A 237,587-nucleotide genomic window follows, 5' to 3' on the forward strand; every position below is an offset into this window, starting at 1 on the left:
AATGCAGACAAACGTGGGAGCGACAGAGCCAATCCATCAACAGCAGCTTTTTGGGAAACACCAGTGGAGCCCTCCACGCCCAGTGAAGAAACAAGACACAAGTGACGGTGTCAGAACCGAGCGGGTGTAACAGGCAGCAAAGGGACGGCGACGCACACCGATGCCTCCCTACCTAACAACTTGGATAAAACGGATGAATTCTGTGAAACCCACTCAAGAAGAAAATAACCTGAGGAGTCTCATTAATGACATTCATTAGTTTCTTAAAACCTTCCAATCTATGTAAAAAAATTCTAAGGACCTTACAAAAGTAAAAGAACTGTTAGACTACAAGCTAGCTTCCAAAGGTTGCAGCATGCAAGATCAATATACAAAAGTCAGTTGGGGCCAGCCCTGTGGAGTGGCGGGTAAAGCTGTCGCCTGTAGTGCCAGCATCCCATATGGGCACAGGTTGGAGTCCTGGCTGCTCCACTTCCAATCCAACTCTCTACTATGGCCCGGAAAAGCAGTAGAAAACAGCCCATGTGTTTTAGTCCCTGCACCCGCATGGGAGGCCAGGAAGAAGCTCCTGGCTCCTGGCTTCAGATCAGTGCACCTCTGGCCGGTGCTGCCATTTGGGGAGTGAACCAGCAGTTGGAAGACCTCTCTCTCTATCTCTCTCTTTCTCTCTCTGCCTCTCTGTAACTCTGCCTTTCAAACAAATAAATCTTATTTTAAAAAAAGTCAGTTTCATTTCTACCCACTAACACTATGCAATCAAGAGAAAAATAGATTTACAATAGCATCCAAAAAACGACATACTTAGGAATAAATTTAACAGGGTACACTGCAAACTACAAAGCATTACTGAAAGAAATGAAGGATCTACATAAACAGACGGTCCGTGTGCATGGAAAACCCAACAAGCTTCAAGACGGCCATCCTGCTCCGTAGCTTTAACCCAGGTCCTGGAAGTCCCTGCAGGCCCCCCTTAGCATCTGGCAGGTGTTTCAGCATGTGTGGAAGCAGAGACCCCAGGCCAGGGCTCACTCCTGAGCACCGGGACGTGCCTGACCCTCAGCGCAGAGTCACACACACGCGACCCCCACAGAGCCCCCTCCTTAGGAAGGCTCAGTGCTCCCGCCAGCAGCCACGCTCACCGCACGTGTCGGTGGGTGAGTGGCAACGAGAAATGCCACGTGTGAGCAGTTGCCAGAGAGTGCGGGAAAATGGAACGCAAAGAGAAGTGCGGTTTGGGGATTTTGTGTTTTGTTAAGATTTATTTATTTATTTATTTGAAAGTCAGAGCTCCAGACAGAGAAAGCCACAGAGAGAGAGAGAGAGAGAGAGAGAGAGAGAGAGAGAGAGACACCTTCCATCTGCTGGTTCACTCCCCAGATGGCCAGGCCGAAGCCAGGAGTCTGACGCAGACTGGACGCCGTCCCCGCGACCTGCCATGGGCCGGCACACCCAGAGAGACTGACATGCAGGACAGGGTCCTCCCCTCACACACAGACACGCACCGGACCTCACAGCACACGGGCATGCCACACATACACACCCACACCACACATGTACACCACACGCAACACACAAACAGCACATACACACACCACACACACACTTCTCACGTATGCGCGTGCACGTGTGTAAATAGTAAACTTTAGTGTGGGCCTGGTCTCGGGGAATCTGTGTGGCTTCCTCTCGGGCTGCGTCTGGTCTGGGGACAGCCCTGTGTGTCCCCTGCTGCCAGCCGGCCGTGCTGGTGCTATGCACCGAGGTCTCCTGGGGACGAGCGAGGCCGCGGCTCCTGCAGCAGAGAAGATGCCTGGTTGGCCCTGCGGCACGACGCCCTGCAGGCTCCCGCGGCATCACTGCCAGGCCTCCGTGTGCCACGGGCATCCGGGCAGGGCCCCGCCCTCCCGCACTGCCAGGACTCCATGTGCCACGGGCATCCGGGTAGGGCCCCGCCCTCCCGCACTGCCAGACCCCTGTGTCCCACAGGGCCCTCACTGCCCTCTCTGCCCAGGGTCTCCAGGACTCTAGTGCGGCCCGACCCGCAAGGCCCACACTGTCGAGGAGGGGGCAGGACTGAGTGCAGCCCCGACCCGCGAGGCCCACCCATCAGGGTGGCAGCAGGACTCCGAGTGTAGCCCTGACCTGTGAGGGGCGACGGGGCGACGGGTGGCGGGCGACCGCGGTGTTCTTCGGCAAGAAGCATCGGAGACAGTCTCGGTGAACTTGTCCGTTCATCGATGAGCAGGAACAGGCTTTTAAAGGCAGGCGGAGGGGCGTGGCTAGTTCAGGGCAGCACTAATTCTATGGGATAAAGCCGATATTGGCGCTGCGCTTCTCCAATCAGCTTGAAGGTCACGTAGCCCCCTTAGCTCCCAGGTGGTCCTTGGGGCCTAGGCAACACCCGGGCTGATTACTTGATTGACAATTACAAGGCCCCTCAACAGGAAGCAGGGTTGGGGGGGGGGGATGTGCCTGGAGCTCCTGTGCCTGCAGGCAGTCGGGTCTTAGGGTCTCTCCCGGGGGGCCTGGTGTGCCTCCCCCCTCAACCTCCTGCCTGGGCTAGGCGGGCGTCTCCCAGCCAGGCACAGATCATCTGCACTCCCTGCTCTCCCTCTCCCCAGGCCTGCAGGCCGCGGCCCTGACTCCTGCTGCCCTTCAGTGTGGGCACAGAACAAGCTGCACCTGCAGTCCTATGCGCTCTGTCCTCACCATCGCCCAGATCCCTGAGCCCGGCCACACGGGCCCCAGAGAGGGTGCACGTGGGAAGCCCCAGGGCTGAGGTCGGCTCCTGCTTGCATGAGGACGGCCCCTCGGTGTCAGGGCGGCGGGCGCCAGCGCCCCCACACCCACCAGCACCTGCAGACTCCCTGGGGACCGCTGCCAGAACCGTCCGGGTGCCAGAGTGTCTGTGGAACCTCTCGTGAGACAGAAACGGGGCTGGGCTTTGGGATGGCGCTGCGAGGGGCGGGACTCTCATACCTCAGCTCACCTCCTCCTAGAAGTGAAACCCACCTGTGCGCACGCGCCTCCCCTGCATGCCTGACCCCCTTGGAGACACCCCCCCACCCCACCCCACATCAGCCATCACTGCGCTGGACTGAGCAGTGGGGCTAAGTCCCACCCTGCACAGACCAGACCCTTCCCAAGCCCCCGGGGGCCTGGACACAGCCTCAGCCTTCACCTCCCGCCCCAGGGAGAACAGGCCGGGAGCCAGGAGTGCAGGGCTCCACAGCTAGCTCCAGGCCTCCCTGCTGTGAGGCCCTCATTGGCAACGGGGGCCTCTGGCAGCTGGTGGCAGAGCGAGAGGGGCGGGATGGAGTTGGCATAGCCACCGGCACAAGCATGCCTCTCGGTGGGACACGGTCAGCGGTCTGATTCCGCAGCTTGGTGGAGGCACGGACGCGTGGCTGCACCGCCGTGGGCGCGCACCGGACGGTCTCACACAGATGCGCGGGGCTTCGCGGCCTGGACTCCAGGGGGCTGCCTGTGTTTGATTCCTGGCTGCCACGACCCGTGACCTCTGTGCTGGTCCTCTGAGGCTGCTGCTTTTAAAAACCAATCTAGGAACTGTGCGTGCGCCCAACACCAGGATGCTGTTATTTCCAAATGTGTTATTTGCAAATGTGATTTTCCCTCCGAGCTTCCCGGGAATGCACTGTTCCGGATCCCTCAGCATTTGGACGAGAGCGAAGCTGCACACTTAACATTCCTCTCTAATCATGAGCTTGGATAAACACTCACGGACGCCAGCTCCAGCGCTGGCTGCGGACGGAGGCGCAGGGCCGAGGCGGCCCAGCTTTCTGGGCTATGCCCCTGGGAGTGCGGGTGATGGCTCTGCTGCACTCCGGCCCTCTCTGGACAGGGCGAGGGAGGGCGCTCCCACACTGGCCTGGCTGCGTCTGTTTACAGAAGAGGAAAGGAGAGGGAGGCCTGGTGCCCACAGGCACCTCCGTGTTTTTCGACCTCCGTGCAAAGCTGCGGCAGCCAGGGCTTTGCTCCCGGCTCCCCGCTCCGGCAGAGCAGGCTTCTGGGCTTGCTGCCCGGCCCTGGGCCTGCTCGGGGCCGGCTCTGGGGCACTGCCTGGCTGAAGCTAGCAGATGGCCAAACTCCAGGAAGAGCTCTGAGAAGCCATGGGGCCATCGCCTCTGCAGAGCCTCTTTGGTGACAGCCCTCTGGGTGTCCCACGTCCTGCAAGGGCCCCCAGGGCCCTCCTGCGTCCCCACTTTGTCCCATCCTGGTCGCGGCCTGCAGCCCAACCAGCTTGCAGTTGCACGGTCAGCCAGGCCCGCGCCTCCTCCCGTGCGGCAGGAAGCCCATTGCACAGACTGTCACAGGCACCACTGTGTCCCCTCCGTGCCCCCCAGAGTGACTGCAGAGGGCCTTTACCGAGGTCACTAGGGTTACGGGGGTCACACTGGGGCCCGGCTCCCACGGCATGGCTGGCCCTGGAAGGAGAGAGGTGCGTGCGTGCCCAGGAGGAAGAGTGAGTGTGGGGAGCAACTGGGAGCAACTCGGACTAGACTAAGTTACTGGAATTAAGACTTATTCTATGCATCTGCTCTCCCACAATATGGCGCTGAGAAGGGAAACAGCTTCTACACAGCTGCCTCCAGTTCAACCAATAAACTGTAGGACCTGCTCCTGATTGGAGGAGAGCAGCGTACTCGGCGTGTGGGTAGCAGAGTTGGGATTGGCGGAAGAGGACTATAAAGGAGGAGAGAGACAACATGCACCAGGAACATCTAAGGGGAACACCTGTGCAGCCCCCGAGAGAGCCGGCCAGCGGTGTGCCGCTCCCCCGTGGAAGTGGGGAATGTGGCAGGGGGAGCCGCCCTTCCACGGAGGTGGAGGGACGGTAGCCAACCCGGGAAGAACCAGCAGCAAACCCGGGGAGGGCCGAGCAGACGAAAGAACAGCGCAGGGTCCTGTGTCGTTCCTCCATGAAGAAGGGGAGCGACAAGTGAGGACACAGGGGGACGACGGCGTGCGCGAGCCAGGGCCAGGCCAGGAGAAAGCAGCCTGCCCACACTGTGCCGCTGGCTCCCCGCCTCCAGGGCCCATGGCGGCGCCACGGTCTGTGCCTTCCCAAAGTGACCGACGCAGGACCCGTGCGGCCTTGGCTCAGGACCCAGAGCACGGTCATGGCCGGCCCCACCCGCCCCCAGCTGTGATGGCACCGCAGCAGCTGTCCACTCTGCCTGCGTCCAGCAGGGGCACCCCGGGCAGATCTCCGAGAGGCCGGCGACTGTGCCCCGGTCTTGCCCCAGGAGTGAGGCTGAGGTCTGTGCTCAGCCCTCACGAGGGGTCAGCAGCTTTGGCGGAAGAAGCGGGTTCCAGGGAGCCGAGCTCTCGCGAGGATTCCGGATGTGGCGGTGTGGAAGCCCGCTGCGTGCCATGCAACAGGTGCTCCACAGGGGCCATGTGGGACCTGCAGCCGCGCACTGGGAGAGGGAGGGGGCCCATCTCCCGAAAGCAAGCACCTGCCCATGTGCCTCACTCAGAACCACGCCACTGCGTGGGGAACTAACACCCACGGCAGTCGCACAGCCCAGCGGTTAGCACACCCGCGTCCCACATCCAGCCCCTGGGCCCCCTTCTCAGGCCCTAACTCCTGGCTCTGTAGACCAGGGGTGGGGCTCGGCCACCCACAAGGAGACCCCTACCGGGCTCCCCACTCCCAGCTTCAGCCTGGCCTCACACACCTCCCCCCACCCCCTGCCCTAAGTTACTGGAATTTGGGGAGTGGATCAGAGGACGGGGGTCTCTCTCTCCCCACCTCTCAAATACATTTTTAAAACTAAGCAAGTACATAATAAACCTCACAGCTCGCCCCCCCCCCCCCCAGGAGCCAGCAGGTGCACGGGGGCGGGAGGGCAGCGCGCAGAGCCCTCCCTTGGGATGGGCACCACCGCTGCCCGACCCCAGCTCCGACTCAGGTCCCGGCGGGAGCATCTTCCGGGCGCACACCTGCGGAGCCCCAGAGGGGGGACGCCGGCCGCGAAGAGGGGCGCGGGCGGGCCGGGGAGGGGGCGCTGGGGAAGGGCGCGCGCCCCCTGCCGGCCGCGCCGGGGGCTGCCCGTGCCCGGCATGAGCGGCGCGGCTGGCAGGAGCCCCAGCCAAGGGGGACACAGCCCCAAGGGGGACACAGCCTCCCGGGCCCCGCTGGGGCGGCGGCCACGCGCGTTCCCTCTCACTCCCCAAACCGCTGCACCCGTGCGTCCGCCTCACCTTTGCTGGGAAGGGCCGCACAGGGCAGCGCCCACGGTCAGAGGCGAGACCCCTGAGATCCAGGCAGGTGCGAGCCCGAGCCCAGCATCCTCTGCCCGCTCAGCCATTCCTGCCACACCCCTGCCCCCAGGGCCGAGGCCCCGGAATTGCGGAGTGTGGGGCTGCTGGGGGGGGGGGGGGGCGTGTGCGCGCAGGAGTCCCAGGTCGGCCCTGCGGCTTCTCACGAGATCTTGCGAGGAGGCGGCGGCGTCTCTGCGGGCGACTGGACTGCCGGAACAGCCCACGTGGTGCCCAGGACGCTGGGCTGGGGAGAACCCCCGGCGTGCACCTGCCTCTCAGCTGGCTGGCGTGGCGCGACAGACGCCCTGGGAGGGGGGAGGGGGGAAGAAGGCCGGGGACTCACCTGGGCCTTGGGCTCCCCTGGCCACGGCTGCCGGCCCAGTTCCCTGAAACCCCCGGACCTGGCGCTGGTACTCCCTGCAAACCGCCGCCTTCCTCCACGGTCTCTGTGGCCACCAAGGCGTCTCCTCCCTCAGAGCAGCTCACCCTGCGCGTGGCCACCCAGGACTCTGGGGCTGCAGGCCCCCCGCCCCGGGGCTCGCTCCCATCCTGGCAGCCGGCCCTCCCCTCACTCCTCCCAGAACCTCCGCCTCAGCACCGGCCACTCGCGGGTGCGTCTTCCCGGGAGGACCTGAAGAGCCGAGTCCTGCCCGTAACCCAGCACCCTGCCTCTGTCCCGGCTCCGAGCTCCAGCTGCGCAGCCGGCAGAGAGAATTCAGGAGGGCACCAAGGTGCTCTACCGGCCCCGCGGCTGCCGGAGGAGGCGGCTGCAGCAAGGACTCCACCTTTGTTGCCTTCACGTGACACGTGAATGACCGTGGGGGCCACCCCCCAAACAGCAGCGTGAGGGGGCACGTGCCGGCAGGAGTCTCACCGTGTCCAGTGTCGGCGCCCAACAGGTCGGCTCCTGCAGTGTGGCCTGCGGGTCAGCTGGGGGTGAACATCCTTGGCCAGGAAAGGCCACCCATGGGTGGACCCCACTCACGGCTCCCCCACCCGGGGAGCCTGCTGCAGCCCTAGGTTCTCCCTTATCCATGGCCTGGGGACCCCACCAAGGCTGCCAGCTCCGATCTGGGGCTGCAGTGCAGGGCTGAGAGGCACCCAGCCACCTGGCTGAGCTCCCGCCAGTCCCCTCTCCTGGGGTCAGCGTCCCCACACAGGAGCTGGGGTGGAGCCTCGGAGCAGCAGGGCCGCCTCTGGTCCCACCTGCCGGCTTGGTGAAGCCGGGAAGTTAAGGCAGGTCGTCTGGAGAACTGGCAACGCCACGTGGAGTCCCTGTGACGTCTGAGGATGTCCCCACCTCTCCTGTGCACCTGCCCTCATTCTCCCACACTGTGCTACTGGGGCTGCCCAGGGGCGGCTGGGAGGGTGCAGGGCCGTCCCCTGCAGGCGCTTGGGAAGGGCTTGGTGGGTGAAGCTCCTTCACCTCCGCCCACCCACCCAGCCCCCCAGCCCCCAGGGCAAGGGGCCCAGCCGGCTGCATGTGGATGTGTAGACGGGGGTCTGGGGGGTCCGATTCCGGGCGGGCGCCTGCTGAGTTTCCTGAGTCCGCGGGTTTACAATGGCTTCACTGAGCAACGCCACACTCACCCGACAGCTGACCGTGGGAGCCACAATTACAGGGGACCAGCGGCCACTTGGGGAAAACTCGATTTTTCAGGGTTCAAAACGCTGAATCCCCAACACTTCAGGCAATGGCTTAACGGGGCGTAGACGACGGTGCCCGGAACCCTTCGGGGCCCCCCGTGTCACCTGTCTCTCGGCCGGAGCTAGCAGGAGGGGCCATGCCGCCTGTGGAGGAACTTGGAGGAGCTTCTCGTGCAGACACCGGACCAAGCCTGGAGCCCAAACCGCCCCGACCCTGGGAAGCCGGGACGCGGCCTGTGTCGGGCGTCGCGCTCCCCGCCAGGGGGCGCTGCCTGCCACGTTCTCGGTGTTGTCCGCGCGGTTGTGCAAGTGCAAGGTCAGCGCGTTCTGCAGTGCAAATAGAGGGCCGGGTGCAGGAGGAGGAACGCGGGAACGCGCTCCCCAGGGCGCATGCGCACAGGGGTCTCGTGCCCGCGCAGGGAGGGGCGGGCTGAGGGCTCACGGCGGTCCCTGCTGTGTGGCCAGAGAGAGAAATCAAACCCAAGCAGGGGTGGGGGGTAGCCTTTGGCCAACTCAGTCTTCCTCTGTTGCTGCGGGTCTCCCCACCGTGCCAAGTGGCTATGTCGATGACCCCGAGTTTGTCACCTGTGGAAGCGGGGCGGGGGGGGACCTCCCTGCGGCGGCCGGGGAGGTCGGCCACTCCCCCCAGCCCCTGGCGTGGGAGGCAGTCGTCAGCTGTCAGACATGCCACACCGGGCGGCTTCAGCCCACGCCCTGTGTGGGGGCCGGGGTGGGGAGTCCTGGGGCTGTGCGTGGCGGAAGCGAGCTACAGAGGCCACAGCTAACTTGGTGGCGCACGCTGCGCGCAGGGCCAGCAGGACTGGCAGGACCAATGTCTGCTCTACTTCTCCCAAAGCAGCACCAGCATCCAGGAGGCCCGGTGCATGCCGGGAAGCCGCGAGTCTCCCCGAAGAGGGGCCCTTCTCAGCATCCACCCTGCACCGGCTCAGGGCTCCCCCTGATCTCTGCAGAGAGACTAACATCTGACCCCCCGCAATCCTGACCCCAACCACAGCTGCACAAACCTGACTTCGTGGGGTGCCGAGCCAGCTCCTGCAAGGAGGTGGCCTTGGGATGGCCATGCAGTGGAGCTGCTGGGCTAGGGGCCCTGTCCCCTGTCCCCTGCCCAGAGGCCCCTAGAGCCTGAACCTGGCCCTGTTTCCCCTCAGCCTCGAGGACACGCCCAGTGAAGAGTGGACGGTCCACTTCAGCACCTTTGAGGATCAAATGAAGCCACACAGACATTTAAACACGACAGCACAGGGGCCAGCACTGTGGCTTAGTGGGCAAAGCCGCCGCCTGCAGTGCCGGCATCCCATATGGAGTCCTGGCTGCTCCACTTCTGATCCAGCTCTCCGCTGTGGCCTGGGACAGCATAAGATGGCCCAGGTCCTTGGGTCCCTGCACCCACATGGGAGACCCGGAAGAAGCTCCTGGCTCCTGGCTTCGGATCAGCGCAGCTCCGGCTGTTGTGGCCCACTGGGGGGTGAACCAGTGGATGGAAGACCTCTCTCTCTCTCTCTCTCTCTCTCTCTCTGCTTCTCTCTGTGTGTAAATCTTTCAAATAAATAAATCTTTAAAAAAAAAAAACAGCACAGAGGGAGAGAAAGTGTGCACACACTTTAGATGGACAGCTGCCCGTCTTCAGGGTCCTCATGGGTCCTCAGGCCCCCACCCTCTGCGTCCCCTCCCACCTGGCATAGCCTCTTCCCTAGAGACCAGAGCTCTGGCCACTGTGGCCATCAGCCGGTTTGGCCTGGCTGGGACCTTCACGTAAATGAAATGATGTCGCAGGTGCCCCTCAGCTCCTCCGGTGCTTGTGTCCATGTGGCTGCCGGTGCCTCGGCCCCCAGGTCTCACCCCACCACTCCTCACAGAGCAGCCCTGGGGTCTCTGAGCTCTGCAGGGGGCTGCCCCAGGTCTCACCCCACCAATCCTCACAGAGCAGCCCTGGGGGTCTCTGAGCTCTGCAGGGGGCTGCCCCAGGTCTCACCCCACCACTCCTCACAGAGCAGCCCTGGGGTCTCTGAGCTCTGCAGGGGGCTGCCCCAGGATGCGCCCTCCAGGCGCTCCGTCCACGGCACCAGCGGCACAGTGTCCACCGCGCACGCGTTCTAGTGCTATGAATGCTCAACTCGACTCTGCTTTAGCTGCGTCCCATGCATTTTTATGTCCTATTTTTCTATGGAATCAATTCTATCCTGTTTTTTTGAATTCGTTGGGATTTGTTATACGGCTCAGGACGTGATCCGTCTTGGTGACCACCGTGACCATTGGAAGAAAACGCGTGATTCTGTTGTTGCTGTCTGGGTGTTGTCCATGCTGTCAACTCTGTAGTTAGCATTGTCGGGTTTTCTACATCTCTGATCTTCTGTCTGGGGGTTTATCTTAGTCCACTCAGGCTGACATAACAAAAATACTGTAGGTGGGGCGGCTCATAAGAAAGCAAAGTGTCCCCCCACAGTTCAGGAATGTTGTCAGTGACTTCTGGCTGTGTCCTCACTGTGGGAGGCCCGAGGGTGCTGCCTTTCCCACTTGGCCTCATCCCCAAGGCCTCCCTGACCCCACCCATTGGCTCCTGGGTTCCACACACGGAATTTAGGACACATGCAAACCACAGCACTCTTCCCCGGCTCCCCGGCCCTGCAGGCACCCCCAGGCCCCAGGCCGGATCTCATCTGTGGACGTCATCTGAAGTGGCCAGGCCAGCATAGGCTGCTCACGCCAGCCCAGGGAGCCTGGGGTAACCTGCGACCCCAGAGGAGAAAGCCACATCGCACTTTAAGGAGTGAGGAAGCTTTGATTCGCTGTCACCCCCGCTGGACACATTTCCAGGGGTTGGGCCCCCAAGGCCTTGAGCTGCCCCATCCGGCTACCTTCACTGGACTCGGCTCAGGCCGTGAGCTGCTGCCCACAGCTGTACTGATCGCCCCCAGGGCTCCACCAGGATCTCCCGGGGCGCTGTCCTTGGTGGTCTCCGCCTGGGGTGGTTCTCTGCTGGCTGGGGGTGAAGGCAGCTACACCCCCATAGCTCTCTGGGCACTGTGGAGTCGGTGCCACGTGGATGCCGCCAAGGTCCACCAACCGGCCCGGCTGCTGCAGGCACAGTGAGGCCCCCAGGCCCTCAGGGCTCCTTCTTGACGATGTTCCGTCCTCACCGGGAAATCCGGGTCTTTGATGGGAAGAGGAGTGGCCCGGTCATCACCGAAGTGCCTCTGGGGTCATCCTGTGATTACTGATTTGTCTGGAGGCAGAGGGATGGAGGGAGGGAGGGGAGGGGGCTGCTCCCACCCACTGACCGCTGCCTCAGCTCAAGCCAAGAACCGAGGCGTCCGAGGGCGGCAGGAAGCCAGTCACCTGAGCCACGGCTGCTGCCTCCCAGGGTGGAAGCGGTGGGAAGCTGGGGACAGGAGCGGAGGCTGGGACCGACCGGGCACTCTGATGTGGGAGGCGGGCACTCGGCGCTAGGCTCTTGACAAGCAGCACCTGCCTTCCGCCAGGCCCGACATCTCCCACACGAGGTAGCTGGCCACGCCTGGGCCTCCACACGTAAACGTGCTTTTTGCATACGGCTGAGAAGTTCTGCTTCTCTCTTGATGATCGATTCCATCTGCGAACCATTCTGACGGTTCCGGAGGCTGGAAACATGAAGGAGACACCACGCGCTTGCGCCATCACGTAGGGGATCGGGTGTCGCCACGGGAACGCTGGTGGAAGCCGCTGCTGGGGGAGGGGGAAGGCCCCCGCCCCCGGCTGTAACTTGGACTTGGCTGTTTCCACTCCGCACACCCGTGTGTCTGGCCCTTTTGTCACGACGTCACCCTCGGACTCCAGTGAACTTTATTTGCCTAGAGTCTGCTTTATTCAATACGAACGTGGCGACTCCGGCTGTTTTGATTCATATTTGCATGCTACACCTTCTTACATCCTTTTATGTTCCACCTCTTGTTTTATTTTTTTTTATTTTTATTTTTTTTTATTTTTTGACAGGCAGAGTGGACAGTGAGAGAGAGAGACAGAGGGAAAGGTCTTCCTTTGCCGTTGGTTCACCCTCCAATGGCCGCCGTGGCCAGCGCGCTGCGGCCAGCACACCACACTGATCCGATGGCAGGAGCCAGGTGCTTCTCCTGGTCTCCCATGGGGTGCAGGGCCCAAGCACCTGGGCCATCCTCCACTGCACTCCCTGGCCACAGCAGAAAGCTGGCCTGGAAGAGGGGCAACCGGGACAGAATCCGGCGCCCCGACCGGGACTAGAACCCGGTGTGCCGGCGCCGCAAGGCGGAGGATTAGCCTAGTGAGCCGCGGCGCTGGCCCTCCAACTCTTATCTCACTGAAATGCGGCTCCTTGTGAACAGCAGGAAAGAGGCATTTCCCCTGACCCTGCCGGTCGTCTTCTTCTTCTTTTTTTTTTTTTTAACATTTATTTATTTATTTGAAAGGCAAAGTTGGAGAGATGCAGAGGCAGAGAGAGAGAGAGAGAAAGAGAGGTCCCCCATCACTGGTTCACTCCCCAACTGGCCACAATGGCTAGAGCTGAGCTGATCGGAAGCCAGGAGCCAGGAGCCAGAAGCTTCTTCTGGGTCTCCCACGTGGGTGCAGGGGCCCAAGGACTTGGGCCATTTCTACTGCTTTCCCAGGCCACAGCAGAGAGCTGGATCGGAAGTGGAGCAGCCGGGACTCAAACCGGCATCCGTATGGGATGACGGCGCTGCAGGTGGTGGACAGCTTTACCCGCTACACCACAGCGCCAGCCCCCGGTCTCTGTCCCTTGACTGGTTTTGTTTGTTTACATTTAAGGCAGTCACCGATGCGCTACGGTGCGACTGTCATTTCCCCTCGTCTCGTTTCCGCTCCCTTCTTTCTGTATTCTTGTCTTCTTGTGGGTTCCTGCGATATTTACGAGCCTTGATTCCCTGGTGGTGAGAATGTTTTGCACAGGGTCCATCTGGTGAGTACAAGAAAAGGCGATTTCTGTCCACTTGTACCGGTCCTTGCTCCCCGGGCGGAAGACTGGAACCCTCACTGCCGTCCAGTGTGGTTTGCCTTGCGCACCTGTAGACGTCCTTGTCTTGGGGGACAGAGGGAGGTGCAGCGTCCGTTTCCAGGCTCACGGCGATGCGGCACGGGAGACTCCACGTCCCTGTCTGTCTGCCTCCTGCCCTCCCAGCTTCCTCGCTGGGCCACTGCCCTTCCATCTGAAGAACTTCCTGCGCCAGTCTTTAAACGCAGGCTTGCAGGCCGCCAGTTCTCTCCGTTCCCCCACCCGAGGTTGTCCTGATTCCCCACTCCTGAGCGGTGCTTTCACTGCAAGTGGAAGTCATGGCCATCGTCCTCTTCTTTCAGCCCCTGGAAAGCACTGGGTCGCTTCCCCGTGGCCTGGAGACACGCTGCATGGCTTCCCCGTGGCCTGGAGAAATGTTGTGTGGCACTTCCCCGTGGCCTGGAGAAACGCTGTGAGTTCCGCGTGGCTGCCGGCTGTAGCAGGGAACGTGCTGCCCTGGTGAGCGCTTGCACACCGCTCCTTCTGCCAGCCTTCGGGCCCCCGTCTCCAGTCTGCGGGAGTTACGTCACCGTCTGTCTCAGCGTGGGTTTTGCCGTTGCTGTATGGACTCTGGGTGTGCGGTTCGTGGGGGAACTTACAGCCCTTCTCTCTTCACGCGCTCATTAGTGTCCGTCCTCCCCTCCTGACACTGCCGTGACACCAACACTGCCCCTCCGTTAGCGGCCACGGCCCACGTTAAGTCCGTTTGCTCTGACTGGTGACGCCTCGCCACGGTCACCCATTCTCCTCCGCCCTCTCCACTCCGCTGCCAAACCCTCCGCTGCCCCATTCCTGTTCCTTCTGAGTTTGTTTCTGGTACGTCTGTGATTTCAGTTGCTGCTTCTTCGTGGTTTGTATTTTTGTTGTGGTTTCTTTCTCATTTTTCTCATGATTTCTTCTTGGCCGTGGAGCATTTCTATGGCAGCTGCTCAAACTCCTGCCCGGTGACTCCCCGTATCCTGCTCGTCTGGACAGCCTTCCTCATTCGTTACAAATGCCTTGGTTCTGGGGCTGGCGCTGTGGCGCAGCGGGTTAACGCCCTGGCCTGAAGCGCCGGCATCCCATATGGGCGCTGGTTCTAGTCCCGGCTGCTCCACTTCCGATCCAGCTCTCTGCTGTGGCCTGGGAAAGCAATAGAAGATGGCCCAAGTCCTTGGACCCCTGCACCCATGTGGGAGACCTGGAAGAGGCTCCTGGCTTCGGATCAGCTCAGCTCTGGCCGTTGCGGCCATCTGGGGAGTGAACCAGCGGATGGAAGACCCCTCTCTCTTTGTCTCTACCTCTCTCTGTAACTCTTTCAAATAAAAATAAAAAACCAAGTATCTCGGTTGTCAGTGTGACAACTTTGTTGTGTCCCAGATGCCTGAGGGACTGAGGTCCTCTGGCTGTTATGTTGGCGGACTTGGGTCCTGCTGAGATCTGTACCGGCGCAGGCAGTCACCTGCGATCCGCGAGCAGGTCCCGGCCTGCTGCCTGGGCTACGGTCGCACTGGCGGCTCCTTCACTGCTGGCTTGATGGGAGCTGCCTGGTGCCTCTGGGCGCCCCTGCCGGCGCTGACCTACGGACGGGGGTGCATCTCAGGGGAAGGGGCTCAGGCCCGCGGCTGGGAAGCAGCTTCCTAGCACTGCACTCGCCGGCCTGGGGGAAGCACAGGGTTGGTGACCATCAGCTGTCCCCGGCCAGGCCTCTGCCTTCTCGGGGACTTCAGGGCCATTTGTGGTTCAGGAGTTTTTCTTCTTCACCCGTCCCACAGCTCAGCACGTGACCGATCGCGTGCTGGAAATCCCCTCCCAGCACCGCCCCAGGCCCCAGGCCCACCTGGAGAACTCGGATTCTTCCTTGGAGACTGGCTCACAGGCGCCTGCTCTGGGCAGCTCACCACAGGCCCCTGGGGGCCACGCAAGCCTCTGGACAACACAGAAACATCACGGCAGAGGCACAGGCAGGGCAGGCCGAGGGGCCCACGTCACACACGGGTGACACGCGTGGGCAGGCATCCAGAGCTGACCACGCACGGCAGCTGGCTGGACGCTCTCCAGCCACAGTGGACGCTGGCCCAGTGCACTGCTTCTCACTGGGAGCTGAGTTAGCAGGTGCTCCCAGGTTCTGACACCTGACAAGAAGGGAGACGGTCAGTCCCCAGAGGCAGAAAGCCAGCACCAGGGGCGCCAAGAGAGGCAGAGGCCTTGGCTGGGGGATGGGAGAGGCGGGAGAGGGCACCCAGCACCCCCTGCGTGGGGTGAGGGTGCGTGACTCCGCCAGACTTCCAGTGCTCAGACACCTAGGCCTGGTGCATGTGTGCGTGTGCGTGTGTGTGCACATGCGTGTGGGGGGAGGGTATTTATAGCAACCCCTAAAACATACCAGTACCTGTCAACACCATGCATGGCAATTAGGTCTTTAGAATCTTTGAATTTAATTTTTTCAAAGATCTCAGGGAAGAAATCCTCGAATACATTCCTGAGGGCCAAACGTATGTGAGTTTAGAACTGAATCCCCTGATCCACACACACCCAGGAACACACGCGGATGCAGCCCCAGACACACATCCGTGTGCATTCACCCACACACACTGGCACGCAGAGACCCGCATCACACACGAGTGCACAGGTGTACACGCACACACACACGCACACCGCACACTCACATGTATGCACACAGACACACAAACGCACACACACAACACGCACGCGGGGAAAGCAAGCCCCTTCTCAGCGAGGCATACCAAGGCCGTGGTTTATTCCACTCTGCATGGAGATGGTGCGTAAGGCGCAGAGGTGACCATACAAGGCGTTAGAGCACATTCATTTACATACTGGGTATATTCTTTACAGTATCAGAAAGTACAAATATGCGCGGGCAGGTAAGGCGGACGAGACGCTACGCGGTCTCGGACACTGAGATACACGCAGGGCGACTTCACCGCGGGACAGCGCAGCACTGGAGGCGCACACACTGTAGCGAGCGGGTTCATGGGCCCCTGGCCGCCGCGGGTCGGGCACGAGCCCTGCGAATCCACCGCAGGTCCTCCCCAGGACCCCACGCTCGGCCCATCAGGGGCTGCAGAGGCCAACACCGGGGGACGTCCCTCTCCTGTGTCCCTGAGAACACGGCGCAGCCGACGAGCAGCCTTGCCTTGTTCTGGGCGGTACACACGAGACACACACGTACCAGCCCCCAGAAACCCTGGAAGCTCCCGCATGCCCCGCAGGGGGAGCTGTCTGATGGGGACACTGACAGCTCTCGTCAGGGTAGAAGCCCGCGCTCCCAAGGGCGTAGCGGAGGCGCCACTGGCGGGGTCGCCCACGGGCCCCTTCCCCACACCTGCCCTGCTCAGATCTGGGACTTGCCCTCTCCGCTCTCGGCAGGCGGAAGGGGCCTGGCCCGCAGCCTCTGCAACAAATGTGGGCACAAACCAGCTCAGGACGGGGCACCGGGGCTGTCCGGACCTCGGCTCCCCTTGGCTGGATGCCTGCAGAGGGCAAGCCGGAAACGCCGGCTGCGGCTGCGAAGGCACCAGGGCCTGCGGAGGCTCTGCACTCGGACGGCCTCGCCAGCGTGTCGGGGAAGGAGGTCCGCAAAGACCAAGGCAAACATTTGGCACAGAAATGAGGCACTTGAGTTTGGTGCATCGAAGTGGAACGGCCCACCTGCCCTCACACACCGTGCACACACGTGTGCACACACACACGGACAACACCCACCGTGACTGGGTTGGATCCAGTTCTGCTCCTCCCTGTCTCTTCCCCTGCCCCTCACGCCAAAGCAGGGAATGCGCAAAGCCCACTTCCAAACCGCCCGGTCCTGGGCGCGGTGGGGCCGGCAGGAGCTCTGGGCGGGTCCTGCGCGTTGCCAGCGCGGTGAGCCGGTCAGCACGGGGCGGGGGAGGCCCAGGCGTGGCTTCCACGGCCCAGCTCCGCCTCTCGCTCTGGGGAATCTGGGGCCCAGGCTCTTCCCCGCCTTGGACCACAGAGGGAGGCGAGAAAAGCCCGGCACCGGGTCACGCGTCTGGGCAGGAAGTGACGCACTGGCTCGGTGGCTTCCGCTGCAGACGGCCTGTACGCTCTCGGTTCCTGCCCTTCCTCCTCCTCCTCCCTCAATCACGGCAGAAGCACACAGGACCTGCCGGGAAGCCACGGGCGCAACGAGAAGCAGCCTCGCGAGATCCCACGAAGGCCAAGGGTGCATCAGGTGATGCTGAGAGAGGCCCAAGGGCGACCCCCACGGCCCACCCCCACCATGAAGTCAGCCGGTGGAGGCGGGGTGGGGGCTGGAGGCAGAGCCAAGTTCTGGTGGCACTGCCGGTGAGGCGGATTTTACAGCCTGGCCGAGTCTACCATGCCCCCACGTGTGGAGCAGGTGCACACGGTGCGTCCTCTGGTCACAGTGGGCGGGCTGCAGCATTTGACACTGGTGCAGCGTAGCCATGGCAAACCGTCAGCATAAATAATTTGGCATAAGTAGAATATAAATTATTCCGAAGTGGCGATCTCGTTTCCTTCTCTTGTCCTCCCTCGTGTGGGTCTCCCTGGACTCTCTGGCCCGGCTCCCACACAGGATGGCGGGGGCAGACTCTGACACCACACAGTCCTCCAGATGCGGGGCCCACAGTCCAGGACGCCGTCCCCTTGTGTGGGTCCCCGCCGTGCCCCGGAAGGGGCGACCTGCACAAACCTTCATCAAACCTGCGTGCCCCGGTCAGTCTCATCAGCATTTGTGGCACAAAGACCGTGGCGAGGGAGTCGGAGGCGCGGGCGCTGCAGGACGAGGGCGTGCCTGCCCAAAGCCGGGCCTTGCGGTCACTCGGCACCTGCCGCGTGGGCGGCTGCCACGCTCCTCGCCCCACAGGCCTGGGTGCCTGGAATCGGGGCTGCCACGCCTCTGTGCTGTCTGCTCCCAAGTCCTCCTTCCACGTGGACCCTGAGCGGTCCGGCCACCCAGAAGCACTTGCTTGCCGGAAAGTGCTGGCCGAGAGGAGGCTCGGGGAAGGCTGCTCTGGGGGACGTCTGTGCTCGGGTCCACGGAGCTGGAATGTCAGGTGATCAGTCCGGGACAGAGTGGGGGCCACGCCTCGCGTCCCACTGCTGCCCCCAGGTCTGGGCTACGAGGGCCTCAGAGCTTCTTTGGAGAGCCGATCATGACCTTGGACACAAAGTTGACAATGGCGCTGGCTGGCTGCTCGGGGTCGTGCTCTGCGAACAGGTGGCACACGTTGTCCGTGGCGCTGCCCTGCTTCCGGGCCACGAATCCAAAGACTCTGCAAAAAAGAGGCTCCAGGTCAGGGCGTCCGCCGTGCACGGGGCCCCAGGCGTCCCCCGCGCACAGGCCCCAGGTGTCCACCGTGCACAGGCCCCAGGTGTCCACTGTGCACGGGGCCCCAGGCGTCCCCCGCGCACAGGCCCCAGGCGTCCCCCGCGCACAGGCCCCAGGTGTCCACCGTGCACAGGGTCCCAGGTGTCCACCGCGCACAGGCCCCAGGTGTCCACCGCGCACAGGCCCCAGGTGTCCACCACGCACAGGGTCCCAGGTGTCCACCACGCACAGGGTCCCAGGCGTTCACCGTGCACAGGGTCCCAGGCGTCCACCGCGCACAGGCCCCAGGTGTCCACCGTGCACAGGCCCCAGGTGTCCACCACGCACAGGGTCCCAGGGTCCCAGGCGTTCACCGTGCACAGGGTCCCAGGCATTCACCGTGCACAGGGTCCCAGGCGTCCACCGTGCACAGGCCCCAGGCGTCCCCTGCGCACAGGCCCCAGGCATCCACTGCGCACAGGCCCCAGGCGTCCACCGCGCACAGGCCCCAGGCGTCCCCCGCGCACAGGCCCCAGGCGTCCACCATGCACAGGCCCCAGGCGTCCACAGCGCACAGGCCCCAGGCGTCCACCGCGCACAGGCCCCAGGCTTCTGCTTCCTGCGACCACAGGCAGCACCACGGGAAGAATGGCACGTCTACGCCTGCCAAGCACCGGGCGGCTACGTGTGCAGGTTCCGGACCTGCGGCTAAGCCTCAGAGCTGCCCTGCAGGTGAGGGCGTGGGATGCTGATGGATGTGGCTGCCCCAGTCACACGCCAGCAGGGCCAGGATCCTCAGATCCCGAGGAGTGGGTGAAGCCCTGGGGAGGGGTCCGGGGCCTCTGGGAGATGCTGACTCCACACGCACACCCCCCAGAGGGAAACACACAGGGTGTGTGTGGGTATGCACGGGGTGCGTGTGTGGCTACACATGGGGTGCGTGTGTGGCTACGCACGGGCACGGCTCGGGACCCTGCTGAAAGCACTGAGCCGCCACCACTGCAGGCTGTCCAAGCCCTCCACTGCACACAGCCACGCCCGCAGCCCAGGCCAGCCTTGTCCATCTTCCTGGGAAACACGACAGGCGTGTTCCCTCCGCTCAGCGGCCCTGCAGGGACGGGGCCCATGGCATGCAGAAGCCCAAGCCCCTGCCGGGCAGAGGGGGCCGTGTCCGGGCTGGGGAGGCCCGGCACCGAGCAGAAACCCCAGCTAGGGACGCCCTGGAGTGGAAGGCGAGGGCGGCGTCCCCTCCTCCTGCCACGGGGCCTGGCGCACGCAGCGGAGTGGAGCAGCTTCCTCCGGAGAGGCCTCTCGGGCAGGCCAGGCACTCACTTGGAGGAGGTGGGGCTGTCCTTGATCCACCTGGCAAGTTAAAGACAGACAGAGTCACGTCAGCTTACGAACAACGCCCGGGCAGGGGGGAGCGCGGCCTCAGACCCCGGGACGCCCCGCCTTACTTCCGGTCCTGCGGGTCCAGGGCGCAGAAGATGACGCTGTTCACGGGGTAGTGCCGCCGGAAGAAGAGCCTGCGGGGACGGGAAGGGCGCCTGAGGCCGCGGCCGGGACCCCAGCAGGGCCGGGCCGGGGGTCCCGGAGGGGCAGAGCCGAGAGACCGCGGGGACCTGGCTGATCACCCGTGTTGGTTTCCCCTATGGTACAAGGGGCTCACGAGACCGGAGGGCTCCTCTCCTGGGACAGGGCCCAGATGTGAGGACCTCGGCAAGGCGGCGGGACGCGGCACCAAAAGGCCGGCTTATCCAGGTGCCAAATACCGCAAGTTCCACGCACAGTTTTCATAATCTGTATTTTTGCCCCAGCTCCTGGGAGAGCCCTTGGAGGCACAGATCTGAGCACTGGAGGCCCGGGCGGGGGGCCTGAGGGCAGCCCTGCTCAGGGCACCTGTGCAGCCCCCAGCTCCGAGGCAGGGTCCTAGTGAGGGTCTGGGACACAGGCTCCCTGCCCAGGGTCACCTGCCGCCAGCGGTGGGACCTGACGTGGAATGTGGGTCTGAGCAGCAGAGCCCACGTCCTTCTGAGGCTCCTTTGACTGGCGGCTGAAGGGTCAGGGGCAAAACCTGTCCAAGCTCCCGTCATCCCAGAACGAGATTCTGCGTGGACCCCCCGGCACGCGGCACGGCCAGCCGCTGGCTGTGTCCACCCGATGGCGCTGCAGAGGGCAAGTGGGGGCAGCAGCCCGTGCTGTCACATCCACAGCACACAGGCCTCCGCCAGCGGCTGTCCCGGGCCCCTGGCGACTCCGCAGTCCTCTGAGTCACTTGGACAGAGGAAATAACGGGTACCGAGGTCACGTGCTCCCCCCAGATGACCCCCAGCTGAAAAGCAATGGCACCGACACGAAGACCTGCACATGCTGGTCAGTCTCAGAGCGTTTCTGAAGAAATGAGTCAGATTTTTACACCTGCAGTGTGTGTGTGTATACATTGTGTGTGTACGTGTGTCTCTGTGTACACTGTGTGTGTACTTGTGTTACACCTGCTATGTGTGTACATTGTATGTGTACGTGTATTCGTGTGTATGTGTGTCTCTGTATGTACATTGTGTGTACGTGTGTTACACCTGCAGTGTGTGTGTATACATTGTGTGTGTATGTGTACGTGTGTGTGTCTGTGTACACTATGTGTATGTGTGTTACACCTGCTATGTGTGTACACTGTATATGTACGTGTATTCGTGTGTGTGTACATTGTGTGTATGTGTACGTGTATTCGTGTGTGTCTGTGTGTACATTGTGTGTACGTGTGTTATACCTGCTGTGTGTGTACATGTTACACCTGAAGTGTGTGTGTGTATACATTGTGTGTATGTGTGTCTCTGTGTACACTGTGTGTGTACTTGTGTTACACCTGCTATGTGTGTACATTGTATGTGTACGTGTATTCATGTGTGTGTCTCTGTGTGTACATTGTGTGTACGTGTTATACCTGCAGTGTGTGTGTATACACTGTGTGTGTATGTGTGTTTGTATGTGTACGTGTGTGTGTCTCTGTGTACACTGTGTGTATGTGTGTTACACCTGCTATGTGTGTACATTGTATGTGTACATGTATTCGTGTGTATGTGTGTCTCTGTATGTACATTGTGTGTACGTGTGTTACACCTGCAGTGTGTGTGTATACATTGTGTGTGTATGTGTACGTGTGTCTGTGTACACTATGTGTATGTGTGTTACACCTGCTATGTGTGTACACTGTATATGTACGTGTATTCATGTGTGTGTACATTGTGTGTATGTGTACGTGTATTCGTGTGTGTCTGTGTGTACATTGTGTGTACGTGTGTTATACCTGCTGTGTGTGTACATGTTACACCTGAAGTGTGTGTGTGTATACATTGTGTGTATGTGTGTTTGTGTGTGTGTGTGTCTGTGTACACTGTGTGTATACGCGTGTTACACCTGCTATGTGTGTACACTGTATGTGTACGTGTATTCGTGTGTGTGTACATTGTGTGTATGTGTATTCGTGTGTGTCTCTGTGTGTACATTGTGTATACGTGTGTTATACCTGCTGTGTGTGTACATGTTACACCTGAAGTGTGTGTGTGTATACATTGTGTGTATGTGTGTTTGTGTGTGTATGTGTGTCTCTGTGTACACTGTGTGTATACGCGTGTTACACCTGCTATGTGTGTACACTGTATGTGTACGTGTATTCATGTGTGTGTGTACATTGTGTGTATGTGTACGTGTATTAGTGTGTATGTGTGTGTCTCTGTGTGTACATTGTGTGTTATACCTGCTGTGTGTGTACATGTTACACCTGCAGTGTGTGTGTATGTGTACATGTGTGCACGTGTGTGTGTCTGTGTGTGTGTGTGTGTGTGAAAGAGAGCAAGCATCAAAGGTTTGAGGGGAGGGAATACTTCACTGGTTCCTAAGATAAAGCCATCAGGACAAACATTAACGTACACCTGTCATTCCTGGGCCGATTTAAGGGCTGAGACGGGCTGGGTCCCTGATGGTACCAGGGACACTAGGGATTCTGCGGTGACACACCCTGGGAAGAAGGCCCCGCCCCACTCACTTCCGCTGGTTGTCCGTCAGGGTGATGCCCTGTGCTGACACCTTGAAGTGCACGACCGTGGACACGGGCGGCGGCTCCTGCAGCAGGGTGAGATTCAGGGCCTTCTGCACAGCCTGGTGGCCTGTGAGGGACTCCATCTCCACGGAGTTCAGGTACCACACGTTGCAGGCTGCAAGACAGCAAGGGGGCCGCTGTGAGCCCCACGTGGGGGCCACGCAGACCAGGTGCACGCACAAGCCATGCCCACAGCACATGTAGGGCTGATGAATGACTCGCCTGTGCACCTGTGCAGGTCCATTTAAAGGCAAGTGTCCCCCGACCCCCGACCCTGAAGGTTTGGAGAGGAAAGGACCCAGGACACACTTGTCCCAGCACCACGGCAATGAGTGGAGACGAGATGGGAACAGGAGCCGCTGCCCAGCCTGGCTCGGCCCTGGCCTGCCGAGGGAGGAGGACCTATCCGCCTATCCGCCCGCTTCAGTGTTAAACCTGGTGTCCCAGGTGGGGCTTGTGGCACCTTCTCTGGCGGGTCCCTTAGCACAAAAGCCCAACGACAGTCACAGCAAAGAGGCCTGAGGCCTTCAGGAATCGTGGGGGAGGGGGAGGTGCGCTGCCCGGCCTGCAGTGTGCAGAAGGGAAGCTTCCAGAAAGCCTTGCTGAGACTGAGGGGCTGGGGCGGGCTCAGGGTGCCGCGAAGCCCCGGGGGCTGCTCCGTGGTCATCTCTTGGGTTTACGTAAATAACGCTCTCCCTCTCAGCCAGCGTCCCTGCCACACAGAGGGAGCCCGCAGGGGACGCTGGGTGTGCATGACGTGGCTTGCAGACATGGGTGATGGGTGCCCCAAGGCCGAGGGGCTGCCTCCCGGGGAGCAGTGCTGCCACATTCACAAAACCCACCGTGAGCCGGCTGCCAGCAGGCGGTGTGCACCAGCGGGCGAGTGTGGCTCTCCTGGGCCAGGGCTGGCCACCGGGAGGGCCGTCGCGGGCGAGTGTGGCTCTCGTGGGCCAGGGCTGGCCACCGGGAGGGCCGTCGCCCTGACAGCGAGGCCGGGCCCCTGCCTGCCTCTCCTGCTTTCCCTCTCACAGGCGCCCGCCCGTCTTCCTCTTTCTGCTGTGAGCTCAGGCCACACAAAGCCCCTGGGGAGAAGCGGAGCAGATGTTCTCTCCCATAGTCGTGCGGTCGGCACGGCAACACGCGAGGGGGCCCTCCACCCCCACGCCCACCCCACGAGCCTGGGCTCCTGGCCTCCAGAACTGAGCCCAAAGCACCTTGGACAGTGACACGGTCTTAGGCATTCTGCTACGGCAACAGCACGCAGGCTTAGCACTGCTCTCCCTGCGACGCACTCCGCCATCTCCCAGCCCCTGTGTGAGCAGCGGGCACCTCCACTCCACCTGCAGTGGCCTGCGGCTTCCACTAAACAGGGACACGGAAGCATCGCCGCGCTCCAGGCCATCTCTGCAGGCGCTCAGAGAGCGGTCAGGGCTCAGAGCCGCAGCAGGGGCAGCAGTACCTCCTCTCCGCCCGCACGCGAGCAGGCTCCGCACCTGTCCTGTCGGCAGGTGCACTGGAGCACAGCCCCACCTGGAGCCGTACGAGGGGGGATCCCAGAGGGGCCTCAGGGGGCGCACGGGTGAGAGCGAGCCGCTCGGCTGCCCTTTCTCTCGGCAGGCCTGGGCCCATTTCACAGCTGTGTTCTCAAGTTTCCCATCGTGAGGATTCGGAAACCTCTGCCTCCGTGGGCGCGGCGATGACCGGGGAAGCAAACAGGCTGCAGGGTGCGTGCCGAGAGGGCCAGGAAGGCCAGCTGCTCCCTTTGTGGGCGTGGCGAGAGTGAGAGGGGCAGGACGGGAGCACAGGCTGGGCTCGCCCACGAGGCCCACAGCCTCCAAGGCCGGGGTTTGCGGCCACCCATGGGGCTTGCCCTGAACAAGGGAGTGGAATGAGTCACCAGTCCCCTGGTGACTGCCACCCAGGGACTGCACTTCTCAGCTCTGTTAACAGAGCGTCTCGTCTGCGACACTTTGCTTCAATGAAATTTACTTCTACTCTCATGAAACAGCAGCTGGTGTTTCACTGCCGTGATTATTACAACAGCATCGCCCACTAAGCAAAATTTAAAAAGAAAAAGCTTCTAGGAGCTGGCGTGTGGTGTAGCCGGGTGAAGCTACCGCTGGCAAAGCCAGCATCCCGTATGAGCACCGGTACTGGTCCCAGCTGTTCTGCTTCTGACCCAGCGTCTTGTTAATGGCCTGGGAAGGCAGTGGAGGACGGCCCAAGTGCTCGGGCCCTGCACCCGGTGTGGGAGACCAAGATGAGCTCCTGACTCCTGGCTTTGGCCTGGTCCAGCCCTGGCTGTTGCAGCCAACTGGGGAGTGAACGAGCAGATGGATAATCTCTCTCTCTGTCTCTGCTTTTCAAATAAATACACAAATAAAACCTTTTTTAAAAATACAAACAAAAAGAAGCCTTTATCCCAAACACGATCATTTTCATTTCTTCTAACTCAACCTAATTCTGCTGATAATTCAGCATTTTCATGAGGATTCGGAAGCGCCGGAAGCCGCCCAGTGGTCCCGCTGCCGAAGATCCAGAAAGCAAAGACTGCACAGCCAGGACACGGCGGCCAAGGGAAAGACACGGTGCACAGGTTCGCGACAGCGCGGAGGGCGGAAACAGGGAGACCTGGCTCAGGAAGGGTGATGGCGGTTTCCTCCTGGGAATACCAAGCACACAGCAACAGCAAGGTGGGGGTCACCCCGCGTGGAGAACGGTCAGCGGCTGACAGCGTCTCTGCCGTGCCTGGCGTCCTGCACTAAAGCACCGAGCCTGCAAACCCGAGCTGGAGGCGCCTGGGGCTCCTGGGGCGGGCGTGGGGGTGGAGGGCCCCCTCGCGTGTCGCCGTGCCGACCGCACGACTCTGGGAGAGAACTGGGACCCGGCCACCACGGAGAGTCCAATACGCGGGCACAGCCCGGACGGCTCAGCCCCGTGCTCTCCCGCAGGCTTCTGATAGGGACTGGGTCGGGGATTCTCGCCCAACTTGTGGGAGCTACGCGGTCATTCCCCAGAGCAGTGCCCGCCTAAGGGGACACTGTGCCCGGGCCCCAGGCTGACCCTCCCCCCAGCAGGGATCAGTGGCCCGAAGGGTCAACCCCAATAGTCTAACTGGGCCTGGCCTGAGGCCGTCTGATTGTGCCGGACAAGTGCTGCTACCGAGGGGAGAAGCCGTGGGGCCAGGGCACCCGGGCGGGCGTCCAGCAGGCTGGCGGCGCAGAGCCCATGACCGGCTGGGCTGTGTGGGGAGGAGCAGGGCGCAGGCCACTCCGCCGCGCGATCCGCCACGCTCTCTGGCAGCCCCGAGGCGCCGCGGCTGCAGGCTTCCAGGGACAACCTGGACCACGCAGGCGGCTGGGCTGGGGCTCCGAGGGGAGGAGGGCAGCAGAGAACCGTGCGGAAAACACACCCATTCCTGGGCTCACGACAGCGGCTGCTTGCACTCGTCCTAAACCTCACAGTCGCCCAAGCCCCCGGGTCCCCGTGACCCCGGCCTCCTGCCTGGCTCACACCAGAGACACGGGACAGACACGCACTCAAGGTGGGACGGAAGCAAGTGTTGGAAAGGAGCCCGAGACAGGCACAACTGAAACCTCGGCCACCAGCTCCCAGCACGAGACCTCAGGCTGCAAACCAAGTCTGCCCTCAAAGATCCGAGCTCAGAAAGAGCTAGATCACGGCCAGCACTGTGGCTCAGCGAGTTAGCCACAGCCCCAAGGCCAGCATCCCCACCCGAGCGCTGACGTTCCAAGCGTTTGGGTCCCTGCACCCATGTGGGAGACGCAGACGACATTCCTGACCCAGCCATCGCAGCCCTCTCTCTCTCTCTCTCTCTCCACACACAAGAACTGTATGAGAAAAACAACACAGCACTGACAACAGACATCAAAGAAACAAACCCGGCCCAGCTAGGAAGACTGAACACCGTCGCGATGCCAGCTCTTGTAGATTCAATGCCATCCCAGCAAAAATTCCAGCAAGTTAGGACGTGGATCTTGACAAAGCGACCCTACAGCCTGCATGGAGAGGCAGAAGACACGGGAGAGCAAACACGCTACTTACTGAAGAACCAGTTAGACAGCCGATGCTACTCAAGCCACAGGAATCAAACCGCGTGGTGCTGGGAGAGGAGACCCGGCCCCACAAAATCCGGGCAGCTCAGCTCTGACCAAAGAGAAACAACCCACAGCCACAGCAAGAGCCTGGATCCAGACCTTACCCCACCCCCCAAAATCAAACCCAAAAGGACTACCCAGCTCAACCCAAGTGATAACGCACAGGGGAAACCCAGCCAGCGTCAGGAACGGGGACGGCGTCTAAGAGACGACACCAGTGAGGACAGAGCTGACGAGCTGCGTTTCGCTGGACCTGAAAATCCTGCTGCCAGAACAGAGCAGGGAACAAATTCCCAGACAACACGCCCGGGAAAAGGGCTCTTGAAACACCACAGTGATAACACAGCAAACCCCATTAGGCCATGGGCAAAGCCCTCGCGGGACATCTCACGTAAGAAGATGGCCAAACTCAGGACCCGACAGCGGCAGATGCAGGCGAGGACCTGCAGCCACAAGGGCTCCCCTCCCGGCTGGTGGGAACGCGGCACACAGCAACCCTGGAAGACGGCTCGGAGGCATCTTCCAAACCAGGCCCTCAACACAAGGTCCGGCGGTAATGCTGGTGGCATTCAGGCAAAGGAGCTGGAAACGCGTCCCCGCAGACACACAGATGTTCACGGTGGCTTCAAGCACACACGGATGTTCACGGTGGCTTCAGGCAGACACACAGATGTTCACGGTGGCTATACCCAAACTGCCAACACACCACAGCAACCAAGATGCCCGCCAGCAGGTGAACGCACACAGAGACCATGGCTCTTCCAGCTGGTGAGACCCTACTCTGGTCGAGCGTGGGTGACGCTGGCGACACGCACACGCACACGCACAGTACTACATGGAAGAAGCCACAACGCACAGGCCACAGGCTGCGTGACTCCAGCCACACGAGAGCCTGCAAAAGTCAAAGTCCAGGACACAGGGAGCGAGCAGTGGCTGCCAGGGGCTGCGTAGACAGGGACGGGCGGGCCCCGCACAGAGGACACTTTGAGGTAGTGACACGCTCCTGCAGGAGACGAGGCAGTGGGCACAGGCCAGTACACGCGTGTGCAGGTGTTCACACTCACAGCACGTGCAACGGCAGGAGTGAACCCTATCGTAACTGTGGACCTGGCTGACAGCGATGGGTCAGCACAGTCCCTCAGTGGCCACAGACGTGTCACTGTGGCAGGGGACGTGGACGGTGGGGTGGCTGTGCGCTTGCGTGGGCAGGGCTACGAGGACCATCCCTGCACCTGCTTCTCAGTTCTGCTGTGAGCCTGCAACTGCTCTAAAAATAAAACCTATTAGTAAGATTAAAAAAAAAATAAAAACAAAGTGGCAGCCCGGCGTCCGGAAGGCAGTCTCGGGCGCCGTCTGCCTCCCCGGCAGATGGCAGAGGGCGGTGGCTGACTCACTTCTCCGGAAGGCGCTGGCATTTGCAGCTGGCAGGGCAGGTCACCCACATCCTGCCCTCCTACGGTTCCCCCCGACTAATGCCGGACTCGGCATTCATCCCGCCAGCTCTGCCTGGCTCCACTCAGCCCCGCGTCTGCAGCTGAGCCCCGCCCGGGCCTGGTGAGGTTCGGGAGCAGGGAAAGGCTGGGTGCCACGGGGGGGGGGGGGGGGGGGGGGCGGGGGGGGGCGGGGGAGGAAGCCTGGAGGTCGGGGAGGGAGCTGTGTGCGAGTGTGCGCTCACCCACCTGCACCCTGCTTCAGCAGCTCAGCCGCCGAGTTGGCCGCCGTCTGGGGAGAATGTTCCGTGATCTCCTCCATCGGATCTGCAGGGAGGGGGCGAAACACAGAAGTGAGTCCCGCTGCCCACGCAGAGTCCTCACGGGCAAGTCCCCAAGGGGGCCATGCACGGCTCCGTGGGGACTTCCCCTGGGGACGGTAACCTAACTGCGACCCTGCTGGGGACAGAAAGGGGGGTGACGAGGCCCAGCCGGGTCTAGACTGAACTAACTCATGCGAAGAGTCAGCTCTAAGAGGTAAGTCAGCTTCGTCTCAATTATTCACCTATTTGTGACCCGGACACGGCTCAGCAAACGGCCCGGGCAGGCTGCGGGAGCCACTCTGCGAGTTTCTCTCTCATTGTGTGTCTTTGAAGACGAAGCTAAAAGCAGGGGGAGCGGCTGGTCCCTGTGTTCAGCACGGTTGACACAGCGCTCATCCTGCAGAATCTCAGAAATCCAATGGCGGGGACGCCAAGGCCTTTGTCCCAGGGTCTTGGGTTTCTAAGCCTCGGGCCTTTGCTCCACGGAGCGCTGTCACGGAGGCCCAGCACGGGAAAGTGTCCCAGGGCATCTGGCTGCAGCGCGGCCTCCTCCCTGCTCCTCCACTCGCCTGTACCCCCAGGGCGTGGGGCAGAAGAAACGCTCCCCGTCTGGCTCTCAGTGACCTCCCACGACCCCCAAGGCAGACCCAGCCCCATACCTCTCTCGGGAATGAGCAGTTTGCAGGGCAAGGCCAAGGGCGTGATGGAGTGCTGGCACACCAGGGCCGTCAGGCTCCCTGCGAGAGACGGAAGCAGACGTGAGTCAGCAGGCGCAGCAGGTGCACCCCGCCTGCAGCCGCCACCCAGGCAGAGCCCGTCCAGGGCCAGCAGCCGGGGCACAGCATCCCGTGTGACACTGTACCAAACTCTGAGAAGCGACACGCTGAGCGAGATAGGAAGAAGTGAGTGAAGAGAACACAGCTCACAGCTTCTTTCCACACCAAACAGAATCAACCACGCGTTGGCTGCGTGGGAAACTCAGAGGGTTGGGATCGGGGAACCCCAGCTGTTACCGCACGTACGGCCCCTGGACGATGCTTCCCAAGGGGCGAGAGTGTGAGGGCGCCGGGCGAGCACAAGCCCGGGTCGCAGCGGAGGCTCCCGGTGCACGGGGAGGAAGCCACCCTGCAGGGAGCTCTGTGACCCACGTGCCACGGGCCAGGGTCCCCCGTGGGGACTCCCACCGGCCACCAGGAGGGTGCTCTGTCTGCATCTGTGACTTCTGTTCCCAGCGTGGGGCTTCGCGTTAGGTTTGACAAAGCCTCCAAGAATGTTTTCACAGCCAGCCGAGCCTAAAGACGCTAATCCGCTCGGAGGAGTCTCAGAACGGAGCGAGGGCCCCCGGAGGCGGGCAGGGGGCAGAGGGCCCCGGGCCGCCAGCTTCAGCCACTCACCGAAGTAGGGCTCGTTGGAGCAGCCTTTCAACCGCACCCCCTTGGGGGTGCACTCGATCAGAAAGTGCCGGACGAGCTCGTTGGCCAAGTCTCCACCTGGGCTCAGGAATGAGAAACAAGACAGAATGAAGACGGGAGCACGGGAGGGTGTGGGCGAGAGCAGCCCTACAGCAAGCAGCTGTGGTTGGGAGGGCCCTGCTGGCCAGCCACCACCTGCAGGCTCCCCGGGGCCACCAGGAAGGGGCTCTGGGCTGTGGGATGGCGGGTGCGCACGGGGCACTGGGACAGCGCGTCAGCTGCGTGTGCGCAGGCTAGGGGCGTGGCGCAGGTCTTTGCAGCAAGGACGCTGGCTGACGGGAGTGCTCTGCGAGAGCTCACAGCTGAGGGCCCACAGGGAGGCGGGCGCTTGGTGCGGATGTAGACACTGCTTGGGACGCCTGCACCCCGAATGGGAGCCTCAGCTCCTGGGCCTGCAGTCCAGCCTCCTGCTGATGGGCGCCCTGGGGGGCAGCAGGCGACGGCTCAGGCAGCTGGGTCCCTGCCACCCACCCTGCTACGCAGGCACCTGGCTTTGGCCTGGACCAGTCCTGGCTGTTGCAGGCATTTAGGGAATGAACATGGCAAATGGGAGATCTCGGCCTGTCTTTCTTCCTTTCAAATAAAGTAAAAATAAATAAATAGCAAGTGCAGAAGACAGGAAACAGCCCTTGGGTCCCAGCTCCACCGGCCCCACAGGGGAGGTCGGGAAGACTCCGGCACAGTGATGCCCGACAGTGAGTCCCGGCCAGGAGCGGGGGCTCCGGTGCACAAACCCCTCCGGAAGCACCCATCGCTCTGCAGCAGCCGCCTGCCACCGGCCTGCTTGAACCCAGGACCCTCGTGTCCAGGCCGTAGCCGGAGCTGTGACATCTGGTGACCCTGGGTGCCACTTCCAGCCAGCCCACTGGGCACAGAAGCTAGCGCCTGCGGCACGCTCCTGAGAGAGGGCACGTCTGCCCGCACACGAGCCGGCACAGGTCACAGCGGGGAGCCCAGACACAGAGGCCAGTGCCTGGGCGGAAAATGAAATTCGCAAATAGTGGAACTTTTCCTGGAGCAAGGACATTTGCTAAACAGCCCTGTAGAAAGAAAGACTAAGGCCCAGCTGGCCGGCGGGTGCCGCTCCTCGGAGACGGAGAGCAGATGGGGGCCCGGCACCCACCTTTCTTGTTCATCTGCAAGACGGACGGAGGCGGTGTGGCCACCTTCATGGCCAGGCCGTAGGCACCGCGGAAGGAGTGGCTGTCACGCACAATGAACGACCCAGGCTCCTTGTCCTTCAGCATGGCGATGGCTGCGGGAGGGGACAGGCGTGAGCGTCCACACGTGGCAGGCCGCGGGACAGGTGTGCAAGGTCTACTCCCACCAGAAGCAACAGGTGGCCACTGCTCTCCTGGGGGTGCTCCGGGTACCTGCAGCCAGGCTGCCCCAAAGCTCGGCCTCGCTGCTGTGCGCACGCCGCCTGCCTGTCCGCTGTCCACCTCGAGTGGTGGCGGCAGGAACTGTGTCCGGCGTCCAGATCCGGGCTTCCCAGCCGCAGCACCGCCCGTCACAGCAAACCCATGTTCTCTATACACTTCCAGGCTCAGGCACTTGGTCACAGCCACAGCCAAAGGACAAGGCTGACCTCTCTCTGCCCGCGTCTACAAAGGGAGCCAGGACAGAGCCTGCTGGGGTGTCCGGGGTGGGCGTGGGCCCCGCTACTTTGGAGGATGAGCCTGCCCACCCTGCATGCTGGTGCACTTCTGGCCAGTTTGGGGGCTGACCGTGTGCTGCTTTTTCCAAGCCCACTGCTGGCAGTGGCCGGCCTCTGCCTGGGCGGCAGGGTGTGCCTGCTGAACGCCTACAGGAAGCGTTTCTCCCAAGTGTGAGAGACCTCACTCCTTGCACCTCCAGACTCAGATGTTTGTCCGACGCGTCTGCAGTACGGGGAAGCCCAGTCCTCCCTCCAGGCCACCTGGGGGTCTGTGGCCTACAGAGCCACAGAGCCCAGAGCCCAGGGCTGCATGGGCACGAGGGGCTGGGCCTTTATGAACCAGCCAAGGGGAGCCAGAGCTTAATTTCGGGAACAGGGATGAGCTAAGGCGCCAGCCTGCGGGGGGTTGGGGGAGGCCCAGAAGGAAGGTGTGCACTCTGCCCAGCCCGCAGCACCCCACTGCCCACCCAAGGACCAGGCAGGGGGTGGGGCCCTGGCTGCGTTCTCCCACCTTGCTGCCTGCACTGACGCCCAGCCGCGCCACGGCCTGAGCATGCCCAGCACAACCTGGTTCTGCAGCTCGGAGAGCGTCTAGAACGTGGGGCGGGCTCCGCCTCCCCGCTCCCGGCGCAGCGTGAGCCGTTCTGAGCGAGCCCACCCCAGCAGCCCACTTTGCACGTGTGCAAGTCCAGGCCTGGAGGGCGACCGCCCCGCCCGGATGGCGCCTCCCTGAGGCGTGGACAGCACGGCAGCTCTCCTGGCCATCATCCCCGCTCCACCGAGGGGTCAGAAGGTGCAGCCCCCTCTCCCACAGCACCAGGGCTCTGTGGGCAAAGGCAGCCCAGCCCACACCAGCCGGGACTGGAAGACAGCGCCACGGAGTAGGAGGCTAGGCGCAGAACCTTCTAGAACAGGGATGGCAGGACATCTGGCCCATGAAACTTATAAGGCCGCAACTTCAATTGGTCTGGCCCTGCCAAGGCAGCCCCAGGTGGGCCTCAAAATCCAATAAAGCTGTAGCCGGCTAACGTTTCAGCTGACAATTTTGTACGGCCCACAAATGACACTGAAGTACCCAAATAGCCTTTGGCAGAAAAATGGCTCCCCAGCCCCGTTCCAGAACACGCGTGCCCCACCCAAGCACCTCGGCTCCTGCCCGCTGGCTGAGCTGCTGTGGGAGGCAGTGCTGGGGCCGGGCTGGTGGCCACAGGACACAGCGTCCGGCCGGCCCTCGGCCTGGAGCAGAACTTTGCACAAAAGGCCGATTCAGGGGAATGAATGCTTCCAACCACGAGCGTTTCTCTCTCTCTCTCTCCCGTTCACAAGGACAATAGGTTCTTTGAGCTCACGGGGAGAAAGGCACGTTCTGCCAGTCTCTGAGCTGCGTGACTGAGGGCAGGATTCTAGCGGCCAAGTGCGGCCCTCACTACCCGAGCTCGGCCGTTTCTGAGACACCACCAGGAGACAGCGCGATGCAGACAGCAGCCACGCGGCTCCCCCCACCCCCGCCACGGTCGGCGCCCCGCTCGGCTCAGCCCAGCACGCCCCCGCAGCCTTATCAACCCCTTCACTTCCTGGGATCCGGACCCTGCCCTCCCCACACCACCGCTCCGAGCTCCGGGCGCTGCCCGAATCTTCCAGGAGAGCAGGGGTGTCAGCTCCCCACCTCCCTCTCAGAGTGACTGTGTCCTTGGTGCTCAAAGTCCCGCAGCCTGCAGACGCTGGGTGTGGTCTGCAGGGGACATACGCAGGGAAGCCCACCACAGGGTCCCTGCCCACACAGAGCAAGGCAGCTCCTCCCTAGCCCCCACCCTCCGTGGCTAAGGACCCCGATGGAGTGTGTCTCCTCTCAACAGCCGCCGGCTGGCGGAAGCATCCAGAAACTACCGCCCCCGCTGCAGTGCCATGGGGGCGCCCACGGCTTGCCAACTCCCTCATTAGCGCAAGCTTTTCCCGTTAGAGACTGAGCAGCACTTCCCCTGCAGGCGTGTGATGAAGCCTGGCCTTGTTCTGAGTCAGGCCGCCCCACAGCCGAGCTTCTGGGACATTCCTGCGGCAGGGCCCCCCCAGGGCGAGGAGCCGGGGCAGGTGTCCGGGGAGCCCACCTCCTCCCACGTACCTTGCTCTCTGGAGATGTCTGCCTTGTACCAGAACTTGGAAGTGTCCTGGACAAATTTCACGATCACAAGCTTGTCCCCTGGACTGTCTGTGAAGCAAAATTGATAAACTGTGAGAGGTTATTTTTCTAATTGCAAACTCACACTCCACTTCGGTCCAGCTCCCTGCTAATGCACCTTGCAAAGCAGCGGAAGATGCCCAAGTGCCCGGGCCCCTGCACCCACGTGGGAGATGAGGATGGAGCTCCGGGCTCCTGGCTTCAGCCTGGCCCTGCCCTGGCTGTTGTGGCCATTTGGGGAGGGAACCAATGGATGGAAGATTCTGTCTCTCTTTCTCTCCTCCTTGCTGTAACTCTGCCTTTCAAATAAACAATCTTAAAATAAAATAAAATAAAACCAAACAGGTACACACAGCAGGGCTGGTCTTTTAACCAGTGGGTCTTACTTCTTAGACACTTGGAATAATTCATCAATAAATTATGGATGACTTCGTTTGACTTGAAAAATAAAGTTGTCTTCCAAACAAAACGCTAAGAGAATAAGCAGCCAGGATCACCACAAGTGCCTGCACTGTGCCTTGGACGGGGCTCCCACGTGGGTCCGCGCAGGTGCCCAGAACACACGAGACGCAGCAGTCGTGGCTGCCCCCGGCCAGGGGGACAGGAAAGACTTCCTGGCTCTGGATGCTTCGGGCAAGGGCTCCCTCCGCACAGCCCAGCTGGCTCCTATGGCCCCGCCCCCCTCCTCCCCGAGCCAGCCAACCAAGGGGCCTCACTCCTATGGCCCCGCCCCCCTCCCCGAGCCAGCCAACCAAGGGGCCTCGCTCCTATGGCCCCGCCCCCCTCCCCGAGGCAGCCAAGGGGCCTCATTCCTACGGCCCCGCCCCCCTCCCCGAGCCAGCCAACCAAGGGGCTTTGCTCCTATGGCCCCGCCCCCTCCCCGAGGCAGCCAACCAAGGGGCCTGGCTCCTACGGCCCCGCCCCCCTCCCTGAGCCAGCCAACCAAGGGGCCTCGCTCCTATGGCCCCGCCCCCCTCCCCAGGCAGCCAAGGGGCCTCATTCCTACGGCCCCGCCCCCCTCCCCGAGCCAGCCAACCAAGGGGCTTTGCTCCTATGGCCCCGCCCCCTCCCCGAGCCAGCCAACCAAGGGGCCTGGCTCCTACGGCCCCGCCCCCCTCCCCGAGCCAGCCAACCAAGGGGCTTTGCTCCTATGGCCCCGCCCCCTCCCCGAGCCAGCCAACCAAGGGGCCTGGCTCCTACGGCCCCGCCCCCCTCTTTCCCGAGTCAGCCAACCAAGGGGCCTCGCTCCTATGGCCCCGCCCCCCTCTTTCCCGAGCCAGCCAACCAAGGGGCCGCGCGCCCACCTGGCAAGGACGGGCCGGCGTCTGATGGCTTGAAGTCCGGCAGGACGCTGGGGAAGGGGATGCTGACGGTGCTGCCGCTGTGGGGGCTGGAGAAGCCACTGGACGAGGGGGACACGGAGCCCAGCGAGCGGTCCCCCTCCGAGGCCCGCTTCTTCTCCGGGAGGGGCGGCTGCCCCGGCAGGCTCAGCCCCTGGCCCTGCAGACCAGGGCTGTGGTGGCCGTGGCCAGGCGCCACCGTGAGGAAGTTGTGGGACAGGAAGCCGTGGTCAGCAGCGCCTGCTGCGGTCAGCGGGGTGCCAGGGACCGGCGACGCCGTGTGGCAGTTGCCCAGCACGGCCCCCGGGTCCTCCCGGGGTGGAAGGCTGCCGCCCACGGGGCCGGTGCCGAAGCCCAGGAAGGCCTGGCCGCTCGGGGGGCGCTCCACCAGGGGCAGCTCGTGGCTGTGGAAAGAGGCCTGGAGCTCCGAAGGCAGGAAGCAGGGCAGCCCCGGGGGGTCCGGGCTCGGGCCAGAGAACTCGCGGGCGCTGAGGGGTCCTCCTGCGGGCCGACTGCTCTCCAGCCACGGGTGCTCTGCGGAGGACGGGCTGTTCAGAGACAAAGCAAGCGGGAGCGCGCGTGAGGCACCAGACGCAGCTTCAGGACCCATCCATCACCCCCGCCCGCCCATGCCTAGGAGGACTGGGACGCAGCAGCCGGGACCCCGTGCAGCCCAGGATGCTACGCAGGCCCCTTATTTGCGTGGACAGCTGCAGTGTGCAAATCAGCCAACGGGTGTGTGGCGTAGCGGGGAAAGCAGCCGCCTGCAGCGCCGGCGTCCCACACGGGCAGGGCGCTGGTTTGTGTCCTGGCTGCTCCACTTCCAACTCAGACTCCTGTGTACGGCCTGGGAAAGCAGCAGACGGCCCAGTGCCTGGGCCCCGCAGCCACGAGGGAGACTCAGATGAAGCTCCTGGCTCTGGCCTGGCCTAGCCCTGGCCACTGTGGCCATGTGGGGAGTGACCCAGCAGATGGAAGACTCTCTCTCTCTGTTTTGTCTTCTCCATAACTCTGACTTTCAAATAAATAAATAAATCTTTAAAAAGAGTAGAAAAGAAAAAAAGAAAATCCTAACAGGAGCTAAGCAGGAAGGAAGTGGCGGCCCCGCCCGCCAGGGGACGGAGTCCCCTGCTGTCCCGCGTGTCCTTGCCGGGCGCTCGGCTGCTCGGTCCTCGCTCAGTCGCTGTCTCCACGCTTGATCGTCGCCCCAGTCTGGCGTGTTCCACTGATTTTATTGAGCAGTAGCCCCGAAGTGTGCGTGTGGCGACAGTGGCGACTGGGACAAACCAGACCAGTGGCGCTGTGCTGTGTGGGAGGTGGAGGCTGACCACGGGGACACGTGTGGGAAAACACGCTGACATCTGGGTGTCACGTTGGTGCCATCCGCCTTCAAGCATGTGCTGGGGGTCCTGGGATGGGTCCCAACCCGGATGCAGGGAGGAGCCCACTGGCAGGCACCACGTTTGTAGGAAGACAGAAGAGGCACTAGGGAAGCCACGACCCACGTGACACACCCACGTTTCACTGGGAAGGACGTGTGCCTCATCTCCCTCTCGCCAGAGACGCAGAGGACATGAGGACACAGAGGACACGTAGACACAAATGGACACGGGGACACAGATGGACACAGGCAGACACGTAGACACAGTCGGACATGTTGACACAGACGGACACAGGGACACAGATGGGCACGTGGACACAGGCAGACACGTGGACACAAGCAGACACGTGGATACAGCCAGACATGTGGATAAAGATGGACACATGGACACAGACATGTGGACACAGTCGGATACATGGATACAGGCATACACGTGGATAGACATGTGTACACAGGTGGACACGTGGACACAGGCAGACACGTAGACACAGTCGGATACGTGGACACAGACGGACACGTGGACACAGCTGGATACATGGACACAGTCGGATACGTGGACACAGACGGACACGTGGACACAGCTGGATACATGGACATAGGCAGACACGTGGACACAGATGGACACGAGGTCTGTCTCTCGCCACTGGGATGCAGCCGAGGAGCAGTGCCCGGCCGGAGCCCGGCCCTTGCTCTGGGCCGTGAGCCTCCAGACTGCGGGCAGAAGCAAAGCCCTGTCCTCGCTAAGCGGCTTATTTCCCTGCAGTCCTGAAAGCTGGCGCGGCCGGTGACCTTGCAGTGGGGAACAGGGCGCCTCCCGGCCCCGCCCGGGCTCCCTCGGGTCTCGGTTCTCGCGATCCCCTGTACTGAGGCGCTGAGATTCCCCACGTGCCGTGCCGCTGCACTTCCCCGCACCAGGACACCCTGCCCCGCCCGTCCCGGCTCTCACCTGGCTCTCCTGGGGCCCGGGCCATTGCTCGAGATCTTGCAGGAAGATGTGAAAGCCTGCTGGAAGCTGGGTGTGGCGGGGGCGTCGGCCCCCAGCATGGCGGGGGCGGGTCCCAGGGGGCTCTCTGACATCCCCACGGCGTGACCAAGGCTCTCGGGGCAGCCTCGGGGCTCTGCGGGACAAAACAGGACACGAAGAGACCTCGGTCAGGGGTCTGAGGAGCCACCGACAGGGAGTGGTGCCAGCTTCTACAGCTCCCAGCTGTCCCAGCAAAGCCAAGCAGTCATCTGGCACCCGTGACAGGCAGGAGGGGTGCAGCCGCAGACACTCCAGGCTCCCACTGCGAAGACTCCAACCCAGAAGGGGACCCCACTTCTCCTAGGCTGTGGCCGCATGGGCGACACGAGCTGGGCTGACCAGGCTGGCACCGACTGACGACCTATGGACACTCGGTCACGTCCAGGCTCAGGGCCCAGGCGCCCACTGAGTCAGGAAGGCCGCAGCTTTCTCTGCCAACCACAGGAGCCGCCCCCCACACCCTGCGCCCCGCTGCCCGTGCGTCCTTAACTTTCCATCGGCCCCCTCCCTCCCCAGGCGGGGACCCAACTGCTACACCTCCAGCAACTGTGACAGGGCAACCAAGCAGCACCCGCCCGGTCACCCTGCACCCAGGCTCCACGGCCGGACACGCGGAGGCCACCTCCACCGGGCCCTGGGGGCACACAAACCCACCGTGTCCAGTAGTACCCCAGCACGGGCACGCCCCCTGGTGGACTTCCTGCTCAATTTCTCACCAGGAGCACCACTATTTCTGGATATTTTAAAATCTTGCCTTTTTTTTTTTTTAATTATTCTTTAAGAAATGAGCACGGCAACCATGGTCAATTAACAATTATTACAAATGCAAGCCATTCTGCTTCCTGCTGCAAAACAAAGTGAGGTTAATCTGAGAATCATGAAGTAGGACAAAGTCCATTTTAATCCTGGAGCTTTCCAGAAGGTCTGCTTTGCCCTGGCCTCGAGGGGTCACTGCAGGGCACGCCCGAGGCTCAAGGGCACATGGGTCTCACTGGACAAAGGCCGCCGCCTTTTCTCTTCCGATGATCACACCCCTACGGAAGGCACTGCCAGGGATCCTGGAAGGAGTGGCCAGCAGTACCAGACCCCTGGACGGACACTGAGAAGTGCGCGCTGATCCCAGTGCCCACCTGTGGGTCCCTCCGGCCAGCGAGGCCAACACAGGCCATGTACCCGACGGCCGGGCAGTCCCAGGAGCCATTCACAAAACGTGCCCTGTCACTTGACTGTAGATCAACAGGACGCACGCACCCCACCCACGGGACACTGCCACGTGGCTCAGGGCTCGCCTGTGCCTTACTTCTGTCTGGCAGCTGTTCTTCCCTTACTGAAACCGGATGGAGTTCTCGATTCTTCCACATCAATGACATCCCTCAAGGATCTAATCCTCTGATAGATCTTAGAGGAGACTTAAAGGTTAACTCCCATTGGATGTCTCAGAAAGACAGCCTGCAGAAACCCTACAGGGGCCGTGCACACTCCGGTCAGGCGCGACGCCGTGATCTCTGGGGAAATCCTCACTGATGTGTGCACCAGCCCCGGGGACACCTGCTCCCGCCCAGGCAACCTCTGACCTCATTCCCGTCATGCACAGTGGTTTGCATTTCTCAAAACTTCATACGAACGGACGCGCTGACACAAACTGTGGCGGGCTACTTTGTCACTGTGTTACTTCAGGACTCAGCGAGCCGTAGGAGGTACACACGGCTCATTCCTCTTGGCTGGCGTGCGGCTTTGCATTGTACCCACATACACCGTGTCTCCAGGCACCTGCTGGTGGGCACTGAGGATGCCTGCATGGGGGGCCACTATAATAAAGGCACTGTGAACACTCACAGACACTTTTTTGCACGGACACACATACACTTGCACTTCTTTGAGGTACACACACAGGAGTGCAGCGGCGGCACCACATGGCAGGTGCACAGTGAACTTAGTGTTAAGGAACTGCTTCCAGAGCACAGGTAGCGTATTTGACATTCCCACCAGCCACACATCGGGGTGCCCGTTCCCCCACCTGCTGGCTGACGCTTGCTGTAGTCAGTCTTCTCACCTACAGCCTGGTGGCTTGGGCAGCGGACGCACACCGGGGCTTTAACCTGTGTCCACGGGTGACACTGAGCCCCCTCGGCCTGCATGCAGCCAAGCTCGTGTGTTCTCAGAGAGCAGTCTGCTCCATCCTTCCCCATGCCCCCCCCCTCAGCTGTTCTCCACCTCACCGTCAAGTAGTGAGGGTCCTTTGATTCCAGACACGAGTCCATCTGCACATTTTCCCAGCCCATTGCTGGTATTCGCATTCACAGAACTGCTTTCAAATAGCAGAAGTTCGTGATTTTGATGAAGTCCAATTCGGAAAAACAAACAAACAAACAAACAAACAAAAAAAACCTTTGCCAACCTCAAATCACACAAGATTTTTTCTTTTTTCTGTTTAATTTCCTAAGATTTATAATCATGGTGGGACTGGCACTGTGGTGTAGCAGGTAAAGCCACTGCCTGCAGTGCTGGCATCCCATAAGGGATGTTCCGGCTGCTCCACTTCCGATCCAGCTCTCTGCTATGGCCTGGGAAAGCAGTAGAAGATGGCCCAAGTCCTTGGGCCCCTGCACCCACGTGGAGACCTGGAAGAAGCTCCTGGCTCCTGGCTTCAGATTGATGCAGCTCCGGCCATTGCGTCTATCTAGGGAGTAAACCATCAGATGGAAGATCTCTCTCTCTCTTTCTCTGCCTCTGCTTCTCTGTAACTCTGCCTCTCAAATAACTCTTAAAAAAAAAAAAAAGATTTATAGTCATGGGTTTTACATTTGGGTCTATGATCCATTTTCAGCTCATGTTTGCATGCGGTGTGAGGTATGGATCACCGTGTATTTTTTTAGGAATGGATATCCACCCGGGCCACAGACGTCCTGTGAATCCCAGTATTTCCCTCTCTGGGCTTGTGCGAGGGGCACTATGCCGGCGCGGGTGGGGATGGGGGCCTGTTCCTCTCATCACTTCCTCGGTTCTTCTGCAGCCTTGAGACGCTCCCTCTGCCGAGTGGCCTGGCCGGTGCTGAGACGCACGGTGCGTCCTGGCAGACGCCCCGTCCCCCTGTGCAGCGTCCTCCTCTGCACCCCGTGGTCCACTGTCGTCTCCACTCTCCCCTCCAACCGCACAACCCGAGGAGCCTCTCAATTCCACCTGAGTCTCCGCTCGCTGCCCCAGGTGTGGAGCTGGGGCGTCTCCCTTTTCTCGGGGGCCACGCCGTGATGGCCACTGTCTCGCCAACCACCGTCCCTTTGTCGTCTGCTCAGGCAAGATGATGAGTCTGGTCTCTGTGACTCCAAGCTCCCCTGAGGCTCATGCCTCCACCCGTTCAAAGGAGGAACTCACTGCAGTCAGAACTAGCTATGCAGTCAGAAATCACTCATGTTAACTTTATAAATGCCCAAGGCTTAGAGTTTTGCAAAAAAACGAAAAGACAAAAATGCAGGCAGGCACAGAGCCTACACTCTGAGGGCTGCTGTGCACAACATGGAAATGCAGAATTTTAAAACCAGCTCAAGAGCTGGGGTCGGGGGTGGGTGTCTGGATCCCAGGAGCGCGTAGACCCCAGATAAAGGACTTGGTCTCTGCTCTCCCGGCTTCCGCCTCATCTGGAGGACGTGCAGACCCAAGGACAAACGAGGGTTACAGACAACCCTCGTTCTCACTAAAGGGAAGGGGGCAGGAGATGCGGTAAGTGGCCAGAGTGTGAGGGAGGGATGCTGCCGGCCTGGCGGGGGACGGCAGAGCGCACTCAACAGCCAGGCAACACCACAACCTGGGAGCCGCCTACCGGAGAACGCCACACCGGCTGCCTCTGGTGCAAAGTCAGCAGCTGCACTCTCAGCGGGGACCGGGCACACCCACGGCCACTAGACCAATGCCAGAACTGTGGTTGGCGGATTTCGCTCTCCCAGGACAGCCAGGGCTTCCTGGGCCCAAACCTCCAGGCAAAGCAATGGCCCAGAGACACATGAGAGATCCACTGTAGCCTCTGCCACTCAGCCACTGACCCATGGAGCGCAGCTGCCAAGGAGGCCCAACAGAGTCAGTGATGTGCCAATCATGCAGTCCTGGAGAGACAGAAGCACGGCAGCCAGGCCTGGGGGGGCGGGGTCAGGATCTGAGACCAGGCGACTCAGGTACACATTTCCTGCAAGGCTTGTCTGAACCCTAAGCAAAGGCCCGGCACTGGAGGTGTAGTCCCTGCACGGCGCAGCCATAGGGCCCTGGCTTCACTCCGCCCCTTCCCCTTGGGCTGTGGGAGCCTGGGAAGCGTTGCACCCTGCTGTGCAGGAGAGGGGACCAAGGTGTACAGTTCAGGTCACCTCTGAAGTGCCCCTGTCCACTGTTCTGCTGGAAATCTAGGAAAGCCACAGATCTGAAAACCCTAGTCCAAGGACAGGCAGAACCCACGGAGCTGCTGCCCTGGCTTGCCAGGTGCGCCTGGTGCTCCTGGTTAAACTACAGGTAGGGGGACCGGCGCCGTGGCTCACTTGGTTAATCCTCCCCCTGCGGCACCAGCATTCCATATGGGCACCGGATTCTGTCCCGGTTGTTCCTCTTCCTGTCCAGCTCTCTGCTGTGGCCCGGGAGGGCAGTGGAGGATGGCCCAAGTGCTTGGGCCCTGCACCCGCATGGGAGACCAAGAGGAAGCACCTGGCTCCTGGCTTTGGATCGGCGCAGCGCCGGCCGTAGCGGCCATTTGGGGGGTGAACCAACGGAAGGAAGACCTTTCTCTCTGTCTCTCTCTCTCACTGTCCAACTCTATCTGTTAAATAAAAAATAATAATAAAAATAAAGTACAGGTAGGAATGACAAAACCAGGCCAGCATCGTGGCGCAGCAGGTAAAGCTGCCATCTGCAGTGCCAGCATCCTATGTGGGCATCGGTCTGTGTCCCAGCTGCTCCTCTTCTGATCCAGCTCCCTGCTGATGGCCTGGGAAAGCAGTGGCTGAGTGCCTGGGCCCCTGCCACCCATGTGGGAGACCTGGAAGATGATTCTGGCTCCGGGCTTCGGCCTGGCCCAGCCCCGGCCATTGTGGCCATCTGGGGAGTGAACCAGCAGATGGAAGACTTTCTGACATAAGTAACTCTCTTAAAAAAAAAAAAAAAGTCAAACAAAACAGAGAGGGGCACAGGGGCTGAGCGTGGAGCTCTGCACCCAGAGGAGCCCAGGAGAGGCTGGGGCCCCGGCGTGTGCAGTGTCTCCAGCTGTGCGGCCACCCTCCGAGAGGACACGATGGCACCGGCTCTCCCAGCCCGAGCCTCCGGCCGGGCCACAGAGGAACTGTACTCCCTGCTCTCTGCGATGATGGGGAGGTAGCCGGGGCCCACTGGGGCTCGGGAGGCTCGAAGCCTGAACAGCAAAGTGCAGCCCTGCACCCCTCCCCCATCCCCGCCCCGGCGGCTGTGACACAGCGTGGCGGGAGCCCGCGCCTCGCCCTGTGTGGCTCTCTCCCTCCAATCATCGGGCCCCATCTTTTTGGCCTCATCCAGTTGAGCCATTTTCACCAAGGCCCCGTCCCCATACACCCGGCGTGGCAGTAACTTTCCTCCCTCTTAGTACCTCCGACGCAAGACCCTGGAGAAGACCCTTGCAACAGTTGGGACCAACGACCAGACCACAGCAGGAGTGGACACACGGATGGGGTGTGGTGGGGATGGTGGGTGCCCTGAGAAGTCTGGGGGGCCTCGCAGCCCCGCCCCTCAAGGGTGCCCAGCGGGGGCTGCAGCAGATGCTGCCGTGGGGGGGGGTGCAGGCTGCTCCTCCCCCTGGGAGCTCAGGAATGTCACCCGAGGTCTCCCCTCTGCCTCCACTTCCTGCACTTCCTCCGCGCAGAGCAGGGGTGAGGAGGGTCACCACCCTTTCCCAAGCCATCTATTTTTATGTCCCTGTTCCAGCAGCTGCAGGAGGGCTCCGTGGGAAGCTGGAGACCACGGGCTCCCCCAGGCCACTATTTACACGACATGGAAGAGGACAGCAAAAAGGAAGCCAGAGGCTCCCAGGCCGGCCCCCTGCTCCCCTCTCCTCCAGGGTCTCAGGTCTCGGGTCTGGATGCCTGGCCACAGGGGCCACCTACAGCGACTGCCCTGCCTGGCAGATTGCAAATTCCAGAGGGAGCCAAAGCCCTGGGGTCACGCCTGGGGTCACGCCTGGGGTGGGAGTCTTATCTGAGTGGCAGGAACCACAGCTTTCTGGGCAAAAACCAGGACATAGGATTTCAACTCTTCTCTCAATCATCATTTTCCTGTCTTAACTTAATAAAAATGTTAACAAGCGTAGTGAAATCATTCACTCATATATCAGTTAATAATTACAAATTCCCCTTACTTTTCATGTCACCATTAATGGAAAATAAAATAAAATTAGCCGTCAATCTACTGCATCTCTAGGCGCAGTGTCATCTGACCTGCAGAGCCAGTCTTCTGACCACAAATAAACGTTAGTAAGGGAATACCCATCTATCCATCCGTCAATCACCTATCGTCTCTCTGTACCCAGCCACCCACCCATCATCTGTCCGGCAGGGAGTTAGAAACCAGCCTCCGGCAGGGAGTTAGAAACCAGCCTCCGGGTAGGAGGGGACAGCGTGCAGCAGCTCGCCTGGGAAGCAGCATTTTGCCGCAAGTCCTGCCCACACCCCTGTCCCCGCGTGGGCGGCCCCAGCGCGCCCCCAAGTACCCTAGGAAATCCTCTCTGCGGGGGCCAAGTGGGCTGCCTCTTCTGTAACAGGAAAACCCTGGAGGACGTTCCCCAATTTCACACCCAGCAAACCCTGGTACCAGGGAAGAGGGTGAGGAAGAGGAGCGGAGGGAAGACCCCGACCCCACTGCCTCTACGCTCAGTCCGAGTCCAGACGTTGCCCTCAGCGGCCAGGCCTTTCCTGAGCCGCCCGCCGGCCCGGCAGGTGCATCCTCTCCACTGAACCACGCGAGGCGCTTTCTCCAGACAGACTGCTCCCGTCTGAGGGATGCCCCGCCCACCCCACCTGCCGGCGGCTTTGCCCACCACTCCTGTCTCACACCTGCCGTCTTTCTTGTGCAAAGACAAGAACCTCACTGCAGCCACCAATACCCCCCACCCCTCCATCTCCCTTCTCCCCTCCCTGCTGGCACCCCTGGGACCATTACATAGTCGCATGGTTTCCATCACTTGGAAGAATTCTGGAAGACGGGACAGGAGCTGATCTCCCTCCTCCCTGGTTCCAGGTGTAGGAATCGGGGCTGCTGGGGGAGGTGGTGCCGGGCACTGCCACAGGGGCTGAAGCTCAGGCCCTCTCGTCCACAGAACTCCCCCCGAGGCCAGCTCAGGCCCTCTCGTCCACAGAACTCCCCCGAGGCCAGCTCAGGCCCTCTCCATCCACAGAACTCCCCCCGAGGCCAGCTCAGGCCCTCTCCGTCCACAGAACTCCCCCGAGGCCAGCTCAGGCCCTCTCCGTCCACAGAACTCCCCCGAGGCCAGCTCAGGCCCTCTCCGTCCACAGAACTCCCCCGAGGCCAGCTCAGGCCCTCTCCGTCCACAGAACTCCCCCGAGGCCAGCTCAGGCCCTCTCGTCCACAGAACTCTCCCGAGGCCAACTCAGGCCCTCTCGTCCACAGAACACCCCCCGAGGCCAGCTTAGGCAAAGGCTGGGACCTGGTTAGCGGTCTTTAAAGGAACAAGACTGCATGGAAGGCTCAGCAGTGGAGGGTCCTTAGCTTGCAGTTCTCCTGTGTCTAGTCCGTGGATAAAGACTTACCGCCAGCCTTTGGGACAGCAAAGGAAAGGCCAGCAGGCAGTTAGGGATAAGGGAAATTCATCATGAAGACCCCCAAGTGGAAGAGCGTGGAACCTGCACCTCGGCCCTAGAGACACTCCCCAAACACAGCAGAGGTGAAGAGCCCAGGGCCACACCCACGTTCTTTGATTCCTATGACACTTGATTCCTACGTGCTCTTCAGTTCAAAACCCACCCCCGACCCAATCCCACCAGGGTGGTCTCCCCAGGGTTGGGCTGCACCTCCCGGCCCACAGGGCTCTCACCCCCAGCTGGGCAGGAGGCCCGTCTGCCCAGCCAGATGACCTCCTTGAAGTGTCCTTGTCCCATCTGAAGCCTGCCCCTCTGAAACACCACACAGCAAGCAGCCGGCGTCCAGCAGGGACTCTGAGGGCGACACGGCCAAGGCCGCTTCTTCCCTGAGCTGGGAGTTCTGGAGCTGTCTGATACTTGGGGTCAGTTCCTCTGGGTGACCAGAACCACCCTCAGCAAGCTGCCAAGGGCTAGCCGCCACCAAACAACAAACAATCACTTCCTTCCCGCTGGGCGCTCGGAAGGATGGCACTGGGCGGGGCCTCACTTCCTGAGGCTACCTGGAGACCACACAGGCAGACGAGTGGGGGGCAAAGACCAGCCCTAGCAGGGGGGCTCCCCAAACCCCCTGAGCCTCAGCCACCCTCCGCCGCTCATCACAGTTCCGTTTTATTTTTACTGCGTTAAACACACACAAGGCAAGACTGACCCTCTTGGCCACAGCGGCACGGAGTACAACCACTGCACAGGGCAGCCGTCACCACCGCTCACGCTTCTACCTTGCACGCCCGAACTCCGCCCACAGAACACACACTGGCACCCACCCCAGCAGCTCTCAGAACTCGGGCGCTTAGGGACCTCACACAAGCCCCGTGCACCAGGCTACTGGACCGAGCAGTGTCCCTGTGAACCTGGGCAGAGTCCACCTTTAGGCTCCAGTGCAGGGCCCCAACTCTCCATAGTCGCACTTGCAACACAAAGCAGCCGTAAGGATGAGAGACTGGAAGCTGCTCCCCAGCGACAGGAATGGGGGAAGAGGCGGAGGAGCCCAGGCAGGCGGACGAGCCCCTGGCAGGCAAATGAGCCCCCGGCTGGCAGACGAGCCCCCGGCAGGCGGACGAGCCCCTGGCAGGCAAATGAGCCCCCGGCTGGCAGACGAGCCCCCGGCAGGCAGATGAGCCCCCGGCAGGCAGATGAGCCCCCGGCAGGAGGATGGCATCACAGGGAAGGACGGAGGCCCTGAACCCCGCTGGGGGTGGGTGGGCGCAGAGAGAATCAGGGGTTACTTTCACAGCCGAAGGAGACCTCGCAGAACCTGCTTAGAGATCTGGCCAGGAGGCTGGCAGGAGGCTCCCTGAGACCAGCGTGGGAAGGCACGGCCCTCCTGGGAAGGCACAGTATGCACACGGCCACATCAGCTGGAGAAGTTCAAGGTCCCCAGGTAATTCCAGTGCCATGACCACCCCCACCCCCATCCCAGAGCCCACCGCAGGACAGCGTCATGATTCTGTCTCCGGCAGAGCCCTGAAGAGCCCGGCTTCCCTCTTGTGCGTCTGCCTCGACCACCCAAGGAAGGGTCACTCCAGGGGCCCGCTCACCCGAGCAGGAAGCCCCGAGACGTCCACGCAATATCAGTTTCCCTAACCATGGCCTGACGGGGTGTAAGGTAGATTCGCACTGAGGAGTCAGGGGAAACCCGATCTGCTGGGGTCAACATCACCGGACCTGAATCCTGGGAACTCCTGGGAGGAGGTGCCCGTGGCTCAGAGCCCTGGCTCCGTGGTGCCCCGTGCTCCTGAGGGCGACCCTGGTCAGGTTCTGAGGCCAGGTCCCTCACTGGGAAGTGACCCCTGCGGCTGCCTTGCTGGGCCAGTGCCCCCCACCCGACCCCTCACTCGATGGGGTTACAGCTGGGACGGATGGGGCAGGAGTGTGCAGTCAGTGCCCTGGGGGCCCCTGCTGGGGGCTGCCGGGCCCCACGGAGCTCAGCCCTGCGTGGCCCTCCCCTCCCGACGCCTGCAGCATCTGGAAGCCACACACCGGACCCCACTGGGTACCAGCACCGCCCGCTTGGACTCACAGCCTCCAGAACCAGGCGCTAAGTGAGCCCCCCCTACCGCCCCCAGACCCTGTATTCACTTAGAGTAGTAGCAAACGGACCCCACAATCCAGCACCCCACGCCCGAGGGGCCTGCCAGGCTCTCAGAGTGGAGACATGACACGGCCTATATTCACAATCACCACTGGGGCAGTGCTTAATGAGCTGAGAACAGCAGGTACGAGGGTAGGCCATCGTCTGTCTACACTGGCGAGGAGGCCCGGGCTTATGGACTTTTCCTTCCCTGCACCCAGAGAGAGCTCCTGCGCATGCACTGCTGAGTTGCAGCGGGCTCCCAGCGTGGTCCCGGGCTCCCAGCGCAGTCCCGGGCTTCCCAGCGCGGTCCCGGGCTTCCCAGCACGGTCCCGGGCTTCCCAGCACGGTCCCGGGCTCCCAGCGCGGTCCCGGGCTTCCCAGCGCGGTCCTGGGCTTCCCAGCGCGGTCCCGGGCTCCCAGCTCCCGGGCTCCCAGCGCGGACCCGGGCTCCCAGCACGGTCCCGGGCTCCCAGCTCTGTCCCGGGCTCCCAGCTCTGTCCCGGGCTCCCAGCGCAGTCCCGGGCTTCCCAGCACGGTCCCGGGCTCCCAGCGCAGTCCCGGGCTTCCCAGCGCGGTCCCGGGCTTCCCAGCACGGTCCCGGGCTCCCAGCTCCCGGGCTCCCAGCGCGGTCCCGGGCTCCCAGCGCGGACCCGGGCTCCCAGCGCGGCTCTGAAGACCGAGCTCATCCCCGTCACGCTTGCTGCCCACAGCCGCGTGGCTCAGATCCTGGTGCCCCACGCGCTGTCTCCACTGCACAAACCAAGCGGCTTCAACGCCAGCGTCATCCTCTCGCAGTCTCGGAGGCTGGCGTCTGCGAGCACGGTGTGGGCAGGGCTGCTCCTCCCGCCGTGCGGACACGTTGTGCCCCTGCGTGCCGGCAGGGTCATTCCTGGGTGCTGACCTCCTCTCGGCATGACCGCAGCACGCGGGGCAGGCTGGGCCGGGGCTGGCCGTGAGGGACTCGCTTTCCCCGTGAAGGCCCAGTTTCTGGATACAGCCACGTGGCCAGGGCAGGCCGGGGCCTCAGCACGCGACCCTGGGGTGAGCGTGAGTCGGCCCCCAGGTGGAGGCGGGACTGGGGAGGCCCCCCCGCCAGGGCCAGGACGAGCCTGTGGATGCCACCCCCCCTCAGGGCTGGAGTTGGCGCTGCCAGGAACGGCGGCTTCTGAGGGCAGCGCGGGGATTTCCGCCGTGTTCCTTGCACACTGCGGACCGCAGCTCCAACCAGGCCGGGGCAGAGCTCCTGGGGATCAAATCCCGCAGGCCCAACCCCAGGGGGCCCCGAGGGGATGCCCTCGTGTGTGTGACAGGCAGGGCGCGTGCGCGTGCGGTGGGCGCGGGCGGAGGGCTTCACCGCACCCCGACTCTCCGTGGCACTGCTTTCCTTCGGGCTGGGTTTATTTCCCCTGCAGGCAGCGCCTGGTCAGCAGCCAGGGAGGACGCTGGGCTCTGGAGGCACCAGCAGGCCCAGCCCCGCTCCGGCGCGTCCCAACCTCGGGAATGCCGAGGCCACCAGTGGCGCTGGACACCCGCCAGGGCCGGTTCCAGAGAGCTCTGAAGAACTGCGCTGCTCCAAACGTGGAGGTCGACCAGCAGCCCTGTCCCCCGGCACGACCCACCCCAAGAAGAGACTCGGTGGGAGGGGGGACCAGGGAGCTCAGAAAGACCCTCCCCCGACACGGGCCACGGGGCCTGGCCACGCTGAGCCTCGTGCCCTTTCCACCGAGACTGAACTCCACGCCCAGGAAGAGCGCGTGCGGAACACCCAAGCGTCACCAGCCAGCACTTCCAGGGAGGACCCGCGGCCGAGGCCGCCCGCGCACACCACCGGCGTTCAGTGACCAACGCTCACCGAGAGCTCAGCTCTCCTGGACGGAGCCTCCTCGGCACCTCACAGACACGGAGACTGAAGCGTGGACCAGGACACCAGCACCCGGTCACACTCAGGGCGGCTGCCAGTCACCCTCAGACCGCACCCAGACCGGGCCAGGGTCTTGGTAATGACACTGACCCCATACGTAGAATGTAGCAGGACAGCATGGCAAACAGACACGCCTGAAAACACGCAAGACTGCGACATGCAAGAATGGGTAAACATGAGTTGTGTGATGGAAACTAGATGTGCACGCACACACTCAGACACGCACACATTCAGACATGCACACAGACACACGTCTAAACACACTAGGACACACATGCTGGACACACATGTATACATTCACATTCACACAGACAAGCACACACTCAGACATGTTCACACACAGGTACACAAATACATACACTTGGACACACATTCACACTCAGACATACACACATGTACACATATACGTGCACACTTGAACACACATGCACACAGACACATGCACACTTACATTCACACAGAGACGTGCACACATACGTGCACATATGCTCACTCACAAACAAACACACACACACACACACCAGCAGTCGCTGCAGTATCTAGCAGTGCCCCCCTTATCCTTGGTGATACCTGCTGAGACCCCCAGTGGGTTCCTGAAACCCAGGAGAGGACCCAAGTCTACAGACAAAGGGGCTTCAAAGTCCATGGGGAATACAGCTGAGAGATTATTTTGGTGCAAAATACTTTGAAACCCATGGGTGCGTTTTTCATAAATTCAGTCTTCGTGACTTTTTGAACAGTCTTCATATACTTTCCCCCCCCCACACTCACTCCTATCATAAAGCCTAATTCACAAGTCAGGCAGAGTGAGAGACTGGCAGCAGCACTCTTAACAAAGTGGGCCGATTATGCTAACAGCCGTAAGAAGTGCGGTGGGCTGGCTCCCTCGCTCGCTCTCTCCAACGCCCCGTTGTATTACACGGACTCAGGACACAGATCACTACCGTGGAGAGCACGGACAACTGCATCATAATTACAAGAAGAAAAACGGAAACGACTTGTTGTGACAAACAGCACTGAGAACAGTGGTTAAAGCTGCAGACAACATTCACCACGGTCAAGTGTCCGGGCAGGAAGCTCGGGAGAACCCACGTGGTCAAGCGCTCCCTCCCGGGGCACCAGCCCTGCAGCCGTGCACAGCAGCCTGGCCACCGTCCCCGCACTGCCCAGCACGGGCCACAGGTGAGGCAGTGCAGGCAAGGACCAGCTGGGAGGAGTCCCCTGCTGAGGGCTCCCGGCGGCGTGGCGGGTGTGGAGCGGTCCACGCGGCCAGTGGCTGGTGCAGGGCTGGGTGGGGGAGGCCTCCTGTGGCCCCGCCTCCCCCGTCCAGGTGCCTGGCTGGTGCAGGGCCCCATTTCTGAAACCTGAGTGCCTCTCACCACCCACCCTGCGCTGCTCCGACAGCCCAGGTGTGATGGGTGGGAAGAGACCGGGAGCCAGAGGCCAGAAAGGAGGGGAGTGGCCCAGATTGCAGAGGGGCTCCGGCGGGAAGGAGGGGGCAGCCCACACAGCTCCGGGAAGGAGAAGGAAGAGAGCTGGTGCCTGCAAACCCTCCCTGCAGGAGTGGCTGGAGGTGAGGTCCGGAAGGTGCGAGCGGAGGAACGCCAGGGCCAGGAAGAGGAAGGCCGTCCTCTGCGTGGGGAGAGTCACGGTCACTTCTGCCGGTGGCGCCCACAGCCTCGTCAATGCACTTCACGAGCGGGCAGGGTTGGAGTGGAATTTCTACACTCACCGCGGCGAAGCGCCGCCCCGACTGCGCAGGGCGCGCCAGTGCCTGGCAGTGGCCACTGAGAGGCCCCAGAAACGCGGCCTCTGCGTACCTCCAGCTGGAAGTGATGGAGACCCCCACCCAGGAAGGCCAGACACACACAGAAAACGGAGCACCTGTCCCTGCTCGGACGCGCACCCGACACTGCGTCCTGGCTCCGTCAGTACCTGGCGGCCACCGCGGTCGCCACCCGTGACCTTCTCCCGAGGGGAAACCACCCCGTCTTTGTGGGGTCTCCTCTTGCCCCTGCTGACTCTGGCCAATGGCCCAACCACGTGGGGTCGGGTGGCTCCTTCACCTGCCACCTGTCGATCCAGCCACCTGTACGCCAGCCGTGTTCACAGAATGTTCTGGCTTCACAGTCGGTTCTCACAAACGGGACCTGCATCAGTCTGAATCAACGGACCGCGTCCTAGGAGCATACAGCCTGCCGCCGACGTACGGGGGTGAAGTAGCCGGGAGCACTCGGGCTTCCTCTCCACTCACGCACAGCTCTCTAAGTGTCTCAGCGGACTCAGAGAGTCCTCCCAGCGACTCCACCACTCAGGTTTCCCTCACCATCACAGGACGCTCCAGACACGGCGTGGGAGCCACACGGATGGCGCTGATGGCAGAACCCAGGGACCACGGGCAACTGTGTGCTCCTCAGAGCCCACGCCGCCACCACGCACGGGGGTCCAACAGCCACATCTTCCAGGAGCAGATCTTACCTGGAGCCGGGCCCCTCCTGTCCCCTGCCCCTCAGTGCTGTAAGGGAGCCCCGGACCTCACCAGGGGCCCCTGGAAGCCACAGCTGCCCTGGCTGACCCAGCCCCTCCCTCCTCTACCTGAAGGAGGCACAGGTCTCCTTGCTGGGGGGCGGGGGGGGGGAGTACAGACAGGAGCTGGCTCCCTGCTCTTAGGTGATTTCCTGGCAAATCCACAGTGGGCGGTTGGACAGACAGAGACCCGGCTCTTCCTGGGAACAGTGATCCCGTCACCATTAAGACACAGCCTCTCCTGGGCACAGGGTGGCCGAGGCGTCCCCAGGAGTTCACAGATCAGAGCTGGCCAGGGCCTGCCCTCTGGGGACTGTCGGAGCAGCGTCCATGGGCCACGCCGCCTCTCCTCCCCATGCCGACCCCAGCACAGCTGCCAGCTCCCCACCTGTGGATGCAGGTAGCTTTCATGCGGCGGTGAGATGGGGAGGAGGGGGGCAAGCCGGGGTGGGGGCCAGCAGCCCCGACCAGCAATCCCCACTCCACGGAGAACAGCACTCCTCTTGCTCCCAGAGCACTTTCACATGGTTGCCCTAACGTCCTGCCCACATCGCAGAGACCCCCGTTCCTTGTAACGAGGATCATGGCAGAACCCAGAATAAAGGCTGCCTTTGGCTGAGGGCCTACTGTGCACCCCACACGCCTGGCTCAGTCTTCACACCAACGCGTCCACGTGGAAGGCGTGGAAGGGACGCCTGCTCAGAGGAAGCCAACAGGACCCCCCCCCCCCAAATCCTGCAGGTCCTGCAACAGCCAGCCCCTCCGCCCTGCACAGACCAGGAACTTGTCACACAGGTTTGCGCCAGGGAAGACACCTGCCGCCTCGCAAGCCCCTCCCTCCCAGGAATGGGGCTCTGCTCCCAAGGCCCCCGGCAGCCACGGGCTCCAGGCCTGCAGGCCGAGGACCCACAGAGCCCTCCAGCTCTCACCTCACCTCTGCGTTAGCAAAGCTCTCTCCATCCCAACCACACAACTTCTGAGACACCGACATTCCAATGGAATTTACGGAAAATTACTGCGCTGAACGCACAGGAAACCTTGAAGACACTGTCTCAGTCGCTGCCAGGGTGACACTCGGGACTCCCACACTGGCCTTGGGGCCACGGTGGAGTCTGGGGTCCCCTCCCTCCGGCTGACGCCGCGCAGCACTGACTCAGCCGCGGGCAGGCACGATCGCAGAGCCCACGGTGGCGAGGCCACACGCCCCAGGCTCCCCAGAGCCTGGCAAGGCCTTGTTGTAGGGGGCGGGGGGGGGGCAGCCCCAGCCGCCCATGGAGGGCGGGGAGCTCTGCTGACACAGCTGGGCCGTGCCAGGGAACGCGTTCTGTCTGGGAGCCATGGACTCGCTGGGAAACTCCTCGGACCGCTCCAAGCAGAGGCACAGCGGCGAGGGGTAGTGAGCACCCAGCGCCTGCTCCCGGGGCTTCTCCAGGGACTCCCTGTGCCGGGCAGGACAGACGCAGCCTGGAACGCAGCAGGCTGGCCCCCAGCAGGCCACGGCAGAGGAATGTGCTGGGGGAAGCAGCCCCGGCAGAGCTGTGCATCTGTAAACCAGGCTTTTGTTCCCAAGTGACCCGCGGGCAAGCAAGGACAAAGGGAGACTTGCCCGGAGGGAGAAGCCCTCCAGGCTCAAGGGCTGGGGCCTTTTGTCCCCAAGCCTAGGGGACTCAGAACTGCATCCAAATCACAAAGACTGCAGGCACTCAGCCCCGCCCCCACTTCCTGCCCCTAGACCTCCGCATCCCACTACACCAAGCCCACCACCCACCACCCACCCACCCACAGGGCAAGGATCAGGTTTCAGAAAGGAGGCTGGCTGAGGCCTTCGGAGCACAGTCCCAGCTTACCGCTGGGCGGGAAGGAGCCCCAGGTCCCAGTGTCCTGCTTACCTGGACACCTGGGGCCCGGTCAATCCATGGCAGGGCCCGGAAGGACGTGGGCCGCCTGCAAGCCGCTCTGCGCTTCTGTCCTAGGCAGCCCAGTGTGGTGCGCGGAGCCCCGGGTCCCCGCGGCCTTCCCCACCCACCCGGGCTGGGCTGGGCTCTGTGTTCCTGCCTGTCCCGGGGGAGTCAGGTCCCAGTCCCCAGGCCTCCCCCACCCACCCGGGCGGGGCTCTGTGTCCGGCGGGAGGCGGGGCGCCACCTCCAAAGAGGCCCATTCAGCGGCAGGCAGCGGCGAAAGAATCCCGGGACTGTGGGGCTGCCGCGGGCAGCCTGCCCAGCCAGTGCCTCCAGACACGGCCCCGCCTCGCTCCCACTGCCGGCTGCTTCCTTCTCACTTCTCTGCCCTCTCCCTCCTCCCTACCCCCACATCTCCCTGCTGAACACCACCGCAGCCCCACTCCTCCCCAGGGACAGGCAGCACGCCCCAACCCGGCCCTCCACAGGCAGCCACGGTGCCCGCGGACACTCACAATGGAGAGAAACTTCTAGCAGCCATATACAGCCAGAGAAGTGGAAGCCCGGGGCGTCTCACACGGAGGACAGCCCTGGTCAGCACGTTGCCCCCACCCCAGAGTGTACACCCCAACCCCTTTCCTAGTGGGACCCTTCATTTCTGCCCTGGTCTGGCTACTAACTGCAGCAGGGCATCCCAGGCCTGCCCTGAGCACCCAGGAGGAGCCCAGGGCCTGCCCTCAGCTCTGCCCTCAGTCCCAGGAGGAGCCCAGGGACCCTCTAACAGTGGATCCCAGCCCGTCCCTGCGCTGTCCAGCCCTACAGACCTCCTTCCCCGGCTGCACCGGGCTGTGGCTTCCTGGCAGGCCCTGCTGGCACAGCGGGTCTCTCAGCCCCTGCCAGCCTCCGCCTGGTTAGCAGCCGGGCCTCCCGCGGGGCTGAAGGCAGTACTTGTGCTCTGCGGCCGGGGAGGCCGTGGCACAGGCCCCGCCGTGGCGCAGGGCTCGAGGTGCCATGTCCTCCAGCCAAGCAGAAGGAAGCGCCGTGTTCTGAGGCCCCAGATTGCCTGTCACACGTCCAGAGCCGGCACAGCGACGGTGTCTGATTCAGGCACCCCTCGAGGGGCGGCACACAAGGGACGTGTGGGTCTGGAGTCACCCACCCTTCAGACTCCAGCACTGCCTGGAAGAGGACTCGGTCCCTGGTGTCCCCAGGGCGGCTCCTCCGGAGGACACTGCAGACGCGGCTTCCAGAGCACTGCAGCCCACCCGGCCCCGCCGGCTAAGGCCCCGGAGACCCCCGGGAGCCTCCTCCCACGGTCAGAGCGGGCACTTCCTCAGGTTGCTCAGGTGTGTGCCAGGCCACAGGTGGACAGGCTCTCGGAGGCAGATGGACAGCCTTTCCCGGGGCCCTGCACCGAGAAGAGCGGTGGGGGCAGCCAGTGGGGACGGTGCTCCGGGGCTGGGTCCCGTTCCCTCTGCCATGCCATGGGCTTTGTGGGGCGCAGGGAGAGGCACACACCCCGAGACCCTTCCTCCCGCCTCTGTTCTCTGCTCGCGCAGCCCCAGGGACCACAGTGACACCAAGGTCGTGCCCCCGGCACAGCTACCTACTGGTGAGGACAAATTCTACATTTCCTTCCCTGAAACTCAGCCAAGCCCCCCTACCCCCACCAGGATCTGTCTCCTGGGGAGAGAACAGGACAGGGACACCCCCATGCTGGCTCTGCACTAGCCGAGACCACCACCAACCCACCGCCACCCTGCAGCCGGACACCGGTCAGATGCTCTGGAGACGACAGCCCCGCAGCCGGGCAGGACCGCCCTGGCCTCAGGAGCGTGGGCACCTGTGCAGGTCGCCCATCCCTCTGTCCTCCCACATCTCCCAGGCCCTCGGCAAGGCAGCTGCTGGAGTTCCTGGAGTACAAAGACACAGAAAGACCACCTCTCCCCTTACGCTCACTCACTGGCAAACAGACTTCAGTCCAGAACCTCATCTGTGCTGGGTGCTGCTGGGCCCGGACCCAAAGCTCACAAGGAGCCCGGGCGTCAACCCCGCTATGAGATGAGAGGGGCAGGTGTGCTGACATCAGGGAGCTGGGCCGGATGCCAGCCCCATCCCCAGGCACCGGGCAGCTTGGCTGCAGCAGGGACCCCGGAAGCAGGGCCAGCTGCTCAACTGTGGGGCACTGACTATGTGGGGCACTGACAACACGTGGAGCTTGCCTGGGAGGGAAGACAGGAAGGGGGAGGGGAGCAGGGAGTGGGGCGGAAGCTTCTGCAGGAAGATGCGGGAAGACGCGGACATCCGGGGCTGTGAGCGATGGAGCACAACACAGGAAGGGCTCCCTCCCTAACCAGGGTCTGGCCTGTCTCACCCAACGCTTTCAGCCAGCCCACCCTGCTGCCTGCAGCCTTGCGGGTCTTTGGGGCCCGTGCTCCATCCCCTCTAGCACCCCCAGCCGTGAGCACATCCCACACAGCGGGCATGCGCTGGGTACTTCCCAGGGCTTGCTACGGCACGCAGGACAGGAAGCCGGATGCTTCGTGTGTGCATCGACACATGTGCTGGCCACGGCGTGGGAGGAAGCCTCGGGACCACTTGCAAGTCCTGCCTTCAGCAACAGGCTCTGTCCCAGCGAAGCTGGGTGAGGAGGGGTCTTAGGATGGCCCCTGGGGACCAGGCACAGCACAGTGTGGTCCCCGGAGCTGCTCCGGCAGCTTTCTCGGCCTCTGAGAGTCACCTGCCCGCCAGCACCCAGGGGAGGCCCCACGCGGGACGGCCACTCACGCTTCTGCAGAGCAGAGTGAGAACCAACGCCAGTGCCAAGCCCTGGACTGGACTTGGGCTTCAGGCTCCCCAGGAAACAGCAAGCCCCAAGCTGGTCCCACGGACCCCTGCCAGGGGAGCCGCCCAGGGCGGCCCCCACGAGACCCACAGGCCCTTCCTGTTTCTAAAGGAGGAGACCGGTGGTTACCTGACGGCAGTTTTCCGTAAGCTCACTCGTTTTCTTTCTCCACTCACGTGTGTGAGAGCACACGGACGCCCGGCTCCAGGCACAGAGCAAGTGCACACCTGTGCGACCCCCTCCTGTGCCGGGCTCTGCGTCTCAACCACCAAGGGCAGGAGATGCTTGGGGAGACACGGCGCGATGGTGGCTGACCCAGGCTTCACACCGACTGGCTCCCTCCAGTCCCCGGAGGGCCTAGGGGGCCTGAGCAGCCACGGACACCGAGGGACAGCTTCACACGCTGCATCAGAGGCAGGCAGCTCCTGCACCTAGCCAGGAGGGCGCGGCCAGCGCTCGCCTCGGGGAGAAGCCAGCCTCACCTGGGGTGGGAGGGCACCAATGACTCTTGCTAACACCCCCAAAGGCTCTGACAGGCAGGACCCAGCCAGAACGAGTGAGGCGAGGCCAGATGCGTACTGATGGCTACAGGCTTCTCAGGGACCCAGCCCAGCCGGCCCTACTGGCCACTCAGGCTCCAGCATCCTCAGGTGTGCCTGGGAGCGCTGGCCCAAGGGCACATTCCTGGGAGCTTCTGTCCCTGATGCAGGGGACAGGGCCCCAGGGGACGTGAGTGAGGCCAGCAGCAGGAGGAGAGAGCTTCCAGGGAGGCACCCTGACAGGTGTCACGCTCTGCCCCTTGCCACCCCGCCCACGCTCTCCCACCCCCACCCCCACCCCAGGAGGTACACTACCTGCTCAGAGCTTCGAGGAGCGGACAAGCTCCGGCCTGAGCTGTGTCCAGGGCTGCTATGGGCTCGGATGCCACACCTGCCCCAGGTCGCTGTGGACTGAGCTCTGCGCCAGACCCAGGGCCGACCCAGTTAATGCTTCGACGAGACGACACATCTTGAATTAAAAACCTAAACCTGAAGACACGTTTTTGCTACAGGATCACCTCAGACCCAACACTACGAGACTGTGCGACACCACATGGAGTCCACACTCTTATTCCGTGTACGTTTCAAAGATGCTTCTTTCTGCAAGACCACAGAGCTACAGGCGGGACCGGCAGGTGGGGCCTGAGCCCACTCGCCCTCCGCCACCCCACCCAGGGTGCTGAACACAGTGGCAATGGCAAAACTCCCGTGCTCATCAGAGTCGCTTCTGCTCACTGAGGGTCAAAGGCCGTCCAGGGGGCGGTGGGGATGGAAGGAGACGATGGAGAAATACCACAGCCTCGAAGCCAACAGCCAGCAAGCAAGAGCACGCATCTGGCGCGCTCAGAATTCCTGCACTCTGGCGAGGAGCCTACCAGGCCTGCGGACTCTGGACGGGGCGTGTGCCCAGCACGCCGGCCCCGAGTTTCTCAACTTCATTCCATGCAAGGGAACTCACGGTCTCACGCCAACGGCTCCTCGTATCCACAAGCCCGCGCCACCCGCCCCACCCCAGGCACCTGCCCCGATGTTCACTCTTAAGTACGTTTGGCACCAGCCAAGGTTCCCTCTGCGTGGTGTGGGGCCAGGGGAGGCTGTGGCATTCACTGATCCATGGCCGTTTGCCACTGGGGGTTCTTTTGCATGCACGGAACGCAAGGACGTGTGCAGGTCTGCCCGGCCCCACCTGCCTGGACACAGGCAGGTGCCCCTGAGGGCAAACACAGGCACGGGTGCTCTCCAGGGTCAGAGCACTGCATGGTCATCCGGGCCCCCGCACACGCCGCAGGTTCACACGCGGGACATACGCTGACCATGCTGCCAACAGTCCCACTCAAGGTCGCTGAGGACAGAGAAAGAGGGTTCGGGTGCAGGGAAGAAGACAGCAGGATTTTCTGACTCGTCAGCTTGCAGAGGGCAATCTCACTCACCGCCTGAAGACTCTCGTGGCTTTGTCCCACGTCTCAGTCAGGTACTCCTGGAGGCCCCTTTCACCTTCCCTCCACGTCTGCCCTGTGACACCCAAGCCCCCAGCAAGCCCCTCGCTGCCCCAGAGCTGGCTGTTCTCCTCCCCCACCAGCCTCCGGAGCAGGCAGCCGGGACACAGTGCCTCCCTGGGTCTGCACAAAGCCTCGGATGCAGGGCCACGGCGAGGAGACCCTGTGCCGGGGGGGGCAGCGAGGAGATCCTGTGCCGGGGGGGGGGTGGCAGTGAGGAGACCCTGTGCCTGGGCGGGGGGGGGCACAGTGAGGAGACCCTGTGCCTGGGCGGGGGCTACAGTGAGGAGACCCTGTGCCCGGGCGGGGGGGGGCACAGTGAGGAGACCCTGTGCCTGGGCGGGGGCTACAGTGAGGAGACCCTGTGCCTGGGCTGGGGGGGGGGGGGCAGCGAGGAGACCCTGTGCCTGGGGGGAGGAAGGGCAGTGAGGAGACCCTGTGCCTGGGCGGGGGCACAGTGAGGAGACCCTGTGCCTGGGCTGGGGGGGGGCAGTGAGGAGACCCTGTGCCTGGGGGCGGGGGCAGCGAGGAGACCCTGTGCCTGGGCGGGGGCACAGTGAGGAGACCCTGTGCCTGGGCTGGGGGGGGGCAGTGAGGAGACCCTGTGCCTGGGGGCGGGGGCAGCGAGGAGACCCTGTGCCTGGGCGGGGGCACAGTGAAAAGACCCTGTGCCCAGGTGGGGGGTGGGGCACAGTGAGGAGACCCTGTGCCTGGGCGGGGGCACAGTGAGGAGACCCTGTGCCTGGGCTGGGGGGGGGCAGTGAGGAGACCCTGTGCCTGGGGGCGGGGGCAGCGAGGAGACCCTGTGCCTGGGCGGGGGCACAGTGAGGAGATCCTGTGCCTGGGCTGGGGGGGGGCAGTGAGGAGACCCTGTGCCTGGGGGCGGGGGCAGCGAGGAGACCCTGTGCCTGGGCGGGGGCACAGTGAAAAGACCCTGTGCCCAGGTGGGGGGTGGGGCACAGTGAGGAGACCCTGTGCCTGGGCGGGGGCACAGTGAGGAGACCCTGTGCCTGGGCGGGGGCACAGTGAGGAGACCCTGTGCCCGGATGGGGGGGGGGCAGTGAGGAGACCCTGTGCCTGGGCTGGGGGGGGGGGCAGCGAGGAGACCCTGTGCCCGGGAGCAGGCCCCCAGAGGCCCACCCTGCTCTCCAGAACGCTGAGCAGGCACCGCAAGTCGCAAACACAAGAGACGTCCTCCTGAGCGACACACAGGAACTGCCCCCCATTGTCACGGGAGTCCAGCTCCCCCACCTCACACCACTTGTGGGTGCTCAAGGTCACGGAATGTTCTAGACCGCCCTGGGCGCGCCTCCTCTCACTGCGCTCAGCTCAGCCACAAACACCGTCTTCAAGCCGGGGGCATCAGGAACGGGAGGTTTCCAGTGAGGCTGTGGGTTTTGTTTTCTCCTCTATTTAAGAGTATCCCCGGGGCTGTCTCCGGCTCAGACCTCCCTCTACTTCCTTCTCTCCTCCCAAGCAGGTTGGGGTTCGGCGGCCCGGCGGCCCCTCTGAGGCTCACGTCTGAGGGCCACGCGGCCACGTCTGCGAAGCGGCCACACATGGCCAACCCCCCCCCCCCCCGCCCAGGGCTCCGGTGTTGGGAGCTGGGCCCCAGCCAAGGTGGCAAAACAGGGAGGCCGAGGGACCCTTGGGAGGTGGGGCGCGGAGGGAGGTCCTGGGGTGACCAGGGGCATGCGGGGGCGGGGGGCCAGCACCCCCCTGCCTGTCTTGCCCCTGAGCCCTGAGCCCCAGCTGCTCCCCTCTCCTGCCGGGTCCTCGCCAGAGCTGGTGCAGGCGCCGTGCCCTGGAACCTCCCACGCCGTAGCTGATGACCTCTTCGGTTCTCTGCAGTCAGCCGCCTCAGGTACCAGGAAAACGCGCATCATGGAGCAGCTATGCAAGGATTTCAAACCCGAGGGCACCAGCACCACACTCAGCTTTCACTCCCGCTTCTCACCAACCTCCCCGAAGTCAGTGAAGCTGACTCACACACGGGCCACCCTGAGGGCTGCATTCCAGGCCCCTGCACGAGGGGCCTGGGTGGGTGGGACGGCCCTGCTGTCCTCATGGTGCCTGCGGCTGGTCCACCCCGGCCAGGCCCGTCCCTGTCCCTGATCCTCGCACTGTCACAGCGTCTAGTTGATTGCGACTCCCAGGTCGGGCGCTGGGCAGTGGTCAAAGCTCGGAACTCCAGCATCCTGTGTCACGGTCCTGGGTTCGAGTCCTCTCCCTGCTCCCAATCCCAGCCTCCTGCTAATGCGCACCCTGAAGGCGACAGCTAATGGCTCCCATACTTGGGTTCCTGCCACCCATGTGAAAGACTCAGACTGGAGTCCAGGCTCCTGGCTTTGGCCTGGCTCAGGCCCAGCTGTTGTGGGTATTTGGGGAGTGAATAGTGGCCAGAGATCTCCATCTCTATTTGTCTGCCTTTCAAATAAATAAATATAACTAATTAACTGAATTACAACAGCCTCTTGGCAGAACTCAACAGTGTTTGAGTTCCTATTTAAGCATCAATTACACAAGTTAATGTCTGTCCACCACATTCCCGGAGTGGGTAAGGCACGGGGCACAGCCCTCCTGGTTCAGACCCACCAGAGCCAGACCACATGCGCGTGGAGTGACTCCCTCCCCCCACCCCACGCTCCACTGAGGTCTGAACGCGGCCCCGAAGCCCACGCGTGGGAAATCCATTCTGTCGTGCACCAGAAGTAGGCAGTGCTGTCGCCGTGGGAGGGGGTTGTTATACGGGGGCTCGGCCTCTGTCCCTCTGTCTGTCCCTCTGTCCCTCTCTGTCTGTCCCTCTGTCCCTCTCTGTCTGTCCCTGTCCCTCTGTCCCTGTCTGTCCCTCTGTCCCTCTCTGTCTGTCCCTCTGTCCCTCTCTGTCTGTCCCTCTGTCCCTCTCTGTCTGTCCCTCTGTCCCTCTCTGTCTGACCCTCTGTCCCACTTGCCCACGTGATGCCTCCACCACAGAAGATATGGCAAGAGGTTCCCACGTGACGCAGCCCCTCAGTCTGACTCCCCAGCCTCCAGAACCAGGGGCCAGGTCCAGTTCTGCTCAGTACAAGTTACCCAGTCTGCACCACTCAGATGGCCGGAGCCACTCCAGGCTCCTGACTGGAGTCGCATCCACCACCGGCTTCCCCCCGCGGTGCTGCGGCTCACATTCTGGTTTCATGAACACGGCTCGCTGAATGTCCCGGTGGCCCAGGCCGGGATCCCAGGAACCCGTTCTCCTTCAATCCTCGCAAGCCCTAGGGCTGCAGGGAATCACACATCCGTCACGGAGAGGATGCCAGGAAGGCGCAGAGGGGCGGGGCCCTGCCTGGGGTCACCTGTTAGGAGGAGTCAGCGCCGGGGGCGTCTGACCAGATGGAGAGATGGACGGCCGTCAGGAGTGGCGGCCGGGCCACCGCACCACGCGTGCTTCCAGGCCCCCTGCAGCCGAGTTTGAGAGCAACTCGCTGTTGCAATAGGACTTGTGACCAGATGCCGGATGCTGGAAAGCGTGCCAAATATTTAGACGTCAAAGGGCAGAAGGATCTGTGTAGTGACTCCAGGCTCTGTTCCTAGTGAGCTGATAAGCAGAGAGAAAGGGGAGGAGGCTGGGGGGTGAGCGCCTACTGTTGTGGGCGACAGAGAAGCCGCGGGCTGCAGCGGGGGCGGCTTCGTGGCCCCTGCCCAACGGCGCGGTGTGAACGCCGCGGGCTCTGCGGACCCCGGGCTGGCAGCGTGCGCTCGGCCGCTCAGTGCCGCAGCAGGCTTCGACAGGCCCGGGCCTCGGCATCGCCCCCTCACAGGCTCAGGAAAGGCGCCCGTAACTCACCCAGCTATTAATAAGTCCAGGGACCCGGTTTGCCTCTTGTTGACTGTTGGGCTGTTTACGGCGCATTGCTTACTTGTGGGGAGGGCGGGTGCAGGAAGCGGTGGCAGGGGCACGCTCCAGGGTCTGTGGCTAAATTCAGCACCCAGAGGGCCCGAGACAGACACAGGAACACACAAAGCCTGGGCGGAGGCGAAGGCTGCACTCAGTGTCCCCGGGGCACACCGCACACCGGGCCCGTCCCCTGTCCTGGGACAAGGACTCCCTGACCACGCCTGGCCAGCCCCCTTGAAGCCCCCTGCCACATCCGACCCTGGCTGAACACAGCTGTCCTCGGTGAGCTCGGTCCTGGCGAGAATCTTGCTTAGTTGCCACAAACTCCTCTCCTGGCCTCTTGGCTAAGTCCTTGCCCTGCCCAGAGCTGGAATCCGGTTTGGCCAGCTGGGCAAGAAGTCCCCTGGTAACTGTCCACCCAGCGGACCCTCTCACACAGCCCTGGGTATAGCCCAGCTGTCTCCGCTCCACTGGGCGCTGACCTCTGCATCTGTCTTAGAGCAGCAGCAGCACGGAACGACAGCCCCCCCCCGGCTGTTTCCCTTCTACACCCATGCTGCCGAGCGAGGTGAGGGACACGCCAGAGCTCGCAGCGGCTAGGCACAAGAGGGTTTCCTGTGGATGGAGGCATGCTACCCGCACACAACAAGGAGTGGGATGTCCAACCTCAACGCAGATGACAGCAACCACAGGAGCAGGATCGGAAAGAGCCCAGATCTGTGCCACACAGGCCACTGGACACTGGCACAAAGGCCTGGCCTTCCACCCACCTGCTTGGAACCCACACGGTTGTTCCCACCGTGGCTCCGCTTACAGACCCTCCCCACCGAGGGTGGGGCTATGTCCAACCACCTCATCCCACGCTGAAAATATCCTATGTCGGAAACCCACCCAACACCCTTAGCCTGCCCCAAGCAGCACGTCAGCCGCGTGCCCCCGAGCTCCCAGGCCTTCTGTCACTGCCCAGCATCATCGTGGGAGGATCCCACGGGCAAAGGTCAACTTTCAAAGGTCAAAGTTCAGCTTCCCCGAGCGCACCAGGCTTTCTTTCACATCACCGTGAAGTTGAGAAACTCTAAGCGGAGCCATCTGTCCAGCAGCAGTGACTGGGACAACACTGGTCTGAGCTGTCACCAAAGACAGAGGCCACACCACCACCTTCCACCTCCCGGGGCCTGCCGCCAACACCCTAGCCCTGTCCTGCGTCAGGCCCAGCTCCCAGCCCCTCTGCAGACCGCTGGCCAGCACTGTGCCCTCAGAGCACCTGTCGCAGGCCTCGGCACCTGCCGTTTCTCCAAGCCCAACACCCTGCACCTGCTTCATCAATGCCCACTTAAGCGCTGCTCATCCTCCACACTCCCCGACCCCCTCGCCCAGCGCCGGTGCTTCCCGGGCCTCTGCCCTTCCAGAAGGCAGGCTGGTGGCTTCCAGCTCCCACTGGCCTCGCAGAGCGCACAGGTGCAGACGGCAGCGAGGCAGACCCGACGGCAAGGACTCCTCTCCTTTATGTGTTCCCTTTTAAGTTGAGAGAAGCCCACGGAAACGCAACAGTGGGCAGAAGGCACGGGACCCTCCCTGCAGCCCTCACCAGCCTCAACTCCCGTCAGTTTCAACCACGCCCCCAGCAATGGCACCTGTTACGCTCCCCATCCTGAGATTACCTGGACCCACGTCAGCTCTAAGAACCCGTTCAGAGGAACCAGAGGCACCGTACGGCTCCTCCGGTTCCTCCAGTCGTGGCACCCGGAAAACCACACCAGACCCGACACAGAATGCACCTGCACTGCCAGGGCGCCCCCCCTCCCACCACCCCCCTCCCACCAGCCAGGACCGCTGCTCCATCCCCCACCCACAACTGCCAGGGGATCACACCGCGTACACCTCGGGGGGTGACCGCTCACTTGTCTGTTGCTCATGCCCCCTTGCGGTACTGCCCGGCACCAGGACCACACCCGGCCCAGTGTGCAGCCCTTGAAACTAAGGCTGCCAGCAACACTTGCGTGCAGGTTTTTGTGCCAACAGAAGTCCGGCTCTCGGGGGTGAAGTCACCGAGTCACACGGGGAACGCACGCCCGGTTTGCATTCTTGGTTTCTAAAAGCCGCTGCAGCATTTCACCTTGCCACCAGCTGCGTGAGGGACCCACCAGCACGGGGTGCGGCTCCTGTCTCGTCCCGGCCACCGTGGGTGTGCAGGGATGGCTCCGGCGGCTCCGCCTCGCACTGCCCTGCCGGCCCAGGGTGCTGAGCGCCGGTCCCTGGCCTTTCGCCACCTGTGCCCCCTCCGCTCCCGAGGCTCCTCCGTGCCCGCAGCACAGCTCCCAAGGGGACTGCTGGCTTCTTCAGGGCTGTGTTGAGTTCCGGAAATGTCCACGTGACGCTTTTCCAGACATGTGGCTTGCGCGCGTCTTCCCCTGCTCCGTCCCCATCCTCTTCACAGGTACTGTCCCAGCACACCATTTTAACTTTGATGACGTCGTATGGATCGATTTCACACCTTGCACTTCTGATTCTAAGAACTCTGCCTAGCCCTGGATCCCGAGGAGTTTCTCCTAAAAGCTGTCTACTTCTCATCCACATCCACGATCCATTTTCAGGGACCTTTCAGAGGCCGAGGGGGACCGTGGCTGAGGTTCGTCCTCCCGCCTGCAGGCGCCCAGCGCCGTCGGGGGATTCTGTGTGGCTCTACTCTGGGTTCTCGCCCGTGTTCCACTGATCGCGGGCCTCCTTCCACCAAGGCCCCACGCCCGATCGCTGGAGCCGTGTAATACGGGCAACTGCAAACAGTGGCAAGTAGAAGCAAAGGCCAGCCTTGTGTGGGGTGGGCGCCGGGTTACGGCCTGGTCCAGCTCCTGACTCCAGCCTGCCCGCCAACACACAGCCTTGTGTGGGGTGGGTGCCGGGTTACGGCCTGGTCCAGCTCCTGACTCCAGCCTGCCCGCCAACACACAGCCTCGGAGGCCGCAGGTGACAACTCGAGCGGCTGGGTCCCTGCCTCCCTCCCACCAGGGAGTGAGTTCTGGGCTCCGCCTGTGGCTCCTAACTCAGCTGCAGCCATTGTGGGCACTTGGGGAGTGAATCACCTGATGAGGGTTCTCTCCCTGTCTCTCACTGTCTCCCTGCCCTCTGCCTCAAATTAGATTTTTTAAAAAAAGTGAGTTTATTCTGGTGCAAAGAATTTTGAAATCCAAGCATTTCACATGATCCATGAGCTTGTCGGGAACCCCTCCCGAGGGTGGGAACCAGGGGAACGCGCTCCTCCCACCTGGTCTTTCCCAGGCCGTCTGGCCACTTCAGCTCGTCCGCTTTCCCACGTAAGCCAGGGCAGCGTCCCGTCTGACTCCGCACGCAGCCTTGCTGGGTTCCGTCGGCAGCTACAGAACTGGGCTCCTACCCAGGCTGCCGTCTCCACCGCATGGGCAGGCGGCCTCTGCTGTCTCGTCGGTGCCGTGCGGTCGGTGCCGTGCGGTCGGCAGCACACAAGACCCGGACAAGCTTTGTGAGGCTCACCCCTAAGTCCCTCGGGGTTTCGCTTTGGCCGTTATGACTGGCTTCGTACCTTACGTCCCAGTGTCTACGTGTTTGTCTCTTGGATGTACAAACCGCAGACCCGTGTGAGCTGACCTCATATCCCACAAACGTGCTGAATTCAGGTATCCGTTCCAGGGTTCTCTCGCATAGATTCCTTGGGATTCTCTGCGTCATCACGTCATCAGGTCATCGGCACAAAAGGCAAAGTTGCAGTCTTCCTTCCCAGTCCTGACGTCCGTGCCTCGTGTGTGCCCTGCGGAACCTGCAGCCCGGGGCCGGGCTTCACTTCCGGCATTCTCAGGTCTCTGTTGGAGGCCGAGGGGATTCCCCCAGGCCCACGCCGCTGGAAGCTCTTGGTCGTGAACGGCCGGGGGTGTTGTGGGTCCTTCTTGCTTTCTGCGTTGCTGGATAAGAACACGTGATTTACCTTCTGTACCCTGCACTGTGGGGCCGCACGGCGGCTCTTCCGGCACCCTAGCCTTCATCCCTGGAACAAACCCCGCTGTGGGACGGGTTGGTTCCTTTTGCAACGGCTCCAGTCTATCTGTCTGCATTGCTGACGGAGCTCTGTGCCTACATCACGAGGGAGCTCACTCTGCTGCTGTTTCCGCTGTTGTCAGGGTTTGGAATCAGGGTAACGGTGGCTTTCTCAAACGACCTGGGACACGGCCCTCTGCTTCTGTCCCAGAAGGGACCCCGTGGAAGCAGTTCTGGAAGTGTTGTCAGGACGCGCCAGTGAGACCTGGAGATGTCTCTTTTCGGGGGAGTTTGCTAATTTTTTTTTTTTTTTTTGACAGGCAGAGTGGACAGTGAGAGAGAGAGACAGAGAGAAAGGTCTTCCTTTGCCGTTGGTTCACCCTCCAATGGCCGCCGCAGCCAGCGCACCGCGCTGATCCGAAGCCAGGAGCCAGGAGCTTCCTCCTGGTCTCTCATGGGGTGCAGGGCCCAAGCACTTGGGCCATCCTCCACTGCACTCCCGGGCCACAGCAGAGAGCTGGCCTGGAAGAGGGGCAACCGGGACAGAATTCGGTGCCCCGACCAGGACTAGAACCCGGTGTCCCTGCACCGCAGGCGGAGGATTAGCCTAGGGAGCTGCGGCGCCGGCCGGGAGTTTGCTGGTAACTAATTTAACTTCCGTGATAGCGGCATTGGAAGTGCCTGTTTCCCACTGAGAGGGTTGTCAGCCCTGCTTCGTGCTGAACTGGTCTGTCTCACTCGGGTTCTAGAGATCAGGGTGGAGCCGCAGCGGACGCCCTCGCCACCTGCGGAGCGTGGGACGCTGGCTCCTGTGCGCCTCTAGATTCGCCAGCGCTGTCGATCTCAGAGCACCGGATCTTCCGTGTACTTTCTCCACGGTTTCAGCTTTGCCTTCACCGACGCCACTTTTATTTTCTGTGACCCTCGGGGTTCGTTTCCTCCCCTTTCCCCACTAGAGGCAAGAGCGCACCCTATTCCCGCAGAGCGCAGACCGCTGTCCGCTGTGTGCACTGCCTGCTGTGCCCGCCGCTCGGGCCTTAGCCGGTCTCCCGCTCACTCTCACTCAGTGCAGGATGTTCCTGGCCCACAGGCTACTCATAAAGGGGGTGTTTGGTTTCCAAGCGATTGAAGGTTTGCCTGTTGCCTCTCTGGACCGATTTCCAGTCGGAGTCCATTACTGTTGGAGAGCATCCTCTGAATGGCTTCAATTCGTGTCCAGCTGTGTCACGGCCCCGGACGTGGACGTCCCCAGGCCCTGCCCTGAGACCCCGGGCTGGCTGGCCTTCTCCTCTCCCTCAGAGTTTTCTGAGACTTGTTCCATAGATGCTGTCCAGGGTTTCATCTGTACTTAGCAGGAGGAATAAGGAAAAACCCACCCTCTGTCTAATCCACTCTCCAGGACGCGAGGCCTCTCGCCAGCGTCTTTAAAGCAAATAATCTTGTTCACACACAACAACGTGCCTGGCTGTGACACACAAGAGGCATTGCTATGGTTGCCTCCCGGACAACAGTTCATGACCACACGGCAAACACCGGCTGTCTACGTTTGCAGATGAAGCTGGGAGGTTTGTAAGGTCCCCGGCAAACACACTCCGCGTGTTCCATCAGCCATGGCATTCCGTCCCACCCATGCTGGCCAGAAGGCAAGCCAGAATAACCCATCAGGGGCTGGGGAGCCAGGCTGCCTGCGCTGGGGTCTGGCCTTCCCCCTGCTGTGCGGCTGAGGGAACTCACTTTTCCATGTCAGCTACCCCATCTGTAAAATGGGCAGATAGGAAGGCCCACAGAGCCACCCTGTGCAGCCCAGGGACCAAGTCATCCTGTACAGAGCGGGCGGGGTCTCTGGTCAGGAGCCGAGGACCACTGCCCCGCGCTCCTGGTGGACGGACGAGGAGCTGCTGTGCACTGCGCTGCCCGCTGAAGCAGAAACTGGGCTGCACAATGACCTTCTGCGTGTGTGGACACGTGCACGGTGCACGTGGGCAGTCCTGAGGGTGCGTTTGCTGCCCGCAGCCTGTGACGTGCGGGCGTCGGGGCCGCCCTCGGCACACAGGCCATGACCACAGCCATCAGACACGCCTGCCCCTCGGCTTCTCAGGTCACAAGAGGCTCAGCACGTGACCGGTGAGGCCTGCGTCACGGCAGCTCCGCGTGGCACTTGCGAGCCTCCTCCCTGCGTGTCACCTGCGTGTTTCCCGTGAACCTGTGTTTTTGCGTCGCAGGAGATGGGATTCCAGGCCAGAGGGATGGTTCTCGTCCAAACCCACCGAGCACACTCAGGCTAGGAGCCGCGCGTGGGCCGCTCTGCTGAGGGCTGGGCCGTATGGGCCGAAGGGAAGGCCGCACGTTGGCTGCACCTGAATCACACGGAGGCAAGGACACACGCGTGGCTACACATGTGTGTGTACCAGAGCAGGCACCCTCCTCACACAAAGCTCGCGCAGCAAAGCCCGATCAGAGGGTGGGAGCACGTACGTGGTTTTCCTTACTGAGCTCGGCCACTGTGCTGGAAACGCTGTGTTTAGCGGATCTGTGGGCCCTGATGGCTCAGGGGAAGACATGCCATGCCCCGGGCAGGGAGGGAGACAGAGCCAGCGTCCTCACCGCACCTGCCCGCACGCGGGGCAGGCTGTGCACACCATGTACGAGATCTCAGTCCCAGGAGGCGTGCTGAGCAACCGTTACCAGCTCCGGAGGGCCTGAGTTCAAGCCCCGGCCCCACTTCTGATCCAGCTTCCTGCTAACGCACACCCTGGGCGGCAGCAGGGGACGGCTCAAGAAGCGGGGTCCCTGCCCCCCACGCACAGGCCTGCGTGGAGTTCCAAGGTCCTGGCTCAACCCTGCCTCGCCCTGGCTGCTGCAGCCCTCTGGGGAGAGAACTACTGGAGAGAAGCACTCGCTCGCTCGCTCACTCTCTCCCTCCCTCTCTCTCTCCTCTCTCTCTGACTTTCAAATAACATTTTTAAAATAAGTAAATGATTTGAAGAATAAGCAATCAAAAATTAACTGCGATTTTCGGAGACATCCTCTCTGCACTTGCCCAAGCCTGGCCTCTCCGGAGCTCTCCAGGGAAGCAGACGTTGTCCACGCAGAACTGCCGCGGGACTCGCCGCACGCTGCACCCCTCCCCAGGCTGCCGGGCAGACGGCCGACAGCCGGGATGCAGAGTGTGCGAGGTGCACCAGCGCTCCCCGGAGAGACAAGGCCAAGCCCGCAGCGCAGAGGGAACATGGCCGAGTCCCGGGCTGTCCAGCACACAGAGAACTGGCTCTCTGCGGGCACCACGTGCTCAGGACAGAGTGGGGTGTTCTGGCTGCTTCTTCACACTGCACAGACGGGAGGTCAGAAGCACCGTGCTGAGCTGCAGTAGGAGGCCACTGCTGCTCTCATAAACACGCATCCACACGGTACACGGGAGGCTGCACAGGGACACCGGAGAGCCACCCAGCGCCAGTCACTGCCCCCCCAACACCGTCCACAGCCAGACTGTCTCACTGTGGCTTCTGAGGCACGAGAGGACAGTGTCCCGGTGCAGCCGTGGCCGGCACAGGGGTCCTTACCGTGCCCTCCTGGGTGCGGCGTGGCCGGGCTGCTCCGCAGGGCCTCGGGCGGGCTGAACGGGGAACAGCGCAGGGGCGTCTTCCCTGGAAGAGTGCACAGCCAGCGGCGTCAGGCTCCCTGCCGTGGCCGAGGCACAGGCGGCCGCGGCACAGAGCCCGCCCCACCTTTCTTACCGTACGCGGTTTCTGGAGACACGGGGAACACCGGGGTCGCACACACAGGCTCCTTGCCACTCGGCGCCCGGCCGTCGCACACGTCCAGGTCTGGCGGGTATGCAGTGACCACTGTCTGGAATGGACAGGGAGAGGAGGACAGGTGAGAGCAGGAGTCGGGGAGGCCACACCCAGCGGCGGCCCCCAGGCTGGCTATGGCGGGAGCCCTCGGCAGGCAGCCTCCCCGCCCCCAGGCACGGGGACTGGGAGCCATGGGGGGGGGGGGGGGCGGGCGGGTGTCTTGTGTCCTTACAACGCAGAGCCACACGGCACTGACAGAATTGTCTGCGGCAGCACCTGGAAATCAGCATTCCCGCATTCAAGCGAAAGCAGGATGGAGTAACTGCACCACGGGCAGCGGCCAGCCTCCGCACCCGCTGGCTCAGCGCCCACAGAGGCAACCAATCGTGGGGAGGAAGCACTGGGAAAAGTCGTGGCACAGAGGGTCAAGCTGTCTCCTGCAACGCCGGCATCCCACATCAGAATACAGGGTCAGGCCCGGCTGCTCCACTCCCCACCCAGCTCCCTGCTGTGGCCTGGGAAAGCAGCAGAAGACGGCCCAAGTGCTTGGGCCCCTGCACCCCCGTGAGAGACCCTAATGGGATTCTGGGCTCCTGGCTCTGGTCTGGCTCAGCTGGGGAGTGAACCTGCAGATGGAAGACTGACCTCTCTCCCCTCCGCTGCCCACTCTTACCGCCTCTCTAATTAATTAATTAACTGAAAAGAAAAGATTGAGAAGAGGACAGCTGCACCCACACTGTGCATGTAGTGGTCCCGTCAAGACCCTGCTGCAGCGGCACAGCCTGGCAGCCACGCGCTCGCCGAGGCAGCAGCTGCGACTCCAGGCACACGGGAAATGTGCACGGGTTCCACGCACGCTCGCCCTTCACCGCTGGGGCTGCAGCAGCTGCAAACTTGGGACCCTGGGGGGTCCTGGCCGCTCCCCCGCCCCCCGGCTGTGGAGGGACGCGTGTGCGGTGTTCAGAGATTCACGAGACACGGCCCGGATTACGACACAGCGCGCCCGGGGACAATGCCGGCCGCTTTCTCTCTGTAGAGCCGGCACTGCGGACGCCTCTGTTTTCCCAGCTACCCTGAAGTTCCCGCTCTCCCAACGGAAGGATATGCAAAGTCCATTTAAAAGATCAAACATTTTGGATGCCATGACCTGTCTCTGATTCTGATTAGAAGCTGGAACTAGTCTCCCAAGAGGTCAGAGACACCTGTCCATGGGCCTTGTCCTCGGGCCGTGGGATGGTGTGCTCGCGTTGGGGGTGCCGTCCATCTAGGGAGTCCTGAGGCCAGTATCATCGCTGTGCGACCTCCAACCCTCACAACCCGCCCGTGTGCCCACTCCACAGCCCAGAACGCAGAGGCGCGGGCGGCCAGTGCAAGGTGGCCTTGCCCGCACAGCACCCAGGCTGTCTGCCCACCACACACCTGGACTCCCACCCACTGCACCCGCCCATCACAGAGGAAGCAAGTGTCCACCAAACCCCAGGACAGGAGGAGGTGGGAACGAGACATGGATGGCCGCAGGACGCACCTCTTTGACGTCTGCAGGAGAGGAGAAAGGCACCAGGCCAGGGGCCGCGTCCACAGCTGGTTTCCCCCGGCCACACCTGGAGAAGGGCACCTGTGCCCCGGCATCGTTGTCATACTGGCCCAGGCTCCGCTTCCGCAGTCTCCCGCCCGGGGGCTCGTCACCCGAGGAGCCTGCAAGGGGAGACGGAGCTGCAGGGTGCGGGTCCCAGTGGAGCACACAGCTGTCCTTCAAACCCAGCTCAGAGCACCCATCAGCATCGGGCTGGGCAGACGCGGGCCTCTGCAGACAGACAGGCACCCAGGGCCGCCCTGGGGCTCCCAGGAGCTGGCACGCTCCCTGCAGCACAGGCCTGTGGGGTGGACGAGCACAGGGACATGCCCTTGGAGCTGGGGTGGGGCGGGGTCAGCAGAACAGGCCCTTCACCCAGGCACCAGCGACCGGGACCGCCCGCCACAGCCGCCAGGTGCTGACTCCTGCTCTCAGCCAAGAGCCACGCTGCTCACACCGCAGGGCGGCGGCCGGGCTGGGACTGGGCTTAGCTTCAACCCGTCCCTAGGGAGTCCCAAGGCAGCTACGGAGACGCAGCCAGAAGGGAGGCCAAGGTGCATGCAGCAACACGGTGCCCAGGCACCCGAGGGGCCGCCCACAGGGCAACTAGAACCTGCTCTGTAGCCGGGCCAGTGTCCCCTGTGCCCCGTCCAGGGCTGCCTGCCTCACTCTCCCACACCATCTCACACTCAACACCCACAGGCACGTTCCCACACACACACACACACCGCATACACACTCCCACAGGCACACACAACACGCATGCACACACAATACACACCTTCACACATACACATGCTCACGGGTGCTCACACAACACACACGCACACACAACACACACACACGCACACACAGTACCCACTCACACGCACACATAATACACACCTTCACACGTGCACACAAATATGTGCTCACGGGTGCTCACACAATACACACATACACACACAGCACCCACACTCTCACAGGCACACACAACACACACCTTCACACGTGCACACACACACACACACTCACAGGTGCTCATGCAATACACACACACAGCACCCACACTCCCACAGGCACACACAACACACACTTTCACACGTGCACACACACACACGCTCACGGGTGCTCACACAATACACATGCACACACAGCACCCACACTCCCACAGGCACACACAACACACACTTTCACACGTGCACACACACACACGCTCACGGGTACTCACACAATACACACACATGCACACACAGCACCCGCACTCCCACAGGCACACACAACACGCACCTTCACATGTGCACACACACACGCTCACGGGTGCTCGCACAATACACACATACACACACAGCACCCACACTCCCACAGGCACACACAACACACACTTTCACACGTGCACACACACACACGCTCACGGGTGCTCACACAACACACACACACACAGCACCCACACTCCCACAGGCACACACAACACGCACCTTCACACGTGCACACACACATGCTCACGGGTGCTCACACAATACACACACACACAGCACCCACACTCCCACAGGCACACACAACACACACCTTTACACGTGCACACACACACACGCTCACGGGTGTTCACACATGCATACACAGCACCCACACTCCCACAGGCACACACAACACGCACCTTCACACGTGCACACACACACACGCTCACGGGTGCTCACACAATACACACACACAGCACCCACACTCCCACAGGCACACACAACACGCACCTTCACATGTGCACACATACACACGCTCACGGGTGCTCACACATGCACACACAGCACCCACACTCCCACAGGCACACACAACACGCACCTTCACACGTGCACACACACACACACAGCGGGGGCCGGGGCTCCTTGGCAAGGCACAGCCCCTAGCTGAAGGCGCCAGACCCAGGGCGGGAGCAGCCCGCACTCACCCACCCACACTCAGACACCAACAGCACAGGGCCTGAGCTACCCGGAGCCCTGTGGCCACTGCTCTGGTCAGCTCCACACGTCCAGAGGTCAACCCCACCTGGCCGCCTCTTCAGAAGGTCCCTAGGTGCCCTCCACACTGCTGCCCGTGCATGCCCGGATGTTTTCTGGGGTCTCACTGCACGCCAGGAAGGAAACAGGGTAACTCCTGGGCTCTGCTGGCTGGGTTTTCTGGCTGGCCGAACACCCCTTGAGTGGAACAAGGGCGTGGCCACGGGATGCAGGATCCGACAGACAGGAGCTCTGCCCACATCCCGGCATAGCACAGGCCCCAGGGGGGCAGCTCCGACATCACCACCTGGGCAGTGCTGTGCTGCAGTGCCGGCATCCCATACGGGCGCTGGTTCAAATCCCAGCTGCTCCACTTCCAGTCCAGCTCCCAGCTAATAGCCTGGGACAGCAGTGGGAGATGCCCCAAGCGCTTGGGCCCCTGCACTCGTGTGGGAGACCCAGATGGAGTTTCTGGCTCCCAGCTGTCGCAGCCATCTCCAGTGAACCAGCAGATGGGAGATCTCTGTCTCCCCTCTCTCTCTCTCTCAAATCAATCAATCACCCTGAAGAAAACCATCACCGTCACCTCCATCTCCGTCCTCCCCACCGTCCCCTCCAAGATCACCGTTGCGTTACGGTGCTGAACCGCGAGAGACTCTCAGGAAATTTCAACCTCCACGTGGAACTGCCTTCCCACCAAGAACCAGATCTGAGGGGCCTGCTGGTGTGACACCGAGCTGCCCAGCTCTGCAGGACACACCGCCGGGTCCAGGAGGACCTGGGCAATACCATGCCCAACCCCCAACCCAACTCCTGGCCCCCTCCACGTTCAGGACACGGCCTGCACATGGTGGCGGGCTTCAGTGACTTCGGGATGCCGAAGTCTTAGCAGAACCAAAGCTGAGCGCCCGTCGGCATCCGGGTGGGGACGGCTGGCCAGCGGGGGTCCCTCCTGGAGAAGGCCGGGCACTCTGGAGACTTCCAACCCTGCTGTCCTCCCGCGTGAGGGAGACTCAGGCGGGCTCCGGCCAGGCATGGCCGCCCGTCAACATGCAGGTGGACACGGTGATGGCACTGTCCTGGGCACATCACAGTGTGCTGGCCTTGCTGGGTCCCTTCCCAGTCAGCACAATGGAACTGGGGGTGCACGCACGGGACCCTGACTGCCTCCTGCAGGCCAGCAGTGGAAATGGAGCACCCCCAGGCCTTCTGAGTTGGCCAGCGGGCCCTGATGAGGTTCCCTGTGGGCTCGTCCTGATTTTCCCTTTCTGTTGCTTTCTAGGCCAGCCCCATCCACTCGAGAAATTTAGATTCCTGGGCCAGTGTTGTGGCGTAGCCAGCAACCTGCAATGCCACCTGCAATGCCAGCATTCTATATGGGCACAGGTTCAAGTCCCGGCTGTTCCACTTCAGAGCCAGCTCCCTGCTAATGGCCTGGAAAAAGCTGTGGAAGATGGCTCAACTGCTTGGGCCCTACACCCATGTGGGAGACCAAGATGAAGCTCCTGGCTGCTGGCTTTGTCCTGGCCCAGTCCCAGCCACTGCGGCCATTTAGGGAGTGAACCAGCAGGTGGAAGATCCCTAACTCTGCCTTGAATTTCAAGTACATAAAAATAAAAACAAATTTTAGATTTCTGGATCAAAAGGGCTCCGGCGTTGCCTGCACTTGCAGGGAGGGGGGACTTCCCCGCCCCACTCGTCAAATGGGCTGAGCCCTACAACATCAATGTTCTTTGCTGGGGTCGCTATGGAGACGAGAGGCCCTGTTCTGAGATCCAAGAGCCGGCCGTGCAGGCTGCTCAGAGGCCACTGAACCCTGTCCGGCCCCTTTACGCCAGCAGCGGAGTGAGGCGTGCTCCTGCCCACGGGGCGCTGGGGCAGGCCGGCTCCAAGGGAGGGATCGCCTTGTTCTGCCGGGCCCCGGTGCTCGGCTGTCCCATCAGCGTCCACCGGATGGCTCCCAGCTGCAGGTCTCCCAATGAGCTGGGCCTTTCTGAACTGCACACGGGTCTCCGTGGACTGGAATCCCGCGTGCTCACACCCACGTCTGACCTCTGCAGTTCTCACAGCACGGAAACAACGGGCAGACGGCCCGAGAGCCTCAACAGACCTAGAGGGAGGAACAAAGACCCGCAACCTGCATGGCGATGACCAAACGTGCACCCAACGTTCCCGGCTGCTGCTAATACGAAGTCTTCGCGTTTCAAAACTGCAGTTCTCTTATGAGGAAAAGAACTGAGGAAGGTCCAAAAGCAAAAGCGAAATTCTGGTTCTCAAAATGAGCCCATCAGGTTGTTTCACAATTAGCCAATCTGAGGGTGAAACACAGGAGTGGCCTTGGAGGGCTCAGCTTTGCAACCTAGCTCAGCCAGCTAGAACACACGGCCACAGCATGCTAACCCGAGCCTGCAGCGCCCGCCCGCTGCCCTGTGGTCAGCTAGCCCCGCCCACTTTGCAGAGCGCACATGACTCCAGAACCCGACACCCCACTGTTCCTGGCTCACGGCTCTGGACCACAGCTGAACTCGGCCCCACACCCGAGCCTGCTTCCCCCAGTAAGTCCCCTCCTCGGCTCCCATGCTCCCACCTCTGCTGGCTTTGGCCTCTGCTCTCGGGAACGCCTCTCACCTGCAGGACCCTCCCCACCCTGGCAATGCCCCCCAGGCCTCTGCCAGAGCTGTAGCCTCCATGAATGGTCTCCCACACCACGTGGCCAACCTGCAGCTGTGGGTGTGATCCGGGCATTTTAAACACCAACGCTTACCCCCATCCCTGCCCCCATGAGGCTGTCTCAGGGGCCCTGCTGCCCTCTCCATTCTTCCCGTCAGCCCCCAGGACACTGGCACTCACCCACGGCACGTCTGCTTGCCCCACTAACCCACCCTCAGATGTGGAAACTCAGAGGAGTCAGGGACCCGCCCACAACCGCCCAGACAGCCGGTGCTGGGCCGGCTCCTGGTCTTGCCTGGCCAAGACCTCCACATGTGATGTGTGCACTCGGCCGGCCCCTCGGTGGGCCGGGCCTGATCCCCGTAGCGCACCCACCCTGAGGAAGGCTTTTCCTGGACTCGCCCCTCCCTCCCGGCCTGACACTGGGGACCCTTGGGACCCCCCACAGTGCTCTCAGATTCCCGGGTCTGAAACCCTAATGGCAGAAACCACGAGGGAAACGTCCCCCCCAGGGGGTCTCACGCTCAGCGAGACAGCGTGTCTGTCTCACCTTGCAGCCTGCCGCCAGCCCGGAGCGCACTTCCCACGCCGTCCACGTACACGGGGCCGCTGGCCGGGCCGCCCAGGGCGTTCATGTGGGTAGGGATGGGCTCGAAGGTGGGGTCCAGCTCCAGGATCAGCCTGTTGAGCTGCTCGATGGACTGGTCGATGTCCAGGGTCGGGGAGCCCGGGGAAGGGCCTGCACCCAGCTCCTGGCCAGCTCCATTCACGACCCTGTCCCCTGCACTCCTGGGTGTCGGCAGCTGGGAGTCGCGTGCACACAGTCCAGTGCCAGTGCCCCTCTGGGCGGTCACCCGGCTGCTGGCCGTGCGGCTGGGGGAGACCTGGACGCTGGGCTGTGCCTGGATAAGGCTGGGGCTGTCTGCAGTGCCGCGGCCCACGAGCCTGGCCTCCCCGGCGGGCGCAAGGCCATAGTGATGGGCGGCCACCATCTGCTGCTGGCGCACCCAGGTCTGCGTGGAGTAGCCGTCAGGTCCGTAGGCCTGCGTCTGCGCTGACACCGAGGGCTTCCACAGAGGCGGCGGCGGCTGCCTGGGCTCCCGGCCCCCGAACGTCCGCTCCCGCTCGTAGAGGCCGTCCACGCCGAGGCCCAGCTCCGGGGTCAGCGCACACAGCGGCTCCTCACCCACGTGGCTGCCGAAGCCATCGGACAGGAGGGAGTTCTGGCTGCTTTTGTGGCAGGGGAAGGGGCCCAGGGGGGCCGGCGGCCCCTCTGAGGAGGACAGGGTGCCCAGGCTGTCCACGCTGTGCAGGTCGTGGTGCGGCATCTCGTCGTCCAGGATGTCGGTCTCCTTCAGCGCGGCGTCCCCGTTCACGTGGACCTGGGCCGGCACCACCAGCCGCGTCCCGCTGCCCTGGCTGTGCGCGTCGGCCATGTCTTTGAGGGCAGGCCCCGGCTCCTGCAGGCCGAAGCCGCGGAGAAGCTGGTCCAACTCCGCCTTCTCCTGGGGGCTCAGGCCCCTCCTGCCGCCCGGGGCCGGCCGCTCCTCCGTCCTGTCGGTCCGGACCGAGGCGGTAGAATGGCCCGAGTCGCTGCTGACTGACAGTGTGTGCTCGCCGTGCTCCGGGCTGCCAGCGGCTGGTCCCGTCTGGGGGCCGCTGGGGATGCCGGGGTCGGAGGTGCTCTTCTTCCTCACCTTGGCATAGAGGCTGCCATCCACGGGGCCGTGCGTGTGCAACACTGTGGGGAGGGGAGAGGCGGTCAGCGTGGGGGCAGGGCACTCGAGGGGGAGGGGGAGAGGTGGTCAGCATGGGGCAGGGCACTCGAGGGGGAGGGGGAGAGGGGATCAGTGTGGGGACAGACAGGGCACTCGTCGGGGAGGGGAAGAGGTGGTCAGCGTGGGGACAGGGCAATCGAGGGGGAGGGGGAGAGGTGGTCAGCGTGGGGACAGACAGGGCACTCATGGGGGAGGGGGAGAGGTGGTCAGCGTGGGGACAGACAGGGCACTCATGGGGAGGGGAGAGGCGGTCAGCGTGGGGACAGACAGGGCACTCATGGGGAGGGGGAGAGGTGGTCAGCGTGGGGGCAGGGCACTCGAGGGGGAGGGGGAGGGGCGGTCAGCATGGAGCAGGGCACTCATGGGGGAGGGGGAGAGGGAGTCAGTGTGGGGATAGACAGGGCACTCGTGGGGGAGGGGAAGAGGTGGTCAGCATGGGGACAGGGCAATCGAGGGGGAGGGGGAGAGGGGGTCAGTGTGGGGACAGACAGGGCACTCATGGGGAGGGGAGAGGCGGTCAGCGTGGGGACAGACAGGGCACTCGTCGGGGAGGGGAGAGGCGGTCAGCGTGGGGACAGGGCAGCTGCACGGGCCCTTGGGAGCAGCACACGGCAGTAGGATGGTAGCTCTGCTGGGTTCCCACGCCCTCCCTCCCTGTCTGTCCTATCCATTCATCAACCCTAGCTAATTCATCTGTAGGTATTAAGTATGTATACATTATCTACATGTACACACGTACCTATCTTGTCTCTTCTAAGTATGTGTGTACATAGTGTATATCTATGTATACGTATGTATCTAGCCTATCAGTTCTAACTATGTTTGTATATAAGCACGTATCCATTTATTATCTACATGTACAGATGTATCTATCCTATGTATCCTGTCAATTCTATCTGTATGTATGCACGTGTATGCATCTACCCATGTATTCATGTATCTACATGTATGCATGCATCTACCTACACATTCATCTGTCTACATGTGTGAACCTTCATGTCCATGCTCCATGTATTATCCATGTATCTACTTGCATGTGCATCTATGTGTGCATGTATGCATCTCTGTACACGTGCATGCGTGTAGTATGTGTACGTACACTCTACATGCGTGCATCTCTGTGCATGCACCTATGTATCTGTATCTGCACGCACACATGTGTCTATATATCTACATATATGTGCATCTACATGTGTGCATATGCATGCAGGTCTACATGTATGTATGGATACATGCATCTGTGCACCTACATGTATGTACTATCTGTGTGTACATAGATACATGCATCTATGCACGTATATGCATGCACCTACATGCATGTATGTGTTATCTGCATTCGTGCACTGTGTGTATCTACATGCATGTATGTATCTATACGCATGTGTGTATCTGTGTGTGCACCTACACGTATCTGTGTGCACCTATGTACATGTAGTATGTGTCTGCATGCATGTGTACACACGTATCTATCTCTGTGTATCATCTACCTACCCACCCCCTGCGTTCATCGCAGCAGAGTGAACACCAGCAGAAAAAACGCAAACACCCATCGTCCTCAGGTGCGAATCGCGCCCACCGTTCCTCGCCGACACTGCCCGAGAGAAAAGCTCTGGGACCTCTCCCAGTGGGACTCCCGCTGCCGGCCGCTCAGGTCCTCATTACTGTGCACATGAGCCCAGCTCAGCGCGCCAACCCCCAGCAAACTGCTCTCCCGAGACACACTGCGTGCCGCCCTCTCAAGACCACCCCATCCGCGGCCAGAACACAGCGCAAGGGAATTGCGAGAGCGGACCCCGGCCACCTGCTTAGCACAGCATCCTGGGGTCCCACAGGGGCCCGATGAGGTGTCAGGACCACACACCCCTTCAGGCTGACCCGTGTGACTGCGGGGAATGACAGGAGAACCCAACCCAGTGCCTCGCTGTGGGCAGGAGGAGCTGACCATCCGCTGTTACTGATGACAGCGCGGCTGTGGCATCCAGGGCCTGGGAGCCCAGCCACAGAGGGCGTGTCCCAGCAGGAGCCCCCTGCGTGGGCGGAGCTGGCCTCCCCCTCCCTGCAGCCTGGCCTGTGAAATTGCTGGCATTCCACAACAGCCCAGCTGTCTGGGGCACGCCTCCCACAGGCTCGGGACCTGGCCCTGCCCCGAGCGAGGGTCCCAGGCTGCAGACGGAACGTCCTGCCGTGCTCAGGGTCCAGGCTGCGGGGCAGGGTCCCAGAAGCTCCCCGTGCTGCACCGAGTGCCCCAGGCTTCCATTCTGTTCCAGCTGCGCCAGGAAGTGAGGCTGCGGGAAGTCCTGTCAGGACCGGCCCTGGCCAGTCCTGAAGCCTGTTGTCCACTGAACACCTAAGACAGGGCAAGCGGACACGCCTTTTCAACCCCTTGCTCGGTCCAGCCTCACGCCAGACCCCGAGGGGGCCGTTGCTTGTTTGCTACAAGGGCTTGAGGACAATGCACGCCTTGTGCTGCAGGAGGCAGTGTGGGCCCAGAACCCGGAAGCACGGGTGCTCTGCTGCCCCCCTCATGTCCACTGAGGCTGTCAGCGGCCCCGCCCAGGGGGAGGTGGCCGCAAAGTCACATGGCTCTGATCCATGAGTGACCCCAGGCCAGGCTTCAGACCCAGCGGACGCCGAGAGCACTTTGTGTACCCTGCAAGTTGAACAGGGCACCTGCAAAGGCCCTGTGCACACCCAGCAGCCGGCGGGGGCCAGGGGCCGACTGTGGGGGCTGTGCCAGAGAAGGGCCTCTCTCAGCAGCTCCGGCATCCCAGGGACCCCAGATACGAATCCCAGCTCGGCTGGACTTGCCCTCGGGGCTCTACTGACCCCTGCGCTCACCCTGGCCTTTACCTTTGGAAGCCACGAGTGGTCCCATACCACAGGGGACCTGACACTGCACCCACAGAGCACGCAACGTCTGAGCAAACTCCCGCTGAAGTCCACTCCTGTTCGGGACCTTCTGTTGCTAAGCAACAGCAAACTAACAGGAGACAGGGCTGTCAGTCCTGCTATGGGGCAGATGAGGAGAGGATGTAGGGGGAGGAGGAGGATGGAGAGACACTGAAGAGGGGTCTCTGCTCTGTTAGAAACAGAGTAACCCTACTGCCAGGGAGCGTGCCAGGTGGGAGGTCAGAGCACTGACCCCCGGGCAGCTCTGGACCCCAGGCTGCACTGACCCACGGCCACACTGCCCACCAGGCCACATGGCCAGAGCACCAGTCTGCCATGGCGGCAGCAGGTTTCCCACCATTGAGGCTGCCCTGGTGGCCCCCAGAGCCTTCTTCAGTCTGAACTGAAACAAGCGACTCAGTGACCAAAACCCAAATGAGTGGTTGGCGCTGTGGCATAGCGGGTAAAGCCACTGCCTGCAGTGCCGTTACTCTATCTGGGCACAGGTTTGAGTCCCAGCTGCTCCACTTCCAATCCAGATGTGGCCTGGGAAAGCAGCAGCAGATGGCCCAAGTGCTTGGGCCCCTGCACCTGTGTGAGAGGCCCGGAAGATGCTCCTGGCTCCTGGCTATGGATTGGCTCAGCGCCAGCGACTGCAGCCATTTGGGGAGTGAACTTTCTTTCTAACTCTGCCTTTCAAATAAATAAACAAATCTTAAAAAAAAATCTTAAAAAAAAAAAGCTACAGGACAATAGTAAGAAACAAATCCAAGACAGAGGGGCCCACACTCATGGACGTCCCAGGAGCACAGATCCTCCCACAGGTATGGGGCTCAGGGAGGCCGCCGGACGCCTGCGTCTGTGATCCTGAGTGGCACAGGGCAGGGGGGGCGGAGGGGAGCAGAGGGGAGCAGGCCCTCACGTTTCCTGCCACAGAGCCACACTGTGCAAGAGGGACTCCCACTCGAGTCGGATGACCGAGACGTCCTCTCGTCCTGCTGGTGTGTTCCCGGTCACAGCTGGACGATCTGGACCTTGGCTCTCCATTTACAGAACGCGCTACTTAACTCCTGTCTTTCCGTGACATTCTGAGAACCAGAACACGTACGTGTGGAGTGCTCAGCCCACGGACTCAACAATGGCACCACAGCCACTGCACAAGCCACCCCCACCTGGACAAGGCTGGAGTCCGCTCCCAGCACTCATCGCCTCAGTGCCTGCCTGGTGATTCCAAGACCACGAAGGCACGCACCTGCCACGCTCGGCTTGGCGCCCCGGACCGCCCCTCCCTGCTGGGTCCTCGTCTACAGCAGGCAGCCGGCTGCAGAAGCACCTCCCACTGAGCACACTGATCCCTGCTGGGTCCTCGTCCACACCCACTGAGCACACTGACCGTGCCGTCTCTGCCGCCCCACTCCCCATAGCGGCACAGGCTTCCCTGCCCCCTCTGGTGTCCCCAGCAGTGGCTACTGAGTACCACAGAGACAAAATGTTCCGGCTTGTTCTCCCACGGCAGAACCTGGGAGCGCCTCTGGAAACACACTCGCTGCCTTAGCAGGCAAAACAAATAAACTAAACATGATCAACAGAAACCAAACACACAAGCAGCCGCCAACAAGGTCTGAAGTCCCCACTCCTGGGCATCCAAACCACCTCTTAGAGACAACACAGCCAGGTCAGGCTGCGCAGGTGAGCCGGGAGGAGGGCTGGCCCTGGTCCCCTCACCTGGCTGTCTTCAAAGGACTCAGAACAGAAGCAGAAAAGTACCTGACGTCACCTGACCTCAGGGCTCTGGAAGCAAGGAGGAAGAAAGCCGCGTCTCCAAAGTCAGCTCCACGTGCCCAGGGAGCAGGGAGCAGGAGAGAGAGCCGTGGCACTGGCACACCACCCGGCCACAGTGCACTCAGAAGCAGCGGACAAGGACGAAGCAGGCAGCCTTGGCAAACAGCAGGTGCATAACAAATGGTCCTGTACCGTTCCCCATTTCTCTTTCGCCCACCTGCCACCCGCGTAGGGGCTCCTCGTTCTGCTCACCTGAGCGTGTCTACCCTCTCGGGGTGACCATGAGCGACGCACAGCGCCACGGCAGCAAAACGCTTCCTATTGTAGCTTTGCTTCCAAGACCCAGTGCAAAACGCACAGGACAAGAGCAGCAAGAAGAGACAGTAACCAGAATCCTAATGGGCAGTGGGGGCAGGGACGGCACGTGGCAGCCGGCCAGCCTCTCCAGGGAAACCCACGGCCTGCCCAGCCTCAGAGGACGCCTTCCAGCATGGAGACCGCCCTGATGATACGGCTCTGGCTGGCAAAGGTGAAGCTCAAAGTCACCATCTGCGACCAGACCAGAGAACTGACGCGCCCACCTATGTCCGAGGCACAGGCTCTGGCTGGGGTCCCCGCCATCCCGAGGGCTGGAGGGAGGCGTCTGCAGGGCTTAGAGACTCAGCTGTGTCTAGGGAGCCCGGGGAGCCGTGGAAGTCCCAGGGCCTTGCGAGGTGGGGGTGGGGGTGGAGGTTGGAATTGAAAGGAGACAGGTTCTGGAAGGTTGAAGGTTTCGTGGGGTCTCTCACCCACCCCTTCCTCTCGAATACTAGTCACTCCCTGGGACCTGTCCAGGACCCCCGCAGGGACCACACCCCACAGATGCTCACATCAAAGGGCCCGGTGTCCTCCTGTGCACTGAGTCACCTCCAGACGACGAATCAGCCATGTGACATCACAGCCACATAAACTGGTGTCACTCTGCACCGTCCACAGTGACAAGCGTCTGTGCATGCCAGCACAGGTGCAGTCGGGGTCTGAGCACTTCTGACCCGCGGCTGGTTGAATCTGGGGTGTGGGGTTTGAGAAGAGGACAATGGGCAAGGTCCAGAGACAGGCTTCAGCTTTCCGGCTGCCAGCACGGGGGGCAGGGGAGATCTGGTCTGAGCTGCGTTCTACACGCGCAGAAGCCGCTTCTCTGAACCCTGCTGAGCGAGCCCCTCCCTCCTGCATTGGATGGGAGTGCAGGCGCTGGACCTGCCCGTCTGCAGTGCACACAGCTCGTGGGGCCGGGCTGCACGGTGTGGAGCGGCCAGAGGCCTCCCCGGTGCCGGCTGGAACACGCAGGAACAGGGTACCTGGATTTCAGCCCCTGCACGTGGAGGTGTCCGTCCCAGCCCTGCAGGGCTGAGCAGGAGAGCATGGGACAGGGCTGTGCGGGCTTTGCAAGTGGCAGTCAGCCCCCAGCACTGAGGCTGAAACGGGCAGGTGCAGAGACTCTGGTGGGGTCCCCAGGGCTGCAGGTGCTGCCTGAGCCTCGAGGCTACTTCTTAAGGGGACAGGGGGTCACCTCGCCCACCCCCACGCACAGAAGTCTTCATCGCCTCTCGTTGAAACAAGGTTTGCTCTTACTCTGTCGCAACAGAGTTCTGCCTCCCGCTTACTGAAGATTTCCCTGGTCTGTGTTGTGTTGTTCCCACTGCAGAGAACTCCAACCGCTAACCAGTGATGAGCGCGCACAGCGTCACGGTGCAGCAGGTGACGCTGCCTTTCGGGGTGCCGGGGTCCACACCCCAGAACCTCTCTTCCGATTCAGCTCCCTAACGCATCCTGGGAGGCAGCAGATGATGCCTCACGTGTCTGAGCCCCTGCCACCCACATGCGGGTCCTGGAAGGAGTTCCGGGATCTTGGCTTGGGCCGGGTCCAGCCCTGGCATTCCAGGCATTTAGGGAGTGAACCAGTGTATGGAACCCCCCAAGTAGACGAAAATAAACAAAACTGATGCCCACACCGGACCTCAACCTACAAACCCAAAGGCACCGCGGCTCTGGGATGAGATGTGGCCTCGTCCTCTTTCTCTTTTCAACACTGAGAACCAAGATGGGAACAAACTTCACGGTGGAGAAGGCAGCCTCACTTCTCTCCCTGGGCAGCTCCGCCCAGCCGGCTCCTAGTGCAGCTGCAGCTCCAGGGCCCCCAGCAGCCCCGGGAGCCTCAGCCAGAAGGCGGGCAGGACACCGGCAGGTAGCGCACAGAACACCTTGCAAGGCCAGCCGGAGAGGACCCTGGAAAACCCCGCTCCAGGGTACACAGCTGAGCTCTGTGCTCACCCTCCCCAAACACGCAGGCTGCACATTCTCGGAGAAACAAATAACAGGAGCAAGGGCCGGAGCCGCCCTTCCAAGGAGGCCCGCCCGCGCAGCCACAGCCGCCCGCCCTCTGAGGGCTGGATTCCAGGCCCTCCCCAGGGCTCCTGGGCGAGGCTCTGGAATGTGCTGGGGTTCCCGGCGGGGCTGTGACAGGCGGTTCCCGCACACAGCCACCGCGCCCGGCCAGCAGCACACACAGCAAAGCCGGCTAGGGCACTCTGGCGCCTGTGCTGGCCGCCTCCTGACCCTCAGTCACAGCCTAGGCAAACAGGAGGTCCCCTGGCCTCCCTCACATGCCACCCAAGCCGCCAGCTCCAGGGCGGACCCATGCCACATGCAGGACCAACCCTGGACTCCCCCCACCCCCAGGGAGGCCGACCACCAGCCTCCTCCAGCTTTGCAAGCGCATCGGGGCGCCTACGCCAGGCTGCAGCGGCAGCTCCGCTCACTGCCCCGCAACTCCACCCCCGTGGCTGCCGGCCAGCACCGTCGCCCACCCTCCAAATGCTGGCGAGTCGCACACAGGCACAGAGAAGCTGTGGGCGCCCAGGAGCTACATGCATACACACACATGCACACACACACACACACGCAAACACATCCACACTTGCACGCACATGCTCCCCGCCTACCTTCCTTCAGAACACCCTGCAGCTGGTCGCCTATGCCACCGGGAGCCCCCGTTTTCCAGCCCCCTATGCTACCGGGGGGGGGGGGGGCCCGTTTTCTAGCCGCGCCCTGGGGTGGGGGCTGCCGCCTCCCTCCCTGGGCTCTGGACCCTGCTCCTCCAGGCTGCGCACAACGCAAGGCTCACCAGATTCCCACAAACAGGCCAGTGCAATGTAAACACGAGGGTGGAGTCTGGTGAATCAGGTTTAGTGAAATTTGAACTCTGGAGGCAGGAGGCGGGGCCAGGGCTCCTGTGAGAGTCCCCGACCCGACCAGCTGTGCCTTGCCCTGGAGCCGTGAGCGCCGGCACTGCCTGCACACCTCAGGGACTGCTTTGCTGGAAACGCCTCCGGGACCCGCTTTGCTGGAAACGCTATGCCTCTGGCACACCCGCCTCTGAGCCCCAGAAGCCAGCGCTGGCCGCCTCTGGCCTCCCTGTGCTCGCGCAGGTGGGCTTCAGCCAGCGGCCCGCCCCGGGCTTCGGCTGACCACTGACCATATGCTTTGCTCTCCCCCCATGGCCAACAGGCGGCGCTGTCCTGATGGCCCCGGGGTCCCCCAGCACAACGGGAACCCGTGTCACTGTCACTGCCAATCAGCTGGGCTGCAGATATAGAGGGAAGGGGGCGGGACACACCCCCAGCACAGCACCCAGAACGGCCCGAGAGGCTCCCAGTGCCCCGGGAGGGGGAGAGCCTGTAGAGGCCTCTGTTACCTGTGCTGCTCTGCAGGGAGCCTCCACCGAGCCACCCCCCCCCCCCCCAGGGACCCAAGCCCAGCAGGGAAGGTGGTGAGTGTGACTCATCCCCTGCATTGTTCCTTCAAGGAATACTTATCGAAAGACAGGAGGAAGAGAGATCTGCACAGGGGACAGGGCCTCGCCCAGCAGCCCAGCGAGGGCCCGCGGTGCGGCCTGCCCACAGGACAGCACTCCTGGGAGCGGAGCTCCGCTTCACAAACTTGTGCGAGAGAACCAGCTGAGGCATCAGTGGTGAGCAGGAGCGGCAGATGCACAGACACAAGACCTCGCCTGCCCTGCGTGGGGCTGCCACGAGACAGAGCCACGGGAGCGCAAACCTGCCGGCCACCTTGCAGAGCCCGCCCAACGCCCACGATGTCGGGGGCGCCTGTAGGGTCCCAGCGCTCTGGCTTCCCTCCTCCTGGGAGGCAGGGGAGGCCCGGAGCCTGGGCCTTGGAGACCTGAGGCAAAGCCACACAGGACGATGGGTACCTCGAGGCCACTTCCCGCCATCCCCCGGGTGAGAAAGGTGAGGGGCTACTGACACTGAGGACAGCGCAGCTGGACCCCTCCAGCCCGAGCCCCCACCCAGCACGCTTACACCAACAACCGCCACCCACTGCGGAGACGACGCCCCCCGGCCCCATTATGGCTCCGTGCAGAGGGTGGGCACATCTCTCACCAGGAGGAAGCCACTGGCTTCCGGTCCCCAGCAGCTCCTAAGCCAGGCAACACCAGAACTCGAAGCTTAGCCAACAGCAGCATCAGGCCAGGAAGGGGACCCTCGGGTCGGGGGCTGAGAGAGGCCAAGGAAGGCGTTCCCGGTGCCCAGAGCTGGCCGTCGCCCCCCACCAGCCCGTCACCAGTGACCACGCGCCCATCCCACTGTTCTGCAAGATCCAAACACAGAGCCACATGCTGCTGTGGGCCAGCGAACAGGATGCAGCAAGGGTCCGTGTGTCACACCCTCCATGTGTGACTCCCACCACGCCCAGCTCAGTCACAGCCCCCAGCAGACGGGCGGCAGCCAGAGCCCCGGCCCACGCGATAGAAACAGAATGACCACTGTCACGGCCGACAGCACGGGAGCCCAGATAGCCTCAGGGCCCGCAGCAGCGTCTGACTTCTGGTGGGAATGGCTCCCCTGGGCGCCCGGGTTCCTACAAGGACCACGCTACTTGGGGAGGCCCCTTCAGGCGGCAACCTGTGCACCCCAGACGGTCCCTACCCCCACCCCCCAGCCCCCCGACGTTCACGCAAACTGCTGTGGAAGGCAGCAGAAGACGGCCCAAGTGCACGTGGGAGCCGCGGACAGAACTCGGGGTTCCCGTCTCTGGCCTGACTGTTGCTGGCATTTGAAGAGTGAATCGGTGGCTTCGAAGAGCTCTCTGCCTGTCTCCTGCCGGCCTCTCAATAAATAAATAAAATTAAGTTTTTCACACTGCTAGTAGACAAGCGTTAGAGCGCTCCCAACACAAGGAAACGGGGGTCCTGTCGTGCTCAGCCACGCTGGGCCCCGTGGGCCTCCTCATCGGCATGGCCCCCTCAGTCAGGGCTTCTGTAAAAAGCCTGCCCCAAGTTCTCCAGGCCTGATTCTCCTGAACAAACGCCCTCAAAAGCCACAGAGGGCGCGGCCGCGGGGCCTCTGAGAACACGGGGACCCCTGCCTCAGCACCGCCCGCCCAGCCACGAGCTGCGCCTTCTCCGCCCGCCCGTCCCCTCCTCCTCCCCGCACGCACCTTCTCCGTCTGCACTCAAGTTCTCGTAGGAGTCCCAGCGGATCAGCGGGTCGGCGGTGTTGTAGTCCACGGTCACTCCGTGGTCATTGTGCAGATGCTCAGCGCCTGCTGGGACACGGGGGAAGCATCAGCGTCCGGGACGGCGGCACCGCCACCCACCTGAGCTGGCCCGAGTGCCACTTCTGCGAGACAGAGCCTGGGTCACTTCAGAGGCACCTCGAGCTTCAGGACCGGCCTGCATCCGGGCTCTGGGCGCCCCAGCCAACCCCCGCCCAGGAGGCTTCTGGACACCACAGCCCCCACCTGCATCTACAGAGAGCCGGGGCCAGCAACCGTTTCCCATCCGTCTCAGAAGGGCCTGCGGACGGAGCCGTGGCAGCACCCAGACCACAGGGCTGACTTCTTCCCAAATGCACTCCTGTGACCGACGAGGACTTGTCTGCCCCGAGCCGTCTGCGGCTACGCGACCACCAATCCCCTGCACGCAGTGCCGGGACACCACGCCCCCGGGGTCTGACGGCCACAGCGGGCCTCAACGTGTCCTCCCTCCTGCGCTTAAACATTTGATTACAAAACACACGCGGAGGTGAGAAACTCGCACAGCACTCCAGGGTGCCCGTCACACCTCAGCCAGTGCCCACCTGCGGCCACCCACACCGCACCGGGCCAGTGCCCCCCTGTGCCTGCACCCCACACTGTACTCACATCCCACCTTGGCCAGTGCCCCCCTGTGCCTGCACCCCACACTGTACCCACCCGAGTCCACACCCCACCTTGGCCAGTGCCCCCCTGTGCCGGCACCCCACACTGTACCCACCCGAGCCCACACCCCACCCTGGCCAGTGCCCCCCTGTACCCACACCCCACCCTGGCCAGGGCCCCCCTGTACCCACACCCCACCCTGGCCAGGGCCCCCCTGTGCCCACACCCCACCTTGGCCAGGGCTCACCTGGGCTCACTCCCCACCTGCAGCCAGTTCCCCACTGTGCCTGCACCCCACACTGTACCCACCCGAGCCCACACCCCACCCTGGCCAGTGGCCCCCTGTGCCTACACCCCATACTGTACCCACACCCCACCTTGGCCATTACCCCCCTGTGCCAGCACCCCACACTGTACCCACCTGTGCCCACACCCCACCTTGGCCAGTGCCCCCCTGTGCCTGCACCCCACCTTGGCCAGGGCTCACCTGGGCTTACTCCCCACCCTGGCCAGTGCCCACCTGTGCCGGCACCCCCACACTGTACCCACCCGAGCCCACACCCCACCCTGGCCAGTGCCCCCCTGTACCCACACCCCACCCTGGCCAGGGCCCCCCTGTGCCTGCACCCCACACTGTACCCCACACTGTGCCCACACCCCACCCTGGCCAGGGCCCACCTGTGCCGGCACCCCACACTGTACCCACCCGAGCCCACACCCCACCTTGGCCAGTGCCCCCCTGTGCCGGCACCCCACACTGTGCCCACACCCCACCCTGGCCAGGGCCCACCTGTGCCGGCACCCCACACTGTACCCACCCGAGCCCACACCCCACCCTGGCCAGTGCCCCCCTGTGCCGGCACCCCACACTGTACTCACACCCCACCCTGGCCAGTGCCCCCCTGTGCCTGCACCCCACACTGCACCCCACACTGTATGCACACCCCACCCTGGCCAGGGCCCCCCTGTGCCCACATCCCACCCTGGCCAGGGCACACCCGAGCCAACACCCCACCCTGGCCAGTGCCCACCTGTGCCTGCACCCCACACTGTACCCCACACTGTACGCACACCGCACCCTGGCCAGTGCCCCCCTGTGCCTGCACCCCACACTGTACCCACCCGAGTCCACACCCCACCTTGGCCAGTGCCCCCCTGTGCCGGCACCCCACACTGTACTCACACCCCACCCTGGCCAGTGCCCCCCTGTGCCTGCACCCCACACTGCACCCCACACTGTATGCACACCCCACCCTGGCCAGGGCCCCCCCGTGCCCACATCCCACCCTGGCCAGGGCACACCCGAGCCAACACCCCACCCTGGCCAGTGCCCACCTGTGCCTGCACCCCACACTGTACCCCACACTGTACGCACACCGCACCCTGGCCAGTGCCCCCCTGTGCCTGCACCCCACACTGTACCCACCCAAGCCCACACCCCACCCTGGCCAGGGCCCCCCTGTGCCTGCACCCCACCCTGGTCAGGGCCCACCTTGCATTTTCTCGGGCGATGCTGAGAACACCAACTCCACCTTTCCGTAGTCAGGGAAACGGTCATCTGAGAAGAGAAGCCGCGTGTCAACCCCGCGGAGCTGCCGGACCCCAGAGCCGGGGCTGACCCTGTCCTCAGGTCCCGCCCAGCACGGCGCCAAGCCCCGGGCCCAGCGCAAACACGGAAGCAGGGAGCGCGGTCCTGGGCTCGTGGCTCTGTCATTTCCCCTGGATGGAGTCCCCTGCCCCGGGGAGGGGCCGTGACGCAAGCAGGTGCGGGAGAGCGCAGGGCCCCCCCCCCCCCGCGTGCCGCTGGGCCGCCCCTCACCTCTGCAGGCGCCGTCCAGCTCCTCCTTCCCAAACAGGAGCCTGTAGCCCTGCACGGCCCCCGTGTGGAACTGCAGCCGGAAGATGACGTCCCGCGTGGCCGAGCGCTGCTTCTTGTGGTAGCACTTCACCTGGGGAGACGCAGACGGCCGCTGAGCACCACATGGGGTGGGGCTCCGCAGGGGAGGGGCGGGCGGTGGGGCAGCTCCTGCCTGGGCTGGGACTGCGACCCTAGGGGCTGCAGGGCCACAAGGATCACACAGGACCACGGCCCCCGGCCCCCAACCCCGTCAAGGTGCTGTGTGGGGAACACGGGACAGGGGGCTGGGGTGGCCGCCGCCTCCCGTTCTGTCTCTCCCAGCCTCAGTTCTCTGTGAGCAGCAGGAGCCTCTCCCTGCCACCTGCTGGGTGCCAGGCGCAAACTGGGATGGAGAGAGGAAGGAAGGCAGAGACTGGGCGGGAGGGAGACAGGTGGGCACTGGTGTTAAGTTCCGGCGCCTGGCCGCCCACAGCTGCCGTGCTGAGTGAAACCCTCACACTGGTAGGGTCGGAATGCGAGCTGGAGCCCTCTAGGCCTGGGAGCCGGGAGCCCACTGGGTCCCTGGGGTGTGCTCTGGGCTCCCAGGTGGCCATGCTGATGGGCGCGGTGCAGGCAGCACTCGGGAGGGGTTGGGCGGAGCCCCGGGCGTCCTGTCCCACCCGACACCTGGGGCCTCCCTGCCACAGTGGGGAGTGGGGATGCTCTCTCTCAGGGGGCCCAGACTCTGCCCTCAGCTCACACGGTGCACGGCGGGCACGGCACCCCCAGGAGGTGGGCACACAGCTGGTTTCACTGGAAGAGCAGAGGGCTGGACGGGTCAGTGAGAAGCGGGGCCAGCAGCATAGGACAACGGTGAGGTCCCACCAGCCAGCAACCAGGAAGTCGTCCAGGGAGGCGGGGCCTGCCCTCGGGAGGCCCTGTTCACCTCTGTCTTGGCTGACAAACACGTGAGCTGTGTCAGACACCTGCAGGGTGTCCCAGCTCTGCCAGGTGAGGGCCTGCGGCTGCAGACCCAGGCCCGCCCCAGGCAGCGAGAACTGGGAGAAAGGGCAGGAGTGAAGCCCTCTCCCAGCGCTGGCCTCGGACACCCTCAGGGCTCCACCAAGGGTCACCCTCCCAGTGTTCTTCCAGAATGTTCTGAGCACGTCCCTCCCACCTCTGGGTCCTGGGCCCCAGAATCACCCCAGCAACCAGGCCACGTACACGTCCACCTGCCCCCACCTGCCTTCTCATGGTGGGCTTGACCGGGGCGTGACCAGGAGAGCCCACAGCAAGGACAAGGAAAAGTGGCCTTGACCCAAGCCAGCCTCAGCCCCGAAGTTCACAGTCAGGGGAACCGAATGTTTGAAAAAGAGCAACGAGGTCTCAGGGAGCTGGCAGCAGGTGAGGAGGCGGCCCCGGCCCACCCCTCACAGGCACGGCAGCAAGTTCCAGTCTAATACCAGGAGCAGTCAAGGAGGGCTTCTCAGAGGAGGAGGACCTGTGGGCAGGGGAGGTCCCCAGGGACAGGTGCACATGGGGGCCCCCACGGTGTTCTCCCTCCTGCAGCTGCACCCCACCCTCACAGCTCCCCCCCCCCGGGGCCCTGTCCTGTGTCCCGGCTGCAGCCCCACAATCTGGGAGACTGGGAGGGAACCCCAGCCCCTGCACACAACAGGAGGCTGTGTGAGCACCGTGGCCCAGGTGGGGCACAGGTGCCTCCCCAGGTCCAGGGCGGTCTTCAGCGCGGCGTCAGCAGTGGAGGAGTTGGGTTCCAGCCTGACGCCATGTGACGAGGCCGCCCTGTGCCCGGGTCCCGTCACCGGCTCTGACGGGCCCTTGGGTGCTCTCGCAGGCACCGACGCCGCCGCCCACCACCTGGAACCTGGGGTTCTCAGCAGTGCCCACCCGCACGGCGGGTCAGAGGCCCACCCCCCACCAGGACCCTGCCTCGGCCGCCCCTGGCGCCCTCCAGGGAACCCCACCATTACTCAGCACCCACACCCATGCTCCCAGCAGCACGGCCGACAGGAAAACGGCCCACACTGCAGAGGCGTGGTCCCAAGGCCTCCCTCGGAGACACAGAGTGACGCCAAGCCTTCCCAGAGCCCGGGGCGTCTGCCGAGGTGTGGAATGTCCCCTGCAGCCGTTCCACCTCAGCACCTGGTTGGCCCGGGCCTCCAGGATGTTTCCAGGATGTTTCCAGACTGTGCTGGCCTCCGCCTTCGGGGCCTGGAGTTCCTGTACTGTGAACAGAGCTGCAGCCCTGCTTTCGGTAGCCCGGCCAGGGGGCCGTCACGGGGCCCACGGCGCGGACCCCCGGGGACCGGCATGGACGCGGCAGGTCCTGGGCAAGTCACAGCCCCTGACTGCACACTGCACGCCACAGCATCGGCCTCTTTGTTTTGCTGGAGAAAAATGACAGAAGGCTGTGGTCTGGGACTAACCCCACCCCCACCCCCACCGCCCCGGGTCCCAGCAGAGGAGCCTCAGAATCAAGTCACTGACACTCAAGTTCCCAACCAAACACCAAACCAAAGCGAGGCTGTGAGCTCACTGTCCGGGAAGCCAGGAGAAGCAGACGGCCAGGTCTCGCAAGCAAGGCTTCCTCTGCGCTAACCCCGGGGAACGCACCCTGCGGGCTGGCGTGGTGGTGTGGTGGCGCAGCCGCGGGAGCCGTGGCTTGTGACGCAGGCATCCCGATCTCACCGCCACCTGAGCCCAGTGAGCCCAGGCCGCTCTGCTTCCCATCCAGCTCCCTGCTAACGCACCTGGGAAAGACGGCCCAAGTGCCTGGCCCCTGACACCACGTGGGAGACCCAGATGGGGCTCCTGGCTCCTGGCTCTGGCTTGGCTGAGACTTGGCTGTGGTGGGCATTTGGGGAGTGAACCAGCAGATGAAAGATCTCTGTCTCTCCCTCTCTGACGCTCTGCCTCTCAAAGCAGAAGCCAGAAAAGTAGCCTGGTGCTAATGACAGCTAGGTTCTCTCCCCAGGCTCTCGGTCCACCCCACGTGGAAATGAGCAACCCACATTCAGCGCTCTGCTGGTTGGTAAAACCCAGCACTTCCTCTCTCCACAAAGAAGTGCTGCCCCAGTCAGAGCCCCAGAACAAATGATCAAGATTTCCGGGTTACAACTGTCCTTGAGCAGCTCCAAAGATCAGTGGGCACTGCCTATCAGCAGCCACACGGGCTGTCTGCCGGGGCAGAGGCACCTGCCACTTCAGAGTCCACAGAGAGGGTCTCTGTGCTCACAGGTGTGGCATAGGGAGGAGCAGGGATGGGGGGAGGGCCTGCCTGCAGCCCTGCACCCCCGGAGTGCAACAGAGCGATTCAGGGACCTTGGCCCCAACTGACTTCCTAATGGTTGCCTTGACAGAACTCCAGTTGGGGGCGACTGGGACCCAAGCCCACCGTGAGCCCTTGTGCCCCCGGAGTGCCCTAAGACACAAGGCAGGCACGTGGAATTCCCACGCAACAGAGCTACACGTCAGACCAGATCTGCTCACAGGCACCGAGACCTGCTCTGACTGCCAACTCTCCATCAGCAGGACAAGCACCTTGGGCCACGGGGGTTGCAGCAAAGGCCGCCCCCAGGGACACCCGCCCCCAACTCAGCGAGACCAGACCGGGCCTCCTCCGCTGTGCCAGTCACCACTGGGGGCAGCCCCAATTCACCTGCAAACTTCCCCCAAATTATCTAAGCAGAGCACGCAGGGCCCTAAAGCACCCGGTAGCAGAGCCAGCCACACCCGCTCACGCCTCGCTGGAGGCCCTGGTGCCTGTCTAAACAGGGCTGCTGTGACCCTGCCCTCAGGAGCTAAATCACACGTGTGATGGTTCCAGGACAGCGTGGCTCACAGTCACAGGGCCAGCACCAGCCATGACCGCCCCCGGGCTGAGCAGGATTTCAGAGGCCCAGTACTGGGGCTCCTGACCCAAAGCCACATACGGCTGGGCAAAGGCCGGCCGAGAGTAAATACAGATCCGCGTCGGCTGTGCGAAGTCTGGGGGACTCAGGGGACCGGAGGGAGGAAGAGGACCAGAGAACTTTCCGCAAGGGCACGGGGAGCCCTGGGAGCCCCCGTTCTGGACCGGCTTGTCTCAGAAGCATGGCACCATTTTCGTGGCAGCCGTTGGAGGGAGGTCACAAAGCGGCCACCATGAAGACGGGACCAGCGGCCGTGGGGTTGCCCAGGCAGGGGCAGCAAGATCGAGCAGGCCAGGCAGAAGAGCGTGCTGGGGCCCGGAGGGAGCAAGCAGGGGCCAGGCCCAGGGCAGCCGCCAGCTCTCGGCAGGCCTGCTGCCGGCTGCGTTCCTGAGCCGCGTTACGTAACGGCTCACCACCGTCCCTGGCCACTGTGCAGGCCCCACCCCTCTGGAGCACAGAGACTCATTCACTGCACCGCCCAGCTCCACAGTGACCACCTGCACGTCACCGCCTGGACAGCTGGACATGAGCTCGGCCTGCGCGTGGTTCCCTGTCACGTCCAATGCACCACCACCTTCACGCCCTGGCTTGGTCACTGCCCACCAGGGAATGCCGGGACAGATGCCTGCGGCCCTGGCCTCACTGGCACTCGCCCCCAGGAGACATTCAGTCACTGGACAGAGGTGGCGGAGACTGGGTCGTGTCCCCCACCCCCATCCCCCTTGATTCACAGCCTGAAGGAGACGGGGCCTTCGCAAAGGGAAACTGTTTCAAAAGGAGGCTGTGGGGCGGAAGCCACCGAGCTGCAGCCGGGGTCTCGCGGGACGAGGTCAGGACACGGCACACGCAGGGACGGACGTGTGAGGACTCAGGAGCGAGGCCCGGGGAGCCCGGCCCTGCCCACACCCTGACCCTGACACCAGAATCACTCGCTTTTTCTGCTGGGTTTGGACCCCGGGTGTGTGGGGAGGAGGCCTGGGCACTCACCATGACATCCCCCTTCAGCAGCTGGGCCGGCTCCACCGCGAGACAGATCCTGCCTGGGTTCTCTGGGCCCACGTTGCTTCGGGACACACAAGAAGGTCGCACATCAGGGCCGGGCCACACACACACGCAGGCCAAAGCGCGTCCCCAAGAACCCAGAACCCCTCCCTGCCCACCACCCCACTGACGCGAGTCCCAGGGGCTCCAGGAAGCCCCACACAGGGGGCTTCTCCCAGAAGCCTGGGCCACGGCCGGCGAGCTGTGACCGAGCCCCGGCCACGGGCCACAGCCAGCAAGCTGTGACCAAGCCCGGGCCACGGCCAGTGTGCTGTGACCGAGCCCTGGCCACGGGCCACAGACAGCAAGCTGTGACCAAGCCCCAGCCACAGGCCATGGCTGGCGAGCTGTGACCAAGCCCCAGCCATGGGCCACGGCCGGCGAGCTGTGACCGAGCCCCGGCCACAGGAGCCGGGGGGTGGGGTCCAACGTGAACCCTGCACAAGCCGACGTCAAGCAGGTCATCTTGAGTGGTGAGAACGTTAGCTCTGCACATTGACCCACAAAGGCCAACAGGCAAAGCCCAGGGACCCTCACACCTGCGGGGACGTGCGTCTACTTCTCATCTAAAATACAAAGATGGGCAGGGCCTGGCCTGGCGGTTAAGCCACCGGTTAGGGTGCCTGTGTCCCACGTCAGAGTGTCTGGTTCCGGCCCTGGCTCTGAGGCCATTCCTGCTGAAGCAGACCACGGCAGGCAGTGGTGACGGCTCAAGGATGGAGTTCTTGCCACACACGAGGGAGACCTGGACGGGGTACCCGGCTCCCAGCTTTGGCCCAGGCCTAGCGCCGGTTGCACAGGCACTCGGGCAAGGCCCCGGCACTTACTGGATGGCTGAGGTGTACACGGGCTGCATGGCCTGGTAGAGCTTCAGGAAGGGCCGGCAAGCTGGAAGAGAACACAGGCGAGGGGAAGCCGTGGGTGGAGAAGGCACGGGGGCCGTGCAGGCAAGGGCTCAGACGGCGCCTGGCCACCAGCAGGCCCCGCCGCGGGCCTGAGGCTCAGGGACTGGCACCTGGGGTCTGACGTGCTCCTATGGGAGCCACAGGAGGCCGTCCTGCAGGCCAGGCCTGGTGCTCCCCAGAGGACGGCGAAGGTGTGGGGCAGTGGGCCAGGCTGTCCCCCAGCCACGTGGCAGCCCAGCAAGGCCACAGCAGCCAAGAGGAGGAGCAGCCCTGAAGACGAAGCACCTGCTCAGGACTGAGGAGAGGCTGGGCCTGACCCCTCCGTGCTGCGTGGCAGGAGACGGGGTCATGAGAAGAACTGGGACCAGGCCCTCTGCTGCTGTCCCCACAGGGCCATGGGCCAGGATGACAGGGGTCCTCGTGATGCCCTCTCTGGCCGTCCTGGTGCTCGTGGGACTCAGCCCACGGCTGGGGAGCCTAGGGGCGGGCCGGGAGCCGGGTGCTGCCGCGGGGGACCGGGGCGAGAGCCCTGGAGACACTCACCTCCCCCCGCGTCGAAGCTGGGGGTGCCGTGCAGGACCACGCAATGCAGGAAGAGGGGCGAGGCATTCATCTTCACGGCGCCGGACAGCAGCCCGCTGAGAAACTGCACGTAGCTGCAAGGACAGCCGCTCAGGGCCCCAGCCACGGGCAGGGGTGGGCTCCGGCCGCATCCCACACGCCAGCACCAGGACAGGGCACAGCAGCCTCCTGGGGTGAGCGCCCCACCCTAAACCCCACGCCAGACACCGTCAGGGCGACCGGGCCCCACCCCAAGTCCACTCAAGGTTCCACGTGCCCCGCAGGAGCCCACTGCACGCCCCTCCTACGTCCACCTCCCACGCCGCAGCCAACGGCAGAGACTCTGACCTCCGTCTCCTGCTGGGCCGCGGCCCCCCTTGGTGGACCAGCTCCGAGGCTGAGGCTACACCTGCAGCAGGCCTGGACGGCGCCACTGCTCTCTGAGCGGCAGGGGGCAGCCCCCCGCCCTCGCAGACTGCACCCGTCTCCCTCGTGCATTTGCTGGCCAAAGGGGAAGCTCCTACACCAGGGGCCCCACGAGGCAGTGCCTGCGTCACGGTGTAGACGGTTTGAGTTCCCCAGACACTCAGCTCTGGAAGCTCAGGCCCCAGTGTGCCACTGTGGAGGCGGAGGGAACTTCGAGAGGCACGGCCCCGTAGGAAGTGGAAGGTCACGGGCCCCCACCTCAGCAGGGACTCATGGGGACCCCAGTGCGTTCCCGCGAGTGGGTCACGGGATGGGAGTCTGGAGCAGCAGGGGACGGCTCGAGCATCAGTCCCTGCCACTCTCATCAGGGGCAAGGACGCGGCTCCTGGCTCCCGGCATCGCCAGGCTCCGTGCTGACAGCAGCAGGCATTTGGGAAGTGAACCAGCAGACAGGAATCTCGCTCTCGCTCTCCCAGAAATTAATTAGTGAAAAATAAAATAAGGCAGATTATTCTGAGAGCATGCCTGGCCTCGGGGTCCCTCCGGCCTCCTGGTTCAGCCCCGCGCTCTCGTCTGACACGACACTGCTCACCACCAGCTCGCCAGAGCAAACGCACGGAGCTCTGCACCTGGGAGCTGAAAAACTTCCTTCCATTGCAAAGCACCGGGCCTGGGTACTCACACAGCAACACAGTACTCTCGGTACTCACGGCAGCCACACAGTACTCTCAGCACTCACATAGCAACACAGTACCCTCGGTACTCTCGACAGCCACACAGTACTATCAGTACTCACGACAGCAGCACAGTACTCTTGGTACTCTCGACAGCAACACAGTACTCTCAGTACTCTCGACAGCCACACGGTACTCTCAGCACTCACACAGCAACATAGTACCCTTGGTACTCACGACACCCACACAGTACTCTCGGTACTCATGACAGCCACATGGTACTCTCAGTACTCATGGCAGCCACACAGTACCCTCGGTACTCACAGCAGCCACACGGTACTCACAGCAGCCACACGGTACTCTCAGCACTCACATAGTAACACAGTACCCTTGGTACTCTCGACAGCCACACAGTACTCTCGGTATTCACATAGTAACACAGTACCCTCGGTACTCACGGCAGCCACATGGTACTCTCAGCACTCACAGAGTAACATAGTACTCTCAGTACTCACAGCAGCCACACAGTATCCTTGGTACTCACGACACCCACACAGTATCCTCAGTACTCACGACAGCCACACAGAACTCTCAGTACTCATGACAGCCACACAGTACTCTCAGTACTCACGACACCTACACAGTATTCTCGGTACTCACGACAGCCACACAGTACTCTCTGTACTCACGACGGCAGCACAGAACTCTCAGTACTCACGACAGCCACACAGTACCCTCAGTACTCACGACAGCAGCACAGAACTCTCAGTACTCACAACAGCCACACAGTATTCTCGGTACTCATGACACCCACACAGTAGTCTCGGTACTCACGACAGCAGCACAGTACTCTCTGTACTCATGACAGCCACACAGTACTCTCAGTACTCACGACAGCCACACAGTACTCTCACATGCTGGCACCCATGCCTCCGCCCCGCCTTCCTGCACACCCCGACTGGCACCTGCCCTGAGCTCCCCGCTGCACTGCTGCACCACACGGCCTCCTCACGTGCACGCCGTGTGCTTTCCTCTCCATCGGAGTACTGCAGCCTTTGCAAGGGGAAAAAATTAAACAGCCAACCCCCCAAACACAGCACCTCGGCAAATCTCGGACCCCCAGGGCGGATCTAACAGGGAGCAGTGAGTGAGTGCGGCCAGCACAGGGCCTCACGCCTCCTAGGCAGTAATGGGCAGCAGGAGGGACCCACGCACGCGGGAAAAAACATCTCTCACGTACACCAGCAACGCACACCAGTCCCTACCCCAGCAGCTGAATTTGTGCAAGACGCAAATGGAACGGAGGGAGCTTTGGGCAAACATCGAGAAAACACAGCTGCAGCCCTGCTCCAGAGTGACCTCCAGGGGAGCGGCAGGAGGGAGCAGATCAGGGCCAGCGCCTGTGACACGGCGTCCCACATGGGCACCAGTTCGCATCCTGGCTAGTCCAGCTCCCTGCTGTGCCTGGGAAAGCAGCCGAGGACGGCCCAAGTGCTTGGGCCCCTGCATGCAATGGGAGGCCTGGATGGAGCTCCTGGCTCCAGCCTGACTCAGCCCTGGCCATTAAAGCCATTTGGGGAGTGAACCAGCAAATGGACGATCACTCTGTCTCTCCTCTCTCTGTAACTCTGCCTTTCAAATAAATAAATCTTAGACAGACAGACAGAAAGAAAGAAAGGAAAAAGAAAAAGAAAAAGAAAAAGAAAAAGAAAAGAACAAGGCACAGTTTCCCTCTTCCTGGTGGCAAAATGCTCTCTCCACTTGCAGGTGAGTGGCAGAGCCCCCGGGTCAGCACGGAGACCCTGCCCCCGCCAGGTCCGCTGACCCCCAGGGGCGTTTGCTGAGAACAAGGCTCTGGGCCGGTGTGGTGGGAGGAGGCAGGGGAGCGGCTGACAGATTCCTTGGCTCCCTGGTGTGTAAGGAGATAAAGGAACCACCACAGGTATCTGCCCTGGGGGCCGAGTCACCACTTTCCAGGCAGTTCTTCCCTTCCAGCAGCCCAGGGGGGCCTAGCCTAGCACGGTGACCTAGCACAGTTCCGCAGGGACCAGCCGGAGCCACCAGGGGGGAGCCAGAGCTTGCTCTGTGTTCTCCTGCAGGTCCGTGGCTTCTACAGGGAGGGGCCCCCGCAGGGCTCCCTCTGGGTGACCCCCAAGCAGGGCCACAACCCGTGAGGGGGACACAGCCTCTGTCCCAGGCTCTGTCATGGAGCCCCTATGGCTGTCACAGTCACCCCCATCACAGCGTGGACGAGCAGAAGGGAGGGTCTGGGTGCAGGCAGACGAATTCTGTCCCCACCAGCTCCCAATGAAGAGGACGCCACAGCCACTCGGGCCAGAGGGAAGGGAAGGGGGCTACCCGCTGGCCCCGGGGACTCTGGGAGACGCCTTGCCGGTCCACAAAGCTGCTCAGTTCTTAGTGTGACCAGCAGAAAACAACACTGCCAGAGAGAGCCCCAGGAGTCGAGTGCCCGGAGTCGAGCCCCAGGAGTCAAGCCCCGGGAGTCGAGCCCAGGAGTCGAGCCCCGGGAGTCGAGATCCAGGAGTCGAGCCCAGGAGTCGAGCCCAGGAGTCGAGATCCAGGAGTCGAGCCCAGGAGTCAAGCCCGGGAGTCGAGCCCAGGAGTCGAGCCCAGGAGTCGAGCCCAGGAGTCGAGATCCAGGAGTCGAGCCCAGGAGTCGAGCCCGGGAGTCGAGCCCCAGGAGTAGAGCCCCGGGAGTAGAGCCCCAGGAGTAGAGCCCCAGGAGTAGAGCCCCAGGAGTCAAGCCCCGGGAGTCGAGATCCAGGAGTCGAGCCCCAGGAGTCGAGATCCAGGAGTAGAGCCCCAGGAGTCGAGCCCAGGAGTCGAGCCCCAGGAGTCAAGCCCCGGGAGTCGAGATCCAGGAGTCGAGCCCCAGGAGTCGAGATCCAGGAGTCGAGCCCCAGGAGTCGAGCCCAGGAGTAGAGCCCCAGGAGTCAAGCCGAGGAGTCAAGTCACAGAGATGACGGACAGCGAAGCAGGCTGCAGTCAGCACGCGTGAACCTGGGAGCCACGCTCAGCGCCCACGAAGAGAGAATCGGGCCACGGGTGGAACAGGAGGAAAAGACCCTGGTCAATGTTGCCAATACAGTGATCAGCCTTGGCGCTGAAGGCAGGAATGAATGAATGAATGAACAAACGAACAAACGAGCGAGCCCGTCAGTGACCGGGCCTGGCTGCAGGCCGCCCCGAGAGCCTCACAGGAAACAGAAACCTGAGCAGCAGCACAGCTCAGACGCCGGACGCGTCGTCCACAAGCCCCGTGCGCCCAGGGCGGCTTCTCTCTTTTCGAGAAGTTATCCCTCCCGTGCCTCATCCCAAGCTAGAGAGAAAGTTCTGGAAAGCGAAAGGTGGCTTTAAGACATCAGGACCAAACACAGGGCACTGGCTGCACGCAGTCCTGGGCGCGGTCATGGCCTTCACAGCCCCTTCTGAAGGCAAAGCCCGCGGCAGGCGTGTGGTGCAGCTGGTTAAGCCACCGCCCAACCACCGGCAGCTCATTCTGGAGCAACGGGTCAAGACCAGGCAGCTCCACGGCTGATCCAGCTCCCTGCTATTGGCCTGGGAAGACGGTGCAGGTGCCTGGGCCCCCATGTGAGAGACCTGCATGCAGTTCCTGGCTTCTGGCTTCCGTCTGGCTCAACCCTGGCTGTTGCAGCCATTTGAGAAACGAACCAGCAGACGGAAGATCTGTCTGTCTCTCTCTCTCTCTGTAACTCTGCCTGTCAAAAGCAAACACCACTTTCTATGCCAAGAGCCCACGGTGACAGGAGCTCTGCCCACAGCTGCTACCACACCTGAGGCATTTACACCTGGCTATGGCCACAGGCCAGGCACAAGCCGGCTGAGAAATGTGAAGTGGAACAGCTGGGCTCTGCAGGGGGAGCCGCACTGGGCAGGCGGCTCAGGTTCCTGAGCACCCGTGACCTGCACTTTGAGACAGCTCCACGGCATGCAAGGAGGGTGGGGGTTGGTGGCGACCATGACCCCTGTTCTCCGTGGGACACTGCCAGACAGCACGTGGCCACAGGGTCGGTGGGGACAGCCATGCCGGGTCCCAAGACACAGCTTGCTGGGGAAGGTTCCCCTCCTGTCTGCATGCTGCAGGCCACGGAGGGGTGAGGACGTGTGAGAGGGGCCTGTGTGGTGCAGGGAGCGGCAGAGGCTGCGGGCCCGAGGAGTGGCCTCCTAAAGGAGGCTCTGGACACCTGCCCCCCTCGGTCACCCCAGCATCACGTCCAGGAAGACGAAACCAGTGATGCTGTCCCGTCAGAAGCTGACTTCCCGTCTCTCTTCACTTCACCTCAAGGGGGCGCTAAACGTGCACGGAGGACCTGCTGGTGGTGACCTCAGGAGACCCTGCCCCGCCTGGGGCCTCCCGGGGTCACCTGTTTGCCAGGTGCTCAGGTCAGACATCCAAGCCCAGAAGTGGTTCCCTGTCACTCTCCCAGAGTGCAGAGGCCAAGAGGCAGGTGCTGCAGCCTGGACCCATTCTTGGAAAGGACAGAGACATGGACAAGAACAGGAAGAGGAGGGGACACTCAGGACTTGGGCCGTGTCACTCCCCCTTCCAGGATCCAGACAATAAGTTCACCTCCCCCCACAGGAGCCACGCCCCCCACCTGGCCCCATCAACTTCCTCCTTAATTAATTAATTAAGTTGAAAGTCAGAACTGCAGAGAGAAGCAGAGACGGGGTGAGAGAAACGGTCCATGTGCTGATTCACTCCCCACTGGCCTAGGCCGGGCCGAAGCCAGGCCCCTGGGACTCCGGCCAGGTCTCCCACGTGGGTGGCAGGGCTCAAGCACGTGGGCCATCTTCTGCGGCCTTCCCAGACGTGTTAGCAGGGAGCTGGATGGGAAGTGGAGCAGCCGGGACTAGAACCTGAATTCAGGGATGCCTGAACTGCAGGTGGCTTAACCCACTGCCCCACAATGCTGGCCCCTCAACTTCCTCCTGACCCCGACCTCGGCCTCAGAGAGCAGCTAACAGTGCACAAAGTCCCGCCCTGGGGCTGTGCCAGGAACTACGCCTTCGTCAGAGAAGGGGAGCGGGGGAGACGAGAGCGGAGTGCTTCCGGGCTGGGGCTGGGGCTGGGGCTGGGGCTGGGGCTGACGCTCAGCGCAGGAGTCAGCGCAGTGACCAACACAGCTTTAGGAGGACACAGCCACGGCCACGGTCACTTCAGCACAGCGTGACGGCGCTCTCAGCCTCCCTGCAGCCACGGAGGACCGACCCCACCGACAGAGAGGAGCCCCGGCACGGTCAGGGCAACCGAGCTCACCAGCGGCTGTGTGTGCAAAGGGCTCCTGCGTCCAGCCCTCACTGAGTGGCCTGCACGACGGCTCACCCCAGGACACACTGCCCCTCACGTCCTCGGCCAGGACACGCCGGGGGCAGGTCACGGCCAGGAGACGCCCAGGGCAGGCACTGCCAGGACACGCCGGGGCAGGCACTGCCACACTTCCGTGGAGAAGCCCCACTGCTCCCTCTGCTCCTGCAGGCTTACCGCTTCTGAGAAGGCTGCATCAAAGCTGCCACTTTGTCGTCGTAGAACTTCTTCATGGCAAATCTGTCGAGGGCCTGGTCGGCACTGGGGACGCAGAGAGAGACGGACAGTGTGTCAGCGTGGGGGGCTCGGCCTGTGGCTCTGCGGCACAGGACACGGGTCCCGGGGTCGCCCGGGGCGCCCAGGCCCGAGGCAGGGTCGTCCTTGCTGCGTCCGTCTACACTGCCTCCCGGCACGTCTCACTGCATCCCCCCGCAGGCACTGCCCAGGCCGCCTGCGGGTCTGTTCTCTGGGACACGGGCACCCGGTCTAGGGGTGGGACACACACTCGTGCCACACGCTCAGCTCGCAGGGAAGAGCTGGCCGAGGCTCCGGCAGGCGGCGGCAGGGCTGGCACCCACACTGTCCCATGGCCACCCCGGCCCCCCGACCAGGCGGCCAGCACAAGTGGGCTCTGTGAGATGAGTGGTGGAGCCAAGTCTGGGGACCACGAGGATGGGGGTGGGGACAATCAGCGCACAGCCACACATCCCACAGGGTGAGCTCTGATGCTCAGTGAGGAGCAGACTGAGTGGACACGTCGTCGGCCCCGGCGCCACAGGACGATGGCTGTCTCTACAGGGGGTGCAGGTGACCCTCTTCCCTCAACTGAGCTCGCGCGGAACCCAGCTCCACGATGCCTGCACTTGGCTTCTGACAGAACCTTCCGGAAACCCCACAGTGGGCACTCGGGGGTTCTCCTGATCTGACTTGGACGCACATCGTGAGTGTGGGTGTGGACATGTTAACAGTCCAGGTTTCTTATGCAACCGCTGCCTGGCCTAGCTGACGGGGGTGCGTGCCCTCAGGAAGGACTCCCACAGGGACTGGGTTCACCGGGAAGGGAGGTGGGGACAGGCAGCGCCGGAGGGGACGTGCCAGATGGCCCAGCACGGTGCTCGTCTGCTTCAATGAGCTGCTGGCACCATCGCAAACACAAGCGTCCCGTCCAACTCTGAACACCGACGAACTCGGCAAGCGGGTCTGCCGAGGCGGCGAGTCGGCTCGGGTCCACTAGCGAGGGCCCAGCGTGCGTCCCCGGGAAGTGCCTGTTTTACTGAGCGCTGGCCGCCGCGCCCGGCACGGACAGGTCTGCAGCTGACGGTGTCGGTCTCGGCTCCTCCTCTATCAGCTCTCGCTTGGTCGGTGCTGACCCAGAAGGTGCCTCTCCCTGGGTGACCACCGCTGCAGCGTGTGACAAAGGCCTCACAGTGGATATTCCCGGGGGACGTGGTGGGAATCGTCTGGCACGCGGACATGAGCGTGTGTGTGTCACGGCCAGCTTTCGAGTGCGGAATACTCGGAGGCAAGGATATTCTAAGGAAAACCCGGAAGCAACACAGCCCCCGGGGGCTCCCCTGCAGCCCCTACCGCAGAGACCGCGGTCAGAGCGGCCCTGAGCACATGGGGACAGTGGGGTGGCAAGGCCGTGCTTTGATGCCTGAAGCCTGCATCCCATCCTGGTCCACTCCCCAGACGCCAGGGCCAAGGGCGTGGTTCACTGATTCAGGCACAGCCTGCCAGTGGGGCTAGTCCAGGGCCAGCCAGGCTCAACACCAGCCTCTCCACCTCTCCAGGGCTGCGCCGAGCGATGGCGGTGGCCGGGCGCGGCGTTGGGCACACACAGGCTAATTCTCGCCAAAGCAGCTGGGACGCGGCTCAGGGGCCCAGGTTCCCTCCCTGGCCGGCACCAGCTCCCCAGCGCGGGAAGTCACAGCCTGCTCCTCGGTGAGGGAACGGACGGGGGCCCTCGGTGACAGTGAATGGGCTTCTCTCCGCTCCGAGGGGGAGGCTCAGGCCTCACAAAGCCGCCATTGAGAGGACGGGGCGGGCGCCAGGGTCGAGCCCACAGAGAACAAACACTCTCTTCTAAGCCGGCTGTCGGCACGAGGGCAGAGCTGCACTCTGCAAAGTGTACCGGGGTGCACAGCGGCCGCCTGGCGCCAGCAGGGTTGCCACGGCGGCTGTGCCCAGCAGGCCTGGCGGAGGGCACCCTGGGGGCAACTCCAAAGTCCCCACGACTTCCTCCTGACTCAGCGAGCAAGCGCCCAGCCCCCCTGAGCCTCAGCCCCACAGCCGTCAGGACCGGGGAAAGGGAAGACGCCGAGGACATAGCTGTGAGCCTGAGTGCTGAGCCGGCGGCACTCGGCCCCACGAGACAGCTCCACCCCTGCCCACAGCCACAGGATCACTCCCAGTCCTGACAGCGAGCTGAGCTGTCTCCCCACGGGGTCGCAGCATCCACCATGCACGGCCACCCCACCAGGAAAAGGTCTCTCCCATCAGTGGAAACCCTTGGGGGACAAGGACACAGGTCGGTGTCCAGGAAGGCTCCAGCTGCCCCCAGGGCTCCCCACAGCGGCAAGGGGATCCCCCGTCCTACCTGGCCGAGACGTTGGTGAAGTGCATGTAGGACGAGATGACCACTCCTATGCGACCTGTGCCACCCTGCAGGAGACAGGAGAAGAACTCAGGGTCCCTGGAATCCCAGGACCGAGGCGCAGGACAGAATGGCAGAGTCCGCTGAGGTTGGACCTGTGTCACGCCACGTTCCAGAGCTGTCCCAGGGGAGCCAGTGCAGCCCCCATGGCCTGTAGCGCCCCCAGGTAACAGGGGCGTCTGCGGAAGCCCCCGGGGCAGACGCACGTGCCTGCCAATTAGGCCTCAAGAAGCTGCAGCCACCAGTGTGACTCAATTATCTGGTGGGACAGGCGTGAGGGCCCTTCCCGGGACAGCACCAGGGCCCAGGGAGTCCAGTCCCGGTGGGGAGTCCAGTCCCGGCGGACAGTCTGGACGAGGAGCCGCCCTAAACCCAGCCACAGGTACACGCAGCCCCGTACTCAAGCCAGCAGTGCCGCCCTCAGAGGAAGGGGCAGCTGCACGGCCACCCTCACCAGAGCCACAGACCACAGCCTTCCGGAACGTTCTGCCATGACCACAGCAGCCGAGGACGACCTCAGCACACCACCTGCTTGCCCACAACCTGGGAGCCGAGCATGGTTTCCATGATAAACCCATGAAGAGAAACCACAAAAGAGGAAGATTCCGTGGCCTGAGAAAAGGCTACGAGGTTCACACGTCAGCGCTGGTCCACACAGTCTGGCCGAGGAACGAGCCGCCCGGGACGGGCACACCTGTGGCGGCTTCCCCCGCTGCGCCAGCCACGTCCACGGCTCCGGCTGGGAGCACGGAGCAGACACTGAGAGTTCTCCAGGGAGCGACAGCAGGTGGGTCAGCCAGACACGCGGAGCAGGGCGCGGAGCCGGCACGGCGGGCGGCAGAACGCGTCTCCACAGCCTGAGACTGCCAGCTCCCCGCCTTCCTTCCCAGCCACGCGGCGCGGAGCCGTGAGTCAGTCACGGGGAGCCTGGGAACCCACAGACGAGCAGATGCAGCAGCAGCTCCTCAGCCACTGCTCCAACAACAAGTGAAGGACGTTTAAAAGCATCTCGAGACCAATCGAGATGGAACCGCAACATCCCAACATTTAAGGGACATGGCAGAAGCAGCTCTAAGAGGGAAACTTATAGCCACGAATGCCTGCATTGAGAAAGAAAAACCGGCTGGCACCAAGGCTTGCTAGGCTAGTCCTCTGCCTGTAGCACCAGCACACCGGGTTCTAGTCCTGGTCTGGGCGCCGGTTCTGCCCCGGTTGCCCCTCTTCCAGGCCAGCTCTCTGCTGTGGCCAGGGAGTGCAGTGGAGGATGGCCCAAGTGCTTGGGCCCTGCACCCCATGGGAGACCAGGAGAAGCACCTGGCTCCTGATCACCGCAGCGCCAGCCACAGCGGCCACTTTGGGGGTGAACCAACGGAAAAAGGAAGACCTTTCTCTCTGTCTCTCTCTCTCTCTCTCTCACTGTCTAACTGCAGAAAGAGAGAAAGAAAGAGAAAGAAAGAGAAAGAAACGGGTTCTCAAAAACGATAGAAAAAAGAGAGAGAAAGAGAAAAGGAAAGAAAAGGAAAGAAAGGAAGAAAGAAAGAAAAACCTTGGGGCTGGCACTGTGGCATAGTGGGTAAAGCTGCTGCCTGCAGTGCCAGTATCTGTATGGGTGCCAGTTCTAGTCCCGGCTGCTCCACTTCCAATCCAGCTTTCTGCTGTGGCCTGGGAAAACAGTGGAGGATGGCCCAAGTCCTTGGACCCCTGCACCCGCATGGGAGACCCAGAAGAAGCTCCTGGCTCCTGGCTTCAGATCAACGCAGCTCCAGCCATAGCGGCCATCTGGGGAGTGAACCAGCGGATGGGAGACCTCTCTCTCTCTGTCTCTGCTTCCTTCTCTCTCTCTATAACTCTGACCTTCAGATAAATAAGTCTTTTTTTTTTTTTAAAAAAAAAGAACCTCAAACAACTTACATTATACCTTGAGCAACTAAAAAAAAAAGAATAACCTAGCACCGAAGTTAGCCTAAAGAAACAAGTAACAAGGATCAGAGCAGAAATAAACAGAGCAGAGACTAGAAAATATCAACACAATGAAAACTTGTTTAGGAAAAGATTAAACAAGGGGTGGGCATCTGGCCTGGCATGGGACAGCCACGTGCCACACCAGGTGCCTGGGTTCAGATCCCGGCTCAGCCGCTGACTCCAGCTCCCTGTCCTGTTCATGCACACCCTGGAAGGCAGGAGGTCATGGCTCCAGTACCAGGGGACTCGGATTCTCAGCTCCTGGCTTTGGCCTGGGCCAGCTTGAGCTGTGGTGGACATCTGGGGAGTAAACCAGCAGGCAAGACACAGCTCTGTCTTTCTGCCTTTAAAATAAAGAATTTTTATTTAAATGCTTAAAGATAAACAAAATCAACAAACCTTAGCTAAACTAGCCAAGAAGAGAGAAGACTCGAACAAATAAAATCAGAAGTGAAGGAGAGCCCAGGTGATGCCACAGAGACACAGGGGACGGAGGAGGACCACCAGAAACACAAGCCGGATGAGCAAGACGAGACGGCTAAATCCCTGCCCAGACTGCATCCCAGAGAGCCTGAGCAGACCCGCGTGGAGCGAGGAGACGGACACAGAGGAGGAGCCCAGCCAGAGGACCAAGCGCTTAAAGGAGAACCGTGCCGATGCTTCTCAGACCTCCCAAAACACCCGGGAGGCAGCAGCGTCTCCAAGGCCATCTCCCGGTGGACTCTGATCGCTGAGGGCTGTGCGGAAGAGTCCGAGGGCGGCAGCTAAGGCCACACAGGCCACAGTTCTGCCAGACGGCAGCTGCTGGAAGCGGCCGGGGGCCACACAGGCCACGGTCCTGCCAGACGGCAGCTGGTGGAAGCGGCCGGGGGTGTCCACACACAAAGCCGGTGGCCCTGCTTCACCCAGACCTCACAGCTGAGCTGCACGGATTTTTCCACAAAGTGACTCTTGGTTCGCAGGTTGTGGGAAGGCTCAGGGGCAGGGGTCTCTCAGGGCAAGCAAGGCCCTGCTAAACCCCAACAGTCCTGGTCTGACCTTAACACGAGTCACAGAGCCACTGACTGCATAACGTAGACTCGGAAACAAAGGGTGTCATGGGCATGAAACCCCCAAAGAACCCTTGTCCGTTTCTGGCCAATCAGCATCCAGGACCACCCCCCACGCGCCTGGTACCAAACAGGAGAAGGGGGCACAGCACAACCCCAGCCCGCCCCTGCCCGAACAGTTCCTGGCACGCATTCTGCAGAGCAGGCAGATTTCGGCCAAGGTCAGCAGTTTCACCCCCACGGCGAGGACGACGATGAACTTCTGTTAACGTCCACGTCAGCAATCTCAGGCTAAAAGGGGGCTTATCTCCCCTGCACATTTTTAAGTGTTTCCAAGTAGGTTTCCGTGACACCAGCACAGTGGGAGCCACAGGCAAAGCACCGTGGGAAAGACTCGCCGTGCTCCCAACACACAGAGAGCCCAGGGCTGCCGGGGGAGGCGGCCGTCCACGCGCCTGACTTCTGCAGCACCTGGGGTGAGCGGCGAGAGGGAAGGCGGGCTGGGGGCGCTGCCTCCGACCAGCAGCCCAGGGGCCTGTGGCACACAGCGGCAGCCCTGTGCTGTGCCGGGTGCTGCGGCCCGGTCAGCTGAGCTCAGGTGCAGTGAGCAGCAGCAGCAGGCGCTGGCGGGCTCCCCGGGCTGAGCCCGAGGCCACAGCTCGGGGAAGCCGACGAGCGCTGTGTTGTGAAGGGGCTCTCTCCCACGGCCTCTGCCTCTCACAGGGAAGCACAGACATGGCCGGCGGCTCCCTGATTCAACAGAACACACGGAACAGCTCCAGTGTCTGGCAAATGCTCCCAGGAACGCGACCAAGCTGGACGTGAGAAAGGGGACAAGGCCAGAGGGAAGCGAGTGACCCCTGGAGCCCCGAGGACACCTCTCCGAGTGCAGCAGCCCCCCCGTCCTCTGCAGCAGCCCAGCTGCCGGCAACCCCATGTGCTCCACGGGACGGGAGCGCAGGACCCCGTGGTTCCTCGTGCAGCTCTGCTCATCTGAGTGTGGAAAACACTTCCCTGTTGAACAGTCAGCATTTCCCGGATGTTGGGAGGGGCCTAGGAGGGCAGGTGCGGGGCATGCAAAGCAGGGGACAGCAGCCCCACCCCACCGGCTGCTACCCCTCCCCAGGGACCCCTCCTCGCTCCCTCCATCAGGGCGTCTGCGGGGAGCGCTGTGCTCCTACAGCAAATGTTTTTCGTGGGACAGGCAAGTCCCCCACGCTGCCCTTCCAGCCCCTTTTGACACCAGTCAATTCTGAGGAATCAGGGGGCGGCACAGGCAGAGCCCCTGGCAGCTGAGGAACCGGGAATTCAGAGGAACCACCCCAGGAGGAGGTAGCACCGGCGGCCAGCAGCACCCAGGGGCGATGCCCACAGGCACCTGCGCCCAGGCTGCTGCTGGTGGACACCAGCGCCACTGAGGCTGCCGGGCGCGGACCCCACAGCTGGCACCAGCTGCCCTGCGGGGCCGCACAGCCCACGCCTCTGCAACAGCGTCCACGGATCAGCGTAACTGAGGGCAGACAGCCCCACGCACCACACCCCCAAAGTGCCTTTCTCTCGGTAACAGCCGGCTCTCCGTGAGGAGCAGACACAGGTGAAAACCAAAGGACTCAGGCCGCCAGGTCCCTCCATAAGCCCCAGGAGCCTCGGCCCTCACTTCCAAAGCCAAACTGCAGCCTCAGGACTCCCCCAGCCACCCTTCTGGTTTCCAGGGACAGTGGGAAACACTGACCACAGAGCCACTTGGAGCTCCTGCCCACGAGACCAGCACCGACCTCCGAATCCCTTCCTCCAGCTGCCGACACCAGGCAGCCCCCTGGTGTGGGGGTCAGGGATCACCCTGCAGTGGATGACCCAGGCAGCCCCAGGGTGTGGGGGGAGGGAGCTCACCCTGGCTGTGGAGGACCCGGGCAGTGGAGGACCTGGGCAGCCCCCAGGGCGTAGGGGCAGGGTTCACCCTGGCTGTGGAGGACCTGGGCAGTGGAGGACCTGGGCAGTGGAGGACCCGGGTAGCCCCCAGGGCGTGGGGGCAGGGCTCACCCTGGCTGTGGAGGACCTGGGCAGTAGAGGACTCAGGCAGCCCACAGGGCGTGGAGGGGGAGCTCACCCTACAGTGGAGGACCTGGGCAGCCCTGAGGGCACGGGGCGGGGCTCACCCTACAGTGGAGGACCTGGGCAGCCCTGAGGGCACAGGGCAGGGCTCACCCTGCAGTGGATGACCACCACGTGCTGGGGGTCGCTGTTGAGCCAGGACTCCTGCGCTTTGCAGATGGTGCACATCTTGTCCAGGGGCGGCGCGTGCAGCTCCGGCCATCCCACGTCCATGATCTGCAACGAGACACAGGAGCTCCCTGGAGCCTGCTGCGGCCACATCCAGGGAATCTCACCTGGGAGTAGAGGACCTCGCTGTGTGGCCCGTTTGTGCAACTTAGGGGCATGGTGGCCAGGCAGCTGTCCCGGAGGCAAACAACAACGTGTCCTGTGCCCACACAGGACATCCTCGCGTCCAGGGTCTACACTACTCCTGGGCAGCTGGGCGGACTTCCCGGGGCAGCAGGAAGGCTCGGCCCACACTGGCACCAAAATTCTGCTGGGCCGGAGGGTGGGGTGCGTGGTTATAGCCCACTCCCCAGGCAGGTGCCCGCTACACACCTGGAGTCAGTTTAGTGTACAGACAAGACCCCACCCCCACCAGGTGACGGGGACACAGCTCCGGGGAACCTAACGTCCACCCCAGCCCTGAAGCCACACTGGCCACAAGGTGGTGTCATCTCGCCTTGCATTTCCTTTTTCTAGGAAGGACAGAAGTCTACCTCGGCACAGAAGAGACGAGAAACAGTGCAGCACAGTTGGGAATGTCACGAAGCTGCCCGGAAGCAGCCGCACCGCGCGGGGTGACCACTGTGACTGATGAGCCCCTGGTCTCTTGTTCTAGGTGCTTCTACAGACCTGGGACTCCAAGCGCTGCGCTCACACTCCACACTTCCGCTGCCTGGCATTCCACAGGCAACTTACTGCGCAACCGCGGGCCAAGTGCCCCGTCCTGGGTGTCGGGGACCGGAGTGTTTCAGATCTGGGAGTCTGCCTGGATTTTCAAATATCTGCAAAGACTTTACCCACTGGTATCCTTCATTTGAAAATACAAAACCTGAAATGCTCTAAACCTGAAACCTTTTGGGCATCAAAAGTTTTGAGATCTGCATTTTGAACTCGGTGTTACTGGATTTAGGACGCTCAGCTGTGTTTCTTCATTGTAATGGTTGCAAAATATCCAGCGTGCAGGAGAGACACTCACCTGTGCCATCACAGACACAGTCTGAGAGCCTCTGCCACTGACCACAACCACTGGTGGTGGACGGGGGTGGGGGGACCATACAGAGGTGACAGGAGGAAGGGCCCTGTGATGGGAACACTGTTCCCAGGTTGTGGTGGTTACACCAATCAACACACGTGACGAAGTGCAAGAGTCACACACGTGTCACGGGTGACACACCTGATGAATGGCAGACACACACACACAGTCACTGTGTGCAAGCCAGTCACACGAGAATGAGGTCTGCAGAGCCCTCCGCGCCGGCCTCCTGGTGTGGATATTTCACTGCAGGCCAACGTCCCTGATAAAGATGCTCAGAACCAGAGATGCTTCGTAGTTCAGACTTTTTCAGATTCTAGAATATCTGTATATACACCATGAGCCACAGCTGACCATGTTGTTCATCTGTTTCCTACACACCTTACACACATAGCCTGAAAACAATGCTACACGATACTTGTAACAATTTTATGAATGAAATAGTTTTGTGGTGTAGAACATTCTGCTTGTGGCACTGCTAGGGTTCAGAAAGTCTCCGAGGTCGGGGCTGGCATTGTGGTGTAGCGAGTTAGGGTGCCACCTGCAGTGCCACATCCCACAGGGGCGCTGGTTCCTGTCCTGGCTGCTCCACTTCCAGTCTAGCTCCCTGCCAACGGCCTGGGAGAAGCAGAGGAGGATGGCCCAAGGTTTAGGCCCCTGAACCCACGGGGGAGACCCAGATGAAGCTCCACTCCTGGCTGTGGTCTGGCCCAGTGCCGCCCGTTGCAGCTATCTGGAGACTGAACCAGTAGGTGGCAGATCTCTCTCTCTCCCTCTCTCTCTCTCAAATAAACAAATCTTTTTTAAAAAGTCTCAGGTGTTGAACCATTTGGGATTCCGGATGTTCACATTTAAGGATGCTCAACTTGTATTAATTTTGCCCAATGCTACCATGGATGAGACTGAGGGAGGGGCACCTGGGGGCCCTCTACCATTTTCAAGGCTTCTATGAAGCTATAATTAAAGTAAATAAGAGTGGACACCGCTTGCCAAGTCCCCGTCCGCGAAGACCTGCACCCCAGCACTCCTGTGGCCGGGGAGCAGGCCTCGCTTACTGCACACGACCCAGACCACAGGGAAGCGCGGTCCATACCTTTGGGTTGAGCTTTGCAAGGTCATACCTCTTCTCCGAAAGGTTTAACACCTGTGGGGCGGGGGAGAAAGCGTTCAGACAAATCGCTGGCCCAGAGGGGAGAGCGAACGCTGCACTTGACGTGCTTCTGTCTGGCACACTGCGGACCGCAGTGGGGGCGGCGGGACGACCCTCACACGCACTCCACGCAGCGCCCTCCTCCACTGGCATTAACACACCCTTACACAGCAAAGTTGCCAAGGCTCCATTTATTCTAACGGCTGCAAAATATTCACCTAAGGGCCCGCGTTGTGACACAGCGGTGGGGGCTGCACCGTGACCCCGCCATCCCACACTGGAGTGCTGGTTTGAGCCCTGGCTGCTCCACTTGCACTCCGGCTCCTTGCTAATGCACCTGGGGAGGAGCCGATGATGGTCCAAGTACGAGGGCCCCCGCCACCCACGTGGGAGGACCTGGATGGGGTTCCTGGCTCCTGGCTCCACCTCGGCCTGGCTCAACCTTGCTTGTTGCAGCCATATGGACAGTGACAGTGAACCGGCTGATTGAAGACATCTCCCTCCCTTCCCCCACCCATTCTATCAAGTGAATGAATCTTTGTAAAATATTCAGAGAGAACACTAGGACACTGCGAAAGGCCTGGGGAAACAGAAGTAAAAGGTACATTGATTTTGGTACAAAAGTTCTGAAATCCATGCAAACGCAGGGCCTGAACAAAGTTCTCAGAAAACGCCTTCAGGAAAAAACTGCACAGATTTAAAAAAATTCACACCAAAGTAAATTCTTTTAATTCTAGCTTCCATGAACTTTCTGAAGACGTGGGGGAAGCAGGGAGCAGGGAGCGGGGCCTGCCCTGGCCACCCCAAGTCTCCCGTAGGGACCCTGACTCAGCAGGCACAGCTCTGGTGCCCACCCAGCGGCCTCCGGGACCTGCTCAGAGTGGCCCCGGCCCGCCCTGCCAGAATCCGAGACGCAGCTGCCGCCCTGGCAGGGCCCAGGAAGCTCCCCCAGCAGGAGAGGCAGTGCCCCAGAGTCCTCCGTAAGTGGTGTGTGTTCAAGGCCGGCTTGCCTGTCTGCGACTGTCAGATGTCCACAGAGAAACAGACCAGCCAGTCTGCGAGCCATCCTGCTGGGTCTGGGTGAGACACACATGCGGCTCTCTCCCAGGTTCCCAAAGCTCCCGCCCCAAACCCATAAAAGACCCCTGCGTGGTGACAGAGGAGGAGCTGCCCCCAGACCCAGTGGGTGCCATCCCAGGCCCCAGGCCCTCTGGGTGGTCTTTGGGGTAGGCAGCCAGGGAGCGGGCTGACTGGAGCAGGTCCTGCCGAGGGGCCCAGCTCCCCCGCTAAAGGAAGAAGCCCCCAAGGGAGGGAGCCCCATGAGAGGGGGGCCACTCCCCTATCCTCCACGGTCACAGAGGACTGGCTTCAGGGCAGGAGCAGGTGTGTGGGGCAGGGGGCCCGGAGGAGCCCAAGTCCGAAGGAGCTCCACCCCACCTCCGCAGCCCCAGCCCAGTCCTGGGAGAGACTGATAAGGCTGACAATGGCCTCCTTGTTGGCTCAGGGCTGCAGATAAGGGAGAAGGAGGAACGGAGAGGGTGCCAGCAGGGAGCAAGAAGAGACCGGAGCGCTGGCACACTGGCACGCTGGCACACTGGCACGAAGAAAGTGATGATCAAAGGAGGGAGACCCATGAGAGGCTCCCCCTCCAAGGCCAACCCAGCTATCACCTGGCCGGGCAGCCCCTGGTTTCTTGGCCACCCCACGCTTTGTCTTGCCCATTCAAGCAGGGTCAGTTTGCTCTTTGGTACCAGGGTTGCTGTGGGGGACCAGCAGGGGGTGGCTTGTGTAGGGGGCTGCAGGGTGGAGGCGGGGCCCTCGGCTGTGGGGTACAGCTCAGCCGCGAGGGGTCTGCTCATGTCCGGCCGTCATGCCCGGCCCCCCAGCTGGTGTAGGGGCTGTGGGGTACAGCTCAGTCGCGAGAGGCCCACCCGTGTCCGGCCGTCACACCCGGCCCCCTGGCTGGTGTAGGGGCTGCGGGGTGGAGGCGGGGCCCTTGGCTGTGGGGTACAGCTCGGCCACGAGGGGCCCACCCGTGTCTGGCCGTCACACCCGGCCCCCCAGCTGGTGTAGGGGGCTGTGGGGTACAGCTCAGCCGTGAGGGGTCTGCCTGTGTCCGGCCGTCACACCCGGCCCCCTGGCTGGTGTAGGGGCTGTGGGGTGGAGGCGGGGCCCTCGGCTGTGGGGTACAGCTCGGCCACGAGGGGCCTGCCCGTGTCTGGCCGTCACACCCGGCCCCCTGGCTGGTGTAGGGGCTGTGGGGTGGAAGCGGGGCCCTGGGCTGTGGGGTACAGCTCAGCCACGAGGGGCCTGCCCGTGTCTGGCCGTCACAGCCGGCCCTCATCGCTCACCAGGTAGTTGTCGCCGTGCTTGGACTTGAGCATCCGCGTGACCTCCTGCAGGTGGCGCAGGTAGGACTCCTCGCAGCCACCAGCGGGGAATGACACGGCGATGATGCGCTCCGTGATGTAGGTGAGGTCCAGCTCATGCCCGTCCTCCATGGCGGGGCTCAGGGCCGCGGGCCTGCGAGGGAGAGGCCGACAGGTCAGCCAGCAGGACAGGAGGGCCGGGACAGGGCAGGGCACAGCTACTGACCCTCACGGGTCTCACGCCAGGCGACCTGGCTGCACTTCTCCAGGAGGGTGCGGATCCATCCGGGCACGACCGGGCGCTGCAAGCTGCCAGCAGGATGAGCAGGGAAGGGGGCCCTGCAGCAGTGACACGGGGCTGGGGCACGCTGGGCCTGGGCGCAGCGAGGGCAGGCCTCTGCAGCAGTGACACGGGGCTTGGGCACGCTGGGCCCTGGATGCAGCAAGGGCAGGCCTGGCGGGAAGGGGTGGCTCAGAGGCTGGGATCCCGGGGAGGGTGAGCCTCACCCCGTTCCAAGTATCGGAGTCAGCATGAGGCGTTTGGAAAGCAGAGGCCAAGGCTGCCCATCAACAGCAAGCAGACCCTCCGGGCTGTGTGCAGCGGGGTAGGCGTGGGGGGTCACAGGGAACCTTCGGGTGCTGGGAGGGGAGGGGCCGGGATGGGGAGGAGGGCGGGGCTCCACACTTCGGGGCTCGGTGGCCTCTGCTGGGCCACACGCGGCCAAACCCCTGCACCCAGGACACAGGTGCCCAAGCAGGCGTCCAGGTGTGAGATGCACACACGGGAAGGGTTGGGGCAGGAGCAGCTGAGTCCCGCCCAGCCGGCAGGACTGGAGGATGGGGTGAGGCTGGCTGAGGCCTGGAGTCCCTGGGGACGGCTCCGCAGCTTCTCCCCAGTCACTGGTGCCCTCAGGAAGGCCTTGAAGGCCCTCGAGAGAGAGGGCTGGGGAATGGGAGAGGGTCCCGGGAAGCAAGGCCCCGGGAAGCCCAACAGGCGGCCCAGGAGGTGAGGAGGGGCCGGCAGGCGTGCAGGAGGCGCTTCCTGTGCATGGAGGTGAGCCACCGGCTGCGACTTCCTTTTTACTCATCCTATCGTGTGTGTGTGTCTGCGAGTGTGTGTCTGCGTGTGTGTATCTGCATGTATGTGTGTGTGTCTCCGTGTATGTGTGCGTCTGCGTGTATGTGTGCGTCTGCATGTGTGTGTGTCTGCATGTGTGTATCTGCATGTGTGCACCTGCGTGTATGTGTGCATCTGCGTGTGTGCGTGCGTCTGCGTGTATGTGTGCATCTGCGTATGTGTCTGTGTGTGTGCGTCTGCATGTATGTGTGCATCTGCGTGTGTGTGTCTGTGTGTATGTGTGCACCTGCGTGTGTGTGTCTGAGTGTGTGTGTGTCTGCATGTGTATGTGGGCACATGTGCATGGTCTGTGTGTGTGTGGTCTGCGTGTGTATGTCTGTGTGCGTGTGTGTGTGTGCATGGTCTGTGTGTGTGTGCACGTGTGTGTCCTCTCTTTTTCCATTTTGGAAAAATCTGAAACCTAACAAACAGTTTACCAAACACCCACGCATCCGTCACCCAACTGCGGTATTCCCAGCACACGGCCACGCTGATCTGTCAGGGACCCCGTGACCTCTCCACCCCCGTGACCTCACAGAGGCAACCCCAGGCCCTGGTGTTTCATTCAGAAATCCTGGGGTCAGGTCTCCACTGGGGGCGCCCACATCCAAGGCCCAGAGCCTGGCTGGAGTCCGGGCTCCCGGCTCCTGATCCACTTCCTGCTGGACCACCGGGAGGCAGCAGGCGACGGCCGAGGAACCAGGTCCCCCCCACCACGTGCCAGGCCTGGGTGGAGTCTGGGCTCCCGGCTTCCGCCCGGCCCGGCTCTGGCTGCCGTGGCATTGGGGAGGAATCACTGGGAGTCCTCCCTCGGTCCGCCTTCCGAGTAAAGTAACATTTTTAAAAGATCTTTAAAAAGGAACACTGCAGGACTGATTTCAAAGATAAAAACACTTTCTGACTGAAATACCTGCAATGCCATTTTCACACTTGAAAAAGAATTAACAGCAACACCAGTAATCTGAAAGCGGGGTAGTTTTTGAGAGTTGACTTGTTCAAATAAGGATCTGAGCAGTTGCCAGATTATTTTTTCTTTACTTTCATCATCAGACACAGTCACTAACGAATTTTAATTACTCTTTAAAAAAAAAGATTTATTTTATTTATTTGAAAGACAGAGTTACAGAGAGAGGTAGAGCCAAAGAGAGCCAGAGAGAGAGAGAGAGAGAGAGAGAGGGAGGTCGGTCGGTCTTCCATCTGCTGGTTCATTCCCCAATTGGCCGCAACGTCCAGAGCTGAGCTGATCCAAAGCCAGGAGCTGGGAGCTTCTTCCAGGTCTCCCATGCGGGTGCAGGGGCCCAAGCACTTGGGCATCTTCTACTGCTCAGAAGAGGAATAGCTGGGACTCGAACCAGTGCCCATATGGGATGCTGGTGCTGCAGGCTGGGGCTTTAACCCACTGAGCCGCAGCGCCAGCCCCTTAATTACTTTTTAAAAAGCAAATCTGGGGCTGGCGCTGTGGCGTAGCGGGTAAAGCTGCCATGTACAGAGTTGTCATCCCACATGGGCACTAGTTCAAATCCACACTGCTCCTCTTCCAATCCAGCTCCTGCTAATGGCCTGGGAGAAGCAGTGAAAGATGACCTAAGCGCTCGAATCACTGCCGCCCACGTGGGAGACACGGGTGAAGCTCCTGGCTTCTGCCCCGCTCAGCCCATTGTGGCTACCTGGGGAGTGAACCAGCAGATGGAAGATCTCTCTCTCTCTCTCTTGCTCTCTTGCTCTCTTTCAAATAAATAAAATATTTTTTAAAAGAGCCCTACAAGAAGAATGAACTCTAATCAGCTCCGTTCCAGTGTAAATCTTCACAAATCTTGTAAAAAAGTGTCAATAAAAATGTCAAAAAAATCAGAACTTAAAAAAAAAAAACATCTTCGGAAGACTGATGTGAAGCAATGATAACGCGGCCCTCGGCCATCCCAGGATCCGGCCATGGGTCTCCAGCCTCTGGCACCTGCTCGGACGGAGCTGCCCCTCCTCCGCCACCATGGTTGTGGGACCCCCGTAGGTCACCTGCACAATGGGCCCCAGCACCACAGCACTCAGAAAACACGTGCGAGCCTCCCACGCGTCGCCTCCGAGTACCGTTTTCAAGTTCCCCCGTGGGACTCGGCCCACTGCCCTCCAGACACTCCGGACACTCACCGCAACGGCTGGTCACCGGAGAGAGCAGCGGACGGCGCGGAGTTCCGGGGGGCCTGCAATTGCAGAAGACACAGGTCACCTGCACGTCCCCTCCCCCACGCTGTCCCCAGCTCATCATGAACAGCGAGCCAATCACTGTCACCACTGGGCTCCGAAACACCAGGGTACTTCAGGTCACCACGGGACACGGCCCCACGGGCCAGCAGCAGGACGGGGCTTCCACGGGGCACCACGGGCAAGGCCGACACGGGACACGTGCACGGCGCTGCTCTCACTGACGTGTGCCCTCTGGGAATCTCAGTTCTACCGACTGCTCTAGGACCCCGTCCAGCAGGCGCGTCTCGGACCCTGCAGTCAGCCCTCGGCTCGCACAGGCTCTGCTCCCAAGGATTCAGTCCCCGGGGATGGAAGACGCTCAGGAAAGCACTAGGCTGTGGCTGACACGAACCCTGCGGCCGGGTCTGGGATGGCCCTGCCTCTACCAGACGGGCCCCAGCCCTTCCACTGGGAGGGGCAGGCCACGGGGAGGACACGTGGGCTGCAGGCAGCGAGGACATCACAGAAGGGATCTGAGCATGCGCGGCGCTCGGTGTCTGTGGGGGTCTCAGAACCAGCCCCTGTAGAGACAAAACTCTCATTGTACTTGTGTGTGTGCACATGGGTGTGTGTGTGCATACGGTGTGTGCACATGAGGGTCTGAGTGCGCATGTGTGTCCACCTGTGTGTGCATATGGATGTGTGTACATGTGTTTGTGAGTGCCTTTGTGTGCACGTGTGTGCCTGGATGTGTGCATGCACTTGTCTGTATATTTGGTATGTGTGCATGTGGGTGTGTGTGCTTTCACATGTGAGTGCACATGAGGGTCTGAGTGTGCACGTGTGTGCCTGGATGTGTGCATGCACTTGTCTGTATATTTGGTATGTGTGCATGTGGGTGTGTGTGCTTTCACATGTGAGTGCACACGAGGGTCTGAGTGCGTATGTGTGTCCACCTGTGTGTGGATATGGATGTGTGTACATGTGTTTGTGAGTGCCTTTGTGTGCATGTGTGTGCCTGGATGTGTGCATGCACTTGTCTGTATATTTGGTATGTGTGCACATGGGTGTGTGTGCTTTCACATATGTGTGCATGTCGCTCCCCCTCTTCGTGGAGGAACGACACTAAACCCTGCCTAGGCTTCATATCCGAGTCACGGCACCATTATGTCGCTCCCCGTCTTCGTGGAGGAACGACACAGGACCCTGCGCTGTTCTTTTGTCTGCTCGGCCCTCCCCGGGTTTGCTGCTGGTTCTTCCCGGGTTGGCTACCGTCCCTTCCACCTCCGTGGAAGGGCGGTTCCCCCTGCCACATTCCCCACTTCCGCGGGGGAGCGGCACACCACCGGCCGGCTCTCTCGGGGGCTGCACAGGTGTTCCCCTTAGATGTTCCTGGTGCATGTTGTCTCTCTCCTCCTTTATAGTCCTCTTCCACCAATCCCAACTCGGCTGCCCACACGCCGAGTACGCTGCTCTCCAATCAGGAGCAGGTCCTGCAGCTTGTTGGTTGAACTGGAGGCAGCTGTGTAGAAGCTGTTTCCTCCTCTCCCAGCGCCATATTGTGGGAGAGCAGATGCATAGAATAAGTCTTAATTCCAGTAACTTAGTCTAGTCCGAGTTGCTCCCCACATGTGCACACGAGGGTCTGAGTGTGCGTGTGTGTGCCTGGACGTGTGCATGCACTTGTCTGTATATTTGTATGTGTGCACGTGGGTCTGTGTGCTTTCACATGTGAGAGCACACGAGGGTCTGAGTGTGTGTGTGTGTGCCTGGACGTGTGCATGCACTTGTCTGCATATTTGTATGTGTGCACGTGGGTGTGGTTATGTTCCCCTCCCACGCCAAGCTATGCACACACACTTTCAGAGATGCACCCGCACACCAGAAGTGAGGACATCAGGCTCAGAGAGGGGAAGGTCTCACAGAGGCCGGGGCGGGGGGGGCAGCCCACACGCGCCCTTCCCAGCACCCGATGCCCGTCCTGACCCACGTCCGGTGACCCAGTGACGCCGTGTGCAGGCGCCCAGAGCCTTCCTCGGGGCAGAGGCCTCAGAACTCCCGCCGGCTCCCCGACTGACACCGGCAGGCGGACACCCAGGGCTGCCCCCCAGGGCCCCTCAAGCAGGGGCTGCCCCCCTGGGCCCCTCAAGCAGGGGCTGCCCCCCTGGGCCCCCCTCAAGCAGGGGCTGCCCCCCTGGGCCCCTCAAGCAGGGGCTGCCCCCCTGGGCCCCTCAGTGCGAGAGGACAGAAATAAACTCTTGGGAGAGCTCAGGGGACGACGAGGCAGACATGAACACACAAGGCCTCCCACCAGCTCCAGAACCACAGAGAAACCCACCAGGCCTCCAGCGAGGCAGGGCCCTGACACCACAGACGCCCACCCGGGAGCCGGAAATCCAGGAGAAACCTACACCCAGGAGCAGGGAACCCATGGGGAACCGCCCCCTCCAGGAATGGGGAAACCACCCCGCCCCACCCCACCCCACCCCAGGAAGTGGACAAACGCAGAGAAGCCCACCTCAGGAACAGGAATTCATGGAGAAACCACCCCCCAGGTACAGGAAAACCACAGAGAAGCCCACCCCCGGGCCCTACGGAGGCAGGACCAGGGTGCACGCTCTCTCTTCCCCAGCAGGGGGGTCAGGGGCTGGGGCTGGGGGCCAGATAGCCACATCCACGGGTCAACCCACTCCCACCCACGTCCCCCAGGGAAGCCCCTGGCCACTTCTCTCCTTGGTCCTTCCCTGTGCAGAGGACAATTCAGGGCCCACCTCTCAGAGCCAGCCGGGGACTGGGGGGTGCTGCAGCCTGCGCGTGCTGCCCCTCCCTGTGCAGCCCAGCCTGCAGGCCCCTGAGGCTGCAGGGGCTCCCCGCTGGCTCCAAGGTCCTGAAGCTGGGCCCAGAATGGGCACAGCCCACATGAAAAGAACTCCCAATGATGACATTAGTTCTTTGTTCCTTATTGGAACGTCACAGATAACAATTTCAGAAACTGTTCTGAAAGCACTGGTGGAGGGGCCAGCACTGGGGCATTGTGGGTAAAGCCACCACCTGTGACGCCAGTTCAAATCCCAGCTGATCCACTTACAATCCAGCTCCCTACTAATGCACCTGGGAAAGCAGAAGACGGCCCAAGTGCTTAGGCCTCTGCACCCACAGCCTGGCCCAGCCCTGGCATTGCAACCATCTGGGGAGTGAACCAGCGGAGGGAAGACAGATCTCTCTCTCAAGTCTTCCTGTCAAACACATAAAGAATTCTTAGGGTCCGGCATTGTAGCAAAATGGGTAAAGCCTCCACCTGCGATGCTGACATCCTGTATGGGCAACAGTTCAAGTCCCTGCTGCTCCACTTCTGATTCAGCTCCCCGCTAATGTGCCTAGAAAGCAGTGGAGGATGGCCCAAGAGATTGGGCCCCTGCACCCATGTGGGAGACCTGGATGAAGCTCCTTGTTCCTGGTTTCCGCCTGGCCCAACCAGCCATTGCAGCCACTTGGGGAGTGAACCAGAAGATGGACGAACTCTCTTTCTCTCTCTCTCTCTCTCTCTCTCTCCCTCCCTCCCTCGCTCCCTCCCTCCCTTCCTCCCTCTCTCTCCCTCTCCCTCTCTCTTTCTCTCTACCTTCCCGTCAAATACATAAAGAATTCTTAGAAAGGAGGCAGGCAGCCAGGCGCTGGTGGGACATGAACCATGTCCACACCGCAGAGGATGCTGGTCAGTGTGTGAGGACAGCCAGGGGGTGAGGCGCGTGCGGCTCAGCTGTTTGAAGGACAGAACCTGCACACATGACCAGAGACGGACGAGGCTGGCTCCCGAGGGGTGCCGAAGTCACAGCCCAGAGCAGACAGCCCGGCGTGTGGCAGCAAGGCTCACAGAGTGAGAGCAGTGCACCCGCGGGAAGCTGTACAGCTGTGCACACACCCACGTGCACGAACACGGCAGGAAACAGGGCTGGCAGAGGCCACGCTGCCACGTGCAGCCACACACGTGGCCAGCCGCAGCCGGCTGAGGAGTGGTCGGCTTCTGCCTTGCACTGTTACGGGCTGTTTTTCTGATTTCTCTTCTCTCTACCAAGCACACAGATGAGTCCAGTGCCCAGCAAGGCCTCCAGGCCTCTCCTCACCACCCTCTGTCCTCCTCAGACCCCTCTCAGCAAGGTGGGCAAGCAAGGACAGCACCACAGCTGGGGCTCAGGGGCTGGGGGCTAGAGAGCTCCTGGCCCATTCGCAGACCCTCAAAAGCCAGCTCCGGCCAGCGCGGAGGACACATGGGTGTGGGGGGCTGAGTACAGCCCTGGGCCCGCTGCTCAGGGCCACCCTGGCCCCCACCCCTGCCGCCTTCCTCCCAGGCCCAGCCTGACCCCCACGGGTGGTTTCCGGTGGCTTCTCCCTTAGGACCCAGCCCCAGCCCCAGCCCCAGCCCCAGCCCCAGCCTCGGCCGTGCATCAAAATCCCTGAACCCACCATTTTCAGAGCTAAGCGACTGCAACCATCACAGTGTGGGAGAGCCAGGGCCTCGTTCTACCACTGTGAATGAACGAACAAACCCGGAGGTCAGCCCTGAGCCGCACTGCGCCTGGGCTCCAGCACAGCCCTGAACTCCAGTTTTCCCATCTGTAAAACGGGTGGCTGCGGGGCTCGGGTAACCCACACGAGTGGCTCTCAAGGGCCGGGCAGTAAGTTCAGAACACGGAATTTTAGGTCCAACCCAGATTCGATGTGGCACCCACCGCAGGGTACTCCCAGCAGACGCCCTGTGCAGTAACTGCCCCAGCCCGCACGCACATCCTCCATCCGACTGGGGCGGCTCCTCTCCCTTCCAGAACCACAGGTGGCCTGAGCATGCCCTCGGTGCTCCTGGGTCTCTGGCAAACCCGTCCTGCTCTGATGCCAGACCCCACACCAGATCAGACAGGTCCAGCTGCTCACTCTGCAGGGGCAGCCAGGACCCACCACCACCAGAACTCAGGCATCAGGGAACCAGGTGGGACCCTCGGGCTCTGCCCTGATGAGCAGTCAATGGATGAAAGGGTTCTGGGCTCACGGGTCCTCTCGAGTGGGTCTGCCACCAGAGCGGGTTTAGCACTCCCTCCCAGGCGCCCCTCCTGCCACGGCCGCCCCACGTGACCTTGGCCAAGTCCCCAGCACCACGAGGAGATCACCGGATGTGGCCGTCTGACCTCAGGCTTTGCGGCTTTGAGAACCAGGAGCTAAACAGACGCCTGTCCTTCAGGAATGGCCATCACAGCCACAGAAAAACGCACGGAGACGCCCACTGACCCACATCTTCAGGCTCGCCATGCTCCAGGACTAGGAACCTGCTCATCACTGTATCACAAACTGCGCCATCACGTAACGGAACACACACACGCGCTGTGGGAGCTCCCTGGCACAGCCCGACCTCTCCCAGAGCACATCACCCCCCGATCACGGGCACACAGAGAACGCGTGACTGTGAAATGCTGGCACCAGCATGGGCAGGGTGGGGCGGGGGAGGGTCTCAGGACGCACAGACACCGACACGGCCGAGGAGACCCCAGGCCTGCCCCTGGGCCACACACCGAAGCGCTGAGCAGACAGACGCACAGACGCATCTCCCCCAACACCCTCTGGGTCCAGCGCAGCACTGAGCGCTCAGAGCCTAACCCCCTGCCAATTCCTTCCATCAAGACTCTCACGGTGCCCAGGTGCAAGCCGCCAGGAAACTGTACACTGGCTTTCACCCCCGCGAGCCCCAGCACCGGAGCAGGTGAGACGTGCGGCCGTGCTGGGTGCCAGCCCACAGCTGCTCACGTGGGGAGTTCAGACACACGGGCTTCCCGAAGGGGACGCCCCCTCCAACCCCACACGACCCAAAGGAACGTCTCCTGAACTGCCAGGAAGGGGAACGAGGCCGCCCCCACACAGCCACCCACACCTGCGGTGACAGCCACAGCGTCTGGGGGCCACTGCCAAGGTCGCAGGAGCCCGAGGCTCACCTGCATCGCCAGCCCAGGCCAGCGGATCCTCCGTGTGCCTCCACCTGGAGGTCCAGGCCGCGGCAGCCCCCTGCAGGGCACACAGCACGTCCAAGGCAGGCAGCTAGCTGGCAGCCCCACACCTGCCCCACAAGCCGGCACCTGAGGCTCTGGTGTCGTGCAGTCACCCAGGTAGCCTGCAGCTGCTCCACGGAGCCCTGCGCGTCCACAGCCCCAAGCCACACGCGGTGCGGGGAGGGGGCAGAGAGGCACGGCCGACTCACCACGCCCGAGCCAGCCCCAACCTCTGCCGGGCCTGGATTCCCGACTCGCTCGGGGTTGACACGTGGAGCTGAGGGAGGCTGACAGGCCTCATGCCACGTGGAAACGGACAACAGGTGAGGGACGTGACGTCGCTGAACGGCTTGACCTGAAGGAACGCCCACACCGATGATGGCGCAGACCCGGGCCCGTGGGCCCAGGGCGGGCATCAAGCTCCAGCGTGGCCAGGAAGGGGACTTGGGGGCTCCCCGGAGACGTAGGTCCTACCCTGGTGCCGCAGGCCCGGGAGATCCTCCCGCCTCGGAGCCGCCCTCTCTCTCTCGGAGCCCAGACCCGGCTGGCAGGGCCCGGCCCCCGGCGAGCAGCGTTCCACGAGGCAGCCGCACAGGGCTCCCTTTGTCCTCTCCTGTTCTCCAGGTGGAAACTGCCGGCTGCAAAGTCTCCCGCCTGGCCTGTGCCAGCCCACACCGCCCTCACCTGTGCCCCTGCTGGCACGGGATTATCGTGGCTTTCAGTTTCCGCAGGCGCTGAGAGCAGAGGGGAGGAGGGGCCTGCACCGCCGGAATCTGGGGTTAAGGTTAAAGTGGCGCGAGAGAGGCGAGGCTGTGGCGCCGGCCGGGCCTGGCTTCGCGCCCTGCACGGGAGCTCCCTCTGCAGCCGCCACGGCTCGTCCCGGCCACTGTGCACCTGCAGCCGTGAAAGGTCCCCCACCGCCTCGGCTTCGTGCACCTCCTCGCCTCACAGGGGTGAGGGACCCAAGCACAGCGGCCGGGGACCCCTGCTCTCCCACGTGATGCTGCCGTGGCATCCCTCCGTGCGCCCTGGTGCAGCACCACAGCCCACCCTGCCCACCCCTTGCCAGGCCCAGCAGGGTGGCCGGGGGACACGTGGGGACAGCAGGCAAACATCTCCACGCAAATAGTGCTTTCCCGGTGGGTGGCAGCTGCCCCCTCGGGAGGCCAGAGTGGGCGGGAAGAAAGGCCTGGGGCTCAGAGAACACCAGGGGAGAGCCAAGTACAAGGACCCACGGGAAGAGGGACAAGGACCCAGGGGCCCTGGCAGGATGAGGGGCGGGGACCACTGGAGTGATAATTCTCCTGAAGACACTTCCAGAACAGGGTTTGCCAGGAGAGCTCTCCTGGCTGGAACACCAAGCCCCTGCCAGGGCACATGCATGTACACGCATGTACATGCCACCCACACACACACACATGTGCACACAATCCAGACGCCTGCAGCCCACTGCACACGCGGACGAGGAGCGGTCACAAAGTCCTAGGCCCGAGGTAGTGCCTCCAGTGGGTGGACCCCGCCCCCCACGCCCCTCCCCCACCTGAAGGGCAGGCGAGACCTGAGACACGCTGGTCAGCAGGGACAGCCCGTCTCCCGCGGGGCCTGGTTTGTGCCTCTTACGTCTGATCACAGCGCTCAGGTTCCCCAGGCCCTTCCGCCCAGCAGCGGGAGCCGGCATCAGCAGACCTGGCCTGAGGACCGATCCCAGCACCTGCCGGCCGCAGCCGCGAGCCTCGGAGGAGGCAGAGCTGCCTGCACTCCCACTGGACGGGGCTCAAGTGCCACGGCGTGCGCTGCAGCAGCGTCCTTGAACCTCAGCTCACGCCCGAGCCTAAGCAGGTGCTCTAAGCCCGCCTCCTGCTGCTGCCACTGAGCCACGGTCTCCTAACTTATCAAGAACCGGGCCAGTGGGCCCGGGGCGCTGGAGGTGGGGAAGTCAGAGCGTGGTGCTAGCTGTGGTGAGGGCGTCGTGCCGCACCAGCACTCGGGACACAGCAGGCGGCCAGCTTGGTCTCTCTTCCTCTGCTCACACAGGCACCACGGGTGATGACCGGCAGCCGCCCCGTTGCTTCTCCAGGATGAGGGACGCCTGCCACCTCAGGGGATGCAAACCCCCTTTTGGGCTCCCCCTCCATTTCCCAGCAGACGCCTGGGAGGCTGAGGCCAGGGCCTCTCACCCAGGGCCACACAGGAGCCTTCCGACCTGGGGATGCTCTGGGTCTCCAGGAACCACCCATGGACAGCATGGTCCTTGCCCCCAGCAGCCTCTGTGGAGAGGGTGGCTCCAAGTACCCAACCCAAGAATGACACCAGGAGAGGCCTGGGGGCTGCCAGTGCCCACACGGAGTCTGGCAGGGCACCTGTAGAAGGCACTAGAGCAGACCAGCCACACAGCAGGTGGGTGCCGGGCTAGGCTGGACTCACACGTGCCATTGCCCGCAGTCCCGGGGGCCGGGCCCCTCAGAACGTGCAGCCAGGAGCAGCCCCGTCCAGGTTCCCAGCCCCAGCTGCTTCCACGCAGGGACACCAGGAATCCCCAGCCACGTGGAGTACCAGGCCCAGGGTTTGCATCTGCACTCCACCACCTGACCTTGGGCAGGCACCGGTCCCTCTATGCCTCGGGCTCCACATCCACAAAATGGGCTAACAGCCTGCGGCCACCTTCTATCTACGGCCACCGTGGGGATTAGGCCAGCAAAGGCCTGTGGCACCCTCCCAGCCAGCCCAGCAGGGAGCAAACACAACCGGGCATTGCCACAACACGTTCTCCGGGTGTCCCAGGACAGAGAGCAAGCGGTGCCTTACGCAGAATCACAGGGGGTCGGTGCCCCCACGCGAGCAGGGCCGCGGCCGTGGCTGCATCACGGGCTCACGTGGCAGGGCAGACCCTGCAGGCGCACGGCAGCCCGGACTGGCTCCTCTGCAGAAACTGACCCCGTTGTGCAGCGAACACCACTGCTGCGCTCCCGAGGGAACACGGTTCACGGGTGCCCACTGCTAAAGGCACCGTGGGGGTCCCTGGCCGGGGCCCCTGGGTGGGCAGGCTTGCCTCGCGTGTGCCTCCTCACACGCTGTCCCTGCCTCACACACGACCCGGGGCCTTTGCACGGGCTGTGCACAGCTCAGGCTGCAGCGCACCCACACGCCCCGGCCTCGCCTGGCATCTCCTGTGACTCTGAGAGCTCTCGGTCAGACAGACCCTCCAGGGCCCCGCGGTGCTCAGATCCCTGCCCACTTGAGTCAGCCGTCCCGTGTCCACTTGCCTTGGTCTTCTGACCACGCTGACCCCAAGTGCCAAGAGGGAACTAACCGTGGGCATTCTCGTCCGAGCTCTGCTCCCGTCTGTGCGTGCCGGCAAGGGCACTGCCTGCCTGCCTGCAGGTGCATCCTAAAGGAAGAGAGGAGGCAGCAGCCACCAACCCCAGAGGGGCTCAGGACCCACGTGGCCGCCGTGAGAGGCAGGTGGACTCCGTCTTCCATCTCAGCACTGACTCCCGTCCAGCTTCAGAACCGAAGCCAAGGCACCCACGGGTGCAGAAGCTCCACGGAAGAGGGCGCCGCCCAGCAGGAGCCCGTGACTTCTTCCCGAGCTTGCCACAGATGGGAATGGCGCGAGGGGGCTGGTGCAGGAGGACAGAGCCCACGGAACAGGCGTGGTCCGGCGTCCACTGGAGCCAGCGAGGCAGACACTAAAGGTGTGGCGCGGCTGGACTCGGCACCCTGAGCCTCTGCAGCTGCCAGCCAGGGGAACGCCAGCTCCTGCCAGAGCTTTCTCAGTCTCCCAAGACTGCCCTGTGGGGAGCGGTCTCCTGCTCAGGAGACCCCGGCCCCACTCCCAGGAGCAGGTGGTCACCCTCCCAACATGGCCAAAGACCCAGCAACGAGTCGGCGCTGGCTCCAGCTCACGCAGGGCTAACAGGGTGCCAGGCAGGGCCAGGATCCGTGAACCAGAACATACGGCACGCCAAGGAAGAGACCCCTGACCTGCGCTGGCGTCTCACGCGCCTGGAGCTGCCTGGCCCGTGCCCTCCTGCAGGAGCCTGACGACCTGCGACGCCAGCTCTGCCCTCAACCACGGCAACGGTGAAGGGCAAGGAAGGGAGACGGTGGCCGCCGGTGCCCAGCAGAGGCCGTGGGTGGCGTGGGGACGACTGCACGGGCAGGGAGTGGCGAACACAGCAGAGCAGAGCCCTTCCCGGAGCCCACGACCAGCCCATGCACTGGGCGCAACCCAGGCCTTCGTTCGCGTGTCCCTCTGCCCACTGCCGCACGCTCTGCCATCCTGACGCCCGGCGGGAAGCGTCTGACCTTGGGAGCGCACCTGCCTGCCCTGAGACTCAGTTTCTTCTTTGGCAGAGGGAGGTAACCTCAGTGCCGGGGGCGGGATTACACAAGGAAACACACGGGCTCGGGACCGCGCCTGGCGGCACTGAGTGCTGAACAAATATTAGTCACTTACCCAATTGTTTTATTTGAGTGCTAGGCAGGTGACGGGCACCTGCAATGACTCCCCCCGCAGGTGCCAAGCCCACACAAGACCCCAGGACCAGCCACGGCTGCAGCCCCACGGAGCAGGGGAAGGTGGGGCCGGCACCGAGAAGGCGAAGCCCCCAGAGCCACACAGCTGATGAGGCAACTCCACCCCCAGAGGCAAGAACCCCCTCAGGTCACCCTTCTCCCCACAGGCACTGCCACGTGAGACACGTGTGACCCAGGCTGAGACTGCCACCAAGCTCAGCCACGAGCCCGCGCAGACTCGTATGTTCGTAAACACACACGCGCAGAGTCCCGCCCCGGGCCGGGGACCCCGGCTGGGTACGTCCCATATGGAACAGGGCCGCTGGGCAACAGGCAGGCCGGGAGCAGGGGAGGGGAGGAGACGGAGACCCAAGCCTTTACCACACAGCCGGCCACTCCCTCTGTGCTCCCAAGAGGCCTCCGCACGGGGGCTGGCAGGGGAGGGGTCCTCACCAGGGCCACACACAGCCAGGCAGTCGGGAACTTACTGTGCTGGGGCTCCCTGCAGAAGCAGCTCCTCCCACCGCACGGCTGGGTCAGGCCCACTACATGCTAATGTGTGGGCTCCGGGCCTCAGGGGGGCGGCGCTGGGACTGCTCACAGGTGGGAGGGCCCAGAGCCAGGAGCAGCAGCCGGCAGGTGCGCCCGGCCCCACGCAGAGCACCCATGCTTGCACGCAGGCACAGACACTGCCACCCAAGGCCAAGAGCCAGCCTGCCCAGGGCCACAGCCAGCCCGGGAAGCACCGTGTGACCAGGAAGCTGAGCTGGCTGTGCACTCCCGGGGACCAGCCCAGACTGGGCCTCCAGGGAGCTCCGCCCTCCACAAGGTGCAGAGAACAGCGGGCATGGCGGTGGCTTCCGGAAATCTCCCCCTCCCAGAAAACCTCACCCCGAGTCCCCAGGAGGCCAGGTCTCCACCTGGGGATCCCAACACCTGCTGAGCGGCCGCCCGCCTCCCGCCCCCTCCTTCCTCTCCCCTGCCCCTCCTCCGCTTCCGTCCTTAGCGCTGTGTGGCTCCACCTCCCACCTCAATTAAGATGACTCATCAGCAAACTCAGCAGCATTCAACAACAGTTCTCAGTAAAAACAAAACCAAGAAGCACACGCACAAGGCCGGGGTCAGAGAGACAGCACAGCTGGGCCAGGAGGGGAGGCGGAGGCCACAGGACCCCTCGGTTACGGGACCCGAGCCCGACCGGTTCTGAATCTCCAGGGAGACGGTGGCCACAGGCAGAGCCTGGTGGCAGCAGGGACTATAAAGGTCACCCAACCTGCCTGGGGCTGGGTCTTGGCTGCCGCTGAACGCCACGCAGAGCCGAGAGGAAGGGTGGCGGCCAAGGGCGGGAACCCGAGCGAGGCGCCTGCACCTGTCACTCCAACGGCTTCCCAGGCTGGCGGGGAGGCACACGCTCACTGTATAATCACACCCTACGTGCACCTGTTCTCTCTCCGTGACAGTTACCTGGACAGGGGGCGGGAAGGAGGGAGGAAGTGGGCACAGAGGCCTGGGGCGGGGGCTGCACACAGGCTCAGGGGGAGGGCAGGGGTGGGCACACGTGCGTGGAGGCACCCACCCCACAGCAGCCACATGGGGTCCCTTTCTAGGCTGGATGCGATGAGGGGCCACGGCCGATGACCAGCAGGGGGCGCCCTGCCTGCTCCCCCAGGAGGCAGGTGCCAGAGAAAACCTCGGGGGCCGGGGGCCAAAGCAGGACCTGCTGCCCCTTTGCCAGCCGTGCTCCTCAGACATGCAGGTACCCACAGGACTTCCAGCTGTTCCTCTGTGGAATGGGTTGGTAACAGCAGCCTCACAGGATGGCTAAAGGCCTGAGAAGATGCTGTCCAGCCCCAGGAGGAGTCAGGGGCCCAAGGCCAGCATCGCTCACCGTCGTCTGCCACCTGTGACCAGAGGCGCTGCCTGGCCCCGTGGCTGCAGCGGCAGTGGGGGTGTGGGGTCCTGAGGACGTCATGGTGACAGGAGCCCTGGGACCCAGCTCCCTCACAGACGCCATCATGGGCACCTGCGTGGGCGGCCGCGGGCCGCAGGAATCACAGTAACCGTGCACATTTCACAGCAGCTGGGGAGGGGCCCGGGGTTCTCACCACGGAGAAGCAGGGCTGTGGCGGGGGCGGGCGTGCCGAGGCCCCGGCCGATCACGCATGGCGCACTCTGCATCCACACCGCCCAACCTGGACCTGGCGCAGTCAGCACGCGACTGTCCAGGAATAACTGATGGGGGCGGGGGATCATGACCCTGCACCTGCCGCTGACACCAGGGCTGACCCCAGCCTGAGCTGCCCCTGCTGCTCCACCCAGCACACACTCTGAGGAGCAGCTGGAGGCCACCGCACGGCGGTTCCACCCAGGCCGGAGCAGGCAGATGCCAGGTCCCACCTGTGCGGCGGAGCTGAGACCACAGGTGCTGGCAGGCCCCAGCACAGAGCACAGGCCTGACGGGCCCTGCCTGGCCTGCCCCACTGCGGGGTGGGGACACACAGCTGCGGCCAGCACAGCCCCCACCCCAGCCTCAGGAGGGAGCAGCGGGACACCTGCTTCAGGACGAGAAGTGTGAACGGAGCCGTCGCAGGCAGCGCCGCCTTCACCAGGACCACCAGGACAGTCGCGGGAGGGGAAAAGCAGAGGGGGCTTGGGCAGCCTGCACGCCTGACCTCTGGGCAGGGCAAAGTGCAGGGAGCTTCTGCCCCAGCCAGGTGCCCAGCACACAATGCCCGGCTGGACTTCCAGCTTCCTGCCCTGTGTGCAGGTGCGGCCATGGGAGCAGCCCCAGAAGTGCCCAGCAGGAACAAGGACAGTCTTCCGTGTCATAACACACTGACCCGAGAGCCGCAGCGACCGTCCTCGGCCTGGGACTGACTGCCCAACTCCTGGGCAGAGAGGCAGCAGGAAGGCAGGAGCAGTGACACAGAAGCCCTCCCCACCTTCGCAGCTCGCGAACCACCCAGGCCAGCCTCCCTCAGGGCCGGCCACCGCAGCCGGGACTCCCCATTGCAGGAGCCTGTCCCCCAAACACAGGGACGCACGGGTTGCTGAATGCAGGGACAGTTCTAGCCCAGGCAGCACGGGCAGGCCAGTGGAACAGAGGGGAGGGAGATCCCAGGGTGAGTGGAACGAAACAGAAAGGTCTGCCCGCAGGTGCCGATGGAGCTGGGACAGGAGGAAGTGTGGGGTGGGGGGCAGCGGAGCCCACCTCCCGCTGTGCGGGGGCACAGACAGGCTGGGAGGGGCAGGTGTGTGTGATGCGCAGGGTCCTTGGGACAGAGCCTCCCCAGCCAGCAGTCCGAGCACAGGCAAGGAGGTGGCAGACCCAGGCCTGGTGCAGCAGCCCGGAGGAAGAAGACAGGACTAGGATCAGACCCAGGCAGGCGAAGGCTGGCGGGTAAACTAAGACTGCTCCCCGAAGGCAAAAGCAGAGCCGGTGCCGTGGGAAGAGATGTGGTGGCGGCGGAAGCAGCAGCCGCTGAAGCAGGAGCCCGGGCTGTGGCCGGGCAGCAGGGCGCTGTGGGTGAGCGCAGAGCCGGCTGCAGCAGGAGCTCGCAGACAGACGTGGACGCCCGGCCCGGAGTCTCCGACCGGGACTGAAAGCCCCGGCTGTGCTGTGGAGCCCGTTCTCTGACCCAGCTGTGCACCGAGGTGTCTGCACTGAGAACCGAGCGGCGGTATTCCTGCAGCCGCCTTCCCAGCACTGGCAACACCGGCCTCCCGGTAGCATCCCCTGCTGGTGCCGGCCGTGCCAGGAACAACGGCCACAGCACCACTGCCAGCCCCACGGATGCCGGGGCGCTCACTGCCTCCAACAATCCAAGCCTACTCAACGGGCTGCGTTCTCCCACGTTCTGCGCTCCAGGCAGTCGAAATCTGCTCTCCCCCCACACCCAGGCCTGGTCCCACCTCTGTATAAATAACTCAGAAGGGGGGTCGCCCTGCCAACTGCCATTTTCCCAGGGAGAGAAGAAGGAGGCGGGCACTTAGCATGCCAATTACGACGTCTCTGGGATGCCACACCCCACCCTGGAGGGGCAGGGTTCCAATCCTGGCTCCACTCCCGACTCCAGCCTCTTGGTGATGTGCACCCTGGGAGGCGGCGGTGACGGCTCACGGACTCGGGGCCCTGCCACCCACGAGGAGACCAGATTAAGCTGCTCGCACCTGGCTTCAATGTGGCTCAGCCCCGGCTGTTTGCAGGCATTTGCGGAGTGAACCAGCAGGTGGAAGATCTTTCTCTCTGTTCCTCTGCCTTTCAAGTAACTTTAATCAATTAATCAAAAATTTTGAAGAACGCTCCTGGCTAGCCTGGAGCAGTCCCGATCCAGCGTTCTCGGTGTTGCTGTCTGTAAGCCGCAGGGAAGCGGCGGCCCCGGTGCCCGTGAACGTGCTGTCTGCCCTGGCAGTTACCAGCACGCGGTAAGACAGGCTGCGGCGCTGCTGCGAGGACGTCCCAGCCTGACTCAGCCTCCGGGCTCCAGCCAGGGGCACAGGACAGCGGCTCGGGCCACACCGCCCACGTGATCGCAGGGGCTTGGGCAGCAGCCACCTGTGCTCTGTGCACGAGCACCCCCAGGCACCGCCACGGGCACCAAGGTCACCGGTGCACCCCCAGGTGGCCCCTTCCCCGCCCCAGGCCAGCGTGGAGCTGACCCCAACGTGGCCTCGCTTCATGCACAACCATCTTGGTGCACAGCTGGCACAGAGGGGAACCGGCCGAACCCCTGACCACTGCACAGTCCACGCCTGCATCCCCACCAAACTAGGATCTTCCTTCATCTGTTGAACTCGTTATCTGGTGGAGAATTAAACGTCTGACTGTGATGTGAATTTTTAAAAAGTGATCTGAAGAACTAAGAGAGAGAGAGAACTGGAGGAGTGAGCGTGGGGAGGAGAGAGGGAGGAACGGGAATCACCACACTTGTAGCACTGCACACATGAGCGAATCTGTCAGACGCTGAAAAACTAAACAGAAAATGAAAAGCAGCCCCGGCTAAAGGACGAGCCGAGGCGAGCGCCGCCCGCCACAAACAGCGTCACCAGGGCTCACCCTGCTCTGCTGCGCTTGGGTTCCGTTCCTCGGCCAGCCGGGTCCTTCCCCACTGCTGCCCGGGACAATCCCCGGCTGCGTCCAGGTGCCGGCCCCACTCCCCCATCCCCCACCCCCGCAGCTGCAGCCGCAGAGGGATGGCGGGCCTGGGCCCGGCTGGGGTGGTTTCTGGCAAGGGCTCGGGCGTCGAGAAGGCACGAGACCCGTAGCCGCGTCCCTTCTGAGGCCAAAGCCAGCGTTCAGGGAGCAGACCTGTGACCCCCCACCACTCTGGCAAGGGCTCGGGCGTTGAGAAGGCACGAGACCCGTAGCCGCGTCCCTTCTGAGGTCGAGGCCAGCGTTCAGGGAGCAGACCTGTGACCCCCCACCACTTCTCCTGTGACCCAGAAACCCTGAGTTCAGTTCCTGTGGGAAGGGAACCACACGGGACCCCTCCCCTCGTCCCCCAACTTCCAGGACGAGCTGGGCCCAGCCCCCTCAAAAGCAACTCAGGAGCCACGTAGCTGCTGCAGCCGGCCTGAGGCACAAAGAGATGCCGACCACGAAGAATCCACGCGTGCATTTTAAAGCCATTTTGCACCAAAATAAGCTCATCCTTCAATTTCGCCTTTCACGCACTTTCTGAAGCCTGCTGTAGGGGGCCAGGGTCGTGGAGGAGCAGGTTAGCCCACTGCTGAAGGATGCCTACAGCCCACATCAGCCTGCTGGTTCAAGGCCCAGCCACTCGGCTTCTGACCCAGCTCCCTGCAAATGCACCTGGGAAGGCAGGGGACGATGGTTCAAGTCCGTGAGTCCCTGCCACCCACGTACCTGGCTCACCCTGGCCACTCCAGACACGGGGGAGTGGGCCAGTGGATGGGAGATCTGCCTCTGTCTCCTCTCTGCTGCTCTACCTCTTAAACAAATCAGCAACTTTTTAAAAGCCCATTGTATAGATCACAAAACCGGACTTCCGTCCCACATTACAAAGCCCTGGCCGCCTGCAGGCCCTGACCTGCCACTCAAGCCTGCTCTCCAGGTCAGTGTGCTCCATGGGGACAGGCCTGGGGCTGCCCCGCACCCCACGGGGCCCAGAGAGGATCTGGGTGGGGAGTGTCCCGGAGTACCTTCCTCTAACGGGGAAAGCACCCTGCCCTGACGCCCGTCGCCTGCCCTCGGGGACGCAGCCGCCAGTGTGAGCTGGGCTGCGTGAGGACAAAACGTCCCTTCCCAGACAGCACCTTCTTCACACGCTCAGGGGATGACGGGGACGGGGAGAGGACCAGAGCCATGGAGGCGATGCCCGCGACACACAAACACCCGGGCTGGCCTCCCGCGACCCAGGCACCTGCTTCTCTGCACAGAGCCTTCGTCAGCTGCCAGAGCCCACCAGAGACCACCAAGGGCACCCACGGTTGCCCATGTCCACACTTGAGGCAGGGTAACGAGACCGGGCCTCCACCCAGGCTGACCGCAGGCTCCCTCCCACCCCTCACATCTGCCCTGGGCGGATGCAGATTGGGGGGGTGCGAGTGAGGCGCAGGTTCCTCAAAAGGAAAACCCCTCCCTCTAGCAGGCCAAATGCACTCTGGCCAATTAAACGCCGTGTCAGCAGAGCACTGTCCAGCGCCACTCTGTCACATGCTAACTTCTCACCGGCTCGGGACACTGAAACAAGTGCGTGTCCGCTTTCCACAGCCGCGCTGGTCGGCCCAGTGATGCCGGGTGGCCTCGGCAGTCCCTCCACGTTCAAAGCGTGTGCCTGCCACAGAATCTGCGACATGACGGGGAAGCGGATCGCGCTCCGCCAGGCTTCTCCTGGGCGATGCTGGCGCACAGCCCCCAGACCTGAACCACCTTCATTCGCCCACTCATTCATTCATTCATTCATTCATTCAAAATGCTGCCGACGGCGGGAGCCTGGGAGGGATGCTGCCCGCCGTGCCCTGCGTGCGGAGGGCAGGTCCCCCAGGGGGCCCGGGTGGGTAGGAGCCAGGGCCAAGGGCTCAGCCCCTCCCCTCACTTTAGGATGGGAGTCCGGAGGCCCGGAGAAGAGCGGCACCTCCAAGCACACAGGCGCAGTCCGCGGTCAGGGCGTGGGAATTCAGCACCTCACGGCAGCGACACACCTGGCAGCACAAGTGCCCACGGCAGGTGGGGGTGGGAGGGCAGGTGCAGGCTGCAGCCCAAGGGAGTCTCCAGCCATGGGCCTCGTGTGTCTTTAATCATTAGCCAAGGCTTTGTGCTCGCGGGCTGTAAGCTGACACCAGGTTAATGTGTCCCTGCACCTGCACTGGCCGACAAGGGCTGCACAGTCCCGGGCCTGGCTCCAGGACCCCAGGGGCGAGGCAGTACACACTGCGGGGGCTTCTTCCCTCTCTCCCGAGCTCCTGATGCCGATGAGGGGTCCTCAGAAGGGAGACCTCCTGGCCCTGGCCTCCCACCCAGCACTGGGGAGCCGAAGGCGTGCCCTTTCGTCAGGTGTGGCAAGGGACGATGGCATCAAAGCCCAGCGCTCATCACAGAGCAGCCCACGGTCGGAGAGGAGGGAGCTGACCGCCCACGCGGCCCGTGCTGCAGGGGCCCAGGCCCCGGCCACGGTTCTTGGGGTGTCTGAGGGGCAGCTGAAGAGGCTGGTGGGCAAAGGTCAGAGCCGTTCCCAGAACTGTCTCTGAGACCTGGTCTGGCTCCGACCGGCCGGCTGGCCCAAGCCCTGCCGGCCCAAGAGTCCCTGCAGGGAAAGCAGGAGCCCCTTGCAGGCCTGCGCCCCCTACCTGCCCAGGGAGGAAGGCTCCTGGGACTTCCCGGGGGTCCTGGAGCACTGGCACTCGGCTGTTCCTCATCAGACTCCTCCCGCACACACGCTGCACGGGCATCCTGACCACTGGTCTGCGGCAATGCGGGGCGGGGCCTCCCCGGGGTCTCTCCTCACTGCAGGCTGGTCCTGGTTGCCCATCTCCTGCCTGATGTGGCCACAGCAGCTTCCTCTGTGCTCTGGGGGCAGAGGGAGTTCCAGAAACACCTGGGGAGCCGCTGGCCACGACCGAGAGGTGATGTGCTGGAGGCACCTGGTGTCACCTGGCCCAGGGCTGCCCGTGACCGGCGGCAGGGGCTGAGGTCACCGCGTCTCTGAGAGCTCCCTGCTCCCCTGCCCTCTCCACAAGGTGGACGCATCGCTCCAATCTTCACATGGCCTGGTGTCTCTGGCCGCTCCCCCTCTGCTGAGGGTGCCGGGCGCTGGGTCCGGCCTGCCCAGACCTCATCCCTGTGTGATCCCGGGCAGCCGTGTTCAGAGGCGTGAGACAGGCGTGGTCTCGGAGACGCCACCTCGTTCCCTACACCCACCCTACAGAGGCGTCCTCTGGGCCCACCAGGAGACGGCTACTCGCTGCCAAGTCCGCCTTCTCACCGCATGTCAGCTCCCCACCTGAGAGGCCAGAGGAGAGCGCAGCTCCGGGCCTCCGGGGGCTGTGGGGTTAGCACGGGGAGCCCCGGCCCACCTCCCTCTCCTGACACGCGTGTGTATTTTCATTTCGGAGCTTCGTCTGGCTCATCCCAAAACCACCGTGTGGTTCCCTTGACCTGATGCAGAGCCTGAACTTGGACCTCACGGGCTCTCTGCTCAGCAGTCAGGGGATCTTCCCAGCTCTGTGGCTGACACGGCCCCAGGCCAACGCATTCGAATGCAGACTCCCGATGCGTGCAGGGCCGTGGTGGGCCCGGACGCGTATGTGCGTGCACACATGAGCCTGCAGGTGTTCCTCAGAAGGCAGTGGGGGTAGCTGGGCTTCTGGAGCTTTCCAGAGTAGAGACAACACACAAGCAGGAGGCCAGCAGCCTCCACGCGGTGGCTGCACACACGGGGGACGGGCACACAGGAGGCCCTGAGGGACAGATGTGCACACAGAGCCCCCGCGGGCCAGGGCCACCAGGGAGCAGCCCAGTGTCACCCCAGCTGCCCCAAGACCTCGGCGCTGCCGCCTGGGCCCCACCCGGCACGTGCTGCTGCTCCCCTCACCGTGAACTACAAGGGATGCGGGAAAGCACCTCCTCTTCGTCCCTCGGACCCTCAGGGCCCCCGGGCCCACTGGTGGGCATTCCTTCTGAGACGTCCGACACTGTGCAGACCGCCACGGCGGCTGGAGGCGGGCGCGAGGGGGCAGCGCGGGCTGGGTGCAGGTTTCCGGAACCACGGCGGGCTCCTCCTACAAGATCATTTGTGTGTTTGAGCAACTGCACTGAACAAGGGACGTGTGCACACGCATGCATGCACACACACACCCACACAGGTGTCATTAGGAAAGCCCAGGTGGAGCGCTCCTGAGGTCGCCGTTGGCACAAGGCGCCCATTGTCTGCAATCTGATTAAACACAGGGAAGCGGGGCTGCATCCTGACTCAGCTGTCGGTCAGCCTCTCGGCTGCCGGCGGCGGCGGCAACCTCAATGCCCCAGCGCAGCACCCTGTGTGCGGCGGCGCAGAGGTCACGGCGAGGCGGGACCCAGGCCTCTCTCAAGGGCAACGGCCGCTCTCTGTAAACAGCATGGTGCTTCCATGGAACTGGCGGCACCGGGCCCTGCCCTGGAAAGAGCAGCCGTGAGCCACTGGGAAGGCCGCCCCGGCTGGGCAGCAGGCAGCGCACAAGGCCTTGGATGGGCTCCCGGTCTCCCCTGAGACTGCCGGAACCCGTGGGTGCTTGGCTCCCCTGGGCAGTGCACGAAGCTGAGGATAAGAGAGGAAAGCGATGCCCTGCTCCGGACCCTCAGTGCAAAGCTGCCAGGGCCGCACCGTGAGACGACCCTGCAGACAGCAGCGGCGAGCAGAGGCCCTGCTCCCACCACGGAGCCCCTTCCACCAGCTTCCCGTCCTCGGTCTCCAATCTAGGGGACGCAGGAGCGGACGAGCGCTCTGTATCTGTGCGGTGCCCTCGCTATCCACCAAGAGAACGAGAGGCCAACACAACACAAGCCCCACACTGCAGGGGCTCTCGAATCCACAGAACAGTGCCCAGGCCTCTCCCCGCTCACCGGGGACCTTCTGAGCACCGTGGCCAGTGCCAGGAATTGTACCGTGGTCTCACTCACCTCACCCTGAGGGTGCCCGGGACCAGGTGGCACCACCCCCATCTCACAGGGAACAGGGAGCCCAGAACAGCGAAAGCTCTCAGCTCAGCACTCTCCCACGTCACGCCTGCATGGGGTCCACACTGACCACCGCTACGACGTTACGTGCCTGTGTGCACGTGTGGGGACGTACGTGTACCCCCAGGCACCCACAGCCCCGACTCTGAACATCAGGTACAGCATCAGCTGACAGCAACAACACGCTGTGCCTTTGCACTTCTAGAAGTCCTGGGTGGGCCCCAGCGCCCACAGCAAGAGGCCGGCACTGACCTCCCTCCGTAGCGGCCTCCCCCTGTGCCTGGGGACTGGCAGCCGCCCTGCACCTGCCACGCAGCTGGGGCTCAGGACATGTCCCAGCACTCTGGCGTCCACTTTCCATCATCCCCACCTGCTCTCGCCTCCCTGAAGACAAGGTGCCCGTCAACACCTGTCTTCTGCTCACGGCGGCTCCTGGGAAACTCAGGGCCTGTGCGTGGTCGCCAGCCGAGTCGGCGCTGACACAGGAGCTCTGCCTGTGCACCACCGCACCCTCACATCCCTCTCTCCTGGCCAGATGCGCAGAAGGCGCTGACACCAGGAACCTCAGCAGGGAAACGGCCCCCACGTGAGCAGCCCGGCCAGTGCAGCCCCGCAGGAAAGGCCTCCTCCCTGCCCTGTCTTGTACAGCCCTGGTGGTCAGGAGTGTCCACTATCCCTCTCTTTGTCTCTCTCTCTCTGCCTCTCAGATTAAACAAATAAATGCTTAACCACTATTCCACTCAAATATTCCAAACTCCAAAAGCTCTGAAATCTACACTTATGACCCCAAGCATTTCGGACATGGGCTAGTCAACCTGTGTATGTGTCCACTTTCAGATAAAAACGAAACACGTGGCCGGCGCCGCGGTTCACTAGGCTAATCCTCCGCCTTGCGGCGCCGGCACACTGGGTTCTAGTCCCGGTCGGGGCGCTGGATTCTGTCCAGGTTGCCCCTCTTCCAGGCCAGCTCTCTGCTGTGGTCAGGGAGTGCAGTGGAGGATGGCCCAAGTGCTTGGGCCCTGCACCCCAGGGGAGACCAGGAGAGGCACCTGGCTCCTGCCATCGGATCAGCGTGGTGCACTGGCCGCAGTGCGCCGACCGCGGCGGCCACTGTGGGGTGAACCAATGGCAAAGGAAGACCTTTCTCTCTGTCTCTCTCTCTCACTGTCCACTCTGCCTGTCAAAAAAATAATAATAAAAAACTAAACGCGTAAAAGACATACTCACACACACTCGCGTGATCCAGTGATTACATATGTGATCAATCGTACACACACGTTCACATAACAACCCACGCATGCACGTTCAGGCACCTCTAATCACACAACACACAGACGCAGATTCACAGGCATGTAACAGCTGTATACTCACACACACATGCACACTGGTGTGTGCACACACATACACACACACACACACTCACAGCAACAGGGGCAGCAGCCGGCTCACTCAGGGGCCCTCTGAACAGGAAGCTACGTTCCGATGTGCCAGACACAGGACTTGGCACCCCGAGGCCCCAGGGAGGCAGGGACGAGCCCTCGCCGGCGGTCCCTGTGGCTCCAGGCTGTGGAGGCTGGAGAAGGCCCTGAGGGACTGTGCTGGAGCAGGGGCATGGACACGCACTCCCTGGGGGCTGCTGCCCACGCTCACCCACATGCGTGCCAGCAGCGCCTCTGAGCAGAGGGGAGAGCAGCAGTGGACACTGGGAGAACGGACCTCAGCCAGGGCCCCAGGACGGCTCACAGCCCAGGACCACACGGGCCCGGGGCACGCCAGGGCAATCAGTCACGGAGACAAACCATAGCTGGTCAAAACCAAGTGCCTACAGAGACACACCCCAAGGCCACGCTGGAAGCCCCATGACCCCCACAGCCCCTGCTGGGAGCCCCATGACCCCCGTGGCCCCCTTGGGCACCCCACAACCCCCAAGACCCTGGCTGGGAGCTGCATGGCCCCCATGACCCCAGCTGGAAGCCCCACAACCCCCATGACCCCAGCTGAGAGCCGCACAACACCCACGGCCCCAGCTGGAAGTTCCACGACCCCATGACCCTGGCTGGGAGCCGCACAGCCCCCATGACCCTGGCTCAGGGCCCCACAGCCCCCACAACCCTGACTGGGAGCCCCACAACCCCATGACCCCGGCTGGGAGCCGCACTACTCCCACGGCCCCAGCTGGAAGCTCCACGACCCCATGATCCTGGCTGGGAGCCCCACAGCCCCCACGACCCTGGCTCGGGGCCCCACAGCCCCCACAACCCTGGCTGGGAGCCCCACAGGGAGCAGGGAGCCTAGCAGCCACATGGAAGCAAGGCAGTCGGCCCGACGGCAGCTGGAGCCCTTCCTGAGGGTCCCAGCTCTCGATGCTACAGCGGGAGGAGCAGCAGGTGCACCTGTGTCCGTCCCTACAGGGAGGCTGGACCTGCTCACGCCCCCAGCATCCAGACGCTGCTTCACCTGGCCTCCTGGGGGTCACATCCGATTTGCAGAAAAAGGTTGGAGCCAGCGCTGTGGTGCAAAGGGTTAAGCCTCTACCTGCGAGGCCGGCATCCCGTAGGGGCGCCAGTTCAAGACCCGGCTGCTCCACTGTCGATCCAGCTCCCTGCTATTGCGCCTGGGAAAACAGCAGCAGATGACCCAAGTACTTGGGCCCCTGCACCCATGCAGGAGACCCAGGAGATGATGCTGGCTCCTGGCTTCGGCCTGGCCCAGCCCTGGCTGTTGCAGCCATCCGGGGAGTGAACCAGCAGATGGAGTTCTCTCTCTCTCTCTCTCTCTCTCTCTCTCTCTCTCTGTGTGTGTGTGTGTGTGTGTGTGTGTGTGTGTGGTGTCTTTCCCTGTCTCTCTGTAACCTAGTCTTTCAAATAAATAAGTCTTTAAAATGCACACACACACAGGGCATTTGTCAGAACTGAGTGTTCACCAACCGAGGCACCAGGCTCTCCGCACACCACACGTGACACAGGCGAGGCCCCTGCGCACACTTCTCCCTGAGACCATGTCAGCTCGACCCAGGCCCTGGGGAGTCAGCCCTGAAAACATCCGCGGGGCTCAGGAGGCAGAGCCCGCAGAGGGCCCTGGCTCCTCTCCCTAGGAGACACAGCTCTGAGGGAGGGCGCGGCGGGCGCCCGGCTTACCTGGCGCAGGTGCACACAGCAGGGGGTCACCACCTTAAAGAGAGAAGAAAGCCATGAGCGAGGAGATTCTCAGAGAAGCTTCCACAGCCATAAGGTGGGGCTGACCACACGCTAGGACCCGGGACGTGGAGGGAGCAGAGCACGGGCAAGCGTCCGCTCGCTTCGGGCACCTCTGTCTCGGGAGCCATGCATCTGACACCCAGCAGAGCCGCACCTTCCACTTCACCCCCTCCCCAGGGGGCGGTGGAGGGCTCTGCCCAGGGCTCCTCAAGCTGCCCCCACCCCACACACACCCACTCCCAGGGACCTGCAAAACGGACTGCCCCTTGTAGAACCTTCCACAGGCGGACCTGAACAGAGAGTCTGTCCGTGGCGGTCACGGTTTTCGAGTCCGCACAGGGTTCGGGAGAAAGGAGCGCTGCTCATCAGGGAAGACTCATGACTTGAGGGGGAGAGAAGACGGCAGGAGAGGGTGGGCACCCCAGGGACGACCCAGGGCGGCGGGGGCCTCAGGCCAGGGCCCGTTGGCTGCACCGGGCCTCACAGTGTCCCCGTGTGAGAGCTGCCGGCTGCAGTGGGGTCTCCCCGCAGGGGCTGGTGAGGAGGGGGAGTGAGAGGGAGCTGGCAGGGGCTGGTGAGGAGGGGAGTGGGAGGGGGCTGGCAGGGGCTGGTGAGGAGGGGAGCGGGATGGGGCTGGCAGGGGCTGGTGAGGAGGGGGCTGGCAGGGGCTGGTGAGGAGGGGGCTGGCGGGGGCTGGCAGGGGCTGGTGAGGAGGGGAGCGGGAGGGGCTGGCAGGGGCTGGTGAGGAGGGGAGCGGGAGGGGCTGGCAGGGGCTGGTGAGGAGGGGGCTGGCAGGGGGCTGGCAGGGGCTGGTGAGGAGGGGGCTGGCAGGGGCTGGTGAGGAGGGGGCTGGCGGGGGCTGGCAGGGGCTGGTGAGGAGGGGAGCGGGAGGGGCTGGCAGGGGCTGGTGAGGAGGGGGCGGGGCTGGCGGGGGCTGTTAAGGAGGGGGCTGGCAGGGGCTGGTGAGGAGGGGGCTGGCGGGGGCTGGCAGGGGCTGGTGAGGAGGGGAGCGGGAGGGGCTGGCAGGGGCTGGTGAGGAGGGGGCTGGCAGGGGCTGGTGAGGAGGGGGCTGGCAGGGGCTGGCGGGGGCTGGTGAGGAGGGGGCTGGCAGGGGCTGGCAGGGGCTGGTGAGGAGGGGGCTGGCAGGGGCTGGCAGGGGCTGGTGAGGAGGGGGCTGGCAGGGGCTGGCACCGAGCACGGAGCCCAGCAAGTGGAACCGGCTGCCCTCCTGCTCCTGCAACAGGACCCGCGCCCCAGGGGCCGCCCGGCTCCCTGACTTCCTCCTGCTCCGCCGCCCCCAGCCCCCCCATCCTCCAGGGGATTTTCGAGAACCTGCTGAGGAAGGAGAAACCCCAGGGGCTCAGTGTCCCTGTGGTTGGCCGTAGTGGGGGCCACTGCCCATCTGACTCAGTCCAGTTCCTCAAGGAATCCATGACACACGGTCATCCCTCGTCTGGGACAGGCCGTGACCTCACCAGGACACTGACTCACACTCGTCTGGGGTGGGGCTCCCCGCCCAAGACCCCGCCCACACACACAGCGGCCAGCGGGCAGGATGCCTCTTTTCCACTCGTGTGTCCTGAGCCCCACACGTGCACGTCCAGCTCTGAGCAAACTAGCACGAAGCCAGACAGCCAGACACTAACACACGGGGACTGGCAGCACAGGAGGGAGGTAGGGACGGAACCTCGGGGTGTGGGAGGCAGCAGCCAGGGAGGCCCCACGGGACACGAACTTCACCGACCACGCACACGGATCCTGGGCCTCACCACACACGCGACACGCGAGCCCCTGCCCGTGAACACCACTGTCGGGGCTGCACACGGCTACGACTCCACCTCCAGGGCATTCTGGGAAAGGCGAGGCTGACAGCCAAGAGGTCAGAGAGACCGAGGGCCGGCTGGGGGATTTCCAGGACGGTGGAGCCCTTGGCCACACCACGATGGCACACACATGTCCCCGGCCTCTGTGCAAATCCCCAGAGCGCGCAGCCCCCACAGTGAGCTCCCATGCAGACCAAGGGCTGGCTCCCAAGGGCAGGGCGGCCAGCGCCAAGGCTCACAAGGCTAATCCTCCGCCTGCGGCACCGGCACCCCGGGTTCTAGTCCCGGTCGGGGTGCCAGATTCTGTCCCGGTTGCCCCTCTTCCAGGCCAGCTCTCTGCTGTGTCCCAGGAGTGCATGGAGGATGGCCCAAGTGCTTGGGCCCTGCACCCCATGGGAGACCAGGAGAAACACCTGGCTCCTGGCTTTGGATCGGCGCGGTGCGCCGGCTGCAGTGGCCACAGCGGCCATTGGAGGGTGAACCAATGGAAAAGGAAGACCTTTCTCTCTGTCTCTCTCTCTCACTGACACGTGAGGAGCAGGCACAGGCCTGCCTCTCCCCAACTCTGAAGGCTCCTGAAGTGCTGTCTGTTCACTTTGCTGAGTGCGTCGCCTGGAACGCTGTGCCTGCTGAGAGAGTCAACGCAAGAGCAGACGCAGCAGCGGAACCTGGAGTTTGGAAGCAGCAGCCGCAAGGAGTCAGCCCGGAAGGTAGGGGCGTCCCCTGCACACCTGCAGCCACACAGGACCCAGCCCTGAAGCCAGGGGCGTCCCCTGCACCCCTGCAGCCACAAGGAGTCAGCCCGGAAGGTAGGGGCGTCCCCTGCACCCCTGCAGCCACACAGGACCCAGCCCTGAAGGTAGGGGCATCCCCCGCACCCCTGCAGCCACACAGGACCCAGCCCTGAAGCCAGGGGCATCCCCCGCACCCCTGTAGCCACAAGGAGTCAGCCCTGAAGCCAGGGGCGTCCCCTGCACCCCTGCAGCCACACAGGACCCAGCCCTGAAGGTAGGGGTGTCCCCTGCACCCCTGCAGCCACAAGGAGTCAGCCCGGAAGGTAGGGGCATCCCCTGCACCCCTGCAGCCACACAGGACCCAGCCCTGAAGGTAGGGGTGTCCCCTGCACCCCTGCAGCCACAAGGAGTCGGCCCTGAAGGTAGGGGCATCCCCTGCACGCCCGCGGCCACACAGGACCCAGCCCTGAAGCCAGGTACATCCCCTGCATGCCTGCAGCCACACAGGAGTAATTACTGGGCATGTGGAGCCAGGGGAACTGACCCAGCTGCCCTCACTGCACCCTGAAATCGGAGGCCTGCTTTCACCCAGCACCGTCTGCCAGGACACACTGGTCATCACACACAAAGCAAACCAGCCCACATGTACGCAGCGGCTGAGGGCCCAACTGCACAAACCACACAGCCTTCAGGAACATGAGTGGGTGTGGCAGCCTGAGCAGCTCCCTGGGCCGGCAGGGCCACTGGGACGCGGCAGCGCTCCATGCTCACTGGCACCCGGCTGAGCCAGAGCCTCTCCGGGGAGGACCCACCGCGGCCCCACTGCAGAAGTGCAACACACTGGCGCCGCAAAGGCATCCCCCAGGCGACGGGGTGGCCCCACAGGCAAGGAGCCCCCTGCCGAGGGACAGAAACGCAGGTTTCTACCAAGAAGGCAAACGTGAGCTTGAGCAAAAACAATGACCAGGTGGCCGCCTTGGGCTCTGACTCCTCGGGCTTCCAGACCAGGCCCGGCCTGGAGTCGGACGACCACTCGGTCTTCTTCCCTCCCCTGGAACATGGAAGGCCACTGGCCACTCTCAGAACTGGGGGTCCAGGCTGCTGTCAAGGAGCAAATGGGGATGCAGCTGCCACGTGCCCCCCACCCCCACCCCAGCTGCACCTGCTGCACACCTGGGCAGGGGACAGGGGGTTGCCGCACACATGGCTCCCAGGGCAGGGCGGCACCACAGTCACAGGCGCCCATGCCGCACTGGCCTCACTGGCCTGCCCACGTCAGGGAGAGGCATCACATGAGGAGGAGGAGCTGGTGACCAAGCCGGGGTGGCCTCCAGGGTGGGAGGGCCGGGGGTGGCCAAACGCACACTCTTGGACCCTTTCTCCTGACACCAGGATACCCGGTGGGCCTGGGCCCTTCCTCTCTCCCTCTCTCTTTCTCTCTCTCTCTCTCTTTAGAGAAATGCAGAGAAAGCGGTCTTCCAACCTCTGGTTCACTCCCCAAATGGCCACATCGGCCAGGACTGAGCCAGGCCAAAACCAGGAGCTTCCCCCAGGTATCTCATGTGGGCGCAGAGGTCCAAGCACTTGGGCCAATTTCCGCTGCTTCCCCTGGCCATTAGCTGGGAGCTGGATCAGAAGTGGAGCAGCTGGGACTTGAACCAGCATCCATGTGGGGCGCCGGCACCGCAGGAGGCGACTTTGTCAGTTATGCCACAGTGCTGGCCCCGGTCCTTTCTCCAGATGCCGAGACACATGCAGGCCTGCGTCCTCTCCGGGGTCCTCCATGCCCTCAGCACGGGGAGGTGGTGGCTTCAGCAGCTGGGCTCTCAGCTGCCCGTCCCAGCTCACAGAGCTGGAGACCAAGGTGCTGCAGGGTTTGGGGACAGCCCAGCATGGCTGTGTCACCCATGATGCCCTGCGGATGCTCCAGCCCCGTTCTCTGGCGAGCCGGCCACTTGAGGACCCTCACAGGAGAGCAAGTTCATCTCCCATAGGAGCTGCCACCTGCTGGCCACAAGGTGCCCCCTTGGGAGTCAGGGCAGCTGCAGAAAACCCAGGAAGGGGTGGCGTGCCACAGGCCGGGAACGCAGCCCCAGGCACCGCAGGACGGCCCCCCCGGAAGGCTCAGGCCTGAGAGGCCTGCGTGAGAACCACTTCATGGCCGGCTCCTGGCTCCGTTCGTTACCACGGACGACCACAAACAAACAGAGCCTGGCCCGGCCCACACCTGCTTACGTGGACACCTAGGGCCTGCCAGTATCGATAAGCTCATCTCGGGGCAACAGGGCAACAGGGCAACAGGACGGTGGGGCAGTGGCGTGGTGGCCTAGACCCAGCCCTGCTGTGCCCCTGGGGGTGTGTGTGAAGACCCGGGGTGCCCTGTGCGGATGTGGAGGGCTATGACGGAAACTGTGGGTCTGTGCAAGTATGTGCATGAGGACCATCTGTGTGTTCCCACCCGAGGCACATCTGTGTCCAGGAGAGCGTGTCCATGCATGTCTGCGTCAGAGCATGTTTGTCCACATGAGTGTGTGTCTGTGCCCAGGTATCCACGTGAGTGTGTCCACGGATTTCTATATCAGAGCACATTTGTGTGTCCACGTGCCAGCATCCATGTGTCTGTGTGTGTGTGTGTGTCCGTGTGACTGTGCCCATGTATCCACATGAGTGTGCCCATGTGTATCTATATAAGAGCATGTTCCTGTGCCCATGTAACAGTATTCATGTGTCTATGTGTGTCTGTGTGACTGTGTCCATGTATCTATGTAAGAGTGTGTCCATGGACTGTGTCCATGTGAGAATGTTCATGTGTGTCAAAGCATGAATGTCCATGTGTCTGCGTGTCTGTGACCATGTGATTATGTCCACGTGTGTCCATGTCTGTATGTCCATGAGGTTGTGTCCGCGTCAGAGCACGTGTGTGTGTCCATGTGAGCATGTGTCCACGTGCGTCTGTGTCAGAACATCTGTGTGTGTCTGTGTTTGGGAATGTAACAGTGTCCATGTGTGTCCATGTCCATGTGACTGTGTGTCCATGTAAGATGTCCCCTGTGTGTCTAAGTGAGAACGTGTCCACGTGTGTCTGTATCTATGTGAGAACATGTCTGCCTCTGTCAGCGGGTCTGTGTGGGAGTGTCTATGTCTATGTACATGTCTCTGTGCATCTGCATGTTCCTATGTATCCATGTGTGTGCCAGTGGGTTACATGTGTCAATGCATCTGTGTGTATCTGTGTGCCCATGTGTGTGCCAGTGTGCTAGGTGGTGTGTCCATGTATGTGACTGGAGTGTTCTGTGGATCTGTGTGTCCACATGTGTGTTCATGTATGTGCACACACACACAAGCTCAGCCTGCAGCTCCATCCCTGGGCTCAGAAGCCAGGAAGCGCATCGGCCTTAGAGACGGTTCACCCTCAGTGGCCCGCCCCGTGTAGATGAAGGCCAGGGCCAGGGTGCCCACCTCTCGGGTGGGGCCTGAGCACGCACTCCCGACACCCCTGCCTCTCCTGCGGCAGGGAGGGACGAGCCAGCTGCCCGTGCGTTCAGACACCGCTTTCCTGATGAAGAAACTCAGCCATTCAACCGCTCCTCGGACAACACCAAGACAGAGAGGTTTCCCCAGCCACATGCCTCCCTGACCGACGGAACAAAGGCCATCTGGTCAGCGGGGGTGGGGGGTTCTGCCCCAGGTCACCTGGACACTCTGGAGGGAGGGGGGTTCTGTCCCAGGTCACCTGGACACTCTAGAGGGAGGGGGGTTCTGTCCCAGCTCACCTGGACACTCTAGAGGGAGGGGGGTTCTGTCCCAGGTCACCTGGACACTCGAGGGAGGGGGGTTCTGTCCCAGCTCACCTGGACACTTGAGGGAGGAGGGTTCTGTCCCAGCTCACCTGGACACTCGAGGGAGGGGGTTCTGTCCCAGGTCACCTGGACACTCGAGGGAGGGGGGGGTTCTGCCCCAGGTCACCTGGACACTCGAGGGGGGGGGTTCTGTCCCAGCTCACCTGGACACTCAAGGGAGGAGGGTTCTGTCCCAGCTCACCTGGACACTCGAGGGAGGGGGGTTCTGTCCCAGGTCACCTGGACACTCGAGGGAGGGGGGGGTTCTGTCCCAGCTCACCTGGACACTCAAGGGAGGAGGGTTCTGTCCCAGCTCACCTGGACACTCGAGGGGGGGGGGTTGTGTCCCAGCTCACCTGGACACTCGAGGGAGGGGGGGTTCTGCCCCAGGTCACCTGGACACTCGAGGGAGGAGGGTTCTGTCCCAGGTCACCTGGACACTCTGGAGGGAGGGGGTTCTGCCCCAGGTCACCTGGACACTCGAGGGAGGGGGGGTTCTGTCCCAGGTCACCTGGACACTCTGGAGGGAGAGGGGTTCTTCCCCAGGTCACCTGGACACTCTGGAGGGAGGGGGGTTCTGCCCCAGGTCACCTGGACACTCTGGAGGGAGGGGGGTTCTGTCCCAGGTCACCTGGACACTCTGGAGGGAGGGGGGGTTCTGCCCCAGGTCACCTGGACACTCTGGAGGGAGGGGGGTTCTGTCCCAGGTCACCTGGACACTCTGGAGGGAGGGGGGTTCTGTCCCAGGTCACCTGGACACTCTGGAGGGAGGGGGGGTTCTGTCCCAGGTCACCTGGACACTCTGGAGGGAGGGGGGGTTCTGTCCCAGGTCACCTGGACACTCTGGAGGGAGGGGGGTTCTGTCCCAGGTCACCTGGACACTCTGGAGGGAGGGGGATTCTGTCTCAGGTCACCTGAACACTCTGGAGGGAGGGGGGTTCTGTCCCAGGTCACCTGGACAGCCTGGGGGGGGTTCTGTCCCAGGATGTGGAGTGTGTGGGCACCCCTGCCCCCCCACAGGCTGGGCTGGCTCTTGCTCAGGATGATATCGGTTCAAAACCAGTGACAACAGTGATGAAAATGCAACCAGTCAGTGCTGTGGCATAGCGGGTACGACCAACGCCTGCAGTACTGGCATCCCATATGGGCTGCTCCACTTCCGATCCAGCTCTCTGCTAAGGGCCTGGGAAAGCAGTAGAAGGTGGCCTAAGTCCTTGGGCCCCTGCACCTGTGTGGGAGACTCAGAGGAAGCTCCTGGCTTTGGATCGGTGCAGCTCTGGCCAGTTAAGGAGTGAACCAACGGATGGAAGACCTCTCTCTCTCTCTCTCTCTCTCTCTCTCTCTCTCTCTGCCTCTCCTTCTCTCTGTGTAACTCTGACTTGCAAATAAATAAATAAACCTTTTAAAAAAAGAAAGAAAATGCATCCAATACACACACAGAGGATTCCAACAAATCCAGGGACCCCCAGCAGGTGGCAGGGAGGGGAAGTGCAGCCTCAGGCGCAGGTCCCACTGTCCCACAGCCACACGGGGCCTGGGCTGGGGGCAGCTGGAGCCCTAGCGTCACTGCACGAGGTGGAGGTGGCAGCTCGCCTTCGCTTTCTCTTGATGGACACGACTCCTCCAGAGGCCACGGGGACACCTCTGTCTGCAAAGTCCCCAGACCCGCCCCAGTCGCTGGGCTGGGGGAAGTATGCACGAAGCCCACGCAAGCTCAGGCACGGTCCGGCCATGGTGCCCGTCCCTGCACGGCCACAGTCTGGAGGGTGGTGGGAGGGGCCTTTCCACAGGGCGTTCCGTGGACTCTCACCACTTTCACTTCCACTCACCAACAGGACAGCACCCACGGCAGGACCGGGAGAAGGAAAAGCCCTGAGCTGCCCTGTGACCACGAGCACCATTCATGACCGGCGGGGAGGGGCAGGCTCCAAGACGCCGGGAGTGCCACAAGAGGCGCCCGTCTGCGTGGACGTCGGAATCAGCTCTGGCCGTCCGCCCACGTGGCTCCAAGCCCGCCCACATGGCTCCAAGCCCGCTCACGGTCCCAAGGCCAAGGTGTCGGCAGGCTGAATTCTCCCTGCATCCTCACCCGGCCGCCCCCTGTGTGCCTGTGTCCTCAGCGCCGCCCCCTGCTGTCTCCTTGTCCTCGGGATCCGTGTCCTACTTCCTCTTCTGAGCACACAGTCGCTCGGGATCAGAGCCCCCTGGTGACCTGGTATTACCTGTGTTACCTGTTAAAACAGCCTGCTCCCGGTACAGCCCGTCCTGAGGTTGAAGGGTGAGGGGGAATGTGGGGAGACGGCGACAGCTCAGCCCTGACACCTGCAAGCAAATGTCTGCAGGATCGCTGACCACGTGGAACATTCCGGAACACCAGCACAGCTGGGTCCTCCAGGTGGCCCCGGAGGGCTGCAGATGTGAGGAAGGCAGTGAGCCTCCTCTAAGTGGCACAGCCAATTACCTCCCTGCTTGGGACATCCGCATGCCACATCAGAGCACCCATCCAGGCCCGGCACCCTGGGAGGCAGCAGGTGAAGGCCAAGGGCTCGGGTCCCTGCCACCCACGTGGGAGATCCGGACGGAGCCGCCAGCCCCTGGCGTGGGCCAGGCCCAGCCCCAGCTGCTGCAGGCATCTGGGGAGTGAACCAGACAATGGAGATCCTTTCTCTGCGTCACTCTGCCTTTCAAACAGACACACACACACATACCAACAAAACGCCTGCTGCTAAAATGGGCCAGAGGGTGGGGGTCGGGCTCTCTCCTCACCACCAACAAAGGGTCCACGCGGAGCACACAGCACGGAGCACAGACACCGACTCCGGCCGTGCCCCCGCGCCCCGCTGTCAGGCCTGACCCAGCCGCACTCCTCCAGCAGCTCGGCCGGCGCACTCGGCATGGAAGCCCAGCCGGGCCTGCCCTGATTCCCATGAGAACCCCCACCAGCCAGGGGCGTGCAAGGACGCGGCCGAGCAGCAGGGGGGAGGTCCCGCCTGTGTTTCTCCTCAAGCGGAAGGGCAGGCTGGGGGCAGAGCCGCGAGAGCAGATGAGCGGCCGCCCCCGGGCTCTCGGCTCTCAGCCTGGCTGCTCGCCTCCCGCTTCCTCTCCCGGCCCCGCGCTGTGATTCCAGCACACGCCAGGAAGAGACAAGACAGGGCCCCGCACCCCCGCATTCCTCGGGTTGTGCCCCAACTCAACTCCCCTCCCTCGACGGAGGCCCAGGGCCCACGAGGGAGGCCTGGCTCTCCCGTGGCTCCAGGCAGATATGTGGGGGCTTCAAGGGAACACAGGAGAACAGATCAGCACCACCCACACCGCATCACGAGCCAACCGCAAGGCCAGCGCCGGACAAGGCCTGTGATTCCCCGGGTCTCGGATGCCCCCGGGGACCCCTGCCCACTGCTTCCACCCAGCCAGGGACCTGCACGTGCTCAGTAACAGGCACACATCCCTGCGGCCTGGCCAGCTCGCCAGCCTGGGCCCGCAGATCCGTGGTGGCCAGACACCCGCTGCCCAGCGGAGGAGGCTGAGCCCCATGGAGGGACAGGCGCTGACCCGGAGCCCCAGCCCCTCGGGCCGGCCCTTCCCACTCTGCTCTGTCTGATCAAGCAGAGGAACCAGGAGGCCACGGGTGCCTGCCAGTGCTGGCTGCTCGCCTGTGAAAGTTCCGGAAGCTCATGAGCCCGACGTAGCGAGAGGACACGAGAGGCGGTCATCTCGTTTACTTTTCCTCCAGTCCTCTCCCACCGGGAAAATCCCTGCCTGGACTCGGGCCCTCCGGGGGCCGCACGCCGTGCCCTGGCAATGCCCGAGGCCCTGCGAGCTGGAGGAGCCGCATCTGAGCCGTGTGGACGGACTGTTGGTGGGCCCAGGGAACACCCCTGCACACCACGGGGGCTCCCACCACAAGGGGGCGTCCGACCCCTCCTCCCGGAGCTGGGCTGGGCCTCGCGTGCCCTGGGATGCACTGAGACAGGGATTAGAGCCCCCCTCGGTGGCTGGCCGCAGGGAGCTGCCTCGAGGATCCTGTCCATGGGCCCAGCTGCCACGCTGCATAGACGCCAGAGTGGCCATGAGGTCAGGCCCAGGCCCCCAGGAGCCAGCGCCAAGTGACCGAAAGCGCCGTGCAGGCGTCCGGCACCGTCCAGCCACTGCACCCTGCTCCTCCCCTCCGCCTCCCTACATCTCCCCAGGGGGCAGGAGCAGGAACCCACGTCCTCTGAAGGGACCAGGCTGGGGGGGGCCCACCTGGCTGTGCTCTGGGGCTGGCCACCATGGCTGCAGCAGCCCTGGACGAGGCTCACAGACCTCCTCCCTGGACGGGGAGCCAGGCTGGGCCGGGCAGGGGCAAATGCAGGATGCTGCGGGTGGGCAGAGAGAAGGGTAGCTGGCCAGGTGAGAGCACATGGAGCCGGCCAGCAGGAGGCCACGCAGCTCTGGCCGGAGCCAGCAGTCCTGAGCGGGGAGTGCTTTGGTTGCACCCTCAGGAAATCAAGAACCCGGCTGCTCTGCCTGCAGCCACAGAACGGCTTCCAGGCCAGGCAGGGTTGCATCAGAACCCAGAAAACGCAGCCTACCTTCCCCCTGTTTAACAGCTCACAAATGAAATCTACGCTCGCCAGCGGCAGGCAAGGGCCCGCGGCACAGCTCGGCGGCTGCGAGAACCCCAGCTGCAGGGAGAATCGGCTTCCAGCACCAGAAACTGCAGGTGGCTCCCCCGGCGCCGAAGGTCACTGTGGCAAACCAACCAGACGCTCGGCACACTGCACGGCAGCTGCCTCCAGTGCTTGGAAGCCCAGCGGCTGGGCTCTCGCTCCCGTTGTACAGCCGAGGAAACAGGCCAGGGTCAGCTGCCCTGCACAGGCAGAGCCCAAGCCCAGACCCAGGTCTGCCCCTCACCCCTCGGACGCAGCAGGACTCCCAGGAGGAGGCCGGAAGAAAGGAAGCAATCTCCGGCCAACAGAGGGCAAGGCGGGCGGGGCACTCCACCAGGGCCTGCTCACGTGTGGGTGGTGTGTGCCCCCGCAGCCGGGCCTGGGCTTCTGCACCCTGCTCCCTGCAGAGCTGGCTCCTGCTGGCTGCATGGCCCGGTCAGGACAAGCACCCACATGTTGCTCTTGGCACAAAAGTGGCATCTGGCTGGAACTCGGGGTCCTCGCAGCTCTGGGTGCCTCATTCCGTCCTGGCAGGCGGCAGCGTGAGGTCGGACGGCATCTCCCCTCCTTCCTGACCTGGCCAGGGGCACGTCCTATCAGCACACACGTGTGCTCCCTGCACCTGCTGCTCCACGCTGGAGGTCTGGGGGGCAGAATCCGTCTGGAGTCTGGGACCAAAGTGGACTTCCGAAGGCTCCGCCAAAGCCCACGTCACGGCAGACACCCAATGACACCGCGAGGGGGTCAGAGACCCAGGGACAGTGCCACGAAAGGCCCACATCTTACAGATCCTGGCCCGAGCCATGAGCGGGACTCAGGGGCCAGGGTCTCCCGCTCAGGAGAAGACCACCCCTGCTAAGCAGGCGTGGCCGCCAGTGAGGGGGGTACCAGGGGGTGCAGAGACACGGTGGGCACGCGTGGAGGCATGTGTATCTGCCCCACCCCAATGCGGATCCGAGGAAAACAGGCACCTGACTTGTAGCTGACAGTCTTTCCATAGACGGTGTCATTCCCATGGGAATCTGGGGGTGGGACTGGGAGAGCCCACACAAATAGAGCTGACTCGCAGGCTGCACCAGAGACCCAATCACGAAGCCGGTCAAGCCACCACCGTGCTGCCCACGGTGCCTCCCCAGCCGGGCCCCCACAAAGCCCTCCCAAGGCGGAGCAAGGGACGGTCCCACCCAAGAGAATCCCAGAGCTGCCATGGCTGCTGCCACCTGGCCTGCGTGCCTCCTCACGGGACAGGGACCAGTCCTGCAGGCCACTCCAGGTCCAGGACAGCCGCAAAGACCCCGCCAGGGCTCCCGTTCAGGCCCCAGACCCGGCTCAGTGTCTAGCCATCAACTACAGCACAGAGAATGACTGAATACACAAGGACTGTGCTCCCAGACCCCACCCTCGGGAGCGCACCTGCAGCAAGGTACACGGGCCAGAAAGAGCAGCGAGGACTGCCCGCCAGCAGGTGCATCCTTCCGGAAGATGGACAAAAGCTCTCCCAAGAGAGCAGCACTCAGAGGCTTCGTGGTTCCCCTGAAACCAGGGACAACTTCCAAGGCAAAGGGTACGACGTGCAACAGCCAAGGTGGCCCTCAGTAGCCGAGTGACCAATCGCGGGACACGGCCAGGCTAAAGAGCAGGGGTCCGGCACCCCCCCCCCACAGAACTCAGAAGCGCGCCCCGAGCGAGAGACACCACAGACCGCAGGGCCGCGGCTCCCTGAGCTCTCGGAAAGCCAAAGCTACGGAGACGGCCGACAGGGCTGGGGTGGCCGGGCCCGGGAGGGGGACGCGGGCAGGGAAGCCCTGTAGTTCCGCATTTGCCCCAGCCCACAGACGGCACGGAACCCGTGTGATGTGAGCTAGGGACTGGCATGACGCGCACATGTCACCGTGGCTTCGTCAGGTGTGACAAGTGCCCCACTCTGCTGGGGGATGTCGACGGTGGGGAGGCCGTGCCTCCGTGTGTGTGTGCATACGTGTGTGTGTGTATGGGCGTATGCACGCGTGTACTAGTCCCTCACTGTGGCTGACTCTGACCCAAGCCGCAGAGGCGGGACCTTGGAGGCCGAGTGACAACAGGTGAAGGATTTCACCTCCTGGGCCTGCTTCTCACCTACGTGATGAAAGCAGTGGGCAGCCCAACAGTCCCCCCAAAGCAGGTGGCTCCTCGTCATGTAGAGAGGCGCTCTCTACAGACCGGGGTGAGCGAGGGGTCAGCCGCACCGGCCAGAGCACGGGCTTCCGAGGAAGCCAGGAGCGACACTATGGAATCGGGCTCGGGTGTCACAGGCAGAACATCCAGAAAGCCGGTCCTCGCCCTGGCCTGCGCTGCAGGAGGCAGAGGCACAGCCAGGACATGGGGATGACTGACAGGAGGCCAGCGAGGGCTCCGAGGCAGCAGCAGACCCCCGGCGTCCCAGGGCCAAGGGTTGGGGAGAAGTTGGCTGACCCGGGGGGCCCAGGGCACTGTGGGCTCTGACTGCTCCTCTTCGGGGAGAAGAACAGCAGGTCCACGCACACAGCAGCCACAATGACACGAGGTCTCCTGGCGTGGGCGCGCCCGAAGGGAAGCACCCAGGATGGAGGAAGGGCCACCCGGGGGAGCAGGAGGCCAGGCCAGGACCCTCTCCTATCCCTGCAACGCCTGAGCGAGGCCCACACCTCACCACCCGGGGCAGCACCTGCTGTCCTGCTCTGTGTGTCCAGTGCACAAATCGAAGCGAGAGAGGAGCGAGGATGAGCCACAGGGGCTGAGGGCAGCCCTGGAGCCCAGGGGGCAGGAGGCTGGGCCTCCTGGACTAGGGCAGGCCCTGTGGTGGGGGCCCCTCCAGGGAGACCCCTGAGCACGGCCCCGGGGAGGACTGACGACAGCCAGCCACCGCCTGGGGCCCGAAGTTCGTAACCAATCGCCTGCAGGTCTGTAAACCTCACAACTTCGGAGATCACACTTGGTACCTTAAGCAAGTGGACATCTAATGAGCAGGCAGGCGGGAGTGGAGGAGCCGCTGCCAGGTCCCACACCCCCACCCACCTGCCAGAGCCGCTGACCCCACCCCCACGGGCACCACCCCCCCCAGCACCTCCCCACGTGCCTTCCGAAAAACACTTCGTTTCTCGTCCTTCCTTCTCTCTGGCCCGTGAGTCAGCTGACAGGCAGGAAAAATACCAAGTCACAAGGCCACACAGTTCACGTGGCTGCAAAGAATAAGCCCAGTGAGAAGGAAGCAGCTGTGTGCATCCAAGTCTCAAGTAACTGTCCCACACCCCTGGGTGCCACGGAAGTTTTACAGTCAGCAGCCCGGACGGCGAAGGGACAGCACTGCGTGTGCCCCACGCGGGGGACCCCGGCTGCGGCCCGTGCAGGTGCACTCAGTGTTAACACGTGTGCACCACCCATGAGTTCACACGGAAGACCCGAGCTCTGGCCCGTGCGCCTGTGTTCAGAGGCTGTAACGAATCCCCTTGGACCGGGGGGCTTACCTCTCTTATCTCTCACGGTTCTGGAGGCTGCAAGCCCGAGCAAGGTGCAGGCAGACTTGGGGCCCAGCAGGACCCTCCCCAGTTCTGAGGTTGTCTCTGGGTACCCTCATGGGGCAGAGGAGGGAGGGAGATCTCGGGGGCCTCTTTTATAGGGGCACAAATGCCATCACCAGAGCCCCGCCCTTGTGACCACATCACCCCCTCAGGCCCCACCTCCCAGCACTGTCACTGCGGGGTTAGCTTCCCACAGACGAACTTGGGGGAACGTGAACTTTCAGACCACAGCAAGGGATGTGGCCTGACTCCAAGAGGCCCCACTGGAATCAAAGCTCAGGTCTACGCCCCGTCTACCCACTTAGCCACACAGCCTGGCCCCCGGGGACCAGGGGAGGAATGACCTCCCTCCACCGGGCTCTGAAGTGACCCAGCTCACGGCTCAGTCTCCCTGCTGATGACCCAGAGAGAACACGCAGGGCAGTCTCTCCACGCCCTTGGCGTCACTGCAGACCGAGGCTGGGGCCTGGGATGGTGGCGCTGGCATTCAGCTCTCCAGGGTGTTCAGTTCTGGACCTCAGGGACACTAACCAGGGGGCGCAGGAGCACAGGCCGTGGCCCAGCCAGGAGGCGGCCAACAGGGAGAGGACCAGCCCGTGTTCTTCCGAAGCTTCCCCAACTCCCACACAGCTGAGCACACGCTGTGTCCCGGAAGCCCGGGTGGCAATGGACACACAGTCCCCAAGACCCGAGAGCTGCTGGGGCGGGCCGGGGAGAAGCCTCCATGAGGTTCCTGGGTGACCAGGCTGCCCCCAACAGGGCCGGCTTCCAGAAACTGCTTTGTTAGTGCTGGCCGCACTCATAACTCCCATTCAAAACCACATTGTCAGAAAAAAGGCCCAGGGAGCCCCTCCCTGGCCGTGGCTGGATGGCAGGGAGAGCGCATCCACCCTCCCAGGCCACCCACGCTATGGTGGAAACGCCGGGGCCACACAGCCAGGGCGCTCGGAATGCCCTGAGCCGAAGAAGCCAATGCCCTAAGCAGTCGGGAGCAGCAGAGGGAGGGCAGGCACGCGTCTGCAGCTCGGGCCACAGCCGGCAAGGGTCAGGGCGTGGCGGAAGGCGCCGGGATGAGCAGTACAGCCCTTCTGTCCCCCAGTGTGACGAGGGACGAGTGCAAGGTGGACGGCACCACAGAGGCCCAGGCTGAGGGCGGCATCCAAGCACTCGGCAGGGAGCGGCCAGGAGTGGGAGCCCCACAGTCAGCACCACTCCAGGAAGCCTGCGCCGACACCGCCCAGCACTGGTGAGTGAGCGGCACCTGCCCGCCTGCCCACCCGCCCGCCCGCCTGCCTGCCCGCCTGCCCAGAAGGGGAAGGCAGCTCCCCAACGCGGGCGGACAGTGCGAGCAGAGCCCCAGGCAGCCTCACTCGGGAGTGGCAGGCAGGGGACCTGCTGGGGCTGGTAACACAGAGTGCCAACACGCTCCCCAGGGAGCGTGAGCCACAGAGCTGGGCCAGAGTGCTGTTCTCAGTGGGTGGACGCACGGTCGTGCCTGTGGCTACACACATGTATGCACACGTGTGTCTACACGCATGGGTGCACAGTGTAGCTGCCACGTGCATGTCTGTGTGCACGTGTGTGTGTGTGCAGGTCTGTGAATATGCGTGCATACAAGTGTGAGGTTGTACACTCACGTGTATGTGCAGCTGTGTATGTTTGTGTGTGCATATATCTGTGTGCACACATGTGTCTTGTGTATGCATGTGCATGGGACATAAACATATACACGTGTGTGGTGTGGGTGCACACACATGTGTGTGCTCGTGTGTTCCCCTGTGTGCACACGTGTCTGTGAGTATGCATGTGTGTAGGTGTGAGTTTGTGTGCATGTGTGTTGAGCATGTGTGTGCTCATATGTGTGCATGTGCACATGTGTGAGGACTGCACGTGTGTGTTGTGCATGTACACACGTGTACTGTGGGGGTGAGGGACACCAGCCCTCTGGCCTCACACAGAACACACCTGCTGAAGCCGGATTGCAGCACCGTGAGGAGCGGGAAGCCTGCACCCATGAGGCTCGCGAAGCTGCACAATCCAAGTCTCTAAACCCCACCTCCCTGGACCCACGGCCACAGGGCAGCCGGCGGGGACCCCGACACCCCTGGCAGGAGGGCCTCACCGTCACTCAGCCTCCCTGCAGCGACTCCAGTGTGGAACCCAGAGGCGCAGACACCGCGACGGGAGGAAAGCAGGCGCTCCCTGCTCGTGCCCGTGTCCCACACGCCACTGCCGCGCCCCTCACCCCCGGCACAGCCAGGCCTCCGGGTGAGGGCCGGGAGGGTCCTCCGCAGCGCAACGCCCCGCCCATGAATGCACAAGCCCAGTTGCGCTGCCCCTACTCCAGGGCCCCCAGATCTCCACGGCAGCCAACGCTCCCCTCCAAGGGAGGCCGCCAGGTCCTCAGGGCACCGGGGAACGCGGGGACCGCCAGCCCCAGAAGGCCCGGTGCCACAGCCAGGAGACCCCGCAGGGCTCTTATCTGAAACCAAACGCTCTGGAATCATTTCCTGTGGGTTTCAAAGCTATTGGGTTTACCCCAGAGATGAGAAACAGACGCCCAAGAGAAGGAACTGCTCTCCGGCTCTGTCCCGCAGCCTCCCTTCTGTGGCCGCCGTCCAAAGCGGCCCCTTCTACGCCTATCGCTCGGCGGAGCCAACTCAGCTATAAAAAGTCCCACGGGAAAGCCGCGGAATGCTTACCTTGGCTTCACATTTCCTGCGGCAGGAATACTTGGAGGCTGGAAAAGAAAGAAAGAATGTGTGTGGCAGCCAGCGAGGGGTCTGCCCCACCCCCCACCCCACCCCCGCTACGCAAGGCCCCCGGGGCAGCATGGACAGAGGCCACGGTGAGGACCAGCCCAGGTTACACCATGAGGCGGCTGGGATGGCTCTGCAGGGGCGTGTCCAGCCACACTGGATCCCGGGAGAAGACAGGACTGCGCAGAGAAAGCCCGGGTGTGCCCAGCAGTGGGAGTCAACCCCCTCCCCCCGCGGCCATCAAGGGAACTGGGAGTGCCTTTCAAACCGTGGAGACCCCACACCCCGGGGCTGTCTCCTCTCCAGAGCAACGGCTGCATCGGACGGAGCCACGTCCACATGCAGGGTGTGGACCCCTGAAGACAAGGGGCAGAGGGGCCCCAAATCCCACTGGGTGTCCAGGGCCCCGTGAGCGCGGGAGACTGCCCTGCCACCTCCCCCTGCCTTCTGTGGAATACAGAAGCCACGAAGGTCACGTCAGCCCGGGGAGGACACCTGGGACAACACACGTGTGTACACGTGTGTACACGGGCACGAGCCCGGCAGTCACCGGAAGCCAGCAGCAGGGGAGGCAGTCTCGGCCTGTGGCCTCAGCGAGCGACAGCCAGCAGGGGTGCAGGTGGGAGGGGCACCCAGCCGTGCTCACGCCTGGCGGCTTCTGGCTGCACCCTCGGGTGGAGTCACCCTCAGCAGTCATGGCCCCCCCAGCAGGGCAACCCACCCCAGCTCTGGCAGGGGTCTGTGTGTGTGACCGGGCTGCCGGCACGGCGGTGGGGGTGACTGCTGCCCTGGTCTACTGAACCACCAGGAGCCGTGCTGGGAGGCGGCTCCTGCAGCTGGCCCCGTGGACAGCCCCTCTGCAGGTGTCCGTGGTCCCCAGCCTGGCCGTCACCCGAACCCCCCTCTTCAGAAGGGCGGCTCCAGCCCAGCTGAAGACTCGGCCTCGCAGGAGAGCCCAAGCCACACCTCCCCAGGTCCCCCAGGTCTTGACCAACTACTGCTGCTGCAATCTTGCCACCATCCCCCAGACTGAAGGACCGAGCCGCTCTGCGTCCCCACCTGGAGGCTCAGCCAGGGCGCCAGCAGTGCAGCCAATCTGCACCTCCGCAGGGGTGCAGCGCCCACCAAGGCCAGCAGCGGCCACTCAGAGCCACTGCGGATGCCCTGGACACAGGCCCTCCCTGACAGCCCGTCCCCCTCCTGCAGGGCTCCTCTCCATCACCCAGGATCTCCCAGCCAATGCCAGGATCGTGGGTCTCTGCAAAGTTCTTCCTGGCCCCCCAGACGTGGCTCCCAAGTGACCCTGTGTCCACGGCACCCTGAGCTCGCCCACAACAGCCTCAGCCACCTGCACACACAGCCTGGTGCCTTCTCTCCTGCAGAGCCCCGGCTGTGCTAGGCCACGCTTCCCCAGTGGCTGACACGTCTGTCTGTCTCTCTCTTTCTCTCTCTCTCGCACACACACACACACACACACACAGACTGGCCGAGCTGCTGTTGAGAACCGTGATCCACCTGCCATGTGGGAGAAGGATCTTGGGAATCCTGCTGCCTGGCTTGGTGACCTCACGGTCATCGTCTGCTGCCCACTCGGTATTCGGCCCCACTTCCTCCCCGCCCACAGGATATTCCCCTGCTCTCTCCTCCACGCCTGTGCCATTCACAGGGAGGTCACCGGTGCAGGCTGGATCACGGAGGGTCTAAGCCAGGGCTTCTTCCATGGGGCTCTGCAAGCCCCTGGAGCTGCTGACGCCTCTCCGACAAAACCTCACACCTGCACTGAGACGCTCTCGCCTCTGCTCGGTGTCGACACCCGCGCTGACCACGTGAGGCCAGGGCATCCCTGCTGGCAGGTGCTACTCCAGCCCTACGAGTCGCCGTCTGCTCTCCACTGCCTCTCACTCGCCGTTTTACACAAATGCCAGCCTCACTTAGGAATAATCTGATGAAGCAGCAAAGACTACTCACGCTACTAAGTCTCGATGGCTGACCAAACGGCTTCACTCCCGGTGAGACCACGGAGGTGGCCTGCAGAGGGCCCTGTGAGCACAGTGGCGCGGCAGGGACCACACCTGTGCAGGGGAGCTGGCAGCACAGCTCGCGGCGTCCTCAGGCAACACGGCTCCCGTCTGAAAGAGCTCCCGCAGTCAGACTAAGGATGCTCAACCCGGGACGCAGCCGCTCTCTCCAAAACGAACAAAGCGAGCCTGCCCCGACAAACCAACGACTAACTTCAGATTCCAAGTGAAAACCCGAGTGCAGGGAGACGAATCCATCACCAGGGGCTTGACCACGTCTAGGACTTCTCGATTCAGTCTACACTGATAGGGGCCGGTGCTGTGGTGCAGCGGGTAGAGCCGTCATCTGCAGAGCCGGCATCCTACATGGGCTTGGTTCAAGTCCTGGCTGCTCCACTTCCAATCCAGCTCCCTGCTAATGCGCCTGGGAAAGCAGAGGAAGACGGCCCAAGTGCCTGGGCCCCTGCACTCACGTGGGAGCCCTGGAGGGAGCGCCTGGCTCCTGTTGCAGCTATTTGAGGAGTGAGCCAGCAGGTGAAAGACCTCTCTCTGTAACTCTGACTTTAAATAAATCTGAGATTACTCAGCTCATCAACATCTGGAGCCCACATAACCAACCCACTGGGACGTCATTTCCACACAGCCAGGGTGCGATGCTGACGACAGGAGGAGGGCACACTCAATGCGTGACACGGGGCACGGGCGCTCGGCTTAGCGGCAGACATCCGCATCCCACACGGGAACACGGGCCACGGGCGCTCAGACACCCGCATCCCACACGGGAACACGGACCACGGGCGCTCAGACACCCGCATCCCACACGGGAACACGGGCCACGGGCGCTCAGACACCCGCATCCCACGTGGGAGCACAGGGCACAGGCGCTCAGACACCCGCATCCCACACGGGAGCACGGGCCACGGGCGCTCAGACACCCACATCCCACACGGGAGCACGGGCCACGGGCGCTCAGACACCCACATCCCACAAGGGAGCACGGGCCACGGGCGCTCAGACACCCACATCCCACACGGGAGCACAGGCCACGGGCGCTCAAACACCCGAGACCCCAAGGGTGAGGACGGCCGGCCCACACGGGAGCACGGGTTCTATGCCCAGCTCCCCCTGGACTCCAGCTTCCTGCACTCCAGCCTGGGGCCATTGTGGGCATTTGGGAGTGAACTGCAGATGGGATTCATTCTCTCTCTCTCTCTCTCTCTCCCTCTCTCAAATTAAGAACACAGGCCAGAGGATGTGCAGAGCAGAGCAGGGAAAACCCACACATCCAGCTCCAAGCCCACAGAGAGGTGACCTTTAAACGACCCACTTGAGTTTTGTGCGGAATCAGAACAGAGCCTCCAGGCACCTGGAAAAGCTATTACCACACTTCCTTTCCCGGCCGCACGCCTGTAAGGGCTGGGTTTCTGCAGAGTCCTCAAGGCAGGCCACTCACTGACAGGGCGCATGCAGAAGCAGGTGGGAGGGTCCCCACGGCCCCCAGGCTGCGTGACACAGCCACAACAGAGCCACGACCACGCGGCTCTCGCTGCTGCTTGCTTTTGACAAACGCGGTCATTCTTCATGGAATTACATTTGGGGCAGGTGCTCGGTGCACGTTTAAGACAGTGCTCGGGATGCCTGTACCCCGGATGAGAGGGCCTGGGTTCGCGTCTTGGCTCTGCCTCTGATTCCAGCTTCCTGCTAAAGCTCACCCTGACAGCAGCAGGTGATGGCCCAAGTGCTTGGGTCCCTGCCACACACGAGGGCGACCTGGACTGAGCTCTAGGCTCCCAGCTTCCACGTATGGGGGCTCTCTGTCTCTTGGATAAATAAAAATAAACAAACAGCTTTAAAATACACAGTTAGGTCCACCTACAATGGGTGCTTTCAACCTGCACGTCCCACTTCTCACACTGACAGACACAGCCCACTCCCCAGTGCTCCCGAGGGTCTTCTGAGAACTCAGCGGTGGGAGTCCCGAGACCCCAGGGGTGAGGACGGCCGGTCCACACCGGCAGTGGTAACCCCATTCCTTCTCCTGGCCTGGGGCTCCCGGGTCGAGGGAGGGACCCAGTCCCCTCCAGCAAAGAAGGAAGTACATTCTCCCAGAGGCACCAGTGAGCAGGCCAAGGCCTGTCCCCCCGCCCCTGCCCAGTCGGAACCCCCTCCACACCCCCTGCCCGGCAAAAGCCGCTGCCCTACAGCAAGGGAGGCACTGGCTGCGGCCCCACAGCCACCTGTTTCCCACACCTGTCCCACCTGCTCCCACAGGGACCGGGAGAAAGGCTCATTTCATTCTCGCTCCATTTCACCAACAGCAAACCGAAGCACGGAGCGGAAGGTGCCTGCCCCGGCGACAGAGGGGGTGCCCAGCGGCGTGTGACTCAGGAAGCCGGAGCTGCCACCAGCCCAGCTCCGCGTGCACAGAGCACAGCTCACCGCGCTGGGCTTGAACACCTGCAGAGCCCAGCACAAAGGTTCCTGTGTGCTCGCCTGGCGTAGCACCTGGGCTCCACGTTGGCTAAACCAGCCCTGCAAACACCCGGCAGCCACCTGAGGCAGAAGAGCCGCCGTCCAGGAGCCTGTGCAGCTGGACAGACGGTGCCCACCCTGGTCCTCACCGAGGAGCCAGGCCCCAGCCACGGGTCCCCCGCCACCGGCCTGAGGGCCAGCAAAGAGCCCTGCCCACCTGAGGCCAAACGGATTGTTTTCACCCAAGCAGTGAAAAGAAAAACAAAACACTGGGTAGTTTTAAAATCATGATCCCTAAACACGCAGCACGCAAAAGTGCTTACGACAGGAGAGCTGAAAGACGCAAGTCCTCGTGCAGCAGGACGCAAGCTTTGTAAGAGAAGCACACGCCAGGGGCTCGCCCACCCCTGGGCGCCCCCACAGCAACACCGGGAGAGCCGGCTGCTCCGTGGAAAGCCGTCATAACCACCCAAACAACACGGTTTCCGGAAGCATCGGCCGTGACACTGGAGCGGAACTGGAGGAACAGGAAGGAATTCCGAACGAGCGCCTGAGAACATCTCCCTGACCTTGGGGGGGGGGGGGGCGGCTAAAATTAGGAACAAAGCCAGGCAGAGCCGACCGCAGCAACCTCACCCCCCCACGGGACCGGGCGCGCTGCCGACTGGAGCCTCCCGGTAGGTAAGGCAGGAAGGTACCCGGGTGGCCAGGAGCCATCCAAAAATGGCAAAAGGTTTGTCTAATAAAGATGACTTACGGAAAAAACAGATTCCGCGTTCACAGTGAACTCCGAGAAATGCAGAAGAACACGTCATTTTGAACCGAGCCAGCATGCTACAGAGACCCCTCCGCCACGGACGACTCTCCGTGCCGCTCGTGGTAAGACCAGAGGGCTAATAAAAAGGAGACGCCACTTCCTGCCCAGAGACGGGAGAACGGACGGCAGGGGTCTCGAGGGGGCGGGCGGGAGGCACTGCTGGCCACACTCGGAGCCATTTCCCAGGGAGCTCGGCCCCCACGGCCAGCACAGCAGGGCCACTTCCGTGGTGGCCCCCGCTGGAGGCTGCACCGTGCCCCGGTCACACACGAGCATCCCAGCCCCCAGCGCGGCACTCACGGTCAGGGCCGTCCGGCTGTGGGGCACATGCATTGTCCATCCTGCAAATTGTCCTGGAATTTGCCCCCCCCTGGCACAGCTCCAGGGGCCTTGGGGCCTCGCCATGGCCTAATGGGGCCATCAGAGTTTGTTTTTGCTTTTTTTTTTTAAGATTTATTTATTTACTTGAGAGGCAGAGTTACAGAGAGGGAGAAATAGAGAAATATAGAGATCTCTTTTTTTCCCCTAAAGGTTTATTTATTTATTTGAAAGTCAGTTACATAGGGAGAGAAGGAGAGGGGGAGGGGGAGGGGGAGGGGGAGGGGGAGGGGGAGGGGGAGGGGGGGAGGGGGAGGGGGAGAGGGAGAGGGAGAGGGAGAGGGAGAGGGAGAGGGAGAGGGAGAGGGAGAGGGAGAGGGAGAGGGAGAGGGAGAGGGAGAGGGAGAGGGAGAGGGAGAGGGAGAGGGGTCCTCCATCCACTGGTTCACTCCCCAATTAGCCGCAATGGCCGGAGCTGGGCCGATACGAAGCCAGGAGCCCAGAGCTTCCTCCGGGTCTCCCACGCGGGTGCAGGGGCCCAAGGACTTGAGCCATCCTCCACTGCCTTCCCCAGGCCATAGCAGAGAGCTGGATCAGAACTGGAGCAGCCAAGACTCAAACCAGATGCTGGTACTGCAGGTGGCAGCTTTACCTGCTATGCCACAGCGCCAGCCCCAAGAGAGAGAGATCTTTCATCCCCTGGTACACTCCCCAGACGGCTGCAACAGCCAGAGCTGGGACAAAGCCGGGAGCCAGGAGCTCCTTATGGGTCTCCCACGGGGTACAGGGGCCCAAGTACTTGGTTCATCTTCCACTGCTTTCCCAGGCCATAGCAGGGATCTGGATCGGAAGAGGAGCAGCCAGGTCTCCAGGTGGCACCCACAGGGGATGCCGGGATGTAGTGGGCGGAGGCTTAGCCCACTACACCACAGCACCAGCCCCGTCCGAGACTTTATGCAGCACTCGCCACGTGTTCAGCATGCTGCACATGAGCCCACGAGTCACCTGCTTCTCAGGTTCACCGGCCTCTCTGTGTCCTGAGGCAGGAGGGGACCGACCTACACCCCAGCCATGGCTGCCACACTGGGGCTCCTTAACACCCACATTCACCGCTCGTCCACACCGTCCCACCACTGCCTCGTTGGTCTTCTTAAAAAATTAAAATTTAATTTATTCTGCAAGGCAGAATTACAGCTCTGTCTGACCCTGGGTCTCCTGGCTCCACCCTCCTCTACGGCCCAGGTCCCCCAGAGCTTAAACTCTCAAAGCCCCCCTACGAAACATGACAGCGTGGGATTCCCACCAGCGAGCACCTTCTCCGTAACGGCATCCATGGAACCCAGACCACGGGAACTCAGTGACACGAGGCCAGGCGTCCACAGCGCTGAGGGCCGCGGGGGCACAAGCGGCGCAGTCCCAGGCAAAGCGAGGAAAGCCACGGCCAGACACTGAGCCCAGGCGGCGGCGGCAGCGCCATCATTTCCATATGCAAATGTGACAGCTCACAGTGCAGTGCTACAGCGACTTCTGCACTGAAGCCTGAAGCGGGGGTTAGAATGTGAGTCAGCATAAAAGGCGAAGATGAACCCGAAAAGGAAGAGTAAAAATGTTCCAGGTTAGAGAGGATGCCCTTAACCCTCCCCCTCATCTCCGCCAAGATCACCATTATCAGGCCAGTGTTGAGGCAAAATGGGTTAAGCAGCTGCCTGAAACACCAGCATCCCATATGGGCACGAGTTCAAGTCCTGGCTGCTCCACTTCCAGTCCAGCTCCCTGCTAGTGGCCTGGGACAGCAGCGGAAGATGGCCCTAGTGCTTGGGTCCCTGCACCCACGTGGGAGACCCAGAAGAAGCTCCTGGCTCAAGCCTGGCCCAGTCCCAACCATTGTGGACATTTGGGGAGTGAACCAGCAGACGGAGGACCCCTCTCTCTCTCTCTCTCTCTGCTGCCTCTCCCCTCTATCTCTTTGTACCTCTGCCTTTCAAATAAATAAAAAATATATCTTTAAAAAAAAAAAAGTAAGAGAAGGGAGGCGTGCCGAGCTTATACTGACGTTGGATGGACGCCAAGCCCACACCCGACTTGTGTGTGAGCAGATCACCCTGGACACGCAGCCCACTGCAGCACCGCTCGCCACCACGTGAACGCCAGCCAGAGGCTGGTCCCACCCTCCACAAGCCCAGCACCTCGTGGCCCAGCAGCCCGGAGGCAGGCATCCTCCCACGTTGATGGCCACGCCACACACGTGGGTGCCTGACCCATGCTGGCCTTGACAAGGGGCCTTGGAAGCCTTGGACAGCCAGGATGCTGGGACTCTCTGAGTCCCACACAGGCCAAGCTCCAGTTTGTCAGTGGCTCCCTCCATGTCTGACACACGCGTGGCCACAGTGAGCCCCCCTGCCCCTTCCCTGGCTACAAGGATGTGGGGACTGGCACCACCACTGCATCTCTCCACCTTCCCACGGCCCAGCCGCCCGAGAGCACACAGGGAGCCACAAAACCCCCTCCTGAGGAACAGCGTGGACGTCAGCCGCCCCAACCTTCAAAACCACTTCCAGGTCGCAGCTCCCGCAGCACAGAAACGTGGCTGGATCAGCCTGGCGCTCTGCTCAGGAAGTCTGAGCAATCAAAATCCACCTACAAAACCGACCGACGCCACCCAGACACCCCTAGTGGGCGACACTCCAACCCCCAACCACCCGGCGTGCCGAGAAGCAGCCAGCAGGGCCCAGTCACCTGCCGGGTGCAGACGCAGAACACACAGGGCTGTGGGGCAAATGCACCGTGAGAGCAGGTGTGTGGGCGCTGGGCAGGAGGCGCGCGGGTCACAGCCAGGCTCAGCGAGGCGGAAGCACAGCCATCGGCCCCCAAGGCACCACACGGAATCTGGCCCACGTGCCTCCACCCTCTTCTCAGACTTCCGGAAGCTTCCCTCCAGGACCACCTCTGGGAACAAGGCAAGTCTGATGGGGAGAGCTGAGCCTGGCAGCCAGTGGGGTCTGCACGGCGAGCCTCTGTGGGGGAGGCAGAGGGACCCACGGTGGGGTCGGGCAGGGCCCGGCTCTGGCCGTCCCGGGAAGGGGTTTGGGGACAGCACCTAGAGAGCAAACACAAGAGCCAGGGGGTTATCTGCCCACAAAGTTTTCACGGCTCTGACGCTCGGGGGCACCTGCTGAGCCTCAGACTCACGGACAGACTTGACTCAGAACACGGCAAGTGCCGCACAGGCTCGGCCCCACCCACCGACTCAGCTGACACGCCCCACACGTGTCCTGCCCTGCTGGACAACAACACCACCACGCCCAGCACACAGCTCTGCCCCGGTGCACCGGCGCACAGAGGCTCAGGAACACAGGCACTCTGCCCAAAGATGCACCTGCCCCATGCCCGGGCCCACACCCCCATCGAGAGGCCAAGCAGAGCCGGCCCCAGGCCTCCAGGGCTTCCAGCTGCGGCTAGGCCGTGCCAGTCCAGCCATCACCGACAGCCACTGAGGCCCAGGTTCTGGAGGGACGAGGGGCAGTGAGGCGCCTCCCAAGGACAGCGGAGCTGGCCACAGCACAGCTTCCCCTTCCAAAGCTCTGTGCTCGGTGACTCCTCCCCAGAGACACAGCTCCAGCGCACCACTGTGGACTGGACAGACCCGCAGCCCCCAGGCCTGCCACGGTCAAGGACGCTGCCCATCCTCACCACCACCCCACAGGGCCTCCAGGGAAAGCCCACAGCAGGGCCCAGCAGCCTACAGGGCTCAAGGCCTGTGAGCACCCCCTCAGGAGGCAGACACGGGTGGGCAGGGGTGAATGAGGGCGGCCCGTCCTGTGCGCAGGTGGGCACCCAGCCGGGCAGGCAGGCACCAGAGGAGGCCGGGTTGTACCTGCTCCACCCCTGGGACTTGCATCAGCCAGCTCAGGGCCACTGCTCGCGGCAGGAGAGCTGAGCCAGCACCCCCGAGGGGGCCTGCACGGCTCGGCGCACAGGGGTGGCTGCAGCAGCAGGGAACCATCCCGGGGCAAGCCAGGTGGCCCACCCGCCACCTCTGGGCAGGCGTGCCCAGCACATCCCCGCGCATGCTTCCCTGGGGTCTTCACGGCCACCCTGCCGTGGAAAACCCAGTCTCTCATAAACCCCGCGTGTCCAGGGTTACCCGGGTATGAGTGGCGGAGCCCAGACTGGCACCCAAGTTCTGAAACTTCCTACTGCCCACGCTGCCTGTGACCCAGATGCCCACCCCAGCCGGGGAGGCCCAGAGCCACCTGGCAGGGACCACAGCACCGGTGCCCAAGTCACCTGGGCCTGGCTCCCGTGCTCGGGAAGCAGCGACAGAGGCAGTGCCTGCCAGGGAAACAGCACTTAGGGGAAGCAGGGGTGAGAGAGCGAAGCCTGTGCCAGGGAGGAGGGGGAGGGGAGGTCACCGGGGAGGGGGGAGCTGCTGAATCACTGGGTTTCCTGGAGCAGGGGGAGGCAGGGGCGAGCACGGCCCAGGACCAAGAGGAGGCCCCAGGAGCACACAGCCCAGTCGGTGCCCAGGAGCTGCCCGGCACCCTCCCCTGCCCACCCAGCGGCACCCGCAGCCTGCCGCTGGCATTCAAGGGAAGCCAACTGCGTCCTTCTGTAAGGTTTCCCGGTGAGCAGGCACGGCTGTCCCAGCCAGGCCGGCCGAGTTCCCTGCTCCGTCCCCGGCGAGGCGACCACGGCAGGCACTCACCTCGGCAGGAGCTGCCCCGGCCGCAAACCCCACACGCTCGGGATGACGTCACCGCCTTGCTCTTAAAACTCTGTGGCCTCGAGGCTGCTTCTTCGGCCTGAAAGAGGAAAGGCGGACACCTTCAGTCCAGGCGCGTGTTCCCCTCCCCTCGCAGGACACGGTGGACCGGGCGCAGCCTGGACGGAGCGGGAGCAGGAACTTTACCAAGCAAACAAGGGACAGGAAAGCCGCCACGGCTGAGCACGGTTCCCCGGCAGCTCAGGGCGCGCTGTCGGCACCCAGACCTAGACTCGCAATCCGAGGTTCCCTCACACCCACTGCACAGCCCGCCGGGGGTCCTGGGAGCCCAGCATCACCAGCGCTGCTCATACGGCACAGCACAGGCTGCTCCGGCCCCGCCGTGAGCCCCGTGCGCCTCTGCAGACCAGGGACCACGCGTGTGCGTCCTCCTGAGACGCAGCCACTGCCCCTACATGCATGTTGGCAGAGTCACCGCTCACAACCAGTCTAAAGATCCTACAGGCATTCAACTTGCCTTAGAAACCAAACACCAGCCACGAACCGGCTGCCGACCAGCGCCGGTGAGCTCCATCGGCAACGCAGATCCGCCTGCAGTGTCTGAGGCCATCACGTGCCCGCCAGAACGACTTGAATTTACGCATCCCGGACGATGTGGAAGAAGTCAGCTTAACAATTTCTTCTGAACTTAAAACACAATCCCACCCCACGAGCCTGGGACCCCACCCTTATGGACCTGAAAAAGAAGTCAATGCCTACAAAGACTCGCACGTGAACGGTCACAGCAACCTTATTTCAGGGTGCCCCAAACAGGAAGTGCCCCAGTGCCCATCAAAAGGAAAATGGCTCAGTCATATGCTGGAATCCACACACAGACCACCAACACAGACGGCAGAAGCATCACACGGATGGACAGACACCAGGCACAGGACACCCAGCGTTCACGGGCAGCCAGCTCACAGAGAGTCGCTAACAGTGGTAGGAGCAGCCTCGTCCTGGACAACACGCTCCCTGGACAACACGCTCCCTGGACAACACGCTCCCTGGACGACACGCTCCCTGGACGACACGCTCCCTGGACGACACGCTTCCTGGACAACACGCTCCCTGGACAACACGCTCCCGGACAGGGAGGCGTCCCACGCCTCACCCTGGAGCCGGCAGTTACGTGGAGGCACGAGTATTTCGGTCACGGAGTGGTGTCCTTAAGATCCTTACAGTGCGCTGTCTGCAGCAACAAAAACAGCCCTGGCAGGTGCTGGTAACCCGGCTCCAAAGGTGAGCACAGGACAGCACCACACACCTTCGTTTATCTCTTAAAAGCACCTACAGGAACTTCCACCCCTGATCCAGACGAAGTTCCAGGAACAAGATTCGTCCTCACGTCCCCAGTAACGGCCGCGACACGATACCGCGTCCCCAGTAACGGCCATGACAGGATACCGCGTCCCCAGTAACGGCCACGACAGGATACCGCGTCCCCAGTAACGGCCACGACACGATACGGCGTCCCCAGTAACGGCCGCGACGTGATACCACGTCCCCAGTAACGGCCGCGACACGATACCGCGTCCCCAGTAACGGCCGCGACGTGATACCACGTCCCCAGTAACGGCCACGACACAATACCGCGTCCCCAGTAACGGCCGCGACGTGATACCACGTCCCCAGTAACGGCCGCGACACGATACCGCGTCCCCAGTAACGGCCGCGACACGATACCGCATCCCCAGTAACGGCCGCGACACGATATCACGCCCCCAGTAACGGCCGCGACGTGATACAAGGCAGTGGTTTTTCAGACACGACACCGGGGACGAAGCGCGGTGCTGTTTCCTTGTCGGACACATGGAACCCGTGCTGAGCATCAGCACTGCCCCTGTGACGCCCAGGAGGAGGGCGGAGCCCAGGTCCACCAGGGCACGGCCTGCGTTGAGGAGGGAAGGGTCAGGGGGGCAGCAGTGGTTTGGGGGACAGCAGTCAGCTCGGTACTGTGAGCACACGTGTGTGTGCACACGCATGTGTGAGAGGACACTACCCAGGGCTGGAGAAAGAATCGCCGGATGGAATCGGAGGAGACGAGGCCTGGTGCTCTCACGGTGCTGGGAACAGCGTCCGATCCCACAGCCAGGCCAGGGATCCTGAGAACTCACAGTGTTCCCCGACAACACGAAGAGACCTGGCCTGACTCGTGGGGGACAGCTAGCTCTGAACTGACCACGGCTCCTCTCCTGTCCACTCCCTCTGAAAAGCAGCACCCAACGGAATCACACTGTTTCCAAGTAACTTACCAGGAAGGAAAAACTCACAGTGTCTGACATCCAACCAAAAATCATCAGGCGCTCAGAGAGAGAAAAATGCAACCAGCACGGGGAATGCTGCAGACAGACGGACAGACAGACAGCAGAACGAGCAGAACGAGCAGACAGGGTGACGGGGCACCTGCCTGCGTTCCACACGGCCAGAGAGCGAGCAGAGCAGACCCCAGCCAAAGGCCCGCAGGAGAAAACGGGTGGAAAGCACACTGGGTGGGGGCGAGACAGCGAGACGGACAGGCAGCAGCGGCCCCAGGGCTCTGGCACACACGCGTGTAACTGGAGTCCCCGAGGGAGAGGAAGGGCGTGGAGCAGGCTGAGAGGGCTGCAGTTTTCCCAAATAGGAGAGAAACTGTAAAACCCTCAGAACCGAGAGGCTCGGAAGATCCGGAGGAGCAGAAACAAGAAGGCGGCCCACCACGACGGAGCTCAAGCCCAGTAAGGAGAGGGGTGAGGCACTGCTGCCCTGTGGCACCGGTTCTGGTCCCGGCTGCTCCACTTCCGATCCAGCCTCTGCTAACGGCCTGAGAAGGCAGCGGAGGGTGGCCCGTGCACCCGGGGCCCTGCCCCACGTGGGAGACCTGGATGGAGCTCCTGGTTCCAGCCCAGCCCTGACCAGAGCAGCCAACTGGGGAGTGAACCAACAGATCGAAGAGCCCTTTCTCTGTCTCTCCCTGTTTCTCTGTAATTCTAACCTTCAAATAAAAAATAACGTTATAAAATAAAGAAAACGTAAAAGAAATGTTCCAGAAATGACAGGAAGGCCCAGCACAACCAAACTCAAACCCAGTAATTAGGAGGAGACCCCAAAGGCAGCCAGAGGGGAGAGGAAGCGGTGGCTCCGTGCAGACTTCTCACATCTGAGAAATGCAGGCCGGGAACATCATAAAGGCCCACAGAGCCAGAGTCCTATACCCAGCTAAAGCATCTTTCAGAAATGAAGGTCAGGGGCCAGCGCTGTGGCACAGCGGGTACGGCCGCCGCCTGCAGTGCCGGCATCCCACACAGGCGCCAGTTCACATCCCGGCTGCTCCACTTCTGATCCAGCTCTCTGCCACGGCCTGGGAAAGCAGTGGCTTCGGTTCAGCATAGCTCTGGCCATTGCGGCCATCTGGAGACTGAACCAGTGGATGAAGACATCTCTCTCTCTCCCTCCCTCCCTCCCTCTCTCTCCCTCTCCTCTCCTCTCTCTGTAACTGTGGATGGAAGACCTCTCTCTCTGCCTCTCCTCTCTCTGTAACTGTACCTTTCAAATAAATAAATAAATCTTTAATTAAAAAAAGAAAGGAACAAAAGCTGGAAGATGAAAGAACTTAGCGGGAGCCCACGCACCTGCAGGGCGTGCTAAGGTCAGCCTGGGCAGGAGGGCAGCGGACACTGGAAAGGCAGCTTTACAGGGAGGGATGGGCAGTGTCAGGAACGGTGACCGCATGGCTATGGACAAGACTCTGTCCTCCTGTGTCTGAAGCGCCCTAAAGGTAAGCCACTCTTCAAAGAAAACAGTTCTGTAAGGTAGCATCTAACACGAGAACAGACAGACCTGTGACGACACGGCACAAGTTCAGGAAAGGAGAAATGGAGACACGTCCCCGCGAGGCTCTCAGAGCCACTGTGGAAGGGTCAATACCCGTGGGGCGTCACGGGGCACTGTCAAGTCCCACAGGAGCCGCTGCAACATCGGTGGTAGCTGGTGCGGCAGCAGAGATGAGATGAACTCACAACAACATCCAACAAATCCCAAACAGGAAAGTGAGGAACAGGAAGGCAGAGACGAGTGTGGCAGAGGCAAAGCAAGTGGCATTCGACAGTCTGAACACCTGAACTAGAGGCAAGCACTGTCAGGCTGTCTTCTGCACTTTTATTATCTGAAAGGCAGAATTACAGAGAGAAGGAGACAGAGAGCAAGCAAGAGAGAGAGAGCAAGCACGTTCTTCCATCTACTGGATGGCTGCAACGGCCAGGGCTAAGCTCAGCCGCAGCCAGGAGCCAGCAGCTTCATCCAGGGCTCCCACATGGGTGCAGGGCCCCAAGCACTTGGGCCATCTTCCCCTGCTTCTCCCAGGTGCATTAGCAGGGAGCTGGCTCAGAAACGGAGCAGCTGGAACACGCACCGGTGCCCATGGGATGCCAGCGTTGCCGGGCTGCAGGCAGTGGCTCTACCAGCTATGCCACAATGCCAACCCCAATAGATTGTCTAACAAAGGGAAGAGAAAGATGAGGCGTAGAAGACATGCCACAGCTGACGTCAATCAAAGGGAATGGGCGTGGCTGCACTGACAGAAGACCAAGGCTAGAGATGCCGACCTCAACCACAGGGCCGTGGGAGCAGACTTCAGATCAAAGTGTATCCACAAGAGGTTTGGGCAGTGTGGCCCGGCAGGCCAGCACCCCATTTCGGAATGCCAGTTCAAGTGGGAGTCTCAGCTGCTCCGCTTCCAACCCGGCTTCCTGTCGACGCGCCGGGAAAGCAGCAGAAGATGGCGCAGGTACTTGGGTCCCTGCCACCCAAGGGTGAGACCTGGCTCCTGGCTTCAGCCTGGTCCAGCCCCAGCCGTCGCGGTCACTTGGGAAATGAACCAGTGGATGGAAGAGCTCTCTTCCCGTCCCTCTCTTTGTAACTCTTTCAGATGAATAAACCATAACAAAGTATACTTGCGCTACAGAAAGCCACTTCGCAATGATAAAAGACAATAACAAAATGTCAACATTCATGAAGCAAAATCTGACAGAACCCCGAAAGGAAGCAGGCCAATGTGCAAACACAGCCAGAACGTCACTTCCCACATACACCAGGCCTCGTCCCTGCGCCTAGACCCCCGGGCCTCAGAGGTGCCTCCATGTGCAGACAGCCTGCAGAGAGTGCTCGGGGCTCACCAAGGTCAGGGCGCAACACACGGGACACCATGACGTGTGACAGCCAAGGAGGGCGGTCTCGCAGAAACCACCCTGCCTATCCCTCGCGGCTGCAGGCACCTGCAGGTGATAAGCAATCTCCATCTGCCTTTGTCTCTAACTTTCAAATAAACTGTGATACATGAGTAATTTTTAAATAAAATAAACAAGTGTAAGGAAGATTTGAACGTCTTCAAAGAACTTGACCTGACACAGCACATTTGACCCAAAAGAAACAGAATGCACGTTCTTTCCAGGGGCCGACGGGGTGTCTACCAAGGATGAGAGACCCTACTCCAGGACGTAAAACAACTCTAAGTAAGCTCAGGAACATCCAAGTCATATAAGGATGTGCTCTGGGGCCAGCATTATGGCACAGCAGGTAAAGCCACCATCCGCAATGCCAGCATGCCATGCAGGCTCCGGTTCCTGTCCCAGCTGCTCCACTTTTGATCCAGTTCCCTGCAAAAAGCCTGGGAAAACAGTGGAAGATGGCCCAAGTCCTTGGGTTCCTGCCATCCATGTGGGAGACCCAGATGAAGTTCCTGGTTTCTGGCTTCAGCCTGGCCCAGCCCCAGCCACTGCGGCCACCTGCAGAGTGAACCAGTAGATGGCAGAGCACTCGCTCTCTCTCTCTCCATCTCTCTCTCACTCTCCCTCTCTAGATGTTAACTCTGACTTTCAAATAAATAAATACATGTTTTTCAAAAAGGTTCTCTGACCACAACATGATTAAATTTGAACACATAAGCAGAAAGATCTCTAGAAAATCACCCAATATTTAAAATTGAACGACACACTCCTAAATGACAAGTTATCCTAAAGAATCCAGACGGCTGACACACCGTGACAGGCTGCATTCATCCCAAGAATGCAAGGTTGGTTTAACCTTCAAGTCAACTCAGACACTGAGAAAGAGAAATGCCTGGTCTTTACAATGACGCAGAAAACTACTGAGAAAATCCAATATTCACTTAAAAACTTTTGTTCAGCTAAGACTGGAACAGAACTCCCTCAGGTTCATAAACTGTGAAAACCCACAGCAAACATCAGACCTGACACAGAAGGACCTTGGGCTCAGGAACAAGACAATGGTGTCCCCAGTCAACACTTCTCCCCAGATGTCCAGAGGTGCTGACCAGTGCCATCAGCAAGCAGCAGCAAGGGACACCAGGCTTGGAAGGGGACAGGGAACTGTCTTCCATCGTTGACAATCCGATTGCCTGCTTGGAGAAATCCCACAGATTCTACAAATGGACTTGGTAAAGGTGAGGGACACACGGTCAGTACACAAAGTCTACACACAAGCAACGACCATTCGGAAACCCCAAGATCATCGCCAGGTAGAGCAGCAGCAGGGGCACAGCCGCCGGCACCACCAGCATCGCATATGGGGGCCCAGCTGCTGCACGTCCCGTCCCGCTCCCCACTGATGCGCCTGAGTGCTCGGGCCCTGCCACCCACATAGGAGACCGACACGGAGCTCCAGGCTCTTAACTTCAGCCTGGCCCAGCCCTGGCTGTTGCGGCCACGTGGGGGCTGAACCAGTGGATGGAAGATCTCTCTCTCTCTCACTCTCTCTCTCCCAACTCTGCCTTTCAAATAAATAAATACATCTTAAACAAGATAGCATTAGAACCATTAAATACTCAAGGATAAATCTGACAATCGGTATGAACAACCTAGAGAGTAAAAACTATAAAACGCTAGAAGAGATTAAAGAGGACCCGAGGAACCGAAGAGATGTTCACAGGCCGAAGACTCACTAGAATTAAGATCAGGCTCTTCCCAAACTGTCGAGAGATCCTACACAATCTAAGTCAAAATCCAGAGGCAGAGATGTGTGTGTGTGTGTGTGTGTGTGTAGCCGGTGCACACCCTGGGAGGCTCCAGTACTTGGGTTCCCTCCACCCACGTGGGAGACCTGGATTGAGTTCAGAGCTCCTGGCATTCACTTGACCCAACCCTGGTTGTTGCAGGCATTTAGGGAGTGAAACAGCAGGTGGAATCCATCTCTCCCCTCCTTACATGTAAAATTAAAATTAATTTAAATATTTTTAAATGTGTTCTTGGCATCCTACAAAACTAACAAGACAAGGTGTTGAATAAACACACCGCGTTCTAACTTGCAACACAGCAAATTCTCCTCTGAGATCTAATTACTCCCCCTTTCCCCGATGCTGGCACAGGCACACAGCTCCTCACTCCCCCACTACGGCAGACATAACTAGCCCGGCACGTCCACCCCTCCAGCTGGCCTCCGCGAGCCACTCCCAGGAGCCGGGACTGGCCAAGGACTGACGCCAGCATGCCCGAGCTTTGGGACTGCCTGGGTCTCCCCACTGTCATTCAAGCTGCCTGGAAGGCGGGCAACTTGTAGCTCCCTGTCATCCCCGGTTCTAGTCCCCACCTCAGTCCTGCAGTGGCCTTGTCAATAACCACATCCGCTCGGGCTTTTGTGCAGACTGTCCCACTAGGGAAAGTGTCCTGAAGCAGGCAGAAGCCGTCACGTCAGATCTGCCACCTGCAGTCCAATCGCGGGGGCCCTGGGCAAGTCGCCTCTCTCAACCCCTCCCGCCTCTTAGGAGAGCTCCTGACCAGAGACAAACGCCAGTCCATAAGAAGCACTTGAGCACTGCTGCTGTTTCATTTTGTATTTTTTTAGAATGTATTTGAAAGGCAGAATGACAAAGAGAGGGAGAGACAGAGCGAGATCTTCCACCCACGGATTCACTTCCCAAATGCCCACAACAGCCAGGGCTGGGCCCGGCCAAAGCCAGAACTCGGAGACGCCTCCTGGTCTCCCACACAGGTAGCAGGGGCCATGCACCAGGACCCCTCCTGACGCCTTCCCAGACTCGTTAGCAGGGACCTGGATCAGAAGCAGAGCAGCCAGGGCTCACCGGCACGCCGACACGGATGCCAGCGTTGCAGGCGGCGGCTCAACCCGCTGTGCCACAATGCCCGCCCCAGGCACAGTTTTATAAGGAGCTCAGCCTCAGCTCCGTCCCAGACCAATTAAATCAGATTACTGGGGGCGGAGCCAGACCCCTGGCGAGGGCCCAAAGCTCCCCCAGGTGACTCCAATTAGCCGCCAAGCCCGTGCCCACCGTTCCGTGGGGCTCCACTTCAAAGGGCTCCCAGAACCTGGAACTACACTACAGGCTTATTTTGTGCAAAAAATTACTTCAAAATCCATGCATACTTCAAAAAGTTCATGAAAAAATGTGTATTATGAAAAAAATCAAAACTACACACAGATTTCAAAACAGTCTGGACCAAATTCAACTTACTTTTCAACCTCACTTTTCCGTGAGCTTCCGCAAGTAGCCCTCTCACTCTTGTGTTTTCGGCAGAAACCAGACTCTCTGAGAGCAGACGCTGTGTGCCCAATGTCACGGGGGTCCCGGTGTTAGCAGGGCGCATCCGTGTCCCTGTCGGCAGCAGCGTGTGGCCCAAGTGGGGACGGCGAGCTCTGGGCAGCCCACGCAGCAGGGATGTGGGGCTCGGGCTGGTCTCCCCCCCAGCCCCGCGTTCACAGGGGCAGCCATTCACGGCCCTGTCCAGCAGCACCCCAGCTGGGCCTCGCCCTGCACCCCACTGCAGCCTCCTGGAGGCAGGACACCGGCCCGGGCCCCTTTGTCCTCGGTGCCTGGCAGCCAGCGCGCCGTGGCCCCTCAATGAACGTCTGTGGACCGAATGAATCGGCCACAGTGTGCGGGCCAAGGAGGAACGCGCTGGCCTTTTCCTCCTTACAAATACCTTTATTGCCCCCGGCGAGAAAGAGGCACTGTTCCCCGCAGCTCCCCTGCCCGCTGGTGCAGCGAGAAGCCCCTCGGAGGGGACCGGCAGGGAGGGAACGGGGCCGGCGCAAGCACATCTGGCCACACCGCCCTGTCTCCACCTGGTCCGGCCTCTCCAGCAGCCAGCAGGCCCCGCTCAGGAATCTAAATTGCATGTAATTGTGAGCAGGGAGACGCAGGAAGAGGAGCCCGCAGGCTGGGGGACCCCCTGAGGGGCACAGCAATTAGTGCAGCTTCTCACAGGGCCTCCGCTGGTGAGGAAGAAGCTGCCCGAGGGAGCGAGCTGCACGCAGACAAACGCAAAACCGCAGACGCCGCTGCAGGCCCCGCGCTGAAGTGGAGGCGGCAGTGCCGGCTGCGCTGTCCCGGGTGGCCCTGGGCAGCAGGACAGCCTGCGGGAGCGACCCCGAGAGGCGGGGCCTGATCAGACACCTCACCGACGGGGAGCAAACCGGGGCGGAAGCGGCGACCCCGGCCCGGGCCCGCAGAGCCCTCCCGGCCCCCGCCCGCCCCGCGCTGCGCTGAGCGCGGGCGCGCAGGGACAGCTCTGGTGACCTGCGCTCTCGGGAACCGCGCAAAAGTTTCGGGACGAACGCAGCAAACGCCCTGCCGTGGGAAGCGGCTACCGCTGAACCCGGGGCGAGTCCCCAGCCCCGTGGGCTCGGCCAGGAGCTGTCCCGGGGACCCCGGGCGCCACGGCCCCAGCCCACCTGCGCGCGCCGCGACGCCGCTCGTTACCTTCGAGGCAGCGAGTCCGCGCCGAGGCCCGCGTCCCACCTCCACGCCAGCGGAGTAAGCGCTTCCGAGAGACGCTGGAGGGGGAGGAGTGGAGCCCGGAGCCCCGCTCCGACCACAGCCCCACCGGCCCTGCGCGCATACGGACGCGCGCTCCCGGGGACACACGCGTGGGCGAGCAGGCGCGCGCGCACCCACAGCACGCCGCGGACACGAGCGAGCGCGCCCGGTGCGGTCCACGTGCGGCCCGGCCCCGCGCGCGCCGCACTCACCTGGCTCCGGCGCGTCCCGGCCCCGCGCGTCAGGGCGCGCAGCCTCATGGCCGCCCCGGCGCCCGCGGGCCTTCAGGAGCGGCGGTCCGCGCAGGGGAGGTGGCCGGCGCCGCGCGTGCGGAAAGCCCGGGGAAAGGTGGGCGGCCCGGGAGGCTGGAGGGCTCGTGGCGGCGGGGCCCGGCCGCGCGCGCCCCGCCACGGGCAGTCGGACGCCGGGAACAAAAGCCCGCGCGCGGCGCCCAGCATCTGACACGAATTAGCCCCGTCCCCGCCCCGCCCGCAGCGCCGCGGAGCCCCGGGGACGCCGCCCGCCGGGCTGGGCAGCGCCTGCAGCCGCTTGGGCCCGCAACGAGCGCCCGGCCCCGCTAGGGTTTCAGGCCTCCGCGCGCGCGGGCCGGCGGGCTCCCGGGCTTGCGCGAGTTTTCAGTCTGGGATAGGACCCCGCCAGCCTCCCGGGAACTGCCTCACCAGCAGGGCGTGGGGAGCAGGACCACAGGCTGCCCTGGAACCAGCCGGCCTCGCTGCGGGACACGAGGACCGAGGGCGACCAAAAGCAAACCCGCAGGAGGGCCGCCTGTCCCGGGGGCCTGCCCGTATGGTGCACTTATTTATGCCTGAGAGAGAGAGATCTCGCACCCACTGATTCACTCCCCAAACCACCAACAGCCAGGACTGAGGCAGACGGACACCGAACTGTGTCCCACGTGGGGGTCAGGGCCCCAGGTGCGTGGGTCATGGCCTGCTGCCCTCTGGGGGGTGCACAGGAGCAGGAGCCAGAACTTGACCCACGCACCTGGAGGTGGGGTGTAGGTGTCCCACAGCTGCTGAGCTGAACACCCACCCCACGCACACAGCATTTTAGAAGAAATGCGAGAGCTGCCGTGGAGGAGGTACGCAGCTGCATGGGGAGCACCCAGGAGTCTGGGCAGTGGGAGGGTCCCGTAGGAAAGCCACGGCCAGACCAGCCCCTTCCCAGGGCCGGTGGGGTTGCAGGCCGCGGTCCCCATGGCCGCCCTCCCTGGAGCAGCACACCCAGGCTTCCTACAGGAGACTCCACGGAGAGCCGGTGTTGTGGCACCGCGGGTTAAGCCACCACCCACAACTCACACATCCCGTACCCCAGAGACCCCGGCCGCTCTGCTTCCAGCTCAGCTCCCTGCTGAGGCACCCGGGAAGGCAGCAGAGGACGGCCCATGCGGGACACCAGGATGGAGCTCCTGGCCCAGCCCTGGCCGCTGTGGCCACTTGGAGAGTGAACCAGCGGATGGAAGAGCTCTGTCTCTCTCTCTGCCTTTCAAATAAATAAAGAAGTCTTTTTTAAAAATAGGTCTATGGCAAAGTCTAGTTTCTTAGAAAAATTTTTAAAAAAATGCTTAAAACATGGAGGTGTCCAAGCCTCTTGTGAGCAGGAGCCCCTGCCCTGCAGTGCCCGCGCCCCAGCAGGGGGGTCCTCCGGGCCTTGGCTCCAGGCCAGCCCCCAGCAGTTCTCAGGACCCCGGTGTCCCCCAGCTCAGCCTTTGTGGAGCCAGGGCTCCGGCCTCTGATCCGCAGCTCCACTCTCAACTCCAATGCCTGCCACGCGGAGGGCGGCCTGGGTGGGCCCGGCCAGGCCTTTATGGCTAACACATGTGCGAATTCCAGGCCCCCATCCGCTCTCAGGTCTGGCTCCGAGCATCCCTCCGTCTGCTTCCGCGGCGAGGAGCAAGGCTGCCCTCCACTTTCAACGACGCCATTCTGGTGCCAGTTCCCCTCCCGCCAGCACGGGGCATCCTCTGCATTCTCCCCTCTGCTCACTGCTCCCCTTCCTCTGTCCATTCGTCCTCACGCATGCCGTTTGTGCGGAAGCCTTAGTTTTTGCACGCGTGCCCCTCCTGGTGCATCCTGGTCCCGCAGGTGACCGAGGAGTCCCTGAGAACACATCTGTGTCACGTTCACTTCACAGCCCTGCGTCTCACCCAAGACCAGGCCCACAGCAGCGTCTGCAAGTCGAGCTCAAAGCGTGGCCTTGGGTGTTGCTCTTCCCCCAACCTTGCCCCAGCACCCCACGAGCGAGCGGGAGGAATCTGAATTTGGTGACGGGCAGACGGTCCCCAGACGTGACCAAGCTCCCTGCACACGAGACCTGCCCTGCTCTCTCTGGGCTCCACCAGGGACCAGCAATCAAGGGTCGGGCACTGCGCTGCCCACGGCCACCAGGAGGAATTGGTTGGAGGTGGCTTCCTGCTGTAGGCAGGCGGACCCTGAACCTGCTGTTACTCATTCTCTCTCTAAGAGAAGAGGGTGTATTGAGCCACTTAGCCATGCTAAGGGCCAGACCCGGACAAGGAGCGGAGCCGGGCGGCGGGACTGGTGCCGCTCTCACAGACTGAAGGGCTCCCCTTCATCACTACAGTGACAGTGCACAGGGAGACCAGCGCCCTCCCAGGGCTCACCCGCAGTGTTTCCCCCAGCGTCCCCAACACTGCAGCCGGAGGGGCCTTCCCTGGCCGGTCAGCAGCCAGGCCTGGGCAGCCCTTCCCCACCCCTCCCCCTCCCCCGGGGCTGCTCCGCTTCCTTCCAGCCCCCTGCTAATGCTCCCGAAAAGGCAGCGGATGACGGCCCAGGTTCCTGGGCCCTGCCCCCCACGTGGGAGACCCAGACAGAGCTCCTGGCTGGTACGGCCATGTGGATGGAAGAGATTTATCTGTCTCTGTCATTTTGCCTTTAAAATAAATACACACATCTTTTAAAATAAAATAAAGCACCCAGTGGATTTGCTCCTAGGGACCTTTGCATTCCTGGGAGGGAGGCGAGAGGGCAGGGCTGAGGGGTGGGAGCAGACCTTTGGGGCCACTCCCACTGCACAGACACCCCCCCCCCCGCCCCAGGATCTGCCTCACACGGAGGCTGCGAGCCCACCACTGCCAGGGCACCTCGCAGGCTCCGGTCTCACCACGGCCAGGCTCACGGGCGCCAAGCACTCCATGCCGCCGCGTTCAACCTCAGGAGCCAGCAGCCCTGGCCTGCCACCCCGCAGCGACCTGCTCGGCCGGCCCTGGACACGAGGCTCCTGCCCCGGAAGCACCCCCGACCTCGCTCACCCAACCTAATCCGAGACGTTCGCGGGACATGGAAGGCACGCTCCTGACCGATGCTGGGACAGAAGGAAACCTCAACCTCCATGACGCCCAGACAGCAGCAGCGAGGTGGCCTCTCTGGCGGGCAAGGCCCAGCTCCCCTGGCCGGCAACCAGGACGGGGCCTCCCAGAACACGGGGTGATGCCCCCTGGTGGCAATGCCAGGGGGACGCCGTGGGGCCTATGGAGGCGCTGGACAGGCCAAGACTCCCAGGCACGACCGACTGCCAGGGACACAGCCCAGCCACATCAGGAGGCCCCACAGTGGCAGGCACCTGAGCGCAGGGAGGAGCCGAACACCAGCTGTGCGCTGGGCACGTGGAACCCGGGACTCAAAGCTGGGCGCGTGGCTTCCCTGTCACAGCCAACGGGCTGACGCTTAGGCCCGAAGCATCCTACCCGAGTCACTCTCAGCACAGCCACAGCACAGCAGGACTGCACTCAGGACCCAGGCGTCGCTGGAGGAAAACTCTGGCATCCCATTGCTCCCAGCCTCCCCTGTGCACCAGGCCCACCCAGGAGGGAGGGCTTTGGCCCGTGTCCTCGCTGTCGTGCGTCACGTGGGAACACGTCACTGAAGCGTGTGACGGACTTCTCACCGCCCTTACTGGGCAACAAAGCAGCCCGAGCCCCTGCTGCAGACCCCCGTCCCCAGGGGAGCAGGGAAGAGACGCTGGCCTGGGGCGTGGCCCCATGGCTGTCGTCCTGCGCCGGTTCCGTGTCTGGGGCCCCCACCCAGCCTATAAAGCTCATGTGTGCCAGCACGCGGGTGCCCTCGGCCTCAGAAAGCAAGTGGATCGACAACAGCGACAGGCCAGGCTTTAAGGTGACTGTGTCCCGGGCCACACCCAAGGTCGGGCCCTGGGCTGGGCCTCTGGAATGCGCTGGCCTCCTATCTGCTGCCCTTTGAATCTCTGATTAGCTGGTTTACAATGCCGCCCAGCCCCGGCTCATCTGGCCATTCATGGGGTTCCGGGTTACTGGGTGGGAGGGGGCAGGGAAAAGAGAGAGAAGGCTCCGGGGGCGGCATTCATGAGCCAAGAGTCGGGGTGGGAGTGGCAGGGGCAGAGGGAAATCCCAAGAGGCTCCTTGGTCTCCCGTCCCATCAGCCTGCTCCACCCACAGATAAACGGACGGAGTGTCTCCACTCCAGGCCAGGCTGACGGCGCTTCTCGACACACACGTCGGAGGAGGACCGTGTCCCAGCACAAAACCCGCCTTTGCCCTGGGAACCCACGGTCGTAAACGCACCCAGTGTTATTTCCAGCACGTGGGCCTGTGCTCCAACCTGTCCAGCCAGCCGCTGCCCCGGGACACTTGCACACGCCGAGCCTCCAGCTTTTCCCCCACTGTCCTCCTCTCTTCCTCTCTGCAAATTCCTGCTAGATGCCACGGCCTCCAGGGCGCCTGAGTGCCACCCTACGGACAACAGAGCGCCCACCCCTCACCCAGCACGCTGTCCAGCAGGCACGGCATGGGGAGGTCACGTCCGTGAGGGCAGGGCTAAGGACTCACGGAGTGATGAATGACTGACGCCCCACTGGGCCTCAGACGCCGCCCCACACCCCAGCCTCCCCTTCGGCCCCCCATGGCCTGCTCCAAGGCCTGCCAATCAGAAGGACGCAGCCCTGTTTTCCAAATGATGGCCAAAGGAGGCGGGAAAAGACATGCGTACCGCCCCGGGGCTCTGCGGCCAGCGGGGGCCATGATGAGGCCGGTGTGTGCGGAGAGCAGGGAGCGCGGGGGCTCCTAGGCCTTCGTAAAAGTTAAGCATGCAGACAAAGGCGGTGGGAACTGGACCCCTTTCCACCAGCCAGCTGGGACACGAGATGCAGCAGGGAGACACGGGGCAGGGCCTGCAGGGGCAGCTCCCGGGGCCTCGCGGCTGGCAAAGGGGAGGGCTCGGCCTGAGACTCGGACAGAAGTGGACGTGGCCACAGGGTTTGAGCAAGGAAGCGCGAGATGTGACTGAACACGCTGGCACAGGCCTGGTGCCCTGGGACAGACACATGTGCACTGCCCCCACGTGCAGGCCGCGGGCCTGCTCACGGCACCCGAGGGAAACAGCAAGAACGGCCCCCAACAGGGACAGTGGAACGAGCCAACACATGGAACACACGCACACACACGTGCACACACAGGCACTCACGCACACAGCAGACACACACACGCACATCTGTGTGTACACGTGTTCACATGCAGTTACACATACACACGTGCCCACATCTGCTCGTGCACACGTGTACATAGCCATGCCCACACATGCACACGCACACGTGTGTGTTGGAGGGCGGGAAGACAGGAGCCAGGATGGAGCAGCCCCGAGGAATGGACTACCCGGTACTGGGACCCTCACGCCTGCAGAGCCTGCACGGCCGCGGCCTGGGAAGCCCGGGCTCAGCAGTGCGTCTTTGCCAAGAGGCCGAGGGCCCGCCCCGCCAGACGTGGGAGCCGTCCCTGCCTGCGAGAGGCTGGAGGGCTCTCCCCACACAGGAAGTGCCTGCACAGGCCCTGAGCAGGCCCAGCACGGTCCCCCTGCGTGGTCACCCACACACAGCCCTCCCCGCACATCCTCCCAACACCTGATCCGCCCCCCGTTCGCTCCTCTTCTCCTCGGGCTGTTGTGGCTGCAAGGCAGGCCGTGACAAAGCAGGGATTGCACCACGGCGGGACCGCTCAGCAGCGGGCCCCCAGTCCTCCCGCCAGCCAGAAAGCCGTCGGGCCCGCACGTGCCTGAGAAACAGCTTGCCTGGAGGAACAAGAAAAAACAGCAGCCCCAACCATGCTCCACCTCCACCTCAGAAACGAAAGGCCACACCCACACAGCCAGACACGCACACGCACGCACACACACAGACACACACACGCACACACAGAGACACGCACACACATGCACACACACAGACACACAGAGACAGACACACGCACACGCACGCACACACAGAGACACAGACACGAACACACAGACACACACACAGAGACACGCACACACGCACACACACATGCACGCACACACAGAGACACGCACACACATGCACACAGAGACACGCACACACATGCACACACACCCAGACACACACACACGCACAGAGACATGCACACATGCACACACAGACACACACATGCACACACAGAGACATGCACACACGCACACAGACACACACACGCACACACACAGACACATGCACACACACGCACACAGATATACACACACACAGACACACACAGATATGCACACACACCCAGACATGCACACACACAGATACACACATGCACACACACGCACACACACACAAGCACATAGATACACACACAGAGAGACACACACAGACATGCACACACCCAGACACGCACACACAGAGACAAGCACACACAGACACACACACAGATACACACAGAGACACAAACAGACATGCACACACCGACATGTGCACACATGCATGTGCACACTATGTACTCACACCCAGGCACACGTGCATGCGTGCTGCTTACATGTGTGTGCGCAGCAGTACACGCATGCACACATACACGCAGATGTGCCCAAACACAACACCTGCACAGGTGGCGGTGAGCAGGTGGTGCCCCACCTGTCAGGCCCTTGTTCAGATTCCTGCTGCCCCGGGGTCATCCCTGGAACGTCCCCCACGCTGGGCAATGACAGGCTGCGGTCAACACCACTCGTGCGGTGGACCCTGCAGACACTCATACCTCAAAACGCCTAAAGTTCTCTTTAATGAACAAAGGAGGCCCCCACTCTGAGACACACAGGGGTCTCTCCTGCCTGCCCCCGCGGCCACTCGTGTCCTGCCCACCCTGGAGCTTTGAGGACCGGGAGCCTGCGGTCTGGGGTCCGAGTCCAGGATCTGAAGCCCTGAACCCGCAAGGCCCACACCTTGATGTGGACGCTGTGGGAGGCTCCGCCCCCCAGAGGGCTCCATGTGGGCTCTGCCTGCTGGCTGCCTGGTGTCGCTGCCCAGCCCAGGAGTGGGGGTGGCCGTGCCTGGGGGTGAGGGGACACAGCTGCAGGCGGTGCCCCAAGCACTTCCAGACCCAGGGGCTCCCGCTGGCACTCAGTAAACAGGGCGGCTGCTCACGTCCTTGGTACCCGGCCCGGCTCCCAAGGCAGGAGTGGCACTGGCAGTCCTGGGGCACACGGCTGAGCGACCCGCCCCTGCCCTGGGTCTCCGTCTCAAGAGAACCAAGAACAGGGGAGGTGGGGGCCGCACAAGGCTGACCAGGAGGCAGCCCCACCCGCGCCGAGCCCTGCGGGTGTGCACAGCCCGGCCACCCTGCCAGCCGGGAACACCTTCAGTGGAGCCGTGTGGACCTTCTCCTCCGGGAGTGTGCGCTGAGCAGGCAGCAGGCCACGTCCACCGACTGCCCGTCCATCCTCCCGCCCACCAGCCAGCCTATCAGACCCGCCTCGGCGGGGCCCAAGAAGCAGAATTGGGCCGGGCAGAGCCTCAGTGTCCTCCGGGCGCGGCGGCAGGTCCTGCAGGCGGCATGAGGAAGCCGGCACCCCCCAGCGTCAGAACCTGGTGTGGGTTCCCAGCATGAAAGGGAAGGGAATTTGCTGTCCCGATAGGAACAAGCCGCAGCAAGCCAGGTGCTCCGAGATCAAAGGGACGGAGTCACCTCCCAGGTAATCCCCGCCAGGAATGCTTCCTCCTTCCTCGGCCGGCCGCCTGTTTGCTTTGCTCTGCTCACCCACCAGCGAGAAGCAAAGCCCCTCCAGCCCCGAGGCGGACCTGACACTCACAGAGGGTCCACACCCCTCCCCGCGCCCCACATGAAAGAGGTCCCTCAGGGACAGGGACGGAGAAGGGGCTCCAACAGTCTCCCCCTAAGGACCTGGGCTCCAGCCTCCTCTGCCTTCGCCTGCCTGCCTGCGAATCCTCACGGGCTCCTGTTTCCCTGCCGAGAGAACTGGGACGAGATGCCCTCGGCCTCCCAGGACAGGTGCCCCCCCCCCCGCAGGGAAGGGGAGGAGGGGGCGGCACGCAGGTGCCGGCTGTGACCCGCCCAGGCCCGCGGCCCTCCTGCCCTCTCCAAGCACCTGGCTGCCCCAGAAGACGCACACCTGGAGGGCAACCCAGCTCGGGGCACAGACATGCCGCCCTCACAGCAACACCTCCCTGACCTCCGAGAGCCTTCGCCTGGAGCCGGGCACAGGAAAACCAGAGGCAAATCTCCCAGCGCCCAGACCTCCCCGAGGGAGCCCCAGCAAGGCTCAGAGAGGCAGACACAGAAGTAGCAGCTCCCACCTCCCTGGACTCTGGACCTGGACTCACTCTCCGATCCCAGGCCTAATGCACGCTTGGACACACAGAGCCGGGGATGCGTGTTTGGATTTTAATAATGGGCCAGCGCCTCCCCAGGGGACGGAGAGGAAGGGCAGAGGTGTCCGTGTGACGCCCTGTCTTAGCCACATCTGCCCGGTGAGCTCCGCCAGTGCTCTGGTGCGCGGCAGTGGCCCAGCTGCCACCCGCAGGGCTGTGCAGAGAATGGAGAGGAAGAGGCGGGGACCGGGGCCGGAGAGCGCCAGAGGGGCAGAGGGGCTCCAGCAGGAGGCACAGGAGCCCACCTCCTGAGAGGACAGACGGCTCTGTGCCTCCGCCCAGGCCCACACCGTCCCACAGACCCAGCCTCCTCAGGCTTCCCCACTGGGCTCCTGCCTACCGCTGCACCTGCTCCTTCCTCTCCCCCACCCCCAGCCTAGCGCACTGCAGGCCCTGGCTGCCCTGGCATCCTCAGCAGGACACGGGTGACCAGGAAGAAGGACCGGAGATCGGCCTAGCAGGACAGACAGCAGGGACTCGAGAGAGCAGCACTGCCTCGGGAGACACACACAGGAAGGCCACAGGGCGGCCATCTGGGGGACGCCCGCCAATCGAGGGCCGCCCCCGGGAGTCTGGAAGGTGCTGTGGTTGTGGGAGCCGAGTGTCTGAGTTTTCTAGGCAGTGCACAGACCTGGTGCGCCAGGGGCATGAGCAACCCCACCTCGCCACAACGAACTCCCCATGCAGGGGCGTGGATGCAGCCTCGTCTTCCTCGCTAGGGGCTTCACAGCCACAGCCAGATCCACCTTGACCTCGTGTGACCCCACACAACCCTGTGGGAGCCCATGTTGCGTGGCCTGAGCCCTGACTCCTACGGTGTCACTCCAGGGTGACTGTTCACCGACGGCCTTCCGGTGTGACCTCACTTGAGCACTGCTGTAACGCACAGTCTGCTCCTCGCCCAGGGTCGCAGAGCGAGGACGGGGCGAGCTGCAGGTGCCGGGGGCGGGGACTGGCGCGGACGTGACCACCTTGTGGCCCCTGTGCCTCCGCGCTCGCTCTGGGATATTAATTCCTCGAGGAAAATCCACTAGGAAGCAGGGTGCTCAAAGGTACAGACAGTAGTGCTGGCGCCGATGGCCACGGGAGTCTTACCCAGGTGACCACAGGGCGCTGGCCAGCAGAGGGACAGAGGCACACGGCGCCTCCTCACACGCACCAACACCCGGCACAGGCCACTTATCCTGAGGGGGAGGACAAGACAGGAGCCAGCAACCCCAGACTGTGCCCCCCCCAGGACGCTGGCCCCAGGCCTTCCCGGGAGGAGAGGACAGGAGGACCCAGGAATCGACCAGACGAGTCAGCAGGATCTCAGGAAACCAGGCAGACAGACGACGTCGCCGGCTGTGTTTCTAGGCACGAGTGACAAACACAGGCACACAGTGTCAAAAGCACAGTACCGCTCACAGCCACAGGGAGAAGGAAGGGAAACACTTGGGTGGAATGGTAACAAAACGTGGCGGAGACCTGGGCCAGAGACGACGCCTCACCTGGAGAGCATGCCGTGTGCACGGAGGGACGACTCACCAGCAAAGCTGCGGCCTGCGGCAGCACGTGGCCAAGCACTGCCTGGCGCTTCCGTCGGCAGCACGTGGCCAAGCACTGCCTGGCGCTTCCGTCGGCAGCACACAGGAGCCGACAGGCACGACAACCCTGGCGACTCTCCGGCAGCCAGCCGCCTACGGCTCCCCAGCCACACAGCACAGACGACAGAAGCACAAGGCTGACAGCAGGTTGGGGCTACCAGGTTATGGAGAGGACGGGATGGGGGGAGGTGGAGTGGCTACACCGCGGCCACACGAGGGCCCCTGCTGAATGTTCTAGAATGTTCGGGAACTGCACCTGTCAGGTCTGCCTCCTGCACTGCTGTGCAGTTGTTCAAGGGGAACTGGATAAAGGGTCCACGCACTCTCTGTATTTACCTTACACCTGCCTGCAAGCTGTCACCAAGAATGAAATTTAATTCACAAAAAAAAAAGCCTTTGGAAATTTCAAAACAAGCCAACATCATAAAAAAATAAAGCTTCAGACAGGAGAGTTTGTGCAAAGCGCAGAGCCTGACAGAGCTCTGATTACATCAAGGAGCGACCACAGACCACACTGGGGCACCAAGGGGACGGGGCGGGCGGGGCTTGCACGTTAGCCGGTGTCACTCAAGCTGCGTGCAGTCTCCGGGTGGGATCCTGACCCTGAGGGCGGGGGATGCGAGCACAGGTCCTGCTCCACGGAAGACGCAGGCCGAGGCCCGACGTGCAGGACTTTGATTTCACAGCAGGTGGAGGCAGACGAAGCAAACGCGGCAGGAAGGCAAAAGACAACCCTGCAAACAGAAGCCAAGGACACAACCGGGTTCCTGCACGCCGAGAGTTCTTCCCCAAGCTCGCTATCCACCCAGCAAGCTGCCCCGTGCTGTATGCAGCCCCTCTCCACGTCGTCAGACCGAAGTCCTGCAGCACGGAACAGGAGCCCCACCCGGCCCGGGAGAGGCCGCCTGCAGCAGCCGAGGCCTTGAGCTCCGCGTGACCCCCGAGAGAGGGAAGAAGATGGACTGGTGTGAGCCGGCACCAGGGGACACCCCACATCCCTGACCCCCAGGCCCCAGGATATGCCCCAGGCCCCTCGGGGATGGAGAGGCCCCCCCAATCCCTGGATGATAGAGACCCACTGGGGATGGAGAGATCCCCCAACCCCTCGATGATAGGGACCCCCTCGGGGATGGAGAGATCCCCCAACCCCTCAATGATAGGGATCCCCTTGGGGATGGAGAGATCCCCCCAACCCCTCGATGATAGAGACCCCCCAACCCCTCGATGATAGAGACCCCCCCAACCCCTTGATGATAGAGACCCCCTCGGGGATGGAGAGACCCCCCAACCCCTCGATGATAGAGACCCCCTCGGGGATGGAGAGACCCCCCAACCCCTCGATGATAGAGACCCCCCAACCCCTCGATGATAGAGACCCCCCCAACCCCTTGATGATAGAGACCCCCTCGGGGATGGAGAGACCCCCCAACCCCTCGATGATAGAGACCCCTCAGGGATGGAGAGACCCCCCCAACCCCTCGATGATAGAGACCCCCTCGGGGATGGAGAGACCCCCCCAGCCCCTCAATGATAGAGACCCCCCAACCCCTCGATGATAGAGACCCCCCACCTCCTCATGTCCTACTCAGGAGGAGTCCCTCAGTGACTGGGACTTCGGAGAGGCCGGTGACAATGGGACCAACACGTGGTGGCCCAGGTGGCCAGCCTGACTCGGCCTGTGGTCCTCCTCACCCCTTCCTCACTGAGGTACTGCATGCTGTGACCAGAGCAGCGTGGCACCGGGGCAGCAGCCAGCCAGCCCCTCCCACACCCCAGGGCTACCGGCCCCAGATCCCGACGACACTGTCAGAACCCAGCAGAGAGCGCGACTCACACCAGGCCGTTCTGAGACAGGCAAAGGGCAGGACTGGCCGCTCTGCTCTCCGACATTTCGTGCCAGGCCTGCATCTGCCAGCTGCCCCCCAAGCTCCGGGCCCCACGCAGGCAGCGCACGCCGAGCCCTTGGCGAGGTGCATCCTGGGGGCACCCCCCGCACTCTGCTGAGCCCTTGCTGAGCCGGCACCGCAGCCGCTCAGTCCGGGCAAGGCCGGGTCTCAGAAAACCGTGGCCTTGGATTGGAGAGAGCAAGAAGGCGGTGACCAGCAGGCAGCCCTGCCTGGAGCCCTGGCCTTGGGAGGTGCAGCCGGCAGGACCCGGAGCCCCGGAGGCCCCGACCCTGCAAGCCCACGCTGAGGGCACGGCCAGCGCCCGCCCCCGCCCCCGCCCCCCGTCCTGAGCCTTGTCCCCTTCACGGCTGGGGAGCACCGCGTGCACCCGGACCCAGCTGCACGGGCAGATGGGGGAGGGGCAGTGAAGGAAGCAGGTGACAAAGGGGTCTCCCACACAGGGCTCCTCCCCAGCCCACAGCAGCCCCTTCCTGCGGCCAGCCTGAGCGCCCGGAGCTGTGCTGTGCCACGCACACTCCTGCAGCAGAAGCAGAGGCCAGGGTGCGGGAACCCAGGCCGAGGCGGCGGGCGCGAGCTGCACCCCGTGACCCTGGGCTGAGGCCGAAGGCCCACAGATGACGCGCGGCCCTCCAGGGGGCTGAGGTGGCTCATGGCCAGGCCACACCTCGGACCCAGACACGCTGTCCCCCGCACACTGGCCATGGGCGGGGCCTGCTCTCCCGAGCCCCGGGGGATCCAGCATGGGGCAGTGTTCTCACACAGGCCCTGCCATCACTCCCGGTTCTGCCGCTGCCTTCCGGGCGTGCAGTCCCAGTGGTGAACGTGATCCGAGGAGCCCCGGGCCATGCGGAGAAGTGACATTTCCCCAGCCTGGCGTGGACGCCTGCCATGGCCACGAGTCCCTCCCACCCCGCCCCTCCCCCTCCCCCGGCGTTAGCCGAGATTCCGCCCGGGCCGTTCTGCGAACACCCAAAGGACTTGCAGGGCGCGCCCGATCCTCGGTGCTGCAGGAACATAGAGCAGCAGCAGCCTGGTGGGCAGCGCCCGTCCGGCAGCCTTTGGGGGTCCTAGCGGAATCCGCCCCCAGCACTCCACACTGGGATGAGAAACTCGGCTGTTTGCTCAGAGGCCAGATGCTCAAATCTGTAAGAAGGGGCACACGGCTCTCCCCACCGGCCAGAACCGGTCGCCTGGGACAGGCTTCCCCCGGGGGCCCGCCTCCCACATCCCAGCACCCGGGTTCCACTGCCCGCGGACCCAGACCCTGGGGAGCAGCAGGAGGGCTCAGGGGCTGGGTCCCTGCCACCCACACAGGAGACTTGGATTGAGTTCCTGGGGCCTGGCTTCCGTCCCCAGCAGGCGGCTGCCGTGGGCGCGTGGGGAGTGAAACCAGCACACAGGAGCTCCCCCTCTCTGCGTCTCTGTGCCTCTCACACAGATCATTTTTGAGAAGGAAATGGTAGCCCTAAAAACGGCACGGAAGCCTTGGAATGTGCAGAGCCCCCCCTCCTAGGAACAAGGATCTTCTGGACCATTTCCGTGGAGGGTGGGGGTGCTGTGTCCTCCCGCGTCAGCCTGGGAGGCTGGCCCTGGCCATCCAGGGGACGGCAGACGCCATACCTGGGGGCCCTCAGCTCTCGCGCGCCCCCTCCCAGGGCCCTCACCCTGCTGAAGAAATAAGACCCCTCGACCTGGTCCTTGGAGGCCAGATTTCAGGGAGGAGAGACAGTCCCAGAGTGCACAGCTCACGGAAGAGCCTCGGGACAGGGAGTGTGGGGGTGTGTCCACCCAGACCACCTGGAAGGGGACCCCCCCCCGTGGCTGGGAGGCCCCACAGCCCCTCTCCGTCCCAGTCTTTCTGTCTGGTGGGCAGGGAGGGGCCTGGTGTGGAGGCCCTCGGGCTGACCCTCTGGGTCCAGCACCCCGGAAGTGAACAACTACAGACAATAGGAAAGACACAGCAGCAACCCCCAGGCTCCTCAAGAGGGCCCTGGGGGCACAGTGCCCCCCGGCACCCCAGAGCTCAGCAAGGTGCCCCCCCCAACATCGTCCACTCTTAGCAGCCCTTCAGAGCTGTCGGGAGACCGTCGCAGGGCCACAGAGAGCAGGCAGCAGGGGTAAGTGTGCCCGCCACCTTGTTCCTGCAGGGCCAGCTCCCGGGGCAAACAGGGAGGCCCAGTGCCCTCTCCAGCGGCCAGAGGGGGGCCTTCCAAGCCACCTGGCACTTTGAGACAGAGGGACGGACACAGCGAGCGGCCTGTGTGTGCGCAGATGGAAGGACAGGCAGGCGTCCAGGGGTCAAGGGGACACAGGACACTGGGATCACAGTAGATCCACGGTCTTTGTCTGCCCCAGCTCAGTGGCCAGTGCCTCTTGGCACAGAAACAGAAGCCGCATCTGTCTGGGGCTCAGCCGGAACAGGACGGGGCACAGAGCTGAACTCAGCACCGACAGGCCGCAGCTGGACACGCACCAGGAACCCCACTCACAAACACGTCTGGGGCCAAGGTCAGCACGGAGTGGCTCCAGCGCACGGCCAGCCCCGTCAGCACACAGCCGGCCACAGTTTCTGCGCTGGCCCTCGTGTGCCGGGTCCCAGCCACCCCACGGAGGGGGTTGTCCCAGTCTAGCAAGGGTCAGCCCCACTGCCAGGGGCTGCTCGGACACCCCAGCAACTGCAAACTCAGGTCGGCAGGAGGCGCCCAGCCGGCCTGAGCAAAAGCACAGGTGGAATTTTCTGGAAGGGACACGGGCCAGGCTGCACTTAGCATTAGGTGCAGGTCTGGGGCGCAGGTCAGAGGTCAGGGCCCCGGCGGGGGAGGGCAGGGTGGCATCATTCACAGAGCTGCACCATGTGTAGGGCAGGGGCTCTCCATGCTGCCTGTCCCTGTTGGGGGGGGGAGGAGCGGCAATAGGTCCACCACCAGTGCAGTGGGCTCTGTGCACCGCCACTCGCTCACTCACCCAGACAGCATCTGCTCCCTGTGAGAAACGGGCACATTCCCCAAGATGCACAGGGAGCGCCCCCAGGGCTGCCCCGAGGTCAGGTGCACGTTGGGCCCAGGATTTCGGGACACGAAGCTGACATGGGCTGGACTTCCAGAGCCAAGGCCCCCCACCTGTCCTGTCTTAGGACAGGAGCTCAGGGCTCCCCGTCCCGGCGCCCTCCAGCCAAGCGACTTTGGAGGGGCGGTCCTTCCCCTGTGGGGTGCGCCCCCACCATCTGCCACCGCCCAAGCTCGCTCCAGGCCCAGGTGGAGGAGCCCACAGCCCACTTTGCAAACAGCAGGCCAGGCTCTCAGGAGCTCTGAGCCCTGATTAATGGCAGCAGGTCCCGTCTCCCATCTTTGCATCCCCTTTGGCTGCTGCAAACCACTTGTTAGGCCACACCAGACGGCGGCCACGCCAGACGGCAGCCACACCAGACGGCGGCCGCCCCAGCCCTGGCCCAAACTCTCCCTCCACCAGGAAGCCACCCTGGGTTCACTCCTCCACCCCGTCCACCCCACATCCCCTTGGAAAGAAGCCCCGCCGACACCCCACCCCCAGGTCCCCCGGGGGCTGCAGTCCCGCCGGGCCCCCTCCTCCTCCTGCCTGCAAATCCCACCGATTCTACAAATGCCCACGTCGGAAGAGACGGCAGTCACTCTGGTGCACGTGTTCCAAGGGAGGAAAAAGCCAGGGCCTGCCTGTGGACATTCCTGCCTGGGAATTGCCAATGCGTCCTCCGAGGGTAAAGATTAACCGGCCCAGCCCGGAAGGGCAGCGCGGCGCGGCCGCCTGCCCGTCCTGCTGGGAGAAGCCGCCAGCACGGCTCAGGCCGCAGCGCCATTCACAGAGCAAGGCAGGTCCCAGGAGTGTGGGTCCCCGAGAACGCGGCCGCGGAGCCCCCGCCCGAACAGCACTCAGACCACAGGCTCTGGCATGTGGCTCCCAGACTGAACCATTTATCCAAATTAAAACCATTCCCAGAAACAAAATCAGGCCCTTTTAATTGAAAATAAAGCCACGCAGCCACGAAGGCTCTATTTATTTTTTTTAAATGAAAGACATTCTTCCTGCTTTCTCATTCCATTAATCACCGAGTTTACGTGATCTGTCAAAACAGCACGGCCAGACGCCTCCTCCTCTCCTGCAGGCCGCACCTTACCCTGGGGCACCAACTCAGCTGTGTCCGGGGATCCGAGCTGCACGTGGACCATACCTGGGCACCCCAAAGGGCTTGGGTAACGCCCCCGGCAGAACTGAAAGCAGGGGCTGCCAGAGGTGGGAGTGTCCAGTAGAGGACTTGGTGAAGAAGAGGAGGGGCGGGCGCTGTGGCACAGAGACGGAAGCCGCCGCCTGCCATGCTGGCATCCCATGAGTGCCAGTTCAAGGCCCAGCGTCTCCGCTTCCAATCCAGCTCCTTGCTAATGCACCTGGGAAAGCAGCGGGAGATGGTCCAGTGCTTAGGCCCCCGGAGATCCGGCTGGAGTCCCAGGCTCTTGGCTTCAGCCTGACCCAGCCCCAGCCAGCAACTGTGGCTGTTCAGGGAGTAAACAAACAGATGGAGGACCTCTCTCTCTCTCTCTCTCTCTCTCTCTCTCTGTGTGTGTGTGTGTCACTGTCTCTTCCTCTCTCTGTGTCACTCTGCCTTTCAAATAAATTAATAAATCTTAAAAAAGGAAAACATGGGGCTGGCGTTCTGTGGCATAGGGAGTAAAGCTACCACCTGCAGTGCCAGTATCCCATATGGGCACTGGTTCGAGACCCGGTTGCTCTACTTCCAATCCAGCTCTCTGCCATGACCTGGGAAAGCAGTAGAGGATGGCCCAAGTGCTTGGGCCCCTGTACCAGCATGGAGACCTGGAAGAAGCTCCTGGCTCCTGGCTTTGGATTGGCCCAGCTCAAGATGTTGTGGCCATTTGGAGAGTGGACCAGCAGATGGAAGACCTCTCTTTCTCTCTGCCTCTGGCTCTCTAGCTCTCTGTCACTCTCCCTTTCAAATACATTAATAAATCTTTTAAAAAGGAAATGCGTCCACACACATGCACACGTGGGCACATGCATGTTTGCCCACACACATGTACATACACTCATGCGTGTACCGTAGTGCACACCTGCACACATGCAGGAAGTCCATGGAAAATGCATATTGTGGGGAAAATGCATGGATTTCCAAATTTTTTACACCAAAATAAACTTGCCTTGTAATCCCAATTTTCTGCACACCTGCGCAAGCCCTGTGGTGGCGCACCGTGTGTTGCTGCCTCTGTATCTACACAGCAGAACATGGCTGGGCCTTGGAAAGAAGTGAGGCTCTGACACAAGCTACGGTGGGTGAACCCCGAGGACCTTATGCTCGGCGCAATAAGCCAGCCAGAAAGGACAAACGCTGTAGCATCCCACCGGCACGCTCCATCCAGGGCAGTCAGATGCCAAGAGACGGGGGCAGGGGACGGCAGGGGGAGCTGGGCTCAGCGGAGAGAGACAGAGGGCTCTGGAAAGGGGTGGGGGGAGGCGGGGCGTCAGCAAGGATGCGCCCACAATGCGCTGCGCACCTGAGCATGGCTGATGCACCAAGTTTCCCCGGGTGTGTTCTAGCACAGCAAGAAAGTTGTGTCCGGGTCGGCAGTGTGGAGCGGGTGAAGCCACCACCTGCAGTGCCGGCATCCCATTGGGGGGAGCGGGTGAAGCCACCACCTGCAGTGCTGGCATCCCATTGGGGGGAGCGGGTGAAGCCACCACCTGCAGTGCATCCCATATGGGCGCCGGTTCAAGCCTCGGCTGCTCCACTTCTGATCCAGCTCCCTGCTGTGGCCTGGGAAAGCAGTAGAGGATGGCCAAGTGCTTGGGCCCCTGCACCCACATGGGAGACTTGGGAGAAGCTTCTGGCTCCTGGCTTCAGCCTGGCCAGCCCTGACCATTGCAGCCAACTGGACAGCGGATGGAAGATGTGTGTGTGTGTGTGTGTGTGTGTAATTCTGCCTTTCAAATAAATAAGTCATTATTTAAAAAAAGAAAGTTGTGTCCTTGGACCTGAACGGCAGCTAGAAATGCTCAGGACAGGGCTGGCGGGGGCTGCCCGGGCGTCTGTGGGCAGGGACACCCACAGGGAGTCGCGACCAACGCACAGGGGCGTCCAGGCGCTGCCCTCAGGGGACTTCCAGAGGCCACTCGCTCGCTCTGCCACAGTGCTGTTACAGCGCAGGACACACCGCAGCACGCGGGACGTGACCTACCGTGCAAACTCCGCACACGGGCGGCTGCAAATCCTCCGGCTGCCTGAGCCAGGCCTTCTTCTCCCAAGTCTACTGCGTCACCCGGAAACCACTTCATGGAAAAAAGACACAAGCGACTAGGGCTGGGCGTTGGACCCAGCGGTTACGCTGCCCAAGCCCCATACCGAGCGCCTGGGGTCAGCGCCCAGCTCGGCTCCTGCCACCCACGTGGGAGGCCTGCGTTGGCTTCCTCGTCCTGGGCTCCCAGCTTTGGCTCAGCCCAACAGCTGTGCACATCCGAGGAGCTACACGGTGCACGCAGGCTCTCTCTCAGTCTGCCTGTCTACCTGTCTCTCTGTCTCCCAAACAATTACAAAATAAATAAATAACATTTAACAGCACGTTAGAAAACAAAGACACATCCCTGTGTGGCAGCCCTGGGCTGGGCCCAGAGTAACACAGATGCCAGACAGTGCCCCCCCCCCGCACGTGCCCCACCCCCTGCACACACCCCTGCCCACTGCACACACCCCTGCCCACTGCACACGCCCCTGCCCCCTGCATACACTCCCACGCCCTGCATACGCTCCCTCCCCCTGCACACGCTCCCGCCCCCTTCACACACTCTGCCCCCAGCACACACCCCGCCCCTGCACACACTCTGCCCCCTGCACACACTCCCGACCCCTGCACACACCCCTGCCCCCTGCACACACCCCTGCCCCCCACCCCCTACACGTGCCCACCCCCCTGCACACACTCCCACTCCCTGTACATGCCTGCATGTGCTCCCGCCCCCTGCACGTGCCCCTGCCCCCTGCCCCCTGCATGTGCCCGTGCCCCTGCCCCCTGCACGTGCTCCCGCCCCCTGCACATGCCCCTGCCCCCTGCATGTGCCCGTGCCCCTGCTCCCTGCATTGCTCCCGCCCCCTGCACACGCTCACGCCCACCTAAGCGTCCAGCACCGCCAAGACCTGCCAACACAGGCCCCTCTCCTCCACCCCAGCCCTGGTCAAGCAAAGCCTTCCAGAGGTGACTGGATGGAAACACAGCTGTCCCCAGCCCTGGGAAACACTCATCCAGGGTGCACGACCCCCTGCCCACACAGGGACCAGAATGGGGGAGAGTGGGGCAATGTTCTCCCAGAAGGTGACAGCCTGCTTTTCAGAACCCGGGGCCATGGAAATTCAGCAGGACCCAGTGCGCACTGGGCCCAGAGCCAGCCAGCAGCGGGGGACCGGACCCACGGCAGTCCCAGGCTGCCCGGGAACCAGGGCGGGCGGTCTCACCCAGGCTCGCGGGCGGTCAGAGCCTGGGCTATCTGGTTGCCTCTCTTTGATCTACTTCCCAAGGTGCCCACGGAGAGGGGGCTGGCGCCCGGGGAGATGTGAAGAAAGGTGATAGATTACAAAGTGGGGCGGAGCCCGGGCAGGGAGGGGCCCTTTGTTCCGGGAGGAATGTGCACAGACGTGGACGCCCTGGCTGGAGGCCCGGCAGCCGCCCCACCTCCCACCAGATGTGGGCCAGTGCCGTGGCGGTGAAGTCCCAGGGGAAGGGGAGCCAGGGATTCCTGAGCCCCTTGAAGGGAATCGGCAGCCCTCCCCTCCTCCCCGCAGGGGTCGGCTCAAAAGAGAAGCAGCCGGGAACGCCCAGGGCAGTGTCTTGCGCAGGCCAGACAGCAGGGGCCGTGCCAGGCCCACCTGGAAGCCCCCTGGTGCCACGGGCACGGTGCCCAGCAGGACTCCTCCAGCGGTCTTGTGCTAATTTGCAAACAGAAGCAAAGCCAGGCCTGCACAGGGCTCGCCAAGTGCTGCTCTCTGCCCCGGAGAGAAGAGGAAGAGGAAGGGCACGCAGCGCCGGGTGTGCCATAATTAGAGCCGGAGGAGGAAGGAAGGGAAGCACAGAACGCGGCCTCCGGCTGAGGAAGCAGCTGGGCCAGGGAGCGGGCCGCGCAGGGCCTGGGCACCGCCAGGGACGCTGGCACCCCTCGCTGTGCCACAGCTCCAGGCACCACAGGCAGACCGGGGCTCAAAGCCAGGCCCTGCCATCCCACGACACCACTAGTGACCCAAGCTGGCCCTCTTGCAGAACGTGGGACCGTGGTGGCAGAGTCCGAGGCAGGCTGTTTGCAGAGGGCTCGGGGCGAGGGTCACTTCCTGCCTGGCCAGGGAGCAGGGATTTTTACTGGACTCTCTCTCCCAAAGCTGTGGCATGACCGGGGGGTGCTGTGCCACAGGGAACTCAGGTTCACACACATAATCGCCACCAGCACACTCTCTGGTTATTTTGCCCATTTGGAACAAAGCATTTTAATACAAGATCAGTACTTCCTTTGATAATAATAATAATCCTGTTTAAGTGTCTAGGGGTCGTTATGGCGCCCACCAAGAACCATCCACTCCCCTGACGTGCCAAGTCCCCAGTGGTGGGTCCCCCTCACCCACGCCGGTCTTCTCCCTCCAGTCCAGCAGTGGCAGCCCCTGAGGGCTCTGGGGCACCAGCTAAGGAACCCCAGACAGGGCTGCGGGAGGGCCAGGCAGGCGGCCGGGCAGAGTGGGGTCTGGCCTGCGGCTCTCCGCAGGTCAGCCCAGCCCCCAGAAGGGCTGAGAGACCCCCTGAGAGCACAGACACCGAGATGTCCCCCCACAAAGAACCCACCACACAGACATCAGGACCACCAGGGGCCTCCAAGCTCAGCTCCCCGTTCCCACCCGAAATAGTGGCCACGCGCCAGACGCTACTGAAGCCCAGGGCACAGGTAGAAAGCCAAGAGGCTGGACTGGCCCCAGGGCATCAATGTCCCAGCCCCGCGCTGCACCCCAGGAACGGCGCAGCTGTGCAGGGCCTGGGCGGATGCAGCCCACTCCCGGAACCTACACACTCGGGCATGCAAGGCAGGGGGACGCCCCCTTGGCATCGAGTTGCTGGCATTTGGTGATTTTGACTGACTCAGTGTTTTAAAAGCAGTGAGGGTTAAAAGAGACTCTGTTTTGATAGTAACCCTGTTGCTAACTGCGAGAAACAAGAAGTAGCTGTAGGTTAACCAAATGCCTGCTTAATTTGCCAAGTAACCAGAGCCCCTTGTGTTAGATGAACAGCAGTGGCCGCAAAGGACTCTGGGTAGACGGGGCTGGCTCTGCATCATCAGCTGATCCCCAAGCTCACCAGGGTCCTACAGGAAGCAGCCAGAGGTCTGGGGCTGGGCTGACCCATGGAGAGTTCCAGGCCAGACCCCGGCCACCCTCCCTGGCTCCTGCTGCACCAGGAGCCCCTCCCCCAGAAGCCCCGGGGAGCCACAGCCAGGCCTGGCAACCTGGACCTAAGGGTGCGGCTGACACATAGTCAGCAAGTGCTTCTGCCCGACCGTGGCTGGGATGGCAGGAAGGCTCGCTGCCTCCTAAGGGGCATGTGGCATTCCTACAAGCAACTCCTGCATGGAGTTGAGAGCAGGGGACAGGGGCTCCCCTGGACACGGTGCTCAGCCCCAGCGGCTGCTGCAGGGACAGGACAGGACACAGACACACGGAGCCAGGACTTCAGAGTTTGCGTAGTGACTACTCAGCCTTGCAGGTAGGAGCTGCGTTTGCCAGGAGGGCCAAACACCTTCCCCCCGGCCCCCACTCTCTGCCCTGTCCACCTCCTGCAACCTGTCCACCTCCTGCAGCCTGTCCACCTCCTGCAGCCTGTACCTCCGGCAGCCTGTACCTCCTGCAGCCTGTAGCACCTCCTGCAGCCTGTACCTCCGGCAGCCTGTTCACCTCCTGCAGCCTGTACCTCCGGCAGCCTGTACCTCCGGCAGCCTGTACCTCCGGCAGCCTGTAGCACCTCCGGCAGCCTGTACCTCCTGCAGCCTGTCCACCTCCTGCAGCCTGTCCACCTCCTGCAGCCTGTCCACCTCCTGCAGCCTGTACCTCCGGCAGCCTGTACCTCCTGCAACCTGTAGCACCTCCTGCAGCCTGTACCTCCTGCAGCCTGTAGCACCTCCTGCAGCCTGTACCTCCTGCAGCCTGTCCACCTCCTGCAACCTGTAGCACCTCCTGCAGCCTGTACCTCCTGCAACCTGTAGCACCTCCGGCAGCCTGTACCTCCAGCAGCCTGTAGCACCTCCTGCAGCCTGTACCTCCTGCAGCCTGTACCTCTGGCAGCCTGTACCTCCTCCAGCCTGTCCACCTCCTGCAGCCTGTACCTCCTGCAGCCTGTCCACCTTCTGCAGCCTGTAGCACCTCCTGCAGCCTGTGGCACCTCCTGCAGCCTGTAGCATGCTCTGGGCTCACACCCTCCAGTGGGGGTTCCATCAGCAAGCAGCTCAGCTTCAGAACATTGCGGGGCAGTCTGGGACAGGCAGCCGACCTGCCCTGGGAGCTGCAGTTCCTAAGGCTGCTCTTCCTACTTTCTTCAAATAATTCAACTGCAGCTGTTGATAGCTTCAACAACCTCCACTGAGGAACTGCTGTCCAGACACGTGCTAGGAGCCCACCTACAGCCAGACGCACATTGGGAGCCCACCTACAGCTGGACATGCATTAAGGCCCCCACCTACAGTCGGATACACACTAGGAGTCCACCTACAGCCAGATGCACATTGGGAGCCCATCTACAGCCAGATACACATTAAGGCCCCACCTACAGCCAGACACACATCGGGAGTCCACCTACAGCCGGACATACATTAAGATCCCACCCTACAGCCGGACACTCATTAAGGCCCTCACCTACAGTCAGATACACGCTAGGAGTCCACCTACAGTCAGACACACATCATGATCCCATCTACAGACAGGTCAGATCAGTATCTGACCTACAGTCAGACACACATCAGGAACCCACCTACAGGCAGACACACATCATGATCCCGTCTACAGACACGCATCGGGAGCCCACCTACAGCCGGACACGCACTAGGAGCCCACCTACAGACATGCATCCACAGCCAGGGGCAGGCTCCCAGGCGGCACCACCGCCACCAGGGTTCACCGCCTCGGGCCACTTCCATCTGTCAAGTGGGGCAGTAACCCTGCTCCCTGCAAGGCTGAAAGGAAATGGACCGGCTGGTACCTGCGCTCCTCTCCAGCTCTGCTGCTGGCCTCCGGTCCAGGGTCTGGGCTCTGGCCTCCGGCCAGCCCTCCCAGGCAGCTCCCCGCGGAGAGCCCGTGCGCACAGCTCCCTGGGTTCTGGCCGTGCCCCTCCACCCTCCAGCTGCGGCCACTCCCCCACCCCTCCCGGGCTCTCAAGGCCTCCGCACAGAGAAGCCTTTCTTAATACTTGTTGATTGATTTGCAAATATAACCGGGCAGGCCCCAAAGAGAGGAACCAGAACACGAGGGTGCACAACCCTCCTTGCGCAGGGAAAGCACGCAGGAAGCGCCTTAGCCGGATTCGTGCGGGGAGGGAGGGGCCCCGTGGCTGCAAGGGCTCCTCCAGCCCCACTTTCCTGTGTTCCGGTTCAAGCAGGGAGACCCGGGGAACGTGTGCGCTGGGGGTCACCTTCTGCTTTTCAGCACTGCTGGAGTTTCGGTCACCAGAGGGCACCCCCCAGGGAGCGCGGGGAAGCCCCCTTCGCTTCCCGCCTCCCAGTCTGCAGGCACATCCAGGGTCAGGCCGGCCTGCAGCGCTCGGAGACCCCACGGGCGCCGGGACCCTCCCCCTCCTACCGCCGGTCCGCGCAGACTGGCGTGCCAGGCGGCACGTGCCACAGGTGGCCCCTGCCCAGAGCTCCGCCAGGCCCCCCGCCTTCGGGGGGAGGCAGAGGGGCTCGAGGGGCCCCCTGCCTCTCGCGCCGCAAAGGAAAGAGAAACGCAACAAGGCGCCCTCCCAGAACAAGCAGAAGATGGAGTTTGCCCACGGCGGGCGGCCCCGGGCTCTGCTCTCTGGCGCGGAGTCTCGGACGCGTCCCAGGGAGCGAAGTCCGCCCGGCCGCGACCGAGACAGCGCCGCTCCGGCCTCCACCCGCCGTCCCGCGCGCCCCTGCGCCGCCGGCTCCGTCGCAGACCCCAGCCTGTCCGGTCCGCGCCCCCGGTCCCCGGTCCCCGGACCCCGGACCCCAGCCTGGCCGGTCCGCGCCCCAGCGCGTTTCCCGGGACCCCGGCAGAGCCGCACAGTGGCCCCACGCGCCCCCAGCCCGGGTCTCCGCGCGCCTTGGCCTCAGTCCTCCCGAGCCCCTGTCCCGGCGCCCTGAGTCCCCGTCCCCCGCGCAGCCGGAGCCCCTGTCCCCGCACGCGCCGAGCCCGAGTCCCTGCGCCCCAGGCGCAGACACCCGCGCTGGGCCCAAAACAAAGAGGGCGGCGGCGCGTGGCCGCGTACCCCGCTTCCTCCCGGCCCCCAGTACCTGGGCGAGCCCGCGGCGCGGTCCGGCGGAGCGATGGCCGGCAGCGAGGCTGGGCGCCGAGCAGCGCGCGGGCGGGCCCGTCCTCCTGGCTGGCGGCCGGCGCCCGCGCCAGGGCCCCCTCGAGGCGGCGCGGGCAATCGCCGCGGCCCGGGCCCGGGGCCCAGCGGTCACCTGGCCTCATCGCCGCAACAAAGCCGCGCGCCTGCACTCGCGGGGCCCCTGCTCTGCCGGTGCGCCCCTGGGACTTCTCCCTGGAGCCGGCCCGGGCTCCGAGGGTGCCGCGGGCTTGGGGGTGCGAGAACACCCCGGGAGCGGGTTCGAGTTCCAGGCCCTGCATAGCATGGGTGTTTATCGCGCCCGCGGGAGCAGGGTCTGCCTGTCCTCCTGCAGCTTAGAGTCTCCCTGGGGCCGGGCACACAGGGCGGAACAGCCCGGGCGGAGGTCCCAGCTAAGGAAGGGGGCGTCAGGGAGGACTGGGGAGGTCACCCCACTTCTCAGAACAAGCAGGGACAACTGTGCAGGACTCCGGGGGCCAGAAGCCAGCAAGGTCGGAGGTGCCAGCAGAGGAATTCTCGCGGGACACACTGCCATGCATTGGCCACCCCCAAGACCGGGTGCTCCAGCACTCAGCCACTCAGCCTCACTTTCACCCTTTGTGAGGAGTGGGGGGCGGATGGCTCTGGTAGGTCCCTGTGCAACACGCATGCTCTTCTGGGGAAATCAGAGGTCAGCGATCACCAAGAGAGGTCCATCCACGTCCCGTCCTATAGACACCAGCACCCCCTGCTACCTGGGGGGCGTCTCCGGGAGGGCACCCCTCACCCCACCTCCTGCAGTAGAGGGCCAAGGATGGCACCTGCCACCTGCAGCACATGGCCCGGGGCTCCTGCCTGGAGCAGGCCGAGCAGAGGCCAAGTCAGACACAGAACACCCTAACCCCCACCCCACCCCACAGGCCTGGGGGTCCCCCCTGCTCCTCTGCCCCTGCGCAAGGGATGGTGGAGAAACAGAGCGAGGTAAACCATCCTTGGAAGCGCAGTTTGGAAAGGGCCCCCCCGGGGGACCGGCAGCCAACCGCCCCTCCACCGTGAGAACACCCAGCCCGCCAGGCTCGGTCCCTTCACCCCCCTCAAGGAGGGGTGGCAAGTGCTGCTTGGGGGAGCTGGAGAGGGCGACCACGTCCCTGCCCCACAGCCAGGGCCAGCGTCCCGTTCTTGGAGCCCCAGGCCGGGGAGTGAGGCCAGCACTTTCCCCACCTTCTAGGAGACCCCAGCCCAAGAGGGCAGAGGTGGGGCAGGGGGTGGTAGGGGAGAGGCAGTGGGCGAGCGGGGAGGTGTCAGAAGCAGCTGGCCCTTCCGGGCACTAAACCCTTAGGCCCGATAAGGAAAGAGGCCGAAGCCCTGGATCTTGCCCAAGGTCAGTGTGCTGGTCAGAGGCGGAACACGATAAGGACCAGGCCATCTGGCCTCCTGGGGACTCTCAGCTTCCTTCCTCCGCCCACTGTCTCTGCACAGCTGCGCCCGGTCCTCTGTGTGAATGTCCCTTCCACTTGGCCACAGAGCGTCACGCCCGAGGCTGTCGGTGCCCACGTCCTTGGTCACTGGATGTGCTGGGAGCTCCGATGCTACACGTGTGCTCACACGAGGGCGACCTTCCGGACTTCCTACCCGCCGCCGAGCCAGCGACCCCAGCAACCAACCCGCAGCCCCTCCGGGTCAGCCAGGGGGAGGAGGGCCTGGCTTCTGGCACAGCAGCGACTTGGACTCCCACTCCCGTGGGATCTGCCTTGACTTGGACTCCCACTCCCGTGAGATCTGCCTTGACTTGGACTCCCACTCCCGTGAGATCTGCCTTGACTTGGACTCCCACTCCCGTGGGATCTGCCTTGACTTGGACTCCCACTCCTGTGGGATCTGCCTTGACACACCCAGGCTGTGTCCCCAGAGAGGAGAAGAGCCGGACCCCGTCCTCCTGTTAGCCTGGGCGAGGGTATCGCCTTCCGGACACCGTGTCTGGCCCCTCCTGGAACTCAGCTCCCCGGCGCCTCCCCACTTCACAGGCGCAACTTTGAGCTTCCAAGAACTTGAACAGAAACAGGGCACAAGCAATTATCTGAAAACGAGAACGTGCATTTTTCCATCCTTAGCCATCCAAAAATATCTCAAACTCGAAAACAGGAGCCTCAGACCAATTTCGCTGGAGAAAAAGTCTCCCTATGCCCAGAGCGGGCCCCTCTCAACCCTCCAGTGGGGGCAGGGCTGGCGGGGCAAGAACCCCTCACCGCCTCTCTCCCCTGAGCCCGTCTCCCCAGGGTCATTCTTGCTTCTCCCCAGTGGGAGTTCTGGAAGCTTCTCTGGAAGCCGGTCAGTGCCAGGAGACTGTCTCTGCTGTGGGACAAGTGTGGTCATTCCGTGCCCCCAGAGGACCAGGGAGGGTCCTCTCCTCCTTTCTTGTTTCCCATAGGCCTCCTGGAAGACACGGCAGGCAGGCCTGGACTGGGTGCCGTCAGCTGCAGCGCTGTGCCCTGGGAGGGTGAGATGGACCCCACGCCTCTCCCCCACTCCCTCCCCCAACCCCAGGCCCTTGCGCAGCCCTGCCAGGGCCTCACCCCTCTGCCTCCCACCGGCTTCTGTGCGTCCAGGAGACTGTGCTGAGGTTGACCCTGTGTCCACAGGTCCTGCGGGAGCTGGGGTAGCGCCGCGCCCACGTGCGGCTCGGGGCCGGATGGCCCTCTCCTGCTTGTGGACGCCAGACACCTCCCAGTCCCGCTGAGCCGACGGAACCCGTCTTCTCTCACATACCTGTATCCGTGCCTGTCCTCTTGCCTCCGTTTCTCTACAGGATCTTCAGGCGTTGTATTATTTTATTTATTTATTTTTAGAGATGTATTCATTTATTTGAAAGAGTTAGAGAGAGAGAGAGGTCTTCAATCTATTTGTTCACTCCCCAGATGACTGCAATGGCCAGCCCTGGGCCAGGCCGAAGCCAGGAACTCCATCCAGGTCTCCCACAGGTGTGGCAGGGATCCAAGCACCTGGGCCATCATCCTCTGCTGCTTTTACCCAGGCCATTAGCAGGGAGCTGGACGGGAAGTGGAGCAGCCTGGACATGAACTGGCACCCATGTGGGGGGCCAGTGTTGCACGTGGCCGCTTTACCTGCTATGCCACAAGACCCAGCCCCATACATATGCATTTTATTTATGATTCCACAACACAGGGAACTTGAACTTAGAAAAAGCTAGCAGCACCCCCAGGACCGAGCCTGGCTGGCAGGAAGAGGACAGCCCAGCGCCCACTGGGAGAGCAGCGCCTGTTGCCAGCCCGGGCCTGCAGGGCCGGGTCCCTCCGCACGGCTGGGGCTGGCAGCGAGGCGCCTTCCAGGTGGGCTCTGGCTTCTCTCACGGCCGCTCTGCTGCGGCCCTCCCCGTCTGGGGTCAGCCAGTTCTGTCAGGCAAGGGCCTTGCGTGTTCTGTGGAATGCGCGAGGAAAGAGGAAGAAAAGGAGGAAGGCAGAGCACTGAGTGGGTGGGTGAACCTGCTCAGGAGGGGGCGTCGGGACCCCTGAAATCGGGGCGGGGGGGCATGCCCAGGCTCCCAACACGCAACTGCGCATTTACACACGCATCGTGTTCCGGGGATTGCTCATAAAATCGTTCTCATTTACAAATAGTAGCATGCACGGCCACCACGAAATACACCAACACCAGAGTAAGGGAAGGGGCTATTGGTGGGGAAACCGGGCAGCCTGGAGGGAAGGGGAGAAGAGGGAAGAGAGAGAGAAGGAGAGCGTAAGAGAGAGAGAGAGAGAGAGAGAGAGAGAGCGCCACGTGCTCAGGAACAGGTCCTCTTCAAACTTTGGTGGGGGCGGCGGGGGCAGGGAAGTAGGAGCAGCGAACCCCATTTCTATGGGGTCAAACTGACACTGGTGGTTGGGCCATGGGGTCACCTGGCTTCCAGCCATGGCGCCGGGGCTGCAGCCTAGGATGTGTCGGGGTGTAGATCTCGCCGTAGATAAGACTGCCATTTTCCTAACATAACGCACAACGTTTTGTGGGTGCTGCTGCTCGGATGCCTGTGGGCCCACCCGGGTCCTGGCAGGCTGACCCAACCCTGCCCTTGCTCAAGGGTTCCTTCAGAGCTTAGGGCGCCCACAGCCCCCAGCTGTCCATCAGCTTGCCAACCAGCCCTGTCCACAGCTCTGGCCTCCCAGGGCGTGCAGCCCGGAAACCAGGCGCCCTCCCTGGGTCTGAAGTGCAGGGGTGGACCGCTCTTCTCTATGCGGCCGTGGTAAGCTGATGAACCTCGAAACAGAGACAGCAGCAGAACCAGTTCCATGGGGCTGCTGTGAGCCCCACACCAGCCACACGGTCCGTGTGCCGGCACCGGCCAGCTGGCAGCCCCCGATTCCACCTTGCGGCTCCCGGGCCAGCCTGGTGCTATGAGTGCAGCTCCTGGAGGAGCAGTCGCCCCAGCGAGGGGGGCTGCACGCGGGGCTCCTCCTGCTCCCTGTCTCCCCCCGTGTGGGCGTTTGGCGGAGCAGCTGGGATCTCTGAAACCTGGATCGGGGTCTCTGGTTTGAGTCCAGGCTCTGTGTCGATCCAGCTCTCTGCTCATGTGCACCCAGGGAGACAGCAGCCAGGGCCCCAGGACTTGGGAGGCATTCCTGACTCCCACCATTCAGGGAGTGAGCGGAGCACGGGGACTCCGTCAGCCCTTCATCCGTGCATCGTCCGTCTGTCTGGCTCTGTCTCGGTCTCTCAAGGGAAAGGAAGCAGCAAAGCGCCGAGGACAACACCTCAGGCTCAGGTGTGGACTCCGAACCTGGCAGCCATCACAGCTCTGGGGAGGAGGGGTCTGACGCGCATTCCTGAGCCTCCCTCCGAATTCCAGGGCTGGTCCTGGAATGTGCTCTCTGAAAGAACGTCTCGAGCTGCTGTAACTGCTGCATAAGAAAGAAACGTGCTTCCCCGAGCGGTTACCGGAGCCTTTTTCTTTGTAAAGACGCTTTCACTCGGGGCAGACTTGGCTGCTGTGAACCAGCCAGAGCCTCAGCTGGCGTCCGCCCCGCGTTCCCAGGAAGAATCCGACCAGCCCAGGCCCGGCTCCCTGCTCTGCACACGCTGCCCGCAGGGGCCGCGCGAGGGGCCGCAGGGTTGATGGCCCCTCCGTGGGACCGCGCTGGGTTTGCAGAGAGGTTTCGCAGGAGCTGCCAGATCCCCTCCCAGGCCTGGCTCAGCCCTGGCGGCTGTGGGCACTTGGGGAGTGAACCGGCAGACACAGATTCTCTCTCTCTCTCTCTCTCTGTGTCTCTCTCTCATTATGCACAAATAAATACACAATTTTTAAAAAATAGGTCGGGAAACCACAAGTCTATGTTCTTTTGGGTGCGGGAAGAGACGCCTTCCAGGTGGGATCCAGGTGGACCCTTCCTCCACCCCGGGGCTCTTGCCTGATGTATTTTCTTCCTTTTAAAAAAATCTAATTAATTAAGTAAGTAATGTCAGCGCCGTCGGGAGACAGAGATAGAGCGTTCTCTCACCCTCTGGTCAACTCCACAAATGCCCACAACAGCTGAGACTGGGCCTGGCCAAAGCCTGGAGCCGGGGACTCACTCCAGGTCCCCCTTGTGGGTGGCCACTGCCTTTGCCACCCGGCTGTGCATCCTGTCTCAGACCCACCCCCAGGCTCTTTCTGACCACCCACGTGGGCCTTCGTTGTGACCTTCCCGGCCACTGCTACAGCCATATGCAGGGTCGGTGTGCACCACTCCCAGGGACAGGCACCGTGTCCTGCAGCCCAGGGGAGGCTGCTCCGTGCCTTTTGCTTGTAACCTAAGAGTTTCCGGGAAGAAACAATGAACGTGGCCGCCTTGCAGCAGGGCAGGGCCGTCCCCTGCTCTCAAGGGGCGGGTGGGAGGTGATAACGTCTCAGCAGGTTCATTCCAGCACTCAAGTCAGTGTTGCCCAACCCTGGGGTTGCAGCCGGCCTGGACCAGAGTGGGGGGGCTGCTGCCCGCCTGGGAGGGGGAGGACAGGGCCTCCCACGCACACCGTCCACGGAGATGACCCTCAGCACTGCCCACAGGAAGGCTGCCCTCCATGGAGACACACTCTGTGAGCTGGAGGTGAGACTGGGGGCAGGGGCCCACAGGAGGGAGTGGCCGCCACGGAGGGGCTTAGGGGCATTCCTTTGGCAGCTGAGGCCTCTGACAAATTAGTGCTGCCTGTGCCTGCAGCATCCACTGGCTGGGAACCCCGCGGAGCATGTGACCATGGACGGGCCCTCCGGGGACAAACCCAGACCCAGCCGAGGGCGGATCCTGCGCAGCGCAGCCAGGACAAAGCAAGCAGCAGCCACCTGCTCCGGCCCCGATGTCCTGCCTTCTCACCCCGGCCAGGGAGACGCACTGGGGTAGGTTCAGACGCCGGGGGCCTGGAGAGAAACGGGAGGACTCGGCCGAGGACTGGGCACAGACGTGGGATTCACCGTTGCGGGGAGCAGGACCGGGCTTGAGGGAACCTTTCCGCACGGGGCCCGGAGGGAGGCAGAGGCAGGGGAAGCAGAGTGCCAGTGGCCCCAGAAACGAGGAGAAGCCAGGCCCACGGCCAGAGTGGGCGGCAGGGGAGGGGCTTACACCCACCAGCCACACTCGCTGCTCCCCCAGAGCACCGTGTGCCCCGTGACCTCCAGGGGCACAGGTGTGCCCGGGCACCTGCACGCCTGAACTAAGCCCCACCCCAGCTCCCAGCTTGACCTCTGGAAGAACAGGGTCGTTTCTGCCCTGGGCCCTGCATGGGCCCTTGATGGAAAGAACTACGTGCCCTAGGCTGTGAGGAGAGCGTCTGACATTGAGGTGAGAAACGGCTGTGGGAACAGGCCTGAGGACCTGCTCTGGCAGCCAAGGTGACTTAAAGGTGTTGGCAGGGTTATCCTCTGAAGAGCCCGCTGTGTGGCCGATGAGTGGCCTGGGTGTCACCCTCCACCTGGACCACTTCTCTGGCCAGCATTGGTTGGCGTGATGATGTGCCCTCCAACAGTCACAGCACAGCAGTACAGGGAGGGGGCCCTTAGCAGGAAGCCTGACTATGATTAGCCGTGCTCATCTGAAAGCTTGACCAAGGAACTCCCCCCTGCCCGCCCCCGGCTGCCCCGGCCACCAGGACGGAGCAGCAGGGCACCACGCTGGCCGTGGCGCTCAGGGGCCTGCACCCTGAGCTTGGACAGTCCACGCAGCCTCCAGAACTGACAAGGGCAGCGGCTTGTCCGTGTCGATGTCCTCTCTCGATTCCCACCCAGGCAGCGTGCTCCGAGGGGGGGCTGCCCGGGGAGGGAGTGGGAACTCGGGGAACAAGTCTGACCCAGCCGGCCTCTGTGGGCAGCACAGAAATGACGCCCCCAGGAGACCCAGCACAGAAAAGACACAGAACACTGCCCCGAGGAGGCTGGCAAAGGGCAAAGGTGCTGGCAGTGAGAAGTGGGTGGGACCTGCCAGGGGTGGGGGGCAGCCCCCACCCCAGCCCCAGCCCCCGCCCCCGCCCCCGCCCCCGCTCCTGTCGTGGGGGACTCCTGCACCTCTGCTTCCCTGGCAGCCCACCGCCGCTTACCTTACTCCCGTATGTGGACAAAAGAACTGGGAACTGGGACACTGGCCATGTTCTGTACAAAATTACTTATTCGTTGATTTTACTGATTTTATCTTATTTAGTCGAAAGGCAGAGAGAGAGAGAGAGAGAGAGAGAGAGAGATCTTCATCTTCATCAGCTGGTTCAGTCCCCAAATGCCGGCAACACCCAGGGCTGAGCCAGGCCAAAGCCAGGATCCTGAACTCCATCCGGGTCTCCCACGTGGGTGGCAGGGCCCGATGCCTGAGCCCTCACCGCGGCCTCCCAGGGTGTGCAGGAAGTGGGTCAGGAGCGGAGTTGAAACTCTGATAGTCAACATGGGCGTCCCCTGCAGCACTGGCACCAAACGCCCGCCTGGCCTTGTTGTAACTGGCGGGACGTGGGCTCCAGGCTGTGAACAGCTGCCCTGTGTCCTGCTGTCCCCAGGAAACCCACTGCGCCCCCACCCGTCTCGGCCGGGTGACTGCTCCAAACAAGTGACAGGGAGCGGCTTTCCCACCCTGGCCAGCTCTTGCCACATAGCTGGGATGCCAAGATTCTTGCAAACAGCGTGGAAAGTCCCAGCCACCAGCCTGGATGTCAACCTCTAAGTAAACACTCTCTCGTGCCAACATTCCTGCGGGGCCCGCCCGCCCGGCTCTTCGTGGTGCTCCGTCTATGAACTCTGCCCGGAGGCAGGGGCTGTCAGAGGCACACGCGCACCCCCCACGGCGCAGCGTCTCCCCCTCCTGTGCTGCCGTCTGTGTGGAACGGCAAACGCAGCCACCGTCCCCATCACGCGTGCTGTGGCGGCCGTGGGCGGGAGAATTCCGACCACCGGATTCAGCGCTGGGAGCGGATCCTCCTCCCTCCAGTGCAGTGTCTGGAGAAACAAGGCCCTGGGGCCGCCTGCCTCGTCCCAGGAGCCCCGCAGTGGGGTCTTTGCCTGGGAGAGGGGCTGGTGCCAGGACCTCAGGGCACCAGATGTGGCCGGGTCAGGCAGGCAGGGAGCAGTGGGGAAGGGCTTGTCCCAGGGGCTGAGGTGGGATTGGGAGAGGACCCGCAGGCTAGGGGGAGGCGGAGCTACTTCCTGCTGGCCCCGCCCTCTGCTGGCTGGCATCAGGCTCACCTGCCCTGTCTGACCCTAATGGCCAGGGTGTGAGTCTCTGAACACAGCAGGGGTGGGGAGGCAGCGGGTGTGCAGCCTCGAGGCTGAACCACCCACGTGGGCTCCACTCCCGGCTCTGCTCGGGCCCAGCTTCCGCTAATGCAGACCCTGGGAGGCAGCAGGTGACTCAGGCAGCTGGTTCCTGCCACTCACGGGGGAAAGCTGGAGTGTGTTCCCAGCTGCAGCCCAGGCCCAGCCGGGGCCACTGTGGGCGTCTGGGGAGGGCATCAGCAGACGGGACTGTCTCGCTCTACCTTTCGGAAGAGAAAAAAACTGGGGACGGACAGGCTAGAATTCCTGCTGAGGTTCCTATAGCCTGTTCTACACTTGGGTTTTTAAATCTGTAAGTGCCACTTTATTTTTCTAAGACTTATTTACTTATTTATTTGAAAGGCACAGTTACAGAGAGAGAGAGAGAGAGAGAGATCTTCCATCTGCTGGTACATTCCCCAAATGGCCGCAGTGACCGAGGTCGGGCCAGGCTGAAGCCAGGAGCCAAGAGCTTCATCCAGGTCTCTCATGTGGGTGCAGGGCCCAAGCGCTCGGGCCGTCTTCTGCTGCTATTCCAGGTGCATTAGCAGGGAGCTGGGTAGGACGTGGAGCAGCTGGGACTTGGACCAGCCTCTGTAAGGGATGCCTGCGCTGCAGGTGGCAGCTTAACTGGCTACGCCACAGGGCCGGCCCCTCCACGTGGTATTGTATAAAGAAGGAAGCAGGAACGCTGCCTGCACGGCCAAGTTCGGTTCTGCCACTCGCCTGTCGCCTGCAGGTGACTGAGTGGCACAGGGGCTCTAAAGGGGGAATGAACTGGAGTCCAGACACAGACACAGAGAGGGAGGACGCGGGGAGGAGACAGCGTCCGCGGGGCCTGGGGCAGAGCTCAGCCGCCGGAAACCACAGACATGGAGAGCGAGGACAGCACAGACACGGGGCACAGAGCCTGTTTCTCCGCCCCACCCTGGCTGTGTCCTGCAGCCCGCACCCCGAGGCACCTTCAGAGACATGTTTCCGGGGCCTCTCCTCTGATCCTGCTGTGCACGCATGATCAAGTGATGTCAGAGCGATGTCACAGCGTCTTCCCCTTACCAGGGATCCCACAGAAGGCCGGCGCACACCGCAGGAAACCTGCCTGGCTCCCTCGGCCACATGCATGTGGGCGCGTGCACACTGTGCCCCTGGGGACCCCACCCACCCTGCAGAGTCTCAGGCATCAAGGTTCAGAGTGGGTGAACGCCCTGCCAAAGACAGAGAAGGGGGAGATAGCTCTTCTCAGCGTCTCAGCCCCAGTGGGCATCCGTGGGGACGCTCAGGTCAGCCCCGAGCACCTTGGTCCTTTCCAAGGATGGGCAGAGACCCCCGCCCGCCCAGGCGACCGTGGGAAGCCGAGCAAGGGGGTGGAATCCGGGGGTGGGAGGACGCGGCTGCCTCCACTGCCCACCCCACTCGTGCACGCTGCGCTCATGTGTGCAGACGGGAAGTCCTGTGTGGTCCCCACAGCGGTGAGCCCGCGTCGGCCTGGGAGGGTACACGGCTGCCCCAGGGCTGCGCCTTCCCTGCTGACAACCATTTGCAGAGACGATTTCATGGCTGCTGGCACGTCCTCTCTCCTTGTCCAGGGGACTGCCCACGAGGCCTCCTGGAGTCCTGGGCCCTGGGCGTGGGTCTTTTCTAGTTACTGGTGCACACACGTGGTTCTGTCATTCTGAGGACCAATCTGGAAACTTATTCTCTATTTGCTCATAGAGTGAGGGGAGAGAGAGAGAGAGGAGCCCTCCGGTCTGCTGGTTCACTTTGCAGATGCTCACAACAGCTGGCACTGAGCCAGGCTGGAGTCAGGAGCTGGGGCCTCAACCTACATCTCCCACGTGGGTGGCAGGGCCCCAAGCGCTTGAGCCATCACCCCTGTCTCCCAAGGCCGCGTTGGCACCAGGAGCCGGGGCTGGAATCAGATGACACGGGCACTCTGCTGCGGGCCCTGCTGAACTCCTGCCCCCAACCTGGAAACCTGGGTGTGGGCTCACTGAGGGCAGACCCCGTGCCCGGCGGGGCCACGATGACCCGGGGCCCTGGCGGTAGCGTGTTTTACCAGGTCACGGTCAGGAGCGGCTCCCGGCAAAGGGGCAGCAGAAAGGAGAAGCCACGGTAACTTGGGGCCCCAGAGGCTGAGAGCAGGGCCTGGGCAGCAGTGCACAGAGTGTCCACACACGAGGTGGGGCGGCCCTCCCCAGAGACACATCCCATCCAAGTTTGGAAGGGTAAGAGAAGGGAGGGGGGCCCACGAAAGGCACAGGCCTGGGGCAGGCGCAGCAGAGGCCCACCCGGTCAGCGCACTCCCTCAGTGCCACAGGTCTCCCTCACAGTGGAATGTGGGGCAGCCGCTCAAGGAGACCATGCGCAGTGGACGTGGGGACCTCAGGTCTGTGTCACGCATGTGGGTTTGGGGGTTTGCGCTTTCAGCTGACAAAGCGGGACGGGCTCTCTGCAAACTCCCTTCTCACGGGAGGCGCAGCAGGCGGGACGGCAGAGTGGGACTTTGTAGGACACCGACACCGTGCTGAACACCTACTGGGACACAGGTCCCGCACCCTCTGATGTTCCGGATTCGAGTTTCCCAGGTGGACAGTTAACAGGACAAAGCCAAGAAATGAAAAACCTTCAAAAGCTGGAGTCTTGGGCACGGCGGGTAAAAGCTGCTGACCGCTCCAGCACCCCACATGGGCGCCGGCTCAAGTCCCGGCTGCTCCACTTCCGATCCAGCTCCCTGCTAATGCACCTGGGAAAGCAGCAGAGGGTCCAAGTGCTTGGGCTCCTGCACCCAGTGGGAGACCCAGATGAAGCTCCTGGCTCCCGGCTTCAGCCTGGGCCAGCACTGGCCATTGCAGCCATTTGGGGAGTGAACCAGAGGATGCAAGATTGGAAGAGCTCTCTCTCTAACTCTGCCTTAAAAAAAAAAGAAAAAAAGATGGGTGCAGCAGAGGCCACACCCACTCTGCCCAAGACCACTCCCAGCACCTGGCAGCTCCTCTGTCTTCAGGTCCCCTGGGTCCCAAGCTCCCCCCTCCCGCTTCCTCCCTGGCTTTGCCCACTTTCTTGGGGGTGGGGAGGAGGAGCAGAAATGGTGAGCAACGATGAGACGCCCCTCCCCCGCCCTGTTGTCCATAGCTCCCTCTCCCTCGCCCCTTCTCTCCCCCCACCCCCTTGCTCTCTCCATCCCTTCCTTCCTTTGTCTCCACCCCCCCACAGACGCTGCCACCCCCTCCAGCTCTCAACCAGGAAGGAGCCCCCTGCTCTGCTAACTCTCACGCTTGGGAGTTTCTCAGGCCCAGACCCTCAGATTTCTTCTTTCAAACCTCGTGGTTTTCTCACAAAAGCCGTGGGCAAGAGCCGAGGAGGGCTCCGTGTGAATGGATGGGGCTCAGTCTCTGCAGGAAACAGGAAGTCGGGCTCTTTGGAAATGGAGCAGCTGCCTGCTCTTGGATTCGGGAAGGAATTCAGCAGGGCTCCGCTCGCCCTGGGCGCTGGCGGGCCGGGGGCGTCCTGCGGTGGACAGCAGCTGTTTCCTCCCGCCGACTCCCTGCAGGCTGCGTTTCCAGGCAGACCACAGCCAGCTCCTCTCCGGAACACTCCGGACCCAGCCACCCGTCAGCGCCTTCTAAGCACACACCGGTGCCGACCCCTCTGTGGTGTCGCCGGTGCGCGGGGACCTCGCCACCCCTCCTGCACACTGTGACCCTCACCAGAGCGTCCGTGCAGCTCCTTGACTTTGTGGGAAGGCAGAGCAGGCCTGCAATACAAGTGCACCCGGCAGTGGGTCTCAGAGCGGAAGACGAAGCCCCTCTCACACCCAAATGCCCAGCCCACCCTCGCTGGAGGTCTCACTCCAAGTTTTCTGAGCATCTGCAAGTGAGAGTGTGCCTCCGTGTGCACATGTGTGTGTGTACGTACATGCATGCACAGGCATACATGCACGCCCATGCATGGTATGTGCTGAAGTAAGAATAGCAGATGCATAAAATACAGTGTGGCTTGGGGCAAGGCAGTGAGAGGCCTTGATGTGCACTCTGCCTCTCTCCCTCCCCATCTCTCTCCCTCCCCATCTCTCTCTCTCCCTCCCCATCTCTTTCTCCCTCCTGGTCTCTCTCTGCTGGAGGCCACCTTGCACTATGGAACCCCCCTGCATGACCCACGCAGGCAAGAGCTGGGCCTGGATGCTCCTTGCAGATCTCACGCTGCAGTCCACACCCACCCTGCAGGTCCCAGCGGCAAGAGAGGACAGCCGCTGGGAGCCTCGTCTGTCTCTGGCTCACCAGTGCCCGTCTAGGCCCCGGGACGCGGCTGGCTGCACAGGTCAGAGTAGCAGGAAGCCACTGAAGAGGAGCATGAGGCCGAGTGTCTTCCTGGGGCCAGTGGACAGGAAGCCCCGGCCGCTCAGCCCTCAGATGTCCCCTAAGTCCGACGAGGGGCACACAGGGGCAAGGTCGACGTTCAGGAAGGGCCAGTGCTGTGGCTTGATGTCCTCACCAAACGTCTCTGTGAAACATGCTCCCCACAGTGAGGCGTCAGAGGGCGGAGTTGGGACGAGGGTGTGGCTGTTGCCTGTGATGCTGGCGCTGGTTCCAGTCCTGGCTGCTCAGCATCCCATCCAGCTCCCTGCTAACTCCCCGGGGAAGGCCGAGGAAGACGGCCCAAGTGCTTGGGCCCCTGCACACACATGGGCAACCCGGATGGAGTTCCAGGCTCCTGGCTTCAGCCCGGCCCAGCCCCAGCCATTACAGTCATTTAGGGAGTGAACCAGCAGATGGAGGATCTCCCTCTCTCTGTCACTGCCTTTCAAAGAGAAAGGAGAGAGAGAGAGAGAGAGAGAGAGCGCGCGCGAGAGCATTTACTCTGGCCCTGCTGTGGAGCCCTGGGGCCAGCAGTGGCCTGAGGCTCGCTCAGAGGAAGAGACGCGCGGCCCCTCAGCTCCTGTGCTGCCCTGAGCTGCGTCAGGCGGGAAGGACCGCCCCAGCACAGCGCCTCTGCCCCCGCCTCCCAGCCTTCGACGAAATGCCCTCTCCTCGCAAATCGGGTTTTGTGGCATTTGGTTCCAGCAACAGAAGGTGTCCTCGGAGCCCTGCAGCCCCTGGCCCCTCCCAGTCTCCCCCTCCCACCCCTCAAGCCTGGGTCTGTGCTGGGGGAGCCAGGGGCAACACCTGGGGAACTGGGGGTGGCGGGACGGCTGGCGGGACAGTGGGAAAGGGAAGGCGGAGCTGGAGGCGGGGAGGACGAAGCGACTCAGCACGGCTCACTGCCACCCAGAGTGGGAGAGGGACTCAGCACGGCTCACTGCCACCCAGAGCGGGAGAGTGACTCAGCATGGCTCGCTGTCACCCAGAGTGGGAGAGCGACTCAGCACGGCTCGCTGCCACCCAGAGCAGGAGAGCGACTCAGCACGGCTCGCTGCCACCTAGAGCGGGAGGCACAGCTTGGAAGACTGGGCCCCTGGTGGCTGGGTCCTTGGCTCTGGCCTGGCCCAGGCGTTAGGCACAGACAAGTCACCCTGTGTCTCCAGCCGGCACCCAGGGCCCATGAGCCCTTCAAGCACACCGGTGCCGGGCAAGGCCCCCACACATGGTGCCTTTCACGGGAGCCCAGCAATGCCTCCCAATCTTTGGGGTCAGTTGGTGAGGTCCAGTGGGCTCCCTGTCCATCCCCAGCCACCCTGCTAGGAAGCAAGGACAGCCCGAGCCTCGGCCTGCGAGTGAACTGGAAGCAGTCAAGCCCGGACCAAGAGGCCCCTCAGTGGCTGACCCTCACCTGCACCTCCTCTGCGCATAGCTGTCTCGTGACACGCATTGTCCTGAACTCACGCGTGGAGTTAAAAATATTTTGCACCAAAGTAAACTAACCTTTGAGTTCTGTTTTCCAGAAACCTCTGGAAGTCCCCTCAACGTGTGCAGGGCTGGTCCTCCTGGCGGGTAGAGAGCCTTCTCGCCATGTCCTCACGTGACCTTACTCGGTGTGGCTGGGAGAGAGAATGGCAGAGACGGACGAGAGCTAGGTAGAGACATGATTACAGACACAGAGAGGTGGCGAGATGACAGACATAGATGATAGATGATTGACAGATAGATGATAGCTATAGGTAGACGATAGACAGATGACAGACATAGATGATAGATGATTGACACAAGTGATATGGATAGATGATTGACAGATAGATGATAGCTATAGGTAGACAATAGATGACAGACATAGATGATAGATGATTGACACAAATGATATGGATAGATGATTGACAGATGATAGCTATAGGTAGAAAATAGGCAGATGACAGATGATAGACAATTGATACAAATTCTACAGATAGATGATTGACAGACATGATTGACAGATGATAGCTATAGGTAGACAATAGACAGATGACAGACATAGATGATAGATGATTGATATAAATGATACAGATAGAAGACACAGAGAGATGATTGACATAGATGACTGACAGATACAGATAGAAAACTTTCCCACCATGGCAGATCTACCCCTCGTGACTCTAGTTGCTCCCAAGGACCCCACTTCCCAACACCACCCCACGTGGATTTTGAGGGGCACACGTGCAGTGCACAGGAGCATCCCGCTTCCCGATTACGTCCACAGCGAAGTGAACGTTCGGGTGGGAGGATTTTTCGACCCAAGATCTCCGCCTGTCCGGGTGGACATCACTGACCCTCTGGGTGTCGCCGACGGTGTGCCTTCTCCGTACACCTGCTCCCTGCGAGTGACCCCCTGGCTCCTCTACCACCTAGATGGCCCCTGTCTGCCCACAGGACCTGCCATGCCGCGGCCCCTGTGAACGTTTCTGGATGAAGAACTTTGTACACACCCGCCCACCCAGCACCGACGGCCCCTCCGGAGTACAGGGAGGCACTGGCCCTGCGCCCTCTGTCAGCCAGGAGACTGGAGCTGGGAGACCGGAGCTTGGAGTCCAGGATGCACCCAGGATCCTGGCGGGCAGCTCACTGTCATGGCCTCTGCAAATGCCGGGGAGGGGCAGGAGCAGCAGGATGGAGGGTGTTCGGGTTTGACTCACAGGAGCCACTCACTGACCTGCCAACGCTGGCTGCCCTCGGAGCCCACGGAGCACCAGGCAGGGCCCCTGCAGGAGGGGTGCACAGCGCCAGGAGACACGGCCAGGCCTGGGGGAGACTGAGCAGAGTGTGGGGGCCCAGGGAGGGGTGGAAGGCCGTGGGTCAGGGAGAACAGGGAGGAAGCCAACTGGGGCAGCCTCTGGAGTGACCGGTCCTCCCAGTAGCCCCGGGGTAGGCAGCTTTAGGGCTAGACTGAGAAGTCAGAAATGGGACCTAGCATGATGGGTTTCGGCTGAAGGGGGAGGAGGGGTGGCCCTTGGCTGTCGTGCCAAATGTAAGGGCGCTTACACGAAGCCCAGGCTGTGGCTTCTTTACCAGCACACGTGTTCTGGACCCACGGAGCCCACATCCCCCAGGGCTCCGGCCAGCCTCCCATGCCCTGGGCCCAGCTGCCACAGAGGGTTGAGGTCTCAGGACCGTCCTCGGTGCTGGGCAGCCGCCCTTGCAAACATTTCTGGGCCATGTCCCTGGGCCTCCATCTCAGGCTGGGACAGGCGCCCTCCTGACTGTCGCCAACAGGCAAGGGGTCTCAATGGGAGCACTCATCCGAGAGAAGCAACGCCAAGTGACGCTGCGGCCACGGCAGCCCTGCTCCTCCTGCCATGCCCGGCGCACTGAGTGCGTCCCCTCCCGCCCGGCGTCAGCTGTGGCTGTCACGTTGTGGCGTGGGTGCTTCCTCCAGGAGCTGAGGACGTGGGGGTGGGGGGGAGGAGTGGATGGTGCGGGTGGGCTCGGCCGGCTTGGAAGGGCCCGTTTCGTCCTGAACTCTTCCTCGTTCAAACACAGGAGGCAGGTTCAGCGTCTCAGGTGCTCGGTGGAGAGCCCAGCCCCTCGGCCTCCCGCCCGTCCACCCCCACCCCCGCCTCACACGCCAGAGCCACGGCCCTCAGCCGTGGCACGGAGCTGTGGAATCTTCCAGGTCCGCCCGCCACCCGGACCCCGTGTCCACCTGTAAGCCCCGAGCGCCTTCCACCCGGCAGGCAGCCCCCCAGTTCTGTCACCGCTGCTCCTACGGCTTCTCTCTCCTTCGCTTTCCTCCCTGGGCCACTTGCAGCCCCGCTTACGGAGTCGCTGCCGCCATACTGCTGTCCTGAGAACAGAGCCGCACAGGGGCCTCCCTGGGCCCTCCCACCCTCCCGCTCCCGCCCTCTCCCCAGACGGCCCAGCGCCCACCATGGCTGTCCCCCAGCGCCCACGGCGGCGAGCCCCACTGGCCAGACATTCGCAGTCCTGGGATCGGGTGCCCCACCCCTACCGCCTCGTGACGCTAGGCGTGTCCAGAACCCTCCTCCATCCCTGAGCCATGCAAGGGGTCCCGCCGACCGTCCACCTTGCTGCAGCATCCCGGGGGCCAAGGTGAGAGAGTGGGGGGAGCGGGGGAGGGGCTCTCAGCGCACCTGTGACCCGGAACCTACTCCTTCCTGGCTGCAGACCCCGCCTCCCTCCAGGTGCCCCGGCAGTGAGCGTCCAGCCCTGGGCTCACCCCTGCACACCCCTCGCGCTCTGGAACCACACAGGCCCTGCCCTCTGCTCCCTCGCGGCTCCGTGTGCCAGCCTGGGCGGCTCCGTCTCGGGGGCACTCGGCAGAACCCCTCCGCGCAGCTTGCAGCCAGGCCTCACCCCCACCCCGTCCCGGAAAACTCTACCACAGGGGTCTCTACCACAGCGCGTTGCATTACTTTTTAAAAAAATCACTGTGTTACTCAAAGGCGGGGCGGGGGGGGGGGGGGACAGCGTGCTCTCCTCCTGCTGACTCACTCCCCAGGAACTCCGGGTCTCCTGGGCCCCGACCACTGGAGCTGTCTGTCCCCTGCTGCCCCCCTGCTGGGGTTCAGAGCGGAGCCAGGACTCACGCAGGCACTCTGCCAGGGCACGCGGGCCTCACGCTCTTCCTGTCGCTCGCTCCCCACAGTGCCGCCCCCGTGGGCGAGGTTGAAGAGGTCTTCTTCCAAGCGGCAGTGCAAGGCCATCCCCAGGCAGGCCCGCCCCCGTGCCCGCAGAGGGGAAGGGGGGTCCGGCACGTTCCTCCCGGCCCCGCGCGGCACTGGGCGACCTGGCTGTGTCTGCTGGGCCTCGCCCCCACTCTGCGAGAGGCCTGCTTCTCAGGGGTCAGCCCGGGCACCGCCGGGCCTGCTGCAGGGACACGTCCTGCACTGTGGATTCCGTGACGCTGTCTCTGAATCAAGGGGGGTGGGCACCTGCTCGCATTTCCTGGGCGACTCAGCTCGCCAGTCTGAGCAGTCCCACTCAGCTTCCTGCTGCGATGTTTCCTTTCACCCAGCGCATCCCCACCGCGGCCTGCAGGATGGCAGCTGCTCAGGGACCTGTGGTTCAGCAAGTGAGCGGTGGTGGAGGTGATGTGTGTGCTGGTGGAGGTGATGTGAGCAGTGGTGGAGGTGGTGTGTGTGATGGTGGAGGTGATGTGTGTGATGGAGGTGATGTGTGTGATGGAGGTGCTGTCTGTGATGGAGGTGACACTTGTATGATGGTGGAGGTGGTGTGTGTGATGGTGGAGGTGATGTGTGTGTGATGGAGGTGATGTGTGTGCTGGTGGAGGTGGTGTGTGTGCTGGTGGAGGTGATGTGTGTGATGGTGGAGGTGGTGTGTGTGCTGGTGGAGGTGGTGTGTGTGCTGGTGGAGGTGATGTGTGTGATGGTGGAGGTGGTGTGTGTGCTGGTGGAGGTGGTGTGTGTGCTGGTGGAGGTGATGTGTGTGATGGTGGAGGTGATGTGTGTGTGTGATGGAGGTGCTGTGTGTGATGGTGGAGGTGATGTGTGTGATGGTGGAGGTGATGTCTGTGATGGAGGTGATGTGAGCGGTGGTGGAGGTGATGTGTGTGTGTGATGGAGGTGGTGTGTGTGATGGTGGAGGTTTTGTGTGTGATGGTAGAGGTGGTATGTGTGATGGTGGAGGTGATGTCTGTGATGGTGGAGGTGATGTCTGTGATGGAGGTGATGTGAGCGGTGGTGGAGGTGATGTGTGTGTGTGATGGAGGTGATGTGTGTGTGGTGGAGATGACATGTGTGATGGTGGAGGTGGTGTGTGTGATGGTGGAGATGACATGTGTGATGGTGGAGGTGGTGTGTGTGATGGCGGAGGTGATGTGTGTGATGGTGGAGGTGCTGTATGTGATGGTGGAGGTGGTGTGTGTGATGGTGGAGGTTTTGTGTGTGATGGTGGAGGTTTTGTGTGTGATGGTAGAGGTGGTATGTGTGATGGTGGAGGTGATGTGTGTGATGGTGGAGGTGGTGTGTGTGTGTGTGATGGTGGAGGTGGTGTGTGTGTGTGTGATGGTGGAGGTGCTGTATGTGATGGTGGAGGTGGTGTGTGTGATGGTGGAGGTGCGTTTGTGATGGTGGAGGTGATGTGTGTGTGATGGAGGTGGTGTGTGTAGTGGTGGAGGTGCTGTCTGTGATGGAGGTGATATGTGTGTGTGATGGAGGTGACGTGTGTGATGGTGAGGTGATGTGAGTGATGGAGGTGATGTGTGTGTGTGATGGAGGTGACGTGTGTGATTGAGGTGCTGTCTGTGATGGTGGAGGTGATGTGTGTGTGTGATGATGGAGGTGGTGTGTGTGATGGAGGTGCTGTCTGTGATGGAGGTGATGTGTGTGATGGAGGTGACGTGTGTGTGATGGTGGAGGGTGTGTGTGCTGGTGGAGGTGCTGTGTGTGTGTGATGGCGGAGGGTGTGTATGATGGAGGTGCTGTCTCTGATGGAGGTGCTGTCTGTGATGGTGGAGGTGATGTGTGTGACAGTGGAGGTGATGTGTGTGATGGAGGTGATGTGTGTGTGATGGTGGAGGGTGTGTGTGATGGTGGAGGTGGTGTGTATATGTGATAGAGGTGCTGTGTCTGTGATGGAGGTGATGTGTGTGATGGAGGTGACGTGTGTGACAGTGGAGGTGATGTGTGTGATGGAGGTGATGTGTTTGTGTGCTGGTGGAGGTGATGTGTGTGATGATGGAGGTGATGTGTGTGTGATGGAGGTGACGTGTGTGATGGTGGAGGTGATGTGTGTGATGGAGGTGATGTGTTTGTGTGCTGGTGGAGGTGATGTGTGTGATGATGGAGGTGATGTGTGTGTGATGGAGGTGACGTGTGTGATGGTGGAGGTGATGTGTGTGTGTGATGGTGGAGGTGATGTCTGTGATGGTGGAGGTGGTGTGTGTGATGGAGGTGATGTGTGTGCTGGTGGAGGTGCTGTCTGTGATGATGGAGGTGACGTGTCTGATGGAGGAGGTGTGTCTGTGATGGAGGAGGGTGTGTGTGATGGGGAATTTCAGGACACAGGTCTAGGAGCTCACAGGGTTGGTCACCGGAGTTGTTTCAGGTGGATCCGACTTTCTCTGCAGGTGGATCCTGACTCGTGGCAGGGAGGGTGGGGTCTGGGGCGTGAGTGCTGGCATCACCTGCTGAGGGGCTGCAGGTGTCCTGTGAAGGCTCTGCTCGTCTCTGTCCCCCTCTCCACTCGTGCTGGTGAGCAGGTGGCGGACACAACACAGGATCGAGGGACACCCAGTGCCGATGGCCGTGGGGCAGGTGTGGCGGGGGGCAGAGTGGGAGGAGCAGTGACAATCAGGCCGGGTGGACTCCACGGGGCCTGGACGCTTGGTCCGGGGCCGAGTGCCCCCGTGGCGGCTTCCCCAGCAGCAGGCCACCGCCCAGAGGGAGGGGATGACGCCCAGCTCTGCCCTTGGTGGGGCTACAGCCTATCTGGAAGCAGAGGCACTTGTTCCGTAGGAAATGCAGGAACAACCTGGAAGGAGCAGGTACTGGGCCCATCCCATGATTCTGCATCAGGCACCACCGTAAAAACAGCGGCACACACCTGTGCACGCAGTCAAGGGCCCGGCAGACCAGACGGCCACCGCATGGAGAGCCGGTGAGAGGGCCGGATCCGCCACTCTGGCCCTCCCGGCCGGGGCCTCTGTGGAACAGGCGGCTTGCAGTGACAGCTCACACAGGGCGTGACGTGGGTCTGCCACAGAGGAGGCACCCAGGAAACCCCAGGTCCCCTTCGTGCCGGCGTGCATACGTATTTGTACACGTGTGCTCCCGTGTGCACATGCGGGTGTGAATGTGTGAGGGCGTGTGCTCCTCCTACTGTCCCTGGTCCGAGGCCTGGCTTGGCGTCCCCCTCCCCCTTGGCTCTGGCTTCCAGATGGGCAGGCTGGCTGGCCAGGTCTGGCCCAGGAACAAGCCCCACTCCAGCTGTAACCTGAGCGTCCACTGGAATGCAGGGCAGCCACCAGGACCCTGCGAATCTAATCTCTTTATCCTGCCTGCAGCATCGGGGACTCCTGGAGGTGGGGACACTGGAGTCCCCAGCCCTGCTGTCCCCAGCAGCTTCCACTAAAGCCTTCAGGGCCCGAGGCTGCTCATCAGGGAGATGTTCTCTCGTGGACCGGGCACGACAGAAAGTGACAGGACTTCTGCCTGTCCCGTGTGACGAGTGTCTGACACACGGGGCCAGAGGAGTAGGCACTGGGAGCCGCTGCTTTCTTGATCAGTCACGTGTTTACTGAGCCTGAGTCTTGAGTGTTATGCCCATGTCAGGCTCCAGGAGAGCAGGACTGAAGTCAGTGGCCAGGGGTAGGCCAGAGCACCATGGTGGACACTGCTGCCACAGCAGAGGCAACCCAGAGAAGGCCACACCCACCGGCACAGACTGGGAAGGGGGTCCACACGGCACGGGGCCAGCAGGGCTGTTTGATGTTATGGCCCCTGGGCCTGGGGACGCCTCCTGCAGGGAATGGCTGTGCCGGGGCCGCACGGGGCTCCAAGTCCCACAGCCACAACCTGCGCTCTCTGCTGCCCTCACTCTGCGTGTGCCTCTGTCTTCTTTACGGGAGGTGGTGAGCGCAGGGTTCATTTTTTATTTACTCCAGGGCGAACAGCAAAGGTGCTATTCTTCTTTTCAAGTTTTATTTTGTTACTCGAAGGTCAGAGTTACAGAGAGAGGGAGAGTCAGAGAGATCCTCCATTCACTGGTTCACTTCCCAGACGGCTGCAACAGCTAGGGCTGGACAAGGAAGAAGCCAGAAGCCAGGAGCTTCCTCTGCATCTCCCACATGGGTGCAGGGGCCCAAGCACCTGGGCCATCCTCTGCTGCTTTTCCCAGGCCGTTAGCAGGGAGCTGGATCGGAAGTGGAGCAGCCGGGACTTAAATCAGCGCCCAGACAGGCGGCAGCTTCACTCCTCCGTCACTACGCTGACCCCCCCAGGTGCCCTGCTTTTCAGTAAATGGTGTAATAGAAGGATTTGTGTATTTCTGCGTGCATTCTAGTCATCACCGCACTTTCTCAATGAGGCACCGAACACGGGAAAACCATGGACTGAGCTGATACCACTCAGGATACCATCATAGAAATAACTTTTCAAACTGTGTGGGAAAAGATTACATAACAAAGTGCCCAGATGTGAGGTGCGCCTCTGAGACCAGAGAGGAAAGCCAGAGCTATAGTGGGGACCCCAGGAGCTGGTGATGGGAGTGAGAAGCATGGACGTCACCTGCCCCTGGACAGGCTGGAGGGGCGATGAGCACCCCGCACACCAGTGATGTCCTCTGTCCTCATAGATGACAAAAAGATGGAGGCGACATGGACAGTGTTCCTGTGGATTTTACTCAGAAAAAAGGCCTGAAGATATAGTGTTACCCTCCAAGGCACACAGGGCCACTGAGGGCCAGACAGGAAGATGGGTTCAAAATGTTTGTAAAATGTGCTTAGACCTCTGTATTAATCATAGCTCTCCAGACAGGTGGACTCAACAGGAGATCTGTTTAATCTAGCTATCACTTATGTATCTTCCTGTCTCTCATCTATCGATTATCCATTCCTGTATCCGTCTATGTCTGTCTACCTGTCATTTATCCATCTACCTATTTATCTACATATCTATCATCCATCAGGTATCTGCGTATTTCTATTGATCTACCTATCATCTATTCATTTATGTATCTTCATCAATCACCTATCTATCCCTATGTATGTATCTATCATTCTATCTATCATCTATCTCTCTGCCTATTACAGACAAGGGCAAGGGGACTTACACACTGGGCGGCTGAGTAAGTCCTGTGCTAAGATGGTCTGCAGGCTGCAGCCCCAGGGGAGCTGGCGGCGTGGTTCAGCTGGGGGTGGGGGTGGGGTTCAGACCCAGGGAAGCTGGTGGCAAAGCTCTCGGTCTGAGATCGAAGCCCCCGGGCCCCCAGGGGCTGCTGTTGCGAGTCCTGGAGTCCCGAGGCTGAGGGGCCTGGAGTTCTGTTGGAGGCAGGAGGAGAGCGGCCCAGCTCCAGCAGAGGGAGTGAGAAGAGACTCATTTTCCGTCGTGTTTTATTTCACCTGGGCCTCTAGCAGTTGGACGGTGCGTGCCCCCATCAAGGGGATCTTGCCCACGCAGTTCACGGCCCCATGCGTGGACGTCCCTGGAAGCGTCCTCACAGACACACCAGGACGAACTCTTCAGCAGCCACTGGGTATCCCTCAACCCACCCATGCTGACACCCAAACCATCAGCCACATAAGGAGCTGACGCTGTGGCACGGGTGTCCCGGGAACCAGCAGCAGGGGTACCCCGGAGGCGACGCTGGCAGGGACTCCCTTTCCTTCCAGTGAGAGAGCAGCTGTGCTGGGGCGAGCAGCACGCCCCGTCCCCCCCCCCCCCTCCGGCCGCCCGGGTCCCAGGGAACGGTCTCAGGGCAGGGGGAGGCAGTGTGCCCACGGCCGCCCGTCTCACGCATTCCACCGAACTTCATAATTAGAGGGTCCGAGTGGGCCCCGTCCTCCTCCACTGGACTACACCACATTTGGGGAGCAGCGGAACAGCAAAACAAACAAATAAACACAAACACCCAAACCAAAACAACACAAAACACAAGGAAATGAGAAGCCACTGCAAGCAGGCGTGAGTGCGAATCCATAATTTCCCAGGCGGGTCCGTGGAGCCCGAGCCGTGGGAAAGCTGGACCGGCAGCCCGGGCTCCTGGCTCCCCGAGGCGGATGTGTGGGTTTCTCGTTTCAGCGAGGTCTCCGCCAGCCGACCGCAGCGCAGACGTGGGTGTGCCCGCCCGGCGCTCTCGCTTTGCTGAGAAAGTTGCCCTCAAGTTTAAAATATGCACGACTTCAAAAAGTTCATGGAAAAAGGAATCTAAAAGACAAGTTTATTTTGGAGCAAAACACTTGAAATCCAGGCAAGTGAGGGGTGTTCACAAAGTTCCTGGGTGTGTGTCATGAAATGATTAAATGGATTTCAAAACTTTCCCCACCAAAACCACCTCACTTCTAGTCGTGTGCTCCATGAACTTGGGGAAGCACCGCACCATCCACGTCTGCACCCGACAGCCGTCACCTAATTCAGAAATGTATTCTGGGTGACTGGAGACGATGAGACAACTTGAAAGAAGAAATTGATAAATCATACTTCTCTCCTTGGAAAGTGGAAGGAGAGAACTCGGCATGGGGTGGGCCGGGGCGGAAGGAATTGCCAAGACAGACTCAGGGGTCCGCGGTGACGTGCGTTCACTAGCGACTGCTGGCGTGCCTTCCACCAGAGCCCCTAAGAACCCGAGGCCCAGGTCCCCATCCTAGATGCGGGCACTGTCCCTGGGTCCTGTGAGCGGGCGTCAGACAGGAGCCCATCAGCGACGGGCATCCTTAGGGCTCCCCGCCGCCACTGTGCCGGCCCAGAGGCCCTGGGGCTCACAGGTGTGCGGGGGACTCACAGGTGTGCAGGGGCTCAGGTGTGCGGGGGCGCCGGGAGGGTGGTGGCTCCAGGTGGGTGGTGGCGCTGGGTGTGCGGGAGCTCACAGGTGTGCGGGGGGGGGGGGGCGCCAGGTGGGTGGTGGCTCCAGGTGGGTGGGGGCTCCAGGTGGATGGGGGCTCCGGGTGTGCGGGGGGGCGCCGGGTGTGCGGGGGGGGGCGCTGGGTGGGTGGTGGCGCTGGGTGTGCGGGGGGGGGGGCTCCAGGTGTGTGGGGGCGCTGGGTGTGCGGGGGCGCCGGGTGGGTGGTGGCGCTGGGTGGGTGGTGGCGCTGGGTGTGCCGGGGACTCACAGGTGTGCGGGGGCGCCGGGTGGGTGGTGGCGCTGGGTGCTGGCGGGGTGAACCTGCGCCACACCTGCTCAGGGACGGTGGGCTCAGCCTGCACCGAGCCTGGACACACAGGGCAGCCATGGCGCTCCTCCTGCAGCAGGGCTGCCCCGGGCCGAGGCCAGTCTCACTGGACCCCGCGGAGTACGCGCGACCCCCGGGCGACCCCGGCTCCCCACGCCAGCCCCCGGAGCGTCCCCCGGATGTCACGTCCACACGGTCGCAGCTGTTCTCAGGAGAACTCATCATTACACAATCATTTCAACACAAAACCTCAAAATAAACCCACAGAAGTGGGGGCGTGGACACTCAGTCCACAAGAATTTCGTAACATAACCGTGCGTGGCCTAAGAATCCTCAACTGTGCACCCAGCCCCAGCCCCCCGGAAATGAGCGGTTCCCTGCGGGGTCTGGAAGCAGGGCTTCCGGGATCCAGCCCCGCTGTCACGCCCCGCAGGGGGATCCGGCTGTGGTGCTAATTCACCGGCCCGTCCCCAGCACACGGGAGGTGGGGTCTGAGGAGCGGGCACGCCGAGGCTGGTCCCGTGACGACCCCTGTGCGTGATGCTACAACACTGCACTCCACAGGCAAGCACACGCAAAGACCGCAGGTGGGAAGGACGCCCAGGTGTGCCGCCACGCGCGCCTCTGGCCACACCACCTGCCTGTACCATGCACAGACATGGCGGCCCTGGGCCGGAAGCGCGCCTAGGATGGCCGCCACTTCCGGCGCAGCCGTGCGCTGTAGCTCCACCCCCCTCACCCGTCCATCCGGGACACCTACTTCCCATGGTGCACCTGTGTCTGCTGGGGCCAGCGGGGAGGCGCCGCCATGATGACCAGGGGACAGTGGGTCGGCGCTCGAGCCGCTGGCCCGTTGGTTCTGCAGCTGGGGCGCCGCACCCTGTACCCCTTCAGAGTGGCTGCCGCACGGGGGGCCGCCCCTTCCCCTCTGGCTCCAGGATCCTGCCTCGGGAGCGGGCTAGGGGCCCTCGGAGGAGGCGGGGCGTGGTCTGTGCGGGGCGGCTGCCCCCGCGCGCGGGTGTCCACTCGCCCTGCGGGCACCGGGCCGGGAAGGACAACCCCGGCGTCTCCGCGCCCTAAAATAGCCGCGGGCGTGCCCAATTACAGGGCTGCGGGCAGGGTCGCTGCCAAGGCCCGGCCTGTGGGAATGTTCCAGGGCGCGGTCCACGCGGGCCGACAGCCGGGGTGGCCCGTGGTCAGCCTGGGGTGGTGCGCGGGGCTGGGGGTCCTGGCTGCTGCCGCTCCTCCGGGAGCTGGGGCGGGCGGCGCCTCGTGACCGTGGAGGACGCGTTCGTGCCCTTTGCTGTGCTCGTGCTGGGGTTAGGAGAGGGGCAGGCCGGGCCGGGCACGGGGAGGCCCGGGACGCGTGGGCGCGGACGGCTCGGTGAGCCTGGGTTCATCTTGACCTGCTCCAGATTCCGCGGGTGTCCAGACGCGGCCCGCGGCCTGGGTGCGCCCTGCACGACCTAGAGGGGTGTCCCTGAGCGGGAGCCCCAGAGCCTGGCCCCATGAATGGGCTGTCCACGAGCCAGGGAGCGCTGGCCAGACGTGGACACTGGCGGTGTCGTGGCCTCGGACCCCAGACCCAGACCCGGGAGCTGGTGCTCATTCTTCGTGTCTGTGACAGCAGCCAAGCAGGGCGGGAGCAGCTGTCAGACAAGTGTTAGGAAAACGGGGGGCCTGCGGGCAGGCCCTTCATGGGCACGGCCGTGCGGTCTCTGCCCGCACTCAGGATGTGTGTGCCGACACGTGTGCTCACGGCAGGCCAGCCGTGCACACTGTTCCCCGCACTCTGACCCTGTCAGTCGTGGGCGTGGTGGCAGTGCTGGGGTGAGACCCCGAGAGGAGATGCAGCCCCTGCTGGCCCCGCTGCCCCCTGCCTGCACCCCGGCACTCTGTGGGCGTGGCTGTCCCGCTGCCCCCACCCTGCACCCCGGCACTCTGTGGGCGTGGCTGTCCCGCTGCCCCCGCCCTGCATCCCCGCACTCTGTGGGCATGGCTGTCCCGCTGCCCCCCCTCCCTGCACCCCGGCACTCTGTGGGCGTGGCTGTCCTGCTGCCCCCACCCTGCATCCTGGCACTCTGTGTGGGCGTGGCTGTCCCGCTGCCCCCGCCCTGCATCCCCCCGCACTCTGTGGGCGTGGCTGTCCCGCTGCACCCCTCCGTGCGTGTTTATTAAGTATTCTTTTTTTCTTTTCTTTCTTTTTTTTCTTTTTTGACAGGCAGAGTGGACAGTGAGAGAGAGAGACAGAGAGAAAGGTCTTCCTTTGCCGTTGGTTCACTCTCCAATGGCCGCCGCACCCGGCGCGCTGCGGCTGGCGCACCGCGCTGATCCGATGGCAGGAGCCAGGAGCCAGGTGCTTTTCCTGGTCTCCCATGGGGTGCAGGGCCCAAGCACCTGGGCCATCCTCCACTGCACTCCCTGGCCACAGCAGAGAGCTGGCCTGGAAGAGGGGCAACCGGGACAGAATCCGGCGCCCCGACTGGGACTAGAACCTGGTGTGCCGGCGCCGCAAGGCGGAGGATTAGCCTAGTGAGCCGCGGCGCGGGCCTTATTAAGTATTCTTATTGCTGTTGTGAACAGCATTGCTTTCTTAATTTCCATTTGCTTTGCTTGTTAGAGTTTTGATAGAGTTGCAACTGATTTTTGTATATTGATTTTGTGTCAATTCCATGAATCTACTTATCCTAACAGGTTTTTTTTTTTTTTTTTTTTACATAAAATATCTTTTAACATAAACCTGAAGGGGAGAACAACTTGGGTCACATACAAAAGCTATACTTTTTAAAAAAAATTTATTTATTTGAAAGAGTTACAGAAAGAAGGAGAGGCAGAGAGAGAGAGAATCTTCCATCCTCTGGTTCATGCCCCAAATGGCCTCAACAGCTGGAGCTGCGCTGATCCAAACCCAGGAGCCAGGAGCTTCTTCCATGTCTCCCGCGCGGGTCAGGGGCCCAAGGGCTTGATCTCCCATCCACTGGCTTACTCCTCAAATGCCCACCACGGCTGGGGTAGGCTGGGAGCCGGGAGCCAGGGGCGCCATCCAGGTCTCCCGTATGGTGGCTGAGCTGTGACCTGCTGCCTCCCAGCTGTGAATGGGGTGCAGCTGATGCTTAAACCAGGCCTCTGACACGGGGTCTCAGGCGCGTCCCAGTCCCTGTGCCAACTGTTTCCAGTTGGAGAACTCCCTGTGGCCTTTGTGATGCCGCAGGTCTGAGGACTCCCATGTGAGAACAATCTTTACTTCTCCTTCGTTCTGAAGGGCAGCCTTGCCTTGCAGCACTCCTGGTCGCTGTCTTCCTACCCACGAGGTTTCTGCCGAGACGTCCGATTTCCTGACAAGAGCTGCACTCTGTGAGAGAAGCAGATCTCTCATCTGCTGGCCCACTGCTCAGGTGGCCACGTGGCCAGGGGAAGCCAGGAGCGTCACCCTGGTCTCCCACGTGGGTGCAGGGCCCCAGCACTTGGGCCGTCCTCCGCTGCTTTCCCAGGCCACAGCAGGGAGCTGGATGGGAAGAGGGGCAGCTGGGCCTGGAACGGGCGCCCACGTGGCACTTAACCCACTACGCCACAGCGCCAGCTCCTGCCTTGACTGCTGGTAGCTGTTAGAATGTGTCTGTGTAGCTCAAGCTGTTTGGGTCTTTGGGGTTCTAGAATGCAGAGGCTCACTTCCTCCCCCAGGTCAGGGGAGGAAATTCGCGGTCATCATTCCTTCAACCAGGCTTTCTCCGTCGGTGTGCGATCCCGTCTGCCTCTGAGCCCTTCTGGTGAAGTTTCCGTTGAGCGATTGCGTTTGTCTCTTCGCTGGTACTCTGGTCTTGTTCGGGGATCATTTTCTGGTTTCATTTTGTTCTGTGTGTTCCCCGGTAACTCGCCCAGCGTCTTTCAGTCAGTAACTTTGCATCCTTTGTCAGGGAATTCACCACCTTCCTTTCTTTTGGGTTCGTTGATTGGTTTTTCTTCCTTTGATTGTATTGTTCATGGTCTTCGGAGAGGCACTCTGCTGTCTGCGTTTGAAGAAGCTGCGGCTTCTCCCAGTCTGGGGCCTGGGCCGCCAGGGAGCGTGCAGCCGTGTGGGGGCGGCCGTGAGATGGAGGACGAGGCCGGGCCGCTGTGAGATGGAGAACGAGGCCCTGGGCCGCGTGCAGCCGCGTTGGGGGCGGCTGTGAGATGGAGGGCGAGGCCCTGGGCCAAGTGCAGCCGTGTGGGGCAGCTGTGAGATGGAGGGCGAGGCCCTGGGCCAAGTGCAGCCGTGTGGGGCGGCCGTGAGATGGAGGGCGAGGCCCTGGGCCAAGTGCAGCCGTGTGGGGCAGCTGTGAGATGGAGGGCGAGGCCCTGGGCCGCGTGCAGCCGCGTGGGGCGGCCGTGAGATGGAGGGCGAGGCCCTGGGCCACGTGCAGCCGCGTGGGGCGGCTGTGAGATGGAGGACGAGGCGTCTTCACCTCCTACCCCCCCCCCCCCAGTTCTGTGCAGAGCAGTGTGGGCTCCAAGAGGCTGCAGCTTGTGACTGTGACAGGGAAGAGGGCCCCGCCTCCCTGAGGGCTCCCTGGGGGGCAGAGGGCCAGGCGCCCGGCCTGGGAGACAGCACGGGCTGAGGTGTCCCTCTGGGCTCTGAGCGCAGCCACTTTGCAGGGGGGGCCGCCGTGGGCACGCTCACACTGCTCTCTGTGCACAGAAGTGCCAGGAGTGCGGGCTCCCTGGGGGGGGGGGGCTCTGAAGCTGCGTCCCACATGTCGCCCTGCACGTGGGCACCGCGCTCGCGGGTATTCTGGTGCTTGTGCGGTGGACCCTGCTCTGCTGCCCCGTGACGTGCTCCACGCCGTCAGTCTCCCTCCTGCCCTCGTCTGCTTCGGAGTGTGTGGCCCGCGTGTTTAGGGCCGGGTGAAGGCAGCAGACGCCGGCAGAGGAACGCAGGGATCCGCAGTCTGTGCTTATTTATAGGAATCAGTGCCCGTCTTGAAAGGATGTTTGATTTTGTTTGTTCGGCAGCTGGGGCGCAGGAGCGAGCGCTGGAGCGTGGTCACTGTTCTGCACGTCCTACCACGCTTCCACCTACCACCTGTGATGAGCCGCTGGCCACTCTATGAAGCTTACTGCGGGGATGATTCGAGGAATGATTTCTGAAACGTGCACATGCTTCCGATTGTCAGGAACACCCAAACTAAATCAAAACCCGCCAGCAGACCCCGGGGCCTCCTCCTGTGTGCAGCTGAGACCGATGCTGCTCCTGGAAACCGGGGTTGGTGGCGGAGAAAAGCTGTGGTCCTGGTGTCTTGCACCCTGTCGTCGGCGTCGTCATCTGTGTGACCTGACCTTAGAGCTGGAGGCGTCCCCCAGGGCAGCAAAGGTGATCCTGGGGTTTTAGGGGTGGGGAGAGGCTTATCCGTGCATGATTTTTTTAAAAAATTTATTTATTTGAAAGAGTTACACAGAAAGAGAAGGAGAGGCAGAGAGAGAAAGAGAGAGAGAAGAGAGAGAGAGGTTTTCCATCCACTGGTTCATGCCCCAATCGGCCGCAGTGGCTGGAGCTGAGCCAGTCCAAAGCCAGGAGCCAGGAGCTTCCTCGGAGTCTCCCATGCGGGTGCAGGGGCCCAAGGATTTGGGTCATCCTCCACTGCTTTCCCAGGCCATAGCAGAGAGCTGGATCAGAAGAGGAGCAGCCGGGACTCGAACCGGTGCCCATATGGCATGCTGGCACTGCAGGCGGTGGCTTTACCCACTACAGCACAGCCCTGGCCCCACCATGTGTGACCTTGAGGCTGGAAGAGGGAAGGAACACGTCAGGGGACACTGCAAGGCTGGGACTAACGTAGGCAGGGTCCCAGGAGGAGTGCGCGCAGCTGGAGGAGGGGAGAGGGTGGAAGGGCCTCCTGGCGCTGGCTGGGTGCACAGAGGGGCTGTGCTCTGCAGCCCCAGGGCCCCCTCCACCTGCCCACGGGGAGGGAACATTCCTCAGTAACCCAGGCACAAAGGCCAGTCCTGGCCCAGAAGCAAGTCCCTGGGTGCTTTTGTTAGTGCAGGCAAAGTCCTAAAGCCCAGCCCCTGGCATTCTGGCTTCTCCCTCGCACCCCTCTCCAGCACCCGGCCGAGAGCCCAGCCCGGGAGCACAGGCCACGCTGAGCCCGCTTCCCTGGTTTCTACCAGTGACTCCAGTTCACTCTAAGACTGGCTGAGACCGCTGGCATGGAAGAACAGGAAGCAGAATCACGTGAGTGCTGTGTCTGATGACTGGGTACACACATGTATGTGTGTGCACAGATGCACGCATGTGTGTGTCTATGAGTGAGGGGTGTTCATGCTGAAACACAGCACTCTGTGGTGCTGAGCACAAGACGTGCAGTGTGACGGGTGCTTGTCCTGCGGATCCCAGGGGACCGTCGGGGACACTGCCGACTCCCAGAGACCCTTTCTGCCCGGCCCCACCCCCCCCCCGCCATCTTGCTTTGGGGTTGCCCACCCTCTTGTTTTCTCTGCCGTCCACCTTCTACGTGCAGGTCCACGATGGCTAGTTGGGCCTCTTTGTGGACAGAACGCCGCCCGTCCATGCACGTTTGTTTCTGGCGTCTTGCCGCGTTGTGTTTGGAGCAGGAACTCATCCATCTCACTGAACGTGCCTTCTCATGGCCGCAGAGCGTGCCTTGGCGTGCATGTGCCACCTGTCATTCAGCCACCGGCTGCCAGTGACGTTTGGGTTGGTCCTGGACTTCCAGCACGTGTGCCTCAGGTGGGACGCGTGTGGCAGGAGGCGCGAGGCACCCGAGGAAGACGACTCTGAACGGCTCTTCCACGGCCGCAGCAGTCATCTTCCAGGTGCTCCTGCTTCTCCCAGGAGAAAGTGCAGGCAGCTCTCTGAAGGCCTCATTTTGGTGCAGAAACAGCCGACGCGCGGGAGACGGAACCTTCAGAGTCACTGAACCAAGAGG

General features: G+C 62.6%; 2 protein-coding genes and 2 long non-coding RNA genes across 15 annotated transcripts in view; 2 read left to right on the forward strand and 2 right to left on the reverse strand.

The window, feature by feature from the left end:
* LOC149121866 (uncharacterized) overlaps nucleotides 1-8,251 on the reverse strand; it is an 8,578-nt gene extending 327 nt beyond the window's left edge. The window contains exons 1-3 of one of the 3 annotated variants that reach the window (XR_016222875.1): nucleotides 8,038-8,251; nucleotides 2,140-2,298; nucleotides 1-1,789 (exon numbers count right to left, since the gene is read on the reverse strand). The exon at nucleotides 1-1,789 is cut by the window's left edge and continues 327 nt beyond it. This is a non-coding gene — a long non-coding RNA (uncharacterized LOC149121866). Of the gene's footprint in view, nucleotides 1,790-2,139; nucleotides 2,299-4,383; nucleotides 5,804-6,225; nucleotides 6,391-8,037 lie in introns of those variants that run through there. The other 2 variants (XR_016222877.1, XR_016222876.1) reach the window with 2 other exon arrangements.
* Nucleotides 8,252-15,685: 7,434 nt separating this feature from the next.
* Nucleotides 15,686-205,809, reverse strand: TNS3 (tensin 3). 10 transcript variants are annotated; one of them, XM_070059452.2, is made up of 31 exons: nucleotides 205,657-205,809; nucleotides 171,149-171,245; nucleotides 160,762-160,799; nucleotides 143,416-143,448; nucleotides 119,522-119,574; nucleotides 116,242-116,413; nucleotides 113,834-113,884; nucleotides 111,594-111,716; nucleotides 106,321-106,385; nucleotides 103,899-103,982; nucleotides 97,254-97,366; nucleotides 96,633-96,693; nucleotides 95,752-95,827; nucleotides 90,815-90,944; nucleotides 90,488-90,553; nucleotides 88,294-88,398; nucleotides 76,899-78,089; nucleotides 71,661-71,830; nucleotides 70,076-70,190; nucleotides 69,902-69,985; nucleotides 37,206-37,377; nucleotides 34,843-35,426; nucleotides 33,482-33,568; nucleotides 30,829-30,960; nucleotides 29,628-29,723; nucleotides 28,893-28,970; nucleotides 28,160-28,237; nucleotides 22,309-22,477; nucleotides 19,724-19,792; nucleotides 19,599-19,628; nucleotides 15,686-18,231 (listed from the first exon to the last, which is right to left on the reverse strand). In XM_070059452.2, the coding sequence occupies exons 6-31, from the start codon at nucleotides 116,389-116,391 to the stop codon at nucleotides 18,087-18,089; spliced, it is 4,224 nt and encodes a 1,407-aa protein (XP_069915553.2). In that variant the 5' UTR covers nucleotides 116,392-116,413; nucleotides 119,522-119,574; nucleotides 143,416-143,448; nucleotides 160,762-160,799; nucleotides 171,149-171,245; nucleotides 205,657-205,809; the 3' UTR covers nucleotides 15,686-18,086. The 10 variants fall into 10 exon arrangements, with proteins under 10 accessions (XP_069915553.2, XP_069915545.2, XP_069915548.2 ...); XM_070059444.2 differs by lacking the exon at nucleotides 205,657-205,809 and adding an exon at nucleotides 204,387-204,499; XM_070059447.2 differs by lacking the exon at nucleotides 205,657-205,809 and adding an exon at nucleotides 181,184-181,387.
* Nucleotides 19,799-22,302, forward strand: LOC149121867 (uncharacterized). Its single transcript, XM_089316288.1, has 2 exons — nucleotides 19,799-21,046; nucleotides 21,083-22,302. Exons 1-2 carry the CDS (start codon nucleotides 20,609-20,611, stop codon nucleotides 21,596-21,598), a joined length of 954 nt encoding a protein of 317 aa, XP_089172414.1. The 5' UTR covers nucleotides 19,799-20,608; the 3' UTR covers nucleotides 21,599-22,302.
* LOC138845819 (uncharacterized) lies at nucleotides 56,725-60,920 on the forward strand. Its single transcript, XR_011382997.2, has 2 exons — nucleotides 56,725-58,434; nucleotides 60,311-60,920. It is a non-coding gene; the product is annotated as an uncharacterized LOC138845819 (long non-coding RNA).
* Nucleotides 205,810-237,587: the final 31,778 nt, after the last annotated feature.

This window comes from Oryctolagus cuniculus, chromosome 16 (assembly GCF_051225735.1).
Source record: "Oryctolagus cuniculus isolate XC-2025 breed Fujian yellow rabbit chromosome 16, ASM5122573v1, whole genome shotgun sequence".
In the NCBI taxonomy this organism is placed as follows: Eukaryota; Metazoa; Chordata; class Mammalia; order Lagomorpha; family Leporidae; genus Oryctolagus; species Oryctolagus cuniculus.

What these genes read in the sequence shown, in the direction of transcription:
- LOC149121867 (XM_089316288.1), top strand. Translation starts at nt 20,609, where the DNA reads ATGGCACCGACACGAAGACCTGCACATGCTGGTCAGTCTCAGAGCGTT. An exon ending in GTTATACCTGCTGTGTGTGT is followed by an intron (nt 21,047 to 21,082) that starts ACATGTTACACC and finishes GTGTATACATTG; the next exon opens with TGTGTATGTGTGTCTCTGTG.
- TNS3 (XM_070059447.2), bottom strand. Translation starts at nt 181,231, where the DNA reads ATGAGGCTGCGCGCCCTGACGCGCGGGGCCGGGACGCGCCGGAGCCAG. An exon ending in GTGTACACCTCAGCCATCCA is followed by an intron (nt 95,828 to 96,632) that starts GTAAGTGCCGGG and finishes TGTGTCCCGAAG; the next exon opens with CAACGTGGGCCCAGAGAACC. An exon ending in GACAGCCCCACCTCCTCCAA is followed by an intron (nt 18,232 to 19,598) that starts GTGAGTGCCTGG and finishes TCTTTTTTGCAG; the next exon opens with AGTCTTTGGATTCGTGGCCC.